Genomic DNA, 244878 nt, shown 5'->3' on the forward strand with positions numbered 1-244878 from the left:
CGTTTCGTGGAGGCGGACGCGAGCGTGTTCCGCAGTCCCGGGGCGAGCGGAGACGAGCCTTCCGACACCAGTGTGGACAGCGAGCCTGACGAGGGCGATGACGGCGACGAGGAGCCACACGACTGGACCGCCATCGACTACGAGCTTGGAGAGGAGGCCTACAACGCCTTCATGAGACTTCAGCTCGTCAGGCAGAAAGCTGTGTCGCTGAACAACGCTATGATCGTCATGAGAGACCCCAAGGGAGAACTGAACCCTGCGTTCGAGTGGTTAGACATTCGCAGCGATACGCTGAACCCCGACAAGATAGATCGGAAAAAGGTCAAGGAACTGCAGGGCTCGATGTACGTGCCCGCCTGCCAGGGCGGAAAGCAGACGACCGCGCTGCCCGAGGCGATCACCGGTCTGACGCTGAAGTCCTTGGCCGAGGCGATAGGGAGGATCACGGACACCGAGAGTCGGGACCAAGGCAAGGAACTCTTCGAGCGCCTGGTCTCGAGGCTCGCAGAGGACAACTGGAGAAGGCACAAAGTGGTGCAGAGGTACAGCTCGAGCATCCCAAACGACGCAAGATTCTTGGAGGAGGTGAGAGCCTTCACGCGAGCCCTCGCGGGCGGGACAGCGCCCCAAGTCTGCGTGGGTAGGCTCCTGGTGTTTAGGTACTCGATCGAAAGGCTTATAGACAGGGACAAACCCGACGCCTTCCTGAACTCCATGCTCCACAGGCACATGCCGGTGACGAAGCCTCGCATCTCGAGAGCGCTGCGAGAGATCAGGGCCAACCGCAGGACCCGGCACCTCGCTCGGCTGTTGACGGGCGGCCGCTGCCACTGCCCCTGCCCCCGGCCCGGCCCGGCCGTCGACCAGGATCGTCGAGGGAGGAGGTGCCGGGAAGACTGTCAGACTGCGTACGCGTGCTTCTACAACGTGTGCGAGCAGCACCCCTTCTCCGTGAGCAGGTGCGACTACAACCATTACTTTGCGCACCTGTACCCTCACCTGGGAAAACTCGAACGCCTGAGCAAGGACATGAAGACGAAATACGGAGGACACAGGCACTTCGAGAGCATAGCCAACATGGTCTTCGACATCCTCGCGAAGCGCCGTTCCTCGCACGCCGACGCGCTATACGCGGGGCTCCGGGACCTGATGGGAGAAGGGATGCTCAACTCGCGCCTGTCTCTCGGCCGCGCTCTCCCCGACATACACGAGGAGCTGTGCCTGGAGTTCCCGGCTGAGGACTACTACGACGACTACGCCGAGGACCCGCGCTCGCTGAACCCGGTGAAGGTCTACGACCACGCGCTGGTGCGCTACATGTTCTCTGACAGCCTCCAGGTGGGCAGGCTATTTCAGGCCTCCACCACCTTCAACTACGTGGTGACCAACACCGCGCCCAGGTACACGATCGAACGGATCATGCTGTTCAACGTCACCGGGCCCGGGGAGGGCAAGAGCTACGCCAACAACGTGCTGAACTGCCAGTTCAGGCAGGTGAAGGGCTGCATAGAGACGCTCACGTCCTTCACCCCGCAAGCTTTCAAGTACAAGCAACAGAGGAAAGCTTGCGTGGTGATGATAGACGACGCTCACATCACCCACGAGAAAAACCTAAAGGCCCTGGACAAGGAGTCCAGCGTGATACCCAACACGTTCAAGAACCTGCTGGACACCAGCGTCTTGGAGAGCGACGTGGTGGGCAAGGACGCGTGCAGCGGAAAGGTGGACACCGTGAGGTATCACGCGGTGCACAACTGCGGGTTCATGTGGAACACCAACACCCTGGGGTTCGTGAGCGACGCCTGGGCCGACCGCTGCGTGATCATGGAATCCGAGTTCTCGGCGCACGTGACTCGGACGCGCAGCTCGAAACAGCTGCAGGACACAGTGGAGAAGCGATCCATGGACAAGGTGGCTGCCGTCTGCCTGTACAGGCAGAACCTGGTGCAGTCGGCCACCATGATCGCCGAGTCCGAGATCATGCAGTTCGACAGGAGGTTCGACGCGGCCAGAGACGCCTGCGTCGAGGCCATGTACGCCAGTCACGTCGTGTGCGCGGGAGCCTTGAGCAGACGGGTGTGCTTCTGCATAAACCAGCTGGTCTTCGCCGAGGCCATGAAACTGGCCTGCCACTTTGTGTTCGACGTGTGGGTCCCTCCGTGGACGGAGGTGCCAGACGAGGGGAGCTTCCCGGACCTCCGCGGCTTCTGGACGCAGCTGAACAGGAACAGACTGAGGGCCCTGGACAGGCTGTCTTTCGGACAGATCTGCCTGGAGACCAACGCGGCGTTCAAGCTCTGCGCGGCCGCCTGCCTGCCGGACATTTGCCCCCGCGTGCTGGACGCGCAGGGACGCTTCGCGTGCAAGGCGCTGGGCCGCCTTCTTTGTCAGGTGCGGGAAAAGGGCCTGAAGACCGCCGTCAAGGACGGTCAGATGTGCATTTCGGGCGTCGATTCTTTGAGTTTTTCGGGCCCCGAATTTAGAGGCGGCAACGACGCCGCTCACGAAATGCTCCAGCTTTGCTCGAACTGCACGTTTCCCGAACGTGGCGGGACGGGTCCCAGGAGCCGCAGGCTCTGCTCGTACAAATGCGCCCCCTCTCAGAACACGCAGCAGGGCAGGCGTGGACACGCTCGGCCCAAAAAGGTGAGCTCCGTCACCCTTTCTCTCGAAGCGGTCTACGACATGCTGGCTCTGTACGCGCCCGAGGCGCACCGGGGCTTCTGGGACCAGCTGGGCGAAGCGATGATGGACGCCTATGACAACGAAACGGTCGAAAAGACCAACGCGTTCGGGACCGCACAGGCCGACGGGGACGAGGAGATGGATCGGAGCGCTAGACTGGTGTTTTCCCTGGACTTCGGCGACGACCCGGTTCGCTCCCTGATACTCGAGGCGACGGCGGGAGTGGATCCTCTGAACGAGCTCTCGTTCAACAAATGCGCCATCGGGGGACAGCTCTTTCGCTGCACTGCGCCCTTGTACTACGGAGGGCTGGTGGCGAGAGCCTTCAGGCTCAGGGGAGACGACCCGCCGCAGGGATTTCTGGACCCTCTGCACGAGAGGGAGTCCGAGAGAGGCCCGGCGGACACTTTTCACGGGCCTCGCTTGAGCGTCTACTCGCCGGAGTACTCGGGCCTGCCGGTGAAAAACGTGAGCTCCTTCTGCGCCACGCGAACCGTGTACCACCAGGAGCGAATTCTGCTGAGGGAGGAAGACGGCACCCGCCGGCCCGTCGTCGAGCTGGAACCGGATTGGGAGTGGCTGGAAGCCTGCGAGGTGTTCAACAGACTGCACGGTCATGATGCGTTCACCGTCGAAAGCCTGAAACGGGACTACGCCGTGGCCATGACTGTGGTCAAGGGGGAGGACGCGTCCAGGGCGCCTATGAGATCGCGAAGGTTGGCCCGCGCGGTGAGCGTCTTGCGCAAGGCCGACGGTCGCGCCGCTCTGGAGATGAGAACATGGCCTTCGACCCAGTCTCGCGCAGGTGAAACTCGGCACGAAGTGAGGACTTCTGGACTGAGAGGGATGGGCCGTTCGCGCAAACGGCTGACCTCCAGGTCAGTCTGCTCTGAGAGCCTTGACAAGCGACGGAGACGTTGACTAGGAACATCTGAGCGATTCGCTGGACAAATCTTTTGTATTTTTCCATTTTATTGTCTATGAGAGCGTCTCCAAGTCATGCTGTAATAAAAAAAAAAATCACCACGCAAAACCAATTCTGGGTGTCTTTGTGGCTTTTTTATTCGTTTTGTTATTGTTTTATTCCACAGCCAGTGAAAACCACACACAATGTTTGCAATAGCTTCTGAACCTATTGCTCGAACGCCAACCCTCTCCTCTCGTGACGGAGTTCTGGGCCCTTTTGGTTTCCAGCCTGGGTCAGCCCTAAATGTAAATCCCGAGGCTCTTCCCCTGACTGTTCGAGCGTGGGATTTACTCGTGGGGCAGCGTGCCGTAGTGAGGGGCGGCGGTATTTCCCTCTCAAATGCGTGGCTGGGGACAGCGAGGACTCCGATGGGCAGACTCTGAAACAGAATGAAGAGTGCAGTATCTAACAGCAGCACCGAAAGTGTTTCGCACGACTACCAGTCGCCTTTCTAAGCACCGTTTTTTTTTTTAAAAAAAAGCACAGCTTCTTTTGCTTTTCATTTCTTTTTATCACTCTCCAAAGCTCGGCGGGGTCTCTGAGCCTGCTCTGAAGCATCTCTGTTCCCCGTTGTATGCCCACAAGAACAAAACAAAAATCTGGGTTCTTCTCAGAAGAGTCACACTCCACTGAGCTCTGCGGGCTGCAATTGCTTCAGGTGTGGGGCTGGAAAGCCAACTCTTTCTCCATTTCGCTGAGCTATCCCTGGGTTGAAATAAAAAAGTCATACCAAAACAAACAATTTCTGTGTTCGTTTGGATTTTCTGTCCCGTTTGATTTTTTTTTCTTTTATTTCACACCCATCGCAAACCTCACAGAACATTCAGAATAGCTTTAAATTTGTTGCTTGAAGGCCAACTCTTTCTCTTCGTTCTGCTGAGCTCTGGGCCGTTTCGGTTCACTCCCCGATCTGGCCCCGCATGTAATTCTGGCCGCTCGAGAGAGAAAAAACCTTTCCAAAAACGACCCATACGCCAGGCAGCCCTGCGTCTGTCAGGAGAGGCAGACTCAGGGGCAGGCTGCAACCTTTGGTCGAGACGAGTCACACGCCACGGAGCTGTGCGTCCTGTCGAGGGGAGCCCGCTCAGAGGCGGGCTGGAGCCTTTAGCAACCAGAGCCGCACAGCCTCGGAGCTCTTCTTCTGTCAGGAGAAGCCCGCTCAGGAGGCAGACGGGAGACTTCCTCTCAGACGAGTCACACGCCACAGAGCTCTGTGTCAGGGAGGGGCGACTCAGAGGCAGGAGGCAGGCTGGAGAAGTCATACAAAAACAAACAATTTCTGTTTTCATTTGGATTTTCTGTCCTGTTTGTTTTTTTTTTTATTTTTTTATTTCACACTCATTGAAAACCTCAAAGAACATTCCCAATAGCTTCAGGCGGAGAGCTCTAAGACCGACATTCTATTCAGTCTGCTGAGCTCTGGGCCATTTCTGTTCCCTCTCCGGGCTGCCTCGGGATGTAATTCTGACAGCCGGATTGAGAAAACCCTTTCCGAACACAAGCGTTCTGACTTTGAAGCAACTTCACGGGAGCTGCAGCGCAGCCCGCAGGCTGACCCTGTCCCCTCCGTCAGCACATGAAGCTTGACGGAAAGGCTCGGTTTGTGTGAAGCAAAAATCACGAGCGGCTCTGTGTGGAGTAAAGACACGGAGGCTCGTGTCCAGGGGGGGCCAACGCAGAGGAAGGCTGGAGCCTTTTGCGTCTGAGGCACACGAGCCTGCAGGGGAGGGAATGAGAGGCAGGCTGGATCGTGCAGGGGAGCGACTGAAGGCAGGCTGGATCGTGCTTTGACTGAGAGCGGCCCGCAGGCAGGCTCTGTGTGGAGTAAAGACACGGGGGGGCCAACGCAGAGGAAGGCTGGAGCCTTTTGCGTCTGAGGCACACGAGCCTGCAGGGGAGGGAATGAGAGGCAGGCTGGATCGTGCAGGGGAGCGACTGAAGGCAGGCTGGATCGTGCTTTGTCTGAGAGCGGCCCGCAGGCAGGCTCTGTGTGGAGTAAAGACACGGGGGGGCCAACGCAGAGGAAGGCTGGAGCCTTTTGCGTCTGAGGCACACGAGCCTGCAGGGGAGGGAATGAGAGGCAGGCTGGATCGTGCAGGGGAGCGACTGAAGGCAGGCTGGATCGTGCTTTGACTGAGAGCGGCCCGCAGGCAGGCTCTGTGTGGAGTAAAGACACGGGGGGGCCAACGCAGAGGAAGGCTGGAGCCTTTTGCGTCTGAGGCACACGAGCCTGCAGGGGAGGGAATGAGAGGCAGGCTGGATCGTGCAGGGGAGCGACTGAAGGCAGGCTGGATCGTGCTTTGTCTGAGAGCGGCCCGCAGGCAGGCTCTGTGTGGAGTAGAGACACGGAGGCTCGTGTCAAGGGGGGGCCAACGCAGAGGAAGGCTGGAGCCTTTTGCGTCTGAGGCACACGAGCCTGCAGGGGAGGGAATGAGAGGCAGGCTGGATCGTGCAGGGGAGCGACTGAAGGCAGGCTGGATCGTGCTTTGTCTGAGAGCGGCCCGCAGGCAGGCCGTTGAGCTGTGGCCCGTTTCTGTTCCCTCTTCGGGCTGGCTCCGCTTGTATCTCTGACAGCTCGAGTGAGAAAAACTCTTTCTGAATGCAACTCTTTCTGGCCAACGCGATGAGCCTTTTGCATCAGGAGGCATCCCCGAGTCACAACAAAGAAAATCATCATGCAAAAAATAAAAAATAAAACAATTACAATAATTTTTGGGTTCTTTTGGATTTTTTGCTCTGTTTTTTTTATTTTACATCTAGTGAAAACCTCACACGACATTCACAGTAGCATGAGGTGGAGAGCTCATTTGCAAAAACAATAAGAGATTTAGTGCTAGAAGGCCAACTCTTTCTCCATTCCGCTGAGCTTTTGGCTGTCTCGGTTCCCTCCCCAAGCTGGCTCCAGGGGAGGGAATGAGAGGCAGGCTGGATCGTGCAGGGGAGCGACTGAAGGCAGGCTGGAACGTGCTTTGTCTGAGAGCGGCCCGCAGGCAGGCTCTGTGTGGAGTAAAGACACGGAGGCTCGTGTCAAGGGGGGGCCAACGCAGAGGAAGGCTGGAGCCTTTTGCGTCTGAGGCACACGAGCCTGCAGGGGAGGGAATGAGAGGCAGGCTGGATCGTGCAGGGGAGCGACTGAAGGCAGGCTGGAACGTGCTTTGTCTGAGAGCGGCCCGCAGGCAGGCTCTGTGTGGAGTAGAGACACGGAGGCTCGTGTCAAGGGGGGGCCAACGCAGAGGAAGGCTGGAGCCTTTTGCGTCTGAGGCACACGAGCCTGCAGGGGAGGGAATGAGAGGCAGGCTGGATCGTGCAGGGGAGCGACTGAAGGCAGGCTGGATCGTGCTTTGTCTGAGAGCGGCCCGCAGGCAGACCGTTGAGCTGTGGCCCGTTTCTGTTCCCTCTTCGGGCTGGCTCCGCTTGTATCTCTGACAGCTCGAGTGAGAAAAACTCTTTCTGAATGCAACTCTTTCTGGCCAACGCGATGAGCCTTTTGCATCAGGAGGCATCCCCGAGTCACAACAAAGAAAATCATCATGCAAAAAATAAAAAATAAAACAATTACAATAATTTTTGGGTTCTTTTGGATTTTTTGCTCTGTTTTTTATTTTACATCTAGTGAAAACCTCACACGACATTCACAGTAGCATGAGGTGGACAGCTCATTTGCAAAAACAATAAGAGATTTAGTGCTAGAAGGCCAACTCTTTATCCATTCCGCTGAGCTTTTGGCTGTCGCGGTTCCCTCCCCAAGCTGGCTCCACATGTAATTCTGAAAGCTCGAGAGGGAAAAAAAAAAAAAAAACCTTTCCTCAGGCCGCACCCTCAGAGGCAGGCCGGAGCCTTTCGCGTCTGAGAAACACAGGCAGCCCCCGCCCGCGAGTGAGCCGAGCGAGAGACAGGCTGGATGCCACGAGTCACACGGCAGAGCTGTGTGTCAGGCAGGGTTGGCTGAGCTGCGGACCGTTTCTGTTCCACCCCTGGGTTCGATACCCAGCTCGTGTTGTAATAAAAAAGTCATCACACAAAAGAAATTTTCTGTGTTCTTTTGGGTTTTCTGTCCCGTTTTTACTTCGTTTTCATTTTTATTTCACAGCCAGCAAAAACCTCACAGAACACTCTAGACAGCTACGGGCAAAGAGCTCGGTGGCAAACTTTCTCTTCACTCCGCTGAGCTCCGGGCCCGTTCGGTTCACTCCCAGAGCTGGCCCTGCACTTAATTCTGACCGCTCGAGTGAGAAAACAAATCTTTCCCAACACCAGCCACGCTCCGCAGAAATCCGTGTCAAGCAAGCTGCAGAAGCAGAAGCAGGCTGCGGTCTTTCGAAACAGATGTCACAAGGCACAGGGCTCCGCTTCTGTCGGGAAGTCCCCACTCGCAGGCAGGCTCTCTACGGAGGCTCTCTGCAGAGGCTCTCTGCAGAGGCTCAGGGTGCACTCTCAGAGGCAGGCCGGAGCCTTTCGCGTCTGAGAAACACACGCAGCCCCTCCCGGGGGGAAATTCGTTTGGATTTTCTGTCCTGTTTTTTTCTAATTTTTATTTTACAGCCAGTGAAAACCTCACGGAACATTTGCGATAGATTCAGGCGTAGAGCTCTAAGAAGGACATTCTCTTCAGTCTGTTCAGCTCTGGGCCATTTCTGTTCCCTCTCCAGGGTGGCTCAGGATGTAATTCTGACAGCCGGAGTGAGAAAACCCTTTCCGAACACAAGCGTTCTAACTTTGAAGCAACCTCAAGGAAGCCGAGTTGCAGCGCAGCCCGCAGTCAGAGCCTGTCCCCTCTGACAGCACATGAAGCTCGACGGAAAGGCTTGGGGTGTGTGTAGGGAAAAATCCTGAGCGGCTCTGCGTGAAGTAAAGCCACTGAGCGCTGTTTCAAGGGGGGCCGAGGCAGAGGAAGGCTGGAGCCTTTCCTGTCTGAGGCACACACGCAGCCCGCGCCTGCAGGGGAGGAGAATGAGAGGAAGGCTGGACCGCGCAGGGGCAGGCTAGATCGTGCATTGGCTGAGAGCAGCCCGCACGCAGACCCTCTCCCCTCTGACAGCACATGAAGCTCCGTGGAGAGGCTCAGGTCGGGTGAAGGGAACCGCACGAGCGGCTCTGCGTGGCTCAGGATGTAATTCTGACCGCTCGAGTGAGAAAACCCTTTCAGAACACAATCCACACACCACAGAGCTCTGTGTCGGGGGGCAGGGGGGCATCCTCAGAGACAGGCTGGGGCCTTTCGCGTCTGAAAAACACACGCAGCCTGCGCCTGAGAGTGAGCTGACTGAGAGACAGGCTGGATGCCACGAGTCACACCGCAGCGCTCTGTGTCAGGGAGGGCCGACTTTCTCCATTCCGCTGAGCTCTGACCGTTTCGGTTCCACCCTGGGTTGGATACCCAGGTCATGTTGTAATAAAAAAGTCTTACAAAATAAAAACAATTTCTGTGTTCGTTTGGATTTTCTGTCCTGTTTTTTTATTTTTATTTTACAGACAGTGAAAACCTCACGGAATATTCGCGATAGCTTCAGGCGGAGTGCTCAAAGACCAACATTCTCTCCTTTCCGTTGAGCTGTGGTCCGTTTCTGTTCCCTCTCCGGGCTGGCTCCGCTTGTATCTCCAAATGTTCCAAATGTGAAGCAACCCCAAGGGGAGCCCAGCCCCAGAGCAGGCCGATCGCCTCCCCTCTGACAGCACATGAAGCTCTATGGGAAGGGTTTGATGTGTGGCTCTGCGAGTCACATCACAGCGCGCTGTGTCAGGGAAGCCGAATCAGAGGCAAACTGAAGCGTGTCGTTGATGAGAGGAGCTCGCAGGCCAATCCTATCCCAGAACGAGCAGCCGTGTGGCAGCTCGGCTACCCTCGCAAACCCACGCTGCTCGTTTCCAGGGCGCAGACCAGATCGCGAAGGCTGGCCAGCGCTACGAGCCTTTTGCATCAGAAGACATCCCGAATCACACAAAAAAAAAAACTATAATGTTTGGGTTCTTTTCGATTATTTGTTCTGTTTTTATTTTATTTTACACCCAGTGAAAATCTCACACAACATTCACAGTAGGTTTAGGTGGAGAGCTCATAGGATTCATAAGAGATTTGGTGCTACAAGGCCAACTCATTTTTTTCCCCTTCCGCTGAGCTCTCGGCTGTTGCGGTTCCCTCCCCAAACTGGCTCCACATGTAATTCTGACAGCTCGAGTGGGAAGAAAAAAAAAAATCTTTCCGGACTCAAGCATTCTGAATGTGAAGATACCTCCAGAACGCCAAGCCTCAGAGCTTGCAGGCCAATTCTCTCCCCATAAAGCTTAGAATCCCTGCTGACTCTGTTTATCCACTCGAACGAGGACAGAGTTGGCCTGTGGGCGCTGAGAGGCTTTGTGAGCTCAAACCAGCCCTGTTTGTAGGCCTTTCTTTGTGAATCGAACACGTTGGATCGAAATATCCGTACCTTCGCGTAGACCCCTCAAACCCTTTCAACAGTTTTGCTTCTCGAATGTTCACACAGACACACGCGCACACAGACACCTTTGTACGACAGCAGTTCTCAGTTTTATTTTCAGAGGACATACAGGGCGGCACAGAGGACAGACTCGCTGATATCAAAACAGAACAGATTTTCAGTTACTCGAGTGGGAAACGAGGCATCAGGTCGCGCTACCAGACAGCTCGATCCCTTTCACTGGGACGCGTCTGTGTCGCCGTCCCTTCCCTGGCGCTCGGAGCAAAGGGGGCAAAAGGGGACAGTGCAGCCTCTGCAGATGCTCTTTCCGCAGCTCTTGCAGGAGATCAGCGTCTTTGTGTCCTTGGAGCGCGGGCATATCTGACATCGTTTTCTTTTGCCCTCGCTGCGCGCGCTCGTCCCGCCGGCTTCTTGCATGCTGACCATTAGATCGTAGGCCGGCCTTGCGCGAGGAACACGCTTCCTGCGAAGTACGAGCGGTCTGACGAGATCTTTGCCCAGCTGCTCGAGGAAGATTCTCCTTCGGTTGCGGTTCCACGGCATCCAGTCCGGGTGCATTTCCCTCCATATCACGTAAGCGTTGTACGCCGACATGTCGATCATGTTGTGGAACATGGCCAAGGGCCAGCGCTTGGTCATTCTCCTGCAGCTGTACGTGGCCAGCAGTTTGTCCAGGTTGTCCACGCCGCCCTTGGTTTTATTGTAATCCAAGATCATCTCTGGTTTTTTGTCCCTGCGTTCGTGGCATATTTTGACCCTCGAATGCTTCGTGCTAAGGAGCAGGACGTTTTTGTTCTTTTTGGGCACGTAGGAAACGGCCGCGGCACAGTCCGTAAAGGCGAACCTGGAGGAGTGTGCTTCTCGTCCGCGGGCCGATGCGAGCTCCGGAGGCAGTTCGGGTTTGTTGCTTTTGATCGTACCGAGCAGGGTGATGTTCCGTTTCAGGAGCTCGGTGGCGAGCGCGTACGAAGTGAAGAAATTGTCGCACGTGACGTTACGGTGCTCCAGTCCCCGGGTGAGATCCGAAACCACTCGGGACGCAAGGTTTGTCTCTCGAGCACCCGAAGCCAGCTTGCCCATGTACGGTTGGACCCTCCAAGCGTAGCTCGTCCTTGCGTCGCAAGCGACCCATAGTTTGAGGCCGTACTTGGTAGGCTTGCTGGGAATGTACTGTCTGAAAGAACAACGTCCTGCGTAGAGAAAGAAAAACAAAAGGAAGAGTTAAGACAGACGCAAATACGTCAAGGATACCCTGAGAACAGTAAAAAGGGAGGCTGAAACCGCACCTTTGAAAGGAACCATTCGTTCGTCCACAGTCACCTCGGGTCCGATGTCGTAAAGCCTGGGCAGCCGATAGCACCACTCTTCCCACACCTCTCTGACTGCGGCCAATCTGTCCGAAGCGCTCCTAGAGGCTCTCGTGCTTCGATCGTCGAACCTGAGCGTCGCAGAGCGCTGGTAAAAGCTTCTAAGGGACATGGTTGCCCCGAAGATCGGTCGTCCGCACTCGGGCTCCCACAGGCTCACCAACGCTTCGCCTCGAGACCTGTACACCCCGGCCAAGATCAGCAGTCCCACGTAGGCCCTCAGTTCAATCTCGTCCATGGGTTTCGGAGTCTTTAATTCGTGGGCCTTATCGGCGCTATGGCGGTTGGTAGCTATCAAAATCAGTCTTTCTACATTTGGAGTGAAAAACAAAAGAAAAGAAGACAGGATGTCTCGAGCCCCCTCCCTCGCCTCAGTGGTAGGCCCTGAGGCCTGGTGAGGAGGGGACGCCCGGACGCTCGACCGATCACGCTCGTTCGCTGACCACTTTATTTCACCGTTCTTGGAGGAAAATGTATCCGGGTACACGCTCGCGCTCTCTGCGGCTGGTTCTTCCTCTATGTCTTCCTCGGCGTCTTCCTCAACGGCTTCCTCGACGTCTTCCTCGCCCGATGACCTGGGGCCCCGGTGCTGTTCTTCCGTTTCACTTTGAGAACCATCGAGCTCGTCCACGTCCGTTTCACACTCGTACAAATCCCAATCGGAGGGTTCGTCGCCTCTGCCCTGCCCTTCCAATTCATGCTGAGGACCCCCGGGCTCGACCGCTCCATCGTCAGGCATGTGGGCCTCGTCCCGCGGCGGATCGGATCGCCTGTCCTCGAGAGTTTCACGGCCGACCTGACCGCGGCCCCATCTGTCTCCGTCTCCCCCGCCCTGCCCTTCCGAGTCGTGCCGAGGACCCTCGGGCTCGACCGCTGCCGCATCAGGCTCGAGGGCTTCGTCCCGCGGCGGATCGGATCGCCTGTCCTCGAGAGTTTCACGGCCGACCTGACCGCGGCCCCCTCTGTCTCCGTCTCCCCCGCCCTGCCCTTCAGAGTCGTGCCGAGGACCCTCGGGCTCGACCGCTGCCGCATCAGGCTCGAGGGCTTCGTCCCGCGGCGGACCGTGGCCCCCTCCGTCTCCCCCGTCTGAGTCCGAATCCCAGTCGTAGGGTTCGTAGCGGCCCGGCTTCGGGGCCCCGCGCTGCCCTTCCGAGTCGTGCCGAGGACCCACGGGCTCCAACGCTGCCGCATCAGGCTCACGGGCTTTGTCCCCCGGCGGATGGGATCGCCGGCCCGCGCGAGTTTTGCGGCTGACTCGACCGTGACCCCCTCCGTCTCCGTGTCCCCCGTCTGAGTCCGAATCCCAGTCGTAGGGTTCGTAGCGGCCCGGCTTCGGCCCCCCGCGCTGCCCTTGCGAGTCGGGCCGAGGATCCTCTGGCTCGACCGCTCTTGTTCCCCGCTTGTGGGCCAGGGGCCTCGACCTGCTTCTTAGTGTTCTTTTGCGGCCTTTGTTCATCCTTAGCGCCGCCTATGACCTTAATGTACATGGATGAGCAAGCTCGAGTACGCCAATCATCCTTTCGGTTGACACACGACGAACTCCAGCGGTAATTTAGAGATGGCTTCGAGAGTTGAAATCGACATTGTGTGGTGTAAATACAGACGTGCCCGAATGAAATAAAACTCTGAAAACTGCACTGGTGTGTTTGAATTTACTTTTATTGTTTCCATCGTGTTTGTTCACTTATTTTTTTTTTTCTTCTTCATTTTTTACACAGAAATTGGAATTGAAATGAAATACATCTCGCCCCTGTATCAACTTTCAAGACACAGACTCTGGGTCATCCTCTTATTGTGTTTGTTCGCTCGTTTTTTTTCTTCTTCATTTTTTACACAGAAAATGAAATGAAATACATCTCGCCCCTGTATCAACTCTCAAGACACAGACTCTGGGTCTTCCTCTTCTATGAAACGCACGACTCCGTCGTGCACATGAAACCCATAATGGGGACCGATCCGGGGACCCTTCAGGGTCCACAGGTCGCACACGTATTTGAGCGTCCTGCACATGATTTCAAACTTTTTTCCAGTCCAATGCTTTGAGCTCGTAGACTTGGGGACTCCTGTGAGGCTGGCCAACTGTTCGCCCATGGCGCGAAACTCAAGGGACCTTTCGCTCCCTCCGCCATCCTCTCCGTCCCGGGACCACAGCGCGGTCACGAGCTTGGCGCACCAAGAGCTGAACTTCTCTCGGTTGCGTATCGCGCCACTCAGCAACCTTTTGATTCCCAGCCCCACTGGAGTGAAGCTGTAGTCTGTTCCGCAGAGGGCCATGAACAGCAAGTGTTTGGATCGGACGCTCTGGTCCTCCTGCGCTCTGGCTTTGGCTCTCAGGAACAGGTGCCTTCCGGAGCGAGCCAGTCTGAGGTAACGGGCGTGAGTGGACTCCGGAATTGCTCCGTCCGCGTAGGCTTTGGCCGTGCGCTTGAGCCCAGCCGTGATCTTTACCTTGGTCTTCTGGGGGTCGGATCCGATCTCTTGTTCTGCTTCGCCCTCACGGTCGACCTCTGGCTCGCGGGGGCGCTTAGATCCCCGCTCGACCGAGCGTGCTGCGTTACCGAAAAGTTGCGACGAGGGCGCGTTCCCCGCGCCTAAGACTTTCGGGTCATCCGCGCCGCACAGGACCGTGAAGGCGAAGCGTAACGTGTTTGCGCTGCGTGTGCCGGGGGGGTACGTTTTCTGGCTCTCCAGTGCCAGTTCGCTCAGTTTGCTCCTCGCGTCAGACTCGAAGAACGCGCTCAGGAAAGCGACGTAAACCGAGCCTCGAACACCGCCCCGGTACAAGAACTCGTACACTGAGAGTTTGAACGCCTCGCCCCCGTGGCTCTCCAGAAGGCGACCCAGATCGGCATGTCTTTCCGCCGCGCCGTTGGGCAACAGGTGGTGCTCTGCGGAGCCCAGGTCGCACAGTGCGCTCAGCCAGTCGTCTGTGGCACCCGGCGCTCTGTTGGCGGTCCGTCGGACCGCTGGCTCGACAAGGAGCTCGCCGAAGGGCGATTCGTGCATGGCTCTGTCCTCAGTGTAGCTTTTGTTGTCCAACCTCAGTGTCAGGCCGGGCCGTCCGCTCGCAGCGAGCACGGCTATCAGATCTGTGTCCCCTGTGCACACTGTCACTGAGCCCGTCAGGGCGTTGGCCAACTCCACCATCAGCGTGTCGGCCTCCGTTTCTCGACACTCGACGCAAGCCTTTAGCAAGCCCTGGAGCCGCTCGTCTTCCGGGCTCCCGAAAGCTGTCAAGAAAACTCCAGGCGTCCCCTCAGGCCTGTAGGTCTTGCCGTCGCAGAAGCTCAGATCCACGATGGGAAAATGGAGGGTCTCGATTTTGAAGTGGTCTGGCTCCGTGAGTGGACTGGCCCCCTCTCCCCCGCGCTCCTCGCGCTCGTTGTGGAACGAGACCAGGTTGCTGGCGCGCTCGCCGGCGGTCTCGGCCCAGCGCGACTCGCCTACCGCCCCCGTGACTAAGAAAAAGCTGTCTCTCATGCCCACGTCGGCCAACAGTTTCATCGTGCCGTACTCTATCTCGGCCAGGTGAGCCTTACAGAACTTCAAGTGACCAGGGACCGTCCTGTTGGCCCTTTCTTCCCTCACGCTAGGCTTCTGCGCCCCCGGACCGTCTTTTACGAGCACGACGCATCGGCCGTGGGCCCTCTCTCTGACGTACCGGGATGCGAAATAGCTCGCCATCCTCGCGACCGACATCTCCGGTTCGCTCTCCGTGTAATCGCTTTCTCTGACTGTGTGTATGACCATGAGATGGTCTATCAGGATCCAGTCCTGCTGTTCGCTGGGTTTCTCGATGACTTTGAAAGGGGACACGTCTGGGTTGGCCAGCATGCCGTGGAGCGCTTGGTGCCTCAGACCCATGTCAGTTCTAGTTGTCCGTCAGTTTCCATCCAGCGCTCGAACATGCGAGGCTTTTCATTGAGTGTCATGCCTGCGCGGGAGCCGTTTTTGGCTCCGACATGATGCGGACCCAGGACCCCTGGGGGCCCCGCTCGTCTCGGAGGAGGAGGGTATTGGGTGCGGTGGACGGCCTTGCGATCCCTCATCGGGGTAACGTCTCTGACGCACTCTGGCCTTTTCTCGGTTGAACATGACGTTCCTGTAACAGAGGTCCTTTGGGTCGATGCTCGCCCTGCCGCCAGAGCCTGGCTTCGGATAGGCCTGCACTCTCACGTTGACACAGGTCGGCGTGAGGCAGTTGAGCACCTGCGGACAAAGGCAGTTTATCCAGGGGAACTTGGTGCGCAGCGTCTTGGTCACGGAGGGCCTCAGACAGCTCCTTATGGTGACTGTGTTCGTGCCTGGCCTCACGATCACCAGGTAAGCGTTTGAGCGCTCCGCCACGCTCGGGTACGTGAGCGAGAACATCGTCCAGGTCAGCCACAGCTGGGCGTTGTACCGCCACAGGGTAGGGGCATCCAAGACGTCGCTGTTTCGGGTCTTGAGCTCTAGGAGGGCCACGGTGTCGGTCGTTGCATCGTGAGCCAGCAGGTCGACTTCCGTGTAGAAGGTGTTCCGTCCAGGCAGTGGCCCGCAGCCCCGGGTGCAGCCGTTGTGGTACGTGCTGCCGCCTCGGTCGGGCGTGGGCACGCCGGCCACTTTGAGGCCCGCGCAGATCGGCTTGAGGCGCAGGGCCTCGAGCTGGGCGAGCAGGAGGCGAGACACGGGCCCGGTCTCTGAAGCAGCCTTCTTTCCGTTGAACACGTCCTTGCACTGAGCGTCTACTGCGTTTCCTATGCCCCTGGACATGCGGCTCCTGTCCCAGGCGCGCCTGCACGACTCAAAGTTGAGAGAGCCGTATGCCAGCAGGCGTCTCAACTCGCCCTCAAACTTACGGGCTGGGTCATCAGGCGCGTTCAGGATGGCCAAGTGATGAGACAACCAGCCGAGCGGGTTTCGTCGGTCACGGACGAGGTGGCTAAAAAACCTAGCGTATAGGTCCACACATATCATGTTGTGAGATCGGACGCCTCTCCTGCGGCGCGCGATCGAATCCAAGGTCCTCGTGATGCCGCGGACCCTGTACCACCGGTCCTGCGTCACGGCCTTCGCCTGGAGGTCTCTTCTCGACCCTCTGAACTCGATCACGGGCCTCCCGAGCTTCATCGTATTAAATGTCTCGGGGTGGACCAAGACGCTGTGCGGCAGTAACCGTTAAAGGGGGGTAGGTAACCTATGCTGGCTCGGCCCTCTCGTGCGCAGGACGCGACCCCGTCTGCCCACCTCTGCTGGGCGGGATGCAGCGGACCAGGTCCGGCCTCGTCGGAGGCTTCGATTCTTTGATTTCGTCCGGAAAAGAGATGTTGATGGGGAGGAAGTCCAACCCCGTACTGAGCGTTGCCAGGTTCAGGGGAAAGTTGGGGGCCGCCATCGCGGTCATCACCTCTCTCATTGTCGGGTTCCTCGCCTTGCCCAACAACATCCTCTACCTGATAGATAGCAGTCACGCCGTGAGGGGGAGCGCTCGGGACGTCTCCTTCGGCTCCTCTACGGCTCAGGAGAGGAGTAGCTACGATCACGCTTACATACACGGCGGCATAGCTGTGATAACCATGGGCTGTCTGGCGATGGTCGTGAGCGTGGTGCTGAGCTTTTTCGCGGCCAAGAGCAAGCGCAAGATGGACGACGCCGAGGAAGGAACCAGAAGGCTCAACAAAAGCACCCGGACGGTGCTGGCCTGTCTGATCATGATGAATCTGGAGCTGTTCATGGCAGTCGTCTCTGGTTGCATGGAGCTCTTGTACAGGCCGCTGATTCGTGACGAACACAGGATGCACAACGTGGAGTGCGCCATAGCAGTGTTCAACATTCTCATATACGCCATGTACGTGATCACCATGGTGCTCACCTCCACAGTGCTCAAAGAGAGGCAAGGCGACGGGAGAAATACAGACGCCTTCATGTCACACAACGCTCATCGAGACGGTCTTAATGCTGCCAAAACATACGGGGATGGCGACTACTATTCACAGTCCAGCCTGTTCCTGTGAAATGCGCTAGCAGTGAAAGGACTCTGTGCTGGCAGACGCTTTGAGTGTGTGAAATATAGTTTTTTTTTTAGTTTTAAAAATGCTTTTGCTTTTTTTTTACTGTTGCTTGTGCTACAGTAAACTTGCCTGTGAAACTCAATAAAAACAATGACGGGGTTGATGTGTTTTGTTTGTTGTTTTTGTTTCTTTCTTTCAACTATGTTTTCACTCCAGCAAGGCATGAGTCAAGTAAACTTTATTTATAAAGCGCTTTTGTGACAGCAGAGGCTGACCAAAGTGCTTAATGATGAAAGATAAAACAAGACAACGATCCAAAATGAACAACATAATACAAAAGTAATAAAAATCAGTACAATCACCAACTCAAACTAAGTTAAAAGCCAGTGAGAAAAACTGAGTTTTCAACTTGGATTTAAAATCATTCGAAGAATTGGCCTGCCTAACCTGCATGAGCAGTGCATCCCACAAGCTGAGGCCAGCAAAGGAAAATGCCCCATACACTCTGAGTTTCCCCTGTGTCCTTGGCACATCCAGCAGCAGCTGGTCAGCTGATCTAAGAGGAATGCAGCTGTAGCAGCTCAGAGAGACAGGGCAGAGCCAGACTGTTTAAAGATTTAGAAACAAATAAAAGAATTTTAAAATGAACAGTCAGCCAGTGTAGAGAAGTCAGAACTTGAGTAATATGCTCTCTGTTCCACATGCCAGTTAACAAACATACAGCAGCGATCTTTGCCAGTTTGAGACAGGATAAGGACGAGTGAGAGATGGAAAGAGAGTTACACTGATCCAGTCGAATAGAAATAAAGGCGCGGATTACTGTGTCAAAGTGCTTTATTGATAAAAACAATTTGACTTTAACCCTTCCGCTCCCTTAGGTTGGCATGTGCTTTGGGGTCTGCATGACCCCCCTCCAAAAAAATATAACTCCCTCCGCTGTTTTACAGGGCATAAGTGACCCCACGAGGCATTTCTCGGTGGCCAGCACGAAACCCATTCCCTCCGCTGTTTTACAGGGCATAAGTGACCCCACGAGACAATACATTATTTATTTTTTTTTTCCCCTCCATCCTCTCCGCTGTTTTACAGGGCATAAGTGACCCCACGAAGCATTTCTCGGATGCCAGCACGAAACCCATTACTCAAACACCGGCAAAGCTACCGAGATTTAGCGGCCTGACTCCTCTTGAGCCTTTCCTTGCCCAAGTGGATTTAGCTGCCTTGCATGATGGATGGAGCAGCAGGGAGACGGCTATCCACCTGGCCCTTGCTCTGGAGGGTCCAGCACTTCAGGTTTTAGTAGACTTGTCTGCAGACGAACATAGTGACCTACAAGCCATTACTGGGGCCCTAAACAGAAGGTTTGGCCAAAGAGTGTCCAGTGAGCAGAGCAGAGAGCAGCTGATCAGACGACAACGACATAGTGGAGAGAGTCTGGGAGCCTATGCCGCTGACATTCAACTACACATACGACATGGCTACCCTAACTTTCCAAGTTCTGCCAGGGAAGAGCTAAGCCTTCATGCATTTCTGCGGGGTCTGACACCTGAACCTCTGCGCCAACACGTGTGTCTCTCCTTTCCCACCAGCCTGGGGGAGGCGCTGAAAGGAGCTGAACAGGCGGAGGACGTTTTGTGTGCTGGGTCAACTGAGAGATCCCCACTGGTGAGGGCTGCTGACCATGAGTTGGAGGACTCTGCGCAGGACGAGCTCAGTCAAGCTCAAGCTGTTCGAACCCAACGGCGCCGGATGCCGCCCAATTGCTGCCACCGCTGTGGAGAACCAGGACATTTTGCCAGAGACTGTCCAGCACCCAGTCCCAGAGCCAGACCTCAGGCCCTTCAGGGGAAACACCAGCGGGGTGAGGCAGTAAGGGGATCCTCACCCCAAACCACAACCCCCCTTGGAACCATCACTCCAATGGTAGATCACTGTGGCCCAACACATGGATTATATTTGGACTGTTCCATTGGTGGCCAGCCCTGCAGTGCATTGGTGGACACAGGGTCCACCAATGCCAATGCAGGGTCCAGTGACATCAGGCTCTCTCCCAGAGAGTTGGATTCATACTGAGACTGCACTGCTCACAGTGACAGGTGAGCGAACCATCATGCCAGGGAAGAAATTGTTATCGGTGGCAGTTGGGGCTATTAAGTCTAAACATGAGTTTTGGCTGGCTGACATCCAAGATGACTGCATTAGAGGGCTTGACCTCCTTTGTCGCTGGCGGGCATGCGTTAATGTCCCACAATCCTCACAGCAAACCTGCACAAAAACCGCGTCAGAGAATGGTGGAAGCAGACTCAGGGCTGGGCCTGGTCATGGTGACACACCAAAGAGAATACCAGTGCGTGTTCGCCACCAGCCTGTTAACTTACAAGATTTTGAAATTGATGACATTTAAGGGTTGTGAGGACACTTAACCCTCTAAGAGGGGGGGCTGTGTAGTGATCCTGTCGATGTGGCTATCCTGCCCATGGCAGGAATGCAGTATGGGAGTTTTCTGTTTGCTTTGTTGAAACCATGAGTGAGTTGGGTATCTCCAGTAAAGACATTTTCAATGTTGGTCTGTTCTGTTTAGTTCTGAAAAGGCCTAATAAATGGTTAATCTGAGGACATTGGACTCTGTCATTTCATTTGTGCCTCCTAAAACAACAGCTGCCTGGGGTCATGCGGCACGGGTCAGCTCACTTTTCAGCCTGCTAAAACAGTTTAGGTGACAGGCATTAGCACCTTGCTATTTAGCATAGCTGCATTCTGCTCCATCCTGACCTACGTGAGAGAGCAGCCGCCACAGTATGTTTCTTTTTAAAAAATGACAGACACATGCCTAGTATCTTGGCGGTTTATTTCTGAACAAACACATTAAATCTAGACAAATTTGTATCTACTTTTATGCATTATAAATCAGACATGTTTGTCATTATCAGAGCACAGCAGATTCGTAAATAGTCTTCGTAAAATGTTCATATTTATTCATTTATTTTTTATTTTGGAAAATCAGCGTTAAGATAGTAGTTTGCCTCCACACCAGGCGGTGGCGGTAATGCACCATTCTGTTTTCTTCTCGAGCTGCAGGAACCGACAGCGGAAGCTGTGAGGACTGTGTCCGAATTACCGCCCTAACCCCTAACTACTAAAACCCTATATAGTGCGGCACTATATAGTTCTCTATATAGTTCTTTGAATTTTCAAAGCAATTCGGACACCCGTGCTCACTAGTTTTCTCTTTCGGGTGTTTTCAAATGGCGCTTGGCACGGAAACAAAGTGGCGCATTACCGCCACCACCTGGTCTGGAGGGGAACTACTTCTATTTAACGCGGAGAATGACACCCATTTGTCAAATTAAAAATATAATAAATATGAACATTTTATGAAGACTATTGATGCATCTGCTGTGTTCTGATCATGGAAAACGTGGCTGATTTATAAATAATAAAATTACAAACACATTGGTGGTGATTTTATGTATTTGTTGATAAATAAACCCCTATGTTATTACTCCATGGCAATATTTATTTTTGTGCCGCTGAACGATTTACAGGCTCTTGCGAGGAGGCATTTTTTTCTGTAGTTTTCTCTTCTACCTTACTGAAAATAGCTTTATATATGAATCTGTCCGTGTTCCTGGCAATAATTCAACCGTTTTTCATGGGATCAAACCAAAAACGAGCAGATATGCAGCATCACAGGACGGCAAGGAGAAGCAGACGTCTCAGAAGATTTCATCTGGATGCCCCTGACCAGACATAAACCATCTGTAAGTTAAACTTAAAGTTTTTTTATTAGTTCAATTTAAGCATTTGTCACTAATTGTGCTCAAGATTACACAGTCTGCTGGGTAAGAGTTTAAAATTATTTTTCAACACTGGACTATGAACTGTATAGTCTAACTACATGAAACACTTGTGAGTTCAAAGTTTAGTATTTTTTATTCAGAGTCAAACCATATCACTTGTTTTAAACAAAAATACTTTAATTTTTAAATATTTATATAAAAATCCAAAAACCCAGCCAAAAAAAAAACACGAGATTTTCCAGCATTAATAAATACGTCATAAACTAAAATGTAAGACATCAGAATAAAATGAAACATTCAAAAAAATCAGATTTAATTTTCTCAATGAAATAATTATTTTTCTATTTTACAAGTTCTTCCACGTCTCTACTGCTTTGCAATGAAACATTCAAAAAAATCAGATTTAATTTTCTCAATGAAATAATTATTTTTCTATTTTACAAGTTCTTCCACGTCTCTACTGCTTTGCAAACATAAAGGTGTCTGTCGTGGCCCTTCACGCTGACGCTCAGTCCGACACAAAACCAGACCGGCAGACCTGCAGGTCGGTTGACCCGCAGGACCATTGAGCATCTGGTGGAGCAGCTTCCGGTTCCTCACACTCTGGGGGGGGGCACAGGAGACTGAGGTCCTGGTGTTTCTTTTCTGGCTGGCATGTGGCACATCATACAGTGTGGTAGCCAGGGCCTTTGACATGCCACGGTCCACTGTAAGTGACATTGTCCACAGGACGGCAGACCGCATCCTCCAGCTGATAAGCAGGGTCATCCAGCATCCAGTGGGAATGAACTGCCATTAGTCACCTCTGGTTTTTTAGCAGCTTGCTTGGTCTTCCACCTTCCAAAAGGTCGTGGGGAGCATTGATGGCTGCCACTGAAGAATAAAGGCCCTAAAAGAAAATGCAGCTTGTTATTTTAACAGGAAGCTTTTTTATTCCATTCAACTGCAGGCTGTATGTGACTCCAAGCCAAATATAGAGATATTTTTGTTGGGAATCAAGGATCAGTCCACAGTTCACAGGTTCTACGTAAAAGCCCAATTTATGTAAATCAAACAAACCCACCTGAAGGATCCTTTTGGGTGATGGTGGGTATCCCTGCATTGCTCATCCCATCACGCTGCTGACACCCTACAGGGAACCCATGAGGAATGCGGTTCAGGCCCGTTACAACCAGCACCACACCAAGGCACGCTCTGTGGTGGAGAGAGAGCATTTGGCAAATGAGCAGGAGAGCAATATTTCTGGGGGCACTGGAAGTAAAACCAACCTTTGCGATGAAAATCATTGCCTGCAGTTCAGTTCTGCACGATCTGTGCATCAGCGAAGGGGACTGCTGGGAGCCACAGATGTTGAGCCACAGCAGGAACCAGTAGGACGGGTAAAGTGGCGTCCGTCTGCGAGGACAGATCTCTGCTTTCCTTTTAGCTCCAACTGTGACACACATGACTCTAGAAGACCAGGATTATTGTTAAGATGTATAAAATAAATGTTAACATATAAAACGAAAATGTAAATATGTACATTTGATATTTATATGAAAATCCTTTTGAGATTGTTAAAAATGGATCAGATTTAAATAATACATGTAAATAATTCATTTTTGTTCATGCATTTATTAAACAAATTGCAAAAACAACGACGATGTTACATTTTGTCAACAATATTTTAAACTCAGGTAAGCTTAACAGACTCTCCTGTCACTCTTTGTCCCTTCTTGCTCTCTCCTCCTCTCCTCTCCCCTTTTAACAACAACCTTTACCCCAACATGACAACGATTACAGTTTAATGATAAATAAATACAAATCTGATCAAGTGTCTCTCACTCCCATCCGGCACGAGCTTGCCTGATAACAAACAGGCTATCTTTCTCCATCCACAGATGGATCAGATTTTCCTCATCCTCGTCTGTCCCTACATATATAAACACATTTTAAAAATGTGTTAATAACTTATGACTATGGTTAGAACTCACTGCTTTTTGATGTACTATTTTCTTTAAACTTTATTAACAAATATTGCACATACAAAATACCAAAAACAAAACTCCACACTGTGCAAAATACAATATTCACGTTTGCCAGGAGAATGAACAAAAAACAAAAACCATAATAATAACTATGTAAAACTGGTTATGCAAAAATAAAACAAAAATAATAAAGGCATAGGAATTTGTTAAAGTTTCAGGAGAGACCAAGCTTCAACTGTTCTGACAGCTTTTTTGTTAGTGGAGGATTTTATACTGTTCACATACAACACCATTTCTTTCTGAAAAACATAAAACACTGGTTTCTTGTTGGAATATTTACACTTATGTATAAAGTGTTTAGCCATAATTATGAGTAAATTAACTACATATAATTTATCTGCATTAAGTTTTTCTTGTGTAAAATATCCAAAAATAATATGCTCATAAAATAATCTATAATCTACACATAGATGAGTTCTTATAAAATGTATCAAATCTTTCCAAAATAGTTGAGTAAAGGAGCAATACCAAAAAAGATGAGGCACAGTTTCTGGTGAGGAATGACAGAATGAACAGTTTATGTCCAGATCTTTTTTGAATTTGGTAAAGAAGTGTTTCACTGGATAAAATTTATGAAGAATTTTGAAAGAAATTTCTCTGATTTTGTTGGTGATGAAATACTTTTGGGGCAGGGTCCAAACCTTTTCCCACTGAATTCTAAATCCAAAGCTGTTCCAGTATGAGATAACATACGGTTTTGTGGCAATCTCATTTTGAAACAGAAAACGGATAATTCGATTATTCCTGCTAGTTGAAAAACAAATCTTTCCACACCACAAATCTGTTAATTTGGGAGGAGAACATGGAGTATTTGAAGGAGTACTGCTACACAGAAGTCTAACACCACCTGGGATGGCCCCAGTAACCAATGCAAACTCTGCAGGTGAAACATGCAGACCATAGGTGGACAGAAACTCATCGTATGACATCAGGTTACCATGTGGATTAATCAGCTGTGTTACAAGAGAAATGTTCTTTTCAAACCAATTTTCAAGTAAAATACTCTTGTTTTTGTGTAGAATATCTGCGTTATTCCAAATATAGTAGCGACGAGGAGAAAAATTATGTTTGTAGATCAAAGTCCATGTTAATAAAACCTGCTTATGAAAATTAGACTGTTTTAAGGGAATTTTCTCTATTTTTTGATGTACTATCAACAGCGTTTGTTTTTAGCCTTCAATGCTAATTCGCGCTAGCGTTAGCTTTAGCATTACCGAAATTGATGAGCTTCAAAACAATGTAGATAAATATTAACATATTAAACAAGTCACCTTACGTATTTACAAATATATTTTACAACATATACAAGATACTTTTAAATATACTTACATTTTTAAGTCCTCTTTCTAGCGCAACCGTCTGCCATCTTCGAATAATTCAAACACAGTACGGTTTTAATAGACCTTTTTCACACTTCCGCATTTTTCGACCGGAAATACGTCAATGACAACTTCCTGTTAGCACAGCAGCACATATGAAGAATGGCAGAGTCGAAGAGTTGAAGTTTCTGTTGTGTTCCAGGCTGTTCGTCTTCCAACCAAAAACAGCCCGGCCTTTCATTTCATTATTTTCCTGTGGATCCAAACCTGAAACCCGAATGGATACAGGCGATCCGAAGAGAGGAAGGGCATAGTTTTAATGTAAACACAGTTAGCATCGTCTGATGCCGGCACTTCGCTCCGGATTGTGATGCGGCTGCGTCGTTCGTCGCCTGAAGAGTGGACCGCGGTCAAGTGAGCCGACATCTGTGGAAGTGCGGTCTCGCTAGCCGTCACCGACTTTTTGCATGCGCGTTTACATCATAGTTTACGGTACACACGGCCAGCGAGCTGAAAAGACGTATAAAACGCTACTATAACCCATCATATCACAGTTACCTATGATCAAATAACATGTACTGTGCTCTGACATCTATGAGAGCTATTGCAAGCCCTATATTGTTATTTGATGTACAGATTTATTCATTTAGATTGCATGTCTGACCATTCTATAATAAACTACCATAAATAAAGTGTTTTGTTTGAAATATAATCAATCAGACAGATTCTAAAAGTGTGTTTGAACACTAACAAGAGTGTTTTGTGTGTTGTTGAGCATGGCATGGAATGGAACGAAACAGAAATAAAGATTCTCCACGTAAAAGGGCACATCTGGTCCTGTCATGTCAATTCATTCTAAAGTGGCTTCTGTCTAAGATTACACAAAAATTTCAATGGATTATTGTTGTCAACGATGTTCATGATCATCTCAGCAAGTTTTACTGGAGAAAATTAGAGAAAATTAGAGAAATTAAAGTTTTAGTTCTCCTAAGCATACTGCCTTTATAGGTAACATAGAACATTTGATCCACCCAAAATGCAACTTTATTAAAAGATTACACAAAAATTTCAATGGATTATTGTTGGTAATGATCTTCCCTAATATCTCAGTAAGTTTGAAGAAGATTTACTGTAGAAAATTAGAGAAATTGCCATTATAGTCTCATTCAGGCAGGGTTATCCATGGTCAGCATATAACATGGAAACCATCCAAAATGCCACTTTATTAAAAGATTACACAAAAATTTCAATGGATTATTGTTGGTAATGATCTTCCCTAATATCTCAGTAAGTTTGAAGAAGATTTACTGTAGAAAATTAGAGAAATTGCCATTATAGTCTCATGCAGGCAGTCTCATTCATAGTCAGCATATAACATAGAAACCATTCAAAATGCCACTTTATTAAAAGATTACACTAAAATTTCAATGGATTATTGTTAGTAATGATGTTCATGATCATCACAGCAAGTTTGAAGAAGATTTACTGTAGAAAAATAGAGAAATTAAAGTTTTAGTTCTCCTAAGCATACTGCCTTTATAGGTAACATAGGACATTTGATCCACCCAAAATGCAACTTGACTAAAAGATTACACAAAAATTTCAATGGATTATTGTTGGTGATGATGTTCATGATCATCTCAGCAAGTTTGAAGAAGATTTACTGGAGAAAATTAGAGAAATTACCATTATAGTTCTCCTAAGCATACTGCTTTATAGTTAAAGTATATGCTGACCATGGATAACCCTGCCTGAATGAGACTATAATGGTAATTTCTCTAATTTTCTCCAGTATATCTTTTTCAAACTTGCTGAGATATTAGGGAAGATCCTTACCAACAATAATCCATTGAAATTTTTGTGTAATCTTTTAATAAAGTGGCATTTTGGGTGGATCAAATGTCCTATGTTACCTATAAAGGCAGTATGCTTAGGAGAACTAAAACTTTAATTTCTCTAATTTTCTCCAGTAAATCTTATTCAAACTTGCTTAGATATTAGTGAAGATCATTACCAACAATAATCCATTGAAATTTTTGCGTAATCTTTTAATAGTTGCATTTTGGGTGGACCAAATGTTTTACTTTAACTATAAAGGCAGTATGCTTAGGAGAACTATAATGGTAATTTCTGTAATTTTCTCCAGTAAATCTTCTTCAAACTTGCTTAGATATTAGTGAAGATCATTACCAACAATAATCCATTGAAATTTTTGCGTAATCTTTTAATAGTTGCATTTTGGGTGGATCAAATGTTTTACTTTAACTATAAAGGCAGTATGCTTAGGAGAACTATAATGGTAATTTCTCTAATTTTCTCCAGTAAATCTTCTTCAAACTTACTGTGATGATCATGAACATCATCACCAACAATAATCCATTGAAATTTTTGTGTAATCTTTTAATAAAGTTGCATTTTGGGCAGTGGGAATCAGATCTGGATAAACTTCCGCGTTTTGGCAAATGATCATGGACTTTTTGTTTTGAAGAGTGAATTAATGTTTGGTATTTTAAAAATGTATAATGTGCAAATAGTATGGAAAAATTTCGTGTTCTCACATATTCTTAAAATCTAATTAAATATAATTGTTATATTCTTAATATTTTTCTGTTGAAAGGTGACTTTGACTTCACAAAAAATTAGATGAACAAATAAAACAATTTTGGTCAAAATTGTGCCTCATTTAATATTTTGGTAACAACAACAACAACAACTGATTAATCACAACACAAATGATATCAAACATTTACAATAAAAAATAACATTTCAGATCATCAACAGTAAGACAGAAGGCTTAACTGATTGTTAAAGACAAGATAAGTGCAATTTAAGGTATGCATTCATGTATTTGCCATAATAATACATATCCAGGTTCTCTTTCATTCCATCTCAGAAACCCATCCAACACAGCCACGAGAGGTTGGGGCTGCACTTGGCATAATCTGCTTCCAGATGTCATCATATATGGATCTGGCTGTGGTCCTACACAAGAGAAACACAACACACAAAAGTTAGACATGAGTTCATAACTACATTTAAATTTTATTCATTATATCTGCTGTAACCATAATTTGGTTAGTCATAAGATTAGAAAAAAAAAAAACCCAACTTAACTTGCTGTCACAAAGCAACACAAAGTTAAATTAATCACCTGTATATGCCTTGAACAGTGTGGAGCTCAGACCGTCCCTGCCAACTGTTTTGGGCTTTTGCACCACCAGCTCACTAACCGGTTCAGGATGGATTCCCTTAGAAGTAAAAGGCAAAAAGCAATATTTATTCATTTATTTTTTATTTTGGAAAATCAGCGTTAAGATAGTAGTTTGCCTCCACACCAGGCGGTGGCGGTAATGCACCATTCTGTTTTCTTCTCGAGCTACAGGAACCGACAGCGGAAGCTGTGAGTACTGACAGCCACGGTTTTAATTGCTTTTTAAAACCCAGAATTTTACAAAGTGCAGCACTACATGGTGTTAAAGTATGTAGAGATTAAGGAGGACATTTGGACAGAGCCTTTAAGGACTTTCGGGACCGTGAGAGTTAATGTTTACAAGCTTCACGTGTTTACATGGCTTTGTTTGTTACACGCGGTGAGTTTTCCCGTTCACATGGGGTTGTTGCTTTTACAAAACACTGTCATTTGTGTGTCCAGACAGTTATTACATATGCGTGGTGTGGACTTGAAAAAAAATGGCCAGACGTGGAATGATTATTCGTCCCTTGTGTTCTGTTCTCTTCGTATCCGCCTGATGGCGCACATAAGCCGTGTTCTAAATACGCATTCTCAATGACAATTTTATTGAAGAGAAAAAAAAAACAGGAATTATCATCATTAATGGAACTGCATCTGATGCAACAAGAATGATTTTATGGATTTTAATCTAAAACGATCTTTAATGTAACATTCTTACGTTCAGATTCTTATAGGAATGTAAAAGGGGGACGTTATTCTTTTATATATAATAAAAGGATGCTGACAATGTGTCTGAACACATAATGAACATCAGGTGAATTCAAACCGATCTAGGTCACAGATTCTTTATTGTAATACAGTATAATCATAATCATGGATACATTTCTTGAAAATATGCAGTCAGATTAAATCAAATAAAAACGAATGTACGACTCCACGTACCACAGATACATCAAACAAATTTCAGAATCAATAGTTCTTGATAGTGTAATTACTCACAATTATAAACAATTACCTTAAATGATATCTATGAAGTACACTCATGCCATATTAAGCTAAGTAATATAAGGAACCACTTACCAGATATATCAAAAAATATTGATTAAAACATTTCTTGAAATATAAAGACAACTCAAAGGTGATGATAAAAAAATTCTACATTTTCTTAGGTGATGCACTTTACCTTAACACACGTGTGGAACTACATTGGTTACATATATTGATTACAATAAATGATTGCCATTACTTTTATAAAGAGCTTCTTTTGTTGCTTGAAAAGTAACCTGAAGATAACATGTCATTCTAGGGGGGAGCAGTGGTCCACGTCACCTTCATCTCCATAGCTGTCATCCTCATCAGAAGAACTGCCAATATAAATGACTCCAACATAACTGTAAGGTACCATATATGTGTCATGGGTTTCCATCTGTAAAAGATATAATGATGTTAGGGAAATTTCACGTGTAATTACATTAATTATTCATTAAAGAATAATTAATTAAAATTGCTTGAAAAGTAAAAAAAAAAAGACTAGCGTCTCTGAACTTCATTGTTTTGTTCACTTGTTCCACAGTCTGACACCGGTTTCTTTAGTAAGCTACACAGCTAAAGATGAGCTTCAGCTGGTATTTTTGTTAGAACTGAGCAACTTTATCAGCAAAATTCAGAAAAAGGATTTGAAGACTTACTTGGTCAGACTGATGACATGTGATTAAGAATCCAAGAAGGATTGGTGGAGACAGTTAAAGGAACGGGACTTTTTCTAAAACAGCTGAAGCTACAGCTAAATCGGGGTACCGTTATTCTTATCAAAATGTCTTTAAATAAACACAAAGAGCTTTCATAATCCTAATTTCTTAGTGTTTTGTTTTTCAGCGCCTGTAAGGATGAACAAAGAGCTGATATCCTGGAGATGGAAATCTTTTTACATCAGTTAATGAGGGTGATTTCCCACAGCACACTTGACCATCTCCCACTGGTTGAAAAACACTGATTTAAATGCTAAAAATGAAACTGGACTGAGTCAATCCACAATGAAAAAACAAAAATTCAGGAACTCGACCCTCTTCGATTGCGGGAGGGTGTACGGGGTGTACCTGTCTGGGGTCAATACCAAAGGGGGGTATGCGTTTTTAAAATGACCCCCCCTCCTTATCTTTTTTTTTAATCCATGCTTTTCTTTTCCCCTAAGACAGCACAAGGGTTATCAATCTTACCTGTGATAAGCATGTAAAAAGGTATTGGTTTGTCAATATAACCCTTCCGCTCGCTTAGGTTGGCATGTGCTTTGGGGTCTGCATGACCCCCCTGCAAAAAATGTAACTCCTTCCGCTGTGTTACAGGGCATAAGTGACCCCACGATGCATTTCTCGGTGGCCAGCACGAAACCCATTCCCTCCGCTGTTTTAACGGGCATAAGTGACCCCACGAGACAATACTTTATTTATTTTTTCTCTTTCCATCCTCTCCGCTGTGTTACAGGGCATAAGTGACCCCACGATGCATTTCTCGGTGGCCAGCACGAAACCCATTCCCTCCGCTGTTTAAACGGGCATAAGTGACCCCACGAGACAATACTTTTTTTTTTTTTTCTCTTTCCATCCTCTCCGCTGTGTTACAGGGCATAAGTGACCCCACGATGCATTTCTCGGTGGCCAGCACGAAACCCATTCCCTCCGCTGTTTTAACGGGCATAAGTGACCCCACGAGACAATACTTTATTTTTTTTTTCTCTTTCCATCCTCTCCGCTGTGTTACAGGGCATAAGTGACCCCACGATGCATTTCTCGGTGGCCAGCACGAAACCCATTCCCTCCGCTGTTTAAACGGGCATAAGTGACCCCACGAGACAATACTTTATTTTTTTTTCTCTTTCCATCCTCTCCGCTGTGTTACAGGGCATAAGTGACCCCACGATGCATTTCTCGGTGGCCAGCACGAAACCCATTCCCTCCGCTGTTTAAACGGGCATAAGTGACCCCACGAGACAATACTTTATTTTTTTTTCTCTTTCCATCCTCTCCGCTGTGTTACAGGGCATAAGTGACCCCACGATGCATTTCTCGGTGGCCAGCACGAAACCCATTCCCTCCGCTGTTTAAACGGGCATAAGTGACCCCACGAGACAATACTTTATTTTTTTTTTTCTCTTTCCATCCTCTCCGCTGTGTTACAGGGCATAAGTGACCCCACGATGCATTTCTCGGTGGCCAGCACGAAACCCATTCCCTCCGCTGTTTAAACGGGCATAAGTGACCCCACGAGACAATACTTTATTTTTTTTTTTCTCTTTCCATCCTCTCCGCTGTGTTACAGGGCATAAGTGACCCCACGATGCATTTCTCGGTGGCCAGCACGAAACCCATTCCCTCCGCTGTTTAAACGGGCATAAGTGACCCCACGAGACAATACTTTATTTTTTTTTCTCTTTCCATCCTCTCCGCTGTGTTACAGGGCATAAGTGACCCCACGATGCATTTCTCGGTGGCCAGCACGAAACCCATTCCCTCCGCTGTTTTAACGGGCATAAGTGACCCCACGAGACAATACTTTATTTTTTTTTCTCTTTCCATCCTCTCTTCATTTTCCTTACACCCCAAGACCACCAGGGGGTGGAGAGGGAGGGGGGGGGGGGGGGGGGGTATCAATTTTTTTTAAAATTTATTTTCATACCCCTCGCGCTGTGGAGTTTGCGACTACTATTCGCAGTCCAGCCTGTTCCTGTGACGCTTTGAGTGTGTGAAATATTGTTGTTTCTTTTGTAAAAAAAAATGCTTTTGTCTTTTCACTGTTGCTTGTGTTACTTGACTTGCCTGTGAAACTCAATAAAACAATGGAGTTGATATGTTTTTTTCCTTGTTGTTTTTTTTTTCTTTCAACCATTTTTCACTCCAGCAAGGCATGAGTCAAGGTAAGTAAACTTTACAGCGACTTTTTCTTTTTAGCTGGGACTTTTGATTATGTTTTATGTCTTTCTTTTTTTAAAAAAAAAACCTGTTGCAACTGTAAGACTTTAGATTATTATTAAATACCTTTTATTTATTTATTGCTTTCTTTTTTTGTTGTTTGTTTTTGCTTTCAAAAAATAAAAAGTTGTGTCTCAGCTCGCTTTTTGGAAAATCAGTTTTAAGACAGGAGCAGTTGGTGCAATACCTCCACACCAGGTGGTGGCAGTATTGCACCATTCTGTTTTTCTTGTCAAGCTGCAGGAACCGGAAATCAGAAGCTATCCGGTCTACCACGCACGCATTTAATTGCTTTTAAAAACTATAAACACTAAATTGTGCAGCACTGTATGCCGTTATAGTTATCGATTAGGGAGGGAATTCGGACACAGATTTTCAGGACTTTTGTAACCTTGAGATTTAATGTTTACAAGCTTCACGTGTTTACATGGCTTTGTTACAAAACGGTGAGTTTTCCCGGTCATATGTGGGCTTGTTGCTTTTACTAAACACTGTCATTTGCGTAATCAGTGTTCTAAATTTTATTGAAGAGAAAAAAAAAAACCAACAGGAATTACCATCTTTAATAGAATTTGCATCTGATGCAGCAAGAATGATTTTATGGATTTTAATATAAAATGATCTTTTAGGTAACATTCTTTCGTTCAGATTCTTAAAAGAATGTAAAATTGTGAACGCTATTAAATAATAACAGGATGCAGACAATGAGTCCGAACACACAAAAAACCCAGGTGAACTCAAACCGATCTAGGTCACAGATTTTTTATTGTAATACAGTATAATCATAATCAAGGATACATTTCTTGAAAATATGCAGTGTCAGATTAAATCAAATTAAAAACGAATGTACGACTCCAAGTACCACAGATACATCAAACAAATTTCAGAAGCAATAGTTCTTGATAGTGTAATTACTCACAAATATAGACATTTTACCTTGAAGAATATCTATGAAGTACACTCGTGTCACATTTAGCTAAGTGATATAAGGAGCCACTTACCAGATATATCAAAAATAGAGATTAAAACTTTTCTTAAAATGTAAAGACAACTCAAAGATGATGATATAATATTTTTCTACATTTTCTTATGCGATGCACACGTGTCGAACTACGTTGGTTACATATATATTGATTACAATTAATGATTGCTATTACTTTTATAAAGAGCTTATATGTGGCTTGAAAAGTAACGAAAATAACATGTCATTCTGGGGGGGAGGTCCGGTCCACATCAGCGCCATCTTCCTTCATGTCATCGTCGTCCTCATCAGAAGAACTGCCGATATAAATGACTCCAACATGACTGTAAGGTATCGCATGTTCCCCATAGATTTCCATCTGTAAAAGATGTTAGGGAAATTTCATGTGTAATTGCATTAATTATTCATTAAAGAATAATGAATCAAAATTGCTTGAAAAGTAAAAAAAAAAAACAATACATTACCTGGTTGGGTTGCATGTTATGGTTTATTGAAAGTGGTCTCTGGTTTTTTGTCTTCAAAGTGAATTTTTCCTCACTTTCTGTCTGCACGCCTTTGTCAATCTTCGCAGGTTTGTCTGCTGTTGGAGTGCCTTCAGTTGAAGATGTGACATCTTCTATCATCTTTTCATCTTGGAAACTGGTTAGGTTTCTATTGATGCCTTCACAGCACAGGTATTGTCCTCCACAGAGGCAAAAACACCTCTTCCCTGAGCCAGGTTCAGGTGAACCAAAACCTTGGAGGTCCTTAAGATCTGCAGAAAAAAATGAAGGGGTAAAAGTTGTCCCGTCTAAATTTCTTTCGTGAATAATGGTAAGATCTTCCATCTTGTGCTCCAATCTGTTGTCCTGGGGAAAGCCTGAAGTAGAATGGGGAGGCCTTTATTTAAATCCTCTGTCTGGAGTCTGACTTCCTAATAAGGTTGAGGAGCAAATCAAAAGTTCCCAAGTTTATGGTTGCTCCTTTACCATAAACACATACATTTTAACTCAAGGATCAGAATTAGCTATTCTATCATTGTGCCATGTCATGTCAGACACCTCAGAACCCACACAGATTTAAATCTATGGAGGTTTTTAATACTAAACTCTGTGACATAACATAACAAAGATATATCTGGACTTTTTAAACAAAATTTTCTGAATCTTTACCAACAAACAGACAAACAATTTAAGCGTCTAGGTAATGTACCCATCTCATTAGCTGGTCGTGTAAATATAGTTAGAATGAACGTATTGCCAAAATATTTATTCCTTTTCCAATGCATCCCTATTATAATTCATTAAAAGTTTTTTAAAAAAAAATCGATTCTCTTGTCTCATCATTTATTTGGAATAAAAAAACACCCAGAATTAAAAAAGTTTTTTTGCAAAGACCAAAATTCCTGGGAGGATTAGGACTGCCTAGGTTTAGTCTGTATTATTGGTCATGTAATATTTGATGTATGTCCTTCTGGGACGGAAAAACCAGACCTGACTGGGAACGGTTGGAAAATCGAGCTTTCTTCCCAAACACAGCAAAGTCACTGCTATATTGTACATCAGATCTTTCTAAATTTAAATGCCAGAACCCAGTTGTATCTCAGTCCCTAAAAATTTGGTCCCATATAAGAAAACATTTTAAATGGAATTTTTGTTCAGTACAAATGCCGTTGACCAACAATCAAGCTTATAAATTACTATCACATGATACATTTAAACAATGGGGCTCTAAAGGGATCCACTTAGTAGCAGATTTGTTCATAAATAAGACTTTCTCTACATTTGACCTTTGAAAAATCTCAAGAGTTGAGCTTAAATGTAAGTGCGGACGAGCCAATTTATTCGCCCAAAACAGAAAAGAAATACAACCTTTTTGGTAAAGTTACATTTGTGATTAAGACGAAAGAAAACCGATAATTCAAATAATTCAATCTCTTGAGTGGCTGTAAGTGATTGTGTAAAAAACAACCCTGCAGCTTTTGCACATTTCATCCACAAGGTGACAGCATTCTCCACAACAAAATCCACTGCCAACCTGTTTGGAAAGTCTTTATCGGTCTGAAAAGGACCTCTTTGCACCAAATCCATTCTTACTGGATCAGAGAGTGTGGTTGGTCATTCAGCTGGATCAACTGGATTTAAGTTTGGGCGAATTTTGGATCCAGTCTGTTCCTCTTCCATACACGCCTCTCTTGGAGCCTCTGGAACATAAGATACAGAGCTACAATAAAAGCAAACAGTTAAAAGAAAAACAGTCAAATGTTTCCCTTTCAACAGTAGATGTGGTGACAGAAGTTTCTTCTGCAGATAAAAAACAAGAATTATTATTGTACAATAATCAATGATAAAGCCAATAAAATATCTATAGCAGAATAATAATATATTGGCTCGTTTAAAATCTGTGTGCAGGTTTTTCACAATTTCATGATCTTTTTATATATTTATGAGAGATTTATTGTTTGATTGTATATTTGCATAAGGTCATATTTCATTATGCAGACACTGTTTTTTTTTATTACTCCAACACTTTTTAATACTTTTTGAGAGCAGAAGAAACTGTCGGCTGAGATGGAACTGTGCAAAACATCATCATTATGTAAACTAAAACTGCAAAATATAAATGAGAAATAAATGTACCTATTTATAAATAATAAAATGTGAACACTAATTTGAGAATAAGTGGAAATATAAGCCTTTAATACACTTCTTTTTGTATTATTTTGTATGTTCATAATTTTAAAATTAGTACATTTATTTTGTTTGTCATTTATAGATGAGAACCTTTATTTCCTGACACACTCGTTGTAAAACTCAGACTACCTGACTGTCTATAACAGATAAACAGCAGTTTTTATGCTGTAATAAACCGAAAAATGCAGAACGCACTAAATATGTGTTACCAAAACAATGAAACAAAACGATAACGTGAGTTAATTGCGCAGCTGCACAGAACTGCTGGATAATGTAAAAATAAAGCCCCAACATCCTCCAAACTTACCTGGTGACTGATGTGGAGTTGATCAGTGACAAAATGTGTTGGTTCGTTGATTTGTTGTTAGGAACCCACCTTGAAACGGAAGGTATCCACCTAAGGGCTGTGTAAACATTACCTGGTGACTGATGTTGAAGTTTCTTTTATCCCTTTTAGGTCCTGTCAGATAAAATCTCTGAGGAATTAAGTTTTTCTTGTCGAGTTGATCACTGACAAAATGTGCTGGTTCGTTGATTTGTTGTTAGGAACCCACCTTGAAACCATCCACCTAAGGGCTGTGTAAACATTAAGGTTAACGTTTTTTTAGGTTTCATGCTTTTCTATTCCCGTTTTTGCTTGTTCCTTTAGCATAAATCCTTTTAAATTTGATTCTGTCAGGTTAGGTTATGTGGACAGTGTTTAAGTCCAAAATACATTTAAAAAATAAATAAAAATACAGATCGGGAGAGGTGCAGGAGGGATAGACCAGCATTTTATGTATGTATGTATGTATGAATGTATGTGTGTGTGTTGAAGGCCGATAATCATTTTATTACCATTTAGCTTATAATCTTGTTTATGTTTACGCTGAACACTTTTATTGAAACTGCTGAAACTTTTATATAACTTTTGCATTATCTTAAAGTAGATGTGGATTTTACTTAAATGTGTTTGCTAGATCTGTTTTTTTTTTTTTAAGGAGGGGCGTGATGGTGACCTCAGGCCTTGTCTACAGAATCAATGTATTTTCTCTTTATTTTATCGCAAAGCCCTTTTCGCACCTTCAAGGAGTTGTAAAGTGCTATATGTATGAACAAAGTGTCATTCGTTCAGGTTCCCTTAAATGAAATAATTGTTTCTGACAGAGGCAAAACGACGGGGGAAAATAGTGTATGAGGATTCATACCTGCAGATCGTTCCCGACATTCCACAAAGCGTTCGTATCGCCAGAAGAGCGTTCAACTCCGTGTGCGCGCACCTCATCGAGAGGAATATACGCTTCCAGATGGCTTATCCAGCAACACTGTCCTTCACAATCAACGGACCTGAAAAGACTTTCAGAGACTCGAAAGAGGCTGAACTATTTCTAAAAATTGCCCACAAATGAGGTACTGTTCTTCTATTCCAACCTCAATAATAATCTGGTGAGTAAACGTCGCAGTAATGAATGACTAATGTTTGTTAAGGGTATTGAATGAATTGCACTCCTCGGGAGAGAGAAATTTGACTTGAGTTTACTTTAATGACTATGGTAATCTTTATGTTTCTTAAATTTTTACTTATTGCAAACAAAATCATTTTACTACACAACTGAAGGTTGCATCTGGAGATCGAAAAAAAAAAAAAGTCTTGGAGGGTGTTAAATGACATTCTCAGCCGCAGAACAAAAACTACAGTCATCCCTGATGCCTTAGAGCAGTGGTTCCCAAACTTTTTCTGCAGGGCCCCCCTTTCTAAAGATTAGAATATTTTCGAGCCCCCCCCACACTGACACAAACATACAAATCCTTTGTTTCTAAACTCCACTGCGCCTTATAACATGTGGTTAATGAGAAATCTCTCTCTGAACGGTAGAATTCTGTTATCTGAAGCTGAAGGAATCTCTAGATCTGTCTATGTGTCTCTGTCTTTAGAAATGCCAAAACACATCTGTAACCTATTAAACAAAACATTATTTGATTTTGGAGGAAAAAATGTCATTACTTAAGGAAAAATATTTGTGTAACAGCAGAAAACATTGGGGCATGGATGTATTAACCTTTGAAACTTTAAACAACTCTTTTAAAATAAAGTGGTTAAGTAATTTATTGAAAGGGGAAGACAATATCTGGAATGCATTTCCCAAATATATATTTGACACAATGGGAGGCATTCAATTCTTGCTAAAATGTAATTGTAAAAATGAAAAATTACCCACAAAACTTTCAAACTTTTACAATGAAGCCCTGCTGGCCTGGAAACTCCTTTATAAACATAATTTTTCTCCAACAACTTGTTTTATTTGGAATAACAGTAATGTACAATACTAGAATAAATCACTTTTTTTCCTAGATGGTATGATAATGATATTGTTTTAATCAGACAACTTTTCAATTCTCATGGACATCTTCTGACGAATGAAGAATTTCTTTTAAAATTCGGTATTCCTGTTCCACCCAGAGAATATGCAATAGTGTTAGATGCCATTCCAACCAGTCTACTTCAACTGTTTAAAGGGATTTATAACATAAGTCAATTAAGAACCCAGACAATTTTTTTGGACAATGTGGATATGTGTGTTAATTCAGTTTCCAATAAACAAATAAGAAATCTTTTACAGACCACAACCTTACCTGCTGGGAGGTTTTACTGGGAATCCAAATTTGTGGACATAAAATGGGCTTATGCTTGGACTATTAGTAATAAATACTGTCTAAATAACAAAATAAAAGAGGTGTCCTTCAAAATATTGCATTGTATATATCCTACCAAAACTTTGAGTAGATTTGTTGTGGACATGGACCTGTTTTGTTCATTCTGTGGAACTCAGGAGGAAACTATTTATAATCTGTTTGTGGACTGCAGACATACTAATATGTTTTGGATTGAAGTGGGAAACTATATTGGAAATATAACTAAACTAACTGTTACATTTTTAGATAAAGACATTATTCTGGGTTACCTTAATGTCAAAGTAGACAAAGATTGTATCTTCATTACACAATTGTTTTTATTATTGGCAAAATTCCATATCCATAAAGCCAAACGGTCAAACTCCAAACCTAAATTCCAGCAGTTTCTGAGTGAAATCAATCAGTACTGTACCATTATCAAACATCTGCAAAACAAAAAAGCAATCCAACTAATTTAATTTTTGAAAGATTTAAAATTTATTAAACCCCAAAGATTTTTGAAGGAATTATTCTTTTTTCTCTTATGTTGTATATGTATATGTATATAGTTTTTGTTTTATTTCCTATATTTTTCTGCAATATGTACACATTTCAATTCCCCCTGAGACATTCACATTGTTATTGTATTATGTTGTTTGTCAATAAAGTATGAAAAAAAAAAAACTCCACCGCGCCCCCCCTGCAATACCTCCGCGATACCTCCTCTGTGATTTTTAGTATCATTTTTGTCCCCAGACTTATATATGGGTATTATTTGAGCTATTTTAGTAATTTTTGGGACTTTGCCATGTGTTAATGAAAGATTAATGGTGTAAGCGAGAGGTTCTGCAATTTCATTTACTATAGCTTTGATGATGTTACTACTTATGTTATCAGCACCAACTGTGTAGGACGATCTTAGCTTGTTTATAATATTCACCACTTCTGTTTTACAGGTTGGTTTTAGAAAGAATGAATTTGGGTAATTTCCCTGAAGATAAACATTGTAATTAGCACCACCTGGTGGATGAATGTTTTGAGAGAGACTTTTCCCAACTGAACAGAAATAATTGTTAAAAATATCAGGTAAACTGAGATTGTTTGATTGACATTGCTCTAAGGCACAGTGGCGCCTCCAGAAATTTTTCATGGGGGTGGCCAGTGGGGGGCCACATTAAATCTTGGGGTGGCACACAAAAACCATGAGCTATATTTTTAAAATTCATTCTACCAAACGTAGTAAAACAACCTTTAGAAAACCAACAGAAAGATAAATGCCTACTGATATTTTGTAGAACATGAACTTATAGTAGATACTACTAGTATAATAACTAATAGATACTAGTAGATACCATTAGTAGATACTACTACTGATATATATATATATATATTTTTGTTTATATTTAATGCTTTGGTGTGTCTGCTTGGGGTGTTCGGCTCTTGACTGAGAGATATCTATAATGAACAAAAAATGAAATCTGTTGTTCTGAAATAATAATAAAAATATCCTCCTAATTATTAATTATATCTGTAGACATTTCTATTCAGACTAATAATCATGAAACATTTTTATTATTAGGGTAACATAATTCTAACTTCACCTGTTGGTCCAGGAACAGGTGGAGCACCTGCTTATGCTGAGTTCTGCCTTGTTTCTCTGACCAATGATGCTGACTGATGCTGAGAGTCTCATCTTTGTCTTCCTCATTCTCTTCTGTCATTCATGCTGCTCTGTCTCATCTTCCTCCTCCTCCTCACTACTCCTCTGTTGCTCCCCTTCCATCTCTTTCACTCCTTCTGCTGCACTTTTATTCTTAAAATAAGAATATATGTTGAATTTCTCTTCATTCTCTGAAAATGGACAGACACAAGCATCAACTAATGACTATAGGTAACTCTGTGGAAACAAAAACACATCAAAATGTTGCGGTAACACAACAACCAGTGCTTAAATAGTTCCATAAAAATGAGTGGCGCGTGTGACAGGGACATCCTTTGTTTACTTATTAATAAAAAGTAATGACACATCCACCGCCGCTGATGATGTGGCGTATTTGCACCAAGTATTTGCACACTGGGTTTACATGTTTTGCAGACCGCATGTTTTTTACACCTTTGCAGCTGTGTTTATTTAATATTTATTTCTTTATTTAATAAGAATCTAATTTTTCATAATTTTTCATAATTTTCTGTGATATTTTTAATTATTTAATATAAATGTCATTATTGATGTCCTTTATTGATGTTATATTATATAGATTATTTCTGAATGTCGTGTTGCTGCCACAGATAAATGAAATTTCCAAGTTATCTATCTATCTATCTATCTATCTATCTATCTATCTATCTATCTATCTATCTATCTATCTATCTATCTATCTATCTATCTATCTATCTATCTATCTATCTATCTATCTATCTATCTATCTATCTATCTATCTATCTATCTATCTATCTATCTATCTATCTATCTATCTATCTATCTATCTATCTATCTATCTATCTATCTATCTATCTATCTATCCAGATCTAAAGTACAGTAAACAGATTGTTAAAGACCCACGGAAAATATTTAACAGGAAAAGAAACTTAGCATTTTGGGATGTGTCATTGTGTGTGCGTGCGTGCGCTCTCGCGCGCACGCGTGTGTGTGCGTGCTGAAACCGGTGCTCGCGCGATGCAGGAAGAGAGGGGGGAGAGCGCGTGTGAGGCTGTGGAGCGCATACACGCGCGGTCAGTCGCCGTTTTGGACTTAAGGAAAAAGTAATAAAGAAAGTTCATCTTTAGTGACTGAGACTGGTTCTTTTGTCTGACCGGCCCAGAGGATCTGGGGGTTCGAACGCGGAAGTGAACCACGCGTCTTATTCATTCTTATTCTTATTCTTATTCATTCTTCAATTATTCTTTTTTCTCTTATGTTGTATATGTATATGTATATAGTTTTTGTTTTATTTCCTATATTTTTCTGCAATATGTACACATTTCAATTCCCCCTGAGACATTCACATTGTTATTGTATTATGTTGTTTGTCAATAAAGTATGAAAAAAAAAACTCCACCGCGCCCCCCCTGCAATACCTCCCCGCCCCCCCTAGGGGGCGCGCCCCCCAGTTTGGGAACCTCTGCCTTAGCAGTGGCGCCACCAGGGGGTGGCCAGGGGTGGCCATGGCCACCCCTCTCCGACACCTGGCCACCCCAGTGGCCACCCCACTGGCCACTATAAGCTGTGGTAGCATCAGTTGTGCGTTTCATCCCAAATGCACAGCCAGCAAGCGGGCAAGTCGCTCTGATCACCTAAACCGGCCCTCACCCCCTCCCCTCCCTGCTGCCTTTGAGTGCGCAGACATCTACAGAGGAGCCGCTGGACGCAGAATGAATAAGACGCGTGGTTCACTTCCGCGTTCGAACCCCCAGATCCTCTGGGCCGGTCAGACAAAAGAACCAGTCTCAGTCACTAAAGATGAACTTTCTTTATTACTTTTTCCTTAAGTCCAAAACGGCGACTGACCGCGCGTGTATGCGCTCCACAGCCTCACACGCGCTCTCCCCCCTCTCTTCCTGCATCGCGCGAGCACCGGTTTCAGCACGCACACACACGCGTGCGCGCGAGAGCGCACGCACGCACACACAATGACACATCCCAAAATGCTAAGTTTCTTTTCCTGTTAAATATTTTCCGTGGGTCTTTAACAATCTGTTTACTGTACTTTAGATCTGGATAGATAGATAGATAGATAGATAGATAGATAGATAGATAGATAGATAGATAGATAGATAGATAGATAGATAGATAGATAGATAGATAGATAGATAGATAGATAGATAACTTGGAAATTTCATTTATCTGTGGCAGCAACACGACATTCAGAAATAATCTATATAATATAACACCAATAAAGGACATCAATAATGACATTTATATTAAATAATTAAAAATATCACAGAAAATTATGAAAAATTATGAAAAATTAGATTCTTATTAAATAAAGAAATAAATATTAAATAAACACAGCTGCAAAGGTGTAAAAAACATGCGGTCTGCAAAACATGTAAACCCAGTGTGCAAATACTTGGTGCAAATACGCCACATCATCAGCGGCGGTGGATGTGTCATTACTTTTTATTAATAAGTAAACAAAGGATGTCCCTGTCACACGCGCCACTCATTTTTATGGAACTATTTAAGCACTGGTTGTTGTGTTACCGCAACATTTTGATGTGTTTTTGTTTCCACAGAGTTACCTATAGTCATTAGTTGATGCTTGTGTCTGTCCATTTTCAGAGAATGAAGAGAAATTCAACATATATTCTTATTTTAAGAATAAAAGTGCAGCAGAAGGAGTGAAAGAGATGGAAGGGGAGCAACAGAGGAGTAGTGAGGAGGAGGAGGAAGATGAGACAGAGCAGCATGAATGACAGAAGAGAATGAGGAAGACAAAGATGAGACTCTCAGCATCAGTCAGCATCATTGGTCAGAGAAACAAGGCAGAACTCAGCATAAGCAGGTGCTCCACCTGTTCCTGGACCAACAGGTGAAGTTAGAATTATGTTACCCTAATAATAAAAATGTTTCATGATTATTAGTCTGAATAGAAATGTCTACAGATATAATTAATAATTAGGAGGATATTTTTATTATTATTTCAGAACAACAGATTTCATTTTTTGTTCATTATAGATATCTCTCAGTCAAGAGCCGAACACCCCAAGCAGACACACCAAAGCATTAAATATAAACAAAAATATATATATATATATATCAGTAGTAGTATCTACTAATGGTATCTACTAGTATCTATTAGTTATTATACTAGTAGTATCTACTATAAGTTCATGTTCTACAAAATATCAGTAGGCATTTATCTTTCTGTTGGTTTTCTAAAGGTTGTTTTACTACGTTTGGTAGAATGAATTTTAAAAATATAGCTCATGGTTTTTGTGTGCCACCCCAAGATTTAATGTGGCCCCCCACTGGCCACCCCCATGAAAAATTTCTGGAGGCGCCACTGTGCCTTAGAGCAATGTCAATCAAACAATCTCAGTTTACCTGATATTTTTAACAATTATTTCTGTTCAGTTGGGAAAAGTCTCTCTCAAAACATTCATCCACCAGGTGGTGCTAATTACAATGTTTATCTTCAGGGAAATTACCCAAATTCATTCTTTCTAAAACCAACCTGTAAAACAGAAGTGGTGAATATTATAAACAAGCTAAGATCGTCCTACACAGTTGGTGCTGATAACATAAGTAGTAACATCATCAAAGCTATAGTAAATGAAATTGCAGAACCTCTCGCTTACACCATTAATCTTTCATTAACACATGGCAAAGTCCCAAAAATTACTAAAATAGCTCAAATAATACCCATATATAAGTCTGGGGACAAAAATGATACTAAAAATCACAGAGGAGGTATCGCGGAGGTATTGCAGGGGGGGCGCGGTGGAGTTTTTTTTTTTTCATACTTTATTGACAAACAACATAATACAATAACAATGTGAATGTCTCAGGGGGAATTGAAATGTGTACATATTGCAGAAAAATATAGGAAATAAAACAAAAACTATATACATATACATATACAACATAAGAGAAAAAAGAATAATTCCTTCAAAAATCTTTGGGGTTTAATAAATTTTAAATCTTTCAAAAATTAAATTAGTTGGATTGCTTTTTTGTTTTGCAGATGTTTGATAATGGTACAGTACTGATTGATTTCACTCAGAAACTGCTGGAATTTAGGTTTGGAGTTTGACCGTTTGGCTTTATGGATATGGAATTTTGCCAATAATAAAAACAATTGTGTAATGAAGATACAATCTTTGTCTACTTTGACATTAAGGTAACCCAGAATAATGTCTTTATCTAAAAATGTAACAGTTAGTTTAGTTATATTTCCAATATAGTTTCCCACTTCAATCCAAAACATATTAGTATGTCTGCAGTCCACAAACAGATTATAAATAGTTTCCTCCTGAGTTCCACAGAATGAACAAAACAGGTCCATGTCCACAACAAATCTACTCAAAGTTTTGGTAGGATATATACAATGCAATATTTTGAAGGACACCTCTTTTATTTTGTTATTTAGACAGTATTTATTACTAATAGTCCAAGCATAAGCCCATTTTATGTCCACAAATTTGGATTCCCAGTAAAACCTCCCAGCAGGTAAGGTTGTGGTCTGTAAAAGATTTCTTATTTGTTTATTGGAAACTGAATTAACACACATATCCACATTGTCCAAAAAAATTGTCTGGGTTCTTAATTGACTTATGTTATAAATCCCTTTAAACAGTTGAAGTAGACTGGTTGGAATGGCATCTAACACTATTGCATATTCTCTGGGTGGAACAGGAATACCGAATTTTAAAAGAAATTCTTCATTCGTCAGAAGATGTCCATGAGAATTGAAAAGTTGTCTGATTAAAACAATATCATTATCATACCATCTAGGAAAAAAAGTGATTTATTCTAGTATTGTACATTACTGTTATTCCAAATAAAACAAGTTGTTGGAGAAAAATTATGTTTATAAAGGAGTTTCCAGGCCAGCAGGGCTTCATTGTAAAAGTTTGAAAGTTTTGTGGGTAATTTTTCATTTTTACAATTACATTTTAGCAAGAATTGAATGCCTCCCATTGTGTCAAATATATATTTGGGAAATGCATTCCAGATATTGTCTTCCCCTTTCAATAAATTACTTAACCACTTTATTTTAAAAGAGTTGTTTAAAGTTTCAAAGGTTAATACATCCATGCCCCAATGTTTTCTGCTGTTACACAAATATTTTTCCTTAAGTAATGACATTTTTTCCTCCAAAATCAAATAATGTTTTGTTTAATAGGTTACAGATGTGTTTTGGCATTTCTAAAGACAGAGACACATAGACAGATCTAGAGATTCCTTCAGCTTCAGATAACAGAATTCTACCGTTCAGAGAGAGATTTCTCATTAACCACATGTTATAAGGCGCAGTGGAGTTTAGAAACAAAGGATTTGTATGTTTGTGTCAGTGTGGGGGGGGCTCGAAAATATTCTAATCTTTAGAAAGGGGGGCCCTGCAGAAAAAGTTTGGGAACCACTGCTCTAAGGCATCAGGGATGACTGTAGTTTTTGTTCTGCGGCTGAGAATGTCATTTAACACCCTCCAAGACTTTTTTTTTTTTTCGATCTCCAGATGCAACCTTCAGTTGTGTAGTAAAATGATTTTGTTTGCAATAAGTAAAAATTTAAGAAACATAAAGATTACCATAGTCATTAAAGTAAACTCAAGTCAAATTTCTCTCTCCCGAGGAGTGCAATTCATTCAATACCCTTAACAAACATTAGTCATTCATTACTGCGACGTTTACTCACCAGATTATTATTGAGGTTGGAATAGAAGAACAGTACCTCATTTGTGGGCAATTTTTAGAAATAGTTCAGCCTCTTTCGAGTCTCTGAAAGTCTTTTCAGGTCCGTTGATTGTGAAGGACAGTGTTGCTGGATAAGCCATCTGGAAGCGTATATTCCTCTCGATGAGGTGCGCGCACACGGAGTTGAACGCTCTTCTGGCGATACGAACGCTTTGTGGAATGTCGGGAACGATCTGCAGGTATGAATCCTCATACACTATTTTCCCCCGTCGTTTTGCCTCTGTCAGAAACAATTATTTCATTTAAGGGAACCTGAACGAATGACACTTTGTTCATACATATAGCACTTTACAACTCCTTGAAGGTGCGAAAAGGGCTTTGCGATAAAATAAAGAGAAAATACATTGATTCTGTAGACAAGGCCTGAGGTCACCATCACGCCCCTCCTTAAAAAAAAAAAAACAGATCTAGCAAACACATTTAAGTAAAATCCACATCTACTTTAAGATAATGCAAAAGTTATATAAAAGTTTCAGCAGTTTCAATAAAAGTGTTCAGCGTAAACATAAACAAGATTATAAGCTAAATGGTAATAAAATGATTATCGGCCTTCAACACACACACATACATTCATACATACATACATACATAAAATGCTGGTCTATCCCTCCTGCACCTCTCCCGATCTGTATTTTTATTTATTTTTTAAATGTATTTTGGACTTAAACACTGTCCACATAACCTAACCTGACAGAATCAAATTTAAAAGGATTTATGCTAAAGGAACAAGCAAAAACGGGAATAGAAAAGCATGAAACCTAAAAAAACGTTAACCTTAATGTTTACACAGCCCTTAGGTGGATGGTTTCAAGGTGGGTTCCTAACAACAAATCAACGAACCAGCACATTTTGTCAGTGATCAACTCGACAAGAAAAACTTAATTCCTCAGAGATTTTATCTGACAGGACCTAAAAGGGATAAAAGAAACTTCAACATCAGTCACCAGGTAATGTTTACACAGCCCTTAGGTGGATACCTTCCGTTTCAAGGTGGGTTCCTAACAACAAATCAACGAACCAACACATTTTGTCACTGATCAACTCCACATCAGTCACCAGGTAAGTTTGGAGGATGTTGGGGCTTTATTTTTACATTATCCAGCAGTTCTGTGCAGCTGCGCAATTAACTCACGTTATCGTTTTGTTTCATTGTTTTGGTAACACATATTTAGTGCGTTCTGCATTTTTCGGTTTATTACAGCATAAAAACTGCTGTTTATCTGTTATAGACAGTCAGGTAGTCTGAGTTTTACAACGAGTGTGTCAGGAAATAAAGGTTCTCATCTATAAATGACAAACAAAATAAATGTACTAATTTTAAAATTATGAACATACAAAATAATACAAAAAGAAGTGTATTAAAGGCTTATATTTCCACTTATTCTCAAATTAGTGTTCACATTTTATTATTTATAAATAGGTACATTTATTTCTCATTTATATTTTGCAGTTTTAGTTTACATAATGATGATGTTTTGCACAGTTCCATCTCAGCCGACAGTTTCTTCTGCTCTCAAAAAGTATTAAAAAGTGTTGGAGTAATAAAAAAAAACAGTGTCTGCATAATGAAATATGACCTTATGCAAATATACAATCAAACAATAAATCTCTCATAAATATATAAAAAGATCATGAAATTGTGAAAAACCTGCACACAGATTTTAAACGAGCCAATATATTATTATTCTGCTATAGATATTTTATTGGCTTTATCATTGATTATTGTACAATAATAATTCTTGTTTTTTATCTGCAGAAGAAACTTCTGTCACCACATCTACTGTTGAAAGGGAAACATTTGACTGTTTTTCTTTTAACTGTTTGCTTTTATTGTAGCTCTGTATCTTATGTTCCAGAGGCTCCAAGAGAGGCGTGTATGGAAGAGGAACAGACTGGATCCAAAATTCGCCCAAACTTAAATCCAGTTGATCCAGCTGAATGACCAACCACACTCTCTGATCCAGTAAGAATGGATTTGGTGCAAAGAGGTCCTTTTCAGACCGATAAAGACTTTCCAAACAGGTTGGCAGTGGATTTTGTTGTGGAGAATGCTGTCACCTTGTGGATGAAATGTGCAAAAGCTGCAGGGTTGTTTTTTACACAATCACTTACAGCCACTCAAGAGATTGAATTATTTGAATTATCGGTTTTCTTTCGTCTTAATCACAAATGTAACTTTACCAAAAAGGTTGTATTTCTTTTCTGTTTTGGGCGAATAAATTGGCTCGTCCGCACTTACATTTAAGCTCAACTCTTGAGATTTTTCAAAGGTCAAATGTAGAGAAAGTCTTATTTATGAACAAATCTGCTACTAAGTGGATCCCTTTAGAGCCCCATTGTTTAAATGTATCATGTGATAGTAATTTATAAGCTTGATTGTTGGTCAACGGCATTTGTACTGAACAAAAATTCCATTTAAAATGTTTTCTTATATGGGACCAAATTTTTAGGGACTGAGATACAACTGGGTTCTGGCATTTAAATTTAGAAAGATCTGATGTACAATATAGCAGTGACTTTGCTGTGTTTGGGAAGAAAGCTCGATTTTCCAACCGTTCCCAGTCAGGTCTGGTTTTTCCGTCCCAGAAGGACATACATCAAATATTACATGACCAATAATACAGACTAAACCTAGGCAGTCCTAATCCTCCCAGGAATTTTGGTCTTTGCAAAAAAACTTTTTTAATTCTGGGTGTTTTTTTATTCCAAATAAATGATGAGACAAGAGAATCGATTTTTTTTTAAAAAACTTTTAATGAATTATAATAGGGATGCATTGGAAAAGGAATAAATATTTTGGCAATACGTTCATTCTAACTATATTTACACGACCAGCTAATGAGATGGGTACATTACCTAGACGCTTAAATTGTTTGTCTGTTTGTTGGTAAAGATTCAGAAAATTTTGTTTAAAAAGTCCAGATATATCTTTGTTATGTTATGTCACAGAGTTTAGTATTAAAAACCTCCATAGATTTAAATCTGTGTGGGTTCTGAGGTGTCTGACATGACATGGCACAATGATAGAATAGCTAATTCTGATCCTTGAGTTAAAATGTATGTGTTTATGGTAAAGGAGCAACCATAAACTTGGGAACTTTTGATTTGCTCCTCAACCTTATTAGGAAGTCAGACTCCAGACAGAGGATTTAAATAAAGGCCTCCCCATTCTACTTCAGGCTTTCCCCAGGACAACAGATTGGAGCACAAGATGGAAGATCTTACCATTATTCACGAAAGAAATTTAGACGGGACAACTTTTACCCCTTCATTTTTTTCTGCAGATCTTAAGGACCTCCAAGGTTTTGGTTCACCTGAACCTGGCTCAGGGAAGAGGTGTTTTTGCCTCTGTGGAGGACAATACCTGTGCTGTGAAGGCATCAATAGAAACCTAACCAGTTTCCAAGATGAAAAGATGATAGAAGATGTCACATCTTCAACTGAAGGCACTCCAACAGCAGACAAACCTGCGAAGATTGACAAAGGCGTGCAGACAGAAAGTGAGGAAAAATTCACTTTGAAGACAAAAAACCAGAGACCACTTTCAATAAACCATAACATGCAACCCAACCAGGTAATGTATTGTTTTTTTTTTTACTTTTCAAGCAATTTTGATTCATTATTCTTTAATGAATAATTAATGCAATTACACATGAAATTTCCCTAACATCTTTTACAGATGGAAATCTATGGGGAACATGCGATACCTTACAGTCATGTTGGAGTCATTTATATCGGCAGTTCTTCTGATGAGGACGACGATGACATGAAGGAAGATGGCGCTGATGTGGACCGGACCTCCCCCCCAGAATGACATGTTATTTTCGTTACTTTTCAAGCCACATATAAGCTCTTTATAAAAGTAATAGCAATCATTAATTGTAATCAATATATATGTAACCAACGTAGTTCGACACGTGTGCATCGCATAAGAAAATGTAGAAAAATATTATATCATCATCTTTGAGTTGTCTTTACATTTTAAGAAAAGTTTTAATCTCTATTTTTGATATATCTGGTAAGTGGCTCCTTATATCACTTAGCTAAATGTGACACGAGTGTACTTCATAGATATTCTTCAAGGTAAAATGTCTATATTTGTGAGTAATTACACTATCAAGAACTATTGCTTCTGAAATTTGTTTGATGTATCTGTGGTACTTGGAGTCGTACATTCGTTTTTAATTTGATTTAATCTGACACTGCATATTTTCAAGAAATGTATCCTTGATTATGATTATACTGTATTACAATAAAAAATCTGTGACCTAGATCGGTTTGAGTTCACCTGGGTTTTTTGTGTGTTCGGACTCATTGTCTGCATCCTGTTATTATTTAATAGCGTTCACAATTTTACATTCTTTTAAGAATCTGAACGAAAGAATGTTACCTAAAAGATCATTTTATATTAAAATCCATAAAATCATTCTTGCTGCATCAGATGCAAATTCTATTAAAGATGGTAATTCCTGTTGGTTTTTTTTTTTCTCTTCAATAAAATTTAGAACACTGATTACGCAAATGACAGTGTTTAGTAAAAGCAACAAGCCCACATATGACCGGGAAAACTCACCGTTTTGTAACAAAGCCATGTAAACACGTGAAGCTTGTAAACATTAAATCTCAAGGTTACAAAAGTCCTGAAAATCTGTGTCCGAATTCCCTCCCTAATCGATAACTATAACGGCATACAGTGCTGCACAATTTAGTGTTTATAGTTTTTAAAAGCAATTAAATGCGTGCGTGGTAGACCGGATAGCTTCTGATTTCCGGTTCCTGCAGCTTGACAAGAAAAACAGAATGGTGCAATACTGCCACCACCTGGTGTGGAGGTATTGCACCAACTGCTCCTGTCTTAAAACTGATTTTCCAAAAAGCGAGCTGAGACACAACTTTTTATTTTTTGAAAGCAAAAACAAACAACAAAAAAAGAAAGCAATAAATAAATAAAAGGTATTTAATAATAATCTAAAGTCTTACAGTTGCAACAGGTTTTTTTTTTAAAAAAAGAAAGACATAAAACATAATCAAAAGTCCCAGCTAAAAAGAAAAAGTCGCTGTAAAGTTTACTTACCTTGACTCATGCCTTGCTGGAGTGAAAAATGGTTGAAAGAAAAAAAAAACAACAAGGAAAAAAACATATCAACTCCATTGTTTTATTGAGTTTCACAGGCAAGTCAAGTAACACAAGCAACAGTGAAAAGACAAAAGCATTTTTTTTTACAAAAGAAACAACAATATTTCACACACTCAAAGCGTCACAGGAACAGGCTGGACTGCGAATAGTAGTCGCAAACTCCACAGCGCGAGGGGTATGAAAATAAATTTTAAAAAAAATTGATACCCCCCCCCCCCCTCCCTCTCCACCCCCTGGTGGTCTTGGGGTGTAAGGAAAATGAAGAGAGGATGGAAAGAGAAAAAAAAATAAAGTATTGTCTCGTGGGGTCACTTATGCCCGTTAAAACAGCGGAGGGAATGGGTTTCGTGCTGGCCACCGAGAAATGCATCGTGGGGTCACTTATGCCCTGTAACACAGCGGAGAGGATGGAAAGAGAAAAAAAAATAAAGTATTGTCTCGTGGGGTCACTTATGCCCGTTTAAACAGCGGAGGGAATGGGTTTCGTGCTGGCCACCGAGAAATGCATCGTGGGGTCACTTATGCCCTGTAACACAGCGGAGAGGATGGAAAGAGAAAAAAAAAAATAAAGTATTGTCTCGTGGGGTCACTTATGCCCGTTAAAACAGCGGAGGGAATGGGTTTCGTGCTGGCCACCGAGAAATGCATCGTGGGGTCACTTATGCCCTGTAACACAGCGGAGAGGATGGAAAGAGAAAAAAAAAAATAAAGTATTGTCTCGTGGGGTCACTTATGCCCGTTTAAACAGCGGAGGGAATGGGTTTCGTGCTGGCCACCGAGAAATGCATCGTGGGGTCACTTATGCCCTGTAACACAGCGGAGAGGATGGAAAGAGAAAAAAAAATAAAGTATTGTCTCGTGGGGTCACTTATGCCCGTTTAAACAGCGGAGGGAATGGGTTTCGTGCTGGCCACCGAGAAATGCATCGTGGGGTCACTTATGCCCTGTAACACAGCGGAGAGGATGGAAAGAGAAAAAAAAATAAAGTATTGTCTCGTGGGGTCACTTATGCCCGTTTAAACAGCGGAGGGAATGGGTTTCGTGCTGGCCACCGAGAAATGCATCGTGGGGTCACTTATGCCCTGTAACACAGCGGAGAGGATGGAAAGAGAAAAAAAAAATAAAGTATTGTCTCGTGGGGTCACTTATGCCCGTTAAAACAGCGGAGGGAATGGGTTTCGTGCTGGCCACCGAGAAATGCATCGTGGGGTCACTTATGCCCTGTAACACAGCGGAGAGGATGGAAAGAGAAAAAAAAAATAAAGTATTGTCTCGTGGGGTCACTTATGCCCGTTTAAACAGCGGAGGGAATGGGTTTCGTGCTGGCCACCGAGAAATGCATCGTGGGGTCACTTATGCCCTGTAACACAGCGGAGAGGATGGAAAGAGAAAAAATAAATAAAGTATTGTCTCGTGGGGTCACTTATGCCCGTTAAAACAGCGGAGGGAATGGGTTTCGTGCTGGCCACCGAGAAATGCATCGTGGGGTCACTTATGCCCTGTAACACAGCGGAAGGAGTTACATTTTTTGCAGGGGGGTCATGCAGACCCCAAAGCACATGCCAACCTAAGCGAGCGGAAGGGTTATACGGGAAGTTTCGTATTAACACTGTAGTTTGTTTTTACTGTCTTGCCGTTTATTTGAATTTGGATCGTAATTTCTTTTTACCTTAACAAATTATGTGCCTTAATAGTAAAAAGAAAAAGATGATATCTCCTGATTTAAAAAAAAAGTGCATTTCCCAAACCTTTGCTGATTTATTTAAAACTTGTAAGAATGGCTGTAATACAATTAATAAAGAAAAGTACGTTTTTTTAAGACTTATCCACAATGTCTGATTTGTTTTTTACTGTTCATCTGCACACAGATTCATTCATATCATGTTTATTATTCTCTTTCGGTGCAAAGCCAACCTGGCATTTCACAAATCAAACATCCTTCTTCATAAACAGCATGGACACCCCTTCGAACAGCTGCAACCTCCCTTTTTTTTTTTTTTACTCAAATACAGGCTTCAATCCATCTTTGCGATTTAGAATCCTGATTGCTTTGTCATCGGGAGCTTTCAGTTGGGAACAATGGAAAATATGGCTAGGATTGTTAGCATATTTATTTGGACAAACGCTGTTACAAAAGTCTAAGGCACTAGAAGTCACAGCACATGCTCTGCTGAAGAGCATTACAAATGTAGGACAATGAAAATACAAAGAAACAGAAGGTCTTTCCGCTCAAACAAAGGTATTACGTTAAAAATACAAAAGGAAAAATGTGTTTTTGTCTTTATTTTTCACCCGTGCACAGCCGCTTACTGGGGATATGAAAATGATTCCCAGTCTGGTCTGTTTCTATTGATTACATTTGCCCACACAGCGTGGAAGAGAAGCAGCACAGTCCTGGCATCTCTGGTCGGAGTCGAAACCCATCTTCTGCAAAGCCTGAGGAGAAAATAAAAGGTCGGAAGCCATCCAGACCTAAACCTCGGTGCCATCACGGCCGGTACGTCTTTATCACGTCTTTGATGGGCCTCCTGCATATTGGGCAGCACACGTTGATCTGTCTCTTCAGCTTCAGGCCGCAGTCGTTGCACAGACACATGTGTCCACAGGTGTAGATAACAGTGTCCACCTCCTGGTCGAAGCAGATTGTGCATTCTCCGTTTTTCCCAGCAGGGGGCAGCTTCTGAGCAGTGAGGGGAGGAGAGGTGGGAGGACTGAGGGGAGAGCTGGGAGCTGTCACTGAAGAGGAGGCGGGAAAGAGATGGGAAGAAAGGTGGGTTATCATACTCAGGCTTTAAAAGACTAAATCACAGCTGATTCTGGAATATTTTTGATTTATAATCCCGTTTTGCATAGTGGGTGGTGTTAGACTTAAATAAAAAATTCTAGCTTTATATGCTTTACCATGCATCTTTCAAAAAAATCATCTTAATTCCAGTCTGAATATCACAAAAAATGAATAACACACGACAAAAAGTCTATTTCAAATGTATCTTTGGATATTTGGAATTGAATCCAACCAAAAGCCTCTAAACCCCACTGTGGTGGCGTTGCAAACAGCGGCAGCATTTGATAACTTACCCAGAGAGGATTCTGACGCAGAGGAGGATCTGTTGACACTGAACGCCGGGTCTGAGTCACTGTCATCTGGGCTGCTGCTCTGAGAAATGGTGGGGGATGTGGAAGGAGGGCTGGACTGCAGCGTTCCTGTTTCACAAGAGCATGTCAATTATCGGCATAGCGCTTTCGGATTTTTTACCGCTACACCGAGATTGCTTTCATCTGGCAGAGTCAGGTGTTTTTTTAGTCTAAAATGTAACTGAACCTGAACATAGGAATTGTGTATCAGCACATGAAGATACTAGTCAAAGAAGATGCAGAGTGATTGCAGTTTCTGGCACATCTATTTAATACAACATATGGGAGCTAATCCTCTTCTTTGTCTGGATAAGAACCTGGTTTAAGTTTGTTTTGATGTTACTTTGTGTATCTTTGGGTGTTATTGCACTGCTGCCTAAATTTGTGGAAGAAAAAGCGTGCAGGTGTCAGAGTACAGGTGGTTTTTGGTTGACGGAGGGTCCCACAGTTTGAGATAACACATTTATGGTGTTATTTTTCAATATCTTCATGCAGTAGTGGCCACCCTGGATTTTGTGCTGGAAAGGATCATCAGCATCTTCATTAAATGGGAACATGAAGCCAAAAGCCTGTTTTGTCTTAACAAAATACTGGAATTGTTCTTTGTCTCTACCATTTTCCAGTTTCTATTCCCACAATAGATACGAATTGCAAAAAGTGATTCTATTTAACTACAGAATAACATAAATTGGATTGAAGTAAAGTTTTGCGGTTTTGAAATCCTCGAAAAGCGATATCTTTTTAAAAGTGCAGACTTACCGAGTATCCTGAGTCTGTTGACAGCTCCATGCAGGGTGAAAAAGGCCCACAGGACTTGAGAGGAGTCCACACAGAGCAGCCTGCCACGCCCCACTCCATTCACCCCATGATGCACCTCTCCACTGGACAGTAGGCTGAAACTGAGGACATCTCCTGAACACGGGATGGGGAAGCCTCTGTGCATCACCCAATACTCCTTCCGGTCCAAAAGAACCTCCGGGTCGGCTGGTAGATCCGCGGCATGCAGACCGGCCGGGTCGCATGATGTAAGGCCAAAAGACAGAGCCCCAAAGTACGGTAAGCCCAGGTGACCAACCTCCACGTATAGAGTCTCGCCTATATGAAGCGGCCGGTCACTAAACACCAGAGTCCGACTGCTGTCCAGGAAATGGATGCAGGCAGCTGAGCGGTCCGCAGAGAGAATCACATCGGAGCCACGGGTGGGGTGAAAGTGCAAATCATTGTCCAGCAGGGGTGGCGAGCTCCGGAGCAGCCTCGGTAATGCGGTGGAGACGGACGAGGATGTGGAGGAGGCAGAGGGGGAGGAGGAGCAGCAGGGGATGATCTGCGAGTAGCTGTTAAGCTGCAGGTTGGCCATCTTGGCGGCGGCAGCCTGGTTGTTTTCCAGCTGGTTGTTGTTGTAATTGGCCGAGTCGTGGCTGCTTTGGGGCACGTAGGCACTCAGGCGGGCCGAACTCAGGCAGCTGGACCCCACGCTCTCAGCAAATTTGATGTCTGGGATGTAAAACAAGTACATGAGAGGGAATTCATGAATTTCTTCCCAATTCCTCCTATTTAAGAAGTCACAGAAACAGTTGCAAGGAAGAATGGCAAATCATTTTAGGGTTGTTTGAGATTATTGAAAGCATAAATTTATTCATTCATCTTTTAATCTGTTTTTCCCTTTCGGGGTCACGGGGCTGCCGGAGCCTATCCCGGCCACTTGTGGGTGAAGTAAAAGCATAAAATGAACACAAAATTCACTTTAAGCAATTTTAAAAGCTATATGTCCTTTAGAAATGGAATTGTTTTAAAACCTTTTTTTTAACTTAAATATTTCAGATCATCAATCAAATGATTCATTCCAAAGATATAATGAAGGTAAATTCCAAAGGCATCTGTTAATCTGTCCTCACCTGGACAGGTCTATTAGGAAAAGGTCATTATATAACGAGAGCTTGTGTTCAGTCCTCAGCCCTGATGAGTCAAAAGCAATACTTCATGTGCTGCTTGACATAGTGAATTATTCCAAAACATGAAAAACAGAAGCAAAAAAATAGGTGATTCAGTCTTGAAAGGAAAATAATTTGTCCCCAAATTGGCAAATGAGCCAAAAAAAAGAGATCCGGAGATACCAATGAGCTGTGAGTACTTGTCAGAACTCTGTCTCCCCCTCTGATCACCGGCGAGAGTTCTAGCCACACTACATCTCCCAGCAACCCCAGCGCACAGTTCCTGGATGCCGAACAGCTGACTCTCATTCACTCAATCAACCTCAGACACCTAACCAGTGAAGCTCAGTGTGAAGTATTGTTTGTGCCACTTTCCCTTCACTGCTGAGTGTTATATCTGGACCTGATGTTCTGTCTCCTGACCCTGTTTCTGACTCTGCTTGCCTGCCCCGACCTTCGCCTAGATCCTGACTACCCTGTCTCTTGGATGCTCTCATGTTGACACCTGCCTGCCTCACCCTGATTTAGCTTGGAACCAGCCGTCCTCCTGTTCCTGCGACAGTACAGCAATAGGCAGGTGAAAATATAGAGAAATTATTTAATGTAAAAATACTTTGCCGTCTCCTCCTCTGCTGTAAGTTGTAGGTGTCAGACATGAAGACGATTTTTGTATCTGAATATCACTTTAACCCTTCAATAGCCTGCTCAACTAAACAGTAGAGCACCTTCAGAAAACATATTATTACAAACATTGATTGGCAATAAGCAGCAGGAAACACAAGTGTTAATTGATTTTGTCTTGGCTAGTTAGTTAAAGGGTTAAAGAGCGGCAGCCAGAAAATTGTTGGACACTTTTTAATTACACTTCTTGGAAAAGTGCTTAACAAAAACAATTATTTTGGCTTATTTTTCTGATTTGTTCTCTGGAACACACCTTTAAAATCCTAATGCACAGCCGTCACATCATGCCAGAGTTTCTGTAGTTTCAACGGCTTATCAAAATAAGTCTGTCCGCTACTAGTCCTCCGTTGACTTCTAGTACATTCCTCTTCCACTATTTCGAGTTATCCTGGAGCAGCTGAGTGCACCGACCCCTCACTAAAGCTCCTGGGATCTCTGCTGTCTTAACCAAACAAGGCCATGGCTGCTGCCAGACGGAGGATAAACATCCCAGTGAGTATGAACGGAAAACGCAAAGAAGGTGATGGAAAGGAAGGCAGGAAAAAGGGGGACCGTTTCCAAAGCAAGGCCTAAAGCAGAACAAGCAGGTTCCTTTCTGTTTACCTCATTTGTCTCATTTGAGGAGATTACTTTTTTGGGGCTTTGGACCAACAGGTATTAGTTTTGATAAACAAATTATTGATTAGTGAGCCTTCACAGAACATGCAACAAACGTTGATCTGTGCTGCTAAAGAGATTTGCTGTAAACGTTTCAGTTAAGCTGTGAATATGAAGGTTTGTCAAAGTTGTGGTCTGAACACACTGTCATGTATACAACTGAATTAAATATATCAATAAAATCTTCCAAAGTCCTTTACCTCATGGAATCAACTAAATATATTTTAAATAAGAATTGGCTACTAACAAAAAGATCAAAACTTATGAATGTATACACATTTCTATGCTTGCATAGGGATCCAGTCTGTTTAGGCCAGTTAGAAACCACTAACTGGCCAAACACACTGGTTAACTTTTAGAGCTCCTGTGTTTAAAGTGATTATGTGACGTAAAGAAAAGCAGCTTTAAGCCATCACATAACACTTTACATTAGTAATGTGTTGCATTTTGGCACTAAGCTGATAAATAAAGCGGCTTTTCTCTGCTGAATCCCATTAATCGAGTAACTGGTTATTTAGGCGTCGCCGATGACATATAAACAGGGTTAAAGGGTTAACAACTTTTAACATGCTAACTAGTTAGCAGAATAATTTAAAATGTTTTGTTGGCATAAAATCTGTGTCTTGACCACGCCCCTAACTTTCATTCCCAAATTTGACACAAACAAGGAATGTTGCAGTTCCACCTTTAACCACTGGAGGCAGGTTACAGAAAGTAGCAAATCCCTATTGATTCCCATGTTAAACTGTCTGATTTTACTCCAAAAACAGTCTTGTTCCATGATATTTTTGTGTAATTTGCTTATAAATTGCTTGTGACATTTTCTAATCATTGGCTGTATTCACTTTATTAGAACTCACATTTGCATAGTTTTTTTTTTGTCAGGTGGGCGGGCCCAGCAGAGCTTCAAACTTTGTTCTGCCCAAATGGCATTTTTATAATATTGGGTTTGGGTGGAGAAAATTCAAATTAACATGCCAGACCCACTCAAAGTCATCATTTTTGCTTTGCAGCGTCCCATGGGGGATGTCAGAGATTACATAGTTCTAGGGTTGGAACTTAAACGTGTAACGTCTCAAGCATAAACTCTTCAGACTTAAGAACCTTCCACAAAAGGTATAGATTGTTAAAAAAAACGAATCCGACAATACATTTTGTACCTAGTAATATGACCTCCTGGGTGATGCCGTAGATATCTATGATGGCCCAGAGTGGACAGCCAATGCTGAGCCCACAGTGGAAGAGGATGGGCTCTCCATCATTGATGTTATAAAAAACACGCCCATGGCGATCAGCCCAGAAAGACAGAACATTGTCCTTCACAGCCAGTCTCTCGGGCAGAGCCTTTGCCCAGTAACCAGGGCGTGTGACCAGGTCAGGGCAGGCATATTTAGGAATGTCAGCAGCCACCAAGTCATTGGGATCCAGACTGGTAAAGCCAAAGCGAAGGGCTCCACTCCAGCCATTGTGTACGCCGGTCAAGCGCAGACGTACCTGGATTTGAGGGGGAAAAAGTCTAGAATTAGCGTTAATTCTTGTTTCTTTTACTCTTCCAGACATTTTTGGTAGTCAAGAAAGAAAGTAAACCTTTTCGTAAAGGTGGATGGGCCGATGGCTGAAAGTGATGCCATTGCAGAAGCTGTTCTTGCGAGTGGCGCGGCGAAGCTGCCCATCGAGCCTGATGTTCTTGCCTTTGGCACGCGGGTGAAAGCGAAGGGGCTCCAAGTTGGCACCGACCGGAAGAGCAGACGTTCTTCTCTCTACACCGGCCACACTGTTGGGAAGGGTGTAGTACTGCCTTGTGGCCACCAGACGGGGTTGAAGAGTCGCATCTAGAAGAGGGAAGAAACATCAGGTTAAAGCGAGGAGAAAAGAAAAGGCCGTTAATGATTCCTCTAAGCTGGAGAGGAAATGGCATGTGAACTGCAGGCCCCCGCTGGGATGTGACTCAAGCAGGATCAAAACTGCTGCGTTTGTGACACCAGCTGTTGGAAAAACAACATAATCAGGACTCCACTAGTTGTTGGCAGTGCGCTTATGGCAGCTAGCTCACAGTCTTTTACTTTTCCTCTGCCATTATAGATTTGACGCCTCTATGATCTTTAAAAAAGAAGCACTTTAAATAGCCTCTATAAGCCAGAAACTCACATTTGTCATGTAAAATAACTAAACGTGCTAAATAAGCCTTCATGCATACACAGACAAAACACCATGTGCATACATCACAAGAGAAAAAAAAACATCTGGCTTCAGGTCGATGCAAATATTTGCACCACTGGACAAGGGAGAACGTATACAAAACAGGGAAAGAAACTCAGCCTTAACTTGACAACAGACACAAGGGTCCATTATATTTATGGATGGTACACACCCTTGCCTACAGTATAAACAAGACCCAAATGGCCTCTTTGATTCCCCAAGTCTTCAGAGGAGGGGAATGAATCACACAGTACCTTGCATATAAAAGACCTAATCTTTGAAATAATCTCTGCAAGAGAATCCAGTGTCCTCCTTTGGCTAAAAGAGGCCCCGGTTTAACAGCATGAAGCAAATAAATGCTTAGTGTAAGGGAAATTCACATCATTCTGAAATTCCTTTCAGGTTTTTTCATGCTTATGGTATAGACCTACTGAAATTTAAAGTTGGAGGACGGTAGATTTGCTGCCTTTGTTCCCCTGCAGGGCTCCAGTGATTACACTTGTGTTTAGAAATCTATGCAATCTGGTGTAAAGACAATAACTCAGCGAAATGTTTCATAGTACATTTCCTAAAACAGACATTATCACTGATTATATTCTAAACTATGAAGCCGAGGCAAGAACATCTGTAACATCTCAAGTGATTCTGCGGGCACCTCATCCTTTTCGTTCTTTGGGAATTCGGTATTTGAGATGTGCTTTGGGTAAACACGCACAAAAAAAACAACATGCTGGGATTGAGCTTAAAGGGGTCAGGCTCAAATGCCTCGCTGGCTGAGTGACATACTGGGAATCTGCAGTTAAATCACCTCCAGTGTAGCCTGATATAGACACTCGTTTGCCGTTTTTAGATGAACGACACAGCTTTTACAGCTCACACTGCCCATGACAGATTCTTATCCAGTTTTTTTTTTTTTTGGTTTCAAAGAACATTTTTAAAAAATCCAATCATGTAAGTCTTTAAAAGTTTCACTTTCCTTTTTTCTACATTTATTTTGCCTTCTGTACAGTTGCAAGGGCACATTACTCCCAAAAGTGGTGATTAAAAAAGGCCCATGAAATGGAATAATGTCTTCCAATGCCTCTCCCAACCCTTTACTTCTGAATCTGAGTCACAGGAGCATAATACATCACAGATATTTTTCAACATCAATAGCAGCCCGGATAGCTTAAGGGAGAGATCAGCTGCTCCGTTTAAAGACGAGGCACTGACTGCCATGGGTACAATAATAAACAAGCACTGACAAGACAATGACAATGAAAATGCTGTTTAAAATAAATGTTTAAAATGTCTGTGGCTTTTCAGATGGAAAACAAACAGAGATTTTGTTAAGATAATGCAATATCTTTTGCCCCAGCTTCTTCCAGACTGTGTGGCACCTGAATGGTGCCACCTCACTTCTTCCATTCCTCGTTTTGTAATGGCAACTGGAGGACGATATTCCAGATTCTGGTATTCCAATATGAATTACAGTAAATTGTTTGCTGAACACATCCTTTTTACTTCATATAAGGCCACTGTTAGTTTGGTGGTGCCAAACTAACAGTGGGACAATACTGTTATTTATAAAGTTACACCAATGACCTATGTCCTTTTTCATGATCTGTCCTTATAACTGTTGTTTCAACCTATTTAAAATGAAAAAATATGTTTTTTGCTTCAAAAAAGTGTCATGTTTTGTCTGTATGATCCAACTTAACTAACTTGAGCTGTTTTGGTTAACAAAGAGGACAATCCATTCAATAAAGATTCAAACATAAAACATTATGCAATTAAATTTTACTTAATAACCCATGAATCAAATTCCCTTTGAAATATCTCTTAAATTTCCTTTAGGCAAAAGAAAGATCATTTATTTTGTTGTGTAAAAAAAAATGTAGTTTATAGTTTTGAATGGAAAAGGTTAAGGAAAATCCTTGTTTAATTGTATTGAAACAAAATATATTGGTAGCTCTGAACATTACCAAAGTATTCTAGCAAAATGCTTCTTTCTACAGGATAGTAGGGCATGGGGGTTCCCCAAAATCTACATTTCAATCATTTTAAGAATTTCTTTGATTTAGGAAATTCTGGATCATCACTTCTAGTTTGTTACTTTTTGTAGCAAAACAAAGCTTAAAACCCAAAGTTCATTTATTCCCTAGGACTAAATTAATAAAAGAAAAATCGGTGGAAATCATTAAGAGGAAAATAAAATCTAAGTTATGAAGCAGATATTGGCTGTGATGGTGAACAAATTAAGCTCAATCACTCTGAACACAGTATATTGATTACTTCAAATATTTAAAGTAAAAACTATTTAAATTGTCAAAATATGGTCACAATGTTTACCCCAAACTTAATTTTCTACTTTTGATAGAAAACCCCATGTCTAGGTGTAAACCAAAAACCTCCAATACTTAAAGATCAGTCTTAAGAAAATGTAGAAACCACATCTTTCCACAGCTAAAGCCGGTGGGCGTGCAAGTGTGACAAATATTATTCAAAGATGAACTGATGATGAAGTAATGGGCTCTGTGTGACATGACAAAGTGGTTCCGACTGAGGTATTCTGAAAACTCATAACCAGAAAGATCAGGGCTGACAAATCAAACACAATTCCAGAATGACAAATCCCACATATTAGGAGAGTTTTTATGTTTTCACCGAAAGGTTATATGTCTAGTGTGTAATTTAAAGTTCTAGTTTGGGATTTGTCTTCAAACTGGTTAATGTTGTGTATAAATGAGCAAAAAGAGGCCAGATCTTAGCAGGAGAAAGGCTAAATGAAAGAGGAGCATCAACAAATCCTTTGCTGAGGTTCTGATGTTTATTTTGGCTTTTTTTTTATTCTAGGAAACCAAACGATTATTTAAAAGGGTTTCTCGGATGCATATCGATAATGATGAATGAAAAAAAGTGGATGTGTGTGGAGCAGCTTTCCTGGGAATCACGCGTCGCTCTTGCGTGATGATGGGGAGCGCGTCCCCGCACGCTGAGCCACAACCGAACCATCAATGCCGGTTGGAGCTATAAGCAAAATGACAATAATAGTATAAAAAACCGAATGCAAGTCTCACCAATTAGTGGCTTAGGTGTCGTATTCCCCATTATATCCGGGAATTTCTCGCACAGGCTGAAAACTTAAATGCAGGATGATCCCTCTGCGCATCCATGTATCCAGGCTTCCGCGTGCCTGCCTCCGTCCCTACGCGCGCTTCCAGGTCTCCGTGCAGCTCCAAGCTGGAGCATGGACGCGCTCCTCTTAATGTCAAGCCGCTGCGACAGGCAGACACTTCCAACTGGCGCGCAGCAGCCCCCTCCTTTCTGCACTATCTGCTCCCTCTGCTCGACTTTAAAGACGCAGTAAGCAGAGACCCCCCCCCCCCCCCTAAGAAAATATCACGCAGCCTCTAAATAATTTAATCACCTCCAAATTGACTTAACTAATCCTTATTACTTTGAGACTAATACAGCCTGGAAGTCAAAACATTTGAATATAAAAGTTATTTGTTGCAAAATTCCGTGGATGTGATCATCCCTAACCCAATCAGACCCTCTTGAACAAAACGAGAGCCCTCCTATGATAAAAGTCAAAGCACCATATGAGGAAATCCCCCTCCCCACCATCCTCCGCTCCCCCACAGGCCCAGAGTTCTGGGCTTCTCTCAAGCTGCTTCCTGTCTTCTGGACCACACCACCCCTCTAAGGAGCCATGCATGCACAGCCTGCAGGGCCTGCAGGAATGACAGCATCAGTGGGGCTGCAGGTCTCCCACAATAAAGGACCACAAGAGGGCTTGAGGTGCTATAAACAGCAGCTGAGCATGGAAGACATGCAAACAAAGAAGTGAAAAAATGTATGCAAACATTTCCTATTGATGCCAGTGGAATAAGGGGGATGAAAGGCGACATTAGCATAAATCTGGGAAGTTCATGTGCATGCAGGGAAAGTGCAAATGAGTGTTGGAGCTCAAAAACATCTATGATTCCTAATCGTACAGGGAAAGCCAATGGGTTGAGGGCATAATACTAAAATAAAATGGACTACAAAAGCATTTGTTCCTGCATCCTTACTGCGGTTTGTTTTAGCAGGATACGGCGGCTCCCTGCATGAGCTGTAGATGAATGGTGTTTGGGGTGAAGCAATGCAGAGTGAAAATTCCTCTCCACACAAACACACTCACAACCTTGTCCTGCTCTAAGAAAAAAAAGAAGAGCTGCAGTAGCAACGGGGGATTAACACGGGAAGTGAATGTGAGGCTGCGATGATGTCTGCAATCAAGCCTTCCGTGTAAATACAGGAGAGCTGCAGCACCAAGCGTCGCTTCTCGCTGCGCTTGGTGCTGCCTGAGCAGAGATTATCGGGTGTTAATAAAAGTATGATGATTGCAGAGCTCGTTTTATTCTCACAATGAGGATTTTATCTCTGGTCCTGCCTGATGTCTGCCCATCTAGTTAACACCTCTGAAATGCTTTTAGAAAGCGTGGTGTGCTATAACATTGTTTATTTTGGTTTCAATAAGTTTAAAGTGATCTAAATCCCTTTCTTTGTTGAAAATTTGATGCCCAAAAAACCCGTACCAGTAAATTGAAAGTCAAATATGTTGAAACTGGCCAGTTTGATCATTTTCACAGTCAGACATTAAATTCTGATAACGGTGGTGCTTTTGTTTTATTCCTCCCAAGCTTAAATGTATTGCCTCTAAACCATGCATCATTTTTTTCCTACTTCAGTATGTTTTATTTTATTTAGCAAAACACGAACACCTGGTTCCACGGAAAATTAAACTGTTTACTTGTAAATGAACCCTGATGCGTTTAGCAGCAGTTCAGAAGTCATGCGATCTAGTGGACCAACAATAGACATTTACATGCAGAAGTTACTTCAGGCTTATTTCAGAACAAAAATTTCAATGCAGTTGCCTCAGAAATGAAACAGATTAGTAGGGGTGTCTGCGACAGAATGGTAACCTGTCCAGGGTGACCCTGCCTTCGTCCACAAGTGGCCGGGATAGGCTCCGGCAGCCCCGTTACCCCGAAAGGGACAAAACGGTATAAGATGACTGAATGAATAGTAGGGTTGTAGGAAAAAATTGATTCTGCCAAAAATCGCAATGTTTCATTTGGCGATATTTGTATCGACTTAAAATACCGTAAGGACAATATATAATTATTCATGGGCGTCTTTCAGCATCTGACTCTTGTTTTCCACTTAAACACACGACCGCTAGTTGGCAGCACAAGACACTGAGCCACTTTGAGCAGCTCTACACCGCACAAAACAACTACAAGATCTCAGAGAGAAGCAGTTTTTTTATGTGGCATGTACTACTTAGTTTTTACTTGGGATAGGTACCGAACCGAAACCAATGTTGCTGCCAGTGACATAGAAAAACGCGGATTGCGGTGCTTTGTAACAGGCTCAGATAAGAACGAGTTAAGCAGCGCCGCTGCACAGTGGCTAAAGCACGGAGCATCAGCCAAAAGGTTGTCGGCAAAGCGGGTCAAAGTTCTGCGGAACCTCACAGCAATAGATTCTAGTTTAGCGACCTGATGGATTAGAGTGATGTGTACAAGGCTCTGAAAAAGGCCAACGTCATGGCGATGAGAGGTGAAAGACGTGTTTACTTCTTACTGAGAAAATGAAGCTGCATGTATACAAAGCATCTTAGCCACACTAAAGCGCTCTCCTTCACCCTGTCATGCCCTATCACACTTTATTGTTTCTGGAAAGAATTGGTGTTTTCTTTTTTTTCCTTCTTTTTTTTGAAGCACCGTTCAGGCTCCTGAACCGTTTAAAAGTACTGGAGAAGCTATATTAAGACAATTTGGAAATTAAACAACTATTTATTTTCTCAATCATACTTTCAGAACCTTATTGGTTAAGGCACATTTATTCTATTTATTTTTCTTATATTGAAAAATCTTTTGTTGTGGAAATCAGACAATGTTGACTGTTCCCTTTAAGAACAAATATACTTTAAGTTACCAAAATAAAAGCACTATGAATCTGCTTGGGTAAAAGCAACTTGTCTCTGAGACAAGTTGCTTTTACCCAGAGTTCTTAACATTGTGATCATTAGATCAAATGAATTTGACCATTTTATTACAATGAAAGGCATGTTAATATTCAGGTAGAGTTTATTCATAGTCATACCCTCACAATCTTGCGATATGTACCACATTGTAGGACGCGTATCGAGATAAGTATCGTATTGCCAGACTCTTGCCGATCCCACAGGATTACTAAATGATTGACAGAAGACTAGCTGGTTTGCCTTTCTTTCCAGGACAGAGCTCCGTTAAGGAAATACCAGAAAATAGCTGCTGGAGCCACATTATGTCTACAACCAATTTGCTTCGGTCAAGGTAAAAGCAAAGCAACAAAAATGTGAAACATTTCCGCATTTCTTATTTTTAGATGGACTGGTGTTATGATATTCAAAATCTTGACATTTAAAGAAAGATGAATTGAACTCTGGTTAGTCTTTCCTTTACCTTGAGAAACATTATTAAATTATTTGCCTGACCTTTGCAAATGTTTGTCTCCAAATGGTTTTCCAGCATTTTGATCCACAATAAACAGTTTCTTTTTAAATTATTTATTGTGACAAATTCTCTCAACACGGATGTCAACTGGGATGATCAAAACTACTTGGTTTTAGAGGTCAAAGGGCTGGAGGTGGATGATGCCTTGATAGCTGCAAGTCATTAAAGTAAATAAAAAAAAAAAACAATACAGTAAGTGAGTTCTATAAGCACACACATATTCTTCTATTTATGGCCATGTGACAAACATGTATTTTCTTCAGGTGGCATTTTTACATTGGTGGAAAGTGTTGCTGTTTTCTCACCTTTCAAGTCTTTGCAACAATAGTAAAGGCATGTTTAATATTAAGTTCAGTTGCTAGATAGGACAACTGAGTGGACACAAGGCCAGATGTTGACAGATTCCCCATCTAGATTAATACAAAAAAAGGACCTGTCATTTTAAGCAGGTAGTTATTTTAATTAGCTTACTATTTCAAAGGTGGGGGGGATTTATTACTGGTAGTTACAGAACAAAAACTGGGGACACAAGTTTTTCCTACAGATTTAGATAAACTATTCCATTCTTGTAAACCCTGCAAATAAACAGTTATCCTACTAAAAACTAGCATAGAAATATAAAAATACACAGCTGTGTTTCTGTGAAGGAAAAACAAACTGCATCCACTGCTGCTTGGTAAAAGTTTAATAGAGTAATAAAAAAAACTTTTTTGCTCTTCATAGCCAAAAACCCTAGACATCCACAGAAAAATATAGATCCCAAATATTAACAAATAGCATTTCAAAGGGTTATGGTAGACTTCCTTACAACATTTAAAAACAATATATTATACTTTAACACAGAAAGACCATTTTTCTTGTAAGTATGGAATATTATTTAACAATATGTTTAAACATTATCAGTTGTTTTTAACGGAAGGATTTTTAAACTATCTAAACACAAATTAAAAAAACATAGCATAAAACCTACAATTTTATGTATGATCAGTTTTACTCTCTTTTGTATACTGGAAATTTCTAGGAAATATTGTGAAAGGCTGAGGCTGTTGTTTTTGCTTTTTATTCTTTCAGTTTGAACGTTAAACTTTCTTTTTTTGCTTTCGTTGAACTAATTTAGTTTATTGCATTAATACACAGTAAAGCAACTTGATTGAGTTTAGATGTCAAAAAGTGGTTGGGCAAAGAAAGTTTCTGGTTGAGGTTATGAGAACACATTAAAGTTTTACTACAAAAGACTTTGCCATTTTCCACCATGGCTTGGCAACATTTTGTAACCTGTTTTACTACCAGCTGAGGGAATCCTGCACATCGAAGAGTGACCCTGTTCTACCTTTTGGGATCACTTTGGACACATCTAGGTTGTAACAATTACATAAACAGAAATTGGGACAGAAGCAGAATTTCATTTGCAATGCCCAGCTGTGATACAAAACCATTAAAATAGTTGATTCTTCAAGATGTTGGTGGGAATGTGGAGTTTATGGTGTAGAACTTATTAGATTTACAGTCAAAATGTAAAAAGAAGAGGAGAAAAAAAACTTTTTAATATGCAAAAGCTTGTAAAGTAGCATTGCAATACTTCTGCGATGTAGCAATCTCCAGAGGGTCTCTGCATGCATGTAGTTATTTCCAGAAGGAGGGTAGGCTTACCTCTTTTGCTTAAGGAAAGTTGGCCGGCAGCAGTGTGAGTGCTGCTATATAGAACGCAGCAGTGACGGCACTTTGGGATTGCAATGTGGTGTATTTTGCTGAATTCTAATCCTACTCAAGGATCCAAAAGTAGAATTGTTGTACAGATGAATGCTTGGAAGGTTTTTTTGAGTGGTGGTCTTAGGACAGCGGGAGAGGGCTGTTGTCCAAACCTCAGCCACTGATCTAATGGATGAAGTGAGTTATACCAACCTTCACTAAGAAAACCGCCATCTGCATTGAACACAATTGAGCCAGCACAAGCATGCACACACAAAAAAGAATCACGGTCAATTCATTTTCTTGGAACGCTGTAGGTTCTTTTTTTCTGTTCTCCAACAGTCTATCCACATCTGCTCTCAATATGTGCTCCTGTCTTTTCATTATCTCCAATGCTAACAAGCCACTGGAGTCAAACACCTGCTTTTTAAAAACACAGTTGGAGTTTGTAAAGCTGTTGTTTTTAGTAAAAAGTCTCTAAAAAGTGAGGAAATATGCCAAGCTAAAAAAGATCTTTCATCACAGCAGCAGCAGCACTTGGGTTTTATTGTAGACACTTTAGGAGGAGCTCTTGCCATGTGCCTAGTGCCCTCACAGACTGTTCTAATTTGCAGAAACCTTTAGATCACAAGACTGAATGCTGTGGTAGTCACAAGCAGACAAAATCGTTGCATACTCCGTTTTACTGCTGCAATTTTAGATTTCAGTAAATTAAAACCATCAGCACTTTGTGGATGACTTGCATGCACTGTAAATTTGGGAAACAGAGTAGTATTGCCAGCATGGGCACAACATCTTCATGCTGTTTACTGAGTACTGATGTTTTCCTAAAAAAATCTGTCTCATATCAAAACAGCTAATAAAGCCATGCCAAGAAAAAACCAGAGGAATTATGAAACAGACAAAATAAATATAGCTTTGACCACAAAAGTGACTCAAAGTTTTTGTTTTTGAAGATGTCTTCACAAAGAAATGATAGAAATAGAGTGTAATTTCTGGTAAAAAAAAAAAAAAAAAGCATATTTATACATTAAACAGTGGAAGCTTTCTTAAAAACTAAAAAAAAAAGAAAAAAATAGACTATTGAATTATTGCTGAAACATTATGTAACTAAATCAGCTGAGGAAGTGAAACAGCCAAAAAAGGGTCAAGAAAACTAATTATGGTAAAAATGTAACTAGAGGGTGCAAATTAAAGAGTGTCAACTAAAGTAGGTGAAAACAGTCCTCGTCTCTTGAACATTTCATGTATTAAATCTCCTTATAAGTCAAAAAATGTATGAGATTTTAATAAAACTACAACAAACCACAAGTAACAGCTACAAATGAACAAACCCAGCTAAATAGTTAAAATTGTAAAGTTTTTTTCTACTAAAATAATCATCAGTTATAAACTCGGGACAAAAACATTTCTAAACCCATATAAGTAGTAAAAGTACAAGTCCCCATCTCCTAGGGAGCTACAGTAAATACTTTGGAACCAGATTGCTTGAATCAGCTGAGCAACCTGGAGATGCCAAATAACATTCAGAAATAGAGGAGGATCTCAGTTTTCTAAGCCTTTCCGCAACAAGATGGACCTCTGACAAAATTCCCTGTGTGAATGCAGACCAGTCCAAACAACTTTTGCCATAATGGGCCAATCAGAGGCAAATGTGGGCAAATTTCCACTCACAAGCCCAACAAATGATGTTTCACCTGCACAAACATTTGAGTTGGCCAAGTCTTCAAAGGTTCCGTTTTTTTAGTTTTAGTCAAATACAAGACCGTATATGTGAAATGTGAGGTATTTCTGAAAACAAAGGCCTCTTCTGTATTCTTCTTTAAGCGGTTTGAATCTGATGAAGACATTTTCACAATCACACTCTTACACAGCGAAAAAATAGCTCAAACCCAGATGAGACTAACGTGAGCTGAAACATTTGAAGTGAGTGTTTGGTTATCTGTGTGTTGGGTGGGAAAACAGTTTCTTCCTTGGTAGTTTAATGCCAGTGTAATATGAGTCAGTTACTTTTTAAATCATTTGTTGAGTAATATTCCCATTACTACTCATACATAAACAAGAACATAAGGATAACTATGTTATCTTGTATACATAATTAAAGTGAATGCATATTGAGGATGTGATGCCTTTTATTAATTTACAATAGTCCGTTTTCTTCTGCTTTTTTTTCCCGGTTGTTTGCATTCTTTAAAACATTTCTACATTACTACCCACGTGCCATGTTAGTGCCATATGAACCTTCTCGGACTCTAAGGACCTCAGTGACCGGCCTCCTGCGGGTCCCCAGAGTCAGGACTAACCCTTATGCTATCCAAGGCACGTTAACATTGGGAGTGGGGTCATCTGGACCCCACTAGACAGTGCGCTGAACCTTTTTTCTTCAATGATTTGTGATCTTCACTGCTGTCCATGCATTACATGAAATCCTCTACACCTTTATCCACTTTTGTCATGGTAGGGATAACACGTCAATGTAAGTGTGTGGTCATCTGGACCCCAAAATATAGCACAAGGGGAATCAGCACTTCAATCTTATGCAGCTAAAAGCTGGAACCGTCTCCCTGAGGTTGAGACAACCCTACTTTATTAATGTTCAGATCTAGACTAAAAACACTTATAACTCCCAACCTTGTTTAAAATACATAAAAAACAGACTGATAAGGCTAGAACAAATTTTACTGTCCCCACATGAACTCCCAATCTCCCAGAAAACCTCCCAAAAATCTCCCAAAAACACAGTCCGACACAGCAACATGTTAGCTGCGTGAGCTTATTCCCAATAACATTCAAACTTGTTTGAAACTCGTAAATAAAACAGACTGACATTTTGACATAGTGCCGTCTAACTACAAAAATCACTTCACAATCAGTAAGCATGATCAGAATTAATCCATAAATAAGGCACTCCGAATTATAAGGCCTACTGTGTTTTTTTTGTGTTTTTTTGAGAAAATTAAATTTAAGCTTTTAAGTGTGCCTTGCAGTGAGGAAAATAAGGCACTCTTTTAATTCTAAGATAATGGGCTTAATTTCTTGTTAAACTGGGCTGATACTAACAAAAGTCAGTTTTCCATTAGAACCACGTTTTTAAATGCCAGGTCTATTCTCTAAAAACTTGTTAACTAAAAAAACATAAATGTGTTCTAGGATTTCATACTAACTCCCTGAGATGTTATTTTAAGCTGTGTAGACCAGCATACACAGCAGGAAGTTCACGTGACTGCTGCCTTGATTCTGTACTGGGCTGCCGCGTTAACTTTGATACTATACATTTCCATTTCCAGAAGGGTCTTCTGCTGCAGGGAGACTAAATCATAGCATTACATAACAGGCCAGATCCCCACATAAATATTCTCTGCAATGCAAACAATGGAAGCTGTCCGGAGATGGAGCATACCTTAAAATACACCAACCTGGATCTAAATCAAAGTAACGTTAGCTATACAAAGTAAACTTGTACTTTTTGCTAGTGGAAGATGAAAAGCGGCTTAGCTATTCTCAAAATATTGTTTTAGGCTTCTCTGTCTGTGGGAGACATGCTAAAAATGTCCTTTCAATGCAGTTAACCAGATGCATGGACAGTGCTCTTCCTCCATCTGTTCCATTGTCTCAGCGTTCTCTGGGATGAGAAGCGGATGCCCCACCAAAAGAGATGCAGGAAACAGCTCCTTGTCCAGAACAACGTGGCCAATTTCTTTTGGCTTGTCTGTTCTACCTTTAGACTTAAGAGTAGTTAAAGGTGTTTTATCCTCTATGGCCATAGCTGTTTCCCAAGTTCCTACATTTTCAGAGACACAGGAAGCACAAACATTCTTCTAAACCCAAGAAGTCATGCCTGATTTTGTCTTTGCATTTTGAACTAGACTAGTCCGAGAACTAACCAACCTGATTGGGAGTCGGAAGAAGCAGGAGGACATTCTAAAGTCTAAGTCAAGGACTTTCTCTAGTATAAGTTGACTTGACACAAAATGAGTGGGAATGCTCTGAACAGTGTTTCAGCCACATTCAGAGTCTCAACTTTTACAAGGCTCTATATGTTTATATATTGATATATTTCGACTTTATTTTTAATAAAATGTTATCAAACAAAAGGAAAGGTTGTAGGGATGGAAGGTGTGTAAAGTTTAATAAAGACAGGTCCGTATAAACCCCAAGAGGAATCAATCTGAGAGTGCATGTAGAACAATAAATATGTTTACAAGGGGTATCATTATAAAAGGCAGGATGGTTGCTATTGACCCACAGCTTTTCACTGCTGAACCACAGTTATAAAAGTTTTTTATGCCATATTCACGTTAATCCTCTGAAGCAAATGAAGGGAAAGCAGTGAATTCTTGCGGTGCACATAAACCAACAAACCTAGAGTTAAGAAAATCCCAATTAAGCCAGATAACATCATTAGAGTTTATGACACAGTTCAAAGTCAATTGTTCTCAAGTAATTTAAAGCTCGTTAGAATTTGCCTAGAGGCACCCAAATTGGGACCTCTTAATTTCTTAATTTTTCCCACTCCCAACATCCTGCATTCACTTAAGCCTCGTTTCCACTGAGCGGTATGGTATGGTACTGTCCAGTACCGTTTAGAGGCATTTCCCCTCAAAGTTGGACCGTAACTGCGCCTGCAGGGTGTAGACCGATTGCATAGCTGTGTGTCATGGTAGTGCGAAAACAGCAAGAGCGAAGGTATCAACAACAACAATGAAAGTTATCCACCAGCTCCTTTTTTCTCTTTGCTTTTGGTAATTCGTATAAACAAGTCATTTTATGTTGTTTGAGAGAAGATTGCAGGCAGCAAGGAAGAATACACTGGTTTGCTATTTTCTTTGGTTGTATAGATCTTCCGCTAAATTAACGGGTTTCCTTGTGTGACGACATTAGCCATGCCCTTACTGGTCTGTTTTTTATTTCTATGGACCTACAACCAACAGTGGCCCAAAAATTGTGCGGTTTAGTCCATCTAAATGGGTCCGTTTTAGACTGGAAACGCTCAAAAGACCGGTCTGGTCTTTTGAGCGGTCTTTTCTCTCAGTGGAAACAAGGCTTTAGTAAACTATAAGAGAGCATCTCTGGATCTGCCCTAAGTTGGCTCAAGTCTTATCTGGAAGACAGGAAATATTTTGTTGAAATTGGGAGTTGTGTCTCAGACTACATGGGCTTGAATTGTGGTGTGCCCCAGGGATCGATCCTGGGACCCCTTCTGTTCAACCTCTACATGCTGCCACTAGGGCAGTTAATACGCAGTAATAACATATCTTATCACAACTATGCAGATGATACTCAGATCTATGTGTCACTGACAACAGGTGAATATGGGCCAGTGGATTCTCTCAACCACTGCCTCCAACAGATCAGCGCGTGGATGCAGAACAACTTTCTCCAGCTAAACTCAGACAAGACCGAAGTTATTGTTTTTGGCCCACAGAAACAAAGAGAAATTGTCAGCAGCTACCTTCATTCTCTGTCTCTCAAACCCTCAAATCAAGTCAGAAATCTAGGGGTAATCATGGACTCTGACCTGAACTTTAACAGCCATATCAAGTCAGTAACATCAGCGGCATTTTACCACCTGAAAAACATTGCCAAAATCAAAAACATAATCTCAAAGCGAGACCTGGAGATACTTATCCATGCATTTGTCTCCAGTAGGTTAGACTACTGTAACGGCCTGCTCACCGGCCTGTCCAAACGAGCTGTAAAACAGCTTCAGTACATCCAGAATGCTGCTGCTCGAGTCCTGACCAAAACCAGGAAGTATGATCACATTAGTCCTGTGCTCAGGTCTTTGCACTGGCTCCCTGTACCTCAAAGAATAGACTTCAAAGCAGCTCTGCTTGTGTACAAGTCTCTCCATGGCCACGCACCAAAGTACATCTCTGACATGTTAGTGCCATATGAACCATCTCGTACTCTGAGGACCTCAGGGACCGGCCTCCTGTTGATTCCCAGAGTCAGAACTAAACAAGGGGAATCAGCGTTTCAATATTCTGCAGCTAAAATCTGGAACAGCCTCCCTGAAGGCGTAAGACAGGCCTCTTCTGTGTTCATGTTCAAATCTAGACTTAAAACATTTCTGTTTAGCCGTGTATATGACTGAAAGGTCCTATCTGCACCTTTCTTTCCTTCCTTTCTTTTTAAATCTTTTTTTTTTTCTTCCTTTTCTTTTAAAGTAAATTTTATGTTGATTATTTCTATGATGTATTGTGATTTTAATGCACTTTTCTGTTTTGTGAAGCACCTTGAATTACTTTGTGTACGAATTGTGCTAAACAAATAAACTTGCCTTGCCTTGCCTATGCGTAATAATAGGCTCCGAAGATGCCATTCTCATGAAAGCTACATGGCAAAAAAGCCACAAACAGCTATGTTCAATAGGGGTCTGTTTTGTCTCAATGTCTAGTAAAGAAGAGCAGCAGGGATAGCAGACAGCTCCAGGTATCACTTAACACACCAGTCTTCTCAACCCCACTGTCTTTTCAAGTTGCTGTATCTGGAATAACCTATTTGTAACTCTTGGTGTACTGTCAAATATGTTTCTATTACTCACCCAGCATGTCTCTTGGGGTTGAGGAACCAAACCCTTTTTTCCATAGAAGGCAAAAAATTAAGTCTGGTTAGAAATTGCTCATCTGCACAAGTTAAGACATGTTTTGTTGCTGCTCAGGTCAATGCTGATTTCTTTGTTTCTGAAAACATTAAAATTTGGGATTTAAAAATTGGCTTTTTAAACTATTTGCCTAATGACTGCTTATTTGTGTTTATTATGTTGCAATGTCTACCTTCTTCTTCTTTGATACCTAATTTAAAACTCTACAAGTTGCGGTAAAGCAAATTGCCCTACGAGAGCAAAGTGTTCTTTTGAGGAATGGTAGAAACAAGGTGATTTTTTTTAAGTTAATGTGAAGCTTTTCCAATGTGGGCTTTGTAGTTAATGGTTTTTAATTGTAGAATGCTCATTACGCACAGAAAATAATGACATTTGGCTGCACCAGTCTGCATTTTTGGATCAGCTAAATGATGATCAAGGACTTTGTTTTCCAGCCGTGGCTTACCTTCAAAAACATCTATCAATTTTCAATACCAGTGGGGGGCACAATCCCTGCTTCTGACAGGGCAAGAGGCAGAGTTCAATCCAGACAGGTTGCCAGCCTATCAAACACCCACACAGGATTTATAAAAGCAATTTAAACAACTATGTGGGATCCAAAAGCAGGTGCAGTTCATGAAATATGAGAACAAACAAAAGCAACATTTACTTCTAAGTCAAAGGATCACGAAGAGCATAAGCTGACACTCTCATGGGGTAGAGGGTGGGGAGCGGCACAGAGGCCAAGCCTTTCATTCCAGAGCTTCTGGTGAATAGGTCGCTCATCAACTGTCATAAAAGACATTCACTGGCAGAGCTGCTTTAGGCAGTCCAGCAATAACATACTGTTCTTTATGGTGTCAAGGGCGATTTGAAGGCCTGTTTTCCTCATGACTAAATGAAGGCCAACAGGGTTCCCCTCAGTGTATGCAGCATGCCAACCAGCCAACTCGAAGAGGAAAGCTTTGCTCTTGTCTGATTTCTATTAAGCAGAGCAGAGTCTAAATAATTACTTTGTCATTTTTTACCCTTAAGTTTACCAACTAGGTTTCTTGACTAAGCCAGCCTGTCTGGTCCCCATGCTGCACCAATGTGAAATCTTGTTGTTAGTGTGCTGCACATTTATGGTCTGTTTTCATCCGACAGGTTCTGATCCTCCTCCTTTTCTCTCTTATTAGGATTTGGTTGAGTGAACATATAAGAGGAAATAGCTGCCATTCATCCTGGGTCTCCACTCACTGAGTATATTGAAGCTTTGTGCTTTAAAGCTACCTAATGCGTACATGCATCTTCACCTCATCTACTCTGACAAGGTCAGTGTCCATCCATCCATTTTCCAAACTCGCTTAGTACCTTACAGGGTCACTGCGTTGTTGGAGCCTATCCCAGTCACTGGTGGACGAAGGCGAGGTACACCTTGGACTGGTTGCTAGCCCATCACAAGGCCCAAAGTCAGACTCAAGATTAAAAATCACTTCCTAAATACTGAACTGATGGGATTTCAAGTCAACAACTTGATTTGATTCACAATTCACATTCTGTGATTTTTCCCAGAAGTGACATTGAATGAGCAAATGTGAAACTTTTCATTGTGATATTTTGAATTATTTTCAACTTGTATTATTTAGAAGTAGATTTTTGCCCCAAAGACACTACTTTAAAGGAAACTGATTGGAAATGGATTGATGGTTTAAACCTTTTAAGACCCGAGCTAGTATTTGAGCTAACCGTGAAAACATGAAACATGTAGCCACAGGGATCCAGTTAGGTAGAATTGACTGTGATGTTCACGCATATGGATGTTCAAGTAAAGCTTCCTAGTAAAGACCAAAGATTATTTGATCGATTCTGTATTGGTTAATCGATTTTCAAATCCGGACCTAATGATACTGGCTTAGTAAATACTCTCACTGATGAATACGGGCTGTCTGGGCGATTAATGGGAAATCTTGTATGGGACACCCAGGCGACCCACACAAAATGTGCGTGTTTTTTCTACGGCATTCTGTGAGCGACAGGTCAAAGTGAGTACAAGTTCAAGATACAGGCGTGTTGTGTGGGCTTTTCATTTTTTCAACCTCCCAGAAACCCTGCGGACTTCTCAATGGGCCAATGACTGCTGTCCTTACGTGTCTTGTACAGGTTTGCCCCCCTCGACAGCCCGTTTTTAGCCATAAGGGCAGTTGTGACTAATACTGTAATAATCACTAGAGTATGACGTAAGGGTACCGTACAATACTGTCACCCGTACGTCATTCCATTAGCCTGATAAATACTTCATAATACACTTCCCACACGCTCCACAAATGTATGTTCCATTTTCAATGAGCTTCAAGAGTGCAAGACACACTTGCCCTCCCTTTACGATGCGCTTTGAACCAGCCACTCCTCTCTTCAATCCTCCACTGGCCCGGACAACCCAAAAACCCGGTCCAGGCTTATGAGTCAACACCCATTCGGGTGCATGCTCACACCTTAAGGTTCTTGAATTAAGTCAAAGTAGACATTTTCTTGCTGAGCCTTTGATGTCGAAACCTAGAAAACCTTTGAAAAACTAAACACCCCCTACTCTTTCCAAGTTCATAACAGAAGTAGATGTCATATTCAGGGATCACACACGCCTGCCGTGGAAATATATGGGTCGATGGGAACTCTGTAAGATGAGCCCAGGACGCTGTGACATGTTCAAATGTTCATTATGCAGCCAACACATTCAGATAGGTAAATAACTCCCGGAAGCAGGTAGAGACTGCACGTTTTGAAGCTTGCTTTAAGTTATCAATGAGATGAAAGAGGGAGTTGACAGGGGAGTGAATGTCCTACTGCGTAATCATTGCATTTGATTTTACACAGGGAAACATGGAGGTCCGTTTTATGTTACATCCCTTGGTGTTTCCGACCATCTGTGCCCTTTTTCCTGCTCCTTTTTGCTGCAATCACTTCACTTCAAAAGGCTTCTGTCACAACCCCTGTCTCTTTTTAAACTTGTATTCTACTTAGTCCCGCCGCTCCTTGAAGCTAATCTTTGCTTCCCTCCCATTCCTACCCTCTCTGCTGCTCCATGACTTCAGCGTATAGCACTTGTGGGAAAGTTTGTTGGGCCCCTGCTTCAGACGGGACACTGATATATGGAGAGTGCTGGGTGATGGGGCTATTTTAAGAACTTGTAAATATGAGAACTTCCTTTCTGCAAGTATGTCTAATATCCCAGAGGATTATAAAAAAAAGTGGCAACAGAGCAGTAAAAACCAAGCTATCGTTTACACTGCAACTTCCTCTCTTCCTGAAAATACACAGCATAAAAATTTATGAATTCTGTTTACAACAATATTTTCATTAGGAAAAATTACTTTTCTGTTAATTTCTGAAGTTAAAATTCCTACTTTTTTGCAGAAAGTTTAAATCAAGAAATATGCGACAAAGGTTTTTCATTATTAAACATATTTACACTCAAAAAAGTATTAAAGTCTTGCAGAAATGGAAAGTCTAATTGAACTGCAAACTTGTGAATCAAACTTAAACCGTTTGGCCCTAATTTTACAGTGTTTTATTTTTAATTTTAACAATAAACTTTAAAAACATGAGTCACAAGGATGTAAATATTGCTCTGACAACTTTTCTGTTCCTTGTATCCTAAGGTTTTTGACAAACAAATGAGCAAACTGTTGATTAACTTTAAGGGCTACACTGGCTAAAAAAGGTTATCCTCAACTTTGTTGAGAGTGAAACCTGTTCACTCTCAACCTGTTCAAGGTGGATCACAAGGGACCCTTGATTACATTGATTGGAGACTAGATCAGGTTCATTTTAATGAATTTGACCAACTAGATCTAAAAACAAGTCATCGTCTAAGCTTTGTTTGATGTGTTCCACACACAACCTTAAAATGGATCTTTAATTTCCTCCTTTTTATCAGATTTGACAGGAACAATGAAGGTTGTATCCACTAACATCTATCACAGCTTTACTTTCCATAGATTTAGATGTTCATGACAGATAAGATGAGTAATGTAATACAATCTAAGCACTAATTGGCATCTGGACATTCAACAAACAGTGTCTTCTGCTTTTAGTACAGCTGATCATACTAGTCTTTCACTGTCACTTAAAGGACATGTCAAAGAGATTCTTCTTGCTCTGTCCGGCATTCATTTGTGGAGGACGCTTCAAAAATAACACATACCATTAACAGGGCAAACATAATAAACATGTGTTTTTGTGAAGCTTCATTGCATTGGGTTAGGGTTACGTTTGGACAAGAGATGCTTCAGGGAAGATGATGTTTACTCAGAGACTTCATACTAAGAGAATTGTGAGAAGAGCAGTTGAGCTTAGCTGATATAATTCAATCAACTCATCCTCTCAGTTCCTGAAACACTGACCCCAATCTGGGACGTGGATGTGATGCAGTGCCGCCACCTAGTGACAAATATGACCTTACAATCTCAGTTTACGCCATTAGCCATTACATTCAGGGTTGTGTACACTGCTTTTGTAAAATACTCTGCTCTAGATCTTTCGTATAACTTCTGAAGTGTTTAACCAGTGAATATTGACAGTCATCATCACTCAGAAAAATCAAGAAGCCACATTATTATAAATTTGGTACTGAAAAAAATGTGTCAAACTCATATCTGTGTTTTTTTTGTACTTCTTGCATAAAGAAAAGCTCAAAACAGGACATGTGAGGAGTCAATGATGGACAATAACAACAAAGTGAACACACAAAAGGTTAAATAAACAGAGGAAATGGAAACCAATAGTAGAGGGGGTTTTAGAGAGTTTATAAAAAAAGCAGTCTGCTTTGGTGGTTTGTTGAATTTTTTTCATGATTGTTTTGGTTCTTGTCCAAAGACTTCCTTGTGTATTCTCACAGGCATTTTGGATTTTTCTCATCAGCCCTCAGGGGTCTGGGAAAGTAGTGACATTCACTCTGTGAACTTCACTCGGCACAGCGTCCAATGACAAACAGGCATTTCCTTTCCATCTAAAAGCAGACGTGAATGTGCTGGAGTCATGTCCACGTATATCAGGCTTTTGGTCAGTCTGTCAGTCTGCTCTATTAATGTTTGCTAAAAATAAATAAATAAATAAAAAGTCCAACAACTGTGACTGCATCAATACTAACAGAAATCTTTGTGTTGGATCAGTAGTCATTTGCTGTCTTACAGTCTTCTCATTGCAAAAAAATATGTTTATGCAATCGTCCAATGATCCGCAAAGCTTTCACTTGACCTAAATGTGGACCAAAATAAATGATCATGTTTTTGTGTTCCACTTCCAAATTTTTTTATAAAGTCTATTTTTTATATTTTTCATTAAAAAATAAAATACATAATTATTAAGAGTCTGAAGGTTAAGCAGTAGTTTCAAAGCCTGTAAGGGTTTGTCATTTCACTAACGGATTGACAACATTTTGACCATCATCAATTATTAACAGATTCTCACAATTTCTCCAAGTTTAACAGAAAATTTATCATTCATTACACAGGTTATAGACTAACTAATTATTATTGAGCCTGTTTAAATGAGCACAAAATCAGACAAAATTAGAGTAAATTAAATATTTAAAAAGTAAGATCTAGGTTGTTCACTAATATCTAAATATTTTGTTGCATGTTTTACTTGCATAATTATATCAGAGTTGTTATTTTGGTCTCCATAAAGAGAAAACTTTTGGCTTTAATTTAATTAAGTTATTGTTTTTCTTCAATTCTTTTGACCCCCCCCCCCCCTTTTTTTTAACACATTTTCTGACAGAAAAAAATAATGATAAAAAAATCAATGGTAAACATTGAGAAAAAATTAAGTATTGTGTAGAAATATTGCCAGACCATAACACAATCTGAAAACTCACAAACAAACTTGAATATTTGTGTAAACTGATAATTAAACCTTTTAATCAATTTGTAAGTAACCATTAGTAAGTCTCTAAACTTACTAATTATGTATTTTATAGGGTTACAAGTGATTTGGACTAAAGTCTTAAAGTTTAACAGAAAATCTAAAGTAATTTTTCAATATAAATGCTTACCTTCTTTGCTAAAATGTGTTTTCCTTTCCCTGCTGGAATGATGCAGTTTCCTGAAAATGGAAAAAATGGAAGACATTGAGCACTGGCTGCTTCCCATGATGCTTTCCTGACAAACTGTTTTCTAGATCTGCTAGCAAAAATAAGATGTCTCCCTCGGGTGTGCTCTTCTCTAACATCTGTCAGTTTTTCTCACAAAAATCAACTCCCGCCTGAAATTTGAAATACTGTAAACAAAAACACGTGCCTGAGGTTACTTCATGATTTTGGCCAATCACCTGTTGACAGGGGCGGGCGTTAGGACGTCACCGCGGACCGTTGACGTTCACGTGACCAGCATGCACGAGCCCGCAGGCTGGAGAGGAGAACGAGGCAGTTTTGATAAACATAAAAAGTTTTGATAAAACATAAAAAAGGTAATACTTTTAATTTGGAAAGGTTTCAACAAAAGTTATAATTAAAAAAATAAATCAAGTGTATTGTTTAAAGCAGGTTGAGAGGAGTTTACAACAACACATACATACTTTACTATTAAAAGCTTTTTACCTTTTATTGTCAATGTTAATCAAATACACATTAATGCAAGGAGATAACATTAATAAAAATAATATAGAATGAAGTAAAAATAAAATACATTGGGGGGGGGGGATGATCCACAAGTCCAACACTAACTTCAGAAGAGAAGATATAGTTTTGAATTTCAATCATCAAAACATTGACCAACAAATCAGACAAAACATTTTGTTAACGTCGTGTTCATGTTTGTTTTAGTGTCATATAGCAGGCCTTTTATTCAGTGGAAATATTCATCTGTTAAAATAAGCTGATATGACTGATGATAGACTATTGTAGCTTATCAGCACCATTATTTCTCATTTATATTTTCTCATAATAATACTTTTTCATGAAAAGTATTATTAGGTTACATTGAACAATATTTATATATATATATATATATATATATTTTACTAGTTTGTGCATCAGTTAAATCCTTGATCCTTGCTTTGTTATTTATTTACTCATTCATTCATTTATTTATTTTATTTTGGGGGGAAATTTCCTTGTGAGTTTTACTCTTATGTTGCCTGATTTCTAATAAGAATGACTTAAACAGAGTTATTTCAGCCATGTTTTCTTTTTAGGGAATTACTACAATTCTAATTAACGTCATTAATCAGAGATTTTTCATGGTTTGAGCTCTTTAGAGCTCGAAGAGAACCTTGTGAGTTGAAAGATTGTAAAAACTAATTAAACTGATGTGTATGTGTTTTAATTTATTGATCAGATGTGTTCAAGTCGTTACTCCATAAATAAGAAGTTCTTTCGCATCTCTTTGCCTTTGAGTTTCTCAAGCAGTTAATAAACAACTTCTAAAACCCACTGAAGACTAAAAGGTTTCCAATAAGAGGGCAGAGGGCATATGGGCCTTTTCTTAGATTAAAACAATCAATATCTGAAGAAAAAGGCGTAGCTAAAGGACAGCAAATGACGTTAATTCGTTTAGAAAAAAAGACTGGATCCAATAGGCTCAGTTGGTGACAGCCTCATTTGACATCTGCATGGTTATTCATTGACAAAACCTATCAGAAATCTACAGTTTGAGTCAGAAAATCTGACCAGCTGTGATCACGTCATTTCTGAGTGTGTTTGTTTAATGCAATGCAAGATGTGATAAGCTGCAGAAGATATACCTCAGGGTGATTCTATTGTGCAAATCCTAGATAGATGGGGGAAAAACTGTCAATTGATCAGTATATTGTAGTGGTGGATAAAGAACAGAGGAAAGCCGTTGTGGTGGATGTGGCAGTGCCAAGCGATGGGAACATCAGGAAGAAGGAACATGAGAAATAGCAGGGATTCAGAGAAGAACTGGAGAAACCCTGGAAAGTGAAGGTGACAGTGGTGCCTGTGGTAATTGGAGCCCTCGGGGCAGTAACCCCCAAGCTGGAGGAGTGGCTACAACAGATACCTGGAAAGACCTCAGACTTCTCAGTCCAGAAAAGCGCATAGCTAGGAACAGCTAAGATACTGGACCCTCAATCTCCCAGGCCTCTGGTAGAGGACCCGAGCTTGTGAGTTACCACCTGCAAAAGGCTGAGAGGGGCGTTTTTTATTTTTATTTATATATATATATATATATATATATATATATATATATATATATATATATATATATATATATATATATATATATATATATATATATATATATATATATATATATATATATATATATATATATATATATGAGATTAGAATTCTCCAGTAGAGGTCGCTCAAACCCAATTTAGACAGTCCACTGCATCACATATTCCTCTATACATGTATGTGTTAATGTCAAGAACTCAAAGTTTATATATGAAGTACTAAGTCCCTTTTAACCTGGAAAAAATTAAAAAATCCTGTCTCTGCGGCGCCCATTTGAAATGGAAATAAAATGTATATTTTTTATTTTTCTTCAGTTAATTTGTTTCATTGAACTGACGTTCTTCCATTACAATATTCAGGTGATAAACAGTTGTGTCTCAGTGAACACAAAGGAAAAAAAGACAAAATCTGGTTAATGAATGGCTTTGATGGTTTCCCTAAACACTGAACATCACGTGATCTGTTGTGAGTCACAGAGAAGTTATCTGTGAATATGAGCAAATAAATGTAAAAGCTCACATAACCAGAACGCTTACATAACACAGCAGCAGTTACGAGTAATCCTGTTCAAACTTGTGCTGCTTCATATGCGGAAAATGTTAGTACAACTGGTGGAAAAAAGTTGACAGCATAATTCAATGTATTAATGGAAATTTTAACACTTAGCCTTCTTCTTGCATCTTTACTTTTTTTTGTGACTTTGAATTTTTTGTACTCGTGTTTAAAAAAAGTAATAAAACATCTTGTGACTTCCTACATGACTCAAAACCTGAAATCCCTGCCCTTCCTTAATGATATGCATACATTTCAAGGATTTTCTTTTAATAATCCCACTCATTCAATAAACCCACTCATTCAGCATTGCTCCAAGAACACATTGAGTCATGTGGTGTCAACTGCTGTTAGAGTTGTTAGCCGGTCTTTGTTGGGGTTTAAAATCACTTGGTCTCAAGCTCTTTCCTTGGGTCATCACTTTTATGCTTCCCACATCACATATTCACCTTTCTTTTTTTTTAGTAAAACTAAAATAAACACTCAATGCTCTATATTTACCCTGGTTGATGATGTCGGCTTACATGTAAACAATTCTGGTTTTCCGACTAAACTTTCTTTTTTGTTTGTATTAATCGGTGTTGGTTCTGATTCCCAAAAGCCAAATGCAGGGTAACCGATCTGAGACATATGCCTGCATATGCATTAGCTCCTTGGGGTGAAATCATCTGGTGCAGTTCCTACAGAAGGCCGGATGCCAGACATTCCTCGAATGCTCCACACAGGATCTCACTTGTGCTTGTGAACACAAGCCAGTGGCTCCTGTGAGTGGAAAAATACAGACCTGATCAGAGGTTGTCAAGTGAGGAAAAACAACGCTTGAAAGAGCTGACAGGTGACTAATTACAGCAATTATTCAAATATTTAAAGACCTAGCTGAAACATATGACTGGGAATGTTGTTATTTTTTCCTTTTGATCATAGTTTACTGCCCCCCATGTTGTGAAGCCAAACAGTCTTATCTCGACAAGTGGAGTTCCCAACAAAAGCGGAGGAAGGTCAGTTTGTGATAAGATCAGCTTTTCAGGAGACAGCGATTTCTTTTCCACCATAGTCTGACATTCCAGACGGTGCTGCTAAAGGAAGGTTGAGCCCTGCTGGATAGGAAGAGCCACTCCACCACAGCTATACGTAATGTCCTGACATTCTAGGAGCCAATGTTTGGTTATCAGGTCGCAGATCTGGCCCTAGCCCCTGTCACGCAACTGCGGCTCGTCCGGCTGCCTGCAGCCAAGGTCTCGAACACGACTTTTAATAAAAAAGCAGGAACTCTGTGAGTCAGTCTGTTTAGTTCTGCTGGAATTGAACATTTAAAAAAAATTTTAAAAGACACTATTTTAGATGTAGATGTAATGGTGTGACAAGCACAAGCCATCTCATTTTTTCCTCATGCAGAGGTTTCTCTCCGTCACGGCCTCAATCCTCTTACAGAATTATTCCATGTGCGCACTTGACGCTGACACATTAACGCGTGGACAAACTCTTCTCACCCGGAAGATTATGGATGCAGCACTTAATCTAGTTTTAGGTTAATGATGAGGTGTAGTGACTCAGAGGCTTCTCCTGATTAGAACGGTGTTGATCTTTTTCCACCGTCTGTTTAAACAAATTCTGTTCTAATCTGTGTTTTGAATGAATTAAAGTCAGAAACAATGGTAGTTTTTCCCTTCAGCTGTAATTCTACTATGAGAAGCCAAAATACAGTAAATTTAAAGTAAAACCAAAAAAATGATAATTGAAAAGTTTGCGAAACTGAATGAAGCATGTTTTTTTTACTCTAGAAATTCCTCAAAATTACTTTATCATACTGTTTTATTATCAGTTTGTTTAGCCAAATAAAGTATATAAATATAAAATAACATTTCAAGAAATGTGTGTCGTTGCAGCAAAACCTTAAAATCTAGTCCAATGACAGCTGTGACTCCAACCCCAAGAAAGCAGGAGATGGAAAGGTTGATGAAAGGAATCTAAGGATCAAACCCTAAACCTGGTGGCTAAAGTTGAGATCCCCTCTCTGACGTGAAAAGATGAAGTGGAAATACTGGAAGCAACATTTTCCAGTTGTGTGCATTAACCAGCAAGTCGGTTGACCTGCGATAGAGGTCATAAAACACGTCAGTGTCTGCTGAAGGCTTCCGCGCTGACACTTTTATGGTAACTTTAAAGGACGATGGACTTTATCAGCTGTCACCACTTTTAATCTCTACTGACTCTTATTGTTAGTCAGTGAGGCTCTTATGGCAATGACAGCACCATTGTTTTGACTTTTTTGAGTTGTTAGTTGTCTTATTGAAGGAATGTGAAAGTTGCCCACCCGTGTGTCGAAGTGTCCTTGGGCAAGACACTGAACACCGCTCCTGGGGGTTATTGGTTGATGTCAGTGTTTGACAGCGAAGCAGCCATCACTGTGTGAATATGTGTGTGTGAATGGGTGAACGGTGACTGTACAGCACTTTGGGCCTTCAAGGAAGGTAGTAAAGTGATACATAAGTATACATCATTTACCATTTTAAAATGACAAGATCACTGGATGAGATGCCAAAACCTATCAAATTCCTTTGCACATTTTTGAATCAAATTATTTAGACAAGTTTTAAGTCTATTTAAAGGCAGTAATGGTTCTTCTTTCCATGAATCATTATCATGCAGTAACACATGTAGAGCAGATCATAACGGAGCACCAGCTTCCCACTTTCACACAATACAGACAAAAGCTTATACTCCCACCAACCTCCCTCCCAACAACAGGAAATCTAAGCACACGAATGGGAGCGGGAGTGGAGGGGGGTGTCACACATATGTCACCAATACAACAGCTTGTACAGAGGAGCTATGAGGTAATGAATGTGCCTTTCATCATAGACACATGAGCTGTGTAGTAATGGTTGCCTCACCGTGACATTTGTTTTTCTTATCTTCGTAGTAAAAGCATTGTGAACCTGCGCTGACGGCACAGTTGTTCGGAGTGCATCACAGGGATGTGAGGAAGTGTTTATCTCGCTCACACCACCACCTCAGGCCACAGCACACGTTTTGGGTCATTTGCAAACCAAACATGTCCTTTCCCTCTCCGTGGCTATCGCCACTCTCATTGGTGGCCCTCCGAGCCCAGAGAGCTCATTAATTGTTGCACTTTCCCAAACGCCTTGCAGCTGCCCCTATTGTTGCCACGGAGGGGAGGGCTCCTTCGTCGATTCTTTAGGCCTCCTGCTGTCGCTCGCATCTTAGATGGACTCACAAAGAGAGAAGTTTGGCTCCAACAATTGCTGAAACCATGACATCGTGCTTCTCATTTTGATGAGATTTTGAGATTCCATCGCACAAAAAAAAACAATGGAAAAGAATAAAAGACTGTCAGTCTGTTTATGTTTAATTATCTTTTTATCTGAAATATACATAGAAAAGCATACCTACAACTTTTCTAGTCTGTTTATTCTTTGTGCAAGTATAAGAAAAAACTGCAAATCTTCTCTTATTGTCATATTTCTGGCTAAAATATTTATAGAATGTACTTGGAAGTTTTAAGACTAGTTTATTTCAGAACACATCTAAGTATATTTCTCGAAAGCTTTAATTTTAGAACAGTGCGTTCTATGTCTCAAGCATCAATAAGCAGAACATCTTCAGCTGATTACAAAAGTCAAGTGGCATTTATTCAGATGTATAAAAAACATTTGAACAGACATGTAAAAATAGATACAAATATATTACTTTGCTTAATAAATAGAATGCAGGCGAATAAGACGGGTAAGCCCTGTTTTAGTAGTTTCTGGGCTTCTGTACATCTCAGCACTGCCGTACACACACACACAACACAAACATGAGGTATTTTGTGGTCAGCTCTCCCAAGATCTTAGGATTGTCAGCGATGGCTTGGAAAAGGCAAAACATTTGGTTTTAGATCTGCGACTGATCGGGAAGGGTTATTCAGTACTCTGAAGACAGAGGATACATTCATTGATCATCACATGATTTGACTTCGGTTCAACGTAAGGCGTTAACTTGCTTCGGGACAAGCCCAGAAATGCAAGATGGACATTAGAGAGACGTCAGGATGAACCCTCTCTTTTTCGTTTCAAGGGATTACGATTATCAAAAGCTGTTTCTTCATTCAAATAAATGTTTAGACATCGTCTTCTACAGATCTATTCCTTTACAGCCATCTCCCAAGCCCTTCAGATTTAAAAGCTCAAAAACTTTTACATAAAAAGTTAACAAATACTGTCTGGCGGTAGATATCAAATCTCCCTTTGAAATAACGAGACCAGCTTACAAAGAACTGGTCTGACATATAGTGATCTTTATGCCTGGTGATACCAGACATCCTAAGGTATCACAACCAGGCGTGTTCTGTTGAGTCCTCTCTACAAAGTCTCCTGTGAGGTTAAGTCTCTTAATATCCTCAGCAGCTCGGCGAGGTGGTGATGGGACTGTGGAGGAACGAAAGCTGGCTGGCTGAGGAGTGCACGGGGATGGAGACGGGAAAGTTGAACACAGTTCCGTTGTTGCCCATTGCCGGACTGCCCGCCTCTGAGGAGCAAGTGGACGAGGCCAGAACCTGGGACTCGAACTGGAGGAGCTGGCCCATGAAGCTGAAGTTGGGAGAGATGATGCTGCGGCGCTTCTTGACAAACTCAAAGGCCTCGTCCAGCTTCACGCGGTTGGTGCGCATCAGATAGGCTAGACAAATGGTTGCAGAGCGGGAGATGCCTGCTTGACAATGGACAAACACCCGTCCTCCTTTGTTTCTCACTGAATCTGTTAAAAAATAAGATTGAAAAAAATGAGTTAAGGCCTTCTTTTCATTTATGACAATTTGTCACAGGAAATGTAAAGTCCATGCACTATTTTCAGTTAAAGGCATTCATCAGCATACAGGAAAATAATTAATAGCTTTGTAGGGTGTAATCCCCAAAGGAGATTTAATGAATGGACGAAAAAGGGGGAACAGACCCCCACTAAGGATATTGATCCAAGAGGAAGGCTGACAGTGAGTGAGAAGTTGCCTTTTGTTAGGCTAGAACAAAGAGGTGCGGGGAGGAAGCTATTCAGGCACAGCCAGTCTATCCACTGGAGAACTAATTCAGGGCTGCTGCCCCCATTTCATTAAATAAGAAAAAAAAAGATGTGTGTGGGGCGGGAGGTCTCCTTCTCAATGGTGATAACGTAACCACTATTGTGATGGAGCAGGGAGGCTGTCCCAAGACAGCTGGTCGGTTTTGGAGGGAACTTTTTTCAAAATTTAAATCCAGGACTCAAAAGAGAGAAACAGGAAGAGGGGGGTTGGGCGCTATGGTTGCTTTTCATCAACGGCCGCCTGAGCAGCAGCTGTGACGGGCTGGCGGAGGGACATGTGTACTCACCGATGAACTCGATCGCCTCGTTGAACCACGAGCTGATATCGGCTTTGTAGTTATCCTCGACGGGGATGCTCTTGTAGAGGAAGGAGTCCTCAAAGTGGTTGGGACAGTTGGCAGACACATTGATAAGGGCGGTGATCCCCAGCATCTCCAGCATGTCTTTTCTGGAGGCATGGTAAGCGCTGCCAAGGTACAGGAATGGGAGGATCTCCACGGGACCCCCCTAAACAGAAATGAAAATAAACCCTTCAGTCACTTCTAATAAAACCTAACAGAAAGTCAGGAAAAAAAAGTGGGATGAGCAGGAGCAAAATAGTTCAAAATAAAACACAAACCTGGTCATATAGAGGTGTATTGCATGGACTGTAGCTTGCACTGTCTGGGTTTCTGGAGCTCAAAGGTAAGCTAAGTCCTTGTGGAGGAGAAGACTTGGTACACATGTCTGGGTACTCCGTAGAAAAGGCATCAAATCCACCTTAAAAAAGACATGAAAGCAGGTCAGATTACAACTATATTTGAGATCATTTCTATAAAGAGGATAACAACTGCCTTCCTGTGGGGCTTTTTTAACTTTAGCACCAGCTGGTATGGTGACAGCTGTGGCCCACATTTGTCGCCCCCTTGTTAACAGCAAATCATAGGTGTCAAAGTATTTTAAAGCCCTTTTCTTACCTTTGAGGATATAAACATTGGCTCCGCAGGGGTCACGGCACAGAGCTGTAACAGCAAGCATCAGAGTCCCGTCTTTTTTCACCTGGCCCAAGTCCAAACTCCGGTCGTCCAGCAGAACCACGGACTTGTAGTCCCCGGACAGCAGCCGGTTCCGTGTGTCCTCGTTTGGGACGATGTGCTCGAGGCCCAGGCCGCCCCTGGCCCTCCGTCTCACTATCGTGCTGAAGCGAACGTTGCTGGAGCCCGAGATGTGCGACGAGTTAAAGGAAAGAAATGAGCGGCAGTCCAGCACCAGGCAGTCCGGGACGTCTCTGTCCAACAGAGCGCGGAGGGACGCGGAGTCGACGGTTAGAACCTCCATTATGACCATAGTAGAACAGCGGGTTAAATCCAAATACGTAAAGCTTCGACGGAAGGAAATGTCTCACAACAAGACGTTTACTTTACAGCTTTTTTTCTCCGACAGCTACGGTGACCTGAAACCTTTGAGCTGTAAGCTTTTGTAAAAAAAAAATAATAATAAAATAGAATAAAGGACTTGGTTAGTCAGTTCCTATGCTATAGTAAATCCAGTAGTTGTGGTCCTTTTTTTTTCTTTTCAAAGAAAAAGTTGTAACAATTAGGTCAACAGCAAGTACCTTCTCTTAATGCGCGCGTGGACTCGCTGCTCTATATATAAGAGCATTGACGTAAGGGCTCCACCCCCTTTGGCTCAGCGCCACAGGCGCAGACGTCATTGTGTTCATTCAGCACACAACAAGGGCTCGCGCACATGCGGGACGATTCGACGCGCGCGTACTGCACGTACGCCGGCGCGCGGAGCATCCCTCTCACACGGACTTAAAATATGTAAATATTTACAAAATACAAGTCTGTTTACGTCCTTATTTCTCAAATTTAACAATGTGAGGAGAAACTTTTAATTTCCCGTTTAACCTGTTTTAACAACATGATTAGTATTTATTCACGGAAGCGATTTTTCAATTTAAATTTGTGTCCTTATACCTTTAAAAAATACACATTTTCAACATTTGGTATGAGATTGCTTTTTCTTAAAGAACAATTAAATAAACAGATAGATGAATTAAATAGATTATCATTGTCAAATGTGATGTGATTTTCACATTTACCTCACTAACCTTAACTCTTGACAGTGACCTAATATTGGTTTTACTGGAACATACCATTTACTCATAATTGGGTGGGTTTCTGATGAATAAAAAACGTTACTCATCAATTTTTATTTTTTACAGTTTAGCCATTGATGAAAGCTTAATGCTGACAAAAAAACACAAATGTAGTTCATTTAAATTTTATATTGAAAATAAAATTTTGGAACGTCCTTTTTTTATGTCTTATTTTTATTTGGAAGGTTCCAGACCTCATATGGCTACCTAAATCTACATTTATTGAAATTAATTTATTGCCACAATATTTATGTATTTTATTTTATTGCTAAAAATTACTCATTTTAATTTATTAAAGAAATGTAGCTTGTTTTGTTTGATTTTTGAGGATTTATTGTTGCATCATAACATATAAAACTTCACTTTTGAGTTTTAGCTCTAGTAATAATAAACTAAACTGATTTGACTGTCTTTTAATCATTCATTAGACATGCTCAAGCTGTTACTCAGTAGTTGACTTGTTATTTCACTAGTTACTTTTTTGTTCTTCAGAAAATGTTTAGCTGACCTTTTTTAAACTTTAACTTTCGTAATACTATTGAAAGTAACATTACTCAAACTTGAAAACTGTTTTTTTTGACTTGCTTCTAATTAATCCTTCCTGTTTTTTTGTCTTTGCCTAAATGTTATTATATAAAAGAAAATTAGGAATTTACAGAAATTTCCATGAGGTGGCCGTTTAATTAGATTCCTATTTTGCCCCTCTAACTAAGAGTTGACAAATAACAACATAATAAGTAAATACTTGCCATGGATGTCATAAAAGTTTATACTTTGTTTTTATTGGTCAAGGTACATAGTGTTCAATGCTCCGAGAGCAAAGGCTAACCATAAAAGTTAATCACTGTATAGAAATCTGAAGTCCAGTAAATTTCCACACGCTGAGAAATGATACAGGGATTTACCAGAAAAATAGCAGGTGGAGGTCTTATAACTATAGGTTTTGCTATTGATGACTAAAAAATATGATGACAGGAACACAAAAACCCTATTTCTCTTTCCTCCACTGTTGGGCTAAGGGGAAAAAAAAGCTATACACAGTTGAAGTCGCACTGGGAAACACTTTTCATTTGTTGGTGTGGCTTGCTGACTCAGACTGCATTAACCTGACTCATAACACGGAAGTGAGATGATCTTTATTATTGGAATAAGTGCATCTGCTGGCAGCATGGTTGTGTCAAAGCCTTTGTGTCTTGAAACCAAATCCCCACATGCTGATGGTGATTTGTTGTGAAACAAATCTGGAAGTGTTGCGACACAGAGTTACAGTTGTGTTAGTAGAAGCTAAACAAATTGCTCTTCACAGTGTCCTTGAAGCTCATATTAAATATGTAGCCATGTCATTTTTCAGGTTATATTAATCTCCTAAATCAGATTGTGACATCACAATCAATTTACTGTGATCTAACCAAAGTGGAATCTATCAAGTCAAAGAAAATGGGACGTGTTCTAAACTCTCTGAATACGGCCAATGGCTCTAAGAGACGAAGAGGGGGGAATCTTGAAAGACAGAAACTTAACAAATCCCAACAGAGTTTTAAAATCTCAGTTTGACCTTACACCATCACGCGATGAGTCAACGGTGAGGCACAAACCACAAAGCAAGAATGTTTCAAACTACAGCGGAGGAGGGTCAAACTTGTGCTGAAGACAGTCTGTACCTAAACAGTTTTTTTTTCCTGTTTTCCCTCAAGTCATGAAGAAAAAAGATTTGGAATTAAGCAACAGAAGAACACTAATGGTTTTTGACAACACAGAACAACATTAAGGTCTTTATGTTTTCTAAATTTAATTATCTTTTATTTATTTACAGTTTCTGCCTCTAGTTTTATGTACATTATATTTTTTTAATAAAAAGTTTAATCTGGCCAAACTTTAAAAAAACATTTGTGTGGAAATGATGACTAACAGAAACCAAAATGTACATTTCTTTGATAAAAGGGGAACCTTTTTATGGAGTAACAACATAAGCTATTGCAAAGTAATAAAACAAAGTGTGTTTCTGTTCTGAAACACCATAGATACTGAGCACTGAAAACACATCTTGAGCTGTTGTGATGTATTTGTTTTCAATACTTTTGACATAAAAGTACTACCCAAATCCAGAAAGGGAAGTGAAATAAAGGATGAAAGAGAGGTATTTCCTCCAGTCCAATTTCTGCTGTCACTTGCTGTCAGCCCTGTCTGTTTACTGTCATTGTCTCTATGGGCAACAAGGGAACCACACAGGAAAAACACAGGACATGTCCTCATCATCTAATGTCCTAGCCACAAAATTTAGTGAAACATCCTTTGCTTCCATATCATGTGTTTGTGGGGATAGTAAAAAAACAGTAAGGCAAGTGGTGTATTTTCTGTTCTTGGTTGTGGCATTTGGAGAATTCCTGATTTTTAAATTTTGCTTACATGGAGGAGGCAGGAAAAAAAGTTGTTTAGTCTATTGGCTTTGCCTTTATATATATATATAAAAATATTCATGCTATAAATATATTATAGTTGTTTGGGAATATTATAGGTAGCAATTCTTGGGGCACATTCTTTTAAATAAATCTTCATGTACTTTGTCAAATTTGTTTTTACTTAAAAAATATTTTAACTATTTATCATATACATTCTGAAAGCTCATTGCTTTTTCTGTCTGTTCAATGTAATTTTATTGTGGTCAATTGTTTTTTTTTGCATAAATTTAATTTTTGAGCTATATGGGTGCCTTATGTATGTAGGTGAATTTGTGTTTTGCTTTGGTGGCAGTTTTTGTTACCAGTTGTGATTCGGTGCTTACTTTGCTGTTTCAGTCATGTTCTTTCACTACTCTTTTTCTGAATCATGTACTGTACAGCAACTTTAAAAATAACACCTTAAAAACTAAAACAGCAAAAACATTTTTAAAAATCCACGCGGAAGTTACTTCAGCCGCCGTGGAGGAAGTAGAATCCCCACAGACAGGAAGTTCCTGTCAGCCAATCAGAATCTGCAAAGCGTACTAAGCTGACGTCAACCCGGTACCCATAAACACCCGGTAGCATCAAGAAACACTGTCCGTTTTCTGTATTTTTTCCCCCTAAAAACTCCCGTTAAACGAGCATAAATCATGCCTTTCGATGTTAGAAGGTGAGTACGAGGTTTACGTTTGTTTAGGTATGAAAAAGACGGCGCATTGACGGTTTGCCGCTTTCTGTGAGCTGAGACATGAAATGCCAGTTTTTGCACAGCAGCCTCCACAAGAGTTGGTTAAAGTTGTAATTGCTTTCCAATTAGCCAGAATAAGCTACTATTGTCATACGGGGCGTGGGTTCTTTGACCAAAACAGTCTCCAAGGAGTTTTTTTTATTTCACATGCACTAGTTTCCTCACCAGAGTTAATTTTGCATGACGTGGTGGTGGTGTGGAGCGGTGATTCCAGTAACTCAAGGAAGGAGAAGTTAGCATCACAAAAACTCCAGTGTTGACATCTTTTCGTTGCACAAAAGGAAAGCAGTCTCTGTCTAGGGTTGTTGAACAAACAATAGCCACAAATAAACATTTAAACTGTAGGAAATTCAAACCATTTAAATAGATAATGCGAAACGTGAGTACCACATGGAAGTAAGTGCTATCCGTCTTGGACACACCTTAAGAAAATAAAAGACCGGATGTTTATACTTTCCACATTGTTTTGAATCCTGTTAATGCTCTTAAGACAATAAAACCTGAAATTTTGTCATGCTTACTAGTTAAAATCTGTTATTTTGGCTATAAATATTTAAAATTGTTAATATTTAGATTACCTATGTAAAAAATGTGTACAGATGAAAGAACATTATTCAATAACTTCACAGTGACAGCTTTTTTCAGTCTTTTTTAAATTTATCTGGTCATAGTTGTTTCTTTAAATCAATCTACAGCTCAGGGTGTTGCATAGTTTTTGCTATGACCTCTACACTTGCGCTAACTCCTGTGACTGCAGGTCATGGTGTGGTCATGTTGCCCTCTGATGCCTCATCAGTTCCCTGAACCATTACAACAGCTGGAAACAGTTCTGTTGACCAATTTGGTTGGTTCAAGGTGTTGTCAGTTGAGAAAAATCCTGCTGTTAGTCATCAATGTGAGAATGTCTGACATGGATTTCACTATATGGATGGATTTTGTGCATCATAAGACGCATGTCTGTCAAGTTTCGATTCAGAATGTTTAACAGAAACACTTGTAGTTATCCCTTTTTTCAAAACAAACTAATAAATTCAATGAACGCTAATCTTTATCTTTGTGTTTGTTATGAGGTGGTTTAATGTGATGCCTGCTTTAATATTAAAGAAGGAATTAATATTGGGTAGATTTTTAATGGATATAATACTTCAGTCTTTGACAACAATTAAGGAAAAAGTTAAGAATTTTTCATTTAAAGCTATGCAGAGGCAAACATAACTGCATTTTGGCTTTTCACTTGCATTAAATAGATGGTAATTGTTGTCAGCAGATTGAGTCTAAAAGAACAAAGATCATTTTAAGGGGTTTAAGCAAGGTATAGGATTATTTAAGGTGGAGTTTTTTGTACTGCTTTTGTTGCTCTTATTCTTTGAAACTTCAGATACCATGATAAATGAAAGCTCTGGTGCGTCTCCATCAGCGGAGCTAACGTGCTAAAGTCTGTTGGATACAATGGAAATGCTCTTTCCTGCTGTCAGTCGGCTGATTCTAAAATGTTGGAGTTTTATTTGCAAACACAGTGGTACCAGTTTGGGCTGTTTCTGAAAAGCAAATGTATACAGATCTGGTGCAACTGTTGCATGTAAGAGGAGCATGGTCTTTTGGTAGTTCAACAGGAAATGGTCTTATCCTAAAAGCTGTGATCTTGGTGCAAAGTACTTTTTCACATGAACGTCACTGTTTGGCCACTCAGCTTCAAAGATGATACAGTAGGTGCTAATCTCGCCTCCCAATGGAAGAGGGTCAAAACCTCTTTAAGTCCAATAAACCTCATTTAAAAGTCTTACACCTTCTGCAAACATTAGTTTAAAAAATTCTTTTAAAAGGGCAGAATCCCAAACTATGTACTAAAGGGGTTATAGCAGAGCTGAAAATGTCTTTATAGTTGGATGTTTATTTCATAAAGTTCAAGTGTTTATTTTATGTTTTAAATTGCAATGTTTTTTTCATCACACATTTAAAGTCTATAAAATAATATTTACAGCTCTTAAAATGTTCTGTTACTCTAAAAAGTAGTTAATTACGTGTCGATTTTCATCTATATAGCCTTGCTTTTACATGGTTAAATGGTGAAACAGTTTGTTCTGTGGTGTCTATTTATAAAGGTCACATCATTCGAAATGACTCAACTGCTAAACCCAGAAGAAACGAGTTAATGATAAGAAGACTTTCCACCTCAGGTTTAATTAAACCTCTCTGACTATGTCATTTATTGACACAGGAAGTCTTGGTTTGAGCCAAACAGATGATCCACTGTGTGCAAGTTGCTGACTAGATGGGGGTGATTGCAGCGTTCTGGTTAGGCGTTTTTGACAGTCAAAGCGATCGTGCCGGTAATCTTGACGTGCTGCAGCGCCGTGTCTGACGCTTGTTGTGTACCCTCAGAGCAGGTGATGCTTACAGGTCATGATGCCTGATTCTTATCTGTCCGTCTCGTGTGGTATTGGAAGCAATATGTTGAAAAGATGAAGTGCTGACGGTGACTCATCTCGAGATTCAGTTTGTTTGGTAAGACCTTTCCTTGAATAAAACGAGTGCTTTCATCTGGCTGTGTTAAGAACAACCTGTCCTTGCCACAGACATAACAAGTGGGAACACAGAACCTGAGCACTGACATGTCACGGAGAGAAATGGTTTGACTGTAATTCAGGAAATAATGACCCTAAGGGAGAGGTTAATACTCAGCGTTTTCACACATTTATTGCTTTTATCGCCATTTTAAAGCGTTAACAGTATCGCTCATGAATTCTATTGTTATTTTTGGTACATGATAAACTGATGACAAATTCATGCAATCAAGTTGGCTGCAGTTTGTTCAGCTGGGTTTAGTTTCCTCCGACTGAGTGAGGGAATGATGGGAAATATCTTTTAACTAACAGCTGATTTACATTTGGGTTTTGTGCAAAATGCGTCTTACTTTAAAGACAAAAAAGGCTTGCTCATAAATCACGCTTTAGTTTAATGACCTATTAGATGATTTATCAAACCTTCTGATTAGTAGATGCAAGTCTCCACATGTCATAAATTTATGAGGTTATTGCTGCTGCTTTGTTTTCTTTGATAGCTGCAAAATGTTTACGTACAAATTATTTTAAAAAATGTGTAAAAAAGTGGGTGTTTGCTCATATAATGGCTTGTTAGATAACCTTATTATCAAAAATCAAAAAGCTGCTTTGCTTAAATCACCTTGATTTCTTGTGTTATGTTGAATTATGTCAACAGTAAAGCTATTTACAGTGAGACTATTCCTTATGTCTGTTTTGAGTTGAACTGTTCTCTACTGCAGTTGTTTGTCCTCTTGCGATGGCTTCCTAACACAAACATAGTATTTGCAGCAGACGCTCCAGTCAAGATTAGACAGTTTTCAGGGACGTCCTGGGATATTTCAGCAGAACAATGCAAACCACATTCTGCACGTTTCCCACCCATGACTGTGGAACAACAACATTGACTTTCTGCAATCCTAAGCCTGTCCACAAATGAGAAAACGTGAAGTATCTCAAAAAAAGAAGAAAAGATTCTAACTTACCAGAAAATCCATTAAGAGATGTAAAATATTATCCATAGAACTTATGTAGAGTTTTGGGGAATTAAACAACATAAATAAAGCTTTTTGTGACGTTTTTTAGGCTTGCAGGGAGCCATGTTAGCTTATCTAAGATATTTTAAATTTTCTTAAGTGCAAATAATCTATTTACACTGTTTTTTTGTTTACGGTGAAACAGTAAAGTTTTAATATTGATACTAGAACACGTGTTCATCAGCAGCATACATCTTTATTTTTAGCTCAATCTCTTTGTTATAATGTTGAAAAACATCACATTGTTGTCTCCAATAAGAGTGGTATTGGGTTTATTTTGAAATACAAATATTTAGTGGTGTAGCACCTCAAAGAAGAAAATGAACTCTCAATTTTTTTGTCTTTATTTTAATCACTCTGGCTTTTATTTTTCATTTTTGTCTTGTCTTTTTTTTCCAACTTAATCCTAATTAAATGGATGTTATTTTTAAATCTTAGCTTTAAAGTTATTTTTACATGGTTATACAAATGTTTTATGCAAATGTATAACACACTGGAAGTGATTCCAGTTGAATGATTGACATAAAGCCAACTTTTTTGCTTCTTTTTAGGTTGCCAGATCTTAAAATAGCTTTTTTTTCAGTATCATAGGAGTTTAGTGAAACACACAAACCAACAGAAAGACATTAGATTTCCCTATAAATCCTTGTGTGTGTGTGCGCGCGTGCGTGTGTGTATGAAGAAATGTGCAGATTTGGCTGAATGTGGGCGTTTGGATTTCACCACTGATAGTTCACCCAAAGTATGGTAAATGATGAAAATTTGAGGGTAAAACCGAATAGCGTGGTAGGTCTCCTTTATGTGAGAGTTGCATTGCTTTTCACCCCTTCCTTGTTTTTAGGTCGAAATGTAATAAAACTGATACTCGTATGGACACTAGCTGGTATAGACCAGCGCCTCTCAGTGCTTATGGTCAACCTCACCTCTGTATTGTCTGTTCTTCACTCCTGTACTGACAGCGATCTAAAGACAATAGAAAAATAGTTTACAGAACTGTAGAATCCAGCACTTTCTGATGTAGATCAAAAAGGGAAACGGGATTTAGAGTTCGAGGAGGCGCAGTGCGGTCTGGGGTGGACAGGAAGCCCAGCATCCCGCTTCCTGCCCCCCCACCCTCTATTGCATCAACTGTGATTATTTCTGGAGATGTTTTCAGTGGATGAATTATGTGGAGATCCGAGTGTGTCACAGCTGGAGTGGAGCGTTAAAGTTTTCACTACCCAAAAAGGACAAACGCAAGAGCTCCTGAATGTGAATCGTTTCTGTGTTGAGCAGCACTTTTTTTGTGTGTGTGTGTTTCTCCTTAATATGCCCAGATTTCACAGAAGATCCGAATGTACCAGGTGGAAGTAATTATGGTCCTAAAACAAACCAGCAAAGCATTATTTTTCTAGCTGTAAATACGTAGACTGTGTTTTTGGGGACAGGTCATAAATTAAAAGCACACATGCAGAGGAAAGAGGTGTAACTCTCCAAAGTAAGTGTCTGCTTCTGAGATGTGTGATGGCCGAGGTCCAGAGCTAACATTCCAGCTCTCTGGTATACTGTGGAGCATAATAAGTACAGAATGTGCTACTTTTCTCAGCACATAGTGTTCGCATTGCCTCTCTTTTTCTCTCACTCCCTTTTCCTTTTTGTTGGCCCCCCCCCCCCCTTGTCTCCTCTCAGATTGGACATCTACAGGAAAGTGCCCAAAGATCTCACCCAGCCAACATACACAGGAGCTTTCAGTGAGTCGCTCTTCCAGGTTTTTGATGTTGTTCTTCTTCCTGTGTTGGAATCTTCAATCGGTAAACGTCTCATGTCAATTAACCTGTGGTGTCAAAGAGTGATTGCCTTCATCGTGAACTTTTGTTTTCTTTCTATGCATTTTTGTCACCTTAAAATTTTTCATATTTAAAAAATACCCCCCCCCCCCCCCCCCCCCCCCGCTGTAAAAATATGTTATCTATTACAAAGAAATAAAGGTAATTTAGAGATCCAAAAACGGCATAAATGCTCGTTATAGGTCTTAGTTTTTGCCAGAAAATGTCTTGATGATCTTCAAGACTTCTGGGAAAACACTGTGGGCTGAAGAGTCTAAAGTTTTGCTTATTGGAAGCTTTATGTGGTATTAGATCTGCACAAAAGTACCTTAGCCTTTCATAAAACGAACATAACGCCAACAGCAGAACATGGGGGTGCTGGCATAATGATGAGTGACTGTTTTTGATGCTTGAGGAAAAAGGCTTGCTGTATTGCTGTTGTTAAATGATATTGAATTTTGTTGTCTACCAAAAAAATTCTAAAGGACAATGTCCTTCCTTAGGTGACCTTTAGCTCTTTGGTTGAAGTAGATTTTTGTTTTAATTCAAGAAAAAAATGAAATCAAATTTAAGACGACAAGACAAAGTTTTCACTTGATTCTGGTTTGAATGCTTTCTTAGGACCTTTTAGACACATTGATTAACTGGAGTTGTTGATGCTATGAATGACTCAGCAAGTTATGGTTAAAAATACCAACGTTTTTCACACATTGGTTTAGAATTGAATTCTTTTTCTAGTCTATACATAGTAATATAAAAAACTTATGTGTTTACTTATGTTTTCTGTACTATCTTCTAACATTTGGTACTAAAAAGCATGTAATACTCAGAAAACAAACTAGAATACTACGGTACCACATTTCTGTGTCTTGATTCAAAATTTAGGGATGTCTTTCACAATCAGTTTTAACTGGCCTTAAAACGCTCAGTGTGTCTTTTTTTAAACCTAAAATAACCAATTTCTTCTCTCGTGTATCAGCTGACATGTTTTCTGAATAATTACAACATATTTTAGGGAGCCATGTCACATTGATGTAGATAAATGAATAAAAATTGATGTTCTAGAATTTGAAAAAAGCAGCATTTCTGTTTTAAAAACATTGATTTTGACACTGCCGTGTACAATCAGGGTTCAACAGCAGGAAATTGAGATAAAATAGAAAAAAGATCTCAAAATGACAAAATGATTTCCTATAAATAAGCCTATTTTGAAATAATAATATATGATCTTATAGGTTTCACAGTTTCATGCCATGTCTATATGGCTCAACAGTCGTAGCAATAGTTTTTAAAGGCTGGAACTCAAAATTTCAACTCGTCCAAAGTGTGTTTTGGTTTTAGTTGATGCACTGAAATTGAATAAGATGATCAAATATGAAAACTTCTTCATGATTCTGTATCAACTGTTACACTTCATGTATTTAGTTGCTCTTTTTTGATACTTAAGTTTCCCTGAAACTGTACATTTCAGAGTTCCGTGAAAACTTTTTCTGTTTGTACTTAAAGCCCTTGAAGCCCCTTCCACTTTACATAACAGAACTACTCTCCAGTATTTACTAGGAGGCCGCTATTCTCGATAGAAGACCAAACCATATTCTATACCGGAAAACCGAATCATGGGGAAAGTGAATCACTTACTGTGTAAGCTTACTTTGAAAGCGTCAAACGATTGTGCTAAATTAAGAAGGATTTGGTATTTGTTGTTTTATTACACTTGATGATAACACCATAAGCCATAACCCAAATGAAACTGGTTTTTCATAGTTACTTGCTTATTAAAACACATAGAAGGATATGAACCAAATTTTTAGTTTTCTCTTGTTTTGTAATAAACAAGTCATATGTCAAACTGCAACAAACCCCAGAAATAGAAGTTTCAGATCGGATCATGGGGAAAGTGAATTGATGCATCCTTGATATTTACCTGATGTGGTCAGCTCTTATTCATTTACGTTTTTATCTGCCTCTTGTATATTTAATTCCACTTTGTATTTTTATGCTGTCATTTTTGATTGTTCTTAATTGGCTCATTGAATGTTCTCTTTTTCATCTCTTTTTATTGTAAAGCACTTTGATTCTCTGATGTTGTAAAGGCCTATATAAATAAAGATCATTCATTCAAGATCATAAATTCTGAATATCATCCCTTCCATTTCTCAGAAGTTATGTGTAAATCCTTTGCAGTTTTTATTTTGACTCTAAACGGCTTGACGGTGCTGGTTGCGCTTTCTGGAGTCGACAGGATTGCAGGCACCGGCTTGTCCCAGCACTCCAGTCATCAAGACATTCAACCGGTTTTAGTTTCAGTAATTTAGTGAGAAATGCAATGATCATCTGACATTCTACTGCGCAACAGCAGTCAATAGTGATGCGCTTAATGTTTTTTTCCTCCTTTCATGTGTTTTCCTGTTTGTCATCGATAAGTCATGGTGCCAAAGTGGATTGCACTGATTAATCACAGCACAAAATAGATATTTCAAAAGACCGGATGACACGTTTTTGCTGCCTTAGACATTTTCAACGGTCAGCTGATGAGAGCCGACGAGGAACATCGTCAAAGCGGAAGTGGTGGTACAATGGACCGAGCTGATTGTAACTCTCTCCTGGACGGCGGAATGAAAAGATGGCAGCTTCCGCCATGAAGGAAATGGAAGTCCATGAAGCAGCCTCCCTTCCTGTCTCCATCTGCTGTCTAGGACGGCAGATATTACAAACTCATATTGGAAGGGAATTCTCCGCCACAATAAACACAAAAGACTGAGTATCCTGACACCATCTGCTTTTGCTTTGCCTTTCAATGGAAGACATTTTTGTGGTATTAAGCTTTTTTGTTGTTGTTGTTGAAACAGCCCGAGGTATTTTGCGTTCAGAATTTTCAGCCTCTTAATTCGCCTATTCTGACCCCCCCACCCCAAAAAAAGACAAAAGAAAAGTCGAACAATCTTTAGCAGAACTGTAGAAGAATAAATGTCTCATCGGATCATAAAAATGTGGGGTTGGCTTTAATGTCATCCACTGATTCATGGTCCTATTGCTTGAGACTTATATTACAGTACAAATGAGCGGTTTGGATGAGCCGGAGCTTAAAGAAAAGCATTCATGTTAAATCTTTTCTAAACCATTTGGCTTGTCAGTATTTACAGTGCCAGGAAGTTGAAAGGCAGGAGTTGCTCTAACCTTTTACTAATCCCCGTGGCATTGTGTGCTGTTGAAGCAAGAATAGAATTACTTTAAGCCCTTTGATGAACCTGAACGGGGTGGCCCTTTGTGTCAGAGCAACGCTCCCTGTTGCTTTTTGGGTAAACAGTCCTTTATGTCCCAACGCCCTGCAAACCACACATTTGGGTTGATTGCGAAATCCTAGGAAACAGTTGCCACGTCAACACACCTCACCTGCATGAGGGCTTCCTGACTGTGGTGCTAACCATACTGGATAGACCAGTTAAGCATACACAACATCAGGTTTTTGAATATATGTTGGCAAATACATGGCAACGCTTTATGTAAGCCTTTGGCCACATTTGAAACACACAAAACACACTTAGTTTGGGAAAAATACACTTTTAAAAAGGTTTCTTCCCCATTTTTTTTTCTCCCGCTCCAGGTTCCTCTGGGATTTTTAGGTCCAAGTACAGAGTTTGAAAGCTTTAAGTCAGCTGTCTTTAGTAAATAGCATGAGCTCATCCCCGCCAAAGAAAGGATGTTAATGTGCTGGAAGTCATTGGCTAATTAGTGTTGGATGGTTTCTAAAAAGAAAAACGTTGCTTAATGGCAGGGCGAACACCAGCAGTAAAATTGCTGTTTTAATAGCAGCTATTGTGATTTCATTCATGTTAATAACTGACGTCAGTCCCTCCTAAAAACAACTTTAGTGTGTCTTTTTAGCGTTAACACGAAAACATGCCACAAAAGCATTTTCATTGCGATGTTTTAACCTTCTGCTTTTTTTTGTCCACAGTTTCCATTCTATGCTGCTTCTTCATTCTCTTTCTATTCCTGTCGGAGCTGACGGGATTTATAGCCACTGAGATGTAGGTATCACACCACCCACCTGAACTCCAACCTTCACACAAGCTGAAAACACACCAGGACTTAATAATGGTTATGAACGCTGTCTTCACTATGTACTCTGCCCAAACCAATGAAAAGGCAGACTTCTCCTCACAGGAAATTGGCTTTTTGTGTGCGTCAGCCTGTTGGCAGACTGTAATAAGAAGATGACATGAGAAGGGTTTGACAGGAAGGAAATTGCATTGGCGGAGACGCACAAAGACACTTTTTTATTTTTTGCTATTTTTATCATAATTCCTTGTATATTAAAACAGTGAAGGTGCCATGCAGGTCCAAAATATTTTAATTTCTGAATATCCCAACCTGTTCTTGTCTATCTTTTTGTTGCAGTGTAAATGAACTGTATGTGGATGACCCTGATAAAGACAGTGGGGGGAAGATAGATGTGAGTTTAAACATCAGTTTGCCAAACTTACACTGTGATTGTGAGTATACACACAACTCTCTTTGTTTACTTTCTCTTTTACAGTAAATTTGAATTATTTGTTAAGTAAATGTTCTGCTTTAAATATTTCTTTGAAAGACCTACTCCAATGAAAATTGGGTTTTTAATGTTTTTAACAAGCTTCTTGTTCATGATGCACAACATATATCAAGACAATGTAACTTCAAATTGTGTTTCTGAGTATTCCTTTATTCAAATTGTTGTGAATCAGGCACAACTGTGATGTCCAAACGACAATCAGCGGCTCTGCTCCTTCTAAAGCATCTACTTGCAGACAAATATCCCTGAATATCTTTGTTTGTCTCGTCCGAGCTGGCATCAGGCTCTAAACTGTACGACTGGATAGCTCCGATATTACTCGCCATTTTTGTTGCACCATTGATGTTAGGTTAGGGTTGTGAGGGGCTGTAAGTTGGCGGGAGAGAGTGTAAACTAAGGGATGATGGGAAGTGTGGGCAAACTTACACCACGCCAGCGGTCCCACTCATTAGACAGGTGAATTCTAATGAAATACTGCCGCATTGCAAAATATGTCCTTGAAAACGACAGTTTTTTTTGGTTTGTTTTGTTATTTTGGCTAAAAACAACATACCGATAATCATAATTATAAGACTACTGGGAATGCTTTGAAAATAGATCAAAAGATAATGGGAGTGGGACTTTAAATGGTTATGTTTTCCAGAACTTTAATAATTTTACACGTTCAACAAGTAGTAAAACAATCTTAAATCAATGCAACTATTGCATGATTGAGGTTCTCTTTTTTTTTTTTCCCCAGAGCAAAATGATTCCAGAAACAACAAAAATGAAAAGATCCAAAAAGTGTTGTGGCACATACATATATGTATAAATATGGCAAAATATAGTTTACTCTTAAATGATTTTGACTTGTGATGAAATATTTGGCGCTCAAAGTCAGGTATGTTCTGGAGAACTCCAGTCCAGTGACGGCTCCAACCCGTTTTGCAGCATTGCTGAGATCCAGATTTTTCTCGTTGGCTCTGCTGTCAAAGAGGTGTGCAGGCAGGTTGAAGCGAGCCAGAGCGTGGAGCAGTCGAGGCTAATTTCCTCCTCATGACTCCTTTCAGAAAGTATGCCCATTGACGAATCCCACACACAAACAGTGTCAGAGCTGTGGTGGTGCAGCAAACACACACTCATTCCTCAAACGTTCCCCAAAAATGGCAAAGCTAACAAAGCTCGTGTGAAAATTGAAGCCAGGTTTTCCGTATGGAGGCTCTGGGAGGCGAGCCCACAGCTGCGAGCCATGTGTTTTGATGAGCTCACTCCAAGCCTGCCTTTTCCAAATAAAGGTCTTGATGACTTTATGGATTGTGGCTTTGTTGTTTTGAAGTGCCTGAGATGTGGGGTCGTGTGAAGTGACGGCTGGTTTAAACAGAAAAGTGGCTGCGTGCAACGTGCAGAAACGGCTCTGCCTGTTTCCCACAGCGAGTTCGTGTTCCTCCGTTTTCTTTTCCAGGCCTCCGAGCAGGTCGTCATCCGTTCCAAATTTACTTGCAGAGAAGAAACCGTTTCATCACGGAAAGCCTGGCACGTCTTTTCATTATTTATCTCTGCTGCTTTTCCAGAGTTAAACACCGTCTCCCTCCGCTGACCTTTACGGTTTTGCCTCGGCTTGATTTGTGACTTCATGGAAAAACACGGGCGCATGTAATAGCTTATAACAACCCCCCACCTCACCCCACCACCTCCCCATCCCGATCCCGATCCTCTTTCTATCATCCTGCTCCCAGTCGGCGTCTTTACGTTTGAGTATTTCTAGATGTGGACAGGTGGAGTTGGAGTAGCAAACTGGAATGTCAAAGGTCAGAAAGGCAGCATGTCGAGGTTTTGTAGCACAGGCGGGAGTGCGCATACCTCTCTGAAATAGGCCACAGCCACTTTGCCAACACAGCAGCCTACAGGATGGAAGGGGGAGTGGAAAACCACACACACTAACGCAGGTTTCCTTTGGGTCATTCTATGCCAGGGGCGTCTTGAATGTGCGCCCTAATGTTTTCTTTTTTGCCTAATAAAATGTGCTAAAGTAGTTTAGAGTCAGACAATGTTGTCCCAATATCAGACTTTTTTGACTATTAGTCAATTGGAAATGAAGATTTAGCAGCAAAAACAAATATAAAGTTGTTTTCTGTTTTATTAAAGCTTCCTAGTATCAAAAAACTTAAATTAAAGCATGAAATTTAAGGCCATTGTTTTTTTTAAGTATATTTTTAACCCTTTAACACCTGAAATGTTGCTTGTTACACCTAAATAACATATGGTTCTTGACCTACCGTTACTCTTCAACCGTTTACACAATCAATTGGCTGATTTTGACACAGAGAAAAGCAGCTTTTCATGTCGGTTCTGCACCGATATGCAACTCATTACTAAGGCAAAGAGTTGTAGAGCAGCATAAATCTGCTGATTCTGCGCCTCAGAATCTACTGGAATTACGTTAATTGCATAAATATTGTTGAGTTAGAGTAGTTGGAAAAATGTAAACATTGGAGCTAAAGCTCTGGTGTTAAAGCAAATGACAACGTATCATTTTACCTTTTCACAATCACAAGTCCAAAGTTTGAACTGTGTGTTGACCTGATCTCTCCTCTCTGTGTTTTGAGTGGTGGGTCTGGACATTCAGGATGAAATGGGCCGCCATGAAGTCGGCCACATCGACAACTCCATGAAGATTCCCATCAATCAAGGCGAGGGCTGTCGGTTTGAAGGAAAATTCACTATCAATAAGGTACGCTTTTGATCCCTCTGACTAGAGGAATGAAAAGGCCGCTCTGTGTGCAGAGGATGGAAATGCAGATAGCACTCTTCATCTGGAACTCAGTGGAGTAAAATGTTATAAATTAAGTTGTGCTAAATTGAAGAGCTCAGGGATTCAATTACCTCCTTGTGTGAGCTCTGTGGACCTTTGTTTGCTGCATGACTTGTGCGTCAGTCTTTCCGTTTCCTCTAAAATGATTAACCCAGAGAGTAGAGATTTAACACCCTTCTCTGGCAGAGAGTTGGGGAAAAAATCAAGTGGACGAACAAGCCCAGTTACATCTGGCTTTTGGTTAACCGAAGGAGTCGATTTCCGCGCAGGTACCAGGAAACTTCCATGTGTCGACACACAGCGCCACCGCGCAGCCCCAAAACCCCGACATGACCCACAGCATCCACAAGCTGGCCTTTGGAGATACATTACAGGTCAGGCCGCGCATAAAATGAGAAGCAGAGGAATTGAAGACTCTGAAGTTGGAAGGTTTATTTTTCCCTTCTGTCTGATGCAGGTACACAACGTCAAAGGAGCCTTTAATGCTTTAGGAGGGGCAGACAAGCTGTCATCTAACCGTATGTATCCACACACACACACACACACACACACGTGTTCATTAAAAGCCTTACGCGATCGACATAATCCTTCTTGATGGTCCGGCTGATGCACCAAAATGACACGTCTTGTGTGTGTCATTTACATACAGGAAGCTTTAAGCCCTAAGAAATGCAATTTTGGGCTTATTTTTCTTTACATATGTCTTCCATCATCAGAAAAATGCCTCAAGATCATCTTGAAAACATGATTTTCATCAGACTGGGTCTTAAAGCAAAACTCGAAACCATCCATTAGATTTTTATTTCTGTTTTTCTTTCTCTCTCTTGCAGCTCTGGCTTCACATGACTATATTCTGAAGATTGTGCCAACAGTATATGAAGACTTATCAGGCAGACAGAGGTTCTCCTACCAGTACACAGTAGCAAACAAGGTATCCCAGCACATTTGGCTTCTGTGTGGTTTGATTAAGCCTCTGTGTGTGTTTGCTGCTGCACACATTGTTGTTCACGTGCGCACTCACCTGGAAGGGGACCACTTTAGCCGACTTACTGGAAGCTCCTCCAGGTTGTCAACAAACCATAAAGACACTTCCAAGAACAGTTTTGACTGACAACTGCTTCAGCAGTGTTGACCAACAACAAGTACAAGTCAGCTGTGAAGAATGGAAATGAGGGCTTGTGGAAAAATATTCCCCTGCCTCGATTTTAAAGAGTCCGATCAGAAGTGGGTTTGTTACTTTAGAAGGATGGATTTGTGTGAATATTTCAAAGGTCATGTGGTCAGCTCTATTTCACATTCTTCGGGTTCGCTTCATGTGAGTTTTATTGTCCAAAAACTCACTCATCATGAGTCATTTATGACTTTGAGTGACCTTATGAGAGAGGAATTCTGTCAACACCCACTGCCATCTGCACCGCCGCAGAAGAAAAATAAAGTTTCCGATTGTCCTTGTTTTACTTCACGCTGAGTGAATTGGACTCGTTTGGGTTTCTATTTTATGATCGTAACAAACTTGTGTCATTGCCTCGCACAGGAATATGTTGCTTACAGCCACACAGGGAGAATAATCCCCGCAATCTGGTTCAGATACGACCTCAGTCCCATCACCGTCAAGTACACAGAGAGGAGGCAGCCCTTCTACCGCTTCATCACAACAGTGAGTCAGACTGCACTGAAAACACATGTTTGTTGTGTGTTTTAAACTTCATGAAATGTGATGTATTGTTGATTTCTGTCAGAGTTTAAATCACAGAAACCACTTTAAAATCCAGTTTAAACATTAGGTTCCATCAATCTGCTTTAAAAAAAGCATGAAATATTTGGAGAGAGTGCCATTAAGAGGTTTTTCAACTCAGTGGCCTAGTAGTAGAGTGTCAGTTTAAATCCTTGGTTGGATCGTACCAAAGTGTCTTAAAAATGGGATATCTGCCTCCCTGTTTGACACCTAAGCCTCAGTCACATGCACTCACTCATTCAGGGGTTGACCTGTTCAGGTGTTGCAGGTTTTTGGGGCTGTCCAGGCCCATAGAGGGTTGCATACAGGAGGGGCTGCATCTTAATGGGAGTGCAGGTATATCTTGCAGTTCTCTTAAGGGAGAACTGCCCAACCCTGGCCCTTGAGATCTACCACACTGCCTTTTTTCCAACGCTTGGTTCTGATTACCTGGATTTGGAATGAGGAGACAACAGAGTCAGCTAATCAGCGGAAAGTAGTGCAGGGAGAGATGGAAATCAGGCAGGGCAGTAGATCTCAAGCACCAGGATTGGGCAGCCCTGTCTTAAGGGATGTCATCAAAATGAGTGTGTACAGGTGAAACGGAGGATGTCAAATTTCCTAAATCCTAATAGTCAAACACTAGTAGGCTCCCCGTGCAGCGCGCAGGATTTTGGCCAATCGGTCTACGACCTTGATATTTATATTTGTACATTACCCAATTCTGGTCCGCATAGAACCCTGTCACCTAGGGTTAAGGGGGTTTGGAGGCTTAAATCAGCAAATAGTTCTCGAACGGGCCTGTGTTTGCACCTCGCCACTCCCTTGAGATGAAGAACCAATTTCACACATCTAGGTGTGTGACATAGTCATTAACTTTACCTTCCTCTACATGAACATCTGTTGCATGTTTAGTTTTACTCTCATTTTCAATATTTGTCCTTTTACTAATTTCATTATCACTGCAAATTAGAAAAGAAAACAGACTTCAAAAACTAAACCAAAGCTCTAAAAGTTAGATGTTGGTAAACTCTCCAAGAGAAGCAGCAAATCACTTCAGGCGGAGGAAGAGGAGGAGGAGAAGACAAAACACAGAAAACAAGAGCCACATGTTGGCCTAAGAGAACAAAAAAAGCTCAGTTTGCCTTTTTTGGAGGAAATTCCTCTTTTACTTCAAAAAAGCAAAAAAAAAGTATAAGTTTGTAATTGAATAGTGTCATCTGGATTTATGAGAGCAAATCGCAGGCCAGCGTTGACTGGCATGCTTGTGCATCCCCTCAAACCTCTCTTAATGTCAGGCACAACAACAGCCCTAGTGATGATTCAGGCTTGTTTTGTAAACGTGAAGCCTGGGTAACTTGTGATTACTGTAACCATGACCTCATCTGCAGACAAAAAGGGAGCATCTGTGCACACACACACACAGGTGAACGCTCGGTCAGTACAGGGAGTGGGAGATAAAAAAAAAAAAAAAACTTCACAATAAGACGCGAACAAAGGTAGAACCAGAAAACCACAATGGCTTCTGGAGCAAAGTAATAAGTTAAAAATGGGGATAAGTGAAATGTACGAGTAAATGTACGAGTGAGTGAGCTAATGAAATATGAAAATTTAATTGGTTTTTGACAACAAAATTTTTTTGTTTGTTTGTTTTGTAGTGATGTTATCAAGATATTGTTTAGCCCTTAAGGCATGACAAAGCTAACCTGTTAGCAAAAGATGGTAAAAAATTACTGAGCTGCAATGATTTTAAATAACTTTGATCTCCAACAATGAAAAAAAAAAAAAAAATTACCCCAAAGCCATGCAACCTGTCACAATGAGTAAGGGAAATCTGACTCAAGTGGCATCCAGCTCGATAGTAAACGTCCCCACTGGCATTTCCTGCCTTGCTAACGAGCAGTTAAGGTTTGCGTCTTAGGAGATGACTGTTCTTCCAGGCGTTATCATTAGTCACAGCCGAGGAGCATCGAGAGAAGCCTGTTGTGATGCTGACCACAAAACCTTCAAACGCTTTTCTTTTTTTGATATTCCTGCAGATTTGTGCCATCGTAGGAGGGACCTTCACCGTCGCTGGAATCATCGACTCCTGCATATTCACCGCCTCCGAGGCCTGGAAGAAGATCCAGATAGGCAAGATGTCCTGATAACACAGACTGGGCTCTTATTTATATGTGGCACGATGCTAAGCCTGTTTGCTAAATCCCACCTCAAAAAAACAAAAGAAAAAACTTTTCTCGTGGAGGTTTTTATTTACCACTATGAGTCTACGACATGAGATATAGCTACCAGGCTTGCATGGCTGCGTATCTTTTACCCAAGATCCTCTCAGGGCTCCATCCGCTCGTCTGACGCGTGGACTATCACATGTCGGTCTCCTCCGTCATTGGAGGTCAGAGAAGGGAAGAGGCCATCTCTTGTTACTTTGGGGATATATTTTAAAGAACTGTGTGCCGGATTGAAGTGAAGTACGTTTTCAAGTGTCAAGTCACATTCGGTGCATCACCTGTGTGACTGCAGATCAGTGTAAAGTGTGCAAGAGACGAAATTGCATTGGTTTCCTGCTCAGTCAGCGTCAAACCACACGTTTTTCACGGTTTTTTATGTTTTATGGTAAAAAAACGAAACTGAAAGTCCTTTTTTTTCCCAAAAAACTCACATAATTCCTATTTTCTATCTTCAGTGTTCACCCGTTTGCCTTGAGATCTTGTTTATTTACATAAAAATTGGTTTTTGAAAGGTCAGTTTTAGGTTTTCTCTCTGTGCTCCATTTTTCTAAGGTTTCTATCTCTTTATACTGTTTCTATTGCAGCCTCTTTGTTGAAGTATGGTAACAACAAACCCTAAAAACCTGTTCTGCCTGAAAAGACGCCCATTTCTGCCCTGGATTTCTGTAGGGCTGTTTCCTACTCCAGTAAAAGCACATTTCAAATCATTGTTTGCTTTGTTTTCTTATCATTTTAAAAGCCTACTCCAAGTTATTGACTTAATTTGATTAATATAGTCATTAAAGCTAGATTTAGGCGACAGTAATTCATATCTTGAAGCAGTAGCGGTGTCCCAGAGTGACCCGGTGTCGCTGCCCGCCTCACATGTCAGAGTAAACCCCTCCCGTTCAGGGATGATTTGTGTGACTCTCCAACATGGAAGAGGTGGATTTTGCATCCTGTCATTTCCTGCAGCTGAAGCCGACGCCCAGCAGGGAGTCATCTGTGCAGCGAGCCGGCTTTAAGCTGTCACAGCGCTCTCCACGATTACGTCCACGGCCTAATGAGAGCTTCTTAACGTGACTCACCTCCTCAGCTGGCCTACATTCTTCTGCCGGCAGTCGTCATTTGTTGCCACTGCTGCGATTCAGTATCCTTGATCTGCTGAAATGCGCTCGTCTCGACTACTCTGCTGCCACTCAATGGGAGGCCAGATAAACATTCGAAAGAACTGGAGGATAAAAGTCTTTATTTGTTCTTGTATAAAGTATAACTTGCAAAAATAGAGGAAGAATACTCTGTATATAAAAGACATAAAATAATGAATGACTTGACAATATTTTGGAATTGCAGTGCTGCCACCCAGTGGCTGGTTAGAGCACGTTCAGTTCATCTGTTGAGGCTCTACAGGAGGGAAGGAGATGCCAGCTCTGGTTATAACCCGACCTTGAAGCAGAATGCTCAAACCTTTAACCCCCCTTTTTTTTTCTCCCCGTCTTTATATTTTTGGGGGTGGGATCAGACGTTAGAGGAGGCCAGGCAGGGGGCGTTTGGTGAAGAGTAGAAGTCAAGGAAGCCCTCCTCGGACAGGTGTCCGTACTCGTTGTTGTAGAAGGTCTGTCCTGACAGCTGGTTGAAGAAGCTGGGCCGCAGCCGGGAGCTGCTGGTGTTCTGACCCAGAGAACAGTGGGAGGAGGTCAGAGGCTCGGTGCTGCTGGTGCTGCTCATCCGACTGGAAGAACACAGTTTATTCATTTTTTAAACGATATAAAGTTCTGCAAGTCCTTTCATTTAAACCTGTGACATGTTTTCTGTGATTTTTGATCAATTCTTTTTGGAAAAAGAGCTCCAATCATGTTAGAAGCAAGTTTGGGTTTTTATTAGAACAGGGTCAGCCTCTTTGTCACTATTAGGAGATCAAGGAGAAACAAAGGAACATAAAAGCCTTTTTAGATAAACACCAAGGATCTTCCACATCAGTTTTGAGTCAGAGCTTCATTAGAAGTTTGCCAAAAAGCTTTTGTGTTTTAAGATGACTCATACCCTCACTCTTTTCATGCAAATCTGGTTCCTCAACTCGCAAAACTGAGAGTAAACACTGCGCCCTTTCCAATGAAGAGTGACTCCTTTCTGACCCAAACATGGCAGATCTTCAGTGAAAACATCTTTTGTAAACCATTTACTTCAATTTGTCAGTGAGTTATGAGCATGCGTCTGTCCAAAAGTCAAAACAGTTTCTTCATCTCTTGACTGTTTATGTGCATCCTTAAGGGGTTTCTTAGAGTTTCAATAACAAACCTTTTCAGGATGGCCCCCCTGTGGCTGTGCTCAAGTCTTTCAAATTCTTCCGAGGCCAGAACCATGCCGCTGTCAGTCTGGTTTTCCTGGCAGGAGACAAAGTTTCACACCAGAACAGTCAGGTGGTTGTTAAGTAATCGGCTAAACTACGGACCATTCCCACCAACGGCGGCTGTTATGGATTCAGAACTATTTGACTGAAAATTTAGCAGCTTCACTTTTCAAAAATAGGATAAAAAGCTTACTTGAGGAGCTTTGTGGGAATGCATCTCCAAAGGGAACTCCTCAAATGTCTTCACTCTGGGCTGGCACGCTTTAGCGGGCTCCAGGAAGACGCAGCCAGCAAATGGTACACAGTTGTAATACCTGTTGGAGAAACTGGTATTTTTTTTAACGGTTTAAACAAGGGATGTACAACTTTTACAACTAAATAAGCCATTTGGTGCAGCTTCTTACAGAACAAAACTCAGCGAGAGCTGCTAATTCCCACTTTATCGTTTATCGATGCTTCTTAAAGGTAGCGTTTTAATAATGCAATATTTGAATCATAAGTATTTATAATTTTCTATGTCAAAAAATTACATTTTCTTTAACCTTTAACAGCAGCACGCACACGTTCCTTTCAAAATAAAATACATCCTGCGTCAAATAAGATCCTCCTGCTGCAGCAAACTCACTTGAATTAAAAAAGCAAGAAAGTCAAACATGACATTTTCTCTTATTATGACTTTGGTTCAGTTTTATCTTTTGAAAAAATTGTAGAATCCTTTTTTAAAACCTAAACATGTAACTACAATTATATATTTTTTATACTTATAACAATATACTTTTAGTTTGAACAAGCTAATCTCATATGAAGATGTAGAAAAAAAACGGATTCCCTAAAGTTAATTTCCCAGTTTGCTCTTTTTTTGTGTGTTAATATAAGGCATCTGTAATTAAGTAAAATAAAAGTAAAAATTCAAATAAGAAAAAAAAATCAAACTGGTCAAATTTGCATTAACGCCAAATTAAAATATTAATCACTTAAACATGATTAATTATTCAAAAGAAAGAAACAGTTGAGTAAATTACAATTGAAATTAAAAAAAATCATTATGCATTTATGAACATATAACAAATTAGTTAGTCATACTGGAAATGTCTTAAATTGTCGGAAATCTGGCAAATGTGGTTGCCTAAACAAATTAAACTTCTCTGGATTCGGATGTCTCTGAGCTGAGTACCTGGTAGGCAGCGTATTGCAAGCCAGTCTCAGTTCTTCCTCAGATGCGGGGCGCGAGGAGGCCTGTGAGAAACCATCATCTTCCGAACTCTGGGATTGATTCAGAGGGTTGTACTCCTTCCCATCCTAAGAAAAATGTACCAAACAAAAGACTTTAATTTTTCCTAGTACAACTTTTCCTTGATGTTGCGTCTCCTGTAAGACTCACAGGTAGGCTGTTGTCCTGCAGTAAGTCCCCCAGAATCTGAACCAGGGCAGGAAACGGCGGCCTCTCTTTGGGCTCGCCCTGCCAACAGCCCAGCATGATTCCATATCTGCCACAAGAGGGCAGCACAGTCACGACAAAGTACCCACAAATGTATTCATGTACACGAATTTAATCCTGCCTCATTTTCTAGATGTGGGTGTCAGCTGAATGAAGGATGAGAAAAAAATTTAGTCTCACAGCTGCCTTGATGAGTTAAAGGGATTTACGGTTATAAATCCAATTTGACAGGGGAAAAAAAACACCCTATTTTATTCAGCAAATGCGGAAAGGGGAAATACATTTCCGGGGAGGCAGTCTCGGGTGCTCTCATTCTGACGCCGTCTTTTAAGCGTTTGCAAAAGTCTTCATCGATCTGCACACCCGGGTAAGGAGATGCACCTATTCGTAACAGAAAAAAGAAAAAAACCTCATCAATCAGCATGCCAAGCTTTCATTAATGTTGTTATCAAGTGATTACATTTACCAAGTGAAAAGATTTCCCAAAGCAGGACCCCAAAAGACCACACATCACTCTGACTGGTGTAGACTTTGTCAAAGATGCTTTCAGGAGCCATCCACTTTAAAGGCAGGCGAGCCTGGGAGAGCACAGAGAGGCCATGATGCAAACACAGGGGTCACTCTGTGACTATGAGCCTGAGAGGGGCCATACATTGCCTTTCCTGACGTAATCGGGGTCTTTGTAAATGTCTCTGGCCAAGCCAAAGTCGCAGATCTTCACGATGTTGTTCTCTGACAGGAGAATATTCCTGGCGGCCAGGTCTCTGTGGATACACTGCAGGCACACGCATGCATCATTACCCCTGCGGTAAGCTGTTGGATCAACTGTGTGCATGCATCACTCGTATGCAGCATCAACTAGGGGGAAAGCAGCTTTGGTGTGTTAAAATGCGTCCTGGAATGTGGCTGTGTTTGTGACTGTGTGTCACGCCGGTACCGGGACTCTGTGGAGGATCAGCAGCAGATCCCACCTGATTCCCAAAGCTGTCAACTAAATGTACTTACAGGAACTGATGGGCTTTTGTGGGTCATTTAAATGCAGCCTGTTTGCTTGAAACCCTTCCTCCATAATTATTAGCAAAGCAGCCTCTAACTTCATTATTAATCCATTCATTCTAGTTAATATGAACAATGACAAATTGAAACAATGAGGTTGCAAAAAATAAAAATATAACAAACTCAGTTCATAAAAGATTGACAAATGCGGTTACAAAACCTTAAAGACCCACTCCTATCATCTTTTGATTCATTTTTAAATTATCTTTAAAATAGTTAGTTGTACATCCACTTTCACAGCTAACTGCTATGAGTTCAGCTAACTGAAAAACATTTTAGCTGCATTCTAACCTAAATTTGTCTTTTGTATCTTTATTAATATCGAAACTTTATTGTTCACCAGCTCTGATGACATGCAAAGGATTCATTTGAAAACTGGTAACGGAAACTGTCAAATTCTTTGAATCAAACTGTTGGGGCAGTTGTAAATAGAAACAGAAGCTTTGATTTTTATTCTAAAATGGACAGTTTTCACCTAAACAAGAACAAATTATAGTGTAAAAGTATAAAAAAAAATGAAGATGATTGTTGTCCTCTTCAAATTTAAAGATGCAAAAAACTAATAGATACATAGAGAAGACAGTCTACAGTTAAAGAAAACTCCCCACTGATTGATTGTCGGGACTCCAGCTAACTTCCTCTGTGTCTCGCACATTAAGATTTCTCAGTTTATTTAATAATTTTCGACAAATAACCTTTCTGGAAGCCAGGAACTCCATCCCACGTGCCACCTGAAAGCTGTAGCAAATTAAATCTTCTATTGTCAGCGGGGTTTTCCACAAGTCCTCCACTGTAAGGGGAGTAAGAGAAAAAGAGTATAGCCATTAAAAAAATTTAAAAAACCACAGCAGGACTATGAATGAAAATGATTCCCACTCCTGATGTAACCATGACTCACTTTTCTCAACCGCACAGTTCTGATCAGGAGCCTTAGATGATGCGCTCTGAGGACTGCCGGGTGGGGAGGAGGGCACAGGAAGCGGCTGACGAGCTCTTTGGTCCGTTTGCCCCGCTTCGATCAGCCGCCTCACCTGGCTCTGGGTTTTGGGAGACCGGTCCTAAATAAGAAACAGTCTTGATGCATCATCTCCGAGATCGATAGCAAACCAGCTACTCCTTGTTTCAGGGCTATTTATGGGCTCAGAATTATGTAAATACATAAAAAAAATGTTATGCAAGAACACAAATGAGAAAAATTGACTTTTTTGCTGTTAAATACATAACAGCAAAGTCTCAGTGTCAGCTGCGTTTGGTTACCCTGTAAGGAAGGAAGAACTCTCGCTTTGCTCGCAGGAAGTTGGACAGATTCCCGTACTTGCAGTATTCCACTATCACCATGAGCGGACCTGGTGATGCACATGTTTCCAATGTTATTTCATCTGACTGTTTTTCTATAGTTTTCATGTTTCAGACATTCAGAGCATTTCTGCCCTGCTCTCTGCTGAGAAAGCCTAAGTGCAGCATTTTTAAGATACGTTTTAAGAAAATCCTATTGACACATTGTCGAAGACGTTGTTTCAGACAATTGACATGTTTCTAAAATTACAGAAAAGCTTTCATCATCTCTCAATTCAAAACAAACTTGTTGAAATTAAGATTTTCTGGACCAAAATCCTGCTTGTTGGTTAAGTCCATCAGTTTGGAAATGGGATTTTATCAAAAACAAAAGGACATAAATGTGTGTAATCGAAGACAAAGCTGGAGGTGTTTTAAGTCAGTGGACTCACCGTTTGGTTTGGTGCAGGCTCCTAACAGGTTAACCACATTAAGATGGTTCCCAATGTGAATCAGAATCTTTAGCTCTGACATTAAGGCTTTGTGTTCACTGGCTGTGGCTCCATCTGTACAAGAAAAAAAAATACACAAAGAAAAACATCACACACCGCTAGAAAAAAAAAAAGGTAAGCAACCTCTTAATGTTTATCATAATTTGATCACACAATCATACAAATTCACTCAGAACAAAACATAGATCAGAGATGAACGGCTGTGCCATGTGTGACGGATATCTTATGAGTCGGACGATAATTATACAAAGTTAACACACAAAAATACACTGCAGACCAGTATGTACTTCTGGTAGGTTTTACACCATTAAAAAATAAAATAAAAACAAGTCTATCCAAACTATGATCCTGCCTCTACCGTGCTCAACAGAAAGAAACTCATATTTATTTTATTTTTTCTCTTGATATGTTTGTGCAGTTTTAAGAACATGTTTAAATTAAGCATAATAAAAGATGGACATATTTTTTATGCTTCAAAATAAAAAAAGTCAGAGAAAGTGCATTTCTTGCAGTTATAATAGACAAAATGTTATAAAGAAAAGTTCACATTAACTGCTTTAAAAGGAAGATCAGTCAAAGAATTGGAATTTTATACAGAAAAAAGGATTTGTTCAACTGTAACTCTTTTGCTCTTGTTTTCTTCTTCCTTATTCTATTTCCTGGAGAAAAGCTTGTTCCACCCACACAAAGCCATTTTTTTTCAATTACAAAAAAGGGCGGTTAGAATTATCACTAAAACAACATTTTTTCATGTGTATATAACTCGGAGATGGATGCACATTTCAGTTCATGGTATTAGGATGTGGAATTTACTGAATATGACATTCAGACAAGGCACAAACACAATTAAATAATAAAAATGTTTACGGTCAAAAGACTGATGGGAAGCAGTTAGGTTAGCTCAAAGTGTAAATTAGTGACTTGGATATGTTTTTGGAAAGAATTACAGTTTATTTGTTGTTGTTGCTCCTTGTAGAAGGAGCAGACTTAATAAGAAAACTTTTCTTCTGTCTGACTTTAACTGTTCATAGCTTGTTTTATTTTGAAATATCTTGTACGCATAGTTAAGTTGCCATAAACAATAACTGTCTGAATCCTTATTTGTAAATGGATGCCTTCAGAATCATTAAAGTACGGTGGCCCTGAAGTGCAAATCTTATCAACAAATCACTCAACACAAAAACATATTAAAGATCACAATGACGATTAAAAAAGAAAAGCAAATAAAAGAAAAAAATATTACATTTTAAAAATCAAAAGTAAATGAAACCAAAATGTAAAAAAAAACTTCTCAGAAGATGAAAGTCAATTTCAGATGTTAAAAAAATGAAATAAAATAAGTAACTGGAAAAGATAGATACTTTGGGACATTGGTGATTGGATGATGATGTTTGAGTTTTGAAGAAGAGGGAAAGACTGAGGATGTTTTTGCTGAACTGTGGTAAAGAGTTGATTGAGCAGAGGCTGAAGCAATGAGCCTAAAGAAATCTGACAGAAGACGTTACAATTCCAAACAATTTCCAGTTGAAAGGGGGAACAAGCGTCATCCAATCAGTCATGTCCCTTTTCCAGTTTCTTATTTTATTTCATTTTTTTCAACATTTCATTTGGATTTCTGGAAATGTGTTTTTTTCGAAACATTCCCATTTATTTTGTGTCATTTTATGTAGAATTTTGTTTTGATTTTTCTAAATGTTAAGTTGTTTTTTTATTATTATTAATGGTTTTGCCTTTTTAATTGTCAGGATCATTGATATATTGTTGATGTGATTTGCACTTCAGGGCTACCTGTTGTATTTACACATTGACTTATCACAAAGTCATCAGTCCTTGACTCATTTTGATAGGTTTGTTATCATTTATACATGGACATATTATTACTAAAATGAGAAAAACCTGCATAATTCATGTAGAATGATCATTTGGCATTTTTGTGGCATTATCAACTCAACTCCGTACTGATATGAAGAAAAAATCTTTGCCTGATCAGATTTACATAAATCTTTATTTTTCAGATGTTTTCAAACAAAACGTGTGAACATAAACTGCTCTAGAATAACTTAGTTTGTGCTTCATTTCTTCATGCTCACAGTAAATAAAAACTTGCCTCTCAGAAGAAACATTTAGATGGAATTAGTGTTGAGGCGCATTTGTTTCTTTTAAGGTATTTTTCCTATAAAACATGCAGACGGTGTAGATTTGAAGGTAAATCTCACCTTTGAGCATCTTCACTGCGACTGTATCCAGACTGCTGCTCTTGCTGATACCACAGAACGAGGCTTCAATGACCTTTCCGAAGGCGCCGTGACCTAAAACCTTTCCTGCATTGAGAGGAAAGGAGAGCTTTTCACATTTAGGATTGAGATTAGAGACCTTTCACACTCAAGTGGGACAGGGAAAGAAGGAGGATCAAGAATGACACCATTTTCTAAAACGTTTCAGCTGTGAAACAGATGCTCCTCCTCAGAGCATTCTGAAAATGCTTCTCTGGAAATGAGCTCATCTTTAACATAACCACCCTACTTGACAGCACTTGGCACTGCAGGCTGTAGGATCCAGACTCATACCATTAAAAAAAAAACAGAAATATGATTGAATTTCATCTGTTTATTTACCCTAATCTGTTCCTCCTCTCCCTCACACCTCCCTTTAACACCCATCCCTTCATTCCTACTTCCATGCAAGTTTTCCCCCATTGCTCACCCAGCCGGAGTCTGTCTCTGGAGATCTCCCACTGTGACGAGTCATAGGGCAGGTATTCACACTGTTCGTCCAGCGGCACCTCCCCTGGGTCCATTATAATAGACAGATAGCCTGTCTTTATGTCCGCTGGGTTAACCTGCCGTTACAGGATGCAGAGTCAATATGAGTTCAGGATGAGTTGAAGGATGGTGGGTATTACACAGGAGGTGCATGAGCTCACATAAGCACAGGTCAGTGGATAAAAGAGCACTTATCAATTTCTAAAGAGCAGCCCAATCTTCTGACAGATAGCTTCATTTTCAATCCAGGAAATGGGTCGAAAAGGCCTGATCTTCCTTCACATTTTACAAATTCTCACCATTTTTGCTAAATGTATTGCAGCCTGGAAATCCTGATTAATACACCATGATGAAGGTTTACATAAAGATTTTAACTTAAACCAAAATCTGAACCATGAAGTTTCCAGCCCAAGAGATTTAAAGCTGTTTTCTTTTATTGGAAATTAATTTTAAAGGAAAGTTGATGTTCACAAATATTACATTGATTGTTTTCAAAAAGTAGTTGTTTTTATTGATAATACAATAAAATATCTTTGATGTAAAAAATAATTTTTGACGAATAAAATGAAAAATGGCTGGAGTGCAGACAGCAGAAGTGGCTGAGCAAACTTTTGGCGACTCAAGGACTGACATGATATTAAACATTTTGTTTCCATAGAGGAAAACAGAGATAGAAAAAGTGGCTTTGCTGCTCTGCAACATCGGCTCAAACAAACCCAGTTTTTAAGTCTCAATGGAGTATACAGCAAAAGCTGAAGGTTTCCGTTTGCATTGAACATTTTAGTCCAACTGTCATTGTTTATTTTTTATATTTTTGCTGGATAATTAAACGGGGATAATAAATTTAAAAAAAGAAAGTTGTGTGATTTACATTCAGGTGTAACGTCCCCCTGTCTGTCTTTTTTTATTTTTTACACAGTCATGATTTACTTATGTACAATTTCAAATAGGTGATGGTACTCCAGCCTCAGAGACACAAACAGAAAGCTCTCTGACCCGTTTGACATTGCAGAAGATGAGGATGAGCAGAAGCCAGAAGAATACAGCGATGACTCCGGTCCCGATGAGAATCACGATCTCCACGTTGGCCCTGTCGTTTGATCCTCAACGCACAAAAAGGATAAGACAGGGAGACAGCCACGAGCATTAAAACACATAAAAGATAGTTACATGTTGACTCTGAAGCCAATTTTTTGTGATTTGTAAAAATGATGTTATTAGAATTTGTGCTTTAAAGGGAAAACTTTTATGACATAAAGGAGACATTCTTACAATAAAAAGCAACAAAAGAGCAATTTTGAATCCTTTTGACAAAATTGACAGATTAAAGATGTTTTGCAGATTAAAAATTAAACTGGTTTTTGCTATGAAACAATCTTGAAAGAATGAGTCCTCACGGATATGCTTTAGTATATTCTAAATTGTATTTTCCTAGTGATTAATTTTAAAAATAAATTTTATTGATTTCAATTTTAAAATGTTGCTTTAATTACAACAAGTAATAATCTTCTCTTTGACGTTGAAATCTCGTTCAAGGTCAACTCTTATTTTATCCCTGAGGGCCTTTGACTTTCCTTCGATGACTGCATGTGTGAACCTGTCTCACCGATGACCCTGACGGCGGCTGAGGAGTGGACACAGCCTCGCTGGTTGCAGGCGGTGCAGGTGTAGAGACCGGCGTCCTCCTCCCTCACTCGCTGGATGCTCAGCGTGCGGTTGGAATTCTGCAGCTGGATCCCTGTGGGAGAAGCACGAGATGCTGATGGATAAGGCTGAGTTTCAAAGAAACCTCCATCCGCTTTCATGCCATAAAAGTCAGTGGTATTTCCAATGGAATTCTGAGGGTTTTGTGGCACAGCATCCCACTTTCATACCAAGGAGCCCTGCAAATCAAATATGTGGTGAATCCTAATTTATATACTTTCCACTCTTTTGGGGCTGCTGGAGCCTATCCCATCTACTATTAGACAAGGCCGGGTGCACCCTGGACGGTTCTCAAGTCCATCGCAGAGACACGTAACCAGACACCCTCATGTTCACACACTGAAGGGCAGTTTAAAAACCTATGAAGAATGTCTTGGACTGTGGGAGGAAGTTGAAGAAAATCCACACATGCGTGAGGACAACATGCAAACTCCACATCACTCTTCCACTTTTGGCTTCTCCCATCAGGGGTCGCCACAGCGAACAAGTCGCATGGTAAATTTGGCAATGTTTTACGCCGGATGCCCTTCCTGACGCAACCTTCTCTAACCGGGCTTGGAACCGGCAGAGGTAGAGAAGGGAACAGGGAGCAGCCTGGAGTCGAACCCGGGTTTCACGGACGGAAGGCGCCGCAAACCAGCACGAGCTAAACTGGTTTTTGGTATGCAAACTCCACATAATAATAATAATAATAATGGATTGGATTTATCTGCGCTTTTCAAGACACCCAAAGCGCTTACATTATGTCCATTATTCATTCACTCCTCATTCATACTTGGTGATGGTAAGCTACAGTTGTAGCCACAGCTGCCCTGGGGCAGACTGACAGAGGCGTGGCTGCCATTTTGCGCCTACGGCCCCTCTGACCATCACCGGGATCATTCATGCGCATTCACACACCAGTGGAGCCACACTGGAGGCAAGGAGGGTGAAGTGTCTTGCCCAAGGACACAACGACATTTTGGCTGGTGGGAGCGGGGATCGAACCGCCAACCCTTCGATCATTGGACGACCTGCTCAACCACCTGAGCCACTGTCGCCCCACATGGAAAGGAACCAGCCAGGACTTGATCCAGAGTCATGAGGGAAGAGTGCTAACCACTACACCACTGTTCTCCTAACATTTAAAGAATAGAAAAACTGAGTGGTGATGAGTAGAAGATGTTGGACAGCAGTTTTATGTTGGTTTCAGTTCTTTCACAGCTGTTTTTTATTTATTCTTTTTGCATAAATACACTGAAAAGTCAAGTTGGTCTTGAACAGCTATCATAATATACTTTACTATGTAAAGACTCACTCCAATGAAAATGTATTTTTGGTGTTTTTACAAATTCTTGAGGGATTTCTTTATGATGGAGAACAGAGAAGAACAGAATTAAGCTTAAAAATGCATTTCTGAGTATTTCTTTTTTCAAATTGGAGTAAACCAAGAGCAGACAGGTGTGACGTAGAAGCTACTACAGCAAGCCACAAGCTCAGTGTTCCAATCCACTTGCAGATAAATAGATCCATATACGTCTTTATTTTCTTCATCTAAGCTGGCAACTGGCTCTAAACTAAACAGCTGAATGGCTCTGACATTGCTCACCGTTTTTGTTGCAACAGTAGTGTTGGGTGGTTTGAGTTGGTGGTTTGAGGGGCTGTAAGCTAGCGAGAAAGACTGTAAACAAAGGCATGATGGGAAATGGGGGTGGGTTTGCGCGTTAAAGTAATCAATAAGTAAAGATTACCACAAAATGATCTTTTTTTCATGATTGTATGAGCAGATACACTGGGTTGTGTGACGTCAGCCATTGGTTTGCATTGGACTGATGTTTCCTCTTCATGAAACCTAAAGTTCCTCTGAGCCCTAGTTATTTTTGTCTTCAGAAAAGTTTCAAACAGGAAGTAGAAGTGTTGATGCTGTCTAATGAATCTCTCCTGGTTGTTGTGAATGTGTGGTAAACTTGAGTACCTGACATTTGGTGGAGAGGCTGATTATCTTTGAACCAGGACAGCCATGGCAGAGGTCTGCCCTCCACGTCGCACTCCATTCTCAGGGACTCGGTCACGTTCACCGTCTGGTTGGTGAGGCTGCGTTTGTAGCGCGGCGCCTCCAGGGCTGCAGGCGGAGAACACACAGGAGAAAATCTGTGGTGTGTTGTGCCGACGTGGATGTGTGTGACATTTACCAAACCCTCTCTCAATGTTGAGGTGGGGGTGGGGTTATAAAAACATTGAAAAATCCCATTAAAATCTATGTCTGTCCTCCAGGCAGTGATGCAGAGTTACCACGCAACTTGACTTAAGTGTTTGCTTGGAGCGTATCAGCTGTTTTCTGTCACCTCTCATTTATTTGCAGATGCCTTAGACTGACTTCACACGAATGGATGTGGGCACGGAGCTGCGTGGGCATCTCTTTGTGTGTGTGTTTGTGCTGTAATCCTCCTGCATCTCAGTTCCAGCTCCTCTGCTCTGACCCATGTGTAATTCTGCTGCAGAGGACAGAGCTTTCCTCTATAATTAACTATGGCTGGAGTGACTATATATGTGGGATGTTGTGTGTATCTCTGTCAGGGGCTTTCATCCCCTTGTTTTTCCTCACCTCTGACAAAGATGTATCTGAACAGACAATGTTTCTCCCCGCTGCGTCTGCTCCGAGCCCTGCAGACGTAATGCCCCTTATCTTGCAGCTGTGCGGATTCGATGGAAAAATTCAACGCCCAGCTGTTGGTTTGCTCCTGAAAGGAGGGCTGGCCCTGGAGCAGTTTGGCGTAAAGGTGCACGCTCCTGCAGTCCAGCTCCTGGGGCTTGTCCTGCTGGTCCTGCAGAGCCTGTAGGTTCAGGAGGTACCACTGCAGCTGATCGTGGGTGTAGTTGTCAGCTGTGCAGCGCAAAGACACACTCTCCTGCTCCAGGGGATCTTCAGAGGGATGAACAGTCAGACTGAAGCCCTCAGGTATGGCTTTAATGATCGGGAAAACAACAGCAGAGCAGTAAGACAAAGATTGGCACGGCACAGAGCTAAGAACTAGGATAAATCCACCCAAACCACAACAAGAATAACGGAAAAAGGGAAGATTTTCACTTCAGTCTCCATGATATTCAAATCATAAAACCCTTTTATTATATATACAACTGTTTTGTTGGCATGAATTGACTACTAAAAATTGAGAATTGTCATTAGAGAACACTACGTGGATCCTTCAAAGACTCCAATTTAAATTATGTTGTCATGTTTTTAAGATGTTGTTATGGCATTTTTCTGATGATGGAGGACACATTTATAGAAAATTAAGATTAAAATTGAATTTCTGAGTATTTCTTTATTTATAAAGTTTTAAAAAGTGCTTCTTTGTTACAAAGAACATACACAAGCCCCTTGCTCTGCTCCATTCTGATGCATCCACTTGTAGACGAGTAGATCCATGAACGCCTTTGTTTTCTTTTTCTGAGTGGACATCTGACTTCAAGCTGTCCAGCTGGAAAGCTTCAATATTGCTCACCAATTTTCTATGGCATCGGTGATGTTAGGTTGGGGTTGTGAGGGGCTGTAAGCTAGTGAGAGAGAGTGTAAAACAGAGCACTCCCAGCAACGGGAAGAGGGGCGGGGTTTCTCCTCACCAACAGTCCTGCCCACAACTTAGAGGTACATTTCTGATGAACCACTGCTGGTCTGCAGTAACCATGTCACAGAAAACGAGACAGGTTTTTGGGTTTAGGCTAAAAACAACATCTTTAAAATGAAGAGACTATTGGAGAACAATTTTAAAATAGATCAAAAAGATGATCAGTTTTGGACTTTAAATGCTTTTCATGATATCTTTAAACTGATGTTTTGTCAGTCAAAAGTGATAAACTGAGAAGAACTAGTTTGAGCCTTCTGATATGGAATTTTTGAATTATTTTACACTAAAAAATAACCGTACATTTTTCTTACCTGCTAATTTTTAAGAAAATTGGACAAAAACATTATATATGTTAGAGAATTATAAAACAGTTTTTGGATTTCATGAGCATGTTTTGACCAAACCATGTTGCCTTATAACAAAAAACAAATTTAACAAGGAAAAAAGTGAACGAACTGTAAACAAAACACTTACTCGTCACATAAAAGTAGATAAGACGCTCGTCTTTGCCAACTTTGTTTTCAGCCGAACACTTGTACATGACAGAAACGCTGGCGTTGCGAATGTGAAGCCTGCTCACTATCTGTGGGTCAAGACAAAGAACAATTAGGCCCCACATTCATCCAGAGGAAGAGCGCCGACACTAAAGGGAAGTGCAGTCAGCTCTCATGTTGTCCTTTGCAGGCCGAAACAAATCAGATTCACTTTGACACAGCAACAAGAGGGGAACTCACTTAGGTGTGACTGCAAAAGTGGGATGTTTACATGTGTGAGCATGTGTACTCAAGTGGGAAAGACTTCCTTGAGGCTGGAGGTTTATAAATGTACTGCCGTTGTGCGTGCTTCTAAGATATGTTTATAAGCAGTCCTCACAGGAAGCCTGCAGAGGAAGGCTGTTCTAAATATTTCTACAGTGGAAATGGCTCTCGGTTGAGCAATTCTGTCACGGAGCTCCAAATTTTGGACACTCACATGGAAGCATCAAAGTTCAGGGACGGCCTCACCTGTTTGTGGGCATTCATCATAAGAACAAAAACACTGCAGACAGACCTTTTGCCGTTTATCCACCACTTCCACCGACGTCTCAACAGATTCAATTTCATTTATGTTGTTTCCTGTATCGATGCGCTGCCAGTTCTGACAGTTTGCAATCCCATCACTCCGGCCTTTCCTGTAGAGAAGACACATTCATGACATCTCCCCTAATTGAAATGTGCAACAGAAAGTGGACAGAGGGCAAGAATTCACAAACCACATCCTGATGTGAGGACTTGCTTTTTAAATCTGCTCGCGTCTCAGAGTTTAGGCAATTACGATAAATGTCTTTGCAACTAATGTAAAAACACCCTCGCTTCTGTCACGGCAATCCACAGCGTGAAGATCATAGCAGAGCTAATGAAACATGAAATGGAAATTTGACTCTGAAATTTTTGCCTAAAGACAACTGCTCTGCATTAGGAGACGATAACGAGGGTCAGTTTCATCTTTCTCTCTTCATAATCCATCCTTACATTCTCTGTGGCTGATTCATCCCTCCCAAGGTTGTGGCCAGGGGGGAGAGTTGGGGTTGGAGCCTGTGCCATCTGTCACACATGCATTTTTTTTCTTTGCATTGTGGAAGTGAGCCAGAAAACTTGGGGGAGAAAAAAACTCTCAGACGCATATGTAAAACCTTTAAACTGACACTTAAGGGCTAACACTACCCTAAATGATTTATGTAAACTAGGTATCGTCTACATTTGTTAACAAATTAGAGTTAGGGTAAGTAAAGTAAAAGAGTAAAGCATAAGGAAAATAATTTTGGGGGGAAAAACACAAGGGGAATTTTAGTATGCTAGCAAAATAAGCAAATACTTTTATTTGCCTGTTTTTTTCATGAGAAGGACCATTTACTATAATGCTATCATGGGAAAACAAGTTTTTTCCGTTCTAAATTTAAAATGGTATAACCTATGGTTAGGCATACATGTGCTACTTTGTGTTTAGTCTAAAGACAAATTGAAATTAATTTGAGGGTCATTTATGGCCTGGCACTGAGGGCTAACAGTCGCTGGTGATGCCAAGACTGAAAAAGACGGTAAAATATTATCTTAATGGTCATCGCATGCCCCCATCTAAAGCATTCTTACTGACAAGAAAATGTGAGATCATTTGTTATCAGGAAACGTGCATAGAGCAAACACATTTTTTTACACTAGTAGTAATTACACTCAATCATGTCACTCACTGTTATTGGAAAATGACTGTAATTGCAAATAAAACTTGAATGTCTGAGTACAGGTTTGTATTTTGAGGGGTTTATTGTTAAAAGTTTGTAATCAGAACTCCCATTATCCAGCCAATCGCTCCACAAAAGAAAATGTTGACATCTTGAATATTTTATCTGCCACAGAGTATCACTGTTGGTAATTCTGGGTTGTCACCATTAATAATTGCCACATATTTCTTTTATCATGTTAAACCTTTTTTTTTCAAACTAGTATGTTGCAAATGTATTATTGGTACTTTTTAAACAATCACCACCACAAATTAATGCCAGTATCTTAATTGTTTTCCTGATAACAGTCATAGTTAGATTTTTTTTTTTTTTTTTTTTTACAAATAATATATATTTTGCACTCATAACTCAATATGGGCAAATTGCTCAAAACATCCCATTTGTGTTTTCACATTAATTCAAGAAGAAGAGCTCAACCATCCATTAATAGTGACTGAAAACATTTTACCATTTTAGACTCAAATGAGTAAAGTGTCACGGCTAGGAAAGAAACAGTGCAGATGTACATTTTTATCATTTATTTTGGGTCACAGTTTATTGTTCTGGATTTAATACCAGACTACAAATTAAAATGTGTAACTAATGATTTTTATTCACAAGCAATCCATGTTTTAGCAGCACGTATACTACAAGAGATGAATTAGTAATAAATAACATTTTTATTCTATTTCTTCAATACGTGTGTTTGTTCTTGTGTACCCCTTTGCTGAAAATCACAAAGGCAGTGGTCGTCAACAACAGGACTGTGTGGGCAGACTAATGTCCTTACAATAAAAAGTGGATGGTTCCTAACAGACTCCTTCAACAGCAAAAGCCCAAACCTAATATCCTTAAAGTAAACTCATGACACTTTGCAACTAACACTTCGAAGACTCCAAGGATCCAGGATAAGAGCTTTTCTTTTTTACCAATAACAACTACAAACTTGAGACTATTGAAAAGGTAAGAACAACTTTGCATCAGCTGGTGTCCATGAAACGTCCCATTGGATGCACAGTTTGTGACAAAGACGATGAAGCGGGCAACATGAGGTGAAGTTGGGCCTAAGCAGGTTGTGTTTCCTGTCAGAACAGGTCAGATGTTTAGCAACTGAACTCATTTTGCAGGATCACACAAAGAGGTTGAAACACTAGGAACAATCTGAACCTGCACTCTGAGACTCACTGAAGCAATAAAGGTAAACAGGGATGTCAAAAGAATTCAGATAACGAATAGTTTTAAATATACCCCTGATGGGTAAAAATGTACCTGGCTTATGTGATTGTCATAAAGTATATCAGGAGTTTTGCCTTAATTTGAATTAATTTCAACTTCAAATTCATGAAAGAAATTAAACAAAAATGAAACCAATCATTCATTTTTTTCTCCTTGAACTCCACTTTGAAGTGAGTGATGTTTTCTAAAGGAATCCCCTTTTCCATTGTTCTGGTCAACTTGAGAATGAAGCGATTGATTAAGTAATTAAACTTTAGAACCGAGTAAAGCATAAAGAACTTTGTATTAGTAGCAGTAAAAAATATCGTCTCTGAAGAGGCAAAAAAAGTAGAATAGGTGATGAAGATGGTGCAGCGGTTCAGGCAGTTTTTACTACATAAATAAAACTACATACTTTTTTCTCTTCTTTATTCTATAAAACTCTGTGTTGGTCTGGAGATACTGTGCCTCAGCTTTTGTGTTCATTTTTCAAACAGTTTGTTATCATAGTTTTGGCAACACTTCCTGCTTTGTCTTTTATTTTGACATCAGACTTCCTGTTTTACCTTTCTCAACGTGGTTAGTTCTACCACCAAAGTTAATAGCATTGGCTTCACCTGTGTGTTCTTCAAACAGCCGTGCCTTCATGCTACTCTGCTAGTTTGACTGCCTCAAAGCTCCAGCTCTGATCACAAACCCGTAAACTGATCTATCTACTGGATCTTCTGCTTTCCGGATCTATTTCCCTTTTGGATTCTGCCAACAAGACCTCTGGATTTGGTTCAGACCACGGACAAGGATTTTGGATTATCAGATGTATTTCTTCTTCATCCACTCCTGCCTTGGACATCCTTCTCCGCTTTGCACCATCAAATTCTGCAGAATTGTCCCCCATTCTTCTCCACAGTAAGCTCATCCTCCACTGAGTACATACCCCCCCAAACTTGACTGTCATTGACCTGCTCCACCTGTCTTCCTAAAGCACCCTTTTGAGTGTTTCCTGCCACCTGAAGCCCATCCTCACTACCTTCACCAAGTTCTTCAATCAATCTATTTCACTTTATTAGGATCTATGATTGGGCTTCACAAAGGTGTGAGTTCTGTCTTTTTGTCCCATTCAGTCCACTTTCTACCGTTTCCAAAACTGTAATTAATGTCATTTACACAAAAGAGTTTCTCACAGTTGGGTCTGGGTGTTGTTCAGAACACAGGGGCCCCAGGTTCTCCAATACCAGCTTATGTCTGGAGTGGGAACACCGTAAGAGGTGCATGTGAGCGTCTGGCTGCTGCCACTGGGGTACGGACTGGACGGATCTGCTGCTTCCTTCTCGTGGATCTGTGGGGGAACTGAGAAATGGGAAAACCGGTAAGTTAATACATCTAACTTGTGATTAAACGTGTCTGTTGCAAATGTGGAGGAACTACACTGTTCATTGTAGCAGAGATAAACAAAATATATATTAATAAGATTTGGTGTCTGTTTGGAGTTAGTTGGAGCAAAAATGAGTGTTTTGATGGGGTTAAAGGCTAGAAAACTTTAAATTGACAAACATAATGTCTAAAACAATGTCTAAGATGCATTATACAATCTGATTATCTAGAAGGCCAAAAAAAGGCGGGATTATTGGGGTATCAGTCAGGTCACAGAAACAAACCAAAGTGGATTTTAAGATAAATTTGTTATTAACTGTTAAAAGGAAATTATCTTAATCAGTATCTCTTTTTTTAAAAATAATTGTTGTTCCATTTTGTTTGATATTTCCCACTAAAGTGGGAGGGACTGCTTTGCACGTACCGTTGACCAGCAGCGTGATGTTGAGCCTCCTCTCCAGCATAGCTGCACTGTTTTTCAGCACCACTGTATAAAACCCAGAATCCTCCTGACAAACCTCCTTAATCTCCAAAGCATGGTTAGAGTGCATCCTCAGCCTTTTCATCTTGAACTCCGGCCGTTGGTTTATCAGCTCACCATTTTTATACCTGTACACAAAACACACACACGCGTCGCTCAGGTGCTTTGCCCCAAAATTAATCTCTAAATTGCTGCCATGTAAAGCAAAGTTCTCCTTTAGATGTCTCCTTGCATTCATGATTACTCTGGAGAGTCTCCTCTTACCATTTTGTTTCAGGTGTGGGGAAAGCAGACACGTTCACTTGTAATTTGAAAGATTTTTGCCCAGCAGTTGCCTCCATAAGCGGTGAATTTCTGTAGTCAAGACTGATGAATGGTCTTTCTGGAATAAGAAGCATTTGCTTGTTTACAAAGGTGTTTATTTCTTTCACATCTTAAAATCCAACGATCAAACCATCTGCTGCCATGGGACCGAGAGCTAATTTTGGTACAGATTTGCTCCGCCAACAGTGCTCTGGCTCATTTAGGGTTTTCTGCGCAGAAAACGCACAACTCGGTGAAGCAAACAAAGCAAAACATAAACTTAAGTAATGGCCGATAAAAAGTGATAGAAATTCCTGTAATGCTGGGATAATCTGAGAGTTTGACAGCTTGACATTTCTGGGAGTTGGTGTTAAAAGATGGCTGATAAAGTCCAACTATCTGCAAACGTTTGACACACAAGCTCGTAGAGTTGAAACAGATTTTATGTTGAAGCCCAAAAAGAATTTAACAGGCTGTTTTTACAAAATAAAAAAAGGTATAATGTGCATTTAAAGCAAGCCACTGTTTCATTAAGAGCTCAATTTATTTTGAAAGTAATGGAAAAAAATTAAACATGCAACACTTTACCTTTTTAAAAAAGTAATTTATCAACTCATGATCAGATTGTAGATGTTGAATAAGTACTGTTCTGATTATAAAATTGTCTTTTCTTTTTTTAAATGTCATCAATTTTTAATTAAACACACATGCTTTGTATACACAAGCCCAATATTCAACTAGAGTTATGAAGGGCTTCCCTTTATTACTCTAGATTTCTATTAACATAGAAAAAGGTTCAAGCATAAAAAAACACATTTGTTGGGCTTTTTTGAAGGGTAGGAAAAATTGATTTGATTTAGAGAAAATATGCTTCATTTCAATTTGTATTACCTTTCTTTAAGATTGAATGTACCGGTATTCTGATCCCTGCATATGGTATTTTAAAAACAATTGCTTTATTAAAAAATTGAATTCTTTTGTTCACACAAATTAGTATTTCATGGCCAGCATTTTGTGGCCCCTAATTTGTATTTTAGTACAATCAATTCTTATACTACATAGTGATTAAGAAATGCTCATTTTTGACCACAAATTATTAATTCAAGGGTACTATTTATTTATTTAGGGCTCCATAGATACTAACTTGGATAAATTAAAACTGCTTGGATGAACCCCAAATTACACCGATGTGCTTCTTGTTGTGGAAGGAGTTCATTCAAACCCAAACTGAGAACGACAAACTCACTAAAGCCTTAATCAACCCTCTCCATTCTTCTTGAGTGTCTGCAGATTTGATCTGTTTTATTGTTCATTTTCTAAAAGTTGTTGTCAAATTCAGTCGGGGGCTGTGGATTGATTCCAGACTGCTCACCATGAACTATGACCTGGGTCTGTACAGTTTGTGAGCTCTCCATGCTGGTGACGTTGCAGACGTAGGGCCCGGTATCCGTGACGTTGACGCTGTAGATGGTCAGGACATGGACGGCGGCTGTGGCGTGAGACAAAGGTTCTCGGTTCTGCTTGGTCTCCACCCCGCTGTTCTTCTGCTGGTGAGAAGCATGACTGTCAGTGCACATCATTATTATTATCACTAAAGGCAGAATCCTTCAAGTACCTCTTGACCAGGATAGGACCACTGGATGTCCACCCCCGTATTGAACTCCACCATTGCAGTGCAATTGAGGGTGAGGGCTTCTCCCACCAACAGCTCCACTGGGTCCTCAGGAAACAGCTTAACATCGTAAACCTGACTTCCTGTCCGGGGGGGGGGGGGGGGGTCAACAAACGAGGTCATGGTGACATAGTCAGCAGTTTTTTTTGTTTTTTGCTCCTCTTGCTTCTAAATCAAAGGAAATGACTTCCCTTTTGGAGGAGACGCTTTCGTCATAAATAGGAGCTGTCCCTCACATGCTAGTAGTGTGTCAAAGTACCAGTAAAGGGAAACATGCTGAGAAATACATGTAAGACAAAGTTTCAGACTCTAAATATTCCCTGCAGACACAGGGGGAAAAGGATAATGATGATGTCTGTGCAGCTGACTGTGATTGCCTGATTGTTTAAACACTCCATTAGAGCTCAGAGTGAGGACAGAGTTTCTCCACCTACTGATGGGCCTATTACTTTTAGCCAGCAGCAGCGGGCAGAAGTTTACTGTGACTCTTTAAAAAGGGAGGTGACTGATCTCAAAGCAGAGAGCCTCTGGGTCCTCAGAGCTGAATCGCAGTGAGGAAATAAAAACAAACTTTCGTTAGAGCCGCATCTTGATGAATCATTCTTTCCTTTTCTTCTTTGCTTGTTGCTTTTGTTTCCTCCCTGATGGCTGTAATTGTTCACTTAAGGAAATTAAATTAGAGGAAATGACATGATTAAATAAGAGCCTTGAAATTTTCAGCCGTATGGCATAAAGTGGATCCCTCACTGCCATGCAGAATTACAGTGACAAGTCGGTGAGCTGAGCACCACCGGTTTACCATAAAGTTAGAAAGTGCTCCGGGGCAGAGGGGTTTTTGTAAGTCCTAACTGATTTTTGCCATCCTTGCTACAAAACAAACCCTTTTGGAACCTCTAAACCAGGGGTCTGCAACCTGCAATGTTTAAAGAGCCATTCAGGTCATCTTTTAATTAACCAGGAGCCATCCATTTCTACTTCACCCACTAAAAAATAAAACACCAGCGTCTACCGTAGTTAAGTTATTATCACTGAAATGAACTGTTGTTTTTTGGCATAAAAGAAACAAAGAGAAAATAGCCTTTATTTGGGAAAATTAGTTCATGACAATTGATAGATTCCCACTTCCTTTCAAAATAAGACAGCCTGTACCATATTAGATTGTCTCAATGGAGTAAATGCAGCGTAATGGGAGCAGTGAATAAAAGAACATTTTGTTTTACTGCTGTGAATGCATCTGAGCCTGAAATTCATCAATAAGAACTAAGTTACCCTTACCATATGTTTCCAGCCATGAGTCACACATAAAAATCCTTGAATTTTTCAACCATAGGAAATCTGCCTTTTAATTAATAGATTATTAGCCTTATGTCTGAAAAGTGTCTGCGTCAACTGATATTCAATTGATTTTCTGTGGTGCACGGCGCTCCAAAATCTGTCAAAATATTTTATTAGGCCATAGGTAAACTATGAAGCCCACAGCATTTAATAAATTGTTATAGCAGTACGGCTAACACAGTTGGAAAGCTGTTGGAGTGGTACGTAGGTACTGTGCTTCAACTGTTTGTAAATAAGTTGAATAAAGTTTGAGTCTGTTTTGTTTCCCTTGATGCATCTTGTAGTCCAAATCATACGTTCCGGTTGTGGACCCCTGCAACCTTCTTTTTTACCTATAGGGTGGATCAGGTAGGTGGTGGAGTAGTGCTGTTTTCCCTCCAGCATTGCGGCACAGGAAAGGATGGTCATGGGTACGTCGTCAATAGCGTGTCTGGGAATAGACCAGCCTTTCTTGTTGTCCCACATCACCCCATCCATGTCCAGACTTGCCGTAAACTGTGGAAAAAAAATAATAAAGTAAGTGTTGCGCTCTAAAACAGCCAGCTGCTTTCATTTTGAGGAGGACGTGGGTGCAAACCGAGGAGAGAGTGACGTTCAGATCCGGCACCGTGACCAGACATGGCACCACGACGTGACTGGAGTGGCGTTTGATGAAAATAGTCTCCATGTTGTTTACGCTGCTGCTGGCAGAGCTGTCTCTGATGAGGAAAGGCTGCGCGGGGTCTGGATGCAGACAGAAAACAGGGAACTGTTAAAAGGTAATCCTGATTCCAGCTGGGGTAATGACTGTTATTACTGAAGTAACTTTGCGAACTGGCAGACAAATCCCTCTGCGCCTGATAATGACCCCCATGGACACGCCGTATATGGAGTTTATCATGATTACCGAGAGCTCTGTCTGTCCCTACCTCGCAAATAGCATTAAGAACCGCCATTACATGCCAGCTCAGAGATAGACATCCAAGGGGCTTAATCCTCCTGGTACAGTTTTACTTCAGGTTGTCTGTTGGAGGAAACATCTCTGCAATGTTTTCCCTTTTTATATTGTCTGATTCAGAGCTGCCGGAGGGTTTCAGCAATTTACACTATGACTTATCAACATAAAACTTTAGAAAATACAGGGAAAAAGATCTCAAATCTGTGGCTATGATTTCAGTCTCCACCTTTGCACAACATCTGAAGGTAATGCACGCTTCACCTCCTCTAAATCATTCTTTTTTATTTTTTATTTTTTTATTTTAGCCCTGAAAGTTGTTTCAAAGTCCTGAATTTATCTAAAAGCAGGAGGATCAAAACAGCTTAGCACTTTACCTCTTTCTAGGTTTGAGACCATTGACGGTATAAGAGAACTGGACAGATTGTGATGTCTTCCCCAATTGCTGTTTATTTCTCAATAGAAGTCTATGGGATTTTGGCTTCTTAGAGCCAGTGAATAATTCCTGTAAGGACTTCATATACAGTCAAAGTTTGAGACTTTGACTTAAATCTACAAATGCGTTAAATGGGAGGAGCCAAGCACTCTAGCCAAAAACACAGCGAGTCTGTTTACATGTAAGAGCTCAAACTTTAGTCTTAAAGAAAGAAGAGAAGAAGTTGTGGTTTAAAAAAAAGAAAAAGAGGAGCTGAAAATGCAAAGAGGTTTCATTGACAAATATTGCGTTCACCACAAAAGCAGCTGTTACATTTTTGTCACCTTTGGCTCTGGCGTGCTGTACATGATGGGGTGCATCGATGCACTCAGGCTTCCAGTGCGTTTGAGTGTTTGGTTACAGCGTTGTGTGCAGACCGAGTAAATACTCCACATTTGCCTGTCTAATTTAATCCACATGTATCCCCTCTCATCCTACCACACACTGGTCTTAATTTATGACTGTGATTTCATCTGCTTCTGATCAGTGCGTTAGCTACATCTGTGGAAACTGTTTTGGCACCCTGTCAGGTGGAATAAGACGGCTTCTCACATCCGTCTCATCGGCTGTTACTTGTCTGCCGAGGGGAAAAAAAAAGGCAAAGCGTGAAGGCTAGGTATGCAGTGCTACAGGTGAGAGGTCTTGAGTCCTGCACAGACTCTATATAAAGGCGTCATTTGGAAAAAAATATATAATCTCTTCAAGATGTACCGTCTTAATGAAAGAGAATCAAAACGTTTGCAAAAAACATTATTTTTTTTGCATCCATGGTGTTACTGGACGGACCCTACAACCACCAGCTGTGATTTCAAAACCGTATTCGTACAGAGGATTTGTTTTACTAAGACAACCTTGGTTTGTGGTTGAGCCTCCCAAAGATAGCAGAATTAAAATTTTGACATTATTGAGCTGTGAAGCCCCATGTGGTTTCATGTGCTGATGGCATTTTGCCTGGAAGAAAATGAATCTGTGAACCTTTAGCAGTTATTTTTTGATACAGGCAACCTTTGGGATAAAACTTCAGTAAATCTTTTGTAAAGTATGCGCATTGTTAGAGCTATGGTGCTAAAGAAACTTCTTATTAGTGTGTTTTGAGCTCCAAGGACATTATTGTTTGTGAAATTAAGGGTAAATGTCAGGAAGATCATCACAAAATAAAAACATAAACATTTAATGCTATGTCACTCCTTTTTTGTTGTGTTCTAAATATAATCTAGGATTTAACATAGTTTCTTCTTGAACGAGGTCATTCATGTCTTCATAGGATGCACTCACAGCAAATTTGCAGTTATTTTCCAAGTCTAAAACTGCTGACATGGACACACGCTAAGCTTAAGCTCTGGTTTTATAATCTTCTTAAAGCATGTATGAAAAGGTCTTTAGCAGTGATGACATTTATACATGTCTACCTCACATTAAACACCCCTCCAACAGTTAGGCCCCCACACCATGACCGGCATGGCCTTATGTGACCCAATTGACTGTATATAAGAACTGGACTGAGTGATTCCTCTCCCTTAACGTTCCAAACAGTAAGTACTAATATCCAAGAAGCCAAAATCCCATAGACTTCTATGTAGAAATAAACTGTTAATACTCAGTCATTATGATAGTCAGAATAACTATTCTTGCTCTACCTTTTTTCTTTAATGCGTTCATGCTAATCCTCATATTTGTTTTCTTTATTGCCAGTTATTCAAGTTAAAAACTGACCAATTAGATGCCTCAAAGTATGACCCCTATGGCCAACGTTTGAAACAGGCCTGCTTTCGAGTGGTAGAGGTGTGGACTTCCATCAAGCTCATTCCTGATTGGCGAGATTGGTTGCCACAGAAATGACTCGGTTCAATTTAGAACACTGGGTCACTGCTTACTAATGTCACCTGGCTTCAACTTGGCTCAAACTGCCAAACTACAAAAGCAACTGGATTTGTTGATTTTTAGCTGCAATTTTTGTATCAGGTAGGTTTACATTCTAATAAAATGTAAACAAAAATAGATTTGAAAATATTAATAGTGACTAAAGTCCCACTCTGATCATATTTTGTTCTTTCCTAAAAGTTTACCTGGTCAACTGATCAAAAGCAAGGACAGTCGTTTATCCTGGTGAGGCAGGGAGTGTCAGTTCATGTGGGTGTGTCCAAAGGGAATAATAGGTGTATTTTTAAGGTTCTCAGATGCCACTGGTGTGTAATTGCATAGAAAAAAAGACAAACGCTGCATGGGCTTTAGCTCCACTCCACCCTAACACCTTTAACTCAAAAAAAATCCTGTGTTCCATCCTAAAACTGACTCAAAATAGAATATAAGGAACATAGAATGCAATGTAGCAAATGGGTCATCAGCAATAAAACTGACAAATGGTGACAATTTCACAGGCATTTATACCAATTTACAACATATTTAAAGCTCACTGGAAAAACCCCATTGTTGTGGGTTTGAGTCATAAGGCAGCCAACTGGCTGAAGCTGCATTCACTGAACACAATTGTTGGTTTAACAAGCAATCATCCTGTATGCTCTGAAACATAAATGAAGGACCCCTTTAAATCCTAATGTTTTCTTTTTTGTTGTTTCACCCAAGAGTTAATTGGCCTGATGCTACAGTGAAACAGCTTTTTTTTCACTTTAACAGCTAATAAACAAGAGGGAAAAACACAAGTGCTGTCTGTTTATGATTTTATTTATGTTTTTAAAATGTAAAAAAAATACGTAAGGGTGTAAAACAATGTGTTGTGTTTCTCTCTATCAACGTTTTGCACTCATAAATCTACCTTTAAATGCCTCGTGTAAATGGTTGGAACAGTTCTTTATCAGACATAATTGAACATATTTCTGTTTTTACTTCTCTGCTGTGTGTGTGTGTGTGTGTGTGTGTGTGTGTGTGTGTGTGTGTGTGTGTGTGTGTGTGTGTGTGTGTGTGTGTGTGTGTGTGTGTGTGTGTGTGTGTGTGTGTGTGTGTGTGTGTGTGTGTGTGTGTGTGTGTGGCCTTACATTTATTACTTTGTAGGGTCCAATCACATGGAGCCCACCAACAGTGTGGGGCCCAACGTCCTCGTGGGGCCCAAAATCGTGGACCCCACAAAGTTTGAGCTATTTAACAGGCTTGGGAGGGCCCCCTGATGCTCCTGTTTCGTTTTTAGGGGTTGCCCCATGAAGTGACAAAAATTGAAAATGTGGGTAAAAAATGTGTGTGAAATTTTTTTAATATAGCGCCCCCTACTGTCACAGACCCGGTATTGCAGAGGATACACACTCCCGGAAGTGTGTATCCCATTAGCCTATGAGGAAATGTTTGCATTTTTGCGTCATCATACTTCGACCACGCCCACTTCCTGGATCTTTTTAAAGGCCCTTTAAAGGACAACCTGATGGTTGATGCAAGAGTTTTGGAAGCAACAGGTAGGGTTCTTTCGACTTAAATTTACAAGTTAGTGTGCTTTTTATCTCTTATGACTTTGTTTGCAATGACAGCTACATGCAGTAAAAAAAATGGGGGAAAAAATCTTTATGAATTAAAAACAGAAGTAAACAGCACATATTACTAATGCTAATGCTAGGTAGGCTATCTATCATGGCTGGGAACCTAACACTGCTTTGTTACCTTTTTTTTAAAAAAAATCTAAAGCATGTTGAGTTATGTTTGAAAAAAGTTGAAACAAGATATAAAATATTTGAAATGACAAGAATTGATAAGAGAGTAGTGACCTAATTACATTAATCTCCACTGCTTATCACTGAAAATTCATTCAATTTACTGCAGATTAATTTTGTAGCATATGTAAGTTAAAAATTTTAAAATGAAAGACAACTATTAAATAAATTAATCTTGTCAGTGCTATTGCTAAAATGAAACAAAAAAAAAAGCTTGCCACCTTGACGAATCATATCTTTATTTCTAGACTGAGTGTAAAGTCAAAAGAAACACATAAAAAGAATGCATTATTGATAGCATGATAGGTCTTTATAAATAGCACAATATAGATGTTTTTATTTTATCATGAGCTTAAGCTTGCGCTATTCTAAAATTGATAATGACACTTTGAGATGCTTAAAGAAATTCATTGCCTTACAATGTTAGCTGATGTCAAATTAAGCGTTTTCGCATTTGCTGTAACAGATCCAAAAGGGGCAAGAACAAAATCATATGATAAACCCTAGTGATAAAGTGCAATTTCCTTGTGGTAAGTGCAAAATAAATATGGAGTTTATGGGATTTGTTTTTATCTTCGTGTTGTACATTCAAAAAGTGTAATAAAAAGGAATAAAAAATAGTTGGATTCCCCTTTATTTTAATCTCCCTTTAGAGATTAGTGAATGATCATCAAGAAATACCAAACCACACTATACAAATAATTGTGGCAAATAACAAACCACATTTGCACTTATTTGCAGTTAAAGGAATAGAGACTGGAGCTGACATAGAATCTAACTTTGGTAATTCAAAGCGAAAAGGTGAGTAAATAACTGCAAATATTAAGTTAGGAAAATGTCTGTTTCAAATGTCCAAACATTTAAAATGTCCTAAAACTTTCCATTTGTTTTATCATACATTCAGAAGAAGCAAAAGCAAAAATGTACTGAGAAAACCAAAGGGAAAGAGTTCCTGAAGACTATTGCTTCCCACAAGGAATGAAAATACCAAACAAAAGTCCTTCTAGGTAACAACTATATTGTTCAATGTCATTTGTTATTTGTGCAAGGACTGTTGATTTCAAACGAGTCTTTATAGGATCCTTCCATATGCTAATTGTCTTTTGTTTTAGTTTTTACTCTAAGGTTAAATTGTCTTCATTAAAACTTACTGTGTTCTAGCTTTAAACTTTCTCTTAATCAACTATTTTCAAGTTTTTCCAATTGTTATACAGACAATTTTCACAAAAGACATTCTCACCACAGACAATTCTTTAAAAAACTATTTTGAAATGAAATATTGAAATTGAATATCCGTGGGTGATTTGTCCTCCAAGCTCGGGTCATCTACCAGAGGCCTGGGAGTTTGAGGGTCGTGCAGTATCTAAGCTGTTCCTAGCATTGTACTTCTCTGGACTGACAGGCCTGAGGTCTTTCCAGGTATCTGTTGCAGCCACTCCTCCAGCTTGGGGGTTACTGCTCCAAATGCTCCAATTACCACTGTCACCTTCACTTTCCATGCTTTCTCCAGTTCCTCTTTGGGTCCCTGGTATTACTCCAGTTTCTCATGTTCCTTCTTCCTGATGTTCCCATTGCTTGGCACTGCCACATCCACCACAACGGCTTTCCTCTGTTCTTTGTCCACCACTACAATGTCTGGTTGGTTCTCCATTACCGTCCTATCAGTCTGGATCTGGAAGTCCCACAGAATCTTTGCCCTCTCATTCTCTACCACCTTCGGAGGTGTTTCCCATTGTTTTGACCTTGGGGTTTCCAGTTCATATTGTGCACACATGTTCCTGTATAATATTCCAGCCACTTGATTATGGCGCTCCATGTATGCTTTACCTGCACTAAGGCTTTACCTTACACCCTGCAGTTGTGTGCTGGATTGTTTCAGGCGCCTCTTTGCACAGCCTACACCTTGGGTCTTGTCTGGTGTGGTAGATCTGAGCCTCTATCGTTCTGGTGCTCAGGGCTTGTTCCTGAGCTGCCAGGATGGTGCTTCAGTGCTGTCCTATACGCCAGCCTTTCTAACCATTGGTAGGACTTCTTGATATCAGCCACTTCGGTTATGGTCGGTTGGTACATCCCATGCAGGGGTTTGTCCTCGCATGAGGATCTGTCCTCCAGCACTGTATCCTCTGCTCTCCATTGCCTGAGACATTCACTGAGCACACTGTCAGTTGGGGCCTTGAGCTTGATGCACACATGCATCTTGGATGTTTCATCCCGGCCTCCTTCCTTGCGGCTAGCATACAGTCTCAGGGTGCTGGATTTGGGATGGAACCCTCCATGCATGGTGGGGATTTTTCGTGTTTTAACATCCATGGTCTGTATCTCTTTCTTTGGCCATCTTATTATTCCTGCAGGGTATCTGATAACTGGCAGTGCATAGCTGTTAATTGCCCGGGTCTTATTCTTGCCATTGAGCTGGCTTCTTAGGACTTGCCTTACTCGTTGGAGGTATTTAGCTGTTGCAGCCTTCCTTGTTGCCTGCTCCAGGTTGCCATTTGCCTGCGGAATTCCAAGGTACTTGTAACTGTCCTCGATGTCTGCTATTGTTCCTTCTGGGAGTGAGACTACTCCTGTGTGGACTACCTTGCCTCTCTTTGTCACCATCCGGTTGCATTTCTCAAGCCCGAATGACATCCCAATGTCAGTACTGAAGATCCTGGTTGTGTGGATCAGGGAGTCAAGTCGCTCTTAGCATAAAGCTTGATATCATCCATGTAGAGGAGGTGACTGATGTTGGCTCCATTTCTGAGTCGGTATCCATAGCCAGTCTTTTTGATTATTTGGCTGAGGGGGTTCAGACCTATGCAGAACAGAAGTGGGGACAGAGCATCACATTGGTATATCCAACATTTGATGGACACTTGTGCAAGTGGCTTCCCATTGGCTTCATGGGTGGTTTTCCACAGCTTAATTTAGTTTCTTATGAAGGCTCTTAGAGTCCTGTTGATGTTGTACAGCTCCAACCATTCAGTGATCCACGTGTGTGGCATTGAGTCATAAGCTTTCTTGTAATCAATCTAAGCTGTGCACAGGTTGGTGTTTCGTGACCTGCAGTATTGAGCGACTGTTCTGTCAACCAGGAGTTGGTGTTTGGCTCCTCTGGAGTCTCTGCCAATGCCCTTCTGTGTGTTGCTCATGTATTGATCCATATGCCCATTTATCTTGGTTGCAATGATGCCTGACATCAGCTTCCATGTTGTGGACAGACAGGTTATTGGGCGGTAGTTGGATGGGACTGCACCCTTTGAGGGATCCTTCTGGATCAGGATTGTTCGCCCTTCCGTTAGCCATTCAGGGTGAGTTCCATCTCTTAGCAGCTTGTTCATTTGTGCTGCTAGGCGCTCGTGGAGTGCGGTGAGTTTCTTTAGCCAGTAGGCATGTATAATGACAGGGCCCGGTGCTGTCCAGTTCTTCATACCTGAGACTCTTCCTTGGATGTCTGCCACTGTGATGGATACTGGATTCTGTTCAGGGAGGTTGCTATGTTCATTTCTCAGAGAGACCAGCCATTGGGCATTGCTATTATGTGCTGCCTCTTTCTCCCATATGCTTTTCCAGTACTGTTCAGTTTCCAGCCTTGGTGGGTCTGCTCGGCTGTTTTGACCCTGCCACTGAGCATACACTTTCGCTGAGTTGCGAACAGCCTGTTTATTCATCTGGCTTCATTGTCTCTTGTGTACCTCTTTAGGCGGCTGCTCAAGGCTAGGAGCCTTTGTTTGGCAGTTTCCAGTGCTTCAGGTATGGGCATCTGGCTGTATCTCTTAGGTACTTGCTTTCTTATTGTACCTCTTTGAGCCTCTGTCAGCTTACTCACATCCTTCTGAGTTGCCTTGATTTTGGCCTCTAACCGTTGCTTCCATGGTAGGTATTGTTGTTTTCTCCCATGGTTGCTCTTATAGCCAAGCATCTCAAGGATCACTGCTGCTGAAGTGTAAACCAGTTCGTTGTTTTCTGTGATGGTTGTGGTAGGAATTGCCCTCAATGCTTCATTCACAGTTTCCAGGAGACTTTCAGGTGGTACATAACTTAACTGTTGTAGCTGGTATCAGGGTTGCCTAGTGTTCATTCTAGACATGATCTTGTCTTTCAGGCCAGTTGCTGCCTCGCTCAGCATATCTGTAGTTGTTGGAGCTGTGTACCCAAGCTCAGGGTGGGAGTGTGGTATAGCCTCCTGTCTGACCTGTTGTTCTGGCTCTCCCGTGGTATTATATTGTAGCTTCAATCTCAAATTGTGATAGGAGTTGCCGATTGTAGATGTTAGAGCATTGGGCTACCAGTTGTTGGCAGTTATCCTTGATTGTGGGTTTCAAAGCATCCATTCATTCCACATTCTCTGCATTCTCTGAGGGGTTACATGCAGAGAATGTAACCCCTCTGGGTGGAATTACTTGGGTAGTAGCATCGCAGGACTGCTTGTGGGTCCTAGTACTTGTTTAAGCATAGTTGGAGGCAAAGCCTTTAGCCACCAAGCCCCTGTCTTATGGGATAAACTACCATCTTATGGAAGAGAGGCCGAAACAGTTTCTACATTCAAAGATAGGCTCAGAAAATTCCTTTTTTGACAGTCTTATTGGCAGACTAGCTAGTAATCCGAGAATGCTTAAGTTACTATGAACATGTTTGAATTAAACTTATTAACAGTAAGAGTTGTTAATAGGCTGCTAAAATTTAGTGCTATGGTGCACTGGGGTTCTGTCCTCTATTCTCGATCATTTATTTATCATTCAGTTCTCCATAGCTCTGTTTGGTGCAGTGTGATTCATGCATTGTCCCCTTTTTCCCACTCTCCGAGTGATTCCAGATTCCAGTTGTGCTCCTGATTTCAACATGTACCTCGCCTCTGGCTCGTCCCACGCCCCTAGCCATCCCCCAACTCCATCTGGATGAACCCCATCTGCTGGACTATTTAGACATGTAGTTGTAATGTTAGATAAGCTAATTCTTCTCTTCTCTAAGACATCTGGTGTCTGACCATCCTGGGGAGGATCCCTCCTTTATGTGGACACCCCTGAGGTTTCTTCTTTTTTTCCTGGAATCGTTTTTTTTTTTTCAGGAGGTTTCCTTAAAGAGAAGGAGGGTCTAAGGCAGGGGTCTGCAACCTTAACTACTCAAAGAGCCATTTGGATCAGTTTCCACATATATTAAAACACAGGGAGCCACAACAGACTTTGGAAAACCTAGTGTTTCCAGTGAACGGCATAATTTAATAATAATAATAATAATGGATTGGATTTATCTGCGCTTTTCAAGACACCCAAATTTAACTGGTTTTGAAACATTTCAATCGCTATTCACTTCTCATTCAATTTCATTAAAAATTTATTGTCTTCAGAGGCAGTCCTGGCTAGTTTGACACCTTGGGCAAAACAAAAATATATATTTTTTACTGTATTATTAAACATAAGAAAAAAATGCTTGTATAGTTGAATTCACAATCAACATATAGTGTGTAGTTACATTTAACACGTATCTGTCTGTGTTTTCTTTCTGAAGGCTGGGTGTTTTTTGGTAAAAACTGACAAATTTCTCTGTTTTTTTTTTCTTGAGCTGAATACAACCTTGAAACCAATTATGAATTAATAAATTCAAGTAATTTCCGTTTGCTTCATGAATGAACAATGGAAACTAGAGGACATATTCTTCTGTTTTTTGTGCTTAAGTGTCGCATAAAACTTACTTAAAAAGAAACAAATGATTGTGTTCATTGCATGTGAAGCATTGACTGTATATGATAATGGCAGAGAAGCTTAGATGAAATACATCAATAAAATAATTAACAAGACTGGTCTAATTAAGTGTAAACCTTCATTAGCCAAATGTTGCTCCAAATTTTACTCCTCCATCAGTAAATTTGGACGTATTTGGTGCCTAGCAAGTTTTAACTTTGGACCCGGCACACATTCCTTTACCCTTGGAGTGTTTTTCTTCTTTCTAAACTGGACGCTCAACTTTTGATCTTTTGTCCATTTTCCAAAAACCTAAAATAGACTTTTAAATCTCTCAAACATCCAGACTTAAGATGAGTGAGGTGATGGAAACAAATTCCCTTTGATGCAGACTTCTTTTTGCTCTTTCTCTTTTCATAAAATCCAGTTAAGCCAATATAGAATATACATTTTATGGATGACAACTATTTTTTATTAGGAACCAGCTGTTGGTTTGTTGCAGGTTCTTGAATCATAAGCAGTGAGTCTCAGCCCCTCCCCCGCCTCTCTACTTGTTCATGTCCTCTGCAGCTGCGAGTCGTTTTCCTACTTGCAACCCCCCATGCGCTCCTCCAGTGTACTCTACACAGAGAGGGCTAAACACAGTTGTCGTAGCAGAAAGGTGACAGGATAGTAGGGGTGCCCTAGCACAAATGAAGTTAATTTTACGTGGAAATGGGTGGTTTTAGTGTAGAAAACTGCAGGGGTTGGGGACTGTCAATTATTTTTTTTTTTTTTTTTTGGGTGCCCGTGTTCCCACAACAAGATTACCACTGACTGTCTTTTTGGAAGAACTTTCCATCCCATTACAGTCTCTTGTCCACAACCGAAGACACACCCCCTCCGCGCATTCACGCTGCTCTCCTCCTCCTGCCCACTCACACATACCAACAGTGATAAAGGCACCACAACAATCTTAAAACATAATAGTTATTTTATAAAACCACAGAGAGCTGCAGCACAGAGATGAAATAGCAACCTGTGGCTCCGGAGCCACAGGTTGAGCAAGAATTGCAATTTGCCACAACACAAATGTTCAACGCCCATCCTTTCTCGCACATCTAACCCTAACCGGATCAGGGAGGGCAAGGGCAGCAGAAGAGGATATGGGAGACTTTGGCACAGTCATTTCAGTAGCTATGTCACGAGTCTGAGCATTTTAAAGCATCTGGTTTAGATCTGCTCCTGATCCAATGCAATTTTAATTAGGAAAAACGTACAAACTTATCTTTATTCATGTATTATTTTATGTGTCCTTTATTATGAAAAACATTTCTACAAGAACATGTTAAAAAACACAAAAACAAGATTTTCATTTGCGTGGATCTTTTAATATTTGTATAGGGAGCCAGGTGGACCTCTCAAGAGCTAAATGCTGAAAGTGTGTATATTCTACCCAATGAGAACTCATTTACATGATTAAGTCATCACATGTACACCACGCCCACTTCTTGGACCTCTTACAGGCATGATTGCCTAAGCTTGGAGAAAAGGCCTTGGTAGCAAGCAAAGTAACAGGTAGGTTTTTTCTTTTTTTGGTGGGGTGTTGATGTTTCTTAAGTCTGTCTCTGCCTCTGTTTTTTTGCAATGACAACTACATGCACTCAGAATCAAATGCAAGAACGTTCACATAAAGGAAATACAGTAGTTAACATTGAGCACATGTTGCTAATGCTAGCGCTAATGCTAGCGCTAATGCTAGCGCTAATGCTAAAATAGCAGTACATCATGACTGAGACCTGAAAGTTTTAAAAAGAGAATCCATGAAGCCTGAAGCCCTCACTGCTCTAGCCTAACTGCATATTGGCTGATAGTGTCATATTTAGCTCTGCAGCAAAGATTAAAATGTTCATGAGGGATTTTCCTGTGGTAGCTATGGGACAGGTGTTAAATTTGTACTTGAAGGAACTGACTTTATTTCCATGCGCATAGTTCAGCATGTATAAAAGAAATTAAGGCTTAATGTTATAAAAAAAAGGTTTTCTTGATTTCTTTGTTATTCAATATAACCCTATTTTTTTTATACACAAATATAAATATTTGTACTTTTCTTACAGTCTCATCCTGAACATTACCAAATTTTATGCATGCACTGTTATAATATTGATTTTATTTAAAGATATTTGAATACATAAATTTACTTATACATAAGTGTGATCAACAAAAACTTATGACTTTACATTTGTTGTGATAGAGCCAAAAATGGAAAGAAAAAAACAAAAGATAAGAAAGAAAAAACCAAGGATTCAAACAACACCTGATCATACATCAAGTCATGTCTCGGCCCCTGAAGAGTTGACAACAGAGGTAAGATGGACAGTATGTGTTGAAGTCATTTTTGTTAGTAGTTAGTAGCTGCAACTTTTTGTTTTCAAAGAAAAGAGTTGATATAGTAAGCAATGACTGACATTAATTTAGTGTAATAATACTGTACTTTAGTAATCTTTAGTAGAGGTTGTGTATTTTGTAGTTATTACATGTATTTTTATTTAAATTCCTTTATTTTTGCACTTGATGCCATACACACAAATTACAAACTTAAACTGTGTGGGGTCTTTTTGTGAAAACCTTCCCCCAACTTTTTCCTGACTGGCTTGACTTTTACACACACAAGTTTCTAGCTGCTCTTTATGGGGCCCTCCCGTCTGCTAATTACCTTTTGTCTTGGTTTTTAACTCTAAGGTTAACATGTCTTCTTAGAACTTCATGGATTCTCTTCTTAACACTGTCTCTTCATCATCTGTTTGGTTTTACAGACTTTTCTTAACTCTTTTTCAGAGTATTTTCATGGAAACGCTTTTTAAATGCACACTATTCCTTTAAAAAATGCTATATTGTCATATTAAATGTTCTTAGACTATGTATCTAGCCTTAATTATAAAGTGTTTACAAAAACTTTTGTATTAAGGTAAAGTCATGCAACTATAAAGTGCTTAGTCTCTGTTTCCCTTTTTGTTCTGTAGGTGGTGGCACTCAAACATGGAGACACCAGAACTGGGGCAAAGAAACTTTCACCTGATCAAACATCAAGTCATGTCTTGGCCTGTCAAAAAATGACAACAGAGGTAAGGTGGACAATACTTGTTGTAATCATTTGCACTAGTAATCATACTGCAACTTGGAAATGTTTTCACAGAAAAGAGTTGACATAGTTAGCAATGACTGACATTCATATAGTGTAGTAATACTGTACTTAAGTAACCTTTGGTAGAGGTTTTGTATTTTGCAGTTACTGGATGTATTTTTATTTAAATTCCTTTATTTTTGCAGTTGATGCCTTACACACAAATTACAAACCCTAACTTTGTGGGGTCTTTTTGTGAAAACCTTCCCACAACTTTTTCCTGACTGGCTTGACTTTTACACACACACAAGTTTCTAGCTGCTCTTTATGGGGCCCTCCCGTCTGCTAATTACCTTTTGTCTTGGTGTTATCTCTAAAGTTAACATGTCTTCTTAGAATTTTATGGATTCTCTTCTTAAAACTGTCTCTTCATCATCTGTTTGGTTTCACAGACTTTTCTTAACTCTTTTTCAGAGTATTTTCATGAAAACGCTTTTTTAATGCACACTATTCCTTTAAAAAAATGCTATATTGTCATATTAAATGTTCTTAGACTATGTATCTAGCCTTAATTATAAAGTGTTTACAAAAACTTTTGTATTAAGGTAAAGTCATGCAACTATAAAGTGCTTAGTCTCTGTTTCCCTTTTTGTTCTGTAGGGGTTGGCACTCAAGCCTGGAGACACCAGACCTGGGGCAAAGAAACTTTCACCTGATAAAAAAGCTAGTTATGTCTTGGCCCATCAAAAAAAGGCAACAGAGGTAAGACGGACAGTACTTGTTGTATTCATTTGTGTTAGTAGTTAGTAGCTGAAACTTAGCAATGTTTTCAAAGAAGAGTTGACATAGTTAGCAATGACTGACATTCATATCGTGTAGTAATACTGTACTTAAGTAACCTTTAGTAGAAGTTTTGTATTTTGCAGTTACTGCGTGTATTTTTATTTAAATTTCTTTATTTTTTTACTTGATGCCTTACACACAAATTACAAACCCGAGCTTTGTGGGGTCCTTTTGTGAAAACCTTCCCCCAACCTTTTCCTGACTGGCTTGACTTTTACACACACAAGTTTCTAGCTGCTCTTTGTGGGGCCCTCCCGTCTGCTAGTTGTCTTTTGTCTTGGTGTTATCTCTAAAGTTAACATGTCTTTCTTAGAATTTCATGGATTCTCTTCTTAAAACTGTCTACTCATCCTCTGTTTGGTTTCACAGACTTTTCTTAACTCTTTTTTAGAGAATTTTCATAGAAACACTTTTTCAATGCACACTTTTCCTTTAAAAAAATGCTATATTATCATATTAAACATTCTTAGACTATATATCTAACCTTAATTATAAAGTGTTTACAAAAATGTTAGTATTAAGTTAAAGTCCAGCAACTATAAAGTGCTTAATCCCTGTTTTCCTTTTTTTTTGTAGGTGGTGGTACTCAAACCTGGAGACACCAAACCTGGGGCAAAGAAACTTTCACTTGGTAAAAAACCTAGTCATGTCTTGGCCCGTCAAAAGATGACAACAGAGGTAAGGTGGACAATACTTGTTGTAGTAATTTGTGTTAGTAGTTATTAGGGGTGTCACGATTCTCCAAATCCTCGATTCGATTGCATTTTCGATTCTAAGGTCACGGTTCGATTCGATTCTCGATTTTTACATTTGTTCTTTTTTAAACACAGATTGTCATTTTTTTAAAACTAGACTTTAATGCAATAGAATATCTGACCTTTGTTTGCAATGTAACACACTACACTGTCAAATTTAAAACGTTTATTAACAAAATAATGGAACAATAACTTATATCTTTAGTCAATTAAATTTTTTAAAATAAACTGGCTTCAAGTTTCTATTTTGTAAGTGCAGCCTTCTTCAAAAAAGATGACATTCAAGTTCAAAACAAAACAAACAAAAACAATAAAACAGAGACATGTCCATAGTCTCTGAACAATTAAGTGTCTTAAACTTTTTCTGAACATAAACATGTACCACACTGATAACTACTTTTTATCCCCTGAGAATGATGACTGTATTCTTCCATATTTTTACAAGGTCTGCTCAGACCTTCAATAACTTTCTCTTTTACATTATTGTACACGGAGGGAATCCCCGTAGCTGAGAGGTGCGTTTACTGGGGATTTCGTAGCGGGGCTCTAACACGCTAATTAAATGCCTAAAACCGCAATTTTCGACCACCGAATAAGGTTGCATGTCCCCGCCTATAAATACTCCAACCGCACGCCTAATCGCATTTGCACGAGTTGAGTTGCTTGGAAGTTTAATTCCAAATGAAGACGGAAGAGTAGTTTGTGTAGTTGTTGGTTTACAGATGAATCTATGTTTTTGTTGTGCCTGCGTGATGCCCTGCATGTTAGTCGTGCTGTCCGTGAGAGAATACGGCACAAGCACATACAGCGCAGCTTGCAAACTGTTTTATTTATTTTTTTGTCGACAACGGGAAGGTTGTCAACATAACTCACTGGAAATCCAAAATACCTCCACACCAGCGACTTCGGTGAAAGAGGAGGAAATTAAAGTTCTGTCGATGGGTCTCCTGCATCTACAGTTACCATGCTATCTTTTGAGTGGCTGTTAGAGGAGGTTGACTCGCAGCACTTCTTTTTTTTTCTTTTTTAAACTTTATTAACAAATAGACTCGCAGTACTTTTTCCGCTTGGCAAGAAACCAGACGCAGCATGGGGGCGGGGCAGCATCGACGATTCCATTTTTTCATTCGAAGTTAGAGACTGTGACTTAATTTCGATCGATTTCGATTTAAAGTCGGAATCGTGACACCCCTAGTAGTTATACTGCAACTTGGCAATGTTTTCAAAGAAAAGTGATGATATTTTCAACAATGACTCAATTAAATTTAGTGTAGTAATACTGTACTTTAGTAACCTTTAGTAGAGGTTGTGTATTTTGCAGTCATTGCATGTATTTTTATTTACATTCTTTTATGTTTACACATACACACAAGTTACAAACCTGAACTTTATGGGGTCCTTTTGTGAAAACCTCCCCCCAACTTTTTCCTGACAGGCTTGACTTTTACACACACAAGTTTCTAGCTGCTCTTTATGGGGCCCTCCCGTCTGCTAATGATCTTTTATCTTGGTGTTATCTCTAAAGTTAACATGTGTTTCTTAGAACTTCATGGATTCTCTTCTAAAAATTGTTTATTTTTTATCTGTTTGGTTTCACAGACTTTTCTTAACTCTTTTTCAGAGTATTTTCATAGAAACGCTTTTTCAATGCACGCAATTCCTTTAAAAAATGCTATATTATCATATTAAACGTTTTTGGACTACATATCTAACCTAATTTATAAAGTGTTTACAAAAACTTTTGTATTATGGTAAAGTCAGGCAACTATAAAGTGCTTAATCTCTGTTTTCGTTTTTTTTTCTATAGGTCGTGGCACCTGAACCTGGAGACACCAGACCTTGGGCAAAGAAACTTTCACCTGATCAAACATCAAGTGAATTCTCGGCCCGTCAAAAAATGACAACAGAGGTAAGGTGGAAAATACTTGTTATAGTCATTTGTGTTATTACTTATAATACAACTTGGCAATGTTTTAAAAGAAAAGTGATGATGTTTTTAACAATGACTCAATCAAATTTAGTGTAGTAATACTGTAGTTCAGTAACCTTTAGTAGAGGTTGTATATTTCGCAGTCATTGCATGTGTTTTTATTTACTATCCTTTATTTTTGCACTTGATGCCTTACACACAAATTACAAACCTGAACTTTGTGGGGTCCTTTTGTGAAAACCTCCACCCAACTTTTTCCTGACTGGCGTGACTTTTACACACACAAGTTTCTAGCTACTCTTTATGGGGCCCTCCCGTCTGCTAATGATCTTTTATCTTGGTGTTACCTCTAAAGTTGACATGTCTTTCTTAGAACTTTATGGATTCACTTCTTAAAACTGTCTCATCATTCTCTGTTTGGTTTCACAGACTTTTCTTAACTCTTTTTCAGAGTATTTTCATAAGAACGCTTTTTCAATGCACCCAATTCCTTTACAAAAATGCTATATTTTCATATTAAATGTTCCTAGACTACATATTTAGCCTTAATTCTAAAGTGTTTACAAAAACTTTTGTATTAAGGTAAAGTCATGCAATTACAAGGTGATTGATCTCTGTTTTCATTTTTTTTTTTTTACTATAGGTGGTGGCACTCAAACCAGGAGACACCAGACATAAGACAAAGAAACTTTCACCTGATCAAACATCAAGTCATGTCTTGGCCCGCCAAAAAGTACGTTTTTTGTCAAAAAAAACTATTTAAAAAAATGCTTTTCAATGCACGCAATTCCTTAAAAAATGCTATTTTGTCACATTAAACATTCTTGGACTTAAAATCTAGACTTAATTATAAAGTTTTTCCAAAACCTTTGTATTAAGGTAAAATCAGGTCACTATAGACAGTCACTATAGTTAGTCACCATAAGGTTCTTAATCTCCTTTTCCTTTTTTTTTTCTATAGGTGGTGGCATTCAAAGCTGAAGACACCAGACCTGAGGCACAGAAACAATATTATTACACTTGGGTTTTTATATTATTCTTATTATTTTTAAGTATATTTTTTATACTTATTATTTTCTTTAAAAATTACTAATCTTGTATGAGTTACTGTAAATAACGATGTAAAAATCTGGCTATAAAGTAACTGTTAAAATGTTTGGTTAAAGTTTGTTTAGAAATACACATAAGGCTGCAAGCAAGTGGAAAGTAAGGAAATGTATGCTATGTGTTTCTGACAGTTTGCCTTTACAGCTGGTCTTAAAGGAACAATAAATCTAATTAAGAAACAAAAAAAAACGATTTTGGACCCTATATAGATACAAAACCTAAGAATATTTGTGTATGCAGCAAGTGGACCTCACAACAACTGAATGTTGGAAATGAACCCCATAAGTGACCAAAAAACTAACATAAACTTTTTAACATTCAAATTCGTTTAAACAAAAATGTTTTTTATGTTTGGTATTTTTTTATAGTGCTTCCTGATTTTTTTCACACCTCTAGCACCTTTACAAATGGTGGACCCCACAACTTGCTAAAAAACTGTTGGGCCCCTCAAAGGGGGAATGCAAGTATGTGTGTGTGTGTGTGTGTGTGTGTGTGTGTGTGTGTGTGTGTGTGTGTGTGTGTGTGTGTGTGTGTGTGTGTGTGTGTGTGTGTGTGTGTGTGTGTGTGTGTGTGTGTGTGGGGGGGGGGGGGGGGGGGGGTGCGATGGGGGACTCACCTCTGACAAAGACATAAATGCTGATGGCAGTGATCCCATCAATGATGGCCTTAACATCTTTATAATAGCACTGGTAGTAGCCCGTATCTTTGCCTTGGGCAGCATGTAGCACCAGTCTCTTGCAGTACGGCCTCCCCGGCTGGCCGGGACACTCGCTGATCAAAGCCACCCTCTTCTGGGGCGCACTGGTGGTCATCAGTTGGTGCTGGCGGTCACGGATCGCCTGTCCAACCAGAGCTTTGTCAGGCCAGGCCCAAGCTAGCGTGTGCTGTCCCCTAAAAGAATCAATTGAAGTTTTCATTTTAGTTTTTTGGAAATATGCAGTAGATGGCAGATAATATTTTAAAATCCTTTCAGTCGCAGCAAATAATAAAGAATATGATTAAATCAAAGTAGCAGGCTTCAAAAAAACAAAAGAAAATAAAATCAGATAAAAACTTTACCTGGAGATTCACGATCCAATTGATCTTTCAAGAAGTTTTGATACTCAACATTATCGCCCTCTGAATGGATTGTGTGTGTGTGTGTCATTGCTCACACACCTGCTTACTCTGCCGCATAGAAATCCATTTATCTTAACCTGGAGGCATTATGAGCCTGACTACTCTGTGAAAACCGATCGCCATGCTGTCATCACCTGTTCTCATCAAACACAAATAAGCAGGATGACCAGGTCGGACTTATGGGATTTTTTCCTATTTTATTTTATAAGTAATTAAACTATTAAAAAAAAACATTGATTAGCTCAGAAAAAAACACTTTTCGGAGGCAAAACTGATGAAATCAAAAGTTGATACCCTGCCTAACCTACACTGCAGAAAAAACACTATGTGAAGCTGAGACTCTGACTGGAAAATGTCCAAAAGTACCACAATTTTTCCAATAAAAGCATTTTTCATCCATGGAAAGACAATGGATGTGGAGCAGCTTGGCAGCACAGAGCAGAGGTAAGATTACAGGGAGATGAATGCTCCATGTAAGAACAAATTCATACTGGGTACTGGCTCTAATACAGTATTTTTTTTAAAGCCAATGGTGTTCCAGAACAGGAATGTGTGAGATGATGTGTGAGCATCCATGCTGTTTTATTTGATTTAAATGAAGGAGCAGTAACCCATGAAAATTCCCATTAAATCAGCTATAGAGGATTGGAAAAACTCAATTTTCAGCAATAAGGTTGTCTTCTCATAGTCAATTAAAAGAAATATTAAAAAAAAAATCAAAGCCTGCTTGAGTGATAAATCAGATGAGCCCAAATAAAACAAAAACCAAGCCATACTCATACCTGCATGTAATGGAGAGCGTGTCACTGACTTGAACCACGCGATCGTCTCCAGGGCCGTCGAGGATGGGTGGAGTCATAGACAATCCCACCACCAGCCCTGAGGGATGAAACGCAGCATCTGAGTTGAGTTCATGCAACAGGAGTTAATAAGTACATATAGTGCTGGTAGGCAGAAAAATCAAATCTCTCACAGTTTCTTCACATTTATAGACTTTGAGTAACTCTGCACTGAAAGAGGTTGCCGCTTCGAGCTGGAATAGCCTCCAGAAAGAGGAACCAAAGCTCACTCTGAGGGTGAGGCAACGCCATTCGGAGAGCCCCAATCTGTACAGCCGTAAAAATCATTTACACTTTGATTTATTACCCATGCATTGGCTTGTGCTTTAATATGGCTGGAGTGCCCCCCAGCTCCCTTTAGGGCAGTGTTGCACTTTAGTCAGACTCCACACCTAAAAATGTATAAAATTGCCAGCATGACCCACCTGGACTTCATTACAAACGGACCTTATGATACTGTAGAGGATTTATGCTCCTTAAATGATGATCTCATTCAAAAATGTGAGTCATTTCATAAAATAACAGTCTATAGTTTCCACTTTTCAAAGAAAAATGTCAGGAAAATTGATGTGAACCGGCGTAAACGAACAAAAGCCTGACACGTCACATAGCGGACGCTTTCATCAGAGTCATGAAACCGGTCAGAGCGGACAGCTCTGGACGGATGAGAATCTTGTCCACAAACATCAGTCCTCCGACACATCCTGCTGTCCGGGGAGCACAATGGAGCAAAGTTGGTCTTCTCTAAATATTTTCACACTTGTGTTTATAGTAAAGGCTGATCCCAGTGGAAGGCTGATCAACTCAAGGTCCATCCAAGACTGTGAACACTCAAAAACAGACCCCAGTGTGGACACTACAGTAATCGGATACAATTTGGTCCAGGCGCATGTTGAAATCAGACATGTTTGCTCACATCTGGCTCACATCTGTGTAATTAGTCCTGGACTCGCTGCTGATAATGAAGATCACACTCTCAAAGACAGGACAGAGGTCCAGGTTCAAACAGCTGTCATGGTTTTTTTAGGATTGGTTGAGACACAAATCGTATCTCCTGCCTTTATGACCACCCTCTGTGTTGTATTGAGGTTCTGAGTGAAGTTTAAACTTTGAGTTTTGGGTAAATCTTTGCACAATGTGAGCTGGAGCTTCATATTTACTTGACAGATGATGGATTTTCTCTTGGGAAACCAGAAGTGTGTTCAAAAAGTGCTGGTAGATTTTAATCATGTAAATAACAGAAAGTATTTGCAGTCAAAACACAAACAGGGTCGGGGCAAATGCAGCAGATGTCTTCTGAACGTCGGATTGAAAGATAGCAGCAGTCCACTAATAGCTCCCGGTTTGGCACCCAGCAGGGGGTTCCTTCCTCCACTTCCCCTCCCCTCAGCTCTCGGGGGAAGAGGTTGAGGATCGCCAGCGCTTTGTCTGAGCTGCGGTGTATTCCCCCCCCCCCCCCCCCCCCATCTCAACCCCTCCACAGCTTTGTCTGCATTTTCTCACACCTTAAATCTGTGAAGCTAAACGTGTGATAAACTGCAAGCCTTGCCAAGACATGCGACAAGGGAGAAAGGAAGTCCCTGGTGGGACGCCTTTCACGATTTTAGGAAAAGCAAACTTCCCTCAAGCACTACAAAGAAACTGGCTCACATGCGGACCGCCCCAGGAAAGGAAGACCAAGAGTCACCTCTGCTGCGGAGGATAAGTTCATCCGAGTCAGCAGCCTCAGAAATGGCAGGTTAACAGCAGCTCAGATTAGAGAGCAGGTCAATGGCACACAGAGTTCTTGCAGCAGACACATCTCTATAACAACTGTTAAAAGGAGACTGTGTGAATCAGGCCTTCATGGTAGAATATCTGCTAGTAAACCACTGCTAAAGAAGGGCAAGAAGCAGAAGAGACTTGTTTGGACTAAAGAACACAAGGAATGGACATTAGACCAGTGAAAATCTGTGCTTTGTTCTGATGAGTCCAAATTGGAGATTTTTGGTTCCAACCAAAAATGTGCGTGCATGCGTGCGTATATATATATATATATATATATATATATATATATATATATATATATATATATATATATGTGCACACATGTTCCTGTATATTATTCCAGCCACTTGATTGTGGTGCTCCATGTATGCTTTCCCTGCCAGCATCTTAGATCCTGCAGTTATGTCCTGGATTGTTTCAGGCGCCTCTTTGCACAGCCTACACCTTGGGTCTTGTCGGGTGTGGTAGATCTATCGCTCTGGTGCTCAGGACTTGTTCTGAGCTGCCAGGATGAGCGCTTCAGTGCTGTCCTGTAGGCCAGCCCTTTCTAGCCATTGGTAGGACTTCTTGATATCAGCCACTTCAGTTATGGTCCGGTGGTTTGTCCTCCCATGACGATCTGTCCTCCAGCACTGTATCCTCTGCTTTCCATTGCCTGAGACATTCACTGAGCACACTGTCAGTTGGGGCCTTGAGCTCGATGTACTCATGCATCTTGGATGTTTCATCCTGGATAGTGGCTTCTACGCTCACTAGTCCTCGGCCTCCTTCCTTGCAGCTAGCATACAGTCTCAGGGTGCTGGATTTGGGATGGAACCCTCCATGCAGGGTGAGGAGCTTTCGTGTCTTAACATCCGTGGTCTGTATCTCTTCCTTTGGCCATCTTATTATTCCTGCAGGGTATCTGATAACTGGCAGTGCGTTGCCTTTTTTTTGCCCGGGTCTTATTTTTGCATTGAGCTGGCTTCTGAGGACTTGCCTTACTCGTTGGAGGTATTTAGCTGTTGCAGCTTTCCTTGTTGCCTGCTCCAGGTTGCCATTTGCCTGCGGAATTCCAAGGTACTTGTAACTGTCCTCGATGTCTGCTATTGTTCCTTCTGGGAGTGAGACCCCTCCTGTGTGGACTACCTTGCCTCTCTTTGTCCCCATCCGGCTGCATTTCTCGAGCCCGAATGACATCCCAATGTCAGTACTGTAGATCCTGGTGGTGTGGATCAGGGAGTCAGTGTCACGCTCGCTCTGAGCATATAGCTTGATGTCATCCATGTAGAGGAGGTGACTGATGTTGGCCCCATTTCTGAGTCGGTATCCATAGCCAGTCTTGTTGATTTTTTTTGGCTGAGGGGGTTCAGACCTATGCAGAACAGCAGTGGGGACAGAGCATCACCTTGGTATATCCCACATTTGATGGACACTTGTGCAAGTGGCTTCCCATTGGCTTCAAGGGGGGTTTTCCACAGCTTCATTGAGTTTCCTATGAAGGCTCTTAGAGTCCTGTTGATGTTGTACAGCTCCAAGCATTCAGTGATCCACGTGTGTGGCATTGAGTCATAGGCCTTCTTGTAATCAATCCAGGCTGTGCACAGGTTGGTGTGTCGTGACCTGCAGTCTTGAGCGACTGTTCTGTCGACCAGGAGTTGGTGTTTGGCTCCTCTGGAGTCTCTACCAATGCCCTTCTGTGTGTTACTCATGAATTGATCCATGTGCCTATTTATCTTGGTTGCAATGATGCCTGACATGAGCTTCCATGTTGTGGAGAGACAGGTTATTGGCCGGTAGTTGGATGGGACTGCACCCTTTGAGGGATCCTTCTGGATCAGGATTGTTCGCCCTTCCGTTAGCCATTCGGGGTGAGTCCCATCTCTTAGCAGCTGGTTCATTTGTGCTGCCAGGCGCTCGTGGAGTGCGGTAAGCTTCTTTAGCCAGTAGGCATGTATCATGTCAGGGCCCGGTGCTGTCCAGTTCTTCATACCTGAGACTCTTTCTTGGATGTCTGCCACTGTGATGGTTACTGGATTCTGTTCAGGGAGGTTGCTATGTTCTTTTCTCAGAGATACCACTGGGCATTGCTGTTATGTGCTGTCTCTTTCTCCCATATACTTTTCCAGTACTGTTCAGTTTCTAGCCTTGGTGGGTCTGCTCGGCTGTTTTGACCCTGCCACTGAGCGTACACTTTTGCAGGTTGAGTTGCGAAGAGCCTGTTTATTCGTCTGGCTTCATTGTCTCTTGTGTACCTCTTTAGGCGGCTGCTCAAGGCTAGGAGCCTTTGTTTGGCAGTTTCCAGTGCTTCGGGTATGGGCATCTGGCTGTATCTCTTAGGTACTTGCTTTCTCATTGTACCTCTTTTTGCCTCTGTCAGCTTGCTCACATCCTTCCGAGTTGCCTTGATTTTGGCCTCTAACTGTTGCTTCCATGGTGGGTACTGTTTTCTTCCATGGTTGCTCTTATAGCCAAGCATCTCAAGGATCACTGCTGCTGAAGTGTAAACCAGTAAATTGGTTTCTGTGATGGTAGTGGTAGGAATTGCCCTCAATGCTTCATTCGCAGTTTCCAGTAGACTTTCAGGCGGTACATCACTTAACCGTTGTAGCTGGTGTCGGGATTGCCTAGTGCTCATTCTAGACATGATCTTGTCTTTCAGGTCAGGTGCCGCGGGGTTTTCTGCATCCTCAAATGGACCCCAAGTTCCTTACTTTAATATTTTTTATTTTAAGGTTTTGTGTAATCTTAAACTAAAAAAGGATACAAACCAAATAGATTGACTTTTACAAAGGTGTTATCCCTTCATTCTGCAGTGACTATTGGCTTTGGAGAGCTTATTAAGTTTCTGAATGTCATACACTCTCGGCTCTCGTAACAACTGCATTTCCTTCCAAACTCAATACTAATGGAAGGTTGGCGAGAATCCTTTTTTTGGGGGGGGGGAGAGTTAAAGGGCAAAAATAGTCAAATGAAGCTCAATAAAAGTTGGAAAACATGTACCATAAGCCCTCTGGTGAAGTCACCATTACCGGATCTGTCACCGGCAAATTGGAAAAAGGAGAGATTAATTATGTGGTGGGGGGAGAAGTGTAGCATCCAGGACACATTAAGCCCACTTTGATTCCTATACAGCAGCTTAAAAAAGGGCAAATATAATTAAAATAAAAGTGAAACATCCATTTACAGTTGCTGCGTTTCAGCTTAAACTTTGACCAAATTGTGCCATTAAACTGAAGAACTGAAGAGTTTTGAGAAAACATAAGGACCTGTTCTTAAAGATGCTGCTGCACTCAAAGGGTTGGATTGTCACACTAATGGCTTCTGACAAGTATCACTGTCTGCCTAAATGGGATCGAAAGCGCATTGCTCATGAGCTGCACGCTGTTTTACAGCCACAGTTTCCTCTGATGATAACTGCAAAGCTTCCTCACACAGAGAAATGATGAAGGTGGGTGTTGATGAGCAAGATGGGATGTTGACAAATTTGTGATGCTCAAAAGGAGAATCAGATTAATGCTTTGTGTAGCATAAACTTTCAAAAAATAGTATTCCTAAATCCTTTTTTTTCCTCTTTACTTTCTGTATTAAATTTTGTTGTAAAACTAATTACTTTAATGCTGAAAACAGCAGTAAGCACACAGATAAATGTATTTTTAATGCTTTTTGTGAACGCTTCATTTGGTTTCACAAGGACAATTCTCAGTAATTCCAACAACTGTCCTAATATGAAGAAGTCTAATGTGATTTTCAAGTATGATCCTGGAATAAAGGTTGAGTTAGAGCACATAGGATGTGAAATGATATTGTGTTTGCCCTCGGATGGAGACTGACTGACTGAGCTGTGAGCTAAATGCCTGTTGTAGTTGGGTCTCTGATGGATGTTTGCCTCCCAATCTGCTGAAAGATCACACACTGATGGCTGAGAAGTGAAATTCAAACCCTTTGAAATGTCAAGACGTGACTGACGAGCCCTGCGAGAAAAAGCACAGGGCGCAGCGAGGTGGAGTGGTTTGCCGGAGGAAGAGGGGAAGGTGTAAAAAACATTTGCTACAAATGGGAAACACTGAGACTGAAACGCTCCAACATACAGTAGATGTCACACTCATGTAACAGATCCTTTATCCTGAGGAGCTTGAGACAAATGTGTTCCAAGATTTTTCATACATTAAATCAGCACATTTTGACTAATCTCTGCTTCCAATTGTATAAACTGAAGGGATGAACTTGAATAGAAAGTGGCTGCAAAAATACTGTCAGTCTGTCTTAAAGTCCATCCATCCAGTCCTATTTGGGGCTGCTGGAGCCTATCCTCATTACTGATGGACAAAAATGGGATACACTTTGAACAATTTCCCAGTCGGTCGCAGGGCCAGACAATCGCACACTCACACCAGTGAAGCATGTTTTGGACTGAAGAACGAAGCTGGAGTTCCCAGAGAAAAACCCACACATGCACAGCTAGAGCGTGAACAGAAAGGACTCAGCCGGGATTTGAACCAGAGCCTTCTTACTGGGAGGCAAAAGCGCCAACTATTATCCCACCATGCAGCCCTTGTCTTTCTTATGAGAGAGTAGAAATGCAGGCAAAAAAAATTTTAAGCATCAAATTATATGAAATGGGATAAAAAGCATTTTGTAAGCTGGAATTGTTTATTTCTTTGGTTATTTTCTATTGATTATTGTCCCAGCTGCTCCTGTTCTTCCACAAGCAAAACCAAAGAATGATACCCCTCTCCCACAGTGACCACTAAAAGGATTATTGACAAAACATCCTTCAGTTTTTTAAATGAAATTATTTTTAGGATAGTCATTTTGATTTAGTTCATATAAATTCAATTCATGACAAATCCTGCCTGCTACACTCTTTTTCTCTCAAGGTTTTAAAAGTCAGAAGCCAAAATCTTTAAATACTTTCTTTTTTTTTAGCAAAAGCTGAAAAAAAGTGCAGTTAATTTGCAATTTCTGAAAATTTATTTTAAAAGAAATTGACTTTTTGAAACTGAGTTTTCTTCTGCCTGGGTGCTAAAACTTTTTTGAAATAATCTAAGTTGTATTTAAAAATCTATTCAACTGTGCTCTTCTTAGGTGTTGAATTTCGAGAACTGAACTAGTTCAGAGCCACGTAAAAAGTCAGTTTGCTGTGGCTTCCTAGATTAGTTGGACTCTCCTGTTCCAGATGTCCATACATTTGGATATTCAGCCCAACATAGACGTTTAACTTTCAAAAGTTATTGCTTTCTGTCAGCTCCCTGAATGCCTTAAAAAATGATCCATTAGTCATTGTTTAGATTGTGTCAAACACACTCATCGCTTCAATGTACATTTATGTGAATTGAATGCCATTGAAAAAGCAAACACATCAATTCACAGAGGTTCATGGCTGATATCTTGACATGATAATAAACACATTTCTACGCCATGACCTTTTGAGCTGCTTCCCATGACGGATGGTTACAGCTGTTATCGCTAACTTCCCTGATTTATACCAGTTTATATAAGAAACTCAGTGAGAAGTGAGGGCCCATGTATTCTTCACCCTACCATACATTTGTTATTTCTTGCTTTTTTCTTGTTTTTCGGTTAAGATCAAAAGCCGTTACCTCCTATTGATCAATAACAGAAACTGGGTTTTAATTGCCCATCGCCTCTAATGTTCTGATCATACCTGCTGTCTAACGTTTGTATTTAGCCTTGGAACTTTTCAAATTGCTTTGATTTAGTTGCCACCCATGGAAACTGTCTGGATTAATGAAACCCTTTAGCTCTTGCTTGCTCTGGTCCACCATCTCCATCTTGAAACTCTCCTTTGGAGATGCGTCATCTTCAAAGACTAATATTTTATTTTACGATGTTAAAATGTTCTTCATTTGTTCTGTGGTCATCTTTTTAGGCCTTAAGTTTATTTTGTGTCAGTTTTTTTAAGGTGGTCCCTGTCTGCCTGTGATTTTTGGTTTTTCTGCTTTTTCATCTTTTTTTTTGTCAAAATTCTACATAAATGTAAACAATTTATTTTTATTTTTTTTTTTTTTTTTTTTTTTAACTTGTCCTGTCCAACAGCTAGGCAAACAGATGAGAGCTGAGGGCCTCTTGTGTTGGACATATTTTATTCTAACAAGAGGGGTTATTCATCTTCAGACAAACCAAAGGTATGTCTGAATAAACCCCTTTTGTAATTGAGGCCAAACTTTATTAATTTCAATCATGTTTGAAAATCTTTGGTGTTGGACCGGACGGAAAAGGAAAGAGGGGAACAAGAAAGAGGGACGTTAGAGAGAGGGGGGGGTAGGAGGGTGATAATAGGAGGGGAAGGGGGGTAAGACCATGAAGCAGCATAGAGCAGGCAGGTTTACTGGTTGTTTATCGTTACGGTACGGTTCAAATGTAGTACAAAAAGGGCGGGGCCTGTTCACACACACTCAAATATTATCAACACACCTGCTAGCCGCAGAAATGTCCACATGTCAACATGCACACAAAACAGATAGTGTTCACGAACGCATACTTATGCCTTTAAACCAACTAGTGTGAAATCTTTCATTCATTCAATCATGCAAACTATTAGTGCAAAGGTGAGCTAACACCTGTGCTCAGGTGAGTGTTTATGTTCTTCTAAAATGGATGGTGGAATGTGAAAAGAAGGAGGAGGAGCGCCCAGCCACCCCCACACCCATACCCCCGCCGCAGCAGCAGCGGCAGCCGGAATTCCCCCAGCGCCACACGGGAACAGGCAGGGAACAACCGCCCCCCGGGCGACCAAGACCGCCACCCAGGCCAGGGCCAGCAGGACCGCCGCGAGGCCCCCAGAGCCAGAGAGCAGGGAGGCGCAGAGGGAAAGAGAGCGCCGCCCCAGCCCAGCCAGGAAAGCAGCCCCCCGCCGCGCCGGAAGAGCCCAACGCAGGGCCCCACCGGAGAGGGACGCCCACAGCCCCAGACGAGCACCCCACCACCACCCAGGAGTTCCGGGCATCCCCCCGCCCCGACCCCAGGTACGAGCCAGGACCCCCCAAGGGAGACCCGCTCCGCACTCCAGGCAGCCACCCACCCGGCCCACGGTTGGTCCAGGTAGGAGCAAGGCAGGGGCCCGCCGCCCCCGCCCAGGAGGGGGGAACCCCGGGGAAAAAAGGGCGGCCCATAAGGGATGTTATAAATATGGCCCGACCAGGCTCGGCCATGTTGGAAGTTTGGCGGGGCCCAGCGCCCAGGGGCAAGGACCAGGACCCACCCCCCAGGGACACGAACACCCCCGGCTCAGGTGTAATATGAACCCCCCCACCGTGCGGAGAGAGCACCGCCAGGCCCAGGGAGCCGGCACCCAAGGGACACGGCCGCCATCGCCAAGGGGCCCACACCCCCCACCAGGGACGGGGTAGGGGACAGATGGACCCAGGTCCCACCTTCCTTGTAAAATGTGTGTGCGTGTATGGGTGTTTGAGAGGGTGTTTGTGTGCATGTGTGTGTGTTTATGTTTGAATGTATATATTGAAGGGGGAGGGGTGTGTGTACTAAGGGGGGTGCAGTTAAAATTGGCGAGTAGGGCACTAAGGGGACATCTCCTGATTACTCACAGTGATGTCCCCTCACCCTCCACACCAAGGGGCCCTAAATGTCTAAGGTGCGGTTAAAATTGGCGGGTAGGGTGCCAGGAGGACATCTGCTGCTTGCTGGCAGTGATGTCCAAGCACCCCCCCTACCAAGGACCCTACGTGTCTAAGGTGCAAATAAAACCGAAAGAGGGGGGGCCCACTCCATACGGCAACCATAGGAGGGGGGCCACTCCCAAGTAGCCCCCCCCCAAGGCGCATCGCAGGCTAAACCCCCCACCCCCTCACCATAATATGAGGTTATATAAGGAAGGGGGTAAGTTGGGGACAGCTGGTAGACTGTCCCCCGGTGGTCAAACAGCCGTCCCCCAGCCCACCCCCAGCAAAGGGGCCAGGGCCACCCAGCCCAGGGGCCCACCCCCGGAGGCGCCGACACCCCAGGCCCGGCACCACCCACCCCACACAGAGAGAGAGGAGCCAGAAAGCGTCGCCCCCCCCCGGAGCAAGCCCAGGCCCCCACCCCCAGACGCCGGCCCTAGAAGAGCTCTGGTCAGGCCTCGACGGGACCGAGGAGGCCAACCGGCCGAGGCAACCACTGATTGCCTCAGCGGAGACCCCGACCCGCTAGCCCCCCCGACCCGTACTAATAATGGGCCCCCCCTCCCCCCCAGAACGCCCCCCCACAGGACAGGGCCGACAAGCCCCCCACCCCACCCCACCCCAGACCCCGCAGCCGAAGCGGGTGACACCCAGAGCGACCGGGGGCCCCGAGAGGGTTGTCCCGTCCCGTCCCAGAGCCAGGGAAGGGCCGATCCCAGCCCCAGGTGCAGATGGGCAGCCCATCCGGCGCCGCTGGGCCCCCCCCACCCGAGCAGGGCCCCCCGCCAACCCCCCCCAGCACAGGCAAAGGGACCACCCCCCCAAGCCAAGCCAGACCACCACCCCACCCCCCCACCACGCACCCCCACACCCAAGCCCAGAGGACCACGCAGCGCCCCAGCCCGCCCCACCCAGGCACCGGACCCGACCCCCCGACCAACGGAGCCCCCCACCGCCCCCGCCAGGCACCGGAAGCCCCGACCCCCACCCCAAACCACGGCAGAAGGGCAAGGAGCAGCGACGACCAGGCCCTCCACCCCCTAAGTCATGGAGTCCACCACAGGAGACCAGAGAGACTGAATTCTTTCAAAGTTACTTGAGCTTTGGGCTGACATTTTTTCCAAGCTGATATGATCAAACAGCAGATTTCTGTGTTGACTTATGTTTATATTTTTCTTGTTTTTCCAATTTATTAAAATAGTTTTTTTGGCAATACAAAGAGTTATGAAAATGATAGATGCTAATCCTTCTTCTATATCGATGGCACTCATGTCACCAAGCACACAAAGTGACGGTGAGGCAGTGATTGAAACCTTAAGCCAGACTGATAAATCGGCACATACCTGCTGCCAGAGAGCCCTGACAGGAGTGCAGAACCACAGTGCGTGCATGTAGCTGTCGGGTAGATTATTATCACAGTGCTCGCAAATGTCTGAGTTACTGAGACCCATCTTGAACATCCTCTGTCCAGTGTAGTAAATTCTGTGAAGAGTTTTGAGATGGATTAGCTGCAGATTTGGACTTTTTGTCAGTTTAAAGGTGTTTAGACAAAGTTCTGACCAGAAGCTTTCATCTGTGCTGATGCTCAAATCTGCATCCCATTTTTTTGTTGGAAGGGCAATATTGTTATCTAAATTACATAAAAGTTTGTATATTTTGGGGAGAGTTCTATTCATTGAAAAATTAATCAGAGTGGTAACTACATCTGGTAGCTTTAAATCGTCGTCTTTAATTTTATACTTTTTAGTAATACTTGATTTAAGTTGCTGATATTCCAAGAAGTTATTTATTCCATGTTTGTCTTGAAGTTCCTGGGGGGTTATGAATCTTCTATCAATAATTACGTGCTCTAGTTGTTTTATGCCCCCTGCTTGCCAAGCTGGGAAGTGAATCATTTTTTTGTTAATAAGGATGTCCGGGTTGTTCCAGATGGGTGTCATTTTGCACGGTTGAATTGATGATTTTGATATTTTGAGAAATTCCCACCAGGCTGTTAAGGTGGCATTTATATTAATGCTTTTGAAACAATCCTGTTTTTTAACTGTTTGGCTAATAAATGGTAGCTGTGACAGGTTGATCTTTCCACATAACACCTGTTCCAAGTCTAACCATGAGTTGGTTTCTGGATTATTTTTTAACCATTTTAAGATATGAAATGTAAAGAAATGAAATGTAAACAATTTATGGCATAGGTTGATAATTTTAGGGAACTGTAAGAGTCTCAAATAAACAAACCATTTTATTCATAAATAGTCTTTGGAATCCATTTTTTGTTTTAAAAGCTGCCTTTTTTCCATCCAAAGACAAACATTTTTATTTAAACTACAATTTGCTTATCCGGTCCACAGAAATCAAAAGAACGTGGACTGTTCCAAAAAAATCCATCTGGTCGGAACCACGGTGTGAATTGCGTATCTTTTAAGGACCTATGATAAAAACATTTTTAAAATTTTAGGATCTTAAAAATTTCCGTCTTGTTGAATTACAAACCCCTACAAAGAGTTAAAAATCAACAGATTTGAATGGTTATCTACCATGCTAAAATGTCATGGTGACCTTTTTCTTCTTCAATAGTTGAGCTAAAAACTCTAGAAGAACTTCTTTTATATATTTGAGTTCAATAACAGATTTAGCAAATGAGCAAGTCAAGCAATTGAAGAGGAAAAATAGTCAATGTTGCACCCTTTTTTTCTAAACCGAGCCGACATTTTTCCATTCAGAGTGATTTCTAGCGCTGTAATGCTCAAATGACTGGTGATTGGCTCACCGACAACCACCTTACAAATGTGAGCACGGGCAGTCAGCCAAAAGCATATTTGAGCCTGGTTCCCTCTTTTCCCATGCATTCCAGCTGGTGGTGGCGAGATAAGCAGCAGCTTTGGGGGATCAGCCTCAGCTAACAAGAAGCAGAATCACACTCTAACCTGTAGATAAAACATCAAATTCCAAATTGATTCACTCTCTCTGTTACTGTGTGATTTCAGCGCACGTTTTGATGTGCAAAAGAAGGTATGATGTAAGGGACACACTAATAACAGGGCTGCGTTTAATTTTCCACAGTCTAACCTCGTGAAGCCTCTTAAATGGCTTTATTGTGGCTCATTACCTTCTCTGTATCGGACAGGTCGATCGCTGGGGATCATCAAAAATAATTAAATTCTCTCTTTGGTGATTACCGAGGACTTATTGACGATCACTTCAAATCTCTGGTCTTCCTGAGACGGATGGCTCACTCAACCCGTTCCTGTGAGAAATGTGACATTGCTCCTAAAGAATGTGATTCCCTCTTTGTAGCTGTGAAAAGCCCCACTGAGTGTGAGAGTAATGCATGCACCCTGCATGAGATCCCACCTTCTCTGCCAAGCCCAGCAGTTAGACCTGAAAATTGGTTGAATCTTGATTGGAAAAACGGAAATTGTAAAGTAAAATAAACTGTTTTTGATCTCAAACAAGCCGACCTCACGTCAGCCATGGCTCCAAATCTGTGAGAGGACAAATTTGGAGTTTAGTGCCAGAAGTCTGAATGTTTCAAGGACAACAATGGCTGCTCTCTCAGTACGTGCGTCAGGCTGCACTTTGATGTGTCAGCCTTACATACCTGGCTGACATAAGAAAAAGCTGATACCCGGACTACTAAAAACTATAAAATGCGCATAAGCATATTCATTGGCTCTGGGGAAAAGAATTTATTTGGTGTTTTTAATATGTTCTTTTAGCATTTCCCTGATGATTAAGAACATATTAAAAAGAAAATTAAGCCTAAAATTGTATTTCTGAGTATTTCTTTATTCAAATTGTTGTAAATCAGGAGCAGATGAAAAAATTGCACCTAAGTAGGTGCTCCTTGCTCCGCTCCATTCTGATAAATCCACTTGCAGACAAATAGATCCATATATGTCTTTGTTTTGCTCATCTGAGCTGGCATCTGGCTCATAACTGTACCACGGGATAGCTCCAATATTTTTCTCTATTTTCGTTGCACCAGTAATGTGAGGTTGGGGGTGTTAGGGGCTGTAAGCTAGCGGGAGAGAGAGTAAACAAAAGGATGATGGAAGTAAAGGCAGCCCCAACAGTCCCACCCAAAACTCAGAGGCACATGTCTGATGAACTACTGCTGCTCTACAAAAACAATCGCCTAGAAAACACTGAGGTTTTTTTTTTATTTGCCTAAAAATGGCATAATCATAATTAAAAGACCAACAGGAACGCTTTGAAAGTTGATCAAAAGTTGATTGGAGTGGGACTTTAACATCAGACAATTTTTAAAAATTGAAAATTTGCCTTAAATATAAGAAGTGTGAAATTATTTATTTTGACTTTCAGTGTTTAATCTCATTTGCATGACGGCTGCAGAAACATCTTTACCTTCAGAATCCTTAATGTTCGCGTGAAAACCCAGCGTTAGTGTCGCCATATCTCTTCCCCCTTGCACTTCCTGCTGCATGCAATCAAATACACAGATTTTTTTTCTGAGGAAAAAAAAAGGTTAAACTGCACCATCTATAAAGTTCACAGTTTCTGGATGTCTGCAATGTACAAATTCTGTCTTGGTATGGTCTTCCCACTTCTTTAGATATAGCTGCAAATTAAGCAACACATCTGTGTGACTTTATGCTTTCAAGACTGCAAGCGGGAAAGTCAAAGTCAGAATTGTTTAGGTCCCAAACCTATCTTGTAAAGCAGGGGTGGCGAACATGTTTGACACCAAGAGCTGAGTTTTTTCACTGTGAGAGTCGAAGAGCCACACCACACACTGACCTGCCAAGACGTACACACAAACACGTAATTAAAGCCGTATTGTTTTCCATAACACACTCCTCTCCCTACAACACAACAGCACGTATTGTACTTGTGTTTATTTCAAGGAAAGTGTACACCCTCAATCTACACATCAAATGCAGCTTAGCCAGAGTTAACACAGCGACTACCCTGGAGGTCAGATACCCCCTCCACACACACAGGCACCTCTCTCTCATCTCATACACACACACACACACACACACACACACACCCACACACACACACACACACACCCACACACACTCTCTCTCTCTCTCTCTCTCTCTCTCTCTCTCTCTCTCTCTCTCTCTCTCCTCTCTCTCTCTCTCTCTGACACACACAACTATTCAGTGACGTGCAGTGAGGTTGATGGCTGGTGAGGCACTGACTCCTCTGAAGTCAGATTTACGATGATGAAAAATGAATATTTCACCATTCATCCATCAGCATTTAACTGGTAATTCTTTGTATCTCAATATTCCTCTTTCAATGAACCTTAAATCAACAAATATGCAAACATGTGGACAGAGCATCCTTCTGGTGTCTAAGTATTTCATATTCACAATGAACACATTAGATACATTACATTTCACTTGTGTGTGGCATAAATTAAATTTAACCTTCAGTTCAACAAATTCACTTTATAACTCTTTGTTTTATTAATTTGATAATTGACTTTGTGCATGTAAAGCTGTTATTTGATGGAATGTTACAATATTATAACAACTCAGTCTGTATATTACTGTAACAGCTTAACATGCATTGAGCTGCCAAGCACCTGGCTGTGCTGGTAACAGCCCATGTCCCAACTTTCTAGTGTTGGAACCCAACAATTAGAACACACTCACAAATTGCCAAACAGCATGGAAGTCACTTCTGCTCACAGCCCCCTCACTCATGGTTTTACACCCAAGATTCCCCACATCCCATGAGTCTTAGGGGCTGAAGGCGGGGCTAACCCCCAGGTCGCCACACTATTCACACAAGAATGCTCAGTCAAGTGTGTTTTCCAAACTACATCTCAGAATTTTTTACCTTGCTAGAGTGATGGGATGATGATCTCAGTGGGATTTCTGGCATCTCTTGTTTCTAGTAATCCTCTGCAGATCAGGTTTATATTCTGTTGTAACCTCTCTGAGCAGTTCCTGTACGTGTTGGTCAGAACGGACCGATGCCTTAAATTCACGTGTTTTAAGGTAATAAACAGGGACTCACAGACATATATTTAGGAGAACGTCGACAGCAGCTTGAGAGCGGCTCTTTTACACACGGGTATTTTTCCGTTCTCCAAAACGTAACAGGGCCTTCTGTCAAAAGAGATTTCAGCTCAATCATCTCCAGTTCGCTCGCTGCCTCATCAGTGACAAGCGGGGATCTCAGGCAGGCTCTGCATTAAAGGATCGATGAGAAAAGTGATCTGTGGCCGTTTCTGCTGCAGGTCCTCAAACCGCAAAGTAAAGTTTCCGTCCAGCAAGCAGCGTCACGTTCTGCGCTTTACTCATTTGGATTGCAGTCTTCTGCTGTGAGTTCAAAGAAGTAAAGACACGTGGGATGATTGCCCTTTTGAACGTGCTCTTTGAAAAGCTTCAATTTGTTAATAAAGGAGACAATTTGTGTCAGATCAGGAAGAGTTTAATTTTCTCCAGGATACTTTTTGTTCTTTTCTGCCCTGAGCAATTTTACTGCTTCCAAAAGCTCATAATAATAAACATAGAGACTTGCCATTCCGTTCAGTAAAAAAGTAAGAATCTTCCCATTCTTCCAGAAACGTCCTGTGTTTATCTTTATACTCTGAGTTTCGCCATTTAGACCATTAGGGTAACGGTCTGCACGCACATCAAATGTTTACTTATTTTTTTCCGGCATTGAGCGTAACCCGCGCAAATGATTGGCGGTCACTTATGTGTCGGGAGCAGCATCAAAACACACACTGCCAAATTACTTTTATTATTATTTATTTTTAAGACCCTCTGATGGATTTGAGTGTGGTTTAAGAGGGAAAAAACTACGAAATGAGGCACAGTATAGAAAATATGATGAGACGCAAAGAGCCGCATGCTTGTTGGTCGCGTGTTCGCCACCCCTGTTGTAAAGACATTAAAACACAGAAATACATGCTTTAGTAACTTCTAATTAGGAATATCAATGGATTTTGAGTGTGTGTTTTAGTGGAACAAATAAAGAAACAAAATGCAAAACTTGATGGCCAGATAAAAAAAAATTAGGCAACCTTTAATTTCAGATCCTCATTATGACTAAAATGTGATGAAAGAAAGTGTTGAAAGAATAATCTCTTAGAATTAATGGTTTTAGAATATTTTCAATAAATATCTGAAACAGCAGATTCTGTCAGAACAACTAAGGAAATGTTCATTAATGGAGGATTAAAAGGACAAACTAAAACGTCTGCGCCATAAAAGTAAATGAAATCTTCAGAAAGACATGAAAATGTCAACAGCAAAGAAACGTTCTCTATATTCTTGCTTTCCAAATGAATTAACTTTATTATATAGATATATTTTTGAGAGCAGCTGCAGAGATTTTCGACAAACTGAAAACAGGATTTCTAGTAAAGAGCAAATCCTGTGAGGCACAGAGGTGGCGTTATCATGATTTGGGCAAGGTGGGAAGTAATTTATTTAAGGGGAAATGCATCCAATTTTCAAAAAGCCTCAATAAATCTGACAGACTCCTGAAATTGCTTCCCCCGGTCTCAGACAAATGGTTCAGTTTGTAATACTTGTGTTATTCTGAACAAGAAATGTTGAAATATAAACATAATATGCATAATCTCTAAAAGAAAATCGTGATAAATGTGAAAGGAGGGTGGATTTTACAATTAGAGAATGTGCTTGTAGGGCCTACAACTTGTTTGCTTTGACACTTTTTAAATTTTTTATTTTTTCATCCATATGTAAATACTCCAACTATATCAATTTCACATATTCTTATGCAGGTCAGTTGATAAGTTTGTCCTTTCTTTTTTTAAATGAAAAAATACAACCAGACACATGTTTATAATTCTGCTTACAAATGTTGCAGAAAATGTTTGAAAAATATTTTTAGTAGTACTTCACTGCTGCACAAAGTATTTGGAAGTATTAATTCCACTGTGCTTGTTGTGTTTATGCTTTGCTTTGAAAAGCACAATATAGAGTTCTGAGATGGAGTGAGGGCAGCATCAATAATTCTTCCATAACATGAAACCTCTAACTCACAGGATGCATGCATTCACATAACCCTCACTTAGCTCTCTGCACAGCCCACAATGATTATTTTACCACATTAAGGCAGCTTTGTAATGACACTGGAGCACATGAAGGACACCTGCTGACTTGATGAATCACACGCTCCCGAAGAGGGGAAGAGCCCAGCGTAGATGGAGATGCCATTAGAGACTCCAACCCAATTAGAAATGTAAAGCGTCTGCACACAGATGCAAAGCAGGCGAGGACGCAGAGCGCATCTCTCCTCGGGTACGTGGCGGAGGCACATTAAACCTTTTTTTGTGAAAAAGCTGCTCAGTGTTTTTTTTCATTGCAATCACATTTCCTGTTTTCTTTATCACGTTTGCGCTTCTTCCGCACTTCCTCTTTTCATGGGCAGCGGGGGAAGATTTGTCGTCAGTGTTTTTTTGTTGTTTTGTTTTCCCCTCGCTCCTCTGTAGTTTTGTTTCTGATCAGCACATGACAGGAACAGGAAAAGAGCAACCTTGTACAAATAAATAGGTTGTTTCGCAGAGTGTCAGTTGTGGCACAAAGGAAGCGGTGGAGGAGTTCAGAAGGGAAGACTGAGGATTTCTCAGACACAAAAGTAAAAATGACTTTCATTTTTATTTAGAGCTGCAAATTTGCTGCAAGTCACAGTTCAAACAAAATCCCAAAGCATTTAATGGACACAGAAAATACAGAGAACATGCTTTGGTCACATGCTATCTGTAAAGGCCAAAGCTGCTACTGAGACTATCTACTTAGAACTGGAAGGCCACACAGGCCATCCAGTAGGTTTGACTTCAAAAAAACTCTCTCATGCTTTAAAAAAAGAGGAAGAAATGACATTTCCTTTGTCATGTAGAGACAAGGCCAGGCCAAAGGCAAGGCGACTGACTGACTGGCAGCTCGGCTTTGATTTTATTGTTACTACCGAGGAGGATGACATCCACCTCGTCCCTGTCCTCTCAAAAACTGGAGGGGAGAGGCCTCCAACATCCTGCCAGAGAAGGGGTACACAATTAAGGATGCAGCAACAAGCCATCTGGGCCAGTTTCCTATGTTTAAAGACTCAGTCCCTGACTAAACCTTCCTGTACCTGCCTCAAAAGCCCACCGGACAGCTCCAGCTCTTCCTCTGTGGCCATCCACTTTTTTTTGTTTTTGCTCGTCATCATTTTTAGTGAGAAATTGCTTCCTTTGCTGAGAAGGGAACCCAGCACACTCTGGGTAACTGCTTCACTACAAAGTCCAAAGCGCCCTTCTTAGGGACCAAAGCCAGGTCTGCTTTGCTGCGGCCAATCAGAGGGAAAGCCCACCATGTCTGAGCGTGTTCTGTCATTCCAGATGATTCAGACCACAAACAGGGGGCTGTGTTGGATCTCCTTGTGGGTAACATCTAACCTGATGTAGAAAACAAAGGCAAAGTAGGGAGTGCCAGGTCAACTATTATGGTGCTGAATGCCTGAAGGGAGGAAAGCTGACAATTTCCTCAGGATTTGAAAATGGAGTCTTTCCCATGAACCTGAAGTGACCTCCAAAGTTTAGTAAGAGGTATCGGCGACCTGTGACATGCACTCGCCAGTCACAAACTTTTGCCCCGCATCACAGCCTGAGGCTGAGCAGCAGCTTCACAGTCACAGTGGTGGTTCTTTCGAAACAGATAAGTTCTCTACGTGATGCTTGTTTCTAAGCAACAGGAGTACTTTTGAGTGTTGTAATAACATAATAGCCAACATGTCCCAGGTTTTGGCTTCAGATCAGTATCTTCTCTCCAGGCACTATTTCCTTTAAATGTCTTTTCAGAGAATACCACTGATGGAGACACTGATCTAAATAGTGAATTGTTAAATTCTATATTACTGCAGCTAATGCCTCAGATTTCTACTCAGATTTTTCCTACAAACTTTAAGTTTTTAGGCTTGGATGAATCATAGTTTACATATCTTTAAACTCAGCAAAAGCAACATATCTTATTCATAACCTAAAAAATACTCAAATGATCATGTGATAATAAGGGATTGGACGTTGACTTCACACAGATGCCAAAATTCCCAATAAAAACAATGACATTGATTGTATAGTTAGAAAATGTGTCATGATGAGACACAATAATCACACTATTACACTAGTTCTGTTTTGGCTGTTGATTGGGTAAAACTTTTATGAAGCCTTTTTTCCCCTGTTTTTCATTTCAAAGAAGTTTTTTAAAATTTTTATTTTGTCTGTGAATAAGATGATTTTAGAAAAAAATAATGCTAAAGTTTCTCAAGTTTAAAACACATTCCAGTAAAATGTAACAAATCTGCCTTTCAGACAAAAGAAAAAGTTAAAAACTTAGATCATCTTGCAAGATTTGACCTATTAGTATTTAAAACAAGAACATTTAGAGGTTGATTCAATAGACTGACAAAATATAAAGGACAACAGGAACAAACTAAAGGACTGTACCAGACGCAAGTTTTACTTGGGAATAAATTGGTATGGTCCTTTTTTAAACACCTTGTAATATTTTTAAGATGTCTAAATTGGTGTTTTTTGCAGTCAAGAAATCTTATTTCAAAGGATGTTGATTACAAGGAGGCTGTACAATTTCAACAACAGAAGTAACATAAGACATTTAAGAAAGCCTTCTTAAATATTCATGGATCCAGGATAGGACATAAGGGAATCCTGGTTTCTCCGAGCAGATTTAAACCAGAGAAATATGCTTTCTATAGGAGGAAATTTGCACGAGGAAAGAAACCTTCTGAAACCTTAACATTTACAACAGAGAAGACTATATGGATTTAAAAGAACATGGAATGAATAAGGTGTGCTAATTAAACTTTAAAATCTAGTTTATGTTTGAGGCTGTTTTAGAGAACATGAGGAACTGGAGCCAGAGCAGTTCATTGAGCAAACACAAGGTGGCTTAGTCCGTAACAATTTACTCCATGGTAACGGGGTCTTACTTTACAACAAACTTAATTTACTCTGGAAAAGTCTGATTCCTTTTTTTCCTCCACACTTTAATGTTATTTAATCTCTGACAGCCAGTTCTGAATCTCCACATGAATGCTTGGGATCTTTTTTGTAAAACTGGATTCCTGCTGCTGTGTTTTTCTACACTGTTCCGGCGCCAGCCCTGCACTACTGGATGGAGAAAAGGCTTTTCTTTGGACTACAAGAACTTGAGGCAAATACAGTGGTGGACAAAATTGTTGGTACCCCTCAGTTAAAGAAAGAAAGTCCACAATGCTCACTAAAATGACTTGAAATGTTCAAAAGTAACAATAAATTCAAATTTATTGAAAATTAAATAATCAAAATCAGCCATTACTTTTGAGTTGTAGATTAACAGCATTATTTAAAAAAAAAAAACTAATGAAATAGGGCTGGACAAAAATGATGGTACCTCCATAAAAGACTGAGAACTACTTGGGGGTCATGATGAACTCAGGTATGTCCTTTAATTGACATCACAGCTGTTTTCAAACCCTTAATGAGTCAGTCTGTCTATTTAAAGGGAGACAAATAGTCACGTTGCTGTTTGGTGAAAAGGTGTGTACCACACTGAACATGGACAACAGAAAACCAAGGAGACAATTGTCCCAGGACATTAGAAACAAAATTATAGACAAGATTCAAGATTCAAGATCAACTTTATTAATCCCCGAAGGTAAATTTTGCTTTTTAAACGTTTTTTTAAAGTTTTTTAAACTTTTTAAACTTTACAAACATCGTAAAGGTAAAGGCTATGAAACCATCTCTAAGCAGCTTGACGTTCCTGTGACCACAGTGGCACATATTATTCAGAAGTCTAAGACCCACGGGACAGTAGCCAACCTCCCTGGACATGGCCGGAAGAGGAAAATTGGTGACAAATTGAGGAGACGGATATTTGGAACTGTATCCAAAGAGCCCAGAACAACCTCCAAAGACATTAAAGGTGAACCCCTAGATCAAGGTACATCAGTCTCAGATCGTACCATTCGTCGTTGTTTGAGCCAGAGTGGACTTCATGGGAGACGACCAAGGAGGACACCATTGTTGAAAGGAAATCATAAAAAAGCCAGACTGGAATTTGCAAAAATGCATGTTGACAAGCCACAAAGCTTCTGGGAAAATGTCCTTTGGACAGATGAGACAAAACTAGAGCTTTTTGGTAAGGCACATCAGCTCTATGTTCATAGACTCAAAAATGAAGCAGACTGAGATAAGAACACTGTCCCTACTGTGAAACATGGAGGAGGCTCAGTTCTGTTTTGGGGCTGCTTTGCTGCATCTGGCACAGGGTGTCCTGAAGTTGTACAAGGTAAAATAAAATCTTAAGATTATCAAGGCATTCTGGATAGAAATGTGCTGCCTAGTGTCAGAAAGCTGGTCTCAGTCGCAGGTCATGGGTCTTCCAAAAGGACAACGATCCAAAACACACAGCCCAAAACCTCCAAGAATGGCTAAGAGAAAAGCGTTGGACTGTTCTGAAGTGGCCTTCTATGAGCCCAGATCTGAATCCCATTGAACATCTGTGGAAGGAGCTGAAACATGCCATTTGGAGAAGACAGCCATCAAACCTGAGACAACTGGAGCAGTTTGCTCATGAGGAGTGGTCCAAAATACCTGTGGACAGGTGCAGAAGGCTCATTGACAAATACAGAAACAGTTTAATTGCAGTGATTGCCTGAAAAGGTTGTGCAACAAAATATTAAGTCATGGGAACTAACATTTTTGTCCAGCCCTATTTCATTAGTTTAGTAGTAGTTTAGTAGTAGTGTTTTTAAACACTTCTGTTAATCAACAACTCAAAAGTAATGGCTGATTTTGATTATTTAGTTTTCTATAAATTTTAATTTATTGTTACTTTTGAACGTTTCAAGTCATTTCAGTAAGCATTGTGGACTTTTTTTCTTTAACTGAAGGGTACTAACAATTTCGTCCACCACTGTACCATGAGAATCCCTTGTGTATTCACAAGAGCTGAACAATCATTGTCTGGAAGCCTAAATGTTCATTTTATACGATATTGAAAGGCAAATAATACACCCTGATAAGCTAAGTGAAGACAATTGCATGCAAGTTAGCCGCTAGAAATCAATTAGCAAGCTTTTCACAAAAAACAGTCATTTTAAAAGTTATTTATAAAAAACATTAAGCAGCAAGCATTAGCTGTGTCAAGTCATGAGCTGGTTTCTATTGTACTTTTTCTTTCTAATGTACGTATATTGTTAAAAACAATTCACAAATATTAAAGAACAATTCATATGGCCTTGTGCTAAACTCTAAATGACCTGACCCACTCGCATAAAAATAATCTTTTTTGTGTTTTTAACATGTTATTGTGGCATTTTTCTCATGATGGAGGACATCTGTAAAGAAAATTAAGATTAAAATTGCTTTTCTGCGTATATATTTATTCCCATCATTGTGAATCAGGGGCAGACAAAAAAAAGGCCATTGAAAAAAAGCATATTTCTGACATAGAAAATATACTGGGTGGACCACAAGCTCCCTGCTCCGCTCCATTCTGATTCTTCCACTTGCAGGCAATCAGATCCATGTTTCCTCGTCTGAGCTGACATCTGGCTCTAAAATGAACAGTTGGATAGCTGGAATAGTGCTCACCATTTTTGTTGCCCCACTAATATTAATACTAATATTAATTAACACTAATATTAAGTTGGGGGTGTGAGGGGCTGTAAGCTAATGGGAGAGCTTGTAAACTGAGAGCTCTCAGCAATGGGGAGGGAAAAAGGGGGGGGGGGGTCTCCCCACCAACAACTCACAAGGGAATTTCTAATGAACTAATGCCACTCTGCAGAAACTATGTCCTAGAAAACAACACAGGTCTTATGATTTTTGCCTAAAAACTGCATAATTCTAATTAAAAGAACGCTTTGAAAATAGAGCAAAAGATGATTGGAGATGACTTTAATCTGTGTTGAAGAAAATCAAGCTGTTACTGCATGTTTTAACATTAATTAATCAGGTTGGATGAGCCAAGGGCCTCCATTATTTTGTTATAGGGCAAGTTTTTGTTAATACAAGAAAGAATAAATAAACATTTTTAAAATTAGAATTTTTTTATTTAAAATATTATAAAAAGATGTGTAAAGGTGATCATTTCACTGTAATGGAATCATCTTTGGTGGCACCTCTGCAAAATGTTCTTTCAGTAACAAATCAATATTCAAAAACAGACATTGGTATCTTACTGAACTGGCAGCACTACTGCTTCTCTTTTTCTTCCAAAGCTGCTGTATCTCTTTTTCTTGCATACTTCTTGTGCTTCTTCCTTATGAATGCTGCACAGCTTTGTACTCAATTCTTTTAATTACATCTTCAAAAATCTTTTTTTTAAATTGCTTTGTGACATTTTTAAAAAAGTGGATGTTCTAACTAGGGTGCAGTTCATTACTGATCCATACAAAAAAACAGAATAACATGGATTGATACCATTTGATTTCATTCAGGTATGCAGCCCTTCTAAAATAAAGAAAGCACTAAAGCCATTCTGTGATGACTTGACATGGTCTAACCCCCTATACCGATTTAGCTTTCACACAATAACAGGGACTTCCTAGATTAGTTCAGCGTTGTCCAAACATTCCAGATCTTTGTGAACAAAGCCAAAGCTTCCAACTCAAATGGCCGAAATATCTCAGAAAAATAGGCCATCTTAGGGGTTATATGTTTTGTAAACAGAGGACGGCATGCTGGAGGAAGATAAGCAGCAAGAAAATCAACAACAAGCAGTTAAATATCTGAGCAGTAGAGATCAAATCAGAGCTGTCCACAGGTCAGTGGAATAAGAATAGATTGTGCAGGTTTATGGACTGTGCATCAGTTGTAGTTGAACCTTTTTTATGTGTTTTTTAAAGTCTAGCATAACATTTTGTGCTGAAATGTTATAAATCAGATGCCAGAAAACATTTCTTTAACTGAAGTCAGTAAGTTTATCCACAAACCTTGCAGTCGTCATTTTCTATAGCCGGCAGTTATGCAAAAAATGAATTCAAGTGTGGATTATTGGAATTTAACCAGGGTGTTTACTCCATTATAATGCTAATAGCTTTTGTCAATAGTGCTGCCTAAAAGCTTAAAGGTTCGGTCAAGAGGGTGCATAAAAATGTCAATGCAAAGAAAAGATGGATACAGAGAGTTTGGACAAAGCTTGCGAATGTTAACCTCCTAAAACTGTTTCCCCACTTTACGTCTTTATATTGCTATTTCTATTTTTTTTTCTTTATTAGTAGCATTTTCTTTTGGCTGTACATCCATCTTTTGGAGGAACAGAACTAGAAGCCTAACAGTGCTTCAATCTTTAACAAAAATGGCCTATTTTGAGATTATTCCCATTTCGTTGGATAGTTCTCCACTTTAATACCCTGCAGTTGGCCAGTGAACCTCTTGGTCATTTTGTAATCAGGCGGGACCCTGTTTGAGAGGGAAATTACAAGTTCTTGAAAATCTGAATTCACAAGTGTATTAAAGGGCATTAAAAAAAACAGCCAATCTATCTATAGCAGGCCACTAGCATGGGGTTATTTTGCTTGAGGCACAATTCTGTGCTGTTCGTCTGCAGTTCATAAGAAAATATTTGGTAATTGATAAATTGCACACATAAACTGGCCAAAGTATTCCTTTTACTGGTAGCTAAAAGTTACTGTGGCTAGATGATAGGATTATAAAAATGATTTGCATAAGCACTTTTACAGAATTTAGTCCCATAAAACTTAGTAACATGAAGAGACGGTGCAGTAAAAGCCCATTTGTTTGTCTTGTTCTGCCTTTATTACATGCTGAATTAGAATTATTCATAATGGCCTTGTTGATATCTGTCACACTTGCAAAACAATTTTCACCCCCAATTATGCTTTTTTATTTTTCATACCAGTTCGGTCGTTTTCTTTGCTCTAATTAATTTTATTTATTCAACTGCCTGTTTTCAGGGCCTTTTTTCTGCTCATTTCGAGTCGTTAGGGATATTTTTTGCCGCTCCAGCTTCCAAACTCTGTGTGGTTTTAGTTCTGCAACTTCTTTCTCGTAATATTGATTTTCATGGGGCTCTTACCATCAAGCTTTCATTAATGTATCGATTTTAGTGTTGCAGCAAAAATATTTTCTGAATAAAAATAACTGTTTTATCAAAATGAAACCGCAGTGTCTGCTGCTGAAATGTATCTGAAATTTTTTTATTTTTAGTAAGAAAGTAATATTTATAGTTTGCTAGTAGCAGAGAGTCAACTTTTTACAAATATATTAATTTTATTGAAATAGGGCACTTCCAATTCCCAAGTTCTGAAATTAGGATGACTTCAAGCTGGGATTGGAAACCACGGTGTGTTCAGAACACTGCACATGGTTTTCATCAATTACCAAACACTGACTTGGACACATATTTGACTTGAGCTTCAGATTCCTGGTGTTCAAATTAAAAAAAAAAGTGTATAACAACTGCAGCATGGCGTTTTGGCATGGTAAGAATGTAAGTGACCAGCCTTTCCAGTGCCCAAAGGGGGTTTGGTATGATATATTAACGACGAGTGAGGCACCGGATCCTTTATTTATTTGGATATTTCTGCAGAACACCTCCCACAGAAGCAGCAAAAGCAGCAGCAGCAGCATTCCTCCATCACTGGCGCCAGTTAAAACAAGATATTCAGAGAGAGGCACCATGCGTCCACCCCTCAAAGTCCCCAGGTTCAGCTCTGAGATCAACATTGACAGTAGGGCACCATTGTGTGCAAGTCAACATCAACAAAGTGAAGGCATGTGTGCCGAAAGCACTTCCAAAATAAATCAAATATAAAAGTCAACCGCTGGCTAATCACTTTGCAACAAAAACAACAACATGATGCAAACTGACTTAGACTAATAGCACACCAACGTTTCTCTTAAAAAGCACCACATTCTTACATATCTGTGATAAACGTCTTAAAACAGCCCTAATTCAAAGCAGAGAATGACAGGGAGATAGGATGAAATCTTGCTGCTCTTTTAATGCAGCTGCTACTTTTCAGCTGATATCCTCTCTCCACCTAATGACAGTGACTTCTGGGCTGGCAGGTCTCACTTTCATTAAAATAATGTGATTGTCATTATCATCATGCTTGCATCAGACAAAAAATGGGAAGGGAGGGGGGGAATTTTAATATTTGTAAAATTGGGGAGGATTCTTTTTTTTTTCAAATCATATTTGATCTTTGAGAAATAATCTGGCCCATATTAGCAGACTCAAAGCAGTACGCATGGTTTGAATATGAGTTTGATATCCTGTATGGGCTAGGAAATGCCTCCAGGACCCTTTTGGTTTTTATTCCGTCTTTTATGTTTTTTAACGGGCTGACAAAGATGGATGCTGTCTGAGCTAATAGGCTAGTCCAATGTGGGGTCTGATCCAGGTATTTCATACATCCCCTGTTTGATTTTGAATCTAAAAAACCCCACAACAGTTGGCGATTACATTTTTGAGCTATAGGAGATGTGACAAACCATCGTTTGGCTTTGATTTTGACATGACTGACTCTCGGGCCTTGTTTTGAATGTATGAGTTCCAGCCGGCGTGGCGGCCCAGCAGTGCTGATGAAAGAGGCCAGATTTATGATCAGGACAACCATATGGTGACCGCTCCCCAGCAGGGCAAGTCTCTGCTTTTATGAACAGCTGTTCAGCAACAATCAGGGATGGAGAACTCCAACATGTACATGCTGGAAACAAACAGACTCTAGCAGAAAAGTCAACCATGGGGGTTTTCTTCATTTTTTCATAACATTCATATATGGAAGTTAGTCTGTTTTGTCACTTGAACTTACATGAGTGCATTTCTTTTTTTCCCCTCCTTGCATTAAAAGCATCATTAATCAGAGGTGTAAAAAGTACTCAAAAATTTTACTCAAGTGAAAGTACAAGTACTTAGGGAAAATTTTACTCAATTAAAAGTAAAAGTATCTGGCTAGAATCTTACTTGAGTAAAAGTAAAAAAGTACTCCATTAAAATTGTACTTGAGTATTAAGGAAGTAAAAGTAAAAGCAAGAAAGAAAACTAGAGATTCTTGTTTAAGCTTTTAATCTCAAAAAACATTAAATGAAATGCATACAAGGTTTTATCCTGCTTTAGAACTGTTTGTATTTAATTATCAAACTATAAGACAGACAATCTAATGCCAGTACACGCTACTCAAAGTTGTAAAACCTCAGATTTAACTTCAGTAGAAGCTGATTCTCAAAATTGTTAGTGTCAAGCCTAGCTCTTTTGGGGCTGAAAAGCAATCCTGCAGTGCTGAAAAGCCTCTCACAGGCAGCCGATGCGGGAAGAGGTGTATTAGTCTTGATAGAGAGGCTGCAAATAGCAGGAAACGTGAGCAGAGACTCCCTGGTGTCTGAAACACAGGCCAGATATCCATCCAACTCTTTGCTGGCTTCATGTGTTGTCGGTTTCAAAGAAGCGAAAAAATCTTCATCATCAGATGAACTGTTGGCCAATTCCTTCTTGTGGTCCAAAGGCTCCAGATGCACTCTGATGTAGTCCATGCCTACAAGCACAGTGAGCAGACACAAAGAAAAGTTTGGTTGAGGGGCTTCTGACTGGGAACAAATTTTATGGATTTTGTCATTAACTACATTTACGTGCAGTCATCTACATCTAAAATCATGCAAATCCCTTATTTTAGCATAAAATCTAACTGCATTTCCAAACCACATATGATACATATGAGTTTGGTTTCAAGAAACACTGAGGGATAACTACAACCTGCTGCAAGAATACTTTACATCAATATTCATATTGAGATCACAGCCAAAGATGGGATATAACATTCCTAAAAAGTGCAAAAATAAATAAATAAAAGAATAATTTTGGTATGGCTCAAAGGTTGCCCAGATTAGAATTCGTCAAGTGTATGTTGCTTGCATTCATTTACCTCGTTTTATGATGGTTTCATCATTTGTCCAAGAGGTCCGAAATTTAGGGAGAAGGATGGCAGCTGCTATGATCTCAGGATCTTCAAACATATGCTTGAATCGTGTTTGGATTCCTTGTTGTAGGGCATCCACAAGTGGGTCACAGTACCTGAGAGAATGGTGGAGTCGCTGAAGTTTCAAGCTTAACTGATGGACACTAGGCAGCAGCCACCCCAGCTGTGTATTCGTTTCCGCTTGCAAGATGTCGAGTACTTTTGCAACTGGACGCATTGTGTTGGCCCACTCTGTCAAGAACAGCATTTCTGCTGGATTAAACCTACAGGAGAAATCAGCATAATCAAAGAGTATTAAACAAAAACAACCCACATTTGTTTACATCGATAGAGGGGAAAAACACTTACATTGGAACCTCAAGAGAGGTGCATATATTCCGAAGTGCGCCTTCTCCTGCTTCTTTGCAAATTTGAAGAATTCTGTCAACAGCCATAAAAGTTGAATTCCACCGCGTTTGGTTTGGCCTTAAAAGCTGAAGCCGGCTTTCTGATTCAACAGCTTCAGCTGCTAGAGCCGATCGGCTGCTTTTATTCCATAAAGCTTGGCATTTGCCAAAGACAGATCTGTAGAGTTTCTTGTAGTGTTCATTTGAGAGAGCTTTTTGGGCATCAACGCTTGAGACTAGGTTAAGTAAGTGACAGGCACACTTTTGATGTTTTGGTAGCTGGAATTCGAAGCCATCGTCTTGGTCCAGGACTCGTGAGGCATCTTGGAATTCCACACCATCACTTCCCTCACCACAGCCTTCAGAATCAGTGTCATCACTTTCACACCTTCTTGCCTCAGTCTCGATATCATTGTTTTCCACACCAAAAACTCTGAAAGCCTTCATAAAGTTGGAACCACTGTCTGTGGTTGTGCAAACAACCTTGTCACGTATTTCATACTCTGAGTGGATATCATTCATGGCACTGGCCAGTACCTCAAAAGTATGAGAGCCCATTAATCTTTTGCAGGCAAGTGCAGCGGAATGTCTTTCAAGACTTCCAGGGTTGATCCAGTGAGCAGTTACACCAATGAATGACTTTCTACGTGCAGTCCAACAATCCGTTGTGGTTGCAATCCATTCAACTTCACTCATGGCAGCAGTCACTTTCTGTTTCATGATCAGAGCAGCTTCAGCTATCTTGGAGCGTAAAGTAGGCCTTGTAATGACAGAAATGCCAGGCTGCAGTGTACTAATCAGCTCTTTAAATGATGGCAGATCAACAGTGCTGAAAGGATGAAGTCCTTGAATGATGTACCTTAATATAGCTTTGTTCACAGTGACTGGAGACACATGTTTGACTGGGAAAACTGAGTCAACTTTCAGTTGCTTACTGCTGGAAGCATGGGTGGAGGTCCCGATCTTTCTCTTCTGTGCTGTCAATTTAGAGTAGTTTTTGAGGTAATTTGGGTGCATTCTCTGTAAAAACAACAAATAAATATTTATATTGTATGCAATAAATGTAACAATTACACATACACTCTCTGATTACAGCATTAAAGGGTTAGTTCACCCAAAAATGAAAAGATGTCATTAATGACTCACCCTCATGTCGTTCCAAGCCCGTAACACCTCCGTTCATCTTCGGAACACAGTTTAAGATATTTTAGATTTAGTCCGAGAGCTTTCTGTCCCTCCACTGAAAATGTATGTACGGTATACTGTCCATGTCCAGAAAGGTAATAAAAACATCAAAGTAGTCCATGTGACATCAGTGGGTTAGGTAGAATTATTTGAAGCATCGAAAATACATTTTGGTCCAAAAATAACAAAACCTACGACTTTATTCAGCATTGTAGCGTCACTGCGAAGTCGTGAACGCGGATTGACAACAGACCCGGAAGAGAATACAATGCCGAATAAAGTCGTAGGTTTTGTTATTTTTGGACCAAAATGTATTCGATGCTTCAAAAAATTCTAACTAACCCACTGATGTCACATGGACTACTTTGATGTTTTTATTACCTTTCTGGACATGGACAGTATACCGTACATACATTCTCAATGGAGGCACAGAAAGCTCTCGGACTAAATCTAAAATATCTTAAACTGTGTTCTGAAGATGAACGGAGGTCTTACGGGCTTGGAACGACATGAGGGCGAGTCATTAATGACATTATTTTCATTTTTGGGTGAACTAACCCTTTAATAAAACTGACATTTGCAGCCAATTGCACACTTTATAATGTTAAATACTTGTTGATTTTAGAAATACAGTAGCATTTAGTGACAATCAAACATTAATTTTATTTCTGATTATATTGACAAAAACACAGGACTGTAAGGCTGACATGACAGGGTGAATTGATTTCATTACATTAGTTTTGATGGTAACACTTTTACAATAAGGTTCGTTAGTTAACTACATTAGTTAACATGAACTAATAATGAACTGCACGTATACATGTTAATTTCAACATTTACTAATACTTTATATCTTGTTAACATTAGTTAATGCACTGTGAACTAACATGAACAAACAATGAACATCTGTATTTCTATTAACTAACGTTAACAAAGATTAACAGATACAGTAACAAATGTATTGCTCATGGTTATTTAATGTTAGTTAATACATGAACTAATCAACCTCATTGTAAAGTGTTACCGTTTTGACAATACAACATGTTTGGAAAAAAATTTCTCGCTTGGTTTTCTTGTGTTTTGCATGAATTCAAACACAATGAGAGCACGGAATGATAATGATTATTCAAAGCTGCAATAGGCGCCAAATTTCCCGTGGACCTAACGTTACCAATTACAAATGCATTTTAGCATTTTATTACGTGAGCCTTATATTGTCAATCGCATGCATTAGTGAAAATAGGCCTACTACACATATAAAAGGCGCGCCATCAACGTCAAAACATGCACACCCAAAAAAAAAAAAAAAAAAAAAAAAAAAAAAAAAACTATCAGTAAAACAAAATACTTAATGTACTTACCTCAATATGCTTCCTTAGGTTTGATGGCGAACTTTTGAAGGCCGATATTTCTTTATTAAGCGGGAGACAGAGGACACATTTCATCTTGAATGAATCTTTATTTACACCACTTAAAGAAAAGAATTCGCGAAGATACGGCCACGGGTGCTCTTGATCCTGTGGCTGATTTTGGACTGTGCTGCTCGCAGCTGCTGATGAATCACATACTTCCTCCATTTTCTTCCACTGATTGACTGTTATAATTTCCCTAATTTCCAGGTCAAGGTGCTGTGCATTGTGGTAATAGATGTGACATGACGTCACTTCCAAAGGACCAATGAACATGTCTGACCAATTTCATATAATGTGAAAACGATTTTCATAGGCAGAATAAATAACATTTAAATTAAACTGGGCATCAGCGCAATTCAATTGGTTTGGTAATAGCAAGGGAAAATAGAATGAAGTGATCTCCAAAAAATAAGTACTTTTTGACTGTAAATAAAATTGTAAGGAGTAAAAAGTACTTTTTTTTCTAAAAAAATGTAATTAAGTAAAAGTAAAAGTATTGATTTTTAATTGTACTCAAGTAAAGTAAAAATCCCCAAAAATAATACTTAAGTACAGTAATCAAGTAAAATTACTCAAGTACTTTACACCTCTGTCATTAATTAACATCTTCATCAACAGCATGCCTCCCCCTAGTGCTGATCTGCATACAGATCATCCCAATGGACCTTTTATAGTTTGTATGAACTTTATTGGTGGTTACATTTCACAATAAAACTACTTTTCTAAACGTAAAAAAAATTAAAAAGTTTTCAGTTCACAGTAAACCCCCACAAGCGATCGTGGATAGTTTTCTAACTCCTAGTGAGGAAAAGTGCATTCGTAAAAATAAAAAATAAAAACCTCGATCAGCCTCGGATCGATGAAAAGTTGCGCGCTCCGAACTTTGAGAAAGTGTCCTCACCTGAGGCGTAAAGTATTCCAATCCAAGTCCGGCAGAAAAGCGTAAAATCCGCCTTCATCTCCAGATCTCCAGTCCAGAAGCGCGGAGGGGGGGGGCTTCGGCTGGTGTTGTTGTCAAAAGCTGCGGGTAAGTGAAGAGAAGTTGATCTGAATGAAGATCCTGTCAAATTGGAGGGGAGGGGAGAAAGAGAGGGGGGGCGCTCAGGTGAAGCCCCCCAGCTGATCTGCGCAGAGGCAGAGGGTCGGGACAGAAAAAATAAAAACACCAAAGACCCCCACCTCCCCACAATTCACTCCTCTCCTATCTTGTCAAAAGGATGCATAAGGCAGTGAATGGGATTTACAATGATTTCCCTTTCCTTTGCTGTAACTGGAGCTCACGCACACCCACCCAGTTCACAAAACCAGCTGAATCAGAGGGGGGGGGCTGCAGGAGAATGTGTGCAGAGGAGGTCACCCTACCATCCGTGACCAATCTTCTTCCTGCAGGACCTCCATCTGTCCTATCTGCATTCAAACAGAACAGCAAATAAAATGTGTGATTATAGGATCTCTTAAAAGAGAAGCCGTTTAAAAGCTCATGTTGGTTTTTTCTGCCACGGCGCCCAGAAAGATCAGCGGGGAATCCATCAGAATTTTATCCCACAAAGCCACAGCAGGAGACATTCTACAGGTAAAGGCCACAGCAAGCTGGAGGAAAAAAAGAAAAGAAAATCACAAGACTGCTTTACCTCAGAGAAAACATGGATGGCAAAATGTTGCAGCTGCTCAGGCGACACATCAGCCCAGAGTTTGGTGTCAAACATGAAAACATCTCCTTGGCTTATGAGCACAAACTCCAGGACTTTTAAAGCCCACACTTATTCATTCAGGGGAGAGAAGTAACATCGCTTCCTTCATAACTGAACAACAAGAGATCTGCGAGGCCTGTCCAAAATCCTTTTAACCCTCTTCACCCTCACATCCATCCTCCTCCTCGGGGGAGCGTTCAGGGTGTGAATAAAAAATCTTGTTCTGAAAACATAACAAGCCCCCGCTGCCAGCTGAGCTGCTGTCCTCCCCGTGTTGCTTTACGGAGAGGAGGCCACCTGAAAATCGAAAAGCTGTGTACACTCGAAATGAAAGGCTAAAGGGGCCGCAGAGGTCGCGTCCTTTTGGAGACGGTGTACGCTCACACGGAAAAGATGAGGCGCCAGGTGCAGCTGGTGAAGTGTCAGGCGGTGCTGGGGCTTCCAGCAGCATGCCAATTCGTGGCCCACACAGCCCCATGACTGGCCTGCAAATCAATACTGAGCTTTATCTCTGTTTGGAAATCCGGATCAACAATAACACTTGCTGCCTCGAGATCAGGTTAACGTCCATCAGACCACAGCTGCTGATAACAGGCCAAATTATTATTTGTTGAATCAAATCCGGTTCTTCTTTTTCTTTCTGGGCCGTGGAGACCTTTCAGAAGGTTGGATTTGTAGGGAGTCCAAGGATATTAGCATGTTTTTGTGGGCACGTGTTTCTCTCCAGATCCCCTGGCAGCCCGTCCATCTCTCTGACTTGCAAGCCCATTGTTGTGATTGAATGGTTGCAATTAAAAGGTTCTCCCAGGTTTCAGCCCTGCAGCGCTCAGAGTCCGAAGAAAATAAACAGACTCGATTGCACTGATAGCGGGGCAGATCTTCGGCCAAAGAGTTACAAAATGCCATCAGAGGTATGAGGCAGATAATGTGGGAGATCTGTGGAAACATTGGCTGATGCTGTGAGAGGATTCTGCTCTCTGCTTGGACAACAATGGCTGCTGCGCAGGACACCATGAAAACAAGGTTGGAGTTGAGGGATCCTGCCGGCTCCAGAGAAGCAACGCGGCGCCCAAGGACCCGTCCTTGAGATGCCAGCACTCCATCCGGCCCAACCTCAGGTCAGGAAGCAGCTACTATCATGGAAAGGATATGGAAGCAGGCAAGGCTCTTTCTTCTGGAGCTCACGACCACAAGTCTGTGCACGGTTCTGAGATTTGATGAGCTACTTTGAAGCAGTTATCACATTTTTTTTTAATGTTTCCACAAAGGTTCTTAGAAGTTGTTCAAATTTTCATTCCACAAGAAAAACTTTTCTGAACCCCAAACTGGATTTCCAGCTCAAATCTGAAGACCTAATCAGATTAGGGGAACTCAATATGTTGTGGATTATCATGGTGTTGATAAAATACTGTCAACCTTTAATCATCTCTTTTCTTTGTTGGACATCAAGCGTTGTTTTGGTGGAAAATTAAGAAAAGACTTAGAGAACCACGACTTCCTGATCCCAAACCATAACATTTTTACCACCATGCCTCTAAATTGACACAAGGTTTCTCTAATTAAAATAAATTCTAAAGCAAAAATTTTTAAATTTAAAACAACTTTACACAAACAATACGTTATTTAGAGCCTGTAGCATTAAAATATATTTTTTTATTACCTTAACGTTTGATTGAATACCTTCCAACTGATTTATTAAAACATTTACTGTTACTGTTGACTTAATTTTAGATGTATGAGATGATTTTTTTTAATCTAAGTAGTTTTTACTGGAAGTGTGTGCTGGGCTGCATTTCCTGGTCTAGTTTAGAATCTTTGTAACCTGAGAATCTTTTCTGTTGCATTTTTAAATGCACTATTTGAGATTGGATGCCCTATTACATTCCAGAGGAAAGGGCTCCTTTTTGCCAAGCAAACGTTGGAATCCAGGAGTTTTTATGGAGTAAAAGTTGTTTGTTCTGGAACAAATATAAATCTCCTGTTTCTGATGTATTGGTTCAAAGGGTGTGAGATATTCTAAATTCTGAAGGTTTTTAAAGCTGATTGTTCTTGAAATGACAAACCCAACCGCCAAAAAACTGTGATAAGCAAATTGTGAGTTTACAGGAAAGGCATTGCTCATTGTGCCACCTCTTCAGTCAGGAGAGCAGGCAGCAGCATCCTGCTTTTGCATGCCCCAGAGGCCGCAGACAAGCCCACTGTCACTCTGTTTGTCTGACCTTTCACCTGGCGAGGGGAAACAGGACGCCGGTGCGCTCGTGTGTTTGAGAAGATAACCCGCCCGCCCGCCTTTTCTTACTGTTTCCGTGTCAGAGAAGCCTCGAGCGTTCAAAAATTCCAGTCCAGGTGCAGCGGAGTCAACACTTCCCCCTCCGTTTGGTTTAGTTTGTATGATTATCAGACACAGACTGACCCGCTCTGTATTCTGCTTTGATGAAACTTAATAACATCCTTGATTAGCTCGAGTGGTGCCGCCTTCAAACTTCCCCCGCTTATGAACGTGCGTTGGGTTGCAGCAACAGATCGGAATCAAGCAGATCTGGTTCATAAAGTTTTTTTTTTATTTTAATCTTCCGATTAATCGTGACAAAAATCCTCTTTGCTTGAAGAAATCACACACCGGTGGTAATATACAGCAAGTAAACGTCATTACAAATTTGGCACAAATGATAAAATTGAAGAGTAAGGCTAACAGGAAACATTCCGAACAAGAAATGTGGACTTTGAATAAAACACAAACATTTGGTTGAAGATTTTTCAGAATAAATCTTCATTTTAAATCCAAGTCATTTGCTGAACCTAAACAGTTCACTACAGAAGCTGTGATTTGATATCAGATTTTTATTTATTTATACTGTTGAATTAATATTACCGCATCTAACATGAAATCTGTCATTTTCTGAGGCACTTGGGCTGATTGTGAACTGAAAGAATGACAAACAAGTGCAGCTGAAAATAAAGTGCTCTTCTGACATAAAGGCGTCTTTTAAAAGCTGAAGTGAAGCGTTCTTGGTCGGGTGTGAGGAAGCACGGCCCCTCAGTATTGACGGACTGCAGCTAGCCATGCAGGGACTCAGCGGGGTGATGCAGGAGCTTTATGGGCTGCAGGCCGTGTCTCCCGTCACTGATGCACGGGCTGAAGAAGGGGAACACTTTGCCTCTCGGCCCGTTTTTGAAGGTGTAGAGCAGGCTCATGTCGTCGGCGTTGTAGAAGGACACTTTCCTCTCGTCGCAGTCTAAGTAAACGCCGAGCCTCTGCGGCGAACAGCTGACCTGCAGCCTTGTCCACGGCTGCGTTCCGGCCCAGTACTCGCTTCGGTTGCGCAGCCGCAGGGTCCAGTAACCGTTCTCGGGGCTCAGCTTGACCCGGGCGCGCCTGTCCACCGCCTCCGACGCCACGCCCAGGTCCCACTTAGCGCTGGAGCCCACCTCCACCTCCCAATAGTGTCGTCCTGAGTGGAAGCTCTGCGCAGCCAGAACGTTGACACACTGGAGGAAGCGCTTGCTGTGACAGGCGTGCTGGGTCATGAAGTCACACTCAACCGCTGCCGTTTTGTCTCTGGAGACGTGAATACTTGGGTGCGCAGTGTCCACATCGAACGTCAAAGGAGACAAACCTTTGGAGAAAGAATTAAAAAAAACATCAGTCTGTATTTTCTATAATTAAAGCACATTGTAAATTGAATTCTGGGAAAAGGCTCGTCATCCTGAACCTGCTAAGACACATTCTTACGACCCTCCAGACATTTCTGCATAATTAGTCGGTATTCCAGCAGAATGAGTTTTGGTCTCACATCAGGCCTGAAGTTACCTGGCCTCAGAGACTTGAACATCCGTCTCCACGTCATGTACTGCAGCGGAGCCAAGTATCTGTTGCTGAATGCATCGACATCAAAATGATGGACCCGGTCCACATGGGAAAAGGGTCTGTCAAGGGAAAAAAGAGATCTATTGACCAAAACACAATGGAAGCAACACTTATAAACATGATGTTAGAACATTATAACATTACGTTACCATATAAAAGAGCAAATCAATTACTGGACATATATTATCTCTTTGATTTGACAAAATAAGAATTTTTAGGGTCAGTAATAATCAAAATGGTTGTAAATAATGAAACATTATTTATTCTACCTTCTTTTTTTTTATCACCATTTCTTTTGATTTTAAGAAAATATTAAGCTCTGCTCATAGAGCTCTGGTCTTTTTTTCTTGTTTGTTTTTTTACTTAAAATGTCTGCGTATGTTTTATTTAGTTCACCTGCTAAGCAGCTTGTATTATTTCTCTAGTTTTATATTGTTCTAACATTGTGAAGCACTTTGTGAGTCGCTCTCTGAAAAAGAGCTATAGAAATAAAGATTTACATACTCAATTGTGATACACCTTGGAATAAATCCTTAAAAACATTGTCCATACCTTCACTTTTTACACTCGTCTTTCCTTTGTTTTTGGATTAATACATTTTTATTTTGTCTCTACACTTTTGATCTTAGTAATAAAACACAAAAAACATAGATTGTGAATTTCTGAAGTACCAAAAAAAAGACATTTACTATTTGGAATTGAGTCTTTAGAAATGTTTCAGTTTTGGAATTAGTGTAATGAAAAATATCTTTAAAAAGGAAGTAGGGGTTGTTCTAAAAAGATTTTTTTTGTTTTTTGTTAGCCTGTAAAGCACTTTGCGTTACTGTTGTGTAAAAAAGTGCCTTGTAAAATTGCCAATAAAAACAATTTTAAAGATATATTTTTAGAAGACATTTTAAAGTAGTAAAAAAAAAAAACTTAAAAAGGCCCTGGACCACATTACCCAATAGCGGTCTGTTTATTGTAGAGATGATTTTAAAATGATTTTGTTTTGCTTTGACCTCTTCTTCCTGTGCTTCAGACCAGCTTTTCCTGGAGGGACTGAAGTCCAGGAAGCAGCTCAAATGAGAGCCAGCTTTTTTTTTCAACAGCTGCACCAAAACTGGAACAACTTTTCCCACTAAACGATAGAAGAGCATCTTCACTGCCTCATGACTAGGGATGGGTATCGTTAAGGTTTTAACGGTACTACTACTCTTATCGATACTGCATATCGATAAGGTATTTTAACGGTACTCTTATCGATACTTTTTGAGGACAAAAAATAAATAACAAATTAAGAACATAAAGTGTTTTATTTCCTCATTATGCAACACTTTTTTTAACAAAAAATGTTACTTTATACATGAGAATGTTCCAGACAGGATATTCATTTAAATTATTTAATCTAATTATTTGTATTCTTTATGAGAGTGATGTTTCCTTTAATCTTTTGTCCATTTTCCACAACCTTGAATAGACTTTTCTGTCTGTCAAACACCTGAGTTAGGATTGAGTGAGATGATGGAAACAAATTCACTTTGATGCAGCCTCCTTTCTATTTATTTATTTTTGTTTAAATCCAGTAAACCCAAAAAATTATATTAATTTTACGGATGACAACTATCATTAGTCATTAATTATCATTAAGTATTAGGAAGCAGCTGATAGTTTGTCACGGGTCTGGAATCATAAGCAGTGAATCTAAGCCCCGCCTCTCTACCTGTTTGTTTTGTGTAGAACACGCCGCTACAGCGTGTTCTACACAAACAGCGCAACATGCGGTCATCGTAGTAGCAAGGTGACAGCATGGGCTCCTTGATGCCAACTTCATTAATTTTACGCAAAACGGGTGTTCTTAGTCTAGGGCGCTCACGTGTCGCCACTAACTGTGTGTGCGCTGCCTTGTCTTGTGTGTGTGCGAGCGCGGCGCGTGCCGTCTGAACAACAGCCCCGCCCCCCGTGCACACAAATAGACAGGGCTCTCCGCTTCAACGAGAATACCGAAATTAACATCATCATTAATTAACGGAAAATTGACTGACTTGGTGAGTGAAATATGGCAGAAAATGCTTGTGGGACACAAATAATTAAAAAAAAGAAGTAACTTCTCCAGTACCGATAGCAGAACCGTTCAGGTCAGATCTTAACGATACTGCGGTCTTGAAGAATGTGGCCCCGGGGCTGGTTCAATACCGGGGCACGGTACCCATCCCTACTCATGACTAGAACACCTCTCATAAACGTATAACTTTTAACTGGCAGAAAGCTGTGTTATTGTTGGTTTGAACAAATATTGTGTGTATTTGTTTAAGCTGCGGTTTTGTTTAGATGACTCAGTAATCTGTCTGATCTCTTTTTCTCAGTTTAGTTTGGTGGAGTAGCAACAAAAACTTTAAAAAAAATTGAGAATCTTACCTCAATTGTGGCAGCTGTTGGAAAAATAAAATAAAAATAAGTTTAAACCCAATTTTCTGTTTTTAACAAAGTTGTTTATTTTTAAATTGACTAACCTCTGCTGGTTCAATGTTATCCACTGCAGAGCTAAACTGCTGCAGCACTTGCATGTTTTCCTCCAGATCTGTTATGGCAGATTCCGAAGCCTCCAGGTGGCGCTGTACCTTCTCCAGCTGCTCCTCCTGCTCTCGTGTGACCTGCTCCAGCATGGAGGTTTTCTCCTCTTCCAGAATCTGATGGAGAGCTTGGAATTCACCTTTGATGCGTGTCTTTATGTCTGTCCCAACCCTCTGATGCGTAGAAAAAGAATTTCTGTTAGATTGCCAGAAAAATATATAATTTGAGCTTTTTTAAACAACTAATATGTTATAAGATAACTCAAACGTCGCAAATGAGAAATATTACATTAAAATGAACAGCCAATGCAGCGTCTTTGAGATGATTGACATTTTGATCAGTCACACAAAAATGGGAAAATTCGAGTTAAAACTTCTTAAATAATTATTAAAAAACATAAAACACAAGGTTAATTGTACTGTCAAAGCTTCAAATTGTATGTTCTATCTTATTAAAAAAATATCTTCAGAATAAAAGCTGCTCTTTTTGGGCTCACAGGCCCCTTTAATCCTGTAAACCTGCAAACTCTAATGCCACAATTTTTTAATGAGTTTGGTTCAAGTGATTATGAAAGAAGTCCTTGTTTGTTTATTTGTTTTTCTCTTTCCGTGACGAGTAATTTCTCCTCTGTGAGATTAAAAAAGATTATTTCAACCACCTAATAGTGAGTTGGGGGGGTTTTGCCGAGATGTAACTGCCTCAGGGGTAAAATTGTTTCATTTTCAAAATAAAACCTTTATAAAATACTCTAATACTCTATAAATCAGCTGCTGTTTTGAACTGATGTATATTTAATGTACATCAATTCAAAATAGATTTAGTATTTTATTTTTTAGAGAATTTCATGACTCAAAAAGAGGCGGGATAAATAATTGGCCAAAAACTGATTGGATTTCTATTTTTTGGCATCAGAATATTCTACCTCGATGCACTTTTTTGGTGTGTATCTACGTCTGCGACTATGCACACATCCTGCAAATAACAGGTTCTGTTCAGTGCTACCAGTCTGGATCCCCAAAGAGTGAAAGTGCGTACGTTTATGACATTGATGAGGTCTTTGTCTTTGCGGACACCAAGGATGAAGTTCTCTTTTCTTTGGCGGTGGCTCTCCATCATCTCCCTGAGTTTTTTCTGTAATCAAATCAAATCAACCTTTATTTATAAAGCACTTCTCATCCATGGTGACACATGGGGTCTAAACCAAAATAAATACTGAAAAATAGAGCCCCAACCCCACCTGCAGTATGGCAAGCAGCACAGAAGCTTCATTAAGACCAAAACAAAAAAATATGCTGCTTAAGCATATTTGCACACCGATCAGTAAAAACATCCCAAACCACAGGCCTAAAAACCAAACAGTTTCAATTCATCTTCCTCTCAGCAAATATTTCCATAGTAATCCCACTTTAGATTGAAAACTTCTTGGCTTTCAAAAGGAACAAACAAAGCAGACATCAGAAGTTAATGATCAATCTGTTTCACCCCCGTCCAGCCTTTAAGCTCGCACTAACAGCTGCCGTGTGCCGCCTTATCATTGCTGCAGGGATCAATATGGTTTCCTGGAGAAAATGCAGATAAGTTCGCCTCCGTGATTTCAAAACACGGAGAAATGAACAGCCTTCACCGCTGGGGACGAATCAGTGACGCTAAAAAGGGCAAGTTCATGACCAGGACTGAATACTAGACTGTAGAAATGCATGTGGCGAGGCAAGATGTCATCCAGAAAAGGTGGAGGGTGTGGCACACAACACGACTCAACCTGCACAACTTTATTTAAATGCAAAGAAAAAATGAAATGAGAGTCCATGCTCACCTCCAGGCTCTTGGTGTAGGAGTCTGAGGTGGTGGCACGGACCTTCTCCACCATAGCCGCCACCAGGAAGTTGGTCTGAAACTGTTTGGAATGGAACTCCTTGCGGCACTGCGGGCAGCTGACGGGTCCCAGAGTTCCCCTCCAGTACCTGGAGATGCAGGGTTTGCAGAAATGGTGCATGCAGGGGAGCATGACGGGCTCCCGGAACAGATCACAGCAGATGGCACACGTCAGGTCCTCCCTCAAGCTGCCTTTGGAGGAGGAGGATGGAGCAGCGGCAGCCATGATGGAATGGATCTCCTCTCCCAGATCAGTCCAGACGGAGAAGTGAAAGTAGAAGCACCTTTCCTCTTTTTCTGAAAAAACAAAACTCTTTATGCCAACAAATATGTTTCTCATTTCCTCTTCTAACACGAGAGAAATGTTGGACTAAATGTTGCGCTTGATGTGCCCTTGCACCCGTTAGATTAGGGCTGCAGCAGGTTAAGCAAAAACACTGACAGTCAGGCGAGTGTCACGCGGGCTTCCGCGAGCTAGCTTACTTCGGTGTTGTTGTGGAAGTCAAACTTGAGTCTTTTGCTCCCGTGTCTGTGCTCAAACCGCCTTCAACCCGCTTTAATAAGATCAAAGCCGAAGCTAGAAACTTCTCATCAACGTGAAAAAACTTACGTGGTCAAGATACGCTTCAAAGTCCGTCGCTTGTTTGTCTGATCCGCTCCTGCGCAGCCTGGTCCGACGCTTTCGAATCTGCGCGTGCGCACACCGGAAACCCCCCTCCAGCTGAGGGCTGATGTTTTGGTGTCAAAGTTTGCTGACATGAAAAAAAGCTGCTGCCTAAGCTTTATTTCCACTTCAACAAAACTTCCTGGTTCCACGTTCCTTTTTTTTTTAAACTTTGTTTTGACACAAATAAGAAAAAAGTCACGAGGAATGTCCAAACATCAAAGTATGACACAGAAATCTTTTTTATTATTCATGTTACTGTGTGCTATCTAACAGTTTTACAAGTGGATATTAAATGAATCATTCAAAAAGGATTCTTTGAGGCTCAGTCATGTTTACTTTTTGACAATGGAAGGTCCTATTATCTTTGTGGGAGACAGAGATTGTACACCTATAGTTTTTTTTTAATAGTTATTTTATTTATTATTATTTTATTTTAAATAAAGCAGCATGACATTGTCAAATTTGAGCAGATTATTTGTCACTACAGGAAAAGAAAACACATACAGAAAAAAAAAACATCATACACCTCATTGCAACTATTAAGATATAATTTGATGATTTACTGAGGACAAAAATATTCAAGTTTAAACAGATGACAACCTGTAAATACAAATAAAAAGAAAAACATATTTCGCACTACAAAAGCTAATGAAAATGGACTTTTTTTCTTTACAAACTCAAAATTGTGGCCCTTCTCCCGCTTTTTTAAAGCATTATAACCTGTTGTTCCACACTGTGCGTTTTATAAAAAATGAACACAAGTCAACATTTCAAACCAGATTAGAATGTGTAATGTTAAAAAAAATCACTTAATATTATGCATCATGCATGGTGTATTTACTCTACCCAGCTGTTGACTCTTGCACTTTTTCCATAAAATTCAAAGAGGAAGATGAATTCAGATGAAGTTGTAAGAGCACCTGTGGTTAATTCAGGTCATGCGTGCAGTTTTATTTAACAAACGTGGAGAAAAAGAAGGGTGAGAAACAGTTTGGCTCCTGCATGCGGCAGGTCTGACCGTATTTTGCAATAAAAGATATCTTCCCTCTGAGGCGTCATTGAAACTTCCCACACGGCTGATTACCTCTCCTATCCAATATGCAAACTTCAGACAGTCCATCCTTTTTAATCAGGAGCTTCAATCACAGGCGACTGAAAGGCTTGCATTTGCATTACATAGTGTCCAACTATCGAGCGAGAAACTGGAAAAGCAAAAGGGGAAACGGACAAATTGGATTTTTGTTTGTCTGTCTGTCTTTCACCCCCACATTTAGTAACTCATAAAACCAGCAAACAGTGAATAATAAGGTCAGGATTCCTGCTGTTTCATCAGATGGAGGGAATGGTCCTCAAAACAGAGATGGAGGCTAATCACACACTTTTGTCTATCTCAAGAACCAGGCTTAATTTCCCGTGTTTTGCACGAGTTCTTCAGAGCTCATCTGACTTTCAAATTGGGTTCGTTTATAGAAATGAAATTTAAGATAAACACAAGAAAAAGATGACACATTTGGTTGTCTATTTATTCTAACGTCTGATTGATTTGAGTGGAAATTATCCAACATTAAAAGAAAGAAAAGGAAATACATCAGGTTTTAAAAAGCTAATTTAAATGGTTCAACCCTTCTCCTTTTTTGGCTTCAAAATCAGAAGAGAAATATTTCCTCATTATTCTATATTTGTAATGGGAGCAATAAAGGAGATCTCTGATAGACAAGGAGACTTTCTAATGATCTTGTGATTGGAGTAAGAGCTCCTTGATGTGTCCACAGTGTTTATAAGGAATTCTGCTCTTTTTTCAGATGCCAGTTGATCAAAAGAAGTCAGTTTGATGCAGTCTGGAGGGTTAGCTGTTTGTGGCTGAGCAGATCAGTGGAGTTCAGCCGCTGTTGCTGTGAAGGGGAACATTCAGAACCTGTGTCAGTGAAGCGCAACAGAAAAGCAGAATATTTCATCCACATATGAAATTGGAAAAGTTTGTTTTGGAGAGGTTCAGTCAGAGTCCAGAGGTTAAAGGAATAAATAAAAACACTGAAGAGACGAGGAATACAAATGTTTTAGGCTGACAAACTTCCTTTCTTCGTTTTTTCATATTGCATTCAATGTTCTCTGCTTTTGTTTTCCTCTTCCATAATTAATGATGCAGCAGCAGTTTGTACTGAGTGTTGAGGGTTTGTCCGGCGCTGATGACTGCACTGGTCACGATGTCAGGAGTATTATCGGTGACACTTGTGCAGCTTATAATTTCATCTGACTAACAATCTCTTCACACAAAGTTGAAATAAGTTCTGCTTTGATGCAAAGTTTGCAACCTTTTTTCAAGTCATAGTGAAGAACAAGACTCAATGCAACCATTAAACCACTAATTTCTATTAAAATTGATTAAAAAATAAAATAAAACTGTTGATCCAAAAGTTGACCACCTTTCAGAGACAAACATTTGCGTATATTTCCTGTTGAGTAATCCTTTAGTCATCCTCTCCCAAACCCCAATAAAAACCCTAATTTTACAAAATAATTGTGTTATCTAAAGAAAGCAGTAAATTGCTAACTAAGCTATATCATTAAATTTCACATTTCTGCATGAATTAGTTAACCTTTAACCTCTTCATGCCATAAATTTAGAGTTCTATTTAATTTTAGCACCACCTTAAAGGGAAAAAAAAATATGTGGAAAAAAACTTTTTTTTTACACGTACCGGTAATTGGAAATGAATCCAGGCATGAAAGGGGTTAACCTGAAAAAAAGGAAACTTTCTTGAGTGTTGTACTCCTCTCAAAAATTATAGAATGTTGATTGAGGTGATTGGCAAAAATGATAAGACACAGATGGAAACGTTCACATTGTGCTGTTGACATCAGATTTGTTCAGCACAGCTCCAGAAACATAGAAAGTAGCACAACTGCAAAGGTTGAATTTTTTCTTTAAAGCCAAAGTCACTTTTATTTTTTGTGAAAACATTAATCGTTTCTGATAGGAGGTAACTTCAGCCTTAGATGAACCTTATTTTTTTTTATCATGACACATTTAATAAATAAAGTCTATTGATTCATCTGTGTGTGCCTGGTTTCTTGTCAAATGTTTCCAAGTTTGATTTACATATGAATAAATTGTGATTTTAAAATGAGTTTTCAGTTAAAGCTGTGTCAGAAATTGCATTAAATTCATTTAAAAGATGGATTATTCCTCTCCAGTATTTCACATGAAGAAGGGTTTGGGTGTGGCTTTCTGTTTAAAGCAGCCTGACTGATGCTCAGCAGAGAGAAATGAGGAGAAAATGATCAGAAGAACCAGGATCAAACCCATTTGCTCCACAGATATGATCGCTGCAAAGTTTTTAAAGCATGGAGAGCAGGGAGAGAAACGGAAAGCATTTTGAACAGGTTGGGGAACTACAGATAGAAAAACCAATAAGGGAGGTTAGTCAAATTGTAATGACATTTTTATGTCTTTAGACATTAGGCAGATTAAAACAGTGGATGCTGCTCTTTAACGTGAGATTTGCGGGGTGCATTGTTTGCATGGATCTCCGGTGACGGCCCCTGCGTGGCACAGATGAGTACGCACACTCGGAGTCCGGCGGATCCGTCTCAGTAACGCTCAGCCGAGCCACAAGATGCTCACCTCGGGCTGGGAGGAGCTTCGGGATTTTCCTCACTTGTTTCTTGCCATTCTCAAGTGAAGGGTCGTATTTCAATCGAGAAATATAATAGAAGGTGAGTGCATTACTAAAGCACTTGGGTAAACTTTGAATGGATGATGAGATGGTAGTTTTGTGCCAACAGTGTCTGGCGCGTAATAGTCTCTTAACGCGCGTGTTATTATGCAACGGCGTCATCTGGAGTAATTGAAAGTATCATGTGCGTAATTTGGAGTTGAACAAATCTTTTCAAGATTGTTAGTGTCCAGGTGATTTGGGGGAATGTACCGTGTCTGCAACGCGCAGTGCACGTGACTAATCGATAAAAATGAACGGTAATGATATATATTTAGAGCTCATTTGGAAATCTCTACAAGGGTGTCAATGAGTGGATCAAATGGGCACAAATTTACGCACGAACGAAAGCTTGATTGACAATAGAATCGGTCATCATTTTCATTCCGGCAGGTGCGCCGGCAAGTGACAGAATTCTAATCCAGAAAAAAAAACACATTTGACAAACTGCTGCTCCCTGTACAGCAAAAATGTCGCCACAAATATATGCTTCATGGTTTCTTGGTTTCACCGCAAACACCTCAGTGTCGACGACCAAGTCCATGAAAACTGTCTATGGCGCTTATTTTAATTCTGAGAACGATTTTCCACACAAGTACGCACACTTAAGTAAACCTCCTATCAGGTGCAAAAGAGCACCATCTGGTTACTGTTTTTTTGTTTTTGTTTTTATAGATGGGTGGCACAGTAACATTTCGCTCAGTGTACCAGATTTTAAAGTTGCATGTAGCACAGAAAGAAGCTCAGTCAACTGTGGTCCATCTAATGTTTTGTCAGCTTGATCCCCTGAGCAGCAAAGACTGTCTTTCACCTAAGAGATGACCTCTCACCAAACCATGCCCTGGTTTGCAGCAGCTATGAAACTGAACGTAAAAAGATTTTTTACACAAAACATTCCAATTAAAATGTACAGACAAATAATTCCTCATTACTAGAATATGACTGGTTCCAAAACATCTCTCCCAAGTTGTAATTTATATTCTTAAAAAAACATTATTAGACTGTCAGCGTGTTTTTAAAATAACATCCACTCTAGCAGCAGCTTGCTGCTTTACCCTTAATTAACAGACATTACACTGTTTCTATGTGCATCTTTTTTTTATTCTGCTCAAACGCTTAAAGTTGCGACTCGGAGGCTGAGAGTAAATACCAGTCTGTGGCATCTAATGATCGAGCTCTGATTTTTGTGCTCTCCTTATCACTGCTCCCAGCATCCTGCTCCTTAATAATAGTGCAGGTGTTCCTTAGAGAATTGCAGACATCCAGATTACCTGCTGAGTGTAGAATAAAGAAAAAACTCAAGATAACTTTGGCTTGATTTCTTTTCTTTTCTTGTTTTTGGCAGGTTTTGAGCACACCTGCACACAAATATCTAATTTGCTATTATTTATGTAACACAGACACCAGTATTTGATTTTTTTTCCAGTTTTTAAGAACAACCACCTCCTCTTGTGCAATCAAGGACTATTTTTTCGTGCAATTAGAGTCGCATGGTTTCGAGAGCTCTCTTATTCTCGTGCACTTTGTCGTTGATCTCAAGTTGAGAGTAACATTTGAAGCTGAAGCTGAATACTCTTTCCTCACATAGATAATTATGGTTCGTTTCATTTGGTTCATATTTTACAGGAAATGACTGATGCTCTTATATCTATTGTATGAAAATGTGTTTTTGATGCTGATTTGTCTCTATTTAAGCGGGATTGTCCACAATGAGACAGACAAATGTTTAGAAAAAGTAGTTAAAGCAGTTCCACACAGGCCAAAGCTACATAAACACCAGGCTTTCTTGAATGCGTGTTTAGCCCATGTGTTCACAGTGGACATGCAGTGAGGGGCTTCTTCTTCTTTTCTACTTCTTCTACTCATGTCTGCCACCTAAAGTTGGAAGAGGTTTTGTGTGAAATGTCAAAGCGGTGCAAATCTCGCAAATCTTGCTCCGGATTTTTCTTTTACAGCTCTATTCCGATATTTGTAAGACTTGGGGCCTCATTTATAAACGTTGCGTACGCACAAAAGAAGGCGTACGCCACTCTCTACGCAATAGTTGATATTTATAAAAAGCAAACTTGACGGGAAAATTTGCGGTCCTTCACGCAAGCTCTGACCCAGACGCACAAAAACGGGTAAAATGAGAAACGGCGACACCGTCGGCAGATAGAAGAAACACGTGAAAGTGAAAATGACAATACTGCCTCTCATAAATAACATGAAGACTTCACAAAGCAAGTCTTACAATTAACAGCCTACACGAACACCCGTTTGATCGATCAGCAGTGAAACAGACAAAAAAATTCAAACGAAAATTACAACAGAAATTCAAATGAACACATATTTGCAAAAAGAAAAGTGAAATATGTTCTGCAATATTGGCATGTTGTGCAATTCATCCTCATAAATAATATAGTTAACAGAACAAAATAATGTACAAAACTGATATTCTCGTCAGTGTGTCCGTCTGGCGGAGCAGATATAGGTGCATTTAGATAGATAGACAGACAGACAGACAGACAGATGTATTAAGTGTCCACTGGGGAAAGTTGTTTTCATAGTAAAACATTTCTTCATAAGGAATTATGGTATTCATGCATATGCCTTTAGTTTGTTTTATTTTTTGATAAAACAATGTATGGCCTATGTCTCAACCATTCAGAAAGCAACAAGAAATTACATTTGCGCTGATCAATTTCCCATTTCCACGTCGATTATTACCGACATCTGTAGCTTGTCAGATGCAATTAAATGGATGGAAATAAAATGCCCCATCACAATGCGTAATGACGCACAATGGCTGATCTTGCGCTCTTAGAAGATGTGGCAAATGGAAGAATTCGGAGTGAACGCATCTTTAGACAGCAAGAAGACTTGCTGGCAAACGAGGACGAGTGGCTTATTAGCCGGTTCCGACTTCCTCGAGCCGTCCTGTTGGACCTCTGCGGGCTTTTTATTTCGGCCACGGTCCGAGGTTGTGAGGCTACAGCATTTACGGCGTCTACCACCGTTTGCCACTCACGTGCCTTTTTGGTATTAGTAATGCCCACACTGTGCCCTCCAAACAACATTCTTCTCCTCTTTTCCACCTCGCCAATGATAACTTCTACTTCACATTGAGTGAAGTTACGTTTTTTTTCATTTCCTCTCTGTGTTTGCTATGATTTCTCAATCAATGAATATTAACTTGTGGGCGTTTCACGGACTATTTATGGGCAACTATGGGCGTGTCATGAAGCCGCAAAAGCTGCGCTACATTTAGAATTGATTGTGATTTATTAAGGGAAACATCCGTAGGATGTGCGTGCGCACAGTTTTATAAATCCGAATATTTCTGTGCGTACGCACGTCCTATGTTTCATCCGAACGCCACTTCTAACGCAAATCCTACGCAAAGTTTTCTAAATGAGGCCCCTGGTGTCATATAATTTCATCTGAGCACAAACCCCAATTATTAATTTGTCCTTCATGATCAATTTTCCAACTGTGTATGCTTCCGTGAATTAAAAAGGACGCCATCCATGCGTCACTACCAAAACTGACTCCCTGGTTGGCCAAAGTTTAACCTGGTTTAACTTGCAACTTATATTCAATGGTCACGTGATTTGTACCTAGAGTCCGAAGGTGGTCGTAAAAAAATGCACAGGTATACATGAACGTGAGAGTTTTTAACGTAGAAGCCCGAAATGGGCTTTTACGCGCGTTGCAAAGGACTGTGTGAATATAGCTTCAGAGCCAAATCTAACTTGGAATTTAATACTTTAGAGGAGAACAGCAAGGTGTACTTCTTAGGCAAAATAAAATCCAAATAACAAAACAAATAACTGGTCTAAGACAGAAAATGTTCAGGGAAAAAGAAGTTATCTAAAATGATTGTACCATGAAGTGCATGAAGTCAAAGTTTGTTTGTCTTGTCTGAAAATCGTCTTTCTTCCCTCTACTCACCAGTAAAATGAGTCCACCAGACACGTCCAACAGCTCCGGAGAGGGGGAGGCAGGTGAAGGCAATTTTCAGCTGAATGATAGCATGGGTTTACACCAACCTGGTTTCCACACTGACATCACTAAACATCTGGGAGTTCAGATCACCCTGATCACAGCGTACTCCCTGATCATCCTCCTGGGACTTCTGGGTAATTCGCTCGTCATTTACATGATCATTCGCTACAGGAACATGCGCACCGTCACCAACTTCTTCATAGCCAATCTTGCCCTGGCAGACCTTCTGGTGAACACTCTCTGCCTGCCCTTCACTCTGGTGTACACTCTGTTGGACGAGTGGAAGTTCGGGGCGGTCCTATGCCACATGGTGCCCTTTGCTCAGGCCCTGAGCGTGCACGTGTCCATTCTGACCCTCACAGTCATCGCTCTGGAGCGCTACCGCTGCATCGTCTTCCACCTGGGCCGCCGTCTAACCTGGCACTCCAGCCTCCTCATCATGGCCTTTACCTGGACCGTGTCTGCCGTTCTGGCTGCACCGCTGGCCATTTTTAGAGAGTACCGCCAAGAAGAGATCCCCTCCATCAATCTGCGCATTGCTGTCTGTTCTGAGAAGTGGCCCCATGGGACCAGCAGGGATGGCGTCATCTACAGCCTCTTCATGCTCCTTCTGCAATACATCATACCTTTAGCTGTCATCAGTTATGCTTACATATGCATCTGGGTCAAACTGAAGAACCACATCAGTCCATCCAGCCGGAATGACAACATCAACCGGCGCAAAAAGACCACAAAGATGTTAGCGCTGGTTGTGGTGGTCTTTGCCACCTGCTGGCTGCCTTTTCACGTGTTCCAGCTAGCCAGTGATCTGGACCTGGTGCTCCGGTTTGAGGAGTATAAATTCATATACACCGTGTTCCACGTTGTGGCCATGTGCTCAACTTTTGCCAACCCGCTCCTGTATGGGTGGATGAATAAAAACTACAGGAATGGGTTCCTCATGGTGTTCCGTTGCGAGGACAAACCGGAATCCTTCCACCCAGAGGGATCATTTAGGACGCGCTCCGTTAGAGGACCGGCTTTAAACAGTCGTAATGGAGTACCCCCTCCCACTGCTGTATGAGAGGCCCAGAGCACGAACACAGCAGACATACCTCCGTCACGAAGAGAAAAACCATTGGGATCCAGAGTGGATCAGAGCTTTGCATGCAGAATCCTTCGTTCCTTGTTAAATACATTTATTAAATGAAACGTGTGTTTAAGATGTAAATGATTTTGAACCCAGGAACAATGTTCTCATGTACAAGCAACATTTTTCTTTTGGTGAGTAATGTCCAGCTCAACTCTTAGCACAACGGAGGTTGAATTTTTCACACTATAGCTGCTGGCTGTTCATTGTATTTGGATAATTCTCACTTAATTAATCCAAGTACTTTGTTTTGGATTGGTGACAATGTTCCGGCAGTGCTACATACGATCCTCTTCCAAGAAATCCAGTTGGGGAGCCTCTTTAATTTTCTGTCCGAACAGGAAGCTAATTGTCTTCACCTGGCAACCAGCTGTTCCTGATTAGATGGACCTTAGGGACTCTGCTTTTCAGACTGTGCAACTGTAAAACCGGTGACCTGTGCTCAATGAGAGCAACGCACCGTTGATATCTTCATTACGGAGGCTGATCTGAGGAGATGTAGAAGGAATGTGTGATTCTACATTCATTACTTTGCTGCTAAAGTGCTCTTTGTTGGTGGTCTTCGAGGAACAGGAGACATTAATCAAATACAAGGCCCCTGGGCGCACATTTTCAGCCTGGGCTGAACCAAGATGTCCTATGCCTGATTTGTTTATCAAGAAAAAAAATATGGTTTGTGCACCTATATCTGATAAAGTGAGCTCTGTGTATGTGTAGCAGTAAATGAAAAAAAAAACCCTGAGTGTAAAGTGCAACAGAAAATAACCTATTTAGCAGCATGGAACGCTACGGATCCCCTTAAAGGACATTTAATAAGAAAAACAAGTGAAGTTAATAGGAAAAAAAATCTGGCTGGTGTGCACCAGTTTTTTTATTTATTTTTTTTAATACTTTTTTTCTTCAATGTCTCTTTAGGGGCTCCTTAGAGCTGTGACTACATGTCTAAATCTTTTTTAGTCCAGTGCATGTGCATTTGCAGTGGGAAAAAACATGAAATCAAGTGCTGTACTTTTCACAATATATTCTAAAAACACACAGGGGAGAATGGTAGTAAATTAATCCAATAAAATGTTTAATGAGTGTGGCTTCTACAATGTCTTATAGATGATATTATATATATTACTCACTTCTGAAGTTGTTCTCACCCACATGTTCTGCTGTAAGCTACTTGTATGTACTTTAAAATTATTCTGGAAGATCTGTCAGCACACGCGCGCACATGAGCATAAAGTATATGTGCAAAAAGAAATGCTTTTTCCATAGTTCTCTGCTGCCATCTAGTGTCCAAAATGAGCGTTGCGTCTTCACCGCCAACCGGAAGTGTCGTCACTGCTTCGTGAATGTTTGACCTTCCTCTATTTCTGGCTGCTTTACGGTTGACATGGCGAGAGGGAGTTTGGACAGTGCAGTGTGTCCCGACATTTGAAATGCTGCTTCTAACTCTTTAACCAGTGACACGGTGCAGGTAAGCTTGACTCGCCTTCGATGTATTCTTATTTACTGATTCACAGAGTGTAGTTTAGTTAAGGACATTTCTGGAGGGTCCATTCATTCATAAAAATCACATGCTAGGCTAACTAATGTTAGCTAGAGAAGACGTGTGTACGTGACGTGCGTGCTGTTCGCTTTTTTTGTTATTACGTCTTTGTTTTTTTACATTACGTTCCCAGTAGGATAAACGTGTATACGTTTAGGGATATTTAAAAAATAAAAGGCAGTTTCGGGGTCCGTTTACTTTTTTATTTAACCCACACCTGGTCACGGATGTTTGTTAGCTTAAAAGACCAGTATTGCGACACACCGCGGCGCTACCAGCTGCTGTTGATTTCTAAATGTTTTTAGTCATATACTTTTTATATGTAATATTGTATCCTATATATTTCGCATACATTTTAACCCCCCCCCCTTAAAAAAGTGTGCTTTATCTATTCCATTCTTATCCACACAGTTCTGTTCTCTATCTTTTCAGGATGTTGTCAGAGTAAACTAAGGGAACAATGGTGAAGTATTTTTACTGCTCGGGTTTGCTAAAGAGCACTTGGGACCAAGTTTGCACTGCTTTCTGGCAAAGGTATCCCAACCCTTACAGGTGAGCATCCAATGGCGTTTTCCCCACATATACTTTTCTGATACAACTAAACAAAATGAAATATCATCTTAGATCCCCTTCCTGATCCAACGCTGTATTCTAACCGGGCTGGGGACCGGCACAGGGAGACCCGGACTTGGGCCCCCTTGTGTAGTTAGGCAGTAAAGTGAAGGGTCCACAGGACCCACGGCCATCCCACCGCTATAAGGAAAATCCTCAATGCACTAAATATTTTCTTTACATGTCATGCTTTAGAAGTGATTAAAACAAGTTGATGAGTATCTAAAAGCTGAACTTTAGGAGTGACTATAAGAAAAACTGTTAATAAATTTAGCTGAAAAGGCATTATTTATTATAAAACAGAAACATTTTTACAAATACTACACTGTCTCTGGCGTTGTAAGATTTTTGTTTTGTTTACCTAATATTTAATTTAGCTTAAATCACATTTCTACATTATACTTAAGCACTTTTATTTAATTCCCTTTTTGTGTCGACATTTTTATTGTTTTGGGAAAACTGAAACTATCTTCATGACGATTATTTATTGTTTTTCCTTTTCGGTTTCATGCAACACTCTGGTGTTAAATTAATAAATCTTTTTGTTTTTTTATGCTTTCATAACTACCAGTATTCCTGTCTTCACTTGATTTTTGTTAATTTTGCTTTAAATTGTGGGAAAATAAAATCTAAGAATTTAACTGAAGCTGACATTAAAATGGATTTCCTGATGTAACTGCCTCCGATAACGATGAAGCTCTCACCTATCAGCAGTGAGATGATTCGTTTGTAGAAAGAAGCAGTTGATACAGAAGACTAAAAAAGTTCCCAAACGTTTTATGAAACTTAGAAAAGGAAAATGGCCAATGAATTATTTTGAAAACAATGAATTGCCATCTCCAACTATTTTCTTCTTCCTACAGTAATCATGTCTTGACAGAGGACATCATTTTCAGAGAGGTGACCCCAAACAACTGCCTCATTTCCAGACGACTGTTGACCAAAACCAGCCGCTCTCCTCGCTGGATGGAACGCTACCTTCCAAAGCACATGGCCAGCTCGGCGTACATCATTGAGGACTCCATTGTGGACCCACAGAAAAGGACCATGACCACGCTAACATGGAACATCAGCCACGCCCGGCTCATGGTACTGACACATTTTCCGCCACATTTATCTAAATGTTTGCGTCGTCATTTTGTGTTCATTTGTTGCCTTTTGTCAGTCTGTAGAAGAGCGCTGCCACTACGAAGTCGACCCTGAGAATGGCAGCTGGACGGAGATTAAAAGGGAAGCCTGGATCTCGTCCAACGTCTTTGGGCTTTCTAGAGCCATTCAGGTCAGTGGAGTGGAGCGCCGTTTGTGATGTTGGACAGAACGACGACTCAGCCATTTCTCCTCAGTAAAAGTCTCCTCTGTCTTGGCTCACTTTGTTGACATTCCAGGAATTTGGGCTGGCAAGATTTAAGACGAGCGTCACAAAGACCATGAAGGGCTTTGAGTATGTGCTGGCCAAAATGCAAGGTAATGATGGGACGGTTGCTCATTCTACTCTGTTTACATTTAGTCTCATCTGTGGAACAATTCCTTTTCGATTATCCGAAAACATGATGCAGATTGTGGAGAAATGTGGATAAAAATGTTTGGTCTTTGGACATAATATATTGTTTTTTTTTTTGTTTTTTTTTTTTACATAAAATGGACTTCTGTAACAAATTAATCCTTCGAAGTAAATTTTGTTTGGCAGGAATTAAATGCTAGAAAAGCAATGAGTAAAACAAAAGGAACAACTGAGAAAAGTAAGGGATAAAACAAACTTCCTATCAAGAGCTCACAAATCCAGAATGAGATGTAGAGTTACTCTTTAGATAATCGGGCTGCCGGCTTTGCCTTCTAAAGATTTCAATTAAACTGTTTTCATTCATTCATTTTCCAAGCCATTTTTTCCCCTTTCGGGGTCACGTGGTTGCTGGAGCCTATCCCGGCCACTTGTGGGCGAAGGCAGGGGACATCCTGGACAGGTCGCCAGCCTGTCACAGGGCCACAAAGCACACCCATGCACACACACATTCACACCTAGAGGCAGTTTAGAGTAACCAGTTAACCTATGAAGCATGTTTTTGGATGGTGAACCTTTTGATAACAGTATTAAAACTGCACTGAATCTCCACAGTCTGTTTTTCTTTTATAGTTTTCTTTCTAAAAAAAATTAAAATAATATTTCAAATATTAATTTAGTTTTGAACTAGAATGTTCCTTTTTTCCACATAAAATGCACTAGTTTGACATTGTCTGCATTTCCACCTGCTTGTAAAAAAGTCCTAAACGGTTTATTACCTTGGATTGTTGCTGGGAAACTGATAACAGCTGATACACACCAAACCTTTGAGATAGACTGAACTTTGTCACACCGGTTAGAAATCTATGTTTGGCTGTACAGCCAGTCTACTTCCCATCCTTCAAAGACAATTGATACCAACATAAGAACAGCTGTGATGTGTATGTATAAAAATATATGTATAGCCCCGAAGGCCTTACTGGTAAAAACAATAGCTAGGAATTAATACGTAAATACCATTTATTCCAACTCCATCAAGAAAATGCGTTCTTGATGTAAAAGGTTACCTGTTTGTTTTTATCTGGATCAAGAACCTCAAAATGTGTCTTTTTTTTGTGGACTGATGGCTTTTGTGGTCAGATTGACTACAGGATTGGAACAGTTTGGTTTTTACTTTTAACAGGTAGATTACTGAACCAAAATGAACCAGATTAAACTCAGATTAGAGAAAACCTTTTGAAGAAATGTCCAGCTGCTGTAACCAAAGATTACTATTACTTCCAAAACACAGGATCTGACTAATCTTTTTTTTTTTTTAATATTGATTAAAAAAATGAAAGAACTTGCAGCAAAAATGATTTTTTTTATTTATTCTTTCTTTCTTCAGGGGAAACTCCGTCGAGATCATTAGCGGAAACAGCGACAGAGCGTGCGAGGGAAACGGCGCTGGCAGCTAAAGAGAAAGCCAAGGACTTGGCTTCACATGCACAGAAGAAGCAATTCGTTTGAGCTCGACTGACACTGGGACGTACTTGCCTCTACTCATTCAGAAAGGCACTGCTTGGGCAGCACGGGGTTAGACTCATCCAACCAAAACGGTGGGCGGACCACAAAACGCCTGATCTGGGTTGGGAACCTCCCTCGTCACCTCCGATGCCTCATCCTCTGAGCACTTTCCATCGATGAAGACCGTGGAAATGAGTGCAGAAGGCCCAGCATGCCATGCAGAAATGTCCACTGAAAGTGTTCCTTAAACCTCTGCTCAGCCTCAATTCCCGCCAGGGTTTTACATTTCATCTTGTTCCTGTTTGTCCTTTTCAAGCTGTTTCAGAAAAGTCACTTGCAGTTATCTGATCAAACCTCAATCAATTAAAAAAAACAAAGTCCTTGATGACATTGTTTGGTAAAAGGTCTACAGCTGTAATAGGAGCTGTGGATACTGCTAAACTGTAATAAAGCTGTTCCATAACACTGTTCCATTACAGAAATGTAAGTTTGTCAATAAAAATCCATTCATTACATCACTTTGACATTTATTTCCTAATTTCAATTTCTAAGAGTTCAGTCTAGGATCAGATTTTTCTTTTGGTTGAACTGAAAATGAATTGAAATAACTCAAATAAAAAGGACCATAAACACATCTTTTAAATATATAAAATATTTATTTGTTTAAAAAATGCTTACATCAGTTAAAAAAAGAAATGCTACATAGTTTTACTGGGCGGAAACGAGAAAAAAAAAAGTAAGGCAGCTTGCATATAAAAAGTGAAAGAGGTTGGGAGAGCACCTGGGGTCATTAAATACACCATGATCGCCTGTCATAAAGCTTCTATTGCATAATTACAAGTAGATATGGTCTGCCGTACAGAAAACATTGGTTGTATGCATAATTCACAACATGCTAAAAATACAAACCTCTCTAAAGTAACTTAATGCCTAAACTAAAAGGAAGATCAGATTCTTCATAGTAACTAAAGACTGAATTGTGCACAAATATGTCAAATAGCTTTTTGGCAGCGGTACTTAATCACCAAATATTGATGTGCAAAATGTAATAATGTGTTAAGTTTGCAGTTTTCCTTTGGAAATCTTGAAACAAGTGCAATAGATGGACATTATGTGCAACAGAAAAAGGAAGAAAAACATCTGATGACTGCCAAAACACAGCACAGAAAAAATGTGGAAGTGCACGCTAAACCTGAAACCAAAACAGTGCTAAGAAAAAAGCTCAACCAATACAAAACCAAATCTGACTTAAGGCAGGATGAATTTACTGTAGACGTAAGGATTGTTCAGGTTTGATTATAGGAAGCCCTTTTGAAGAAGACTGAATGCTTAAATGCTGGAAGATAAAGAAAACGACAACCGTATGGCTTATGAGCACAAAGGAAGTATGCAAAATGTGATGTACATCTTAGCTTTGTCGGTTTTGACGAGTCCTGCTTCAAAAAGTGTGGAGCAGCAATATGTTTCTGCACGGTCCTTCAGCTTCTGAATGTTTTTCCTGGTTTTGTCTGCTTGGTGGATGGAACGGGCGACAAAAGAAAACCTAAGTTCCTCACTGTCATAGCCAGGCTTTGTCCATGCTGGAGTAACAGTGGTCTGCACCCGTGTGTGTAATGCTCAGTTCATCAGAGTCGCATTCAAACACGATGCTTTCCACGTCGACCTCTACGTCCTCTGTGAAGAAGCAAACTACATGGATTAGAGACCACACCGGCAAATGCCCGACGAACAGGTTTTATGTGGACGTCGATGGGGTTTGTCGTCCGCCTACCTGTGTCCGAGTCCGACCTCTCTGAGGACATGGTGGAGCCGTGGCTGTTGTTCCTCATCCTCTCCGTGCCTCTCTCCAGCTGCTCCAGCCGAATCCGGAGCTCCCTCTGCTCCCAGAGGAGACGGCCCTTTAGCTGCTCTGCACGCTCGTCCTGCTCCTGCAGCTTCTAAGAGAGAGCAACAAAACGGAGCTTCAAGAAATGCTTTGAACCAAATCAAAGCTCTAAATACTACAGGACGTGGAGGTGCACCTTGATGTGAAGCTGGGCTTGTCTCAGCAGGCTGAGGGTGGTGTTCCTCGACGAGTCGGACGACAAGGGGACTTGCTTTTTCAGCTGCTCCAAGCAGTGTCTCAGCTGAGCGCGTCTGCATCCACACAAAGTATCTTCAGCAACCATGCAGGAAGTCAAAAAGTGTGCTTTTATTTTATTTTTTGAGAAAAAGGTTTACCTGTTCTTCTCCAGTTCGTTGTGAACAGACCTGTTACTGCAAAAAAAAATAAAAAAAATAAACATCAGTATGTGCCGATAAATTCAATTAAATTTATAAAAGAAGCAGCAACAGAAAAAGTTTTATTTTTATTTTGGTGGTGTTGAACACCATTTTCAATGTAAGGCTGGCCACGCCCTCTTATCGCTTATATCTTATGTAAATAGACAAACCTATTGCCACCGACTGATATTTTCTTGCTCTTCTGCTTGCCCGTCTTGTCGGAGTGAGGAGAGCTGATAGGAAGGACCAAAGCATATCCATGTTCAGCCTCTGCGGAGGACAAAAACAGCCCGCTTAGACTGAAACACAACAGCAAGCGCACTAACTTCTCATTTTTTCAGCTTCTGATCGTTTTGATGGAAAACTGCTTTAAAAGTTGCCAAACAACATCCTTTCCATCCAAATCCCTCCGCATCCGTCACCAGCCGATTTCGGTTGTTTTGGCGCCATCGTTAACGACTCAGCCATCAAATCAGTGTTTTCAATTTTAATTTAAAATATATACATTTTACACTTCGTCCACAATTATAGTAGCTTATTTTAACGCACCGTCCCCGGTCTAAACTTTCAGTCGTCGTAACGTCCGCTCAGCACCGCCCGGACTCGATTTCAAACTGGCCCAGATTGGCGCCTTCCAGTACAATGATGCGATCGATATATAGGTCACTGAGTCAAACTGTAAAAGAGCCCCTACCCTGCATAACCCCCGACTAGTAACACTGTCAACAACACATCAGATAATTGCCAATTGTGTTCTACTGCAGATATATTACGCGGATATAATTATAATGGCTTTCTATGCCTCTTGTTTTTGTTACAAGCTCTGCTGACGCTCGACAAATAAAAAGGCTAACCTCGCTCTCTCCTCTCCAAAAACTCCGCAGCCCGAAGAAGAACTTGGATGTTGCAAATGTGTCCTTCCATTTTCTGCTTTAGATATATTTAAATAGGGTTGGCGATCGCAGATAAATAAACCTACTGTGTCACAAGCATCAACACAGACTGCAGGAGGGAGCGGGCTGTGTCTGTACTACGTCTGCTTTGCCCAGAGCTTCAATGCCTCTGCTGCCTTCACGAACTTCCAGCAAGATCGGAAATTTCCGAACGTTTTGACAAAATCCTTCGCTACATGACTTTTATGAGTGGAATAAAAATATATAAATTATAGAACAATTTTAAATATAAGGAGCGTTTAAATTATTTGAAGAAAGAAATGTTCGCATCTAAAGCATTGTATATTAATATTACATTTCTTCCAAATTAATTTGTTTGTACACAGATATCCTTAAAATAGTATTTATTGCGCCTGAAATCAAAAATACAGTTTATAAGACAAAAAGTGTCAGTAAAAACTATGGATCTGCATTTCTATTGTTACGGGTAGTTTGCCCTGTCTGAATACCAATATTTCCAAAGGCATATGAACGTCACAGCAGACACGTCACAGTCAAGCCCTCTACTCCTCCCCTCCTCTAGAGACGTTCGCGAGACCCTTTTGTGTCATTTTTGTTCATAACATCTATTTTATCGTACTTTTCCCGCACATGAAAATATATCACAGCGTTATGTGTTATGCACGCCTGTGCATTTTCATTACGTGTGACATTTTTCCTCAATAATTTTTTTTAGGTTTTGTATTGTGGCTTTATTAACTCTCATTATTACAAATGAATTATTCTGATATAGTTGGGGTCCAACTTGCTTGCCTACTGACTTTAAATAGCCATTCTCATTTAACATTTTTACTTTACTATATAGATGTGTTTATTTGTTTAGAATTTGGTCTCCACCATTTAATATTATTGAATATAAAATAGGCTTTTGCTAGGAACCTAAAAACGACTCCATAAAAAACTACCTAGCTTAAAGTAATATGAAGAAAGGGGCGGATAGTTGCCCTTTCCTAATATGGCGGCGACTGGCTTCACTGTATGAATGCGACGTCAACGTTCTTTCCCATTGAGAGGAGAAGCATCCTTGCCAGTAGTAGCTTTAACCTTTGAACTCCCGAGTGTGCCAGTCGTCCGCCATATTGACTGTTGTCTTGACTGGAGGAGACAGAGCGTTTTGAGGTCCGAGAAGAACCGAAAGTGTGCTCCTAAAATAATCAAAACTGGTGCAAACTTGGCCAAAGCATATTGTAACCACCACCGTCATGGCGAGGAAGAAAAGTAAGCAGCAGGGGGTCGCCCAGAAGGAGCTGGCGCCAGGGACGCAGAACGCAGCGAAGAGCTCAGTCTCTCCCGGCGATGCAGCTGGCGGTGGCGGTGGGGATGCTGGGCTGGATAGATTGGCCAACACCAGGGCGAATCAGGTAGCTAAATGCAAGCCAATGGTTTTCTTTTCACATAGATTAGAAGAGGCACCAACCCACATACTAGCACATTTTTACCCCATCCAAGTATCCTCCGTCCATTCAGCTTTTATTCTGTTTAATTACACGCTAAGGTGAAAACAAATGCTTAGGACTTGAACGTTATTTCAGACTTGTACTTCTTGCCTTCGATCATGGAGAGCTTTACGAGGTTGGCTATACGACTGGACAAACCACAGTAAGCTAAATTAACATAATTTGCGTGATCAGCGCTGCACTCCATCTCTTATACTGGGACAGGTGACATTGTGCCCGGGACAGGTCGTTCCATTTCCAGCCTTTACAGCTCTTTATCCGCCCAGCTAACGTTAGCCTACAAGGCTAGCCAGTGTCGCTGATTGTTAGCGTGCTGCAAACGTGCTTGCTGCACGAGCCCTCTTCAAGCATATGCTAGCCGAGCTGTTGTCTAGACACTTTAAAATGATAATAATAATGATAATGAAGTTTTAAAATTTCCCCATCGAAATGCCACACATATATATGCTATAGTATTCTCTTTTACTACAGAACCACATAGTATTTTGAGTTACAAATGTGGACATGCTATTATTTTATCTGTCAGTCACAGTACACCTGGAAGCTACAAACATGCATCAGGAGATAGATGCTCCTGTCCTCTCAGCAGCTACGCCGCCTCACATGTGATCCATTCACTGTTTTGGTTTTACAGTATATTGTAATCTAAAGCCACAACTGACTGCTGCCATCATTTCTGACTTTCTGTACTTTGTTTTGAACACAAACGCTCCCATTTTGAATGAGATCTTGAAAAGCAGCTTTTCTTTTCCACTTTTGCATTGATCATTTTAGACTGGATCACATCCAGAATTTACCTTGTTGTCATTTATTCGTAGCATAATGCCAAAGACTCATTACTAGTTTCTTTTATCGACGCATTCAAAGATTGTCTGCTAGACCAAAATATGCATAACTTTGTGGAATTATTTCAGAGGAAAAACAGGTATAAAGGAGTTTTCTCTTAGCTTCTTCAAGATGTTAATCTTTTGAGAATGCATTATTATTTATTTGTACTCATTTAGGGGAAAAATACACACAAACTATGAATCACAGCCTTTAATTATTAATGATTTGTTTAAACAACGATTCAATTCCTATCGTAATTTCTGGTCGCTGATACGATTCGTAGTTGATATTGGTTCATTTTTGAGGGATTCAATTCACTGACCTAAAATCGATCCAGGACATCTTTAGCCAAAACTCAACCAGTGTGACTCAGAGATAAATACCTGCTACTGAACAGAGCAGGTGTTTCTTGCAAGATAATCAAGTGCAAATGAAATATGTTTTTCTAACAAACAAGTAAACAAGAATGTTCTGTTTGCTGTTTCTGACTACGTCCTGGTTTAGCCTAATCAATGATATTTCCCCTGAAGTCCCCCAGCTTTACCTGTAGGTGATTGTTTGTTTGTTAAATAAATGTCATATTGAGATTGTAGTCCTGCATATTAAATTGTAAATTTATCATTATTGCAGTACTAGCCTTTTATGTTAGACACCCGCCGCCCAGGTAGACATGAGTCGTTTGGAGTTTAATTTAAGTTATGTTGACTTTTATTTTTTTTTAAACTGTTGCAGTGGAGTGGAAATGCTGTATTAGTTGCTTTTTTTTTTGGTTTTGCTATTTGTCGTGTATTGCAAGTTATTTCGTCATTGCAGTATTGATCACACATTGCAAGTTTTCCTTATATCGTGCGGCCTTAATCAATATTTACATTTCATGGCATGCCTGCAAGTTGTTCTTAGATGTTGACTGAATTTTAAAAAGGTTTTTGCTTCACCACTTTGAGTATTCAAAAGATGTAAATGGCTGGTGACTTATAGAAAAGTATTAACTCTTGTTAATAAAATACATTTTTAAAGCAGTTTTTATACAGTTATGAGGTGCTGTTACAGTGTTTGCTACCTGCTTGGCATTGGTATTTGCAATAAAGAGCTTTTGACACTTTGTGGAGGGGATGGCCACATCCATCCAGTTGTTGTCATAGTAACGAGATGCAACTAGCAGTGGGATAAGAAACATGTATGGTTCTTTGGAAGACTATGATAAATTAAGGAGAAGTTCTTCATCTCCTCTCGCTGTCTTTAGAAAGTTTCTAAGTCTTTGCACCACAAGCACCCAGTTGATGTTATTTCAGCTCGCTGTTGAAAAGCAAAGTCTTAAATCCCATACGCATGTCTAATTGCATTTTCTTCCACGCTTTCTGTCTTCACAAAGCCTATGCACACCTGCTGTCTCCTGTGCCATCGAGAGTTTAAAGACTGGGGTGCAGGCTCGGTCAACGGACTTCCCGGGGTCCATGGGACGAAGCTGGCCGACGCAGTGCCTGCGCTCTCCCAAGCGCTTTTGCGAGAGGTACCGGGACGCAAGCTGGCGGACGCAGTGCCCTCCCTGTCCCAGTCCCTGCTGGGAGAGGTGCCTCTTTGGATCTGTCAGAGCTGCTGTAAGAGTGTGGAAGAAGAGGAGAAGCGGAGCACGCAGGAGCAACAACAGGTAAAAAAAGAAAGAAATAAAAAAATAGACACTTATTCAGCTTGTCCCTTACATATTTTGTTTGTCACACAAATGCAACACGTCATGTTAACCTATTGACTGACGATAAACATGTCAGTGTCACACCTGAAATGCGACTTTTCTGAATGCTTTACATGGACCACGTCACATCAGACTCAGCTTTTCTCTGACGGTCAGCAGTGACTGATGAGACGGATGCACCGCAGTGTTCTGACTTGTTTTATACTGTTTAGAAAACGGTCTCTTCTCATTACTGTGAGATAGAGAAAATATAAAAAATGATTTGAGTTGAAGCATTCATTCTCTATATATCAGTGTTTCCTCCTATAACTTTTTGTTTGTTTGTTTTTAGCTTGAAGTAGTTTTTAGAACCAAACTGAAGAGAGCTGAGAAAAAAACTTTTGACCACACCAAAGCTCATCAATATTAGACATCTGTTTCAGGGATCTGTCAAATCTGGTAAATCTGCAAAAGTGGTGGCAGTTGGAAAAGTCTTTTGTAATAAAATCAACTAAAGTATCTTCCTGCTCATTAAATAAATAGAGATCTTTTGAGTATAGAATTGATTTAAAAAAACACAGTTGGTAGTTTAGGGAGGTAACTGGTGGACTTCCCATTTGTTTGACCAAATTACAGCGCAAATGTCAGACCTCTATGAAATGTATTGTCAGCATAATGTGTCTTAAGTGCATCATTTAATGCTCTTTCAGGACCACAAGAATTGCCGTTGTTACGGTTACACTCCCTTGCTTTTGCTGTTGTCTCAATGAAGCTGTAAAAATCTTCAGGAAATAATGAAGGAATATCTTCACTTTAACCGCTTGATGATTAATATCAGTCAAGTCAGTAAAATGTTTAACTTATACTCTAGCTATTGAGCTTAATTCAAATAGATTAGCATCATTTCTTAGAGGATTTCTCTCATGTGACTCAGGGACTGCCTCTTCTTCCAAACTGGAACTCTGTAAACGTCTCATTGAGTATTCATTTTTTATTGACTTTTCTTTTTCTACTTCCAGGTACCTTTGTCGCATTCTTCCTCTTGTAAATCCCAAAGTTGTGGGAACGGTTACCCAGAGCAGAGTTCTGTGGACTGGGACCCCAGCTCCTTCCTGTCAGCCCACAAACTGTCAGGTCTCTGGAACTCAGCCCACGCCAACGGAGGGGAGCACTGCAATCACAACACTTCACACTCACCGCAAGGTCAGCCACCACGGCGTCAGAGAGAACGCTGGGGGAAACCTTTCTGAAATCAACACACAATCATGTCCAGGGTTTGCTTGTGAAGGATTTTTCTATAAATTAACTTAGCATCTTTGGTAATTAAGGACTTATTCATGACGAGTGTTTAGCAGGTGAGGAGCAAAAAAAAAAGATCTACCTTGTTACTGGCATCACTGCTTCTGATATGGATTAGAAAGTCAGGACTTTTACAATCCAAATGTCTATATTTTACATCAATGTATCCATTGTTAGGTTGAACTTTTTGCTGTTAAGATATACTAGAGATACGATACAATGTAACAAAAGCTCACAAACTGATGAGAGAGCAGGATCTCATCAGGTTGTGTGTATCTTACAGACGTGCTGACAGGACAGATCACATAACTAATCAATTAGTTATCGTCCATTAACACTCTTTTAACATTACTTAGAGGAGATGAGGAGATAGATGCACATTTCAGCGAGTGTGTTTGTTTTTCAAGAAGCCAAATATCTCCAGCTGGTGTGTTTGTTGGTACCAAAGTGAGAACAGGGGTTAGAGATAACTGGAGTTGGCTCGCTCACAGCAACCAGATCTCATGGTGTCTGTGGATCAACCCTGATGGGACGGATTCTGTAGTTTTACATCGCTTACTTTTGTAGTTCCGTAAATGTTAAACCGCAGTGGCTCACTATTGATTCATTTTTTTTCCTGTTCTGCTGTTGCTTCATTTGTTCCAAAGGAATGATCGTGGTGTTTTTTTTTTAACGAATCTGCTTATAGATTTTGAGGGAATCGAATTTTTGTTGCCTAAAAAGGCGACGTGACACATCAGTTTGTCTTGTTTTTCTGTATGTTATGTGTTAGATGTGGTCAAACTCAAGGAAAATACAGTGAAAAAGTAAAAGTAATCAATTATAGCATAAAATAAAGCAAATACGCTGGTTATGGTACATTTGCAGTTATGCTTAAATGACCTATTTTTGAAAATGATGCATTTGGTGGAGAAATTTGACAGAGTGATTACTTTAGATAATAACTGGTGGTAGCTGACATGATATTTTTCTTGACAATTTAATGTATAGACTGCTTTCGTATAAAAACACTAGAAATAGCTTTGGGCAAAAAAGAAACAAAAATGATAGGATGTTCTTCTGGCTGCTTTGTAATTGCGAGTTTTCTGGAAGTACTGCTGCGACTTCATTTCAAGCCCCTCCGTTCTCACAGGTGTAACGGCAGCATCAGGCTGTCACGACAAAAGAGGCCTTCATGAAGCACCTGGAAAATCTGCAAAAACCTCAGCGCCCAAAGTTTGTCCCTACAGCCACCCATCCTCCCAGAACTCCAGTGGACCTTCTGCTGGGAACTCCCTGTCTACCTCAGCAGACCTTTGTAAAACCCCTCCCAAGCACTTCAAGACCATGTGTCGTCGACCGACTCCACCAGGTATTGCCTTATGTTGCTGTGTAACGGTAAACAGTTTGGATTTGTCAGACACTTTTTATGTGTTTGTTGATAACATGCGTTCCGCTGCATCCTGTCCAGGGACACTAAATCCTCCTGACTACCAAAGGAGAAAAAAAATGCGTCCAGTCAATATATCAAAAACTACAACTCCCAGAGCCACATTTGATATCACGGAAAATGTCCTCAGGAGATACTAAATGTGTTTAGTCAGTAGTGTGCAGTGGTTGGGAGACCTTTAGGTTTAGAAATTTGCAATGCTGGTAGTCAGGAGGATACAGTCAAAGCAAACTTTTTTTCTTTTACCAACACTCTTCCTCAGACCCACAAAAACAATATTTGCCCATCTGTTAAAACAAGTTTTAATAGATGACAGGATTAAAAATAGTCTTTTATTTTTAGAATAATCTTGTTTGAAGTGTATATTAGTGGATATTTTAGTACCTGTAGTTGAGGAGGAATCCAGGAGAGTCACATCTTTGAGCAAAAACAGTCTAAGATGTCAACTTTGCTCGAACCACAGTTTTTAGACAAATTAATTTTTGAATGAAAAACGTGCATTTTATGATCATACATTTAAAGGTCATTAGAAGAAGTTTTTTCTATTTTTTTTTTAAATCTAACTAGGAAATTGAGCTCATCCTGGAAACCATAGCTCACATGTAAACTTGTAATTATAACATTAGTGCTTTAGCTGGAAGCCGTTTCTGGTTTTGTTGCCTTACAGCCTGGTATTTAATAGATATCTGCTGTTGTTGCAGAACAAAGAAAGGGAGAAAAAAAACTGAACATTCACTAGTTTTTCCAGACAGTTTTTTTTCTTGCTCCCACTTCTGTTGTGTTAGCTTTACATGTGCTTCAATCAGAACCAACCTGAGCTTTAAAACTTAAGACCCACTGGCATCTCCTACACAGCTGTAGGAATTCATCTCTTCTTTACTTTAAACTTCATAACTAATCCAGTTATATAACTTCATATTATATACCTAATATTCTGATAACTGTAGTCTGTTTATCATCTGACAAAACATCACCCGATCCCCCTTAATAAGGATGTTCTTCTCGTTTATGTGTCCAGGTGAAGCCTTTCATCCCAATGACCACCACCAACACACGGACTTGTCTGCACCTCCAAACAGCCCCACCGGTCTTTCTTCCCAGCATTCCTCACTCCTGCCGCTAAAGTCAAACTCTGGACTGCATGGCCATGTAACCTCTTCGTGCAGTGGCGGCGGCATGGCGGCCCACGCTCCCTTCTCCCCGCTCGTACCCAACCTCCACAGCCCCACCGCCAAGCTCAGCTCTCCAAGCCCCGACAGCCCGACATCTGTGCACAAGCCCAGCCCGTGCAAAAACTCCCACATTCCCTCGGTGAACACGCAACACGGCAAGCTGGGCACATCTCTCATGGGCTGTAACCACTCCTGTAATGGACACAGCCAGGGAACCGGGCCTCCTTCCAATGTTGGTCATCTGACAGCTGGGGCCTGCAGGTTCGTTCGGATCTTAAGCTTCTTTCATGGAAAGTTCCACTTTTTTAAAGCTCTTTGAGGAGAATGATGGCTTGTATTCCTTGTTTTTAGGGATCAAGTATGTAAGGGACACAAAGTGACGAATGGGACGCTGTGCCACCCTTCGTCTGAGCTGGATGAAGGCGAGGATGAAGACAGCAGCTCTGAGAGAAGCTCCTGCGCCTCATCTTCCACCAATCAGAAGGATGGAAAGTACTGTGACTGCTGCTATTGCGAGTTTTTTGGACACAATGCGGTATGCTTTTCAGTTGTTTTTTTTATTTGATGTAGTGATGGTAAAAAATGTCAGACATACATTGACGGAATTGTGAATGTAGCCTCCAGCTGCACCGACAAGTCGAAACTACGCTGAGATCCGAGAGAAGCTCCGCTCGCGTCTAACCCGCCGCAAAGAGGAGCTTCCGCAGCGTCAAGACTCGGACCTGACGGCAGCTGGCATCATTGACAACAGGGACGTGGATGAGCTGCTGGACTTCATTAACAGTTCTGAGCCCAAACCCGTCAACAGCGCCAAAGCTGCCAAAAGGGCTCGACACAAGCAGAAAAAGAAGGTGAGGTGACTCCACAAAATATACGTCTGAATGTTTGCCATTCTTTTTTTGATAATAATACATTTCATTTTTATAGCGCTTTAAATGGCACACAAAGACGCTTTACAACATGTAAGCAAAAAACAGTTAATAAGAACAAGAGTTAATACAATAAAAATAAAAAACATAAAAAGACAGATTATTTTAATTCTTTTAGAGTTTTAATATAAGTTTTAATATGGCTGCAGGTACAGATTGTACCCACAAAGATGTTAAGATTAGCCGCAAGAAAGAACAATATCGATGAATTTTGATTAATACCCTCACGGTAAAACCAGATTTTTCTCTGTCTTCTCCTTCATAAATATATTTGAGGAACTTTATGATAGAACAGGAAATACATAGACTCTAAATATTTGATAACCAGTTCATTTAAACACTGTTGTGTTCACAGACCAAAAGCCTTACTTGTACACTCATTGTTGTGGCAATTGTGTTGCAGGAAAAAGCTCAGCAGTGCAGCACGGGTACTGCAGACGGTGAACCCCACTGCGGTCCGCCCGAGCTCGCCGATGAGCCCGTGTCTGACGCCCCAGAGGCCAGCCGCCTCCTCGACTGGCCCCAGCTGGAACTTGAACGGGTCAACAGTTTTCTCACGAGTCGACTGGAGGAGATTAAGAACACCATCAAAGACTCGATAAGAGCCTCGTTCAGCATGTACGACCTCAATCTGGACGTCAACGACTTCCCAAAGAAAGCGGCCACACTGGAGGGAAACCATTTACTTTCTCACCTCAACGGTTCGTCTGACTTGCAGCAGATTGACCTGGACCTCTCTCCGCTCTCCCTGGGAACGTTTAAGAGTCATCTGGACCTGGTTAACGGGTGGGAGGACACAAACATTGCCTCATCCTCTAGTGCCACAACCACTTCATCGGGAGTCGGTGCCGCTTCGAAAGACGACCAACGGTTGCAGACTTCCACTGGTCTTTCAAAACTTGTAAGGGTTCGCTCTCCAGACGGATGCTCGTTGTCTGGATCTGACAGTTTACCACAGGTGCCCGACCAAGCAGTGGCTAAATCAAAGGAGGACACCCCAGATCCAAAAAACACAGCTGTCAGAAACTGCGGTGGGAAGTCGAAGAAGAACAAAAAGCACCAACAGAGACAGGAGCCATCTGCGGCGGAGCTAAACTCTTACAAACCAAACAAAGCTCCCTGTGGAAACGAAGTACAACCAACCAACGAGATGAAAGAAACCGCACTGAACGGCTCCAAGTCTGGGAGCAAACACCTTCATCCGCCCGCAGAAAACCCCAAAAACGGACCTAAAAAAGCTGAGGACAGCAGACCCCCCAAGCATGTGACAAATGGTGGTCCTTTGAGTCTTCAGAAGATGAAAGGTGATGCAGAAACTCGAGGTCGGCCGGAGCAGGAACCTGTGAGCAAATCTCATCCCGCTTTTCCAGCAAACGGGACTCCACCGCAGCAAGCCAAGGGGAAAAATAAGAAAAACAAAAACAAGGGAGAGAAATCCAGGAACGTTATTGGTACAAGACTCCTTCCTAATGTGTTTTTATTCCCATTTTATTTTGAAATGTGAATCTAATTTCAATCTTCTTCATTCCGTAGATGATGTTTTTCTCCCAAAAGATGTTGATCCCACCGAAATGGATGAAACTGATAGAGAAGTGGAGTACTTTAAAAGGTAAGCTCAGCTCGACATCAGTTTATTAGAATAATGTTTCAGCCAGATAGGTTGCATTTAATAAAACACAAAAAACTCTTTTCCTTTTCTTGCTCTATGTAGGTTTTGCCTCGATTCTGCTAAGCAGACCCGCCAGAAGGTAGCAGTGAACTGGTCAAACTTCAGCCTGAAAAAGGTTCCCAGCAGCGCAGCGCAATAGCTTGAACGAGTGCCAGAAAAAAACTCTTTCAGTGCAGCCCCGTTTGGTCTGAGGCCTTCCCAGTTTTTGTTCTCCTCCTTACAAAAGCCAAGGGACCCTGGTTTGACATTCTACTCTCCATTCAGCGACTGACATGACTTATGGCTCACGAGCCGGACAGCGTTCTCAAGGCCAACTATACCTTTTGCTATTACTGCAATGTTCACTGTTCAATGAGACTTGCAACAATCTGTTGAATCAACTGCATCCGTGTGCTTACATATGTAGTATGTAAACAATTACCATACATGAAATAAATGGTTTTTATCACAACTCTGAGACATTTTAACATTGTTAAACGGCTGGTTTTCAACCAGTTCAGTTTGGTGCTCTTCATGTTTTATGTTCTGCATTTCTACACTAAGCCTCTACAGCACACTATAGTCTTAATTTTGGAGATGCCGTCAAAGGCAAACTGCAGCTTATTTGGCCTTCATAATAAAATACTTCAATTGGGGAGCAGCACTGATCACAATTGCCTTTGTTTTATTGTAAAAGTGGCTTTTGTGCCTTGGTTAACCCCTACAGATTTTAAATCCTTTTTCTCCTCGAAATGAAATAGCAAACACTTGACAAACCTGCTATTTTGTCTTATGATAAATTTAAAAAAAAGCATGCCTTTCAACAAGTAACATACCAGCAACATGTTTGTACATAAATGGAATTTCTACATTGGGTCCATGGGTGCAAAAAAGAAAAAGAAATTGTGCTAGAAGATTCCTGCACATGCATCCCTTTGCATGATATGGATCGTTGAAAATGGCTTTCAAACTCAAAAAATGACAAGGTTCCTCTGTGTCTCTCCTGTGGGTGTTTAATGAGTTATTTTTAAGCTGTAATTTCATTTGATACACACTTTTGCATCTGTGGAGGAAAACACACTACCCTAATTATTTCATTTCACCTCTCAAACTGCTTTTTCAGAATCTCAATTCATTGAAACCCATGTCTATTGGCCACTTGTTCTTATTGACTTAATTTAAACATTTGTGGATAATGAAATCACATTTCTAGGCTTGTTTTAAGCCTTTTGCCATGGGTTTCTCAGACTTTTGCTTGTGTGTTTCCGGTCATACCTATGTACTTACAGCTGTCTGAAGCTCCCAGGCTTGGTTATTTGATTATTTTTCATAAAAACTGTCACATAAGAAACCTTTGATTTCTTAACTAAGTGTTATGACATAACTAGGATGAACAACTTTCTTTGGTTTAAGTCTGTGCTGAGATTGTGTTTTTAATATACGATTTTTTTCCAGGTTATATAAACTAGAGCTCGTAATGTTTCGGATGTAGATTTATACTAAAAAGAAAAGCCAAGTGTATGTTGGCTTTTTTTCCCTTCTTTTTTTTTTAATTCACTTTTTATACTGTCAAAATCTTTCGTTCGGAAAGATTAAAACAATACAGCTTTTGGCAAAAATTAAAGTGTGGTCGTTATTTTTCAGTTTTTCTTTGGTTTGAAATTTACTTCCATAGACGCTCCTTTAAATATGCGAATACGTCAAGTTTGACCCTTCTGAGACACCGTTCGGCGTCGGCGTTCATGGTGGCTGAACGGTCGCATTAAAAAGATTCTCGAACTTGATTCAAAATTATTTTATATTCAGTGATTTGTTTATCGTAATAAAACATATTTGGAAAGCAGATACAATGGACACAGAAAATCTTCCAAAAAAGGTAGGTTTATTTTTAAAAACATCCATAAAGTAAGCACTTAAGCTGGCTTAAGGCTAGCATGCTAGCGCGAGCTAGTCAACTAAAGTAAACGAACCTTTATTTTGCCTTCAATAGTTCAAAATGGTTCCGGAAGATAGTGGAGAGCCAGAATAATACATACATATTTCATTTGTTTAAATTCTGAAACAGTTATTTGGATGATAATTTATTGCTAGTAGTAGTAACAGTGCACATACATACTAAAGACAAGTTACGTAGACGATATTGTAGTTTTCTTATTCAAAAACCTCACCATGAGATTTTCATTTGCTATTAAACTTCTTGTTTTGGTAGTTACAAAAATCCCCGAAACCGATACATAAGTCTTGCAATGTGCATTTACCTTTAAAATCGACGGTAGTTTGTATTTTATTCTGACATTTGTATCTAATTTAAACACATTTTAAACTTGAGAGGCTAGAAAACCCGTACTAACCCAACCTATCTGTTCAAAATCTTTTATTAATTTATTTATTTTATTTTTGTTGCCATTGGAATAATATACTTTTCCGTGTAATGTCTAATATTGGGTAAAATGTGACTATTAAGGCTATGTATTACATGTAGTATTTAAATCTAACTTTATTTATAAAGCACTCGACATACATCATTATAAAAGTGTTTACTTTAAGAGGCTTTGAAAGCTTAAAAAAAGTTTAAAAATTGCACGTTTAACTTCTTGTAAGGGTCAGTTTTAATTATATCTTCATGGTACACATTTGTCTTATATTTCTGTAATTATAGGTTATCGTTACTTTTACTATTTAGGGTTTATCTTCCTTTTCCACTTAAATCCCCTCATCTCCAAATCCAGGACTCAAATTTGATCATTTATATTCTTTCTTAACCCTCTAATATGTAATATATGCTTCACAGCTTTTATCTGAATTCATTTATGGCTCAAGCTCCTGTAATTCATTTTTATAAATTGCAATATCTAACATAAATGATAAAAAAAAATGTCTTTACTGGCTATATTTAGTGCTTTCTACCATTTTTAAAAACAAATATTGTATATTATCAGTTACTTTTACGCTTATGAAGCACAGTACAAACTAGGCACAATCTTAAGAGAGAGAAATATGTAGGGTAGTTTTCCTGCTCATCTTCTCCATACAAACTTCTAAATTTGACCTGATCCTTCTTTTGGATCATACCTTTTTCCAACATGAATGTTTAGATGTTTTCCTTATTCCTGTGGTTGTATCGCAAACATTTTTAGATGTATTTTTTTAAGTACAAATCCCACTTTATCAGATCAAAACAAACATGCTTCTTTTTTGACAGCGATCCCATGGAGAGGAGGAAAATTCTGGTTCAGAAGGATCAGAGGATGATGATTATGTTCCGTACGTTCCGGTCAAAATCAGAAAACAACAAATGGTAATTATTATTAATGTTTCTTTTCTTGCCTTCTTGAAACTCTAAATGATCAATTTAATAGCCTTATTAGAGCTATGTCTCAGATTACACATAATTGTCTATGTGCAACACCCTATTGTTTTAAAGTATTTCAAACCCATCCTGAGAGTGCCATGCTTGTATATCTTCTTGAAGAACATGAAGTTCAAAGCATATTGTCTTAGCTGCAGAAAATGTTGCGTCTGCGGGGAAAAGCGGTGGACGAGGAGCAGAAGGACAGCGGGGAGGAGCAGAGAGATGAGGATGAGGGTCTCGGTCCACGCTCCAACGTTAGTCTGCTTGACCAGCATCAGCATTTAAAGGAAAAAGCTGAAGGTGTGTGGTTAAAACTCAGCCTTTGCATCATAATTTTAAATGTTAATTCATCTCGAACACGGCTTAATCTACGCTTCCACAGCTCGTAAGGAGTCGGCCAAAGAGAAGCAGCTGAAGGAGGAGGAGAAGATTCTTGAAAGCGTTGCTGAGGGCCGAGGTGTGCTGATGCTGTTTTGTTTCATTTGAATCAGATTAACTTGTATAAATGTAAACATGCTAAACTGATTTGTTCTTTTCATCCAAAAGCTTTGATGTCTGTCAAGGAAATGGCTAAAGGTATCATATACGATGATCCTATAAAAACAAGGTGAGCTCCTAACCACAGACTTACTGAATAAAAACAGTTTTCTCCTGGATAATTCTGAATATTCTTTGCAGTTGGAAGGCACCGCGTTACATCCTGAATATGCCTGAAACCAGACACGAACGTGTCAGGAAAAAATTCCACATCCTGGTTGATGGAGATGGCATCCCTGCTCCAATCAAAAGTTTCAGAGAGATGAAGTTCCCACCAGGTGTCGTACGATTCTCACTCGTAAAAATCAAACTCAATTAATAAAGTTTCCTCTGGGTTTAAATAGGACTCAATTGTTTATTTTTTTTGCAGCAATTCTAAAAGGCTTAAAAAAGAAGGGAATTGTACACCCAACACCCATTCAAATTCAAGGAATCCCCACAGTGTAAGTACTGTACCCTGAATGGAAACTGTGATCAACTCTTACACACATGTAAACCCTTTCATGAGCTGATAGTTTGTGTTTGTTTGTTTGTGTGTGTGTAGTCTGTCAGGTCGAGACATGATTGGAATTGCCTTCACTGGATCCGGAAAGACTCTGGTGTTCACGCTGCCGATCATCATGTTTGCTCTGGAGCAAGAAAAGAGGCTGCCTTTCTTTAAAAGAGAGGGACCATACGGACTCATCATCTGTCCTTCAGTAAGGCTTTACTTGTAAAAATGATGACAAAATATGAATTTAAATCTATATTTTAAACTTAATGCATATTTTTGTGTCTTGTTTCAACTCTCAAAGTTCAAACCCTAGTGGAAAAAAATAAGTCCAGTTTTAATAAGGCAGCAGCACCTTTCCCTCTTTGCTCAATAATCCATGTTAAAAGCAGTTCTTTTAATTAGTCGCTTGCTTTCTTTAGATCTCCATCAGGAAATTGTTTCTTCTTCTCAATATCATACTGATGCATGCGCCTACAGTGCCCTCTAGCTGTTGTTGGTGGGAAACAATCACTAAAGGGCAACTGGTTGTTAATGGAAAAATAATAAATATATAAGCGTATTTATGTGTAAAAAAATCACAAATAAGTCCCTCCTGAGCAAAAGCCGTACCCCTGGCCAATCTATGAAAAAAATGCTACTTAGACTCCGGAAAATCTGATACAGGAGATATAGGGAAAAAAGTTATTGTTTTTATGTCCAAAGTTTTTTAGAAACGGCTAATATCTCTGCATGTTTTAAGGTTAGTTGGTAATAGTCGTTGTGCTTTTACTTTGATATTTCTGGATATATATGTTTTACACCTGAACTGATTTTCAAGTTAAAACGGGCATTCAGGATGAGTTATTGATCCTGATGTAGAAATGATGCAACAAGTTACATTGAAAACCAAAACCAAAAAGCATTGCTTGAGGAGATGAAGACATTTGTTGCATCAGAATTGATTTTTATTTTCATTTTATTTTAGTTTTTTCAAAAAATGTTGCAACTCTTTTTCTTTCACACCACATTAAGTTACACAAGACAATCCTTGTAGCCAGAGACTTTAGAATAGAAAATGAGATTTTTTCGTTTTTTTTTTTTTTTTAGATGAAAAGAACTGCGATCTACTCCATCTCTTTAAGATCTAAATATTTATTGCAATTGTTTTCTCCAGCGAGAGTTGGCAAGGCAGACTCACAGCATCATCGAGTATTACTGCAAGCTGCTGGAGGAGGAAGGAGCCCCCCAGCTCCGCACTGCCCTTTGCATCGGGGGAATGTCTGTCAAGGAGCAGATGGAGGTTGTTAAACAGTGAGTGAGGCGGACGATTTCTCTTCAGGGGAAAAAAAATCTGCTGTCAGAGAAACCTGTAATAAATGTAATTAGTAAGGATTTTTCTATCTGAGTTGCAGCACTAGGTTATCCATATCATGTCAAAAAAATGTAAATATAAAAATATCTAGTCAACAGCGTTAGTGGATATAGTTTTAGAATCAAATGTAGAAGTTTGTGGTTACAAACATGTTTCTCTGATGTTCAGTGGCGTTCACATGATGGTTGCCACCCCGGGAAGACTGATGGATCTGTTGCAGAAGAAGATGGTCAGTCTGGACATTTGTCGTTACCTGGCTCTGGATGAAGCTGACAGGATGATTGACATGGGCTTTGAGGAAGACATCAGGACCATCTTTTCCTATTTCAAGGTGAAGATTTCACTTGCATCGCTGTTGTTTCAGGCTATGATTATTTTCACAGTCATCCTGACTCTGTCAAGAAGATTAAAAGTCTTCTCATGTTTTACACCTCAATGTATTGACCCGTTATTTTTTTACCTTACAATTCTCATAAGGTTTGTTCTTTGAAGAACTGCTTTAAGTGCATGAACATGTCCATCAAATTATGTCTTTATCCAATTTTTAGCGGTTATTCTTAGTATGCTGTGGCAAAATGACATTTTAAAATCAAAATTCTTGTTCTTTCTCTTCCTCCAGGGACAGAGGCAAACCCTTCTATTTAGTGCCACTATGCCCAAAAAGATCCAGAACTTTGCCAAGAGCGCTCTGGTCAAACCGGTCACCATTAATGTGGGGAGAGCCGGAGCAGCCAGCTTGGACGTCATTCAAGTATGTTCATGTTTGATTGAAATTCTTCTTATTTATGTCAAAACTTTATGACTTAAATATGTGAATGCTTGCAGGAAGTGGAGTATGTCAAAGAAGAAGCCAAGATGGTTTACCTTCTGGAGTGTCTCCAGAAAACTCCGCCTCCTGTGAGTACATCCTTATATGATCAAATACGGATGTCCCATTTAATGCTATGAATCAGGCAAAAAGAATTTAGCAGACGCTACTCACTAAAAGTAGTTTGCAACCCATATATTTTTTTAGAAATTAATGAACAATTCCAACAGAAAAAATAGTTTTTGTTGTAGCCTTTTATTCACGCAGGTTATAAATGAAGACACCGGATCAATAGTCGACCACAAACGATCCTGCTGGAGTCAAGTATCTTAAGAAAAATTGGAAGGTTTCAAACAAACCACATTCACCTTTTAAACAAAGCAGTCGCGCCACTGATCTATTTTGTGTCTGGGACGTGTGAGCTTTGACAGCACCGTCTTGATAATCGTGACTGGTGTGCCGCCTGAGTGAATGCGACTGCTGATTATTCCGCTGCAAGCAGTTGCTTTGATAAGTGGTAGAAAGCAGGAACAGGACAGCCGACAAGGACATGGATGAGAGGGGGAGAAATCAAAGGGATCTGATGCTTTTTAAGTCATCAAAAATCAATGGAATGTTTGAAAAACAGGAAGTTTGAATGATTTGGAAAAGCCAGTTTGATTGTTGGGGAAGCATTAAAGTTTCCGTTTGTTATGACAGGTTCTCATCTTTGCTGAGAAGAAGGCGGACGTGGATGCCATCCACGAGTATCTGCTGCTGAAAGGAGTGGAGGCAGTGGCCATACACGGAGGAAAAGGTCTGCACAAGTGATTGTTACGCACCAACAGGCAAAAGCAGCAAACAGAAACCGTGCAGGAAATGATTTTGTGTTTTTAAGGGAAAGTTTAACACATTGTTATTTTACATTGAGTAACTGCAGATCTGATTAGCTGATTAGGTTTTTATGAAGTCCCACTCTGATCATCGTTTTTGCTGTTTGTAGCCAAAATAAAAGGAAAACAGTGACTTTTTCTAGGACGTGGTTTCTGCAGAGTGGCAGGAGTTCATTTGAAAATTTGTCTCTGACTTGTGGTCAGCTTACAGTCCCTCACACCCCCAGCTATTGGAGCTATCTAGCCGTACAGTTTTGAGCCAGATCCCAGCTTGTGCAGCGAAAACTAAGATGTACATGGATCTTGTTGTCTTCTAGTGCAGTGGTCCTCAAACTTTTGAATGCCGTGGACCGGTATGACATCATTCAAAGTTTTCACGGACCGGTCTTTATGTTGGCAGAGACATGACGAGGCAAACTCTAAGCTTTTATTTTGATAGGCATGTCATTGTACATCGTACAGATGTCATCATCCTCCCCCCTTTTCACACTCATGGTGCAAAAAAGAAGTACTGTCTATTAAATGTAGCTTTCTTTTTTTGGAAGTGGAAAGCTACTCATCTGTTTTCTGGCTGGGCGTTTTCCCATCGGCGAAGAATCTTTCCAAAGACGTTTGTTTTTTCCTGGGTTTTATTTTAGCGGTATCCTATCACGTGACCGAGAAGAGCGCCTTGGCCGGCGTCAAGAGTGACATAGACAGAGAATCAGGCAATTTTTCAAAATGAAACATTCAGATTCCGTAATAAATGAAACGGAAGTACTGTAATGCAAGTTATTTATTCTTTCTGTGCGGCCCGGTACCCAATGACCCACGGAGCGGTACTAGTGTTCTAGTGGATTCATCAGAATAGAGCTGAGCAGGTAGCCTGTGTCAAAAACAAATAAGTTTTTTTTCCTAACATCTATTTTAGTCTGCTTCTGATTCACAACAATTTGAAAAAGAAGTACTTAGACATACAACTTTAAGCTTAATTTTCTTAACTTAAGAAACTTAATTTCATTTTAGACTAGGTTGAGAAACAATAGTCTCTTAAATGCCTTCTGTTTTGTTTGCTCTTTCCTATCATCTCCACTAGATGTCGTCCTGCTACGTAATTGTTTAGTTGTACAGAAATACCAGTCTCTTTTTTTTTTTTTTATTTGACATGTGTTGGTTTTGTTTGTTTGTTTTTGTTTTTTAGACCAAGAAGAAAGAACTAAAGCCATAGAAGCATTTAAAGAAGGGAAGAAAGATGTCTTGGTTGCTACAGATGTCGCCTCCAAAGGTCTGGATTTCCCAGCTATTCAACATGTCGTGAACTATGACATGCCTGAAGAGATAGAAAACTATGGTAAGAGCTGATCTTCCATCATCTCTAAGACCTTTAAGCTGATTCCATTTTGTACACATGTTTAACTTTATTCTTTTTCCTGTCCAGTCCACAGGATTGGAAGAACCGGGCGATCGGGAAAGACCGGTATTGCCACGACCTTCATCAATAAAGCCTGCGGTAAGAGACGTCGCTCAAGGATAAGGCCTCAGTATGTTTTTAAAAGCTTCCTCTGCTTCCACTGTGGGGTTAAGAGCAGAGTTCTAACAACAAAAGTGACGTAAATTGTGTTCCAATTATAAGAATAGGTTTGTAAAAAATGAGTTCATGATTCCTTTTTAGAGAAGATAACTACACATGTAGGCGAATTTTTTTTTAACTCCAATGAAAAATTTGTTTTTAATGTTTTTAGCATGTTCTTATTTCTCATGATGGACATGTATGAAGAAAATTAAGATTAAAATAGCATTTCTGAGTGTTTCTCTGTTCAAATCGTGAATCAGGAGCAGACAGCTGAATAACTGGTTTAATTATTCACCATTTGAATTGCACCAGTCATGTTAGGTTGGGGGTTTGAGGGGCCGTAAGCAAGCAGGAGAGAGTGTAAACAAATGGTTGATGGGAAGTTGGAACGGGCTTATTACACGCCAGCAGTCCCGCCCACAATACAGAAACAAATTTCCAATGAACTACTGCTGCTCCGCAGAAATTCTGTCCTAGAGAATGACCGTTTTCTTGATTTTGGCTAAAAATGGCAGGATCTTTATAAAAAGACCACCGGAAGTGTTTTAAAAATAGATGAAAAGAGAATTGAAGTGGGACTTAAAAATAGTTTCCTGCTATGGAACTATCCCGGATGAATAAGAGCTCTCAAGAAACTAGCAGACAGACTATGTGTCTTCCTCTTCCTGTCTCCTGTTAGACGAGTCAGTGCTGATGGACCTGAAAGCTCTGCTAATTGAAGCCAAGCAGAAGGTTCCTCCAGTCCTCCAGGTTCTCCAGACGGGAGATGAAACCATGCTGGACATTGGAGGTAAGACACTCATGGTCAACACATTATTTAATAAATATGCCTCTTATTGCCTTCTCCTAATCCATTGGTTTTGGCCTCTGCTGTCTTCACAGGGGAGAGAGGCTGCACATTTTGCGGTGGCCTCGGCCATCGGATCACAGACTGTCCAAAGCTGGAGGCCATGCAGACCAAGCAGGTCACCAACATCGGACGGAAAGACTACCTGGCTCATAGCTCAATGGATTTTTAATGGCTCTTTTTTTAAGAACATGTCCTATCAGTGTCCAGCAGATGTGAGAAACTTTTGTTAGAACTGTACAGTAGGTGTTGTGTCACTAAAAGAAGGAAGTGTATTTAATTACCACCTAATATCATGTAAGGTGAAAATGTTTGTTTCTATTTTTTTTCTTAAAATGGACTTTTATTTTGTAAATGCCTTTTTTTACAAGAACAAAAACCTTTTGAGCTTTTAAGTTGTAAATAAAACTTCTATTCTTGTTGAGCTTCTGTGACGTCTGGAAAATTGAAAAGTGTGGCATCACTCTGCTCAGGAGGAAGTTGCTGCAACAAGCAGAATAATGCAAAAGGAAGTTGGAGTCAAAAAAGCAGCAGCAGATCATTTCTGAGTTCTTTTCTTAGGTTTGATGAATATTTTGGTCTAGGCGAGGCGCATGGGTGCAGACAAATGAACGTGCGGCAAGTGACGTCGAAGGCACTTATTTATGTGGCGAAGGCGATCTAATCGTTGCCACTCGACCACACAGCGGCTGCTGCTGCACATGAGAGAAATCTGCAGACAGCTGACGATATGGATTTTGTTTTTAAGGAAGGAATGGTGTATCTTTACGGTGTGAAGTTTGGAAAAGTAAGTTTTTTATATTAAAGACTTTTCTGGGAAGGATTATAGTAAAAGGCTGATAACTGTAGTGAACGTTTGACCCAGCTCTATTTTAGAGGCTTCAAGTGTCATCCGGTGTTACTTTTAATGAAGTCAGTTACTTCTTTTTATATCTTTAACTCTTATGAGCTTTAATTGAACATCATGCACTTCCTTAAATATTTCTGTCCAACTAAACCAACTTTAGTAACAAAAAAGGGAAAATTAAAAACCTCTTGTCTAAATATTAAAGATTAAACTTGTTAGATTTAGTCTAGATTTGAACAACTGTGAAGATAAATAGAGTAAAAAGTTTCCCACATGACTCATTCTCTCCATAGCTTCTGTTCTACATTTGTAGACGATGAATGTAAAGATAGATACAAGTAAAATACAGTTTAAATTACAAATGTACTCTTTTCTGCCGATCTTTAAATTAGTCTGACATGTTATGGATTTAGAGGTTGTACGTGATATTCTGTGAAGCTAAGAAATACAAGTCACATAACATTTGTTGAACAAACAAGATTTCTCAGGGGAAAAAACAGTCAAACATGGCGGTAGTAGTGTAATGATCTGTTGTTTTGCAGCTTCAGAATTTGCATATCTGATAGAACTTGGAATTCTTTAGTCCACCAGAAAACTCTGGAGAGGATACTATCCAGCTATCATTTCAGGACCTAGAATAGTTTGAATCAGCAGGAGAAAGATTAATAAAAATGTACCAAAAAGTATGAAAAGAAAAAAAACGGTACCGCTAAAAGGGCAAAGTCAGCATTGAAAGAAGATTATTAAAAGACTTTGCCTTGACTTTATTTAGATTATTATTACAAGAAAATGTCATGGAAATAAAGCCCATCTATTAAATGGATCTAAAATAAGTCTTAAAAATCTCATTGTCAGTGTTTCAACTGCTTGACTGCACTTGTTGCTGCTAAGGTAGGTTAAGGTTTAAGACAAAAAAAAGAGAATAATTGAATTGCATAACATACATGACTAAAGCTGTATCATAAAGCGAAATGGTAAACTACGCAAATACAAGACAGAGCCGGCGTCACAGACCTTCCTGTACTTAATGGAGCAGTTTTGCAAGGAGCCACAGCTGTGTTGCAGAAAGTCGCAGTAAATTGCACAGTCGAACACAACACCGAGTGTTGGTGAGCTGAAGGAGCTGGAGGGGAGCCTTGCACCTTCCTTCAGCTAGATCTGAACCATTCTTCCTTTAAGACCAGAACAGGCTAAACTGAGTTGTTTTTTTGTCAGACTGAAAGGGCAGAAGATTAGTGCAACCCTTGTGCTCTCCTAGGCACTTTGGGAGTAGGGTCATTTAGACCCACTAAACTCTGCGCCGAACCTTTTTTCTTCAGTGATTTGTGATCTTGACTGGTGTCCATGGATTACATGGAATCTTTCCACCTTTATCCACCTTTGTCATGGTAGGGAGAACACGTCAATGTAAGGGTGGGGTCATCTAAGATAGCACAAGGGTTAAGAAAATAATGGCAGCAGGACTGCTAAAGTAAAGATGAAGATGAAGATGGGAGAAATCCACAAAAATGGAGGTTTATTAAAAAGTGTTAGTGTAAATATAAAGCACCTGCTGATTGCTGAATCTACAGAAGCTTTGGTTGTTTTTGCACCTTTAACCTATGGCCACATCCGCGTAACAGAAGGTTATCATAAATGTGTTTAGTGGTCCACTTGGTTTGTGGTGCATTCTATATTATTTAATTTTTCAGGAAAAACGGGTCTCAGTTATGGGTTAAGATGAAACTGAGGCCAAACGGATTTCTCCCAGTTTGATTCTTAGAGCAAACACTGGGAAAAGCTCACGACCAATGTAGACCAAGCTACGGCAATTCTTTGATTATCTCATTAGCTCATAATCTGACACAATTTTTGGAGGCACGACTGATGCGTGCTTTGGTCAAACAGGGACTCTTTTTTTTTTTTTTACAGGTTTTTTATTTGTATTTGTTTCACTATCTTGATTTTAGATCTGCCACATTTTATAGTCCTCTTTTCATTTCAAGAGGTGTGTTTCCCCCCAATTGCCTTTTGTACATACAAAGGGAAACTCTAAAATTAATTTACAACCAAGAATAAACTAGAACAACTCCAACAAAGAGTTATATTTCCAATCTAACAGTTGAAGACAAAGATTACCTATGTTCTACTGAGCTTATAATTATCTTTTTATTGTTGCTAAAGTAAAATCAACCCACCAGTGGTGGAATAGAGTTCCTTATCCGAGTAAAAAGTGTCCAAATTAAAAAAACTGTATTTGTGAGTCAAAAAAAAACAGGCAGATTATGCTTATCTGCTTGGATTTCATGGTTAAAAGTCTGCAGTATTTACAATGAACGCCTTTAAAGGTGTCAGGTGAGTCACAGAAGAAATAGCACAAATGATGACAGCAAGAAAAGCAAAAGTATCTATTACATGGTGGATCCTTGCAACAAGACGAGGACAGAAAACTGTTCAATATTCACACAGACTCGCAAAGGCACAGTGAAAGGCATGGTCCAATAATAAGAGTGAATGTTTAAGAGGACCACAAACAGGAAATCTGGGTAATCAAATTCTGTGATTCTGAAGTGCTACAAAAAACTGTATATTTTTTATCTAAATGTCAATCGTATTTCACACCTTAACCCAGGAGTGTCCAAACTTTAGCTAGGAGAGCCAAATCTAGTTTGGTGAATATGCTTGAGGGTCAGCTTTACAGCCAGACATTCTTAACCCTCATGCTATCCTAAGCACAAGGGAGTTGGGTCATCTGGACCCCACAAGACAGTGTGCTGAACCTTTTTTCTTCAATGATTTGTGATCTTCACTGGTGTCCAAGGATTACATGAAATCCTCTTCACCTTTATCCACCTTTGTCTTTGTCGTGGTAGGGAGAACACGTCAATGTAAGGATCGGGTCATCTGGACCCCATAGGATAGCATAAGGGTTAGATATAATCATTTATAGTAACTATTAACTGTTTGAGAAATTGTCTTCTTTTTTTTTCTTTTTGGCCCCCCCCTATAGGGAATGCCGCAGGGAATAACGTGCCATCTCTACAACTTCAAACATGAGCTGTTCCTTCTTCACTTTCTGCTCCCTTTAACCTCACTGGTCCACTTAACACTCTTTTTTACACACATTTTTGCTCAAAAAAGCTCACTTCTGACTACAGTGTAGCATCCACTAGTCTTTCTCGTTACTCTATTGTGTGACTCATCAGCTTTATTTCTCACTGTTTCCTACGAATACCTACTTTGTTGCTAAAAATGGGCACCTTGTCCTCCATTATTCGCATCTTCTCAAATCTTCTTAAACAGTCCACTCTACTGCCATATTTCTTAAACTCATCTATGTCTCCCGCAGATATAAATGGTGTTTAGTCATGTAGCTCTTTTCCACCTTCCATAAAGGCCCAAAACATTTTACAATCACAGACCCATCCACCGCATATTCACATTCTGATGCCGGCTCCATTGCCGCCAACTGATAACCACCTGGAGCAAGGAGGAGTTCAGTGTCTGGCCCAAGGACACTTCAACTCATGGGCAGGCAAGGCGGGAACCAAACCTGCAATCTTCTAATCCGAGGGTGACCGCATGCATCACCCCGTGTTGTCAGGACCAAATTCCTTTCCACTCTTCCTCCTCTTCAATGTCTTCCTCTCTTCATCCGTACTGAGCGTTGCCTGCACCACCTCTTCTACTCTGTGCTCTCCAGCATTTTATAATCAAAGTTCTCTTTCCATCTTTCTATCAGACTTGTGACTTCAGATGAATGTGGAAAAAAGCAAGAATGGTGATTTAAGCAAATTATTAATTTGAAAATTTTTCTGTAGAACATCAGTCTTTAGTAGTACACCAGCATGAGATTAGACAAAAAAAGACATCTGGTGTAGTAAATTCTACGAATTTGTAGGTAAAGGCAGATATTTGTTTCACTGTTTGTTGTGTGCTTCTTCACCAAACCTTTTTAAAAGGATGTGCTCATTTTTTTTACTTTAACCCCTTGATCTTAAAATGAATTGATACTCTTCCAGCTGTTAAAAAATAAGGGGTAGTGCTTAGTTTTTAAACTCTGACCTTAAGCAACAGGACAGGACAGGATTGATTCAAAACTTGTAGCTGAGTCATTTAGGACAACAAAACATGGATCCCTTATGTAGAAAACGTTTTTGTTTCGTTGTGCTTTATTCACAATCACTTCTTACTCTTTCTCCTTCAGAAAACATGGAGAAAAACGTGGATGGCGCTTTTCAAAGCCAGCTCGACAGGCGTGGGCCGACTGGAACTCTCCAACGTCTCTGACGGCTCTTCTGCTGGCGATCAGAAGAAGTCAGGTCGGCAGAAAAGCACAGAGAGGAAAGTGGTGCGTTTGAGTGACTGCCTCAGTGCCACCCCTGCTGTGAAGGAGTCCTGTCCCTCTGGATGCACAGCTTTCTGCCTCAACACCACACAATCCACCTACATTTTCGCCTCCAATACGAGTGAGGAGTGGCTCAGCGCGCTCTGCCTCCTTGCCTTCCAGGTATCTGGCTACTTTCCATCCGTATCAGCCATTCTTTATTTGGGATAACACAAAGAGGAAGTTTGCAAAGAAAAAACTATCTGGACCTTCTACTACTTCTCCAAATTTCTTGCTTGCAGGGGTTTAAATAGTACTTGCATCTTAGTACTCAAAGTAATAAAAAAGTGATAAGAAGGAGGTTTACAATCTAAGTAATGTTTGCCAAGCCACTGTGTTTACAGGGAGATCCTGGAGGAACAGACAAAGGGGATTTTGAAGGAGGAAACAGCTTAGCCATGGAGGACAATGAACTTTACTCAACCTGGAACAAAGGTAACTTCAGTTATTTACAGAAATAAGGATGTCACGTTTTTACACCAAAATACAAATAAAATGAACTTTACAACTACGATAGAGTTACCGGTATATTGTTAGGGTATAAGATCATGTAAAGGCAGTCCCTCCATCAAATAGTAGTCCAGTTAACACAAAAGAACACAAATACAACAGGATTAAAAAGAAAATACAAACAAATGTGTGTTTTAAACTATACAAGATGATTTAGGTTTTTTTACTTTTTAAATAATGTCTAACTTTTTTTTCTGTGTGCTAGACAGCAGACTATAAGGCCACTATTCTCACAAGCACAGGAAACTGGTATCTGATTAGCTAAGACTGTTACTGATGATAAAAATATTATCATCACGAATTAGTGCGCATGTTTTTTTTGCAGAGTTCTATTAGCAGCTAGCTTTAAGGCCACACAAAAACCCATCAGCAAGTGAATCTGACAAAAAAGATGCAGAGATCTGATTGTTTCCAATCCAAATGTGATACAGTGGCAATATTTTCCGAGACGTCATGTGATACAAAGGGCAGTTTGTGACCTGGGTGATCATCCACGGGGTCATTTTCAGCTCTGAGAAATAAAAAAGCATGTTTAAACTTTATTTTTGACAAGTTTTTAAACAAACTTGGGTTGGAAAACACTGCACTGTAATTAACTTGGACGGAAGACATCAGCAGAAACTTGAAAAGTGGAATGTAGTGTCAGCAGGCGTCGGCTTATAAAAATGCATTGCTTTGTGTTTTTTAATGGATTATACTTCTGTACAATTTACACGGGTGTCAAATGGAGGGATTAATGCAAGCAATTTTACACCATCGTTTTTCTTTTTAGCTCTCCTCTCTCTTTTGACTTTTGAAATGCACTTTCTTTCACTGTCATTGCTGCTCCAACCTCTTTGGTGTGCAGGTACAGCTCTCTGATCTCCTCGTGTTTTCTCTTCTTCAGATCCCACTCTTCCTCCCAAACAGTTCAAAGTGAAGATCAAGAGCACAATAGCATCCAAGAGGTGCAAACTGGCTGGGGAGTATCTGATGTCCTCGGAAACAGAGGCTCTGGTGCTGTTCAGCCTTGATGCCAGCGACGCCATCTTCCGCTGGCCATACAGGCTCCTCCGCAGATTTGGAAAAGTTGAGGTGATGTGTTTGCAGAAACTGATTCCAAGCCTAATTTCTCGGCTTCCTGTTCTCCAATTGCTGCAGTTACAATCATTTGCTTTACCCCCGTTTTTTGTGTGTGAGTGGTTTGTCTCTTTTTGAGTTCTGCTGCTGGATGTTTATTCCTAATCTCCCATTCAGATGAAGCTTTCTTCTCCACTGTCACCCTTTTCTTGCTAAATAGAGATTATACCCAAAACCCTTTGAGATTATCTGCTACAGACACCCCAGAAACTATTCATCCTCCCGGCAAATTTGAACTTATTTTTACTTTTATTCCATAATGAGTTTCTTCTTGGGTTGAAATGACAAAGACATCTCTCAGAAGTTGATAAAACAATCTACAAGAGGTATCCTCAGCTTTTAAAGTTAACATGTCTAAAGTCAAACAGGGGTATGAATCCTATTAGGGTTGACTGTATAAATGCAGTTTTTAAAAAATATATTTAAAATTGCTTCGGCTCATTGAAATTTCATTCCTTAACTTAGCAGAGTTGGATGTTTTTGTCTTATTTGTTGCACCTTCATTAAACCTGGTCTGCATGGTGGTGTAGTGGTTAGCCCACTCACTTCACAGGGGCAAGTCCCTGGGTCAAATCCCAGCTGGGATCCTTTTGCCTGGAGTTTGCTTGCTCTCCTCATACTTTGTAGGTTATTAATAGGTGACTCTTCATTGAAGAAAAAAGGTTCAGCGCACTGGCACAGGTGTCAAACTCCAGGCCTCGAGGGCCAGTGTCCTGCGTGTTTTCTAACCAACCAACCATTGAAGATCCTTATTGAATAAACACACCTGATCCAGGTAATTAGCAGCAGATGAGGCAGGATTTCTGAAAAACCAGCAGGAGGTCGGCCCTCGAGGCCTGGAGATTGACACCCCTGTGTGGGTCTGTAGGATGTAGGGATGTAGCCAGTTCCTCTCGCTAAATTTCCTCTTGGAGTGACTGTGTGGCCCTGAAACAGACTGATGTCCTCTTCAGGGTGTACGCCGCCTTCGCTCACTAGTTACTAAGTTGGCTCCAGCGACCCCGGCGTGACCCCAAAAGGGGCTTAGCATGTGCTAACAATGGAACTGAACCCTAAAATTGCAGCAAAATTGAATCTAAATCTTAAAATCAGATCAGGATTTGTTCAAAATGCCCCTTTGGTTATAATTTCAGGGTGGATTCAGCATCGAAGCAGGCCGCCGCTGTGAGTCAGGGGAAGGACTGTTCATCTTTCTGACTCGCCATGCCCTCCATGTCTTTCAAGCTATAGCCAAACAGTGTTCAGTGGATATTCCAGCTGGCATGCAGCCGGTCAATGACCACAGAAGATCACTGTGCGACCCATCTCTTGCTATCCCGGCAGCCGCTAAAGGCCAAACTTTTGATCCTCCGGATGTCGACGCAGACACAGATGACGAATCTGATGGCCACTACTCTCTGATTACTGAACCTGCACAAAAATTCAAGCCCCAAAGTTTTCTGAAATGTGATTCTAAGGAGAGACCCAGTGAAGATGAGGATGAGTATGGACTGCGTCTGTCAGTGGAAGCTCTAAACCTGGAAAGCGTCATTGATGACAGTGTTTATTATAACCTGAAGAAAGATGCTCCTCCCCTGAGGCTAAAATCAGACATAGATGATTCAGAGTCCATTTATTCAGACGTAAAAATCAGAGACTCCCCCTTAGATCCCCGGCCTGAGTCTTTGTACGCCATTGTGGCCCCTCCTGTGCCCCCTGTGCCCCCCTCCTTCATTCTGTGTCCTGTACCCAAGCGGCGAAGTCAATTTCTGTCCCCGGTGGACAACCAGCTAGAGCACAATAAGGCACAGCCGGCAGACGACACGAGGGAGGAGGAGGATGATGCCACCAGCTCTGTGACTCGAAACCCCCCCACAGAGGCGCCTGGCACTTTTAAACACAAGCTGGCAGAAATCCTTTCAAAGGACGTGACAAAACTTCAGCCACCTCTTCCCTTAGGAGGGGCCAGCTCCTCCTTTTCCCAGTAAGCTCTCTGGAAAAACAAAGAGAGGAGGACAACTTCTACTGTCTCAGACCATCGAGGGACACAATTAGTTCCTTTACAGCTCCTTTGCTGAGAGCAATTAACTGCCCTTTACATCTACTGTATAATTTTTCTTAAACTTTTTCTTAACAAAGAACTGTTTTTTTGCTAAATCCCAACTGCTAATTCAAATCTTCAAAGAGAAATATTGGACTTTGTCATGTTTTTTCTGCTTTTTCTCAACTAATACAATGTTTTCATTATGGCACAATAAAAAAGACAAATGAAACAGACTTTTGTTGTGAATCCGCCCTTATTAATGGAAAAAATTACTTCAAATGCACATTTATACCATAATTATATATTTATTATAGCAGAACATCCCTTACAAATTGGATAAACATAAATAGAAAAATACTTGTTTTTGAATCAAGGGTATAATCTATCAAATGACTGGATTTTGCCAGCAGCTACTGTTAAAGTGCATTCAAAAAGGTAATTGGAAGTACACCGTTCTGAGTTGAGTTACCTGCAGTATTTTAGAATTAAACACTACATCTAATCTATTGTAAATGGCAGGTGAGGTTGGGTGGATGAGGTTCTCCTCTGTCTGCAGACACTTTTGAGAGCATGTGATGAGTTTCTGTCAGTGCCTCCCGCCCTGAGCCTCCTCCATGTCACTGAGATGCGAGGATTCCCCATCGCTGCTATTGGAAGAAAGTCCTGAAACATCTGGCCCAAAGTCCGCCGTTGGTCCGAGGATGAGGAGCTGGTTAAAAGGAGCGGATGGGTCTCCCTCCTCTCCTGCTGGCCTTATGGAGCGCGAAAAGCTCCTCCTGGAGGTCTTCTCCGCCGCGCCTGAGCGCGGACTCATGCACTCTTCGTGCACCACGCCGGACAGCAGCTCAGACAGCTCCGTGATGTAAATCTGGGCCATCTGCAGGGTGTCATACTTGGACAACTTTTTCTCGTTTTCCAGCGATGGAATGACGCTCCTCAGCTCGTCGAAGGCTTTATTCAGGCCGTGCATCCTCCTCCTCTCCCGCGCGTTTGCCGCGACGCGCCTGTGTCTCTGAGGACCGAAGCTGCTGGTCTTGGCTGCATCATTATCGGGGCTGCTTTCTGTGACGCTCGGAGTGGACGCGCACTGAAGGAGTTTAGTCACCGGCGCAGCTTTAAGAGTTGACTCTGCGGCTGCGTCTCTCCTTGAGAACGCACGGAGTGAATTCGAGGAAATCCAAGTCTTGGAGTGGATGACAGCCAGGTTGCGCTGCTGCAGCAGGGAGAAGTCCTCCGAGTACTCTGGCCAGCTTGAGAGTTCCGCCTTCGCGGCCATCACTCCGACGGCCTGTGGATGCGCAGTGCACACTAAAGTGGCGCAGAAACCTTTCGGCTGATGTCCAGCTCTGTGGCGCCGCTGGGACTGCGCTAACAATTTATAGAGCATCTCCTCAGTCACCTTGCTGTCACTCCCAACCGCTCTGACAGCCCTGCAGCCTCTGCAGCAGCTGTCAAAGAACAATTCAAGACAAAGCTGGACGCCCCCCCACCACGGGTTTTCTCCCCTTTTGTAACTCAATCACGACCAACAAAGAGGGAAGCCAAATTATAAATCATTTAGGAGATGGTGTTTGCATCTTTTCATTGAGATAAATGGTCTTCCAAAACACCCCCAAAAAAAGTCTGAATAATCATTTTTTCAAGTAAACCTGAAATTCTGAATACTTAAAAAAAAAAACTTGTCATGAGACAAAATTCACAGGTGACCCTTCACACCAGAATATAATTTTATTAATACAAAAAGCAAATTTTATATTTAGTCTTTTGTAACAAAAAACCCATCCTTAACAGGAAAAAATAGAACCAATCCATATGTAACAAGGTAAATTACTAAAGCGCACAAAAAACACATTCAGTGTTGCAAGTGGCATTGTTTTTATTTACAGTAAATACAAACAAATAAAAGTATACAAAAACACATAATTTAAAGTCCCGCTCAGGTCATCTTTTGAACTATTGTGAAAGCGGCAGCAGGTCATTATAAATCCACCTCTGAGTCGTGGGCAGGACTGTTGGCACAGGGTAAGCCTGCCCTAGCTTCCTGACATCCTTCCGTTTACACTGTCTCCCGTTAGCTTACAGCCCCTCACAACCCCAAGCTAGTGCTATCTGTACAGCAAAAATGGCGAGCAGTATTGGAGCTATCCAGCTGTACAGTTTTGAGACAGATGCCAGCTCAGACAAAAAAAAACAAAGATGTACATGGATCTATTTGTCTGCAAGTGAATGCAGAATGGAGTGGACCAGGGAGCTTTTGGAGGGGGCGGCAGTGTATTTTCTATGTCACAAATAAGTTCTTTTTCTATTATTATTATTTTTTTTGTCTCAGAAATGCATTTCAAGCTTAATTTTCTTTATATTTGTCATCCATCATTAGAAAAAAGGCACAAAAACCTACATTCATTGGAGTGGGTCTTTCAGTCTGAAGAACTCATGGATTTGCTTGGCCTGCGTTATGGCGAGCAGCATCTTTACCTCATGAGCCACGTTGTTCGCCCTTAAAACAGAATCCCACGTCCGTTCTCAAACAAACAGTAAAAGGCGTCCAATTCTTCCATGATTATTTGCAGAGGACTAATAAAAGGAACAGGTGGGAGAGCAGAGCTGAGCCACACCTGTCTGCAGCGGCTGTGATAACTGATAAGTTCTTCATGAATCATTTAGTGAGAAGGAGGAAAAGCATGGAAAGGCCTTCATGGAAAAGTCAGTCTCCTGTATTTATTATTCATCTTCTAGCTGTGAAGGTTTTTTTTTTAGGAGACAGAAACGCTGTTTTCTAAATGACATTAAATGGTGGAAGATGGATTACAGTTAGTCATGTGACTGAGTCCTCTGCCCATCAGCTGGTGTCCCTTGGCACCTCACTGAAGACGCACACCTCTGGTTTCACCCACGTCTCCCATATGCTGCCCACGACAAGAACTGAGCTTTTACGATGACATCCAGCAGCTAATCACTCATTAGGACATCAATTACATGAGAGTCCAACACCAGCGCAGGCCCATCCTCCGCCCGGAGAGATGGGACGTTGGAGAGA

The 244878-nt window shown here is 40.9% G+C and overlaps 13 protein-coding genes and 6 long non-coding RNA genes across 31 annotated transcripts; 10 read left to right on the forward strand and 9 right to left on the reverse strand.

Moving 5' to 3' along the window:
• Positions 1-3893: 3893 nt before the first annotated feature.
• On the reverse strand, positions 3894-25056 carry LOC144994741 (uncharacterized). 2 transcript variants are annotated; one of them, XR_013658362.1, is made up of 5 exons: positions 24603-25056; positions 22515-22695; positions 22310-22440; positions 22050-22135; positions 3894-4031 (listed from the first exon to the last, which is right to left on the reverse strand). It is a non-coding gene; the product is annotated as an uncharacterized LOC144994741 (long non-coding RNA). The 2 variants fall into 2 exon arrangements; XR_013658361.1 differs by lacking the exon at positions 3894-4031 and adding an exon at positions 21536-21953.
• Positions 25057-27895: 2839 nt separating this feature from the next.
• LOC144994742 (uncharacterized) lies at positions 27896-29833 on the forward strand. Its single transcript, XR_013658363.1, has 3 exons — positions 27896-27992; positions 29092-29178; positions 29661-29833. It is a non-coding gene; the product is annotated as an uncharacterized LOC144994742 (long non-coding RNA).
• A 2145-nt stretch (positions 29834-31978) lies between these two features.
• Positions 31979-34576, forward strand: LOC111948021 (uncharacterized). Of its 2 annotated transcripts, none has more exons than XR_002874011.2 (3): positions 31979-32196; positions 32972-33057; positions 33304-34576. It is a non-coding gene; the product is annotated as an uncharacterized LOC111948021 (long non-coding RNA). The 2 variants fall into 2 exon arrangements; XR_002874009.2 differs by having other exon boundaries at positions 32972-33062; positions 33304-33976.
• A 13093-nt stretch (positions 34577-47669) lies between these two features.
• LOC144994743 (uncharacterized) lies at positions 47670-50266 on the reverse strand. 2 transcript variants are annotated; one of them, XR_013658364.1, is made up of 3 exons: positions 50049-50266; positions 49188-49273; positions 47670-48942 (listed from the first exon to the last, which is right to left on the reverse strand). It is a non-coding gene; the product is annotated as an uncharacterized LOC144994743 (long non-coding RNA). The 2 variants fall into 2 exon arrangements; XR_013658365.1 differs by having other exon boundaries at positions 48730-48942; positions 49183-49273.
• Positions 50267-52481: 2215 nt separating this feature from the next.
• neurl1b (neuralized E3 ubiquitin protein ligase 1B) lies at positions 52482-80250 on the reverse strand. Of its 2 annotated transcripts, none has more exons than XM_020706673.3 (6): positions 80055-80250; positions 58604-58848; positions 58177-58510; positions 54507-55241; positions 53691-53816; positions 52482-53348 (listed from the first exon to the last, which is right to left on the reverse strand). In XM_020706673.3, the coding sequence occupies exons 1-6, from the start codon at positions 80149-80151 to the stop codon at positions 53101-53103; spliced, it is 1785 nt and encodes a 594-aa protein (XP_020562332.1). In that variant the 5' UTR covers positions 80152-80250; the 3' UTR covers positions 52482-53100. The 2 variants fall into 2 exon arrangements, with proteins under 2 accessions (XP_020562332.1, XP_004073417.1); XM_004073369.5 differs by lacking the exon at positions 80055-80250 and adding an exon at positions 62275-62885.
• On the forward strand, positions 56059-60977 carry LOC144994744 (uncharacterized). The gene is made up of 2 exons (XR_013658366.1): positions 56059-56851; positions 58573-60977. It is a non-coding gene; the product is annotated as an uncharacterized LOC144994744 (long non-coding RNA).
• Positions 80251-86382: 6132 nt separating the features above from the next.
• Positions 86383-89451, reverse strand: dusp1 (dual specificity phosphatase 1). The gene is made up of 4 exons (XM_004073370.4): positions 88784-89451; positions 88447-88586; positions 88115-88334; positions 86383-87509 (listed from the first exon to the last, which is right to left on the reverse strand). The coding sequence occupies exons 1-4, from the start codon at positions 89151-89153 to the stop codon at positions 87154-87156; spliced, it is 1086 nt and encodes a 361-aa protein (XP_004073418.1). The 5' UTR covers positions 89154-89451; the 3' UTR covers positions 86383-87153.
• Positions 89452-92922: 3471 nt separating this feature from the next.
• On the forward strand, positions 92923-110536 carry ergic1 (endoplasmic reticulum-golgi intermediate compartment 1). Its single transcript, XM_023959282.2, has 10 exons — positions 92923-93081; positions 98405-98466; positions 102500-102572; positions 102943-103037; positions 105682-105806; positions 106157-106261; positions 106345-106405; positions 106718-106818; positions 107422-107544; positions 109641-110536. Exons 1-10 carry the CDS (start codon positions 93062-93064, stop codon positions 109746-109748), a joined length of 873 nt encoding a protein of 290 aa, XP_023815050.1. The 5' UTR covers positions 92923-93061; the 3' UTR covers positions 109749-110536.
• Positions 110537-111040: 504 nt separating this feature from the next.
• On the reverse strand, positions 111041-186630 carry flt4 (fms related receptor tyrosine kinase 4). 4 transcript variants are annotated; one of them, XM_078953470.1, is made up of 32 exons: positions 186514-186630; positions 186245-186289; positions 185784-185903; positions 153512-153608; positions 152227-152501; positions 133725-133870; positions 133480-133642; positions 131756-131895; positions 131513-131687; positions 130102-130219; positions 129781-129965; positions 129167-129332; positions 125564-125684; positions 124988-125096; positions 123490-123849; positions 122860-123006; positions 120808-120939; positions 120198-120304; positions 119143-119278; positions 118656-118760; positions 116380-116493; positions 115910-115998; positions 115551-115710; positions 115348-115442; positions 114249-114371; positions 114063-114174; positions 113878-113977; positions 113540-113645; positions 113333-113457; positions 112352-112472; positions 112107-112192; positions 111041-111540 (listed from the first exon to the last, which is right to left on the reverse strand). In XM_078953470.1, exons 3-32 carry the CDS (start codon positions 185839-185841, stop codon positions 111327-111329), a joined length of 4185 nt encoding a protein of 1394 aa, XP_078809596.1. In that variant the 5' UTR covers positions 185842-185903; positions 186245-186289; positions 186514-186630; the 3' UTR covers positions 111041-111326.
• On the forward strand, positions 129221-205445 carry npy7r (neuropeptide Y receptor Y7). Of its 2 annotated transcripts, none has more exons than XM_078953615.1 (2): positions 129221-129351; positions 203186-205095. In XM_078953615.1, the coding sequence occupies exon 2, from the start codon at positions 203190-203192 to the stop codon at positions 204297-204299; it is 1110 nt and encodes a 369-aa protein (XP_078809741.1). In that variant the 5' UTR covers positions 129221-129351; positions 203186-203189; the 3' UTR covers positions 204300-205095. The 2 variants fall into 2 exon arrangements, with proteins under 2 accessions (XP_078809741.1, XP_078809740.1); XM_078953614.1 differs by lacking the exon at positions 129221-129351 and adding an exon at positions 199086-199250 and having other exon boundaries at positions 203186-205445.
• Positions 145297-152031, forward strand: LOC111948023 (uncharacterized). 2 transcript variants are annotated; one of them, XM_023959284.2, is made up of 8 exons: positions 145297-145429; positions 146106-146218; positions 146875-146976; positions 147636-147737; positions 148395-148496; positions 150381-150482; positions 151147-151236; positions 151465-151799. In XM_023959284.2, the coding sequence occupies exons 2-8, from the start codon at positions 146114-146116 to the stop codon at positions 151594-151596; spliced, it is 735 nt and encodes a 244-aa protein (XP_023815052.1). In that variant the 5' UTR covers positions 145297-145429; positions 146106-146113; the 3' UTR covers positions 151597-151799. The 2 variants fall into 2 exon arrangements, with proteins under 2 accessions (XP_023815052.1, XP_023815051.1); XM_023959283.2 differs by lacking the exon at positions 145297-145429 and having other exon boundaries at positions 145501-146218; positions 151465-152031.
• On the reverse strand, positions 180976-185478 carry LOC111948022 (uncharacterized). Of its 2 annotated transcripts, XR_013658370.1 has the most exons (4): positions 184832-185478; positions 182248-183305; positions 181846-182162; positions 180976-181458 (listed from the first exon to the last, which is right to left on the reverse strand). It is a non-coding gene; the product is annotated as an uncharacterized LOC111948022 (long non-coding RNA). The 2 variants fall into 2 exon arrangements; XR_013658369.1 differs by lacking the exon at positions 184832-185478 and having other exon boundaries at positions 182248-184793.
• trim105 (tripartite motif containing 105) lies at positions 189112-195614 on the reverse strand. 2 transcript variants are annotated; one of them, XM_011492158.3, is made up of 7 exons: positions 195477-195614; positions 194808-195163; positions 194030-194125; positions 192934-193167; positions 192839-192852; positions 190385-190500; positions 189112-190190 (listed from the first exon to the last, which is right to left on the reverse strand). In XM_011492158.3, the coding sequence occupies exons 2-7, from the start codon at positions 195090-195092 to the stop codon at positions 189631-189633; spliced, it is 1305 nt and encodes a 434-aa protein (XP_011490460.1). In that variant the 5' UTR covers positions 195093-195163; positions 195477-195614; the 3' UTR covers positions 189112-189630. The 2 variants fall into 2 exon arrangements, with proteins under 2 accessions (XP_011490460.1, XP_011490461.1); XM_011492159.3 differs by having other exon boundaries at positions 195350-195492.
• Positions 205446-205657: 212 nt separating the features above from the next.
• prelid1a (PRELI domain containing 1a) lies at positions 205658-210033 on the forward strand. The gene is made up of 6 exons (XM_004073372.4): positions 205658-205830; positions 206335-206454; positions 207378-207603; positions 207680-207793; positions 207900-207978; positions 209400-210033. Exons 2-6 carry the CDS (start codon positions 206363-206365, stop codon positions 209519-209521), a joined length of 633 nt encoding a protein of 210 aa, XP_004073420.1. The 5' UTR covers positions 205658-205830; positions 206335-206362; the 3' UTR covers positions 209522-210033.
• Positions 210034-210154: 121 nt separating this feature from the next.
• mxd3 (MAX dimerization protein 3) lies at positions 210155-212844 on the reverse strand. Its single transcript, XM_004073375.5, has 6 exons — positions 212635-212844; positions 211951-212050; positions 211739-211774; positions 211540-211654; positions 211290-211455; positions 210155-211192 (listed from the first exon to the last, which is right to left on the reverse strand). Exons 1-6 carry the CDS (start codon positions 212702-212704, stop codon positions 211077-211079), a joined length of 603 nt encoding a protein of 200 aa, XP_004073423.1. The 5' UTR covers positions 212705-212844; the 3' UTR covers positions 210155-211076.
• Positions 212845-213735: 891 nt separating this feature from the next.
• Positions 213736-223636, forward strand: fam193b (family with sequence similarity 193 member B). Its single transcript, XM_011480323.4, has 10 exons — positions 213736-214094; positions 216391-216666; positions 217707-217890; positions 219119-219337; positions 220434-220848; positions 220939-221122; positions 221205-221438; positions 221920-222967; positions 223050-223125; positions 223228-223636. Exons 1-10 carry the CDS (start codon positions 213936-213938, stop codon positions 223322-223324), a joined length of 2892 nt encoding a protein of 963 aa, XP_011478625.1. The 5' UTR covers positions 213736-213935; the 3' UTR covers positions 223325-223636.
• A 1236-nt stretch (positions 223637-224872) lies between these two features.
• Positions 224873-233400, forward strand: ddx41 (DEAD (Asp-Glu-Ala-Asp) box polypeptide 41). The gene is made up of 17 exons (XM_004073376.5): positions 224873-225040; positions 226367-226462; positions 226666-226816; positions 226899-226973; positions 227063-227123; positions 227195-227331; positions 227424-227496; positions 227598-227751; positions 228700-228836; positions 229066-229228; positions 229517-229648; positions 229723-229794; positions 230405-230501; positions 231758-231907; positions 231995-232066; positions 232809-232919; positions 233012-233400. The coding sequence occupies exons 1-17, from the start codon at positions 225014-225016 to the stop codon at positions 233146-233148; spliced, it is 1845 nt and encodes a 614-aa protein (XP_004073424.1). The 5' UTR covers positions 224873-225013; the 3' UTR covers positions 233149-233400.
• Positions 233401-233558: 158 nt separating this feature from the next.
• Positions 233559-242075, forward strand: dok3 (docking protein 3). Of its 2 annotated transcripts, none has more exons than XM_078953613.1 (5): positions 233559-233763; positions 238010-238312; positions 238519-238624; positions 239586-239773; positions 240952-242075. In XM_078953613.1, the coding sequence occupies exons 1-5, from the start codon at positions 233707-233709 to the stop codon at positions 241783-241785; spliced, it is 1488 nt and encodes a 495-aa protein (XP_078809739.1). In that variant the 5' UTR covers positions 233559-233706; the 3' UTR covers positions 241786-242075. The 2 variants fall into 2 exon arrangements, with proteins under 2 accessions (XP_078809739.1, XP_011478626.2); XM_011480324.4 differs by having other exon boundaries at positions 238534-238624.
• Positions 242076-242126: 51 nt separating this feature from the next.
• On the reverse strand, positions 242127-243502 carry atoh1b (atonal bHLH transcription factor 1b). The gene has a single exon (XM_004073377.5). The coding sequence runs from the start codon at positions 243226-243228 to the stop codon at positions 242428-242430; it is 801 nt and encodes a 266-aa protein (XP_004073425.2). The 5' UTR covers positions 243229-243502; the 3' UTR covers positions 242127-242427.
• Positions 243503-244878: the final 1376 nt, after the last annotated feature.

This window comes from Oryzias latipes, chromosome 10 (genome assembly GCF_053564925.1).
Source record: "Oryzias latipes strain Hd-rR chromosome 10, Olatipes_Hd-rR_3.1".
NCBI classification, from domain to species: domain Eukaryota; kingdom Metazoa; phylum Chordata; class Actinopteri; order Beloniformes; family Adrianichthyidae; genus Oryzias; species Oryzias latipes.

Coding starts and splice junctions, on each gene's coding strand:
- neurl1b (XM_020706673.3), bottom strand. CDS start 80,151: ATGGGAAGCAGCCAGTGCTCAATGTCTTCCATTTTTTCCATTTTCAGG. Junction 58,849..80,054: donor AACACATTTTAGCAAAGAAG/GTAAGCATTTAT, acceptor TCCCTCTTCTAG/ATGCGACTCTTCAACCCCGT. Junction 55,242..58,176: donor CCAGGAGGTCATATTACTAG/GTACAAAATGTA, acceptor TTTACATCCCAG/ACATCAAATTTGCTGAGAGC.
- dusp1 (XM_004073370.4), bottom strand. CDS start 89,153: ATGGTCATAATGGAGGTTCTAACCGTCGACTCCGCGTCCCTCCGCGCT. Junction 88,587..88,783: donor CAATGTTTATATCCTCAAAG/GTAAGAAAAGGG, acceptor GTCTTTTTTAAG/GTGGATTTGATGCCTTTTCT. Junction 88,335..88,446: donor ATACACCTCTATATGACCAG/GTTTGTGTTTTA, acceptor ATTTCTGTTTAG/GGGGGTCCCGTGGAGATCCT.
- ergic1 (XM_023959282.2), top strand. CDS start 93,062: ATGCCTTTCGATGTTAGAAG. Junction 105,807..106,156: donor GAAAATTCACTATCAATAAG/GTACGCTTTTGA, acceptor ATTTCCGCGCAG/GTACCAGGAAACTTCCATGT. Junction 107,545..109,640: donor TCTACCGCTTCATCACAACA/GTGAGTCAGACT, acceptor ATATTCCTGCAG/ATTTGTGCCATCGTAGGAGG.
- LOC111948023 (XM_023959284.2), top strand. CDS start 146,114: ATGGAAAGAAAAAAACAAAAGATAAGAAAGAAAAAACCAAGGATTCAA. Junction 146,219..146,874: donor CTGAAGAGTTGACAACAGAG/GTAAGATGGACA, acceptor TTTGTTCTGTAG/GTGGTGGCACTCAAACATGG. Junction 146,977..147,635: donor GTCAAAAAATGACAACAGAG/GTAAGGTGGACA, acceptor TTTGTTCTGTAG/GGGTTGGCACTCAAGCCTGG.
- flt4 (XM_078953470.1), bottom strand. CDS start 185,841: ATGAAGGCGGATTTTACGCTTTTCTGCCGGACTTGGATTGGAATACTT. Junction 115,711..115,909: donor AGTTCTTCCTTCCTTACAGG/GTAACCAAACGC, acceptor TTTCTTATTTAG/GACCGGTCTCCCAAAACCCA. Junction 114,372..115,347: donor AGTTCCTGGCTTCCAGAAAG/GTTATTTGTCGA, acceptor GTGTGCCTGCAG/TGTATCCACAGAGACCTGGC.
- trim105 (XM_011492158.3), bottom strand. CDS start 195,092: ATGGCTGCCGCTGCTCCATCCTCCTCCTCCAAAGGCAGCTTGAGGGAG. Junction 194,126..194,807: donor CCTACACCAAGAGCCTGGAG/GTGAGCATGGAC, acceptor ATTTGATTACAG/AAAAAACTCAGGGAGATGAT. Junction 190,191..190,384: donor GTTCAAGTCTCTGAGGCCAG/GTAACTTCAGGC, acceptor CTTTCTCCAAAG/GTTTGTCTCCTTTGACGTTC.
- npy7r (XM_078953615.1), top strand. CDS start 203,190: ATGAGTCCACCAGACACGTCCAACAGCTCCGGAGAGGGGGAGGCAGGT.
- prelid1a (XM_004073372.4), top strand. CDS start 206,363: ATGGTGAAGTATTTTTACTGCTCGGGTTTGCTAAAGAGCACTTGGGAC. Junction 207,604..207,679: donor TCAGCCACGCCCGGCTCATG/GTACTGACACAT, acceptor GCCTTTTGTCAG/TCTGTAGAAGAGCGCTGCCA. Junction 207,979..209,399: donor TGTGCTGGCCAAAATGCAAG/GTAATGATGGGA, acceptor TTCTTTCTTCAG/GGGAAACTCCGTCGAGATCA.
- mxd3 (XM_004073375.5), bottom strand. CDS start 212,704: ATGGAAGGACACATTTGCAACATCCAAGTTCTTCTTCGGGCTGCGGAG. Junction 212,051..212,634: donor TTTGGAGAGGAGAGAGCGAG/GTTAGCCTTTTT, acceptor TGTCCTCCGCAG/AGGCTGAACATGGATATGCT. Junction 211,456..211,539: donor AAGCCCAGCTTCACATCAAG/GTGCACCTCCAC, acceptor GCTCTCTCTTAG/AAGCTGCAGGAGCAGGACGA.
- fam193b (XM_011480323.4), top strand. CDS start 213,936: ATGGCGAGGAAGAAAAGTAAGCAGCAGGGGGTCGCCCAGAAGGAGCTG. Junction 217,891..219,118: donor CACTTCACACTCACCGCAAG/GTCAGCCACCAC, acceptor CCGTTCTCACAG/GTGTAACGGCAGCATCAGGC. Junction 223,126..223,227: donor GAAGTGGAGTACTTTAAAAG/GTAAGCTCAGCT, acceptor TGCTCTATGTAG/GTTTTGCCTCGATTCTGCTA.
- ddx41 (XM_004073376.5), top strand. CDS start 225,014: ATGGACACAGAAAATCTTCCAAAAAAG. Junction 227,497..227,597: donor ATTCAAGGAATCCCCACAGT/GTAAGTACTGTA, acceptor GTGTGTGTGTAG/TCTGTCAGGTCGAGACATGA. Junction 229,795..230,404: donor TCCAGAAAACTCCGCCTCCT/GTGAGTACATCC, acceptor TTGTTATGACAG/GTTCTCATCTTTGCTGAGAA.
- dok3 (XM_078953613.1), top strand. CDS start 233,707: ATGGATTTTGTTTTTAAGGAAGGAATGGTGTATCTTTACGGTGTGAAG. Junction 233,764..238,009: donor ACGGTGTGAAGTTTGGAAAA/GTAAGTTTTTTA, acceptor TTTCTCCTTCAG/AAAACATGGAGAAAAACGTG. Junction 238,625..239,585: donor TTACTCAACCTGGAACAAAG/GTAACTTCAGTT, acceptor TCTCTTCTTCAG/ATCCCACTCTTCCTCCCAAA.
- atoh1b (XM_004073377.5), bottom strand. CDS start 243,228: ATGCTCTATAAATTGTTAGCGCAGTCCCAGCGGCGCCACAGAGCTGGA.